This window comes from Nomia melanderi, chromosome 4 (genome assembly GCF_051020985.1).
Source record: "Nomia melanderi isolate GNS246 chromosome 4, iyNomMela1, whole genome shotgun sequence".
Classification (NCBI taxonomy): domain Eukaryota; kingdom Metazoa; phylum Arthropoda; class Insecta; order Hymenoptera; family Halictidae; genus Nomia; species Nomia melanderi.
Genome location: NC_135002.1, coordinates 4,524,216 through 4,763,269, shown reverse-complemented (window position 1 = coordinate 4,763,269; position 239,054 = coordinate 4,524,216). Strand labels below are relative to the sequence as shown.

Sequence of the window (239,054 nt, the reverse complement as noted above, 5' to 3'; positions counted from 1 at the left end):
CGCCTCGCCCGGCCCATTGTCACCGCCATCATTCGACATTTTTCCGCCGTTTCTCCTTCGCATTTCACGGCCCCCGTTCCGCTTTGAGCGCCGAACGTCCGCCGTCCGGGGGTTGTTTTATGATTTTCCGCCGAACGGATTTCGTCGCCATTTTGTCTGGGATTTTTACACCATTCTTTTTTTATCCGTGCGACTGATACGCCGGCCACTCGCTTCTTTGTTCCCCTTCGGCGATGAGTTTTATGGCAGCAGATTTTCAACCCTTCCAGTACGCGTAAACGGATTATTGTACACCGTTTCACTTGTAACTCTTTTGATTTCTCTTTTAGATATGTGTTTCATTATTGTGTTCTCAACGTTGTCTAATTTTGAATTTCTGTCGAAATTATTTTGTAATAAATCCCCTATCGAGCGAAATATCTCTTTGGCTTCGTGAAAAGTTCGCGAATGGCAGTGCGATTAATCGAATTGTTAACGCGTTGGATACTTTTCATAATAATATTCGCGATTGACTCGTTTATCGCGGGTATATTTACATGTTTAATTTTATAGGGGCTGCGGCACTTCGACTTTCGAATTCATTTTCCAGCAATTTCTTCGGAACGTTCGGCCAATCGATTCGTCCGGTGGGCGGAGTCGGAGGGCCGCGTGGAGGGAAGCGACGGCGATAATTTCTCGCACCGTCACAGGACAAATTTTCGGCGTTATCCGTGCATCTGGCCGGCATTTGCATAGAATGCACGTCGCGTGCCCTTAACAGTGGCACGTAGGAGGCGACTCCGTGACTCTTAAATATTCCGTCACCTGTCATCCACGTGCGCGCTCGTTTCGGAATCAACGAAACTGCACTTCCACGTTTTCCTCTTGTTCATTAAGATATGAATCGTTATCTTCGTGCCGCTACGCTCAGTGTCTTTCCCTTCGCCGCTATCAATCTACATATTTCCGAACACTCGATACGATCGATACGATTGAGACATCAAGGCTGAATTACATGTTTCAAGACTAAGTCACTTAGAATTTTATACAGCGAGTTTCCATCTTCTCCCGGTCTGTTACTTTATTAAAATTCTTTCTCGATGTATAATGATGAATTCACATAAGTGGGAGAACTTGGAACGAATGTTTTGTTCGCGTGTAGGGACGAAGAAACTCCGGAGCACTCTGAACGGTCCTATGAATGCAGAATTGGAGAGAATGATGTTTGTTACGTTAGCCGACTGTATTCTGCCTCGAAAGCCCTTGCCCGGACAAAAGGCAGATGAGGCAAGAGAGCATGGAGAATTGGTAACCCGCTCGCATCTCACGGCTCGTGCCGGCTGCTTCCGGTTTTCCAAAGCGGAGCTGCTGCGGCTGCCTTCTGGGACAGAGATCCGATCTGTTTTGTGAACTTTGTAATTCACTCAGCGAGAGTCGCGTCATCTTTACAGATTATCGGGGACCGAAGGCATGTGCCGAGGACTGCGCTCGTGTCCTATCGATAATGCGATCTCGGATATTCGAATGCACTTCGACGTACAATTGCATCGAATGGGTTGCATAATGAATGCGGACGTCTCTCGTTGAAGATCACGTACTAAATTTGAACAGGATTACTGTCAACATTTACCGTTCCAACAGCATGTCACTGAATTCCAGTAGTTCATAATCCTTTCTTAAATTCATTGACTCGTAATAATAATTACAATTTCTCTAATCCCTTTGTTCTTCATAGTATTTAATCTCTTCTCAAGTTGGTCAGGTTGTTTTCGCGGCCATTGTGCCCTGCGTTTAACCGAATTTACCCTGGAAAACACGCCCTCTAAATCAAGGGTTCGCTCGCAGAAAAAACCACCCTTCGAGATACGTCCCTTGGGGTGTTGTGACATATGCTCGGCCGCGGCTTATAACGATGGGATTTTCTGCGTGGAGAGCAGTCGCCTTTCGTCCCGATTGTTGCGTGGATGAGGGAGACACCGAATATCGTGCCAGAATTCTATTACGATTTGTTCAACCCCTTCGATGGACCTCGAAATATTGAATATCAAAGAGCAGTCTAATCGCCAATGAATTATATGTTCCACGAGAGGAACATTTCCCTCGTATCTATTTCGATGTTCGAACGTTATCGAGGGAGGAACGATTCTCACGTTAACCGCTAATTACGAAAATCGTCTCGTCCCCGTCGAAATGGGCAGAAGTATCGATTAAACGATTCCTTTAATCACGTAATTGCGATCGTCCCGTGGAATCGGACGATTGCGCCCCGGTTCACACGGTTTGTACCTGCGTCCGCTTTTCCCGGTTCTCTCACATTCATTAAATCGCGCCCCCTCCACCTTATCTCTTATCGATGGCAACACGACTCTCGCATCCTGTCGGAGAAGCCCGGGCAACTTTGTAACGAGCGACGAAATCGGGGGAGCGATCGACTGCAGTCGATTAATATCGCCACCCCCCGATCGCGTGTCGAATCATTTCCACGAGGTCTTCATCCCCCTGTTCTTCGCTCATCTTTCTTATCGCATTCATCGATTCAGTTCGAAATCTACAAACTTCGCGATCCACGAAAGGCAAAAGATCCATGGAAATTCCTCTTTACCTTCCCAAAACATCGCGAGATTTGTACAAAACGTAACAGTTCCAACGAAACAACGAACCACACAATTTCTTCTCTCCCATCGCGCACAGAATGAAACCGAATAGTCCCCAATTCGACGCACTAACATCCAATAAAACTCTCGCCCGACACCGCCGCAGGATTAAATCAAAACCATCCACGTTTTCCGAGTAGCCCCGAAAACCATTGAAAACCGGGGGCAACATCCTGGCACTCGAACGCCCCGAAAAAAAGCGATTCTCGTAAGAGCCTGTAAGATTTAACCGTTCCACGTCCTCCTCCAGCCCCGTCCCCCGTCGCAGGAACCCCCTAGGCTCATTGTATGCCAATTGAGGCTCGTTTAAGCGGGGGGGTGGCGGCTAAATTGATTTAAATTGGCCCCGGCCGTGGTCTCGGCCCGTGGAAAGAAGTGAAAACGAGAGGTGGCCGCAAGGAAAAGACGACGAGAGACGAGAAAAAAATATGTTTCCCCCGGTATCGCCGCGTGGAATCTTTCCACGATACGGGAGCATTTATACGATCCTTACCTGACTTCGTTTTCCTCCTCTTCCCGGCCCCGGCCGACGATTATACACATTTTTTCCGATGAATTTCGTGGTGCCCCATTAGGGCGCCCGTATGCTCTCAGCTGCGAATTCACGGCGCACAGGCGTGCACGAGTTGTCGCACCTATACGTCTATTTTATATATACATATAGATGTATATATATATATAACTTATCGTGTCCCGGGATCGACGACGTTTCGACTCTCGAATCCTTTTTTTTTCCTCCCTCTTCCTTTTTATGTGTACGTATACCTACGCGCCCCCTTTTATTCGTCCGGTCCCCGTCGCCAGTTTTTCGGGGACAAGTTTGACGTCGCCGCGTGATCGAACGGTTTCTCGTTCGTCGACTTATTAGACATACTGGCGGAAGAAGTGTCTGATTGTTGGGCAACCGACCGTGCCCGAGGAATTCGTATTCTTCGGGCGGATTCTTGGAAGCTAGGTTCCTCGGCGATCGCCACCTTCGGTGACTCAACTTCGGCATTAATTTGTCTCAATTTAGGGTGGGGGCCGAGGGGTGGGAATTTTCTGATTGTGTGGATCATCCTGGAGGGTTATTAAGGGTGGACCCGGTTGGCATTCGTTTTTCCGGCGTTTATTTATTCAATTAACGCGCCGCTCGCGTCGGACAGCCTCGGCGCAACAACTTTTCGTTCGCTCCACGAAGTGCTTTATTGCGCACCGTGAAGTTTAATTGAGTCGTGAGAGTCCGTGTTAAAGGCCACTTTAACGGGACAAGTTAATTCTGAACGCTTGCGTTTAAATGAGGATTCGTTTCAAAGATACGTTTACTACTCGGTTTCTACGTGGAAGTGTACTTTCTTTGAATTTATGATGCGGCGATTAATCTCGACGCCGGGGAAGTGAGAATCGTTTGTTTCGGGATGCTGGTAAAATTTTATTAAACCCTCCATTGATAACTGTAATTTATAGTTTTATTTATAATTCTAAAGGTACATTGCATAGGTTGGTTAACAAAGTATAGACAAATGTTTTTACGTTGACAATAGCTTTCTGAAAACTGTTAAACTGGAACAAAAGTGCTTCGTACATTAATTTCTCTTCATTAAACTGTCGTTGCTTCCGTCGCTTCGTCGCAACGCACGCGACCACTTTTTTCGACCGGTAGTCCGAAGGGGTTCCTAGCCGTTTAGCGTATGATCCGGTGGATCCTGCATAAATTAAAAGCCGCCGCTGCCGCTTAAAATGCAGGGCGTCCCGCTGGGAAGATCCTCGATGGTCTAGATTCGGCACGCGTGAGTGATATAAATTTTGCAATTTTTAAAAACTGACCCCGATGGCCTGCGGGACCTGAAACAGTTTAAATAAAATTGCACGTTGCAATGGCGGGGTGAATATCATTAACAGCTGAACACGAACTCGTTAGAACCATATTTCATTAATATCTCTCCTGATAATTGTTGAAAGAGAAAATATAACTACTTGATAAATTATATTCTATATTCCGATATATTGGCATTAAAGCGGAATGATATTCTAAATGATAATTACCATCGATAGAACGCTGAATTATTGATTCCAGTTTTGTTTGGCGAGAGCACCAGAATTTTTTAGCCTGTCGAATATGGGGGCGGTTTTCAATAGGATCTTGTGGTATGGGAATCCATGTCGCGTCCTAATGTTTCGACGCATCTTCTATTTGTACTTCATAAATCCCTGTAACTCAATACGCCGGGCAACGTAAAGGGGTTATCAACAAATGTGTTCAAACATATAGGGTGTCACCAGACGCGAAAGGGGCCAGGCTAAGTCCCACCAACCCCCTGTGTCAATAATCAACCCTGTAATCCTTTCAGCACGGGGGATCCTTCTGATGCGCTTATAACCGTTAAGAATCTATTCGAAAATGACTTCTTAATCCTCCCGAGATTATCCCTCGGAAAATTGGAAATTCCACATTTCAACCCCATAGAAGTATTTCTTCAACCATCGATGTCTTCCTGAAACAAAGACGCCAGAAATACAATTAAAATTTCTCGAAAGCATTATATTTCAAGGACTCCTTAACATTAACACGTTGAACGCCGCACGATTTCATAGAGCAAAATTCACAAAATGGAAAAATAGAATATTAAATCATTTGACTGAAATAGATTATTATCATTCCACATTGATCAAACTGAATATCACCACAATGGGTAGCATTCTTTATAATATAGAAATTTTTGCGAATAACCATCGTTTAATTGAGTGAATTATAGTAATTCAATTTGCTTGGGGGTCACCGGTCACCCCCATGGCATTCAACGTTTCAACAAATATTCCTCGAACATTCTCTCAAGTTCCTCGTCTCACTGTAGCCTCCCAAAAATCCTTATATCTTCATTTTCAAGCATCCCCGGAGCAATATTTACCATCCACACCCCGAAAGACAGGAAAAATCTCCTCGTTGACGATCCAGAACGCAACAATAGTCTCGACCGCACCCTCGCGTGATGGATCATCTAGTCCGCCGGCGAAATCCAGGCGCGCGCCTATGCGGCAACAATGGCGGGCGCGCGAATTCTGCGAAAAGGTCAAAATTCGCCTCTTGACACCGGTCAAGATCGATCCAGGAAGCTGCGCGTGTTCATCCGGTTCGTCCTCGATCGTCGAGAGCGGACGCTTTGTCGCCGGAGCGAAAATACAGGGCGCGGAGCGCGGAGAATCGGCCGGTCTCGTACATCATCGGAGGTTTGAAAACGCGCTCGATGATTTTCGCGAAGTCACGGGAAACAGGCTTCTCTCCGGGGAGTTTCCATTGAATCCCCGGCACGCGCCCGGCCGCGCAAACAGTTCGTTCCGCCTAGTGAATGGTCGATCACAGTCTATTAAAGTAAAATGATTATCCGCCGCGCCGACGGGCCGAGAATTCCACGCTGAAGAGGGCGGCGGTCGTTCGAGCCTGCCCGGTAATTCTATATGGGAGCCTGGCGATGGTTCCGGGACGGCATATGGGACGGTTAGACGTCCTAATAAGACTATAAAGGGATTGCATTGTGGCCAGAGACGCTGCTCCGATTTTCTGATCATCTGGAAATTCGTCCGATTGATTATGGACGATCGGGAACGATCAGGGAGACTTCTACTTGTTGAGCTTGTCTTTTGTTCTGTGGATGGTTCAGTGATTTTTTTCTTGCGTTGGAGTTAGTCGATTGTTATGGATAAATTGGTAGGAATATTTTATATAAATTATCCGTGTAATAGTGTATTTCTATTGTCTTTTGTTCAGTGGATTGTTCTGAATAGTTCAAAGAGATTTTAAGGGTTGTTGCACTGGTTGAAATTCTTTCCTTGCAGAATTACTCGAATTTTATAATTGGTTGGATTATTCTTGCGAGATGATGACGTACGATATTATTATTTAATGATAGTGATTCGTTTATTTCGTTTATTAGTGTATTTCTATTATGTCTTTTATTCATTGGGTTGTTCTGAATAGTTCAAAGAGATTTTAAGGGTTGTTGCACTGGTTGAAATTCTTTCTTTGCAGAATTACTCGAATTTTATAATTTGTTGGATTATTCTTGCGAGATGACGACGTACGATATTATTATTTAATGATAGCGATTCGTTTATTTCGTTTATTAGTGTATTTCTATTATGTCTTTTATTTATTGGATTGTTCTGAATAGTTCAAAGAGATTTTAAGGGTTGTTGCACTGGTTGAAATTCTTTCTTTGCAGAATTACTCGAATTTTATAATTTGTTGGATTATTCTTGCGAGGTGGTAGCGTACGATATTATTATTTAATGATAGCGATTTATTTCGATGCGAATAATTTTGCGCGATAATACAAAGCCCACGGTTGCACCCCAATGTAAGACGGTACCGGCGAAACCCTATCGTTCTTGAATTAAGCACGGAGCGAAAGGGGCTTGTCAAACGGCAATCATCCCCTATTATGTAACGTCATCCCCCTTCGCGACGCGGCGCGGTGGCTCGTGTGAACTCTGTGGAAAAGATAGGAAGATAGTGGAAATCTCGACGCCGGGAAATAATGAAAGGAACGGAGGTAAACTGATCGGTCATGTCATGGCTTATTGGCTCGTCACGTCGCCCACATCGAGGCATACAATTAAGGCATTCATTTCCGTGTGCGATCCGCTCTTCCGCGCCTCCCACGATTCCTCTCGGAAATCCAGCTTAACGCGGGAATACCGAGTCCATTTTCCAAATCACTTATTCCCGCATTCGTGAAATATAAAGCTAAACAATCGGCGGAAACCAACATTCAAAGATAATAGAAAACATTTTAATTTATTCAGGAAATTGTAATTTGAAGTGCACGAAGTTGCGACTCGAGTAAAGTTCTTCAGTTTTCTGTAGCTTCTATATTTTTGAAATTAATCAAAGATATCAGCGATTTTAGAGATTCACCGGTTTAGCGTCTACGTGTTATAATTTATCGTTTGTGTCGCAATGTGTTTCATTAATTTCGGTAATTTCTATTTTATTCTACACTTCTATTATATCCGACATTCTTTCTTTATATAGTAATGTTCAGTTAATTGTTTATTCTAATATTTCCGACAAGACTTCCACTTCCACGCGTCCCTATCCTAATTCATTTTTCGAAAAAAGGTGTTTCAACCCCTATTATAGAAAAATGTGCCTCCGTCACAAGATCGGCCCGTCACCGGGAAAAAAATGGCGGCACGTTTCCACGTTCTCCCCACAATGGCACGCTTTTCATTTGTCAAAACGTTCCAGCAAGTCCGCCGGGGTCCGTAGATGGCTGTGATAAGACTGTTGCGGAAAAACGTGGCCTCGCGGGGCGCATCAACCCCCGCTTGGCCTCTTATCACGGTATCGCCGTTTAACGATGCGGTGCGTGACGGTAGGAGGACCACCTGGCGTTCGAAACCACGTGTCGAACCTGGTGGTCACGTGTCCACTATGGCACATTCCCCCGGAAAACGGGGCTCGTGACTTTCGCATACTCGTGTCCGAAAATTTCCAACCTCCCCCCATCGGGAAATGTTGTCGTCGACCAGAAGCGTCTTCGAGAGATTGATCGTGTAGCGATTCAACGATTTAGAGTGGTCGAAGTTGATTTTCGTATTTATTTGCGATGAAGTTGAAGCTATTAACCCTTAGCACTTCAGGTTGTCTTGTAATTTATCAGAAACTGCAACTAATTTTTGTATTCCTGGGGAAAATTAGAAATGTTTTAACATTTCTTCGATCTTTTATTTTAGCACAAAATTTGAATGTGGAAAATCGAATAATTTTAGGGTAGTTTCTTTAAGTTCATTAAAATATTTAATATAACTGGTGCAATATTGGAGCCTACAGAGTTCAAAGGGTTAAACCAAAGTGACATAATTGAAATTAGCAACGAACAATGTCTCCCTATACAGAATTTTGAAAATTGTAACTTTAGTCAAAGTAACAAGACTTCTTCTAAACTATTTTTCTTTTAATCTTCGATGAATATGTTTAAAATTATTAGAAAATTGTAATATATCTGTAAGTTTCGGTTTGTACAGTTCTAAGTTAGATCTACCACGACTTTCAGTTTATGTAATCGGCGAGTGTGATTATAAGGTAATGATCGGAGTTAAGTAAAGATGTATCTACTCGCAGGGATGACTGCACGACAAGGTATTCGATTTTCCTTGGTATTCCATGGCGTAATTATGATCGCAGGGCCCGCTCACCGCAAAACGTCTAATATTCTACACGAATGCGTCTTGTAGCGTCCAAATAAACCAATATTTTTCCCATGGATATACATAAGCGATTCGTAGGACGAGGGGGCACTTCACTGACAGCATGGGGGTACGGGTACGCCTCGTACATGCCCCATGCTGAGCGCAGCAATACGCTACCAGTCCGAACGCGGCCCCATAAACATCCAGTGTTCGCGTTACTCGGACCTCGAGTGTGCTCCTGTGAATACGATTCTCGAGTGTCTCGCGAATCGAATCGTTACTGCTTTAACAGACTGTTAACAGTCGTCCGAGATTGCCCTGGAAGCGTGGTCCATTGAAATTGTAATCGACGGAACCAGCCCCGAGGGACACAGAAGCTTCCTTCGCGTTGATTGGCCGACGATTCGGCCGGCATCGTAAAGGACATTCCTTAAAGAAACATTTACTTCTCGAACACGTAAACTTGATGCGCCATTAAAGCTCCTACAATGCCGTGGGTAATTAAATGTGTAGCTTGTCGTTTATATCCACGACTCGTCGAGCATTTGAACAATTTTAGGATCATTTACTTGAGAAATATATTTATTCTAAATTCTATCTTATCAGATACTTTACTCATAGTCGACACATAATTTACTGTCGTTATTTCACTACGGTTGTAACATAAAATTTCACTTCGTTACACTTATATAAAAGTATAACGTCAAATCCCACATCTTCAACCCCATAGAAATATTTCTTCAACCATCAATGTCTCAAACAAAGACGTCAGAGACACAGTTAAAATTTCTCGAAAGATATTTCAAGGACAATATTAAGCTAAACAGAGCTTCGATCATCGATGGTATTTTCAACCCTTATTTCTAAACTCTGACAGTTCCTATTCCATTCAGTTTCATACTTTTATTAATTCCATAACTCGAAACATAATAAAACTCGAGGCAATCTATTTCAAAGACAGAATCAGTTTTCTACGTGTATTCATAAAATCGATTGTCTAGTCAGCGTTAATTACAGCAGCCAGTTCCAGCGGGGGCGTATTTAGCGGGATTCCCTCCGCAATGCCGGTAGGCGTTACGCCAAGAAATTCCCTAGGAAGAGCAGTCAGTGACAGTGCTTAACTGCCGGTGAATCTTCCCACACCAATCAAAGAGCACCCCTCGAACGTTTCCTCTTTCGGCGTTTCTCCTCTCACCCCCTCGTAATTCTCCCGGGAGTTATCTACCCCCGTTGTGTGCCGTTCCGACCCCGTCCGTGTGTGTGTACGCTTCTAAAAGCCCCTTAATTCCGTTCATTTGTACCACTGGCATCCGTATCGAAGGCCGTCGAATAGAACAGAGGGTTTTCGACTCGTCGTCCTTCTACCAGCCAATGTTTCCTCGTGTACGAACAAACCAATCGATCAATGGACCCTTCCTCCCACCACCTCGCACCCTATTGACAGAGTTGATTCGTGGCGTTTACGGGTACCAATGACTATCTTACTATCTCCCTTTTAATACACCGCAGCTTCGGATTCTACGCCTCGCGTTTGCAATTTGTAAATATAATTCTTTCTATACTGTTAATTGCTTCGAGAACAACTTCATGTTTTAGGTAAAGTTTCAACTCGATGTTCAATATTTGTCAATTTAACAAGTAGAACTCAATACTTATTTTAATATAAAAAATAAAAATTAGTTTTTGCTTGAAACGTCGAGTGTGTTTAATCAACTTCACAGTATAGGAAAGAGAATTCAGGAATCTGTGACTATTATCCAATGTAAAATTAATTTTTATTTTTTTTCAGTATTTGCCAATTTAACAAGTAGAACTCGCTGTTATAGTATTCTCTTATCCTACTGTTGAACATTAAACAAAAATTTCCTCGAAACTATTTAACGTCAAACATCGAATGGATCTCAAACCAGATTCTCAAGTTAAGAAACTATACGTGGAATCTTTTCTAGAATACACAAATAACAGAAGTATCTTCTCAGTCAACGATGCTGAAACTGAAGTCCATGAAAAATAAAGAAACTCTGGAAATCTCGTTTTTATATAAAGACACTTAGCTATGCAACTTCGCTAATTACCACAGCATTGAAGAAAATATAAAATTTAATTCGAATCGATTATCCATTCAAAATATATTACACAACAATACGATATCTCAGTTTTTCTATGTATAGTGATATAAGTTGATCTCACTGAAAATCGCCATCCGCACAATTTTCTGAAAACTAGCCAGTACGCAATACGTTAACCGTAAGACCGCGTTACCGTCGAACGTAGAAATATCAGTGACATTTAACCTCAGAGCTAAATTCGAAGCGAAGCCAGACGGGGGAACGGCTCAGAAAAAGAATTCCGATCCCCGTGTGTCGGCGCTTCTAACGAGAGTAATAAACGAATTAAAGGAGGGGTGTCCGCCGCGCCACTTTATGGACCTCAGTCCTCGGGAATCGGTATAGGGTGGCTCCTTTTAACTGGTTCAATTAGACGCCGTCCATCTCGTAGGTGGGGAGCTGAGGTGGACGCATCAAAGCCACGGAACGCGTTTACGAGCGCGGAGGCACGTCGCTTTGTCCTGGACGCCGCAAGATAAACATCTTGAAGCCGGATCTCTCCCCTTCCCTCCGTCTGCGTTTCTCGCTTCCACTCGCGGCCAGAAGCGACTTCGTGCAATTTCTGACTGCGGACGTGTCCGTGGCCCTGTGTATGCAACTCCGTGCACTAATGCCAGCTCTCTCCGGCCCGCTTTGTGGCTTTTGCACACGAGACAATGGGACTTTCGGGAACCGAGACGCGGCCTGACCGCATGTTTGTGACACCCGGTAGATAAACCGATGCACACCCCCGATTATTTCTACCCTCCAATGAATCCTTAATGCCTCGTGCCCCTGCCCGAGTTTCGGGTTATCGATGAACGCTTTGTTTTCCGGCGGTTCTTTGAGATTAAGGGTCGATCGTAGATATCCTTTTATTCTCTCCGAGGAAGACGATGAAAGTTCTGACTATATTTTCATTGACACTGGAACCACTAGGAATTTAACCCCTTGCACTCGAGAGGTGACTCTCAGTCGCCACTTTGATTTGCAAAATTATTAAGTCTTAATATTAAGCTTTATACGATGCATCGATATGTGGAATATTGAAATAAAATAACTATCCTCCTTAATTTATATATGTTTCCTCATTAATTAATTTCAAATTAAAAAAAATTAAATTATATATATATATTAAATTATATTTAATAAATTAAAAAGCTAGTGAAAGCTTTCGAGTGCAAAGGGTTAATACTATCGATACGTAATCTATAAAATTATTCTCGGTATCTTCGGCGATTCATTATAGTATTCGAAACTGTTCATTTTCAAAATCGTGTTGAATATTCAATGCGTTTATCAACAATTGCGGAACGAAAGAACCGGAACTGGTTACTTTGACTGATACAGTAGTTCCAGTGTTAATTCTCGAATAATTTCCAACTATTGTCTCTAAAATTCTAATCGTTTAGAAATCTGTATTATATTCGATACTCTTTGACGTTACTACGTCTCTCGCAATTACATTAGCTATGAATACCGAAAGATTCCATTGCAATGACACACGCCCCTGCGAATGACAACAGTCGTGCATGTCCGAAACGCATAAAATCCTCGGCGGAATTAATACGAGCGTCGGACCCGGGAACAATGCGTTTCGTCAAGGCATAAGAATGACGACTGCAGCTCGTCGGACGCGGAAGGATGCACTGCACCAGCGCAAAAAAAGAGTAGGGCGACAGCTTTGGAATTCCGAGCGCCATATGTCGGCGAATCTACCCCCCGTGAACCGCCGATGGTCCCCATCCACCGTGAAGAATTTATGTTCTCCCGTTTGCTAATTTCCCTAACCGCCATCGCGGCGGGCCGCGCCGTTTCCGTGCTCCTCCGCGTCGAAATCTTCGCCGAGTTATTATCGTCCCGTTCGAAGACCACTTCCTGTCGGCGTTCCCGGGGACGAAAGTGGCCGAAACAATGTTCGCTGAATGCTCCGTTGCAGCGACCCCTTTGTCTTGCCCTTTCTCTAACGACGGTGTCTCGAGTGCCACTCGAAAATTGCGAAGAATATAGTCTTACTCGGTTCTGTTTTCATCGATGGGGCCGTCCGGCGTGCTCCTTCGGGCAAGGAATCTTCTGTCCACCATGATTTTCGGGGGAAGAGAATGGACACAAACGGGGATCACAATTCTGGACACCTTTGTCTGGGAATGCATTTGTTTCGATGAGTGGGACCCACTTTGAAATCGAATTTTACAGAGAAGATCGAAGCAGAGAATCGAAGTGTACATGTAGCAACAGTTGGTCTAAAAAGGTGATTGTTTTATTTTTGTATCGATTGTATTGACCCTTAGCACTCTACATAGTTTCGTGATATGTCAGCAACTCCTACCAATTTTGATAGTAGTCCCACTGAAGATTAACAAGGTTATAACGTTTCTTAGACCTTTAATTCCCTCAGTACAAACTTTGTATATTTGGAAGATCTAATAATCTTAAGGTAGTTTTCTTAAGATTCATTAAAATATTTAATATTAGAACAATATTGGAGCCTACAAAGTGCAAAGAGTTAATATTTTTATAGTAATGTTATTCCAGTAGACGAATAGAAGCAGTTGTTGTTGACGTAAGAGAAACGTACAAATAGAATTCGTATAATTTTCCATTCTATGCAACGAATCGCGAAATAAAAGAAACACAAGGAAAATGTTGCAGCTGCAAGGAACTCTACACGAATCACCTTCCGCGCCCCCGAGTCCTCCGCATCGTTCTACAATAAGTCCAGACGAGAACACTCGGCCCCGTCCTCGGCTAACGAGAGTAAATCGAGTTAGCTCGAGTTTCGTGTACATATTCATTTAATTCGTGGCGGTAATGATCGAGCAGAAGGAGCCGCATTAAGAGGTGAATCATAGGTTAACGGGGAGCGGGAACCGCGTCGCTCTCTCCGTCCTCACTAATAATTGCAGGCCACGATCAGTGGGAGGCGGCGAGGGACCAGGAAGGGTAGATATCTCGTGCGATAGGTTCGGCCCGCGACGTAATTTGTGGAAGTAACGACTGTATAATTGCAGGCCTTTTTTACCTCGCGTGAAACGTTTTCACGCCATCGTCCGCGCTCGCCCTCCCGGGCCTCGCGTCATTTTCGGGAATTCAATTATGGCGCCGTTTCGTGGACGAGGATGGACAAAGTGGGCAGGATTGCTACCGGGAAGCGGCGGAGGTCTTTATTTTTAGTGTGAAATTCGGTGGTTCCTCTGGGAAGGGAAAAAGGGTGGGTTCTAGGGGTTGAAGTGGAAAATAAAGGAAGATTATTAATTACAAAATATCTTCTTTATTTAGTGCAGAGTACTTACTAAGATACAGGTGACTTAATTCGGGAAAATTTTGTTTTAGATTTTTTACAAATATTTTACAATTTCTTACTGCTAAGCTGTTCTTTGATACGAATTTCGTTAATATTAGTAAGAAACTATTTTGTAGATCTTATCGAAGAATTCTTCGATTAGTATATATTACGAATCGACGTGTAGTTCAATGGGTATATAAATAATCGATCAGAAAATATAGTTTATGTAATACTTTTAAAATGAAATAGAACCTATTCGATGCAACGATGATTCTGTCGCGAGCGATTTTTAATTTAGACATACGATGAGTGAATGTATATACCTAAATTGAGTCATATTAATCCAAAGATCGGCACGTATCCGCCGATTTCGGCGTCGTTTGATCAGATCCGACACCCGGGCGAAATTTGACGAACATATTGGCTCGACACGCGCCGCCCCCGCATCTGTCGCGAAACGCCGGACTAATTTATGCTGTTTTAAACGCTCGACACCCCATTCATCGATGCAAGAGAAAATAAAAATTCGGCATGTGCACGCGTGGTTTCGCCATCCGCGTCAAGGGTCGGACCACCATCGGCCCAGGCTGCGGAAACGCGGACGACACCAGTTGCGCGACGCTATAATCGCTGCAATTACATATGGAAATTCCTGATTCATCCGACTATTTTCGTGGGCGGCCTCGTTTTTCACGTCGCCGGTCACGGGCCAGTGCGGACGGTCTTCGATGTTCACCCCCGACAGATTTTCTCAATAGTCTTCAACATTTCTAGCAGAACATACTCAAGTTTTCTCCTCCAAATACCTTTTCTATTCACGATATTCATACGGTACAATTAGCTACAATAAACGTACGAAATCATGATTAATTACAAGTTGTACTAGCTAACATGTTTCCAATCATTCTACTTACCATCAGTTGCATTAATGTCACGATAAATCGACAGTAACGGAGACAAACAGTAATTCATCTTCAATATTCTGAATTTCTCCTTGAAACCATAGGAATTCAAATTTAAATTAAGAATGATACTCAGAAGTGAATGAGAATCTCCGAATTAAGAAAAAAACGAATTCGAAACTAGTCTCCTCTAAACGTGACCGACGTAACAGAGTAGTAAGTATATAGTTTCAACCCTTTGCGGACGGATGTCGACATTTCGGCAGGAAGAAATTCCCGTGTTTCGAAGACTAAGTCTCAAACAAATGATCAAATTACTCGAACAGCAAGAGATCAGTACGCAGCTTCCTTTTTCCCATTACTTAAGCAATCGATATATAATTCAGCTTCTTCTGGAGGTTATTTATATTTCAAGGAATCTTCGTGCGCGAAGGGTTCGAGCATCCAGGGAAGGCAGAACGGGCACAGAGTAAACAGGAACTCGCATCCGCCATTTTCAATGCACTCCGCGGCAATGGTCGGCGCAGTCCTGCAGCGGCCGGGTAAATGCGATCGGCACGGCGAGAACGAGGCGGACAGGCGGATTTTCGCGTAGCTTCATTATCGTCGCAGTTTTACGCGCGGCACGGAATACGTTGCATCAATAGAAAGATGATCTCGAGCGCGGCTTGAAAGGAGGCCTTCCCTCCCCCCTTCGAGAGGCCCTTTGTGCCAAGACATGTCTGTCGCGATGCTGCCGCGCCGGGGTTGGGGGTTTTGGGTTACCGTCGCCGTGTGTGGCGCCTCAGGTGTCTTCGATCCCTTTCATAGGCAAATACGCGGCTCGTAGCTTTCACGGCGCGCCTCGCCTCGGCCCTGTCCTCGAAAAATCGCCGTGGAAAGCACCCCAAGGATTCCGTTCCTCCTGCAACCCCTTCCGCAACTGCGTCGCCTCGCTCGCCCACTGGAATGCAACCGGATTTCATTCTCTACTCGTTCTAACAGTGAATACTTGCGAATAACGTGGCAATTACAAAACAATTGCAAATTCATTTGACAAATATCTATAGGAAGCTATATTTTAATAGAAAATTGCAAGGGATTTCGTAATAGTAAATGGCAAATCCATTACTCGTTCAAATATAATTTTCGTCACTTCCCATAAAGCAGCGAAGGCACGATAAAAAAAGACACGTGCGAAGCCGATGAAATAAATTCTCATAGATCCCATCTAGAGGTCGCAGTTCGCTACGCGAAATATATGAAACTCCAACGTTCTCCGGATCGGCCTCGGGAATGAATGATCCTGTGGGTTACGTTATCGCTCGCGTTATCGGCGAGCAGGAAAAAACACAGAGAAGTCGTGCGTACGTATGTAATTATGCACTACGTGTCCACGTTTTCCTCAACAATGGCGGCGATGATTTAGCGCCGAATCCTGGTGCTCCCGGAACCGCGAGCTCCGCTTATCCGTCCAATAACACCGCTCATTAGAGGGGAGGACGGCAATTGCAGGCGTGCGCACACGCGTTTCTACTTTGCGAGAGCAGGTGAAGCGGCTGATAGATAACGGCTGAAACAAATACGCGATGATTATAACATACGGGCTGATTATCTCCTCTCCGGACTTTCCACGCCGGCTTCTGCCGCTCGCGTTTCCTGTGGCTCTCGTCGCGAGCGATACACCGACGCCGGGCGTCGTCGTCGACAGATTCCAGGCTCGCGTCGCTCGGGGGACGCACGGTAAAAACGTGATTGCAATTCTAGCGTGGCGTTTAACCTATTAAGTCGAGGACAGCCTCAGCCGGCACCTATTGTGCCAAGGCAGATGGCTACGGGACTTTTTCCCTTTTGTTCGTTCTGTCGCGGTAGCGGTTGAAAGAAATCATAAGTCTCCTTTTTCTTGATCTCTATCTGCGGCGAATGAGAGGTCGAGTGAAGGATCGTTTGCGATTTGTTAATGTTCGTTTGTTGCGATTTTTTATTGAAATTTTATTCATTCCTAAAAGGAGCACTCGGAAGTCTGGATAAATATGTATTTTACAGAGGACTTTCAGTCTAGATTATTCTATAAAAGTTGGGAATTTAGAATGAAAGAATAGAATGACGTTTAGAATTCTGCTGGAGATGAAGTCTTTTAGAACATCTAAGTGTCAGAAACATTCTAATATAATTGCTACGATTAGAATTTAAGCCTAAGAATTCTTCGGATTTTTATTTATACTCCAAAGTTGGCGATCTATATTGTCCACGATTCTTCGGTAATTCGTCTATAATAGTCAGGAACGATTAGCTCGATGAGTAATGAGTTCACGGTTCGATTGGCTCCGTATGGTGTACGCGCACCTCGTCATCGAAGCATCATTTACAATCGTAAACGCGTCGAGTACCACCCCGCCCCGACGCTGCAACCCCTGTCTCGCTGGCTGACCGACGCGTCGGTGGCCGTCATCGCGCCCGCGTACCTGCACGCCTTCGCAATATGACTCGAATTACGATTCGTTCAGCTTCTGCGGAATCATTCTTGACGCGCCGACAGCTCAGGCGTTCGGTCCAGAGCCGGCCATCTGCGACGGAATTAACCTGATGTCATCGAAACGATTCGATATAGCCTCGTGCCCCTTTGCATTCGAGTCCGGTGGATCGATTGATCGAACCACTCCCCGGTTGAACCCACACCGAAAGTCACGAAGGCCGTATCATTTGATTCACGGGCACGAGCCACAAATTGAGGATGATGAACAAGTTTTTCGGAGCAATTTTCGAGATGTGCGCTCACTGGCTCGTGTGCTGTTAAATGTAGAATCAAACACTATGGAGTTTCAATTGAGAACAGTGCAATCTGTAAATGATTTGCACTATTTTTCTTAGTTATCAGGAGGGACGAACTATATATGTTAACCCTTGGCACTCCAGGTTGTTTTGTAATCTATCAGCAACTGCAACTAATTTTTATAGTATTCCTAGCGAAAATGAGAAATGCTGTAACATTTCTTCAATATTTTATTTTCTTTCTTAGTACAAAATTTGGATGTGTGGATAATCTAATAATTTTAGTTACAAAGTTCAAAGAGTTAATATTAACGATGACAATAAGGGGGTGGTTAAGTAATCTCGACTAATTCGCAGAAACTATTTCACACACGTTAACATCTAACTTTCTGAAGAAAGTCATCTGCATTCCTTTACCTCCTTCATATTTATAACAATTACGTCATCCACTGTTTTATATTAAATTTCTATTGGACTGAAACCTAACCAAAAGATATTGTTCTTAACTTAAATATGAAAGTATCAAAATACCTATTTCAAACTTTAACCCTTTGAAGTCGGCATTTCGGCGAGATGAAATGTTCATGTTCCTAAGACTAAATCGCAAACAGATGATTTAATTACTCAAATAATACGACATTAGCACGTAGTTTCCGTTTTTCCTATTATGTAAGCGGTTGATATATAAATTCAGCTCCATCTGCTAAAGGTTGTATATTCCAAAGTATCTTCGTCCGCAAAGGGTTAATATTAACTCGAGACCAGTACACTTAGTACACGCAAGTATTACGTTCACCCTTTCAAACAATGGTCACTGAATTTACGACGACAAGGTGGCAAAGAAAATCTATCTCCGTTGAGAAGGGAAATAAAATTTCCAAGCACGACGGATCGCAAGGTGGAAGCGCGCCGTCCCCGCGCGCGTTATCGAAGATCACCGTCTCGAGTTTCCAACCCTTTGGCCGGCGTTCTCCAGCTTCTGGTTAAATAACATTCCCTCGGACGAGATGGCAGCTGGCCAGTGTCGCGCGCCGGTCGTCGGGGAGCTGGAACTTTCATTTAAATGCAACTGAAACGAGCGTTTCAGTAAACACCGGTTCTGGCCGCGCCGCGAGGAGGAAACCCGAGGCGCTACCGTTTTATTGCTCGCCACTTGTTCACCGTTTTACATCTCGTCGTAAATCCTACCGGTTCAGCTGGACAACGGCTTCGCGGACAGTTTCCGAGGTGCAATGGAAGAAAAGGACGATCGGCCCCTCTGAATATCGGAATCCATAAACAGCGACGGGGGATAAGGGAAAAATCCTCGTGACGGATGGAAATTCGCTCGGGCAGAATTTACGGACGAAAGTTCGAGCGAGGCGGCGGGTTCAGGGCCGAGGGAGTCAGCGTTGCTGTTTTTCAGACCGTTGCCGCAAGTTGATCAACCGAGCCGAAGGAAAGCGGCCGCGGGAAAGGGGGGGAGGAGAGGACGCTGGAATCCGCGTTTTCATTTTCCTCGATCGTTTTCCTCGTAGAGATGCGGGGTCCATATTTATGGAAGCAACGGTGAGCGGAAGGATCAGGAATACGTTCAATTTTCGTTTAGCCGGATAATTGGCAATTATTTCACTCCTAAAATGAATAAATTATTACTTCCGTCGAAGACTAGAATTGTTCTCAACTCGTGAGATCTCTCATTTAGCAGCGATAGTAATTTTTTCGATACTTATCGAATAAACCTAGTTTCGGTGATAATAAATTGAATTTCTAAGAATTCTAGGAGATATTCGACCACCTAGGAATAAAATCTGTCGGCGTAGCGTCCTCATAGAAACCCCTCTACGGATAACTTCAACTCGACTAAATGTCACGGGCGAACTCTAATACTAGTCTCACTGTTCGTCTATTATTCCGAGAGAAGAAGAGAAAAAAACATGTTTTATTGTACAGCGGGCCATCTTCGATACCGGACGGGTGGCAGGGCCGTGTAAAGGGCGCCGGTTTTGCGGTTTTTTCATTTTGGCACGCGCACCACGCGCCCCCGGTAAGCGGATACCCCACAAAACGCTTTATTGTGCGAAACTGAATACCAGCGCTAAATACGCGCTAAAAGGGACGAGCCTGCATACTCCGTTTCGTCTGCACGCGATTCTACGAACGACCCTGCCGCCCTTCGCCGCCCCTCAGCTCTCCTCGATGATCTTTTAATAGTAAAAACACTGGTCGATCGGTCCTCCTCTTTCTCGATCTTATTCTCCTTCCTGGAAAGCGCATCGAATGGAATTCCAATTAAAACTTCATCGCGTGTTCTACCGACGAAACATCCGAAATATTCGTCGATTCCCAGGAAAATTGAATTATACGACGAATCGCCTTTTCGAGGTGAATAATTCTCGAAATAGATGTTACACTTCAGATTTTTCTTCGGGAAATTATTGTCGTTTAACAGCTCGGACGTTCAGCGGTTCTTCCGTTACGAAATACTGCGAATATTTCGTGGCATCGCCGACTATAGAACGTACCGTGTGTAAATCGGACGGCGAGCAAATGAACGCGATGAAGAAAGCGGCGATGATATTCGATGTCCCAAGTGGAAATAGTCTACCGAGGGAGAAATGTATCCGGCGAAGAATTCAGATAATCCCGTATCTAACGACAATGGCTGGCAGTGAACCGCGGGAATCGTTAAATAAAAGATCAACCGATATGGAAATAATGGAGTACGGTTTCCTTCCCGACGAGGCGGCGTCGCGGTTGACAGGGAATTTACCTTTATTGAAAAACGAATCAACGAATTCCCGGCGAGTCCGCACGCTCGCTCGCCTCTCACGCATGCCAAATCAAGGCAAACGTTCAGTTGATCGGGAACCGAAACCGACGAAAACAACGGGGGAGAGGAGAGAAATAAGGTCGAGCCGACGCGATGGCGCAACGGCGAGAGATCGATTATTCAAATTCGCAGCCGTGTTTTACAGAGGCGCGGCTAATTTGTCGCGTGTACGTGGACTCGCCGTTCCTATGGAAATTTTATACACGTCCAGAGTTTTCTATGGCAAAAAGAACGAGCCGCACTCGCCAGGAAACTGAAGTAATGAAGTTTCTTTAATGATCACCGCGTGGAGAAGTTATAATCTAGAGAAATAATAAACAACACGTGGAAGTAGTATACAATATAGAATGACGATATAGAATGAAATGAGGATCGGCAATTAGGCGAAGGAAAATTTGAGAACGAAAGTTCGAATGAAATTGATATCGAACACGTGTACGAGCAATGACTAATGACAATGATTATTTACGAAGAATGACAGAAATAAGTATCTATTAACCCACTATGGGCAGAATTTTTGTTCATGATTATGACAAAATCTGTGCAGTACAACATTAATAAATATCCATATATGAATACGAATTAAGAATGTATTCAATAGTTTGAATAATTTCATCAAACGAATATATTTTGTAACTTTCAAGTTACAGTGACGTTAAACTTTCATGCCTGAGCGTACAAAAGTTGAAGTTAACTGATCACTTTACTTTATTCACCACTGCCAGTGCAAAATGAAATAAACCAACAAGATGCCAATATACTAATATGTGATTTCAAAGTTTTTTTGTGATTTCCAACACTAGATTTATGGATGTTTATTCTACACTTTGTTCTATTGTTTCTAGAAAACTATGTGTTCGTTTAAATAGATCCCCGAAATTGTAGCTTCAAAGCTAGAATATTACAATGCGTGTTCGCATAATTACACGACTCAAAATCGACTGCTATTAAATAACGTTTCAAAAATTCAATATCCGTCAAATTGACGAATTCCGTAAGTCTAATGTTAATATCCAGTAATTCAAGCAAGAAGACTAAATTCCCGCGTCACTCATTAGTCCGTAAAACGAAGAAAAATGTAATTGTTTGCCTGTGGAACACCGTCTGCAGATAAATTTCAGTAGAAGGGGTTAACGAGCCTATTGCTAATGCCAATCCCCGTGCGCCGTTAACGTATTCCCGGCGCTGCCGCGTCTCCGCACGCGTTTCTATGTGTACACGCGCGGTTACACCGTTTGGCAGGTGCTGAACCGTAGAGCGAGTAAGTACTCGCTCGTAGCGCGGCACCATCTGCCGTGTCTAGGTAATGGAAACAGGCAAATTTCCTTGCATCGCTTTGTCGATTTCACTCGCGAACCGATTATGCGAACTTGTAAAACAATTTAATCTGTATCGCCGCGAGATAAGGGTAACGCAACCATTGCTCTCAGTACGATGGACTACCTAATATCTCAGTCTCCTTACATTACGGTGAAAATGTGGTGTGAGATAAAAGTTAATTTAACTAACAAATTGAGTACATAATGCCCCAAATTACGGCGATGCGCTAAGTGTAATGTCAAAAACATGAACCAACATGCTGTCGATTACAGTAATGAAGTTAGAATCCATTATAGGGGTAGAATTGCGGCATAAGTTACTCTTAAATACAATCGATAAATTCTGAAGCTTACGATCAATAGTTTCCAACGGAACCTTTTAATCGCCTCGACTATTAGAAGCTACCGAAGAATATTAATCAATACTCGCGATCTCCAAAGATCTAATCATCCGACCGAATCTTCAAAACCTAATTCATATTTTGCGATTCCCAAAAATTTCAAATTCTCCACGAAACCTATGAAACGCCTATCTCCCGCCGTTCTTTTCTACCACCCCCTTCGCAGATCTCGTAAATTTACGATCCCGATATTTTTATCGGCTCGCGACGGTGCCAGTGACGAGGTGGACAGGTGCTAGGCCCCGTGTGGCATAGTCTATTTGCGTTGCCTGCCGCGGCCGTTTGCGAGTCGACGGTGATGCGAGCGTTGTCTCTCTGTGCGTACGCGAATCGCTCGCTTGCTCGGACATGCGCGCGTGCATGCTGCCGTTTGTGTATTTGAAACACGTCGCCGGGGTAGCGATGCGGGCTCATTACTGGCACGAGCCAAAGCGTGCACGGGCGCTTGCGCGATCGCCCGCCAACCTATCGCCCGCCGTGACCGTCTACGGAATCGTTTCTAACTGTTCGGGGATACGTCGCGTCGCTGACGCCGTGGCCCCGATACCGGCGCCCTTGTTTCCCTGTCCGCGCCGATTTCGGCCCGGTTTCCTTGATCCTCCCACGACTCAACCTTCGATTCCATTGATCGTCGACTCCTGCTCCGCGGATTCTCGGAAGAATGTTCTATTAGGTTGTTCCACGAGTTTCGTGAGATGTGTACTTCTCGTTTCGATTTGTAATCATTGACGCGAGCACTTGTGACTGAACCTTTATGCTTGAATTTTTGTGGTAGAATTCGAGAGCATTGATCGTCGACTCCTGTTCCGCGGATTCTCGGAAGAATGTTCTATTAGGTCGTTCTACGAATTCGCTGTATTCGTTGTACTTCGCGCGTTTCGATTTGTAATCATTGACGCGAGCACTTGTGACTGAGCTTTATGAATTTTGGTGGTAGAGTTCGAGAGCGACGGGTCGTGAAGTAGGAATAGATAAAAGCGCTTTATTTTAGAAAAATGTTCCAACAAAAATGTAGATACAACATAGCGCCTTTATGACGAAGGCTAATTGATTACAAATTACTGCAATAAATAGTTAAAACATATGTATTAATATTACGTGGATGTTAGATAAAATTAATTCCTTGCGAATGTCAACAGTTTCATGTTTGTAATACTGAATATGATTTAACAACTCGAACAGCAAGGAACCAGTACGTAGTTCTCTTATTCTATGTTATTTAGAGATTCTATGAATTTGGTAGAATCTGCAGAGTTTTGTATACTTTAGAGAATCTTCGTTCGAGGGTTGATAAAATATATATGGTAGAGAAATAAATGGAACGTATGGGACGACTTGATATTAGGTTGTATCATGGGATTTAGGAAACTAAAATGAAAGGAGGTTATGGAACAGAATGTTGTGCATAATTCGATGACATGATGTGAAACGTCGAGTATTTGTTGTGTGAATGTTGGGTTTTCAACCCTTCGAGTGTGGACGAGTATGAATAGAAATTAGATTTTTTAGTTTTTCTGGATCGATTTGGAAGAGATGATGTTTATATAGGAACTTGACTGTTTAAGGGTTGTGATAGTTACTCGGTTACTAGAATAGTCACTTTGTTGCACTTTACCGAGCGAAACAAAGAATTTTCAGGTTTACATAAGTTTGCAAAGATAGACATCCAGCAAGGAACTGTTCGTCTGATAAAGAGTTGAAGATTTAGGTTCAAAGTAACGCGAATGTCTTACGATATTCCGGCGTAATCCTCGTTTTCATTGCGCTCCGCACACTGTAAAATACGCAGTAAGTGCATAAACGTATCAGTGTAATCATCAGCATTGTACTCCGCGACAGTTACGGGGACTGGCGAGACACGTCGTTCACACGAGCAGCACGCTTACTTATAAATGAAATATAAAGGCACTAAAACGTAAGGTTACAAAATTGACAAGGGTGATAAAATTCACTTAAGGCATAATCGTAAAAACGAGATAAATCATTTAGCCTACGGGAGGCAGACGGCTCGACTGTCTCGTGAAAGATCGGGTCGTTCCTCGCTCCCGAGACAAAACTTTCATTTCTATCCTAAAAAACTGATCCATACCTAAACTTAACCCTTTGCACTCGGAAGTTTCTCGCTAAAAAGATATCAACATTTCCCGATGGAGTAAAGACGATATTTTGTGAAACTCGAAGAGAAATCGCACGTACATTGAGGAACAAAGCTACTTTATCCCAATATTTCTCAAATTGATGCGTTGTACGAGGTATCAGATATCAGATTTCATAGTTTCACTGTGTCAAATCAAATGACTTCACCTTCTGAGTGCAAAAAGTTAAATTAGTGTTACGAATTAAAGACATGCATATTTATACTTCATCTATTTATTTCAAAAAGCAGCACGGCTTAAGAGATATATTATTAAATTCCAATTGGCAAATAGAGAAGCATACAGAATCAACGTCTCTAATCTCGAGTAAACGTCAAAATCTGCGTCTACGAGATCGCGAAAGTGGCATAAGTCGATAGATCGCTTAGATCGATGTTTAGTTATCCAGGGTTAATTCCGTATTCCCCCAGTAGTTTCGTATATTCTTCGGCAAAATGCAATTATTATCATTTAGGAGTCAGAAAAATAACGAGCAGCTGAAACACGTGAAAGGGACTTGCGAGAATAAACGAGCTTGTAAGAGGAAATTAAGATACAGTGGTTCGCTGCCGATGAGCAAACAATCCACTGTTAAGTGGAAGATACCGGTAATTGGACATTACGCAAATTGCGGGTATATATTTGTTTACCGGCACCGACGGACGATCGTGCACGTTCCGTGGAAGCCGGTCGTCACGAGAAACGAAACCGAGCTCGCACGGTTCCCCGGTCGAAAACGTGTTATACTGTCCTCGGAATGACCGGCGAGCATTTTATGACAAAACGTCCGATTCTTCGAGCAGGGCACAATGTACCCACAATCGCCCGGCGACCGGCAGTGCAATTTGTCGTGTCGCCGTCGCCCGAGGAGAATAAATTTCACTACCTTTTTATCCGACTGGATTTATTCGCCGCGACGATTTAGAGGCAGCTTCGTTTCTTTGCGCAGGCAACACGATTCGTGTCACCGGCACATTTTACTCGCGAGCAATATAAAATTGTTCGTTCAGTTTTTAATTACGCGATGGCTATACAATCGAATCGAGCAGATTATTTTCAATAAACGGACATGCCCCGGTCGGCTGTAAACGAGATAAACGCCGGGACTGGATTTTGAAATAACATTTCGTGTTGTGCCCGTTCGGCGCATGCGATTCGAGGGGAATTATACGCGCCGCTGCTTTATATGCTTTATACGTTGCTTACCGTTCGCTCGAACGATTCACTTTAAACGATGCCACTTATCTATTCGCTTATCCTCGGAGCATTAACTATTATTCAGCTCGGCGTGCGGCAGAGACTGATAGAGCTGTGTTGCACCGTGCAGATGGATGGAAAAAGATGAAATTCGCATGGAACTTATCTACTGAAATATTCTGCACGACGGAAAATCTGAAGTTCGGAAGATAAATTAGAAACACCTCGGGCGCAACGCGAAGACTTCAAAATAAACCTGTCTTATACTTCCATTTAGCTGGAAAAACCCTTCAAACGACAAATTCATCGACAATCTGATTACTCGTTTTTATACCGTAATAGTGTTGGAAAAGTGAAAATAATTGTAGAAGATGGCAAATGAATAGTCAAAGAGGTAAATAGGAAGACAAGAAATCAGACGGAAAATAGAAATACGGTAGAATATACAATATCATACAAGCTACACGAGAAAATAACATATAGAACAAAATAGAAAATAGATGTAACTAGGAATATACTTAAAAAATAAGTTAAACATCTCCTCAACTTCTATATTCCAATAGAAGAAGGATCTAATTAATTCCCAAGTAAAAATGGCGTTCGAGATCGAGGCAAGGACGAGTATCCTTTGTTCTGTTCTCCAGAAACGCGAATTAGATGTGGGTTAGGGATCCCAAGGTCGCTCGGGAACTCGTTCGTCCCGATCTTTTGCCTCCTTCTTGCTCGTTTACTTCTGTTTGCCCGGTAATCCCGTCCAGCGCGTTTCGTTCCCTCCCGTTCCCCGGTCGGTTCTCTCCCTCCGCGAGACGCGGCTCGTTCGGCGCGTCTGTCGGAAGGACGCGTGCGTGCGTCCCGACGCATGCGTTCGGCCGGTCGCGTGCCAGCAAAAATAGAATTGATTTCGCGGGGCCCCGAAGGACGACGACTTCGATGGCGGCACCTTATCCGGACGCTTTACCGCGGATGCCCGGTCGCGTCGGATCGACTTCCAGGACTACTTTTGCCGCGGGATCCTTCTCCGCTACCCCTCTCGTATTATCACCTCTTCGCGAAATGGTAATTTTCATAAGGAGGCCCTCGTGTCGATTGCCTGTCACTTCTGAGTTGTTTGGTTCCATTGCGGGATCCGTTGTTCCCTTTGGAGCGTGGACATCTTGGACGTACGCGAAAGTACCTATTAACCTCTTAACGGACCGGAAGTATTTCGAGCTTACTTACCGGCGATGATAACGTGATACCGATAACAAGCGGAAAGGAATTCACAGAAGTGACCTTGCAGGATACGTGTGGATTGTTGGAATAGTGATAGAAATAATAAAATGACTTCTCCCATATGCGCGATAGTGGACTTAGTAAAAGTGCCATGGCGCTTATATGGTACTGCTTCGTTAAGGGTTGAACTTAGAGAGATTATTAACCGCGAACCTGGAATCCGTTGAATGTTTTAAATATTCTGGACTAACTGAGTTTTAACGTGAGTTATTTATTAGTCCCGTTAATTAGCTTTTACCTAATTCTTAGGACTGCATAAGAAGTATGACTAACCTGCGACTTCATACCGAAACATTAAAAACTCTTCCGCGGTTAGAGGGTTGATGTTAATTATTTCTATAGAAAGTGTCATGAAGGTTGCTTCAGGATTGCACCCTAAGTAAAAAAGCAAATTTCCTTAATTTCCTTAACGGGCGTCACAAGATCCACTTGCTACAAATGTCTCTTCGACAGAGGACTTAATTTCACGCTTTAAAGTGGCTGCCCCGTAGCAAAATACTCCACCACCTGTGCAATCTTCCCAAACTCGATGGAACCTAGGGGGGTGGGTGTATTCCATAGAAGAGACGCGAGTATTATTATCCCAGGGACCTGCTACCGCGAGAAAGGAGACGATCGGGAACGTGTTGCTGCCTGTAGGGGATCCCGTCGGGGCTGGAGGAATTTCCAGAGACTCGCAAACCGTCCGAATGGGCGGACAAATTATCATCCGGAGTCACAACAGAGCGTGCCCTTTTCTTCTCGGTGCTTTCTCCGGCCTCGCCTTCGCTTTTCTTCCTCGCACCATGAGAAGGTTCCACCTTGCGCGTTTGATTTATCGCGATCTCAACGTGTCCGGGGCCCTCTCGACGTCTCCGCGGGACTCCCACGTGGACGTTGCGCGATCCCCTGTCCCCCTGGCCCCTTTTTTTCTGCACTGTCCTGCCCTCCCCGCCCGGCGGACACAGCGCTCGACCCTTGGACGAATTCTTTGGTGGTCGTGCGTACAAAACGGTCCATCTAAGATCGATTATACGGGATCTTCGCTGAAGAGGCGACCCCGGACGGCACTCCCCCGTCCCGATTCAAGACAGACAGCGCGTCGCGACGAAGGTATTCCCTGTAAATATAGCCATTCCCGTAGAGTAACTTCGATTGAATGGCCGCAGTCCCATTACGGGAATCCGTGGAATGCCTTTAAAGAATGATCGAAACGGGGGTGAGGGATGATCGACGAGGCGGACGCTTGACGAATCGAGAGACGCGGGCATGAGAAAGTCGAGATTTCACAGGTATGCCGGGACATTCAAATTGAGTAATTTGTGGCTTGAGGGTGGCTGAGGGTGAGGTTTCATAGGAGTTACGGTGGTAGGGGTGTCGAGTGTAATGATAAGGACGAACGACTGTGTCCGGGTGGTAGAGAAATAGGGTAAAATTAGAATCATTGAATTGGTAGTTTGATCGAGGGTCACGCAGGTTAGGGAGGATTATGACACCATAGATCCTCGAGTGTCCTACTCGAGTGACACGAACGATCGAGCAGATGTTGAAGATCTGGCAGCACGTCCACAGATCGAGTTGACGATTACGCATTATTTATTTTTTTAAGGGGTTGCGATCGGCCGCTGGCGAAGAAGTCGTTGCGCGGCCACCCCCTGCAGGCTTACCTGATCAGATAGCCGGCGTACCTCCCACCTTTCGCCTCCGGCTACGCGGAAGATCGTAGCAAATATACATCACAATGGGCCAGGGTGTGATCCACATTGTCGGGAGTCCGTTTGTGTTCATTCTTCGAACGGCAACGTGTAATCGATCAATCAATCCTTTGGTCACAGTTCGTCTCGGTATTCCTGCGACGAGGAACTCGAAGGTTTCAACCTTTAAGTTCTTGCGATTATTTAAAGCGTTATTCCTGTTAACGCGTTATCAACGCTTAACTTAATCGATCGACGGAATTTCAGCGCCATTGTTACGATATAGGTACACGAATGTCTCGATGCTTGTAAGCTAACAGCACATCCTCGCGTAGTCTTCGGGGATAATGCTAATGGATCTTAAAGGTGTGCGATATTCGATGAATCTAATTGACAGTTCTGTAACGATCTTTCCATCATCGAGCGAATGCCATCGAAAGCTATTATTTTACCATCGGACGACTTAACAGAAACGAGAATAGAGTCACCTGCTGTTTCGAAAATAAAATGCCGGTAATGTCGTGTACTTACCGCGACGCGTGTTCGCCAGATACGTACCGTCTCCGCCATGTTGCTTTCAATTACGACCCTGTCTATATCCTTATAACATCTATTAACCACGCGTTCGTTACATCCGAGCGCCGCGGCGTAGCGCACCTGAGGTAAGCACGATTATTTGCGGTTTTCAGCGCAATTATCGTCGCCAGGTGAATCTAGATACACGGGGAAAAAATCCTGCCGGTCTGTATGGGTGCGCGCGCGTGCACGCCCCTCGGAAAGTCACGTTTCGCATGGCCACAGACATACTCCCGCGGCTAGAAAAATGTCGCAGCTGCAAAATGCATTTGTGGCGAGAATATACGACGAACGGCCCTCCGATGATTAAGTTAACGTGCATTCTTCTCAGCCGGCCGTTCGACCGGCTCGGATCGATTTGCGTTGAAACGATCGATCGTTAATCACTCGTCAATGATTGAGATATCCTTATTGATCCACTGATGAGTTTACGTTATGATTTATTAAATCCGACGCCTTAATCGACCTCCCCATTCAATTTCATGGGTATTAAGCCTGTCGGTACATTATTAAAATTCATAATCCCGGTCCGTGGAACGAGTTACCCGAATTACTCCATCCGAAGGATTTGATTGCCTGCGAAACACCGAACAATCTCACATCGATCTCTCCTTGAAACGTCTCGCCACGCGTTCATCTCATCAGAGCTCGCGTGACGGTGGGATACAGGTATTCTTAGTGAACTAGAAGGTAACGCGACAGTCTCTCGCAGTTTCTTTTGTCCGTTTAACAATAGATTCGCAGGCACGTCGATCTGATGTTGAACTGTTCGCACATCGTTTAATAAGAGTCAGTCGATTTTAATGCAGCTGTGCGAACACGCACTGCGATACTCTAGTTTCGAAGCTACAATTTTCGCGATTTATACAGACGAACGCGTAGGTTCCTAGGAATAATAGAATAAACTGTAGAATAAACGTAAATCTATCGTTAACTTATCAATTCTTACATCACAATCGGTTTTCCAATTTTGTCATTCCTATCGTTTCCGTTTCCACGAAGAACAATTTATCCCTTAACTTGTTCACCTTTGTTTTAGTCGTTTCACTAGTTACAGGAACAGGTGTATTACGAAATACCGGTACACTTAGTGTCAACGCAATTCCAATATATTAACAGAGTACTAACCGCTACATCCACTCAAGATAGAACATAATAACTGTTGAATATTTATTTGCAAAAATAAACACAACACAGTTTGAAAACCAAGTGTATATTTATCAGTATGTATTACGATTTACAAAAACTGGAACTTCGATGGTTCGTTTGCGAACTGCCGAACGACGCGGAGAGGAAAAACGCTCAGCGCGTGCAAAAATGGCTGTCCTCAGGAAAAACAACTGACTCCTACGAGAGGACTGCACCAATGCTTCTAGCCATTAAAAATATATTTAACCCTTTGAACTCTAGGCTCCAATACTGCACCAGTTACAATATTAAATATTTCAATGAATCTTAAAGGAACTACCGTAAAAATATTAGATTCTCCACACATCCGAATTTTGTACCAAGTAAAATAAAAGATCGAAGAAATGTTGCATTTCTCATTTTCGTTAGTACTATAAAAATTAGTTGCAGTGCTAAGGGTTAACGCTCACTCTCAACAATTACAATGAAATCCATCACACTGTTGCCTTCCAATAGAAACCGATTCGTAAAACCCTCCCCTGAAAGTTCAAGAACCCCGAAAGGAGCGCAAGAATCAGACTCTCGATATTAGCAAGCTCCACGGGTCCCGGATCGCAAGGTGCAATGCACTTGCCTTATCTGATGCTCGGTGTCCGCGGCAGATTAATGTGGGATCAGTCTCGACGAAAAAGTTAAAGGTCCCCGGCCTATGATGGATCACTAATATGGCTGTCACGGGGGCGGACGAGTCGCATTGTGCCCGGCGCATCTTTCGAACGCACGGTGCGCGTCGGCCCGAGTCCGTCCCCCGGCCCCTTTCATTTTCCACGAAATAAAAAGTCAAAGGCGAAGTCGGCCGTCGCTCGCGGATTCCCAGGCGATTACATCTGTACGAAGAGTTGGCCGTGCCCGTGAACGTTCCCCCATTGTCCCGGAGTTTACCCTATATCGGCTCCCTTCTCCTTTTATCGTCGTTCGAGAAGTCAATGGGCCCCGCCGGAGGAATCCACGTTTCAATGAAGATCTCAAAGTTTTCGACCCGTCGAGGGTGTCGGGGGCGAAGCGCGCGAGGGGAACGCAGGTAGCCCTTTTTCTGGTAGGTGGGCCTGCACGACCGCACTCCCGAAACCGGCTACAAAACGTTTTATTTATACGCGGTTCCAGCGTGCCCACCTGGGCCCGCCCGGGCTCCTCTCCTCGTTCCGCCCTGCCCTCCCCTCCGTCGTTGTCTTCTTCCTTTCCCGCGTTCTGATCCCGTTTTCTCACACCTTGACCTTTTTTTTTCGCTACCTGGACCAGTTCTTCCTTCCATCTTCCTCGGTCTTGCCGGGGACCGCCGGCTTCCTTCCGCCGGGGATTCCTTGGGGTCGCAAGGTGCGATTTTCGCGACAAGTGTCACTGTTCGATTGGCCCAGTTTCTTCTTCGGGTGCTTCGCCGGCTTGGGGACCGTTGGAGTGATGGTAACGGAGGATTCGGGGGCTACGGGGTGGTAGAAGGAAATAGTTTCGGACTTCGGAGATTTCTCTATGTTCAACACATTGAACGCTGGCTAAATTTCAGCTACTAGAAACGTGAGTGTCGGCGATTATATTAATATGTTTCTAAACATCAATCGAACCGAAATTTGTAACTTGCGAAAGAGAATAAGGAATTCGATTTTGTCGTCTTAGTTTGGATTTGTGTTATACATATCTAAAATGTTACATTAATGTAGGACTAGCAATTAAACGGTAGACTAAAAATTCCGCATTATCACTCCGCATAATTCTCCTTTGTTTCGCTTTGATCTTTCATTAACCCTTTGCACTCGGAAGTATTTCGTTAGAAATACTTAACATTCTCTAACTAGACAAAGACCATGTTTTTTTTAAATCAATTCAAAGAGAAATCACAGGTAAATTGAGAAACAAAGCTTCTTTATCCCAATATTTCACGCACCAATGTATTATACATAGTTCAATATTAAATATCAAATTTTCTAATTTCACTGCGTCGAATCAAATGGTGAATGAGACCTCTCGAGTGCAAAGGGTTAAAATACTCTACGTGCATTCGTTTCGAGTACACGCTCCACCTTTTTATTTTATAGCGCGCGGAACGAGAGGTTCTCCAACTAAATTCCACAGTTAACCGGTTAAGCATCCTAATTAGTGATTCCTCGATTTTCGTGGGTTCTAGTGTGTTTGTTTTAGGATCTTCGCTTCTACTGAATTATTGAATCTTGAACGAACCAGGACTCGAATTTCGATTGCTTCGATTCTTGTAATTGGTGAAATTCGAGCATGTTTCCAGTATATTTGCAATTAACGAAACGAATATCGCAGATTCGTTGTGCGATTCTTAAAATAGTCTCGGGACGGACTGTCCCGACATTCGCTAATTACCACGTGATTACGAATGATCGACGTCTCGGCTTTTATTAATATAATTGTCTGTATACACAATAATCGTTCGCACAAGTTGGCACCGATAGTATTCACCATTAACGTCTCCGGCCACGTAATCACCACTTAACAAGCCTTCTTTTAAAAGTCCACTGTAAATCCTCGAGGACGGCAACTTCACGCCATAAAACACCGTCTACTCGCCGGAATAAGCTGAAATAAGCGTTGTCGTTAATTACGCCCAACGTCTTGACTCGTATTTATTACATATAATTTTATATATTACTCGAAAATTTGAAGGAGGCCATTCCATTTGTAAAAGTAACGTCCGAAAAATTCGTTAATTTATTTAAGTTCGCGTCCCACATACGCCCGCTTCGTCGAATTCAACGTATTGCGAGTCAATTAACGATAGAATTCCGATCATTTTCATCGAACATAATCTGTTATCGTCACACCTTTTACTAGAAAGTTCATTTTCAAGCTACACAGGAACGAAGCAAATTGCGCGAGACATCTGTCCCCGCCGGGCTTTCTCGAAAGTGATAATGTTTTCATTAATGATTCGATATCTCTGTAGTTTCTCGATCTGTACGGTACACGTATCTAAATTGTGGACCATAATTGCCCCATCGTTGTTGCGCCTCGCATTAACACGTACCGAGATTCGTAATCACTCACGTGCAAATAAATTTCTAATTAATTTTTTTGCTCGCCTTATCGTCCGGCGTCGTCCACTCTACTGGCCGCCTGTACTATATTTCGCATGGTAAAAATAGTCAAGGATGTTATAAAAACCGTGTTCCTCGGCGAAGGTTAACCGGCGCGCATTTAACGCTATCCTTTTGCTCTTGCACCGCCGCTTCTGTTCCTTTCGGCCTGTTCCGTGGAATTCTCGCCGCGTATTTATATTTTTCGATTGCTTTCGTTTCAGTGATATGCCGAAGGGAGCTTAAACACTGCAGGTGTTTGGACATTTGAATGCCGCGTTCCATCGAAGATCAGAGCTTCTTTCGATTCGTTTTTTTTTTGTCATGTGGTCCGAGGATTCCAGTAGCATTACAGTTGATCAACTTATAGTGTGAATAACTGTGGAGCTCTGAAATTATTTCTGTTGGCCCATTGAACTCCGACAATCAAGCGTTTGAAGGTATCAAAGTTTAGAAATCGACGTGGATCTTTCGATCTGAGGAAAACAGTGTTTCTATGATGTTATCGGATAACTTTGTTGCGTTCAGGGATAGTTATTCTCGAGGATGAGAGGTGAAAGCATCGAATCTTCGAAATGCACAGAAGTTGAAAGGTCAACGGGAACTGCCGAGTATCCTAAGCTCGATTCCGCTGAAAGAAGCTTGAGTGGCTTACGCATGCCTTGTCTCGTGTCTGGAATAATATACGATTATCTTACGATTCACAGTGCACGTGAGATAAACCCCTTCCAGCGCAACCAAGGACAACTATAAGTCCTTCAATTCGTTATTTATTAACTGGTCCTCAGCGGTTGGACCTTGTCGCTCTCTTAAAAGCATGCCCGTGTCCTGTCTCGTCAAAGATTTAATAAGGAACACAGTCAGCTTGGCCAGCTGTTTGAAACGTTATCCTGGAAAATCCTATTTATCTTTTTACCTCTGCAATCTTCGATTGTAATGTCAATCCCGCTTCGTTCTCGAATATTCTTCCATTCCATCAATCGTCCTACTGTTTACCGAAATCGTCAAACGCTCGTCAATCGAAAGCACGTTATAAATACATTACAAACATCGAATACAAAACAGCAAAAACCTACTCGAACGAAGAAGACATTTGCACAACGTACACGACGAAATCAATTCGATCAATTCTCGAAACTGTTAACCACTTGCGCTGGAAAGACGTCGAGACGTTTGTACCTCAAAATTCTCAATGATGTCGAAATTCTCAAAAATGTACCACCCCATACAGAACGATTACCAAACAAAATAAGCGTACATAAAATAGGTAAAAACGAAATTCACAGGAGACTGCCAAATTTCTGAATTCATTTCCAGTAGTTAAACCGAAACTCCAACTCCACCCTGCCAGAATTGCATAATACGACTCGCCCAACGAAATCCAATTGCATTCGCCCCATTCATCCCGTGAAAAGCCATCGAAGCTCAATCCCGGCGACCCAGGCATCGATCCCGGTGATCCATGGCTCGATCCCAGTGGTAGCTCGCGTCGCCTCGAGTGTCCCTCGATCTTAATTGCGATCGGGCACGCCGCGTAGTTCTGGAAAGAGGCCTTTACAGATCCGCCCCATCGAGGCCGGGTATCGATGGACCCTAAAAGGATTTTCATTGGGCGCGAAGGGGTTTTCCCGCGGCAGGTCGCGGCCGTGGGCCATTGTCGTCGTCGTTACGCGACGTTACACGATCGCATTATGGGCCGACAGCGGTGGCACGGGCACAATGCGCGTGTTGCGTCGATATCCGTGCGGCGGTGTCCTTCCCACCCCGGCCGCAGGATCGAGAGGCGCGTGCTCCTCGTCCAGGTGATGCCAGACTGGCTGTCTGCCGCTCGTCCATCCGTTTTCCTTCGGTCTGCCCTGCCCTGTCTCTTTCTTTCTCCTCCGTCCTGCCATCGGCGGTCTACCAGCACACCCACGGGAACATATGTTTACGAACAATGAGGCCCGTGCAACGGCACGCTCTCGAAAAACCAACAAACAGAAAGGATCGCGCCTCCGCGATTCGACGGACAGGCTGATTTATATTTGAGTCCTCGCGGCGGATGCGATTCGGTTACCTCCTGCGCGCGACTGGTCGGCTTTCGAAACCTGGGGGACGCGTTTGGGGATCTCCTCGCGGTGAATCAGGACGATGCGCGTGGACAGTGATTCTTTTTCAGGTTCGATTGAGACTGTGTGGTTGTGAACGCACTATCGGGAAGGGTATTAATACCTTTTATTTGTTTTTTTTTCATTGTCACCAATTTTTGGGCAGGAATGATGTTTCTGGTTGTTTCTCGTAAAGCCAGTGTTCAGTCCTAAATTTATTAATTTTTAAGAGAAACTAATAATTTTATGAGATGTGCTGTTTTGACACTGCAAGTTTCGTGCTTACAAAGTAAATAAAATTGCTGTATAAGAAACTGTATAATAAAATATTCCTAAACATTATTACGCTTTTCTCTTGCTACATGAACTCTTAAAACTTTCAAAAATTAACAATTATTGTTTGGTCCGTGTCATACATTAAACGAAGTAATAAAAAACTAAATTAAAAACTGAATTTCTTTTTAAATTTCATCTACATCTTCGAAATACTCTATGATACCATTTTACAAATTTCATTGAAATCCTTCTATTAGATGTGAAGATATTACATGATTTCTAAAAAGTGCACTTTTTTCATACTTCGCTAAGTTTCACCCGCTATACGTATGAGTCAAGCTCACGATGTTACCCGGCGATAGTGTGTCAACTTTGACTGTTAAGTTTTATATACGCTGTTTATATGATTCTGACGAAGATTTCAGTGGAATTTTATGTTAGTCGATAGTTGTAACTTTATTATATGTATATTGATTTCTCGATGTGTTTTCGATGGTTAGGTTGATTAACCCCTTGCCCTATTTCTTTCTTAACTCTGATACGGCTACTTTGTCATTAATAATTTCTTGGAAAGAGAAAAATTATATTCATATGTTATGCTTGTGTTTCCATTGAAATGTAATAATTGATTACAGAAGAATAATGTTTACTTCGAATGAATTGAGTAATATTTATGTTTGATAAATCATGTTAAAAATCTTCACGAGTCTAGCATGTTGTTACAAGGCAAGGGATTAACATGTGGATTAAGCTTGTGTTTCAATAAAATAGAAGAGCTTGGCTAGTCTATTCTTCGTTGTTCTTTCCTTACGACTTCCGCACATCCTTGACGGCCTCATCGTCCGCGAAATCTCCAAATAATCTCGCGGCTTCATTATCGTAATGTCGTGTAGGGCGATCAACGACAGGAAAGTCTCGCCGGCTTATCAGCGACCGTTCACCTCTTATCGAGGCGCCAATGATCCTCAGGGTCAGCCAATGGTTCTTCGTTCCTCGCCGTTAATCCTCACTTAAGCCACGATAAAGACCGCCCTTAAGGATCAAGGAGCCGTGGATTCCCCCCAGGCCGCGTAATTATTGCAACCCCGAATTGTCTACCGCTAACTACACCCTAATCTCTGCCCGTCCCTTTGATCTTATGGAATAAGGAGGTGTCGAGGCCTTGAACTGAAATTTACTTCCCCCGAAAATCTTCATCCCGCCGAGTTTATGTGTATAAACTAGCGTGTCAAACGAATTGAATGGTTTGTCGCACCTGTCCATTTTGTTATTCATATATTCACGACCATTGAATTTTGATCGAGCAGTTAATGAGGACTAGACTTTAATAGAAATTAATTCTTGATATTATGAATCCTCCTACCATGATGTTACCATTTATGTCGATGGTACATGTGGCAATATTCAATTGTTCCTTTTTCTTCGCTAGTTATAGCGTAATATTATTTTCCTACGTAATACAATTACTTAACCCTTTGCACTCGGAAGCTTTTCACTAGAAACATTCGACACTATCCTGGACGTAGACGACATTATTTGAAACGAACCAATGAGAAATCACAGGTAAATTGAGAAACAAAGCTTCTTTATCCCAATATTTCACGCGCCAATGTATTATACATAGTTCAATATTAAATATCAAATTTTCTAATTTTACTTCGTCAAATCAAATGGTGACTGGGAGTCACCTCTCGAGTGCAAAGGGTTAAAATACTCTACGTGCATTCGTCCTGCGTTCGACGAGTACACGCTCCATTGTTTTATTTTATTGTGCGCAGAACCAGAGGTTTCTCCAACTAAATTCCACAGTGAACTGGTTAAGCATCGTAATTAGTAATTCCTTGATTTTCGTAGGTTCTAGTGTGTTTTAAGATTTTCATTTCTACTAAATTATACTCCCAACAAAGTAGAAAGTTGAACTCCATATCCATTACATTCCAAATTACTTAAGAATTCTTCAATTGCATATAAACGCGATTAAACCGCAGAAACTCCTCTTATCCTCAAACAGAAAATTTCACTAAAATCTATCTTCGAGTTTCAGTCATTCTAAGGTCGCTAAAATTTCATCCACTCGCACGATCGTCAATTTCCCATAGAACTTCGACGAGTTCGAACCGGGAGCAATTAATCCGACGGGGCGTAAGAAATCATCGGACCCGCTCCTAAAGTGGGAGGGGAGGTGTAAAAATTACGATGGCAGGATAATCGCGCGCGAAGTGGCCCGCGAAGTCAAAGGTCGGCTCGACCGTGGCGAGGATCTACCGATCGATCGGAACCAGGCACCGGTGTAATCCGTTTGAGCGGAGAGCCAACGGAAGAGAAACAAAGGGGGAGAAAAAGATAGGGCCACGGGGGGGGGCGAGGAGGGGAAACGCGGGAAGAATCGCGCAACTCTCCGCAGAAAGCATCTGCTCGCCTCGGAATCGCGAAAAATTCGCGGAAAAAATTCCGGCAGCTGCAAACCGCCCCGTCACGCGACACGCGCTGAACAATTTTAAACGGCGTCACTCCGTTACTAAGAGAATATTGTGCTTAGTTCCAAGGCTAGTACCGGACGACATGATTTCGTCGGAATTTATACGGCGCAGTCGGCTTGTCGTTATAGACTACGCGGAACGGGATTGTAAATGCAAATTTCTGTGCCGTTAGTATCGTTATTCTAAGATGGAGACCTAAATACATTTAACGTTTCCTTTTCTCATTGTTAATCTATCTGTTATTGAATTTATCAATAATTTTTAGAATTTACGTTTGAGATCAGAGTGCCATCGAATCGGAAAGAGTTGCCGTCGATGACGTTCGATTCCAAGTGCGCGATCCGTGCGAGAAATAAATAATTCAAGGGGTGATTTTATAAGCGACGATATGTCGCGACGAATCAGGAAATTCGAATGCATTTCAACATAAACAAACGACCGGAATCGATACCTCTCCGCTGTTCGACGACGAAACTTCCGTTACAGCCGTGACACGTCACGAGGCGGACGAGGAATGATTTCGACGGGCCTCAACCCTACCGGCATATTTTTCGTCTCGACAGGAAGGCTATCAGGATAAGGAATGATCTACTAGCAGCTTACGGTTGACACACTCGAAACGTCAATCGATCTGCTATCGTACGCGCATGATAACTTTTGTCGGCTGCCTCGGGATAAACAGATTATAAACAACGCACGATCTTCAAGAATATTTGTATCTCGTCTCAGAGCTAGTGGAAACAGACTGGAAGTTGTTAGCTACCAAGAAAAATTCGTGTGGATTTTTAAATCAAAATTTCAACTCGTAGAATGATTTTGTAACGGAGTTCCATTCGATTTGATGGCAACGGAGTGAGAATAACTTGCTAATATCAATTTCATTCATTGAATCGGTGAAATACTGATGAAATCGGACATTCATTGCCAACAAGAAATTTGAGATTTTCTCGAAGAGAATTAAGTTGTCGGTGCGTGGAATCGTGGAAACTATGTTATTAGACCTTTTATTTAGAAGTCGAAAAAATACTCCCCTTTCGAACTTCTCGACTTGTTGACTCGCCCGATCGCGACTTTCCCAAATTCCTCGACGCGCACGCACATACACGGACGCGCCGGGAATAGATTATTCGATGAAATTGCCGAGTGCACTTATCCGGGGTGCTCGAACTCGGTTTTTCGGGGGATCGAGCGGGGTTATTGTAGCAACCGCTATGCTCGCACACTGCGAAGAGGGTGTTCCGAGAGTGTGCTTGACGAGAATCGTGGGCTTGGGAAAGTCTGTCACTTTAAACGACGAGCTTCGAGCGTTCAACAGTCATCGACTCCTTGAATTAATTTTTCGGCGGACTATTACGCCCCGCCGATGGGACTTTCTGTGGGACAAAAAATATTATTCAACAACAGATCCCCTTCGAACGTTTCTTCAAATTCCAGCTTCTCACATTTAAAGCTTCCCGATAAAAATAAGGAGAACAATAAAGATCTGTTAACAATAGTGTGATACAATAATCAGTCCTCTTAATTCTATAAATAGCGTAAGGTTCAGAATAAAATGATCCGTTAGGTCTTCAGTCTCCTCCAAATAAAAATGTCCAACCAATCAACCCTTTTTTTGGTCTCTTCAACAAGAAACGATCGAGCTAACGAACAATTACGCGTTAAAAACAAGAGAGCCCATTAGAGGGCTATTAATGCTGCTTTGAATGATACCTCAGCGGCGCATCCCTCAGCGGCCGCACCCCGTGATAACACCTGGAAGACGATAAACGCGGGGGAAATCTTCGGAAATGAAAAGAACGGAGCGAGACGAATATCTAATGAATGGGAATCACGTCGGCCGGTTTATAGCTCAAGTCGGCTATATCCACGAACCCGGGGTACCAGTTTCTAGAGCAGCTGGACCGGTGCGAGCGGACGGGCCGCGGCGCAGGGGCGAAGTTCGTGCATTTGCACCCGATAAGCCGCAAGGGTTACGCGAATAATTCACAGCAATTTGATTCATCTTTCGGGCATAATCACTTAACGACCACTCTGCGGCTCACTTTAAGTCGAAGATTCCTTAATAACAGTCCAGGCTTCTCTGGCTCGGTTAACTAAGACCTCCAGCTAGCGCGGAGGGGAGGGTGCCGGCCGCACCGAAGGGGAAAGGACCGAGCGCAGTCTCGTTGCACGTCAAATATTTTCTCAAGGATCTCCTCTCCGACGAAAGAACAGCCCGATGAAAAGGAAGCTGCGCAAGAACAGAAAAATCCGAGGAAACCGAGCGTGCGAGCCGGAGAAAAGATCGGTACACGCGACGCCGGCAACGATGAGCGGCCGCGGCGGGACGGAGGAAAATGAAATAAAATCGACGAGATTTATGCAAAAGGGGAAATATAATTGCTGGATATCCGGCGTGTTCGGGCTGCGATACGACTCCGCCGCGAGCGAGTTTCGGCGATCGGAGGTAAGAAAGTCATTGCGATCGGGAGAACTGTCGCCTTGATCGCGGATAATCGCGGCGGGTTTCGGGGCGCGTTCCTGTTTCCGCGGCGGCCGCTCGGCGAGGGAACCAGCCGACTGAACGACGGACAGACGGACGGGCGTGCCCGGTTTCTTAAGTGTAGGTCAGTTATACCAGACGAACTGGTCCTACGATCGGCCGCCAATTAAATGGAAACCGACAACCTGTTATTTCCCGACACGCTTCTGATGTTCGGAGAAGGTCGGCGTGTCGTGACGCGCCGCGGCTTTTTGCCGGCTCGATAGAGATTTCAACGATCCCCGCCGGTGTCTTTTGACGCTGCTAACCCGCCGGATTTCGCCCTGACTGCCACGCGCGCGAGCGTTCGTCGATCTCGATCGATCGGTATCTTTTTGCCACTGGAACGATCCGGCACCGGCAGGCGTACGGGGTGAGTTTACGAGGGACGATTGATTGCTCGCGTTGTTCTGGAATCGTTTTATCGTTCCTCTTTTTTCCCACCGCATTTTTGTCGGTTCGCCGATTCACGGATCGTCGAATAAAGACTACGGTCGGGGATTTTTATGGTTGTCGATTCTCAAGTTTAACGCCGGTGTGACGGATTTAATTCATTTCTGCAGGTTTGTCTGTCGGCTGTGCATCATGTTACTCAATTTATAAGAGGATAAAGGATTTTACGCTCTTACGGGACGTTTGAATATTCATCGGATAGTGCGTGAAGTTTGTTAATTGCGCGCGTAAAGTTTTTATTGTGTGCGTACACTCCTTCGAAGTGAAAGGGACGTGTAACCGGGGGGAATTAATTTTTATTTGGTTTCAGCTCCTTTGAGGTGGCGCGTAGAAATGCGAGTCTTTAAGCGATGATCGTATTCGCGGTATCCGCTCGTTGCTCGTATTAATTTGTTCGCTGGGAACTGTTCTCTCCTGTTTTCCCTTTCGCTCGATAATAAAGAACGATTTGTACCGGGTGATTATCGGACTTCTTGGAAGGAACACGTTTTCTGGAGCACGGGGGACCGATTCGGATCTCGCAATCGATACTCGTAGTTAACAGGATTCGAGAAAAAACTCGAAATAATACGGTACTTCTTCGAACAGACCGATCCGATCGCGAGAGATCGGCTGATTCGAACCGTCGTTGATCGGTTAATCTGCGTCACTTCACATGCGCGCGGTTACCACCGTTCTCCTAAGGTGAAACAGATAACATCGTATTTGTCCAAACAGTGGGGGTTGCCGTCGAAGGAGCATGGGGTTGGCTAACGTACCGGAGCAAAGAAATGCAGATGGGTGGTGCCGCGCCGGGAGAAAGGTGCTCTACGTTGCCCATTGTCGATCGACGTGTGCTCGCCGATGCGAGGAAATTGATCGTGAATTTGTAACAGAACCAACTTTTTTCTCCTACCTTCAGAAACTCCTGTCGTTACGGAGCTGCATTGTTCTCGATTTCAGCGCGCCGAGGGAGTTGTTCGCAAAACAGAGAATTTTCACTGATACCGTCGCTCCAAGGATTAAACCATTCATCAGACGACAGAATTACCAATAATTCAATAGAAGAATTAATAATAAATCAATTTTCAAACAGTAGAGTTTATGAGTTTAGCGAAGGGGTGAGAGGACCTCTCGCTACTTTCACTGAAATAGAAACTGAAAATCAGTTTCAAAACATATCAATAACAGCGAAATTATTATCAAAGAAAAGTTTCTCTTTCTAAATATCAGCACAAGAAATTAACCCTTTGCACTCGAGTGGTGACTCTCGATTCGATGCAGAAAAATTATAAAATTTGATATTTAATATTAAACCGTGTGTGTTACGAAAGCTTTGTTTCTCAATTCACTTGTGCTTTCTCTTTGAGTTAATTAAAAAAACTATCGTCTTCGTCTAATTAGGAGATGTTAAGTATTTCTAACGAAATACTGAGGGTTAAAATGCACAGGGGGTTGAAATCACCTCACACCGAGCAAGACCGCAGACTCACGGAACGTCGAACGGAAGCGCTCCAGCCAACGTTTCATTGTGCTCGAAACGAAAAAAAACCTCGAAGCCGAGATCTACGATCTGCCGGCGACGGTTCGAAAGCTACATTCTTCGTGTGCTCGGCCCACGGACGTGGACAAGATTGAAATATTCGGTGTCCTCCGCGCCGCGCGTCACGGACGATTGTCGCCGGTCCCCGGTGTGCACGTGTGCACGCGAAAACTTCCACCGGGATTTTGACAAATCGTCGCCGCCGAGTGAATCGAACAGGTACAACGGCATTCTCGATACTCGATCATGCGAGCCGGACGTTTGAATACGGAATAAAGCGAGGTATTCGATTCCCCTCGAGTAAATCGGCCTCGCCCGAAGGGATTTACCTCCGAAAACCGGCGCAGAATGCGCATGATTATCCTGAATATGGAAAATAGGCCGCGGGATCGAGTTACGATTCATCGGCCTTGCACCGGAAGCGCCCCGAATATCTGGCTACCCAAAGAAAATCCCTTGAAATCGCTCGAACGGGGAGAAAATAAAAAAAAAATTTGCTTTTCTCGGATTTTTCTCGAGCCGAAGGAAATCCAGCTCACGGAATTGTGATTGCCTTTGATTCTTCGGATCGTGCGAAGCAGATTTTATTTGTACGGCATCTCATGCGCGCGTGTGAACGGAGATTAGGCGGATCGAGCGAATTTCTCGTGATCTTCGCCGGCTACAACCGATATTTTTGAGGAGGACGCTATACGGGCCATTTGAGGATCTCGAGGGCGCATTCTCAGGGGTGTTTCTCGAACCTACTCGTCGCACAATGTAACACTATCCCCCTTCCACCGCGCCACTCTTTCATAGAAGAGCAATCATCGAGTGTCTTTAATGCGAAACCGAGCGGCGCACTCGCATTATTTCGTCGTGAACAAATCCCTTTGTACCCACGGCGAAGGAGCCAGGCCTTTCAAGGCGGCGTCGCGTTTCTGCTCGTTTGCGCGGATAAGCAGCCGGCTCGATCGGCGAATGATTCGGCTGCGCGCGGACCGCAATGTATGCAATCATCGGGACCAACCGGTGAAAAGTAATCGATCCTCTTGTCGGGATTTTCGCGGCTTTTCTTCGGTCGTTTGTTGAATTAGCTAGGACGTGACGTTTGTTCTCCTTTGTAGATTTGTTACTTGTCTTGTCTGTGGATGGCGAATATTAGGATATTGTTAGTTTGATTATTTATATTTATACGGTTCTTTCTTAGAATTGAGTTCTCTCGCGACAATCTTTGTAAATGTGGAATTGGTAAATGTAAGACGTAGGGAATAGACTAGTTTTAGTGATTGGTGTTACTTTGGAAAATTGATAATTATTTCAGTGTTGGGTATCTTACTGCAGATCAACTGATTACGCCTCCAGTGTTTACATAAATGATGATTTTAATATGTACGTACCGCCTCAAACAGGAACTTAATGTCCCATGACCATCCACGCTAACTCACGGAAGTAATGAATGCAATTTTTTGCGATATCACGCGAGCGGACCATAAATTTGCATTCACCGGCAAGAGGGGCAGGGGAATCACTGCGGAGGGGTGGTTCCGGTGACCCTAAAATGTTTTGGCACGCGCCGTAAATGTCCATCGCTGCTCGTTAGTATTCATTGTCCCTTCGAGTAGACAGCTCCGAAAACATCCACGAAATCTGCGACGTTCTCTGTCCGAGGAAATTTATCGTTGCATCTGCGCACCAGAAAACTGTCCGTGACGAAAATTCATCGACAACCTCGGAGAACAGTACAGTTAAATCATTCTTGCATGCGTCGAACGTGCAAATGTGTACAATACCAAAACCTGATCAAAGCATTATAAATTCCCACATTCCCTCAATGATCTCCCAAAAACTGAAACCGAAGTTTCGAAAATCTATACATCATTTCAAATCATAAAATCTTAACCCTTAGCACTCCGGATTGTTTTGTTCTATCAGCAACTGCAACTAATTTTTATAGTATTCCTAGCAAAAATGAGAAATGCAACATTTCTCAGTGCAAAATTTTGATGTGTGGAAAATCGAATAATTTTAGGGTAGTTTCTTTAAGATTCAAAATGTTTAATATTATAACTGGTGCGATATTGGAGTCAGAGTTCGAAGGGTTAAAGATGTATATCCATAACTGAACTACTTTCTATCGATACCTTCACCGAAGCTTCCACTGTTCTATCATCACACTCAAATATTCAATTTCGGAATAATAATCGTCGATCGAACTGCATCGATCGCATCTTCGTCCCGATGAAATCGATTTCTCGGGCAAGCTCCTGTTGCTCGGAGAATTTGTTTACCGCGTCCCGGCTGGCGAGAGGGCCGGCGAATTTCGTTACAATCGGACGTTTTGCAGGCGGGCCACTGTGTTTCGCGCGGTACAATGAGGTCCTGAAGTGTCTTTAGTGCACTCGGTAGCGCGGCGTTCAATGGCCGCCGCTCACAAATGCGCAGCGGGGTGTCCGGCTCTCTTGAGATTCGCTACTTGATACGTGCGCCGTACCCCGGACCGGGAAATCGTTGTCGATCGTCCACGGTGCAGCGCGACCCCGGCCGGATCAATACTTATGCCGCCGCGGAAGAACTTAATATGTTTATTGCTGTGAGAATGTTACGTTCGGATAGGTGATAGATTTTTATCTGGCGCTCGCGAGCGCAGAAAAGCGACCGGGGATCCTTCCTCCTCGACCTTTTGACTCCTCGACCCCCTTTCTATTCGTTTTTCTCCCGTGGTTAATGGCTACGCGGTTTTAGCGAATTTCACGGGCCTCCCGCCGCTTGCAATCTTGTTACATAACGACGCGCGAATATTCTTTTAACCGCGCAAACAAATATTAATTGGGAGTGTTTCAATGATTCGTTTGCGTCCTCGTTCGATTGGATTTACGCTTGAGTTTATGGGTAGGCGAAGATTGTTGGACTATGTTTCGGTAGAAGCAGAAGGTAGTTATCAACAATTTTATTGGCGTCGTTTAATAGGAGATTAGCTAATGCCGATTAATGGTCGCTGAGGTAGCTGCGAAGAGCGCGAGGATTATTATGAATTTTAATGTCCTCGTGATCATTATTGTATTATTTTCATCTTCCGAAATTGGAGATTTAATATTTAAATATGCGATTTATGATCTTTCGTTGGATAGAAACATCTTAGAGGATTATTTCATTCGCTTCTTACAGTAATCTTCTTTTAATCGAAAATAGATAGTTTAAGATAATTCCTGGAGTGTTAACATTCTTATTGTTGGAGGAAGAAACGATTTTAAGGGTTTGCGATTCTTAGATTAGATTTATTTATACAACGTTGGTAAGGAAGGTCGATGGTAAAAAGGACTAAGATAATCTCCCTTGTGCCATCTGTGAACGGTAAGCCCAATTACTACAATTAACCCAGTAATTCGGTAAAACTGAAAGGAAAATATGTTTCACCGGTGATTGTATAAAATTTATATAATTTATAAAGAAGACTAAATTCCTTTGCACATTAAAATTTCAGAAAAGATGTCAAAGTTTAGCAAGAATCCCTCTATTAGAAGTCTCGCCTTTATCGACGGTGAAACGAGAAGTTTAGAGAGGAGAATCGATTTGCCTATTGTAGATAACACAGAATTCAGGTGAACGTTTATAAAATATTATCACAGAGTTCAAATCCATAGGAACATTGAATGTCAACATAACTTTTCGCGTAAAATATATTTCATAATATTTAGAGAGGCGTTAGTAGCTCGTATAGAAAGTGTGACTAAAGAAGTAATCGAACAAATATGTTCCGGTCGGCTGCCGCAAGTTTCATATTCATGGTCGCAAAATTCAGTTGATAATCAAACTTTCGAAGAGAACGATGAATCACAAGCTGTGGAAGAATTCGAGCAAACCACTCAAGACACAGACCGAAACGAGAAAAGGACGGTGATCGATTTCGCCAGGAGCAGAAGCAAAGATAAGTTGGCGTTAATGATGACCGTAATGGCTGCTGCGCATCGTTTGTTGATCACAAATAGCACAATCACGAGACGATCACTGTATTACCATTTAAAAAACGAAAAAACATTGAACTTAGCGCCAGAACAGAAACACGTGGACCTGACGGTGAACCACGTGGCAAATCTGTTGAATTGCGCACCTTGGGAGCTCAGTAAGTTTTGTTTTACGTATTTTATTCTCTCTTATTCCTTCTTTTATTCTCTGATTTTATATTAAATTTCCAAACAAGACGAATATTGTGTTTTATCGAGTTTCTGATCTCGTGAAACTAAATATTTCCATAAGTCAGTGAGTTGATATTGTTTATTAGTAATTATACAGTAACGAACTTTATTTATTCACCTATTTCAATATTTATATTGTACACAAAAATAAGTTACACATATAAGCGTAATTAAAATCCAAAGGTTTCCTTGAAAATCTGATTCTCGGATTCCCAACTAAACTAATACAACGGAGAACTAAATCAATTCCGATTACCTGAAATTCCATTAACGATTCATGCGCATCTTACTTATTGTCTGCTGCATTCACTATCGGAAACTACGTTTCACTGTGCAGCAGTTTAATTCAACCGTTAATACAGGGATATTACCTTCGAACTGTAAATGCGCATCGCAACAGCCGAAGTGCTCTTCGTAATCCTTCGCATTAACAATTAATTACACAGATCTGCTGTCGACGTCAAAGGGTTTAGCAGCCGGCGATTTAACGCTCACGTTGATCGATAATCGAATTATCGACTGTACGGTGCCGGGAGGCGCTCTTATTCCGCACATAGCGTCGAACGTGATTTCCGCGCGCACCAAAGCCAAAATGGCGCTGATCGTCGAGAAGGACTCGGCATTTCAGAAATTGTTGGAAGAAGATTGCACTAAACTGTTGAACTGCATTCTAATCACGGGAAAAGGATATCCGGACGTAGCTACTAGGATGCTGGTGAAATTACTCGCCGACAAAATGGCGCTCCCGGTTTACGCGATCGTGGACGCGGATCCTTTCGGTGTGGACATCATGTGTGTCTATCGGTAAATCGAAAATTGATACTATTCTAATGGAGAAAGGAACAGTTTCAAGAAATTAGTAAACGTATTTATATCGTTGTTGATCTAATTTAGAATATTTAAATGTTCATATGCTGTAGTTATGGGAAGACGGACATCGACAGTTTTTAAAAGAAAATTTATTTATTTTAGTAAAGGAAAGTTTCATTGAGACGATATAAAATGTTAAAAAAATTTGTTTGGAATTAGATTCGGATCGGCGAATTTGTTTAAAGAGAAGGAGAGCCTAGCTTGTCCGAACGTGCGCTGGCTCGGGATTCGTCCGTCGGAGTTGGTCGCATTGGGTGTGAACACGGTTCCTCTGTCTGAATCCGATTTATCAAAGTTGATAGCCATCGAGGGTCGACCTTACATCAACGAGGCGTTCCTCGGAGAGCTGAGAATAATGCGGATGGGCAAGGCGGAGATAGAAAACGTGTCTTCGTTCTCGAGGAAATTTTTAAGCGCCACTTATTTGCCTTGCAAGATCATGGGTGGCGATTATATCTAACACGATTTACGAAGAAAATCTAGATCAATGAAAATTGACTGCTTTTTCAGAAAATTTCACGTCATTCGCTTCATTTCATGCTTCAGGTTAATCCTTTGTTCAATCAATCGTTTGAATAGCAATTTTATTTAAATATTTCTCAATTATTTCACTAAACTCTTTATTTTGATGGGCTCCATCTATAAGAAAACTTTGTTTCCTTATTAATTTCCTACTTAATCAATGGAACGAGAATAACGAGCAGTTGTTACCTTTTGAGGCCGCGAAGTCTTCATTTCCTGTTTGCAAGCCTTGGCTTCGCTGTTGTCGCAGTTGTCCTCGAGATTCACCAATTCTGGAATCTTACGATACGACCCTAAGCAAACGACACTGCTACTCGACGATCGACTCGAGAGAATCGTGGAATCTATCAAAACCGTCTCTGAAACAGCGTTTCGGGTGCTCTTCGATCTCGTTTCGTAAAAATGATCGTTTAACCTTAAAACAATGAACACTGAATCATTCACAAGAATACTATTTCCGTACACTACTTAAAAAATGTGTTACACATTATCATTACCGATGTTCCGAGAATGCTGGCACGGATTTCCTTTTATTAATCTGTCGGATGGGCAATACTCTGCGCCTTCGTCTTCTCTTACGAGGTTTACGCAGTGACATTATCTCCAGTTAACAGACTCAACGGTAAAAATATTCGCAATCAAAATGTTCGTTATTATTCTGTATACTTACGTTTGAAAGATAGAAATGAAAACGTCGTATCGTATAATACGTATCGTGTAATAATTTCAAAGATAGAACTGAAAACGTTGTACCCTATAACATCGCTAGCCTGAAGTTGTGCGTTTTCAGGTTCCAAGTGAGTCTACGAGGTGGCAAGGAAGTGACCATGGTTCAGGTAATGTAACAGTTTATTGAAAACACTTTTGTCCGCCCGTTGTCCGGGCCGAGCCTCGCTGATATTAAAAAACGCAGAGTCTTAGTAACATGATTATCTCGTGGGTGTTACGTGGAATACAATTTGAACGACATCCGCGAGATCGCCTGCCAATGAGATTACAAATAAATGGTCGCCCTTCCTTTAAATCTAATTCACAAACATTAAAAGAGTTTCACAAACTCGCCTCTTCGATTGCATGGAAAGTAAATACTACGATAAACCTGAAATTACTCGATCTACCATTCATCGATCAAATCTCTCTTATATAAAGAGACGAAGAAAAGTTTCAATAAGAGTCTATCAAACTTAACGATCCTCATATGACATAATTCACAATACGCATAGGTACACGTTGAAACCGAAAAAAAGACGGCGATAATGGTAATAACAACGATAATAACAAATTGGCGGTCACAGTGGCCGATTTCGTGGATGTGCGATCTCCAGGTCCGTGCGAATATCGTAAAAAAACCGAGTGGAAACAATCCGCGTGCTCTGGCCTCCCACGAGAAACTATCGAGTACGCCTCTCCCGAACGATAATAATTCGCCTGCGAGTCGCGTGTGCCCGCTGGATGATCCGAGCAAACATTATATATATAAAAAACAATTTGTCGGTGCGCGTCGGCCACAATCGAATTCAACGAGCCGCGCCGGGGCAAACGCTTTTTTCCCGGCTCAACGTTTCCGAGCACGTTAATATCCGGCCACTTCCGGATCCCGGTTCGATTGCCGAATATCTTGGATCGTTCGGACGTCGTCTCGAGTTGGGCATGAGGCGGTGCGATTGCTACGAGGATTCTGATAGATCGCGAGGAGCGAGCGCGCCGCTGAAACTAGGTCGGAACGTTCTGCGAGACAACGATACCTACGAATCTTCTCAATGTAATATCAATGCTCAGGTATCCGCTGTGTTCTTGTTCGAACGATTATTGTCTGACGAAGAGAAAGAACTGAATTGCGGGGAGTAGAGGTAATTGCAGATGTCAAGGGACAGAATATTCACGTGCGCCTATCGGGACGTAATACGGAGCCACGATGAATTATATGGTGGATTTCGTGAAATATTACAAATCAAGCGTGCAAGTTGAAATATTCGAAAGTACGGTAGACAGCAGAGTTCGTAAAGTCGAATGCAAGACGGTTCGATCGAAAGGAAATTGAAAAGTTTCGCAACAGCCTCCAGGTTAGCTTCAACAACGCGTCGCTCGAACGATTCCATAACCGACGCCTTATCTATTAAATACCTCGATACTCGTTGCGCACGCATCCGGTTAAAATCGCGCGGAACGCCGTGTCTGCGGACACGAAAAATTCTCCGAATAAATCCGACCGAGATAACCGATAATAATCGTCAATCTGAGTATCACAGATTATCCAAATAATTTCCGAATAGACGTATCGTTATTCATTAATATATTATTCGTTTTTTTTCCCCACCCCTCCCGTTTGACCGATTATACAAACGCTCGTATGCCACATAAGTATTCCTGTCTTTCTCTCTTTCCCTCTTTCTTCCCCATTTTTTTCGACTTTTCCGTTAGTTCATTGTTTCGTTTCACCTCTCCCCCATCTCGTTCGTCGCCGCCTCGAAATCGTTGAGCATCGACGGGCGATCACCGGTCGCCATTTGAGCGGGTCTCGTCGCCATTACAAGTGAACAGCGCGCGAATTTTTGAACGAGGTTTCGTTTCGCACGGGCCCGATGCTCTCGAAACACTCGAGTTTCCGCGTGAATTTATTTATTAATCTTGTGTGTCCTGCGTGTTGCGTCTCTTTCTCTTTGTCTTTCTTCTTTTATAATATAATATATATATATATATATTTTTCTGTTTTTCTTTTTTTGTTGTTGTATCTTATTAATTCTCTTTTAGCCTAGCGGCGATAATACGTTACCAAAAGCTTATGGATACCCTTATGCGCTGCTACCAAAGGTTTCATTTGTTTGCGATTAATTCTCGCGTAATTCGCATGCTTGCACTCTCTTCTGCTCTTGTTCTTGCCAGCCTCGTCGATCTTTGCCTGCTTGCCTGCCGTTCGTGAGACCCATACCTATGTCTACGTTAATTCGCCGCACTTTCTGCCGTTATTATAGTTAATAATTGATTGCGATTGCACATTCACTCTTCCATTCACTCGCACGCGATCTCTCTCGCTCTCATACGAACTCTTTCTTTCTCCCTTTCGTTCTCGCTTCCTGTCGCTCGTGTTTTCCCCATTCTCACGCGTTTCATTCTGCTAACGTTTCACCCATCGGTGGTTCCTTAATCTTTCTATTCCGCCAACGAGCCTTTCTAAGCGACGCGACAGTATCCTTTCGCGTGATCATCGAACGAAAAGTTAAGCTCCTTTTCAACGTTGCACATCGAGAAGTCCGTAAATCGGCCGGTGGGTGAACCGTTAACTTCTCCGGGAAATGGTGACGCTTTCCGACAATATTCGCGAGATGAACGTTTACAGTGGAACAACAACGTGTCTGTTCGGTCCGCGTGGCGCAGGGATTGCGTTTATGCTCGTAGGTAAGGCATTGTCTTATCAAAAATCAGTTCCAAGTCGTGAAAGCTTCAAACGCGTGACTCGAAGTAATGGAATCTCCATTGAAGTCGACCGTCTAAGAACATCGATCATCTAGGTTCCGACGAGTCCATCCAGATGTCTATCAACAGAAATGACAGTTCAATACATTGCAGTTTCCGGTGTTTTCGAAACGAAGATTATTCCTGATCCTGTGAAGTAGACTTTCTAGCGATCCCTTCGCCACGCGTCGCACTTTTGTACTCTCTACAGTCGACGTCAAGCACGTAATTTCAATCTATCGATCCGCCATGTCCGCGTGCAGATGATCCTCGATGAGAAACCATTCCGAACTACTTCGTCGCGTCCCTATTTTCGTCTATTCTATTCCCACCTGCTTCTCTTCTCTCGCCGAGGCACAGCGACGCAGCCCGACATGGACGAACCACCATCGATCACTCAACTAAGACTCATTAATATTATTAGGTAATTTCTTCATCTTCTCCGTTCTATTTATTATCGTTTGATTAGTTGCACTAGCCTTGATTGTCGGCATTTAAGGGCTGCTGGGCAGGCAGCGATTATGGCGACGTGCGACTCTCTTCGTTCGAGCGCGACTCTCCTACGATCAACCGTGAACATTGCCTCCTCTCGTTTCGGGTAACCATCCGTCGGACTGGCGAGAGAGTCATTTGGTATCATTGATACTTTCAGTCTCTCGTCGAATAGAATTTCACTTCGTTTCAAATTCATTTCATTGTCTAATCGTAAAGATCGAGGTGACGTCGAACAGTGATCGCGTTAAGCAAAAACAAACTAATCCACTTTTCACAGAAAATCATTAGATCGATAAAGGAATGAATAAGAAACTTTCCGAAATTACAAGGAACCATTCAAAATTATCGTAAGTAATAAATTTAGTATTCAGAAATTTAAAGAAAAAACTTCTAATTCAAACCTACTAATTTACCAATCCATCGGACGAAAGGTAGCTCCTAGTTTGACCTCGAAACAATGTCAGAAGGATCACTCTTCGACAAATTAGCCGAATTGGATCCACCAGCGAGACGGATCAAAGAATTCCGAATAGTCCGACAGACCCCGAACAGCAGTCCGCCAACAGGAACCGCATCCGAGCGAACGATCACGAAAGTCCCGAACGACCTAGCTCATCCTAACCGATCAGGAACCTAGTTCGGGGCCCCGAAAGCGGTCGACGTTGATCGGGCAAAAGGTGTGTATGTATATAATCATATACGATAAGGTCCGTTGCCCGCGACGAGGTGCTTGAACGAGTCTAAAGTATACGATGAATCCGGACGTTACCCCCGAAGCCTCGCTTCGACATTCCCCTGATCATCATCATCACTCGCGGGTAACTATTCCTCATCCTCCACGTATCCTCTGTATATAGTACACCTTAGCGATATAGTACAACAAACGATCAACGACGAAACGGGAACACATGCGAACCTCGTCGAGGGAACGCGTCCCTACACCAACAGACGTTCACCAATAGAGACGTGTATAGATATATACAAATATTCAAGGAATTCGAACGGTGTGTGGGTCGGATCGTGGGCTCCTTACGGGGAGAATCGTTTCTCTCACTCTCACTCTCTCTCACTCTCACACTCTGTTTCCCGTGCGCTCGGTTTCAACAGACGCGTATCACCCCGTGGTACATTAGACTAGGCGCCAAGCTGTACAACAGAAAACTTAGGACTAAGCGTTCGTATCTAACGGTGTGAAACGGTGTCGATGCCCCTGGACGTGTCATCGCATAGGCGTAGCCAGCTCTTCCCCCCTCCCGGGAAAATCAGTGAGGCACCTATTTCAGGGGGAACCTGATCGCCCGTCTCGCGAGCTTACGCGCTACAAGGGAAAAGAAAAAAGGGCCATCTATAGTTTGAATCGTAGAAACAGCGAGGAGAGAGGTCTGCAAGCTTCCCGGCCGAAGCCCGGCTTGTTCCGAGCGGACTGGAGAACCGACCGGTGAGCCTTGATATAAAAAATCGTCGGACGCGAGCTTGCAAGCTCGCGGTAAGCTCGATACGCGCTCGATCGTTCAACCATTTCCCCGCGTCCCCGATCCTTCGAGTGTCCCCCAGCCGGATAATGGAGTGTTTTGGTATACAAAATGTGGCGAGCTTGCAAGCCCGCGGTACGCCCGAGCCACCGGGACCCGGGCCTCCGCGAGATTCCGTGCGCTTCGAAGCGAGCCTCCCGTTGTTCCTCGAACCGACGAGTCTCTCGCGATGTTGCTCCAACTAGATACGCCTCTGGATGTTCAGGGGATGGTTTTCAGCTAGATCCTCGTCCGCGGGTGCTTGCCTCCGGAGAGCAAAGTGAACGTGTCCGTGTTGTTCGTAGCAAAGAGGAATTTATCCGCAGGCATATGCAGATGGCTGATATACAACGTTACTTTGTTTCAACGATATTAATTATACAAACGCTAGGTTTACGTCGTCCCTCCTCCCATCTACCCATCGATCACAACTGAACCCCTTCGATCTTCGCCCAGTTCGTTTACTTCTCTTTCCTTTCTCCCTCTCTCTCTCTTTTTCTTTGTTTTCTCTTAAATTTTCAAAAGGATCGAAGCGTCCTCCTCGGCGAACCGGCTCGCTCGTCCGTGTTCGCGCGCGAGTTCGTGTCCACCGTCCGGTTCGACGAACGATCCACGCGGACGACGACGCGGACGCTTCGGGGAACGATCCACCCGGACCAGACTAATCGGTGAGCCTTCTTGACGAGCATCCACGGACGTCCTGGATGTGTCGGAAGTAGGCGAGCTAGAGACAACGAGGGAGTATCCGGCTTGAGGCACTAGGACGCGTCCAGGGAGAGGCACTCGGCGAGGAAGTCCTCCATGGAACGATAAGCGTGCTCCAACACGCCTGATAAGGCGTGGTCTTCGTCCGCGTAACTCTGCGCAACAGATCAATTCCGGTTTCAATGATGGCTCCTCGTTTCGAACGTGCAAGTTTCAGTGGCTTCGAGGTGGGAGAATTTTCAGTGAAAATTAGTGGCTTAGACTTTCAATCTCGGATTCTACGCACCTGGTACCTGAAGATGATTCCCGCTTCGGACAGAGCCTTAGCGAAGGCGACGCCGTGCGTGTAAGGCGCGGTGAGGTCAGCTAGACCATGAAGAAGGTAGAGGCTGTGGCTCGGCACGAGCCTGGCTCGCTGAGTCAGGTCAGCCTCCACGTAACCCTTGTAATTTTCGGCTGGAGCGCCAAGGACTCGCTCCGTGAACGCGGAATCTAGAACGGAACGTTGGAGTCTCGATTACACAACGGAACTTAGAGTCTATACACATACACGGGGACTTTAGAAGTTAAAGTTTAACGAATCCAGAACATACGCAAATACTATAAGGAGTCGGAAGTCAAAGTAAACGCCATCTCGCAGAGTAACTTCGATCAACTCACTGTAATAGAGCCAGTCCGCGATAGGATTCACAGCGACGCCGCATTTGAACACGTTCTCCTGGTTCCCCAGCACCATGGCGGTCACGTATCCACCGTATCCCCATCCCCACACTCCAACCCTCGTCACGTCGAGGTACTTCAAGGTCTTCAGCAGGTGTCTCAACACGGTCAGCTGATCCTGAACCTCGACTCCGCCGATCCTCCTGAAGAGATCCCTCTTCCCTTGACCTCTGGCGCCTCTGACGTCCAGCCTGACGTACACCACGTCGTTGTGGCTGGACATGTAGGTGCCCCAGTCGATCTTGAAGCGATCCGTAACGGCCTCGCTACCTGGCCGACCGTTCACCTCGACCAAAACCGGGAAAGCTGCGTCCCTCAGCTCCTCGCGCCACGAAGGGGGCAGCAGGAGCTGCACCTGAGCCTTCCAGCCTTGAGGCAGCGGCACCTGAAGAGACAAATTGCGAAATTGTACGTTTGAATTGGACCGGTGAAGGATTAACCTCTTAGGCACGGCTGAATATTGCGCGAGGCTGTTTCTCTGTACGGCAGAGTTCTGTGCGGACAATGCTGTTTTCTACGCGAGTGGAATGAAGTTTATAATTTAATCATCGAAAACGCGCCACTATAGTGGCTCCTTCGCTACCAATATATCATAGATCATACCCAATTGTATTACTAATTATTAAAGTAAACTGTTGAAGTCAAATTATGTGTATATCTTTCAGAAAAATTATAATTTAATCATCGAAATTTTTCTGAAAGATACGATACACATAATTTAACTTTAACAATTTACTTTAATAATTAGTAATACAATTGGGTATGATCTATGATATATTGCTAGCGAAGGAGCCACTATAGTGGCGCGTTCAGAAAGATGACATCCGCGAAAGCCACTATAGTGGCGCGTCGTGCCCAAGAGATTAATCGAGAGGCTAGATACCTCGAAGCTTCTTCGAGTCGGCAACGCCAGCTGAGACAGCTTATCCCCTCGCTGGATCCTGGTGTCGTAGAGCAAACGGAGCATCTTGTGCGAGCTCATCAAGTGAATACCTGCCAGAGGAAGGCCCGGGCCTTCGCAGTGGAGAACATAGTAACCCTGAGTGTCGTCGCCGATCGCCGGACTGACGGATGCGCTGAAGTGCGTGCAGTTGGTGTAATAAAACCTATCACGAGGAGTACTTTAGTGATCGTGACGGTGATCTCGAGCGTCGATCGTTTACCTGCTGCTCCAGAGCACTTCGCCGAGGTCGCAGGTCACGCAGAGCGGTTCCAGGCGACGGGGATCGTCGGCAGTGGGGTCGCGGACCACGTACAGGTGTCTCTGGCCTGGCCTTCTTTCTCTGGTGCCTAAATAGTACACCAGGTGGGCTTTGGTGTCCCAGGCTAAGATCTCGCTTACCTAACAGTGGAAAGAAGGATCTTCGATAATGGAATTTTCGAATGGATCAGTTAGAGATGATTGGAAATATTATTTCTAGTATAAACGTGTTACAAGGGATAATTATTTAAATGGGTAACGATTCTGTTATCTGAATGAACAGTCTGTTATTCTCGTATCAGAAATTGCCGAGGAATTGATCGAGTAATTCGGACGAGTCGCTGACCTCGTAACGACCGTGCGAGAGCACTGCTATCCTCTGCTGGGTAAGGGTCACGTGTTTGATGTGAGTGAAATGTTCTTTGTCTCCTTCCTGAACGGAAGCTAATAATAAGAAACTGTCGCCGTCGGGGGCGAATAGAGGATGAGGTTGAGCATCCAGCCACTGTCCTTCCGGCGCTCTCTCCGAATGGGTTTCCTCGCATTCCCACGAAGGTGCGCGACAGGCAGACACCAGCGAAAGATTCTGAGACCTTGTCATCCAGACGACCGCGACTTGGGTGGAGTCGTCGCCCACCCAGCCGGCGGATATTAGGTAGTACTCCCTGCGAACAGCGAAGATCACATAGTAGATCGCGTTCAACTGGAATTTCGAGTATTCGATTCAGATTCGAAGTATTAGGTTCTACACTACTATCAATCTTTATTATCATTACTATTATGTTAATCTTATATATTCCTGACGAAACCTGCTTCTGATTCCATCAATTCTACTTAGAAATTAGTTGGCAGTTAACATCTTCAACACGTTGATTAGACACCTAACAATATCGTTCCTCACCTAACATTGTTAATACTTTCATTCAATTAGGCTAATTAGTAACAGCGTTATGTCAATATATCAATTTTCTACAGTTTCCGACCAGACCTCTTTCTGAATCCATTTCCTTCAATTCTACTTAGAAATTAGTTGGCAGCTAATATCTTCAACACGTTAATTCACCTAACAATATTCCTCACTCAACATTGTTAATATTTTCATTCGATTAGGCTAATTACTAACAGCGTTATATCAATATATCAATCTTACATAGTTTCCGACAAAACCTCTTTCTGAATCCATCAATTCTACTTAGAAATTAGTTAGCAGTTAACATCTTCAACACGTTCATTCACCTAACGATTCCTCACCCAACATTGTTAAAACTTCCATTCATCCAAGGTAACGTACTACCACTGAATCCTCACGAATCCAAAGCAACTCCACCTCGGTAAACAATTACAGCTGACTGAATCAGAACCGACATTCCATGCCAACAGTGACAGCAATGTTCGCAACTATCGAATCTCTCCCTTTGTGCCGAGCACCCGAGCGGTGCCGAGCATCGCTCCACCGTGAAGCACTTACTGTCCATCCAAGGCAGACGGTGGCTTCAGCCTAGTCCTCGAGCTGACGGTGGCGTTCGTAGTCCCGGTCCCGTTCGAGTTGGTCGTGTTGGCGAGCTCCAGCAGCCAGAGTTCGACCTCCGGGTTGTTCGATCCGGGGGTTGGGTATCTGACGGACTTGGAGGGCGGGAATGATCCTCTTCTGGTCGCGGTCAGCGGGCTGGAACTGGGCCCGTCTTGACCTGGCTGTGTGCCAAACCATGGGAACTCCAAGGCAGTGACCTTAGTGTCGTTGAACGCGGCGTAGAGGAGATGCGTGCCGTCAGGGCTCGGCCAGGCGGCCTCGGGCCGCGGCAACACCTCCTCCTGGTAGAGCCAATCGGGCACACCGTTGTAGATCACGCCGGGAACACCTGTGTCGGTCAGTCGTGCGTCCTCGGACGCGGACGGCGCCATTCTCACGTAAATGTCGTTCTCGGATATCATCAGGAGACCGGACGTGTTGCCCAGCCAGGCGGCGTGTTGCAGTCGCGACTGCTGGATCCTTCGCGACATGTGCAGCCGGAGCGGCGTGTGGTGGCTACGGGATATTAGAAATCGTCAGACTCGGGCTATATTTCTTCTTGATTAACGGACAGGTGATTAGGATGACGAATTTGCTTTCAGAACGCGGATGGAAGTTTGACGATGAAGTGATCGAGATGACATTACTCACTCGTTCGTGACGTCGTAGACTGTGTAGAAAGCGCTGAAGGTATTCCTGAACACCTGAAAAGCAATCATTGTTTCAATGATTGTCGTATGGAATTTAGAGATGGGCCCGAGACTATGAAAGCTTTTCTACATTTTCTTGCATTAAATTCGAGAAGTTCAACACTAGAACTACCGAGCATTTAATACGATTAACATGTAATCCGTATAAAAATTGTAATAGATTGTCAGTTTTTTAAACATTATAGTATTCAAATGAAACTATTTTCAAGATCACTTCAATTATTGAATGCGTTTAAGACACTAATAATTGCGAAACAGAAAGATCAAAACCAGTCATTTTGAGTAGTTCTAGTGTCAATATTATAATTCTCAGCTGCACACAGGATGATTCGAAAGGGGCGAAGGATCTGCATTGCAATCTGCAGAGCTTCGTCCGTAGAACGCTTCTCGCAACGCTGCACAGCTCGAAACTTTTTCGTCCCCTGTCGGAATCATCCGGCAACCGCAGCGTCCCTTCGTCTCGTTCGACGCAATTAGCGGTAAGTGGTCTAACGAGGGCCACCGAAAACGTACCCGCGGCTGCGCTACTCACCGGCTTGACATTGTGCTTGAACAACACGTAACGCAGGTCGGCGCTGCACTGGTATCCTTGAACGTTCAGCTGCCTCTGAAAATAAAGTCGCGAGAGATTTACGGTTCCGTGTATCTTCCGTTTACTCCGCGCCGGCGGCGCAAGAATTTTACGCCGGCGTTAACGCCCCCTATCGCTCGACGCTCATTCATCCCGTAAATTCGAACAATTTCGAAGTTCCGTCGCGTCGAAAACGTCCCGCTCCCATTTTTTCCGTGCGACTCACCCTCGGCTCGCGCGGGAAGCTGCTCCGCCGCGACCGACCGTGCTTTTAACACATCGTCAGTCGACGACGTAGTTCAACGTCATTCTGTATTTACGGACGGCTTTACGCGTATTTTATATTTCCCAGGGCTTTTTCATCCCGATTTATGATCACTGCGGCCGTCTGAAAATAAATGTACGTCTATCTCGTCGCATTGTTATTAAGCTTATTAAAGTTCGTTGTTATCGAATGAATTTTAAGTTCTACATTCCAGTTTATTAATAGAGATGTATATTTGTTTACTCCTTGGTATTTTAATTTCGATGTTTCTATATCTTCTACTCTCTTCAGTTTAATTTTTGACGTCTATGGTTGTTTCTATTCGAAACCAGCAATTGTATGTTAGAAGGCAGTCTGAATTGTTGTTATTAACCCTCTATGGGCCGAATTTTTGTTCATGATTATAACAAAATCTATACAGTACAAAATTAATAATCCACATATGAATACGAATTAACAATGTGTTCAATAGTTTCCATAATTCTATCAAACGAATACATTTTGTAACTTTCAAGTTACAATGACGTTAAACTTTCATTTTAAGTTAACTGATTACTTAATTTTATTCGTCACTTCGAGTGCAAAAGGAAATAAATCAACAAGATGCCAATATACTGATATGTAACTTTAAAGTTATATGGGCCTACAGAGGGTTAAAGTTCGTTGTTATCGAATCACTTTAATTTTAAGTTCCACCTTCCATTTTATTAATAGAGACGTATATTTGTTTACTCCTTGATATTTTAATTTCAGTGTTTCTATATCTTCCACTCTCTTCAGTTGAATTCGTAACGTCTACGGTTGTTTCCGTTTGAAATTGTACGTTCCCTTATATTCCAAGTTCAAAAATTATAGACACTTGTTTAACTGTCTCGCGTCAGAGGTACCAACTGCAGCACTAAATCATCCATCGCGAAACAACGGTGCATCCGCGGGACGATTCGCTGCGAATACTAACGAGTCATGTGGACAACATCAATCACGCCCTTTAATTATACCCGCCGAACGATCCTGGTCATTATGAATTACGTTATTATACTATTATGCACCGGCCAGGCGGACGTTGATTATCGCGCCGTGTTCGTAGTTCATTACGCATGCATTAAATTCCGGCGAATCTCCGTGCAACCGGTCCCGAACATAGCATCGGGATTATCTTATTCGACGGTACGTGTTCGTTCGATGCCTTTGAATTGTTTGGCTCAACGGATTAAAAGCGTTCACAAGCGGATATCTGTCGGACGACGCGCGACGCGACTCGTCGCGCTTTTACTTGGGACGCCGGTGCGGCGAATGTTATCGCTAGACGAACGTTTATGCTGGTTCGCATGTTCATCTGCGGGTAGAAAGTTACCCGGAATTTTGGCGCACGATCTAGAGCTTTCATTATGCTCGTGATTACCTTACGAACAGCGTCAACACTAAAACTACCGAGCAATTCAATCGACTTTTTAAAATTTCACTATAGAAACTCCGAGAGTGCATCTGTTCAGACTTTGATTTATAATTCAATTCGCGTAGTAAATGAATTTCTTTAATAATTCAGACATTTGTCACCTTTCTAATAATTACAAAAAGATGGGTCATTTGACCCGTCCGGTACTTTTCCGGAAACGGGATAGTAAGTTTCTCGGATTTAAATTTAACCTAGAGTAATTTGCTTTTTATCCGAAACCCGGAATATTTTATTAGATAACAGGTAATTACGAGGGATTCATATCTCCGCGGCTTGATACACGAGAAGGGGAATTCGAGTTACACTGTTTCTCCGCGTGGCGGATTTCTCAAGCTGAAAAATGCAACGAGAATTTCGCTGAACTTCATTAAAATTCCTGCTTCATTCCGTTCTGCACGCCGGCGCGTAGAATGAAACAAAATTCTAGTTTGTAAAAGACCCGGTGGTTTACTTCGCCGATTAAATAAACGTTCCGCGAAGCTGAACGCGCGGAACTGGGTTATTTTGATTGTTAATTACACCGCGGAGTGAGATTTCCAAGCGTTCCGATCAGTTTCTCGCGAACCGTTCGGTACGAGTTCCGGGGGAGTAGTTTCTGCTTCGCGAAAATGCAGATAAACGCATCGGCGACGCTCCCGTGCGCGATATTAACGCGACCGGTGGACATGCATGGAATCGACCAGGCAGCAGTCGATATTTGTTTCTGAAAGGACACCGGGACGAGCGCGGCGTGTCCTGTTGGACGACAGATCGGATCAATGCGGAGTGTCCGTTCATCTATACGGCTGACCCAGGAAGAAACGGAAACGCGGAGTTTTGGAGCCGGGCCACTTTGGGCGGGAACACTTCGATTTTCCTATTCGTCCCTCGTTTCACGAAACTATTACATTGCTCGTAAAATCGTTCTTCTCTTAGAATCTCGATTAATTAACACATCGAATGCCGTTTTATAGAGAAAATACACGAAATGGAAGAAATATATCAAATCATTTGATCGAGTCGCATTATTACTGCAGAATGTCACTGCATTAGGTAATATTATTTATAAAATAGAAATATCTTCTATATATACAATTATAAATATTATTTATAAAATAGTAATATATTCTAAAATAGAAATAATAATCGCTTTATTCAATGAACTGTAGTAACTCGATTTCCTTGAGGGTCACCGGTGACCCCCGTGGCATTGAACATATTAAATGACTATTCCCGGAAACTCTCAACATTAATTAACTATTCCTGAACAACATCATTAATGACATCCTTCCAATTTTCGATAAAATTCGATAAAATTCGATACAATTTCAACAACTATAACCTTCCACGTAAAACACACTCAAGATAATCCCTCCGCACGATGTACAAACGAAACACCCTCCATAAAATAGTTTCTCTAATTCCGCACCGAATCTCGTTGGATCTCGGTGTTGCTTCTAATTTAAAAACGTGAGCATTCAAGAATTGAAACAAGAACATTCCACTGAAAGCTCGAATACGAAGCACACCGTTCCGATTGCCGCGCGGAACGGCACTTAACATCGGATCCCTGGTAAAGATCGCATCGCTAACGAACGCGGAATCGAGGGTGGTTTCGATCAAAGCGCGACGGTCCCGTTTTAAAATTATTCCGTGCGTACGAAGCGCCGCGGAATTCGTCGGTCGAGGCCATCGCCAGCGGAATTCCCGTCGGTTTCTGTTTGCCCCGGTCTATCGTTTTTGGGAGCCGCCGCCGCCGCCGCCGCCGCTCGAGGGCACGAATCGTTCCATCGAGCAGAAAATGCAATATTCGAACGGGACGGGGGCAGGGGAGTGACCCCCTTTCCCTTGAATAAACCGGAGAATACCTCGAACTTTGCCTTATACACGGGCCACACTCTTTGTATTATGGCGCGCTGCGGGCTACGCGCTCGCCTCCTTGATGGATAAGGCTCGAAGGGACGCGGCGGCCGTTTGATACCGAGGTTAAGGCTGTTTATTGCCTCCGCTGCCCTTCGCCCCTGTCATTCCGCGTCCACGACTCCTCCAGGAGGACGATTTTTCATCTGCATCGCGTGAAATGGGCTTTGGGGATCGCCTGCTCGTAATTCGTACGATTGTCGGGGAAAACTTACTTTCGACTGTGGCGGGCTACGAGAGGGAAAGGTTTGGGAGTTTAATGAAATTGTTAATCAACTTAACCTGTTAACTGTGTGTTGAGTATACACGTCATTGTGAAGCTTGACGTGATGATTCTTTCATGAATTCTTTATTTTTTCACATGAACATGTAATTCTTCTTTGTTTCGCTGTGATCTTTCATTGAAATATACTCTGCGTGCATTTTTCGATTTTATCGCGCGCAGAACCAGAGGTTTTTCCAACTAAACTCAGTTAACTGGTTAAATTCGACTATTCGTGTAACGAGAATTGAAGGTTAGCAATGTGTTGCTAAGTAGTACCTGTCAAAATTGTCATTTTTCAAACGACAATCAGTTTGTGTAATTAAACTCCGTTTCTGTATTTATGTAACGTTGGAATCGAAACGCCAAATGTCCGTTATCGTTTAAAAAAAGTTCATAATATTCCTGTAATCTAAATAAAAAAGTAACCGTCATATATTTAGCTCTATACTTTACAACTTTCGTCTGAAGCATTTGCTTGCGTCACTCATACTTTCTAAGTTATTGAGTTTTGCCCAGAAATCGGCCGATTGACCGCACTGTGCGGCGCGGCGTCTAGAAACAATTTTGTTTTCTATAAATGGTTTCTCGTATTGCTGTGTTTGTTATGTTGTAGTTGTATTAATAGAACATAACATTAAAATACATACGCGTTTTCTTTTTAATGAGAAAATAAGATCTCATACTAGAAATGACTCGAAGTTGCTCGGAGTGCAAAGGGTTAAATATTGTAATATTTTTGGTGGATCAGTGAAATTGTAATAAGTATGGTACGCTTTATAAAAGGAAGTCTTGCAGGTCAAATATTCGATGACGACGACGATGTACATCTTTCTATTGTTTCTCTAATGAATTTTGTTAGGTTAATCGAAAGACATGGCAAACAGACGGTACTACGGTCTCCAGTTATTCGGATTAATATCCTTAATTGCGATCGTCTGAAGGCTTACGGTTATCTCCGCCATGAATTTTGTTGGAGGCATGTGCTTACTCTTTACGACACCTCAAGCTATTTATGCGTTCAATAGTAGGAGTACTAGATAGGTCGAAGTGATCTGCTATTTATGTTCTTGAACTTTCAACCCTTTTTGCTCTTACGGCGTAAACTCGACATTATAATTATTTACGTTCTATCAATGCGATTATTACGCAAGAAAATATTAAATTGCTAAATTGTACGCAGACACGAGTTCCTTGACAAATGACTGATAACTGATGATTCATTAACAATTTCACTCTCACACTAACAGTTGTAACATGCAGCAAGTAACCCATTCAGAGCTAACTAGAATATAAACAGTTCCTTTAATTATTGAACACAGTTCGCACATTTGGAGCAATCGACAATTTGGAAGAAATCAAAATTTTCCATTTTACTTGAAGTGGAAATTTCATTTGAAGATAAATTGATAATAGCAAAGTAGTTGTTTTGATCCGTGGATAACGAACAACATTGATTGTTAAATTTGTCTAGAAATCATCACGAGTCTCACTCGTCATTGTACAGTAAGGGGTTAACTCGTGAACTTGAACCCGAAGCGTTTGAAAATAAATATAAGAAAGTAAGTTATAATTAATTCACCGCGAATAGTTAAGGACATACATCACATTCATTTTTCTATTGCAACGCGCAAGTGAAATTAACCGAACATTTATCCCATTTAATCGCGGGATGTTCCCTCGAAATTTCGTTGAATTACGATTAATATCGAGCCGACGGTCGCCGGGCCGGCCAGTCCCCCGCGTTTCATTAATTCCGTCGTGCAGCCCGGTAATTCGTTAAAATGGGGTTTATGGTGTGGCCCGTTGCAGGGGCGTCTCAGAATTCCCGTTTTCGCGGCGTTGTTTTGCCGGGACATGTTGATGGCTCGCGTGGGAAATGTCGACGCCGCGCTACGACTGTTACCGGGATATTTTTACTCAATTTTTCACCCGAACCCTTGACGTACGATGACAAACAATGTACCGGGTGGCTCGCGGAAAATGTATTCCGTAATTTACGGTTAAACGGGGCGAGTTCGTTTCGAGGTGCACTCTCGCGCCGCGTTTTTACCCTCCTCGCAGCTGTTTCCCTTAATTTCCGGCGATACGAAAAATATCACCGCATCGGTTTATGTAGAGTTTTATGTAGATTCGCTTTTTGTTCAAGGCCGCTGCGTTGAACGAGCAATTAACCCAGACTTCACTGTATTGTATCTTTTCATTATCATCCATCGGAGAGAATTCATCGGAAGAAAGCGAATAAAAATGGTCTGTACAGTTCTTCGTGAAGATCCGCTCATGGACTGTCCATTTACAGAAATGTCGAAGCACGAAATTCCCGATTCAATTAGGCGTCGGTCGACGCGTATAATTTGACAGTATTCGCGGCGATATTCGCTGAAAAAGACACGATTGGAACGGAAAAGCCATTTAACTCTAATGAATCCGCGAATTAAAGTCCTTAGTCCGACGTACTGAGCACGCGACAAATTGTCCTCCCCCGGCAGAGCAGTGCTAATTATCACGATTTGTTAGGTTCATTAACGAGCCGTCCAATAGACTAATTGCGATATGGATCATAATGCGCAACGTAACGGTACCAGCCGCGGATTAATTGGCAGAGAAACACATTTCTGAATTGCGTAACGATCCGTTCGTGTGTTGCGTGACATGATGGATCATTCGACGGCCGCGATCGATTCTACTACGATCCTGATTGGCTGCGACTTGACTGATTGTCTCCAGAAATCTCTGTTGATTCGGTATCTCGGCGAACCTCGAGAAAGCATAATTAAATCGCACCCTTCGGTCGAAACTTTCGGAAATGAACTTCGACAGAAAAATACGTTCCATGTATGTATTTACAAATTTTGACCTTTGCACTCTATAGGCGTTTCACAATTTGCTACTCAAAATTACGAAGTATAATATTCAATATTAATTTCAAAAAACAGCTTCTTTACCCCTTTGCACTCGGAAACCTTTCACTGTAAATATTCGACGCTTTCCGACATGACTAATAATAAAACACGTGAATCAAGAGACAAAGCTATCTTATAGAAATATATCACACATTGATTATACGAAACTTCATATTGAATATTATAACACTTTGTAATTTTGTTATATCGTATCAAATGAGAGTCACCTCTCGAGTGCAAAGGGTTAATTCACGAACGATTTCTCAAGTCAGCTTCCAGAAATCTCGACTACATTTCATCGCAAAAATTCTGTTTGGTATTTTCGGTGGAAAACTCTTGCAAAGGGTTAACCCTTTCAAAGTTTTTCACTAGAAATATGCAACATTTTCTAATGGGATACAGACGATGTTCTTTAAAACTAATTAACGAGAAAACATACACGAATTAAGGATAGTTATTTTATTTCAATATTACTTAATATTATATGCAAGACTTTATAATTTTGCTTCAAATCAGAGTGACCTCCCGAGTGCAGAGGGTTAAATATACAAACTCTCAACAAAGTAGAAAGTTGAACATATCTATTACATTCCAAATTACTTAAGAATTCTTCAATTCCATATAAACGCGATTAAACTGCAGAAGCTCCTCTTATCTTCAAACAGAAAATTTCACTAAAATCTATCTTCGAGTTTCAGTCATTCCAAGGTTGCTCAAATTTCATCCACACGGTCGTCAATTTCCCATAGAACTTCAACGGGTCAATGACTGCGTAGACCATCGTTTACTATTTAAATCATCGTTCCCAGAGTCCATCCTGGAACACACTTCGTCGCAACGATGGAGCAGCTCGGACGGATATCGGAACGAAACAAACACTTTATTAGTTCCTCCGAAATCTTCCCGTTCCATTGGCAGCCGCGCAGCTGCGCACGCCGCGGAATTATACAGCGAGCCGAGTTCATGAAGATGCATGGAGATATTAAAATTCAACCAACACCGGGCGGCAGGTTATGCAAATCGGCGCTGAAACAATCGTCTCCGGCTCACCCCGGGCAACGCCGGGAATTGCCAAGACAGCCGTTCCCGGACGCACGGGACGCCGGGGAACGGAATCCTCGGCGCGCGCGATAAATATCGACGGGCGAATGCTCGATACGCGTCGAGCTTTTTAAAATACTTGTCCCCGTGTTTCCCGGCGCGAGCGACCGAAATTAATTTTCACGCTCTCCCGCCGGGCCGGCCGACGATTGCTCGTTACACGGCTTTTATCGGATCGCCCGGCGAATTTCCGGCGAGATACCGCCGCGCCGCTTCCCGAAAAATTTGCTCGCGATACACTCTCGCTCGATTGAACACGGCACTCGACTGCCGGCGTTCCGAAACAATTTCGAAAGGTTTTCGCTGGCTGCGAAGTGCTCGTCCCGTTGTCCGATGGAGTGCGAGTTTACCGGTCAGCCGACCTTTTTTCCCGATTCCCGTTCGATTTCGCTAATTTTCGCCGATTCTCCTATCCCCGCGATCTGAATTTTCGTGGTTACGCGAAACGCGAAACACGAACGGAGCAAAGACCGTATGGAAAATGTGTATTTTAGGCGTCTCGCGTTGCGAGCACGGCGATTTTAGAGGAACGACAGTTTTTATCGGATGCTCTGCTAGTTCGAAGTATCGCTTGATTTGATGCAGTGAAACTATAAAATTTGATATTTAACCCTTTGAACTCTGTAGGCTCCAATATTCCACCAGCTCTAATATTAAATATTTTAATGAATTTGAAGAAAACTACCTTAAGATTATTAGATCTTCCAAATATACAAAGTTTGTACTGAGAAGGGAAAGGTCTAAGAAATGTTATAATATTGTTAATTTTCAGTAGGACTACTATCAAAATTGGTAGGAGTTACTGACTTATAACAAAACTATGTGGAGTGCTGAGGGTTAATATTGAACTATGTATAATGCATCGGTGTGAAATATTGGGATAAACAAGTTTCTCACTTCACTTGTGATTTCTCTTTGAGTTCATTTAAAAATCAGCGTCTTCGTCTAGTTAGAAAATGTTAAATATACCTAGCAAAGTACTTCCGAGTGTAAAGGGTTAACATTAACTACCGGTCAGGTGAAAACGACTCATTTCTTCGTTTTGCAATTATTAAAAGGACTACAGATGTCTGAGAAATTATCAAAGAAACTGAATTAGCGATACGCCAAGTGAATTACAAATCAATTAAAGTCTCGGTGGATGCACTTGAAGTTTCTATAGAGGAATTTCGAAAAGTCAATTTAACTGCTCGGCAGTATTAAGGTTAAATCAGTGTTTGTAATTAGATAAAGTTTACTTCTGAACATTTAAAGGCTACTGAGAATGATTATTGGATCTCGGTGAAACAGTTGAAATAATATCGCAGCAATTAGAAACATCATGCAATATTTCCCTGTTATTAATAAATGTCGCAATAGTGTTGGAATAAATAGTCCCGATAAATACCGGGAGTCGTTCGAAATTGTTCGAATACAGTCGTCTACGGAGACAGTGTCTATCCAGCGGTTTCGCAGTTCGGTGAAATTAACTCGCAGATCGATTTCACTGTTTTCACGGGAAATTTGCGGTAACATGATACTTACGAGCGTGTGATTGGAGACAAGAAGGGACACGGAATTGTTATTGGTGTCCAGGAGAGTGAGGGAGCCGTCGTCAGCTTGGTAGACAAACTTGTCGTGGGAAACCCAGGTCGGTGTTAACCTGTGCGGTGTCAGATCATCACGAAGGCACTCGTCTAACGTGAGGCGCCTGCCGCTCCAGTACAGCAGCTCGTCGACGTACCTAAATTCACGTCCGGCGTACTCAGTTACACGTATAATTACACGTTAAATATTATTCATAGCCCGCAGAACTGCTCGCTATAACAATAATCCTACGTTCTTCGTGGAAAACTCACCGTTAACGCGTTCCCCGCCGAACTTTACGTGTTAACCAGTTAACTCTGTTTGACGAATATACACGTCATCGTAAAGCTCGACATGATAATTCTTTCATGAATTATTTATTTTTTCATGTAAACATGTAATTCTTTGTTTCGCTTTGATCTTTCATTAACCCTTTGCACTCGGAAGTATTTCTAACGACATACTTAATATTCTCTAACTACACAAAGACAATGGTTCTTTTAGATGAATTCAAAGAGAAATCACAGGTAAATTGAGAACAAAGCTTCTTTATCCAATTCACGCACCAATGCAATATACATACTTCAATATTAAACATCAAATTTCCTAATTTTACTGCGTCAAATCAAATGGTGACTTGTCAGCTCTCGAGTGCAAAGGGTTAAAATTCGTCCTGCGTTCGACGAGTACACGCTCCATTTTTCGATTTCATCGCGCGCAGAACGAGAGGTTTCTGCAACCAAATTCCACAGTTAACTGGTCAACGCGATCCCCGATCGATCCGTCAAAGCTCGAAACGGAATATTAAATCAAACATCGTTCCGTTCCCGGTGATCGAAACGTCGCGTAGAAATCGTTCGACAACACTTTGACCGGCCAACACCTTCGATCTTCGGCGTTCCCATTAGCGGGACCGATAAAATAATCCTTTTTACGAGAAACGAACAACCGGCGTTCGGATTTTAATGGTCCCATTCACACGACTAGCCTCGAATCAGCGATCCCGATACCCGGGTTCTCTCGTAAAATCCCCAGCCCGATCGGAATCCGATCCGTTTCGGGGTTATGCTCCCGTGGTCCTGGTCGCAGGACCGCGCCGCTAAAAGGATCCGTAGATTCCCAGGATAGAGGCGGGCGGATTAATTTCGCGAGAGCCGTCTACATCTGATAGGATACTTCTGGCTCCTTAATCGGCCGGTTCCTTTCCGCCGTTTCGCCTTTATCTCTTCGTCCTGCTCCCTCTTTATTTCTCGTCGAGCCATCGTCACGGTTCAAATTCGCCGAAAGATGGGCTCCCGGATACCAGCCGCCGCTGGGAAACGATCGGCGGGAAGCCCCGCGGGCGCACACTCACCCGAGAAGGTAAATGGCCGTGACGATCCCGGCGATAACGAAGCCGATGACCAGCAGCGAGAAGATTATGCTCCGCCAATTGTGGCCGCCCTCCGCGTACGTTAGATCCTGTGAATAGAGCAAAGATCCGGATAGGTTAATGATCGATCGGCCGGGGACGGCTCGCGATATTTACAATGCGTGAAGCTTGCGTTCGGCATGCAGGTCACGTCACGGAATCTTTCTGTCGCCGGGACCGATCGAGAGAAGGGGATCGTTCGGTTAACGCGGGCATGCTGGTAACTCGTATTCTGTGTCGGCTTTTGGTGGCTTCGATCGTGTTGGGAAAATATTGCGGACCGCAGGGTGGAATAAGATAAGAGAGTTTCTGGTGATTGTAATGTTGATGGTGTCAACCCATTCACTGCCGGTCACGAGTATACTCGTAAGAGATTGCCAGTTTGGTACAAGCTCGGTTGTATTTGAAATGTAGCGTAATAGAAATAATAAATTGAAAGTATAAATGGAATCACATTTTGTGCTAGCAGTGAATGGGTTACAAGATTTGTCATTGTTATAAAAGAATAAGGAATATTTATAGAATGACTAAAATTCTCATGGCAGTGAACGTGTTAACACTAGAACTACCCCAGTCGAAATGACTGGTTTCGATTTTTTTTAGCAATTATTGATATCTTCGAAGCATTTAATATTCGAAATGATTTTGAAAATAGCTTCATTTGAGTACTATGACGACTGTCTAAAGAAACTGAGAATAATCTATGGGAATTCTGATTTATAAGTGTGTAAGTGATACATAATACGTTTGTAAAATAAATAAATAGCTTCATTCGAGTAACCTATGTCCGAAGAAACTGAAAATAATCTATTGTTACAATTTTTATGAGAATTGCATGTTAATCGCATTAAATGCTCGGTAGTTCTAGTGTTAAGAGAAACGTGGATTTCTATGTTGTATCCGATGCGAGTAAAATTTGCTGTTTGTATTTTTATCATCAGTGTAGAGCTGTTTTTAGTGAACCCTGATTTACAGCATGAGTTGTAGGTATATACAGGTTATATTAGTTATTTTAATATTTCGAAAGTGTTGAGTATTCTATTGTAATTGATTAACCCCTGCTGGCGCCTAAAGGCATTTGAAAAATTTCGTACCGCTGACGCCCATAGCGACAATAATCGCAAATCTTAGATCGAAGTGAATTCTAATTCAACAATCACATCTTCCGTTAGTCATATAAATCTGATTATTTTGGTTTCATTCAGTTCGATTCACTGTTTCCACGGTTTCAATCCCCTCTCTCAGAAATACGCGTTGACGCAGCATTCTGCGAAAGGGTTAAAAGCGTACCGACTATCTCGGAACCGCTAACGTTCATTGTCCACTAAAATAGCTAACTATCGCAACCCGCCAACTGTTCAAAGCATTCCCAAGAATTTCCCCAGAAAACCACGTTTCCATCGACCCGCACGAACATCCCGAAATACCGAATCGCGGAGGACCGAATCAATAAACAAAACGTTTAATTCCTCGACAGAGACCTCCGCGTTTAAATAGGCGTCTTATTCTCGTTTTCGTCGGGAACGCTCCTGGGTCGAAGGGGTTCGATCGTCTGCGACCGTATCGAGAATATCGAAAGTGTTCGGGCCGGGGCCCGCGGACGCGCGTCACGCCGCTGCCATGCATATTGCATTCGGGTTATGTTCGCAACCTTGCGCACTCCCGTCCTGTTTGCAGAACTAAGCCGGATAACACGTTCCAGCCGTGTAATGCGTCCCGGCCGCGACTGGATTTTCGGGACCTGTTAGAATCGCCACGCGACCCGCAACCCCCGCGAACGCACACGCGTGTTTGCGCACCGGGACCGCCGCCGTGCCGGCACCGGAACGCTTACAATTAGAGCGGCCACTCTGTCTCCACCAACGTATCGATTCGACGCGTAAACGCGGTTAATCCGCGCCCTGTTTGTTCGTCCAGAATTGTCGTGAACGATCGTCGCTTAATCTAGAAGCAAACCTTCGGGATGGACGGCTTCGCGACTTCCAGGGGGTACGTTTTGTTTCGGTTTCTCTGTATATTGCGTTATCGATACCTTTATGGGGCTGTTTGCTGGTAATTATGATGAGAATAATGGAGGATAATGTGTTGCTTCGGTGTGACGCGATATTCAGTTTTCTCGTGGTTTCGAGGTTTTGAAGGTTTGAAGGTTTGAAGTTTTGAAGTTTTGAAGTTTTGACGTTTTGAAGGTTTGAAGGATTGAAGATTTGAAGACTTGAAGGTTTGAAGCTTTGAAGCTTTGAAGATTTGAAGATTAGAAGGTTTCAATTTTTAAAAGTTTGAAGATTTGAAAGATTGAAGATTTGAAGACTTGAAGGTTTGAAGGTTTGAAGTTTTGAAAATTTGAAGAGTTGAAGCTTTGAAGCTTTGAAGGTTTCAATTTTTAAAATTTTGAAGATTTAAAAGATTGATGATTTGAAGATTTGAAGTTTTTGAAGGTTTCAAAATTGAAGGTTTGAAAATTTGAAGATTTGAAAATTTGAAAATTTGAAAATTTGACGGTTTGAAGATTTGAAGATTTGAAGGTTTGAAGATGTGAAAGATTGAAGATTTGAAGGTTTGAAGATTTGAAAGATCGAAGATTTGAAGAGTTAAAGATTTGAAGGTTTGAAGGTTTGAAGGTTTGAAGGTTTGAAGATTTGAAGTTTTTGAAGGTTTCAATATTCCAAGTTTTAAGGTTTCAATATTCCAAGATTTGAAGATTTTAAGGTTTCAAGTTTTGAAAGCTTGAAGATTTGAAAGCTGGAAGTTTTGAAGTTTTGACGTTTTAAAAGCTTGAAAATGTGAAAATTTGAAAATTCGAAACTGTGTAATATCACCAGTGAATAGATAATACGACATTTTCGAATGCAATGCACTCTATTCGAAAACAACTCCAGTAAGAACTTACTGTAACAAAGTTAAACCATACGTCGCAAAACCTGTCTGAAACTAAACTCAAACCCCATCACCTTGACAATTCTAAAAACAATTAAATCTCGTTTAATATTTTCCTCCCTATAACCAGCGACTATATCGACGAGAATCAAGGCACGCAAATAATCGATAGATTGGCCATCGTCAGGACACGGTAATCGCTTTCGGACGACTTGCTTACCCTGATGAATAATCGCGGAACCTTGCTCGAGCCTTCGCCCATTCATCCCCGGCCTCTTTCTTCCGCGTCTCGCGTTCCCGCTGCTTTTTATTCCGTCCGTTCCGTTTCCATCCGCCTGCCGCTCCCCGCTTCGCTGAATCGTCTTCCCCCTTTAATGTCTCTTTCCGGTCCCGGGGGCTGATCGATTCGCCGCCTTTGAATTCCGAGCGTGCAACCGTGCACGTGCGCCCCGAGCAGAATATAATGTTTTCGATACGCGAAGACGGAGTACGCAGGATCGGGGCCGCATCAGGATGCAACGTGATCGCGCACGCTTGTTTACCGATCCACTCGGGTGCACTTTGCGGGATTATTCGTTGCAATTCGACCGGCGGATCGGGGGAACGGCGGAAACGTTATCGGCGATGCACGGCGCATACGTTAATCGCGGTGATCGGACCTTGGATGCTCGCGAGCTTCCGTGTTCGCTTTTCCAATCAGCCATTATGCGAAAACATTCATGTAGCAACGAATTAACAACGCAATCATTCATTTCGATATGTCAACTCCAATAATTTCAGGTTTATCTGAGACACTGAATAAAACTTCCCCTGAAACTCTACTTCCTTTTTGATATATTCAACTCCAATAATTTTAGATTTATCTGAGATACTGAATAAATCTTCCCATGAAACTCCACTTCCTTTCTGACAAATTTAGGAAGTTATGTAATATTCGGTTTTTACTCATTAGTGGAATTTTCTAAGATGAATGGATATTTTACTTTTAGAAGAATTTTGGTATACTAAATTATAAATTATAAATATGATCAGAATATAATCTTAATACGTTGACGTAAATGTCTACAGCCGGCCAATGCTTGTGAATGTAGGCAAATGACGGATTATAAATAAAAAGGTATAATAATGTTATTCTGAAAGTATGAAATCTCGATCGAACTCCTAAAGAATCAACTAATTAACAATAAAATTGCTTCTGTCGTCTACCACCGATTTCCGAGTGACCGTCAACGTGTTATATGAAAATATGATCTAGAAATATTCAACAGCTTTCGCTGAAAGATCTGGTTTCGCGATATTTCCCCGGCTCATATAACATTCGTAGCGTCTGAATCGTCGGGGGAATTGTTCAAGATGCGCCCGGCATCGAAGCCTATTTACAGATTCGCCGGTGCTCTCGCAACGGCGGTCATTCAAGAATTTAATAGGGGCTTGCGGTCCCAACGGCGCGGGGGATGCAAATAATACGTTCCGCGGGCGAGTTTTATTCGTCGACTTTGCGCGCATAATTGGAGAACGGGTTCTGTTTGCAGTTATGACGAGGGAGATTGAATGCGAGCAGGGGTTTCCTTCCTATGCTCCACTTTCCAGTGAAAGACTAATGCCACAGAGCTTCTGAAAATTCTATAATCCCGCCAGATTTCATTGGTACCCGAATACGTTCCTCGTGCGGGCGCGAGTTGTTATTTTAACACTGTCCTCGCGTCTCCCGAAACACTTCAACTCCGTCTATACGAAACCAAATTCCAACGATAATTTTCCATCAATCGATATACATGTATATGTATGAAACAAACGTACATACTCGTAGAATCTCGACAAACCGAGTAGCAATGCTTTGCAATCCGTGTCAATTCTTAATTAATTGAAAATTAGATCATTCGAATTCTCAAGTAATTCCACAAAATATACACTTCGCTTATGAATATACATGTAATCTTTAAAAAATTCCTTCTCGAGTCGTTCATTCGGGCGATATTTTAACATTATCCTCGCGTCTCTCAAAACATTTCAACTCCATCTCTATGGACTAAAATTCCAACGATAATTTCTTGGTGGTCTGTATGTATAGAAAACAAACATACGTACGGTAGAATCTCGACAAAGTAAGTGGCAGTGTTTTACAATACGGACCGTGTATATTCTTAATTAATTTGGAACTGGATAATTCGAATTTTCAAGCAATTCCACAAAATATATACTTATATAATATAATATTTAATTTTTATTATTTATATATATATATTATTATATTATTATATATATCTATATATGTGTGTAAATTCTTAATTAATTTGGAACTTGATAATTCGAATTTTCAAGTAATTCCACAAAATATATACTTATATAAAATAATATTTAATTTGTATTATTTGTATATATTATTATATTATTTATTATTATTATATTATTATTATATATATATACATATGTGACGTTTAAAAAGTTCCTTGCCGAGTCTTCGTTTACTCGAGCCACCGGCCAATTAAATCGGATAATCGAGGTCCCACTGTACACGGCCGCCCGTACACGTGTATTAATACTTTTTATCGCGCCGCAACCGCTGCAACGACTAAAGGAAGGCGGAGAACGCGATGGCGTACTCGAAACTTGCCGGGAAAAGCCGCGGCAGCCCCGCCGCGATATTTTCCTCGCGGAACTGCGCCGCCGAGGCGCACACGGAATATTATATTTCCTCTCGCGCGGCGTCCTCGGAATTCACCGTGCTCCGTATCGTGTTAATACTATCTTAGCTGCATTGTAACGTCGCTATTTTGCTATTCCGCGAAGTGCTCCGCCGACGGCGCCCCGTCTAACGGGAATTTTTGAGCGTGTTTCGACTCGTATCAGCTTTCGCGATAGTTCATTCGCGTACTACGTGCGCGACGCGGGGACGCCGTTCGCGGTAATACGAAGGGGGAAAGGTGATTCCATAACCGGGAGGAAAGAGTTTCGCTTGTGACGCAGCTTCTTATTCGAGAATATCGAGCCTGGATTACCCGTGATTCGAATAAACCGCTGTTTTTGCGTGTCTCAACGTTCGGGACCGTCGACGTGACTATAGAGAGTCGAGTGCGCGATTGTGGACACGTTTCGTTAGCTGTCGCGTTTTAGAGTATGCTCTCTACAGAGGTTAGAATAGAGTCTGTTATTAAGAAATATTAGAAAACAATAGGAACAATGCGAAGATTATATAGAAGATGCGAAAAGTGATTTTCTAGAAAATAGGAGACTGTCTGACCATCGCTCACTGCTTCTACTAACTATACACAAGTAAAATATTATTATCCTCTAAAAAATTGCGTTGCAGTTTTCAAATTTCACTCTATAACCGTTGACAGCGATATCCGCATAGTCGAAAGGAAATATGAAATATAAGTAATAGAAACGCTATAAACGGATAATCGAATGTTCAACAGTCTGGAAGCCTGATGTCTTCGGATTGAATAATTCACAAAGCCGCGTACGTTAATCTTCCAGCACGCCGGTCGGCTCAAACACAATATTGTTTTTTCCGTCGCTACCACACCCCGTACATTTTACATTTATGTTTTTATTGCCCATCGATTCTCGATACGCGGCGAAGTACACGGGCGCAGTCTTCCAAGGGATTTAGTATTTTCTAGAGCGAGCGGCTCGCGCCGTTTCTGGTTTATATTCCGGCTACAATACGGTCCGCCCTGCGGAGGCCGCGAATGGAAATTGGAGGCCGGGAACGGGAATATCTGGCCGCGTGGCGTCCGGGATTACCCTATTGTGCCGCGGACTCGCAAATGCAATGACGAAAAGAGAACACGGGGAAGCGAGACCGCGGCCCCGATGCGTTCCGATTGATGTATCGGGCCGGGAATTAATCGACCGTGGAGATAATGGCCGCCGGCCTGGCCCGCCATTCCGATAATGAAACACGGAATAATTTTCCTACAATTAGCGGCCGCCGCCGGTTTCTTCGATAATGAACACCGAAGCCCCACTTCGATTTTCAATCGAAACTTCTGACTTTCATATCACCGGAAATGTAATGAAAACCCGCTGCAGAATGCACTCGTCCGATTTCGGGGCGCAACGCTGCCGGAATCACCGGCGAATTCGAAACCGAACGGGAATTCCCCGGGAATTGTTCCGATTCCTCGCGTGCGTGACGGATGGTCCCGCGGGAAAAATTTCTCTCTAACAATCATAAGTAACTCGATCGCCGTTCCTGTAACGCGATAATCATATTGAAACACTCTCGCTTCGACGATTTCAGACGAATTGAAGTTTCGTTTCGAAATTAGATATCTACGAATAATGTAAAGCAAAATGTCGATCGATCCTCCGATTCCAGCACTTATATTCATTTATTTCTCTCGTTTTATATTCCTTTCCTTTCGTCGTCTACACCAACAGTTTCGACGAACAGAAATTCGTCGAATTTCTCAAAGTTTCTATTCACGCAACACCGAACACGCGAATATCGTTCAGAGGTCCACCTAAAACGACAACGGAACAGCCGGTTTCCCGCGATTCGCCGATTTTCGGCTGTTTTCCGCTCACTTACCGGAGTGTCTGCGCTGCACTCGCTCATCGCGGCACACACGGCGCGGCGCCCGTGAATAATGCGGCCGCACTAATGTCGCTGGCTGCGAAAAACGACGGGAGCGGACGCGTGCGACGCGGTGCCACTGTTATTTACACAATATAGTTCCGAGGCGGCACTCCTCGTTTGACGTAACTGCGGTATTTGCATGTTTACAACGGTGCCCGCGTTCCCGATGGAAATAACATATATCCCTGGCTGCCCGAGACCGACGTCGAACTTTCTGCACCGCGCGGCGGTGCCTCGAGCTTAAGCCGATACCCCGGCGCGGAATGCCTGGCCGCCGGCCGGGTTATCGCCGGCGAACGATTTTTACGACCCCGATCTAATTACCTGAGAATATCGAGCAGCTGAAACGCCGGGTCCGCAGGCGAGCGACTTTAATGGACAGGAATTGCCCCGATTTTTTGATATACAGTCGCTTTATTGCCACGCGAACAGATAATGATCGTTCTGCGGGAATAAAACTGTTAACGACATTACGAGCCCGGCGCCCTTGAAAATCGCACGGCACAGTTTTCTGGAAATTGGGTGGACGTGTTTCAGTAGGTTTCGTGGGAAATCATTGGAGCATCCTATAAATGTTGAACAGTGGAAGCACTTCGAGGAATATCGAACGAATTGCGGCTTCGTAGAAATTTAAGGACGTTGATGGATGAGCTTTTCTTTTCGAATGAAATCGATTGCAACGTATGAACTTTACAGCAATGATTAAAGCTTCTATAAATGTTCGTTCACGGTCCCGAATGGAGTTCCGAGGTATTGACAATATTTTCTTGCTTCTCGCTAGTTTTACGTTTTACAATATGTAGAACGTCGAGCGTGTTACGTAAGTTTAAAGAATTCTCCGGTTTCGCTCGGACAGAATTTCGCAGGTCGATGGATGGAAGAGCTTGTCAAACCGGATAGTCTTCGGCTGGTACGGACGGAGACAAGCACGGACAGCTCGAAGTGGGTGGCAACGAGGGCCGATAAGCGGGAGCCAAGCGGGAACAATGTTTCTTTCCCCGGGATTCCATTGATGGCCGGACGGGAAAGGGGGCAGAAAATTTTCGCGAGATAACGTAACGTTTATTGGCTCGCGCGAGCGCCGGCTATCGGGTCGCGGCACGAGCCAGGGAATCCGGCAAGCTTTATCGGATTCCGGGACGCTGCGGAATTATAGGCGCACGCGAGTTTCTTTCAGAGCTTCGAGAAACTTCGAAGGTCCGAAAAAAAATAATTATTCGCTTGAATATTTTCGGCTCGAATACACGTATAGTTTCTGTTGAATGAATTTTCGTAGCTGAAAAACGTTACTTAAAAGTCTTCAACACTAGAACTGTATCAGTCAAAATAACCGGTTCCGATTTGTGTTTCATAAAACACTTAATGGTGCTAACTTTTTCAACGATGGATTATTTTTTGAAACAAACGTGTAATTCTTCTTCGCTTTAGTTTTTCGTTAGGATATATTTTAAGTGCATTTGGCCTGCATTTAATGAGTATACACTTCATTATTTGATTTTATTGCGCGCACAATGAGAGATTTTTCAAATTAAATTCCACACTTAACTGGTTAATATCTTAAAAGCACTGGATATTCGATACGATCTTGAAAACGAACGGCTTCGCTTGAATGCATGTCTGAAGGAACCGAAAATAATCAATTGCTGCAATTTTTAGAGGGATTGCATATTAATCGCACCAAATGCTCGGTAGTTGTAGGTTATTCATATGTTTCGCGTACCGTCCGTTAGAATATTTAGTTCGAAATTTGTAAATAGACTCGCCGAGGTGAACTTTACGTCGGCTCTAGCCCGAGACGGCGTGGAGATCGAATAAAAATGGGATTCTTAAATTGCACCGCTGCGCTTCCGTCGAGTGTTAATATTTGCAGCGGTAGAGTAAACGTCCTACGACCGGTTGAAGAGTACTTGTTGTTATTGGCGTAAGAGGAACTCTGAAGAAGGCTCGTTGTAACCGACAGAGAGCAGAATGCGTTCGGGGAACACTTGAGAAAACAGCGATTGCTAGTCTCAGATTTAGCAATGTGGTGAACCGCGCGGTACACACTGTTGACTTCTGGTATTATAAATGTTGTTCCGCGTAACGTTTTGCGTCTCGCTGCGCTACTGACGCGATACCTTCTTGGGATCCGCCTAATATTACTCTTACATATATATACATCTACTATAATATTACACGACATCTATAATAAAATGTGTACCATAAATAATAAAATAATATCAATAACAAACTCGATGAATTTGTACGTCGTTACGTTTAAGAAAACTAGAAAATTATGGGACAAAATAGCATGCAACGGTTCGTCTGGCTCAGCCTGAATGCAACAATGTGCATTTGACGTTGCATTGGAGGTTAATAGGATTACGTAACATCTTGAGAGTGACGAGTGGTCGCGAACACAACGGATATTAATAAGATCGGCGCGAATTGTCCGCGTTCGCGGATTCGGGCTGTCTTGTTATTGCGAGTTGCTTGAACCTCCGAAATATCGGGTGGACGTGGGTGGAGTGAATGGGACGGGGTGCCCAGTTATTGCCAAGTGTTCCCACGACCGGGGGGATTGAGCAATAGTACGAGGCGAGAATCTTTGAAAGCTCGCGTTGGCAACGTTTCGCAACTTTGCAGGTATACGACGACCGGGCCGAGCACGGAGTACTCGTCTAACGAGACGGAGCGCAAAATTGAAAAATCTGAACCCTGTGACGCTCGGTTGAGCTGCATCGAGGGTGGTAGAAAGATTCTATCCTGTCTAATGAAACTTTAATCGGCGCAGTGCGGGAAAGGTTAGAAACATGGCGAATGTGAAATAAAATAGATTCCAATGGCCGACACGAGTTGCGGAGTTATCTTGCAAGTGGACTGTTACACGTATGAAGTAAACTGAAGCAGGAACACCGATAGATCTGTAGAATTATTTCCAGGATTCGGTTCAAAGTGTGCTGCATATCCGGTGAACCCCGCCTACTGCATATCGTTTGCACTTTTCATTCTTTAAGCTTGTCCTTATTCTCCATTTTGTAATTTTGTACCACTCTTTATTATTGCTCTTATTAAAACTAGTAATTATATTATCTTCAGTATAATCTTGCAACAAAGATACTAAATAATTAATAAGGAGACTGATAGCAATTGAAAGATGAAAATTCTGAAACTAGTTGGGTCCACAGGATATTCCACAAGCAACGAATAAAATAGAATTCCAAAATAATTCGAGACTCCTTGAACGTTCACGATCCACTTACAAGCGAAGAGTCACGTCACAAACGATCGCGATCGGTTGCCAGCGAGCCCGCGGCGGTGGGAACGCAAGGGTGTAATAATAAATAAATATGTCCGCTTATCTTCCGACAAATTGATTGGTGTATTGGCCATCTCCGTGCCTCGTCAACGACTGATTCCGAAAATAGCACGATCAACGAGCCGCTCCCCCGATGAGAAGCACTCGGCGCACGGAACACTTCATTCTCACACGCTTAGGACACTTGTTTCGGCGGCGATCAGCGTTATTTTCACGGGTCGCTCGCCGATCGAACGAGCATAATCCTTCGTCATCGAGGAACGAGGCTCGACTGAGAGGAATCTTTCTGCCAGACTTTCTGGCTCATTGCCCTCCACACCTCAGTGTTCTCTTTGTCCCTCGCCTGTGCCTCTCTTAACGTGTTATAAATTATATACCCGCGCGCCGGCTCGTGTATTGTAAATCGGTTACAGTGCCATCTCTCCTTCCTGCCGGCTGATCAATTGCGCAGGCCCGAGCGCATCAATTCAACGCCAATTAACGGACCGCGTGCCCGCAATTTCGCTCGCGATTCACCGCGGGTCTCATGAATAATACCCGGCCGGCGTTCCCCCGAAAAACCACGCGTGCCCCGCGAACGAAAACAACGCGAAAACGCGGCGAAGAATCCTCTCGCGCGACGCCTCCGAGGGAATTTCATTCAAACCGCGCGCGTCCGTGGGAATTTTGAGTTTCCGAGCGAACGGCGCTTCTTACGAGGGAAAGTTAGCGTTCGGTTTTCGTAGGATCATTCTATGCGAGACTTTTTGCTCAGCGATATAGCTGATTTAACGTATACGGAGAGACCGGAAGTCTCACATTCCACTTCCAAAAGAAGCTTCTCGAATTCCCGAACATTCGGCCGACTGACACATTGCGTCCATGTATTAGCGACTTTCCAGGGAGGATCTAATTTATCGAAACTACCCGACTTTCCCGACCGAGATCGCCACCGCTGATCCCAGAAGACGGCGTCATTCCCAGCGGGCTGAAAGGGATTTCCCCGTTCCTCGTCCGGGGAACGAGGTTCAAAGGGCCGTGCGCTGATTCGGCGGTGCATGGCGCGAGTCCTTCAGCGGAGGGAACGCTCGCTGCCTCTCGGGGTCGATAATCGAAGGGAGGAAGTTCCAGCGGTCGGGTCTTGTGTCGCAACGCGTGAAAATACCGTGCGCCAGCCTTTATCCGGTGGGATGGACTCATGGAATTTTCATTGGACATTCTACATCACCTCGGAGCTAACCTACGGCGATCCTCGGCCGGCTACATGAAATAATTCAAGCCCCGAAGCGCTTCCGAATCGATTCGCCGAAAAACACTTCGAGGAGCCGCTCTTCGAAAATTCTATCGGTCCGATAGAATCCGGATGATCTCGTAAAATACCGCAGAGCACCGCGGACCAGTCCTTTGGGTTACAGATATCGACCACGTAGATGGCGGCGCTGTTCCCGGCAGACATTTTTTAGCCGAGACCAGCGAGTGTCGTCCGTTTCCTGGTCGACCGGCTTCGACGGCAGCCGCCGGCCACGATGCACCTGGTTTCTGGGCGGCCGCTATCTGTTCCAATTACCCGCTCTTCGATTATCGTATTCTGGGCCGGAGTCCGCGCGGACTCCTCATCAGCGGCGTCCAGAGATAACACGCGCAACGGACAATGAAACGGTCGGGCGAGCCCGTTGTTGCTTCTGCGGCGATCCCCAGCCAGCGGAGGTTGCAGCGGACTTCCCTCGGCCGTCTCAAAGGGACCACCCGCACACACAATCGCCGCTTCCCGCCCCCTTTACACGGACTTCTCACCCTTCCTGGTTGCAACGAGGATGATCAAGTTATTCCGTGCTCGCGTGCGGACCGGTAGTTCCGAGCCACGTCGTCCACTTCGCGGAGAATCGCGGTCTTCTCGGAAGTTTTGCCGGCAAGTTCTGATGGGACGGATAACTAGTCTAGCGGATTCGGCTGGAACGGGGACAGGTTGCTTGATTGTTGATTTCGCTTGGTAATGACGCCTAATCGGACCGGCGCGATGGTTATCGAGATGCTCGTGGGACTTTGTTTGGGATGAATGTCGTCAAACATTGTCGGACGGGCCCCAACGTGAGGTATTTCGATAGAGTTGGAGCATTGTTATCTTAGGAGATGAACTAGACTTGGCGGAGCTCGATTCGATACAAACGTGGTCAGTCGTTATCGAATCTAATCAAACGTTTGCAATATACGTTACTTATAAACTGGAATCGACTTGATATTCCTTAAAGATTTCGATAGAGTTCGAACTGAAACACCACCACTCACCAAATCGGAATCTAACACATTGCGTACCGGTAACGAGGAATCTCGTTTTTATATGTGTGCTAACCCTTTGAACTCTGTAAGCTCCAATAATGCACTAAGTATAATATTAAATATTTTAATGGATCTCAAAGAAACTATCCTAAAATTATTCGATTTTCCACGCATCCAAATTTTGTACTAAGGAAAACAAAAGATCGAAGAAATGTTATAGCATTCCTCATTTAATGTCATTAAAGACACTTAGCTATGCAACTTCGCTAATTGCCACAGCATAGAAAACAATATGAAATTTAATTCGAATTGATTATCTATTTAAAATAGATTACATAACAATCTATCTGAGTTTCTCTATATATAACGATAAAAGTTGACTTCAGTGAAAATTGCCATCCGCACAATTGTCTTGAAACTTATCCGGTAATATGTTAAATCATGATTAAATTCCACAGCTGGATCAAACAATCAAACGACCCTCATTAATATAACGCCATTTCCTCTCAAACAGACAATCCCAGTATCTCCCCCATCAAGCAGGATATCAAACTCCATTCAACGATCGCCGCCAAATCCGTTCAACCGAACCGGAATCTCCGTTCTCACCTTCCCGCAGACCGAAGATCACGATCGGTGACCCGTTCGTCCAATCAATACACAACTCCCGTATTCATTTTTCCAGCGAAAACGTGTCGCCAGCCTCGCGAGCTCGAAACCCAGGAATTCTCATTATCCCGCAGCGGAAAGGGGCCGGGGCGCGCGGAGGCGAGCGATCGCAAAGGGCGAAACGCGGCCGGGCGTTTTCGCGAGATTGCATCGGTGGCGGTGTTAATGGATCGCCGGCGCGATAACAGCGGCCGCGGTCGTTAAAGGCGTCGTCGTCGTCGTCGTCGGCGGCCCACGGAAACGGCTGAAAAGCTTCCAGCTGTCAGCCGCGACCAATTAGGCGGCCGAGCCGCGCTGTTTTCCCGCCTCCGAGGCTGCCGGCGAAAGGATTTTCCTGTCGATCCTTCTGTCCGGCTCGGCGCGCGGCTAAATTGCGCGCTCCTGGGCCCGGAAGCCGATGCCTCCAGCCCGGCTGCGACTCCTTCGAGATATTAAATTGATGTCGCTCGACGGCGCATTCGGAGGCTCCCGTCCTCTCGCGCCTCCTCCCGAGTGATGGATGAGTTCGCTCGAATTTCTCGGTCGGTTTCGGGGACTCTGTTGACGGAGGAACCTCCGGCGAATCGTCTATTAAGCGTCCGGGAAGAATGATGATTAAGGGAATTGGAGTTTCGACTGTTTACGCGCGCTCGGAGAACGGACTCGATGGATAATTAAATCCTGTTCTTTATGTTCCCGCTAGTTAATGGAAGATTCTACGTGTTGATTCGGATGCGTTCGCTTAATCACTCTGAAACTCCCTCGTACATCTTTATAGAAATAAATCATATTCTCCAAACGACTCGAACATTCCGAACACCCAAATACATTCAGACAACAGCGAGTTATCTCGTTCTACATGTCAAACCCCGAAACACGAAACAACCTACAAAGTCCCACTTCCTTCCACGTTTTATCGCATTCGTATTCCCTACTTCCAACCAGTGCGCAAAGTGTAACAAAAAAGGCGCACGAATATCTTACGGCAAGCCGTTGTCCCGTTGCACGCCGGGGACGATCTCGCCCTGCAGCGGGCGTAATAGGCGAAACAACGTCGATCCTGTGGAACCGATGCGAATTATTCGGCCGGGGCCGGGCTCCTCCGGGTTATGACTACGGTTACGCTGCAGCCCCGGCGGATAGGCGGCCGCGACTCGCCGCGGCGGCGCTCTCATGAATAAATCTGCATGGGAACCCGCGGAATTTACGGGCGCCGGTGTCCCCGCAACGTTGTCGCCGGTATGTAAATATTATCCAAACACGCACAGTTGTATTCCGGCGACCCGCGCCGCAGTCCGGGTGTAAATTTAGACTTTCCCGCGCGCGTCGAAGGCCTCGGGTGCTATCGATCGGAGGAATCCACGCCGGCGGTGTTCCCATGCCTCGGCGGGCGGCGCGGCGGCGGCGTTCCATGGGATTCCCACACGTACGGGACGCGCACACGCTCGCACACGTACGACGCAACGGGGTATCTAGGAGAGTTCAGTTATAAATAATATCCGGCACGAGTTATACGCAGTCCGGGGCGTCTGTGACATTCTACGGTGACGCGGAAACTATTTCCAAACTTGCCGCGCACCGGCGACGCCGGGAATGCGTCTCCGATGCGATCCCGATGACGCGCGCTCCGCTCGCCGTTCGGGCTCGCCGGATACCGGCCGAACGAAACGCACGAACACCGTCGGCCGGGATTTTATCGGATTCCCGCACGGTTCAGGGGTGAATTTTCAGCGCGCGGCTCACTGCGCGATTCCATGAATGAACATCGCCGATGAAGGCCGCGGCTGCTGTATTATGATAGAGGATTCGATCTATTTTTAAGTAGCCTGCTTAAGCCGGGCTGCCGGAGGAATTCGATGATAGGCGATTGGAAATTGGGCTTGAAGGTTTCGTGGTATTTTTGTGGGGATCTTCAGCATCTCGTTGGAATGGTTCGTTTGAATAGTTATGAGAAAGATGTATTAGGTTTGTCGAGTTTGTTTGAATGTTTCTTTTTCTTGTGATCGATCGTTAATGACGATTCCAGCGGAACTGTTATGGTAATTGCGAGGAGTTAAACCTCCGAGGTGAAGGTCGTTTAATAAAGTCACCTGAAAAAGGGAAAAAAGATTCTACACGGCGCTCGTGGCGGATGAGCGTCGGACAGCGATTTTTAATTGAAAATTTTTCATTAATTTTCATCCGTCGATCGATTAATAAGCGCTGATGGGCAGTTTAGTCATCCGTGGTGCGAGTGGAAGGTACATACACGGAGGCACACCGAGCGGTTAAGTAGTATACGCCGGCACGAGTCGGCCGCGAGGTGTCGGTCAATGTATTTAATTCTGGAAGTCGAATTATTCATGCATTTCTGGGTCACGGCTCGGCAAGGTCAAAGTGCCGTCTACGCTTTACGCTCGCCGTGTTTCGGTGAACATTTATAAATTTCATTATCTACCCGCGAACGAAGCAACGCGTTCGGGAGAGGAACAGTCTCGCCGGGGATTTCAATTTTAATCGAACAGAGGGGGGGGGGGGGGGGGTTTCTGCAAAATGAAACTTCGTTGGGGAAGATGAATAAGTTCACGCGTTAAAATCGCGCGAACTCGTGGATCGTTGTTCGCCGTGGAATTGAAGAATATCGATTTGTACGATACAAAAGAATCGTTTCCAGGAGTTCGAGAATTTTAACAATAAATTTAGCAGTATTTTTATATACCTGTCTCTTTTTAGTTTCATATATTTATTAGCTCTCGATTACTCAAGATCCACCCTTTCATTATTTATACTATAGTAACACTATACTGTTACTCTCTATCGACACGGGTTCATTTGACCTATGAACCACACATTTTCTTTAATACTAGAACTAATGTATCAGAACGACTGCTTTTAGTTTTTTCCTTTCGCAATCATCGATATCTTCAAAGCAATATTCGACGATTGATGTGACATGATTTTAAAAATAGTTCCACCCGAGTATAATGAATGCCTGAAGAAACTGAAAATAATCTATTGTTACAATTTGTATAGTTCAAACATTTCTATACAGTGATCTCAGAAATGAAACTATGAGATGCATGGACAAAAGTCACTACAAGTGGCAGAATAAAGCTGTAAACCGTTTCTGTAATTTCCCTGGAGTTCGAAGTGGGTCAAAATGGCACGCTCGGTGAACCTGGTGTTAACCCTTTACGCTCGGGAGTCATCTCGGTCATCGCTAGATTTGACACAGCGAAATTATAGTCTTACATGCAACATTATGATTCGTGTGCATCGATACGTGAAACATTCGAATAACACAGCTTTGTTTCCTAATTTCTGTACATTTTCTCATTAGTTTGTGCCGAGGAATGTCGTTTGTATCCCACTGAAAAATGTCGAATATTTCTAGCGCAAAACTTTCGATCGGAAAGGGTTAATATCTGCCTGTAACCGATACTTATCCGCCGATTCCCCCCGTTATCCACTCCACAAACTTCTTATTGCGCCGAATTTCCATCGCGAGTGCAATCAACGGATAGAAAACTCGGCGGCAAGAATCCACGAAGAATCCGGGGCGAAACGAGGCGAAGGGTGGGCATTCGGTTTCCAGCGAATTATAGCTTCGAGAAAATCGGCTGAGAGTTATCTGCAGCTCGCACGGCTCGGCCGCCTTTAAACGCATCTGTTCCTCATCTCGAGATGGCGCGACCATGGTGCTCCGTGGCCTCGCGACAGGATTCGATATCCCGTGCGACTACGACTCTCGATTCATTCGATATCACGTCAATAGAGAATCATTTTTGAAACGATGGCAAACTTGAAATTCGAAAATTTTATTTTAGGAACGTGTTATTACGTTCCTATCTCTGTTTATTTGATTTTAATCATTTTATTTTATCAAATAATTTATCTAGCATTAACACTAGAACCAGACGAGTCGAAATGACCCATTCCTAATTTCTTCTTTTGCAATTATTAACCCTTTGCACTCAGAAGGTTGATTTGACGCAGTAAAATTATAAAATCTAATGTTTAATGTTGAACTTTCTGTAATGCCTCGAAATATTGTAAATATCTTTGTCCCTCAGTATACTTCTAATTTCCATTCGAGTTAGCTTCAAAGAATATCATCGTTGTCTCGTCAAAAAATGTTAAATATTTCTAGTAAGAAACTTCCGAGTGCAATGATTAAAAAGACGAATGTTTCTCTGAGAAATTACTGAAGAAATCGATTCAATACGCAAACTGAATTTTGAATCAATTCAAGTCCGGGTAGATGCACTCTTGGTGTTTCTATAGAGGAATTTCAAAAAGAATTCAACTCGGTAGTTTTAGTGTTAAACTATACGCTTGTAATAGAAACTAATATTCCCAGTTAGAAGGAATTATAGGGTATATATTTAACCAGTTGAAAAATCTCTACCTGTGCGCGCAATAAAATCAAATAATGAAGTGTATACTTGTTAAATGCAGGCCAAATGCATTTAAAATATATAACGAAAAACTAAAGCGAAACGAAGATGAATTACACGTTTGTCTCAAAAAATAATCCATCGTTGAAAAGCACCATTAAGAGTTTTATGACGTGTATACTCGTCAAACACAGTCAACTGGTTAAAATATTAGCAAACAGTATCGTCGTTCTCATCAGTTATTATTTATTACGAGCTCCCCATTCAAAACAGAATAACTCCTGAACTGTCCACAATTGACAGTTCAACGCGTACCGTTTAGAATCATTGTCCACCATCCCCATTGTGCTCCCCATCGCATTCTATTTCGATCTCATTCACGATCCGTTCGATCCCATCGCCGCCGCGAGGCTTCAAACTCCTCGCGCGTTTCTCCTTTGCATAATTAACTTTCTCGGGGTGTCGTAGCCCGATGACACAGCGTTCCAGTCGCGATATCGGCCATTCCGAGGCCCTTATTCAGTCGATTCTCGCGCGGCCAGGCGTCGAGTGCTGCGAAAACAAAGGGAACCGAGCTAAGGAGTCCCCGCATAATGAATACCCGGCTCCTCGACCACTCTGATTCGTGTACTCCAGTCCGCCGGCTCGTAATTAGCATCCCATTCTTTCCGTTCGGTTCCTTAACCCGCCCCGAACCCCGTTTTTTTCCCGGCGACGAGGCTTAAGTACCGTTAAACCGTCCCGCATTTGCAATGCTGATTAATCGATCGCCTCGAGGATCCCAAGGGTTGCAAAAATTTGAAGAATTGAAAGCTGGAAGATTGTCCAGTAAAGGGTAGATTTGACTGTCCTATTGCGCGTGGATGCTCCAAGATCCCTTGGATCTTTATGTTGGCCGTAAAGATTGCAGTTACGAAACAGTTTATTCCCTTTCTCCTCGAATTTCCTTGTTGCATTCGGAAAATTTACTGATTGTAGGCATTTAGATATAAAAAACCCTTTCGCGAGCCTATCCTAGCAGCGATAAAGCCCAGGGAGCCATTGCTTGTCGTTTTTAGTTAATCCGTGGATCGAGCCCAAGGTAGGCAATAGCTACGAATTTTATACCTGCGTGTAATTTAAAGTCGAGGCGATCCTTGGGGCTGTTGCTGCTGTGGTCGTTAGAAATTTCCGAGTCTCCGGCTAACGGAACCAACCGACGGACCGCTGGCGGGGAAGCAGGGTTTTCCCAATTTTTGGGAATCCTACCCACGCGTCCGTCACTCCCCCACTAGCGGAGAGATATATATTGTACACCGACCAACCGGCGTATTCATTGCACATTTAGAAATTGAAATATTAGATTGAGAAACCGTAGACTGTGTCGCTTCTTTCGCGCTCCACAAAATATCCTCCGAATCCCCAACGCGCAATTTCGGTTTTCCTTCCTACACTGGAATCGATTATCCTCGAAATATTTAAGAATCCCCCGAATCTATACCATTCGCCGACGAATCACGGAACATCAAAATTCAATCGGACGCAGTGAAAATAATCGAGCTAACGAAATCGGACAAACATAAAAATTCCATTGCTCCCGTGGAAATAATACCGTGCGAAATCATTCGATCGGACAGACATAAAAATTCAATTAGGCACTCGAGCTAAACTAATATATCGGGGGATAGAATTAAAACAGAGAACGGCTTCGGCGATCCTATTTATCGAAAACCATCGGATCGAGAAGGGTCGGATGAAAAATTCGGGTCACGGTTTTAAAAACTTTCATCGGCGCCGGGAATCAAGCGGTCATTATTTTCCCTCGGACCTGATACGCTGTTATTAACACTCCCTCCGGGAAATATTGCCGGAATATTCGGAAGCAGCGCTCGGTCCCCCTTGCCCGCTCCGTTATTAAGCAGCTCGCGACTTTACGGTAACCGCGCGATAATATTTTCGTCGGAAGATAATGGGGAGGAGACTCTTTACAGGATTCGAGCGGCCATAGGATCGTACAATTAGTAACGGTAATTAACAGCGGTGCGGTATCGCCTTCGTTGAGAATCCGGCGAAAGCGTGACTCGGTCTTTCGCGCTCGTTTCGGTTAACGCATTCACTGGCGCGAGAAACTTGAGCGTTTTATGTACCGTTCGCTCTTTCGCCACAAAGGTGAAAAGGAATTATTACCAATTACTTGAAACCGCTCTTAAGTGAAACTATTATCTGGTTATGTATGCTGTTGGACATTTTTATTCGGCGTCGGTTATTACGAATTATAAGATAAAGCACGAATTGTTGAGAGACTGCGTGAAAATGCTGTTTGAACTTCTTACATTATGCAACAAAGCGAACTTCGTCGAAATAGTTGTATTATTTAAATCGATAGACATTCTTGAAAATTCAACACCTGCGTCGGAAGTTGATCATCCTTGAAAACCAGGAAACTAGTAATAGTATATGTCATTTGGCAATTGACCGCTTATAGTAAAACCAAAGATACTACAGGTAATTAACATCGTTCATTCGCAACGATTACGACAAAACAAGTAAAAGCTCAAATATAAAGAAGTTAATTGCATGTTGGAAATTAGAGGTATACAACCAACGTCGATAAACTCTTAGTTTCTATGATAAACAATTTAATCCACCCCAGATCGAGAGGAAAACATCTCAATTCCTACAATGCCAAACGATACATCTGAGAGCGACTCTGACCAATATTTCTAAACAAAACATTTAACATAAGAACATCACTAGAATAAACTATTAGAAACCCAGTGATAGAACAAAGTCTAAGATTTTTGAAACTGATCGGAATATACAATGATATAAGTAAATAGGAACCTAGGATTACATTAGCTGTTAGGAAACCATTTAAAAATCTGTATCAAAATTAGCTATGTTACACATATAGGTTAACTCTAATGAACGACTTGTAAACTCTCTTAGTCGCTAATGACCCAAGTGTTGATGCGATTATAAATAAATATAAATAAAAAAATTCAATCCAGGTAAACGTGTTTCTAAATGGAGTCAGCAGATGCACATATATCGCGCATTCATCGAAAGATCATTACGTTTCGAAAGCTTGTTCCTCGTTTCCCTGAAAAATGGCCTACCGATACCAGATCAGTTACCGATGCCTTTGTCTCAATTGTTTCCAAGTAATCCGGAAGCTCCAGTCACCGGTGACCAGCTTGGAGCGCGTTAATCGTTCCGTTAATTCGGACATCGCCGCTTAAAGAATCCACTTCAGCGCTGAAACGACGTAACGGCCACTCGTTCGCTACTCGGAGAACGGCCCTAGACTGTGCCGGAGCCGCGCGAACAAAAGCCGCCTAATGAAACCTGGAAAAAGATGTGTGCACTTCGCTCCTCGCGCGACGCGCAACCTTCCGCGCGAAGTGTCTTCCGCCCGGAGAATGGGAAATTGGGTGAGTTAATTCCCGCGCGTAATTTTCGCGGCACTCGGGTCGCGCGGCCTGCAATTTCGCAATTTTTTCTGTTCCACCGTTCGCGAGTTTCAGGCGGAACGAGCTCGCGAGCACCGAAATCTTCAGTTCTCCCGGCGCTTTCGATTCCCGAATTACCGTGTTTTTCGAAGTATAAGATATCGAACTTCCAAACTTCGGAGTTCCTGTTGAGGAACAGTAATGAAATTTTATGCAGATTTTTATTTCTCCCAGTGTAAGACATCGAATTTCGGACTTCCGAGGTTCCGTTCGGGCGTAATGAAGTTTCAGGCGGATTCCGCTCGTGTAATTCCGACGTTCCGGACTGTAGAAACTGAAGCGAACTAATTTTTACTGATTAAGTTCGAAACGGGCCAACGAAACGGCGCTGACGCGTGTTTCTGACAGCGACGTGCGTGCTCGTGTCGGTCCATGTAAGTGTCTGTGATGTGACCGCAACACTGAAATTCCGTCGGTCGGTGTCATTAATCCATAACCGCTAGTCTCATTCCTACTCTAGCATGCGTTACAGTTGTGGGAATTGTTCCGCTCGTCACGCGGCACTCGTTTATGCACAGGGGACAGAGAAAATGGTGCGTGAGGTGCGTCAAGTGCATGATCGAAGGCCTCCGCGGGCGAAAATGAAACGAATCCGGGGGAAGTTGTTTCGCCCGATCCCGTCGCGACGTCCCGAAAGTTTCCGGAAGTATTTTAAGCGATTATCCGAGTTTCGAACTGCAGCAACACGGAGCACGCGAGAAAGAAATCTTATTGTAACCTGTTAACCCGTGATAACGAGTTACTTAGTTGCCGGAAAGCGGCCCCGCTGCGAACAAGGCGAGCAAACTCGTCACGAAACTTCAAGAATCACAGGTAGCTGGAATGGGATGAGGGACTCCGAATTTGCTGCGGGTAGGACGAGTTCCCTTGTTCCTGCGAGTTCGCAACCGCACACACGGGAAGCGGTTTTGATAAACGAGCTCAGTTAATGGGTTAAACTATCCAATCAATAGACTGCGGCCGCTTATGCCAATATAGGTTACCCGATATTCTTTCCGAGCGACGCGTAACCGAAATTCATTGTGTTTTCAGTGCCACCGATGTCCAATCGAACGGGAATATTAAGAAACTACGTCAATATTCCTCAGAATTCGAAACCACGTTCTCCACTTAGACGAAACACTTCGCAAATTAGAAACTCTCGACAAACGTAACGAATCGAGTGAACCGAATCCAATTGAAACGCTCTATCAAACAGATTACACCGCGTCGACCTCTATGAAATTTTACAAGCCCGAAGACACGGGAATTCCCGAGAACACCGCGTTATCCGCGGGCGATTCCTCTAAATCCAAAGGAAAACAATACAGTAGATCCCGCGGAACTTTCCATTTTCCAATCTCCCGAAAAGATCTTCGCACACTATGGAAGCCGAAAGTTCCGCAATCCACTTCCAAAAGTCGGGGGTATATCCCGTCGATCCAGCGACGGCAACTTCCCGGAAAAATTCCTTCCAACCGAACGGTCCGTTTCATTTTCGAGCGCGCGGCAACCCTCGCGCGGCGTCATCCGTTCGGTGCACGGGGTCTACGGTGATCCAATAACGAATATTCAGTCGGAGGTGAATTCTCGGCGGAAGGGCCGAGGGGGAAGAGTGGGGGCGTTTACAACAACAGTCTCATGCTTCGAAAACCTGCTGGGGAGAGCCATTCGCCGACGGCCGAACGAATAATCTCGACGTTCCGACGGGGGTTTTTCGAACGCAGGACGAGACGGTCCGACTGCTGGGAGCGATTTACCTCTTTTACCTGGGCTGACTTTGAACGGGGATCGGCGACCTGGACGGTCTCGTCGGGAGGCAGCCGCCAGGAGTTCCTCTCGATGTTGACGCTGGCGTTCATAGCGGCCTCCTCCTCCGCCTCCCGTGTCCTTCGTCGTTCCTAACAGCTTCGTCCTTGCGCCAGTACCTCCACGAGGTCCCCAGGGTAACCCCCGGGCCACTCCTGGGGCCGAGGTCCGACACCAGCAATCCACAGCTCCTCACCTGCAACAATGCGCCGCGTGCGCGAATGTTTAACTGTACCTCTTCCGTGCTGGGCAGGGTGAATAATTCATTTGCCGGGGTCAAACGTGTGTGCGGAGGAACTGGAATGGTGGAATTCTTGGGGGATGTTCCTTAACCTTTCGGGTCGAGTAATGTTTGATCGGTACTCCGCACAAGGCGACCGAACGGATGTTTTCTGGAGAAGGAGAGCTTTCTGATAGAAAGAGAGGCTTCAGATAACAGTTGCAACGTGTAGAGGTAAACGTATGGTGGTTATGTTTCTTTACATTATAGGGACATTATGAAGCTTGTTCAATGACAATGGATAGTTTCGATTTGGACATTATGTGAATAGAGGAACGGAATTTATTTGAAGAATATTGTTATTTTTGAAAGGAAAATCGTTTTTATAGCAGAATCATTTTGTATAGCAAGAACTGCTTAGCAACGGATCTATAACCTTCGATCTTCGTTATGGGAATAGTTAAATTTTTGAATTTTCTCCATAGGCGGCCGCACTGTGCGCCGTGTTTTGTGGGAAATATCGTTTGTAGGATTTTGTCCTTGAGCAGTGGCGATGGGAATAGTGTTGCTGGAAGTTGTCGAGGGATTTGCATATCGATGAATTTCATAAGGGAAATGTGTGCGTTATCTATGAAATCTACGCTGATTTTATTCTAATAGCTCTTAGGTATTTTGCTTTTGAATTGGATTACGTGGATTGATCTTCTATCTTTACGTGATTGATACTTTAACCCTTAGCACTCCAGTTTTTTAATCTATCAGCAACTGCAACGAATTTTTGTAGTATTCCTAGCGAAAATTAGAAATGCTATAACATTTCGATCATTTATTTTCCTTGATAGCACAAAATTTTGATGCGTGGAAAATCGAATAACTTTAGGGTAGTTTCTTTAAGATTCATTACAATATTTAATATTATCACTGGTGCAACATTAGAGCCTACAGAGTTCAAAGGGTTAGATGTTTGATGGTTCAGTAGCTTAGCAGTAGCTAGTTCTCACGGAATAGAGGAACATAGACTGATTCGTATTAATTAATACGAAGGTGTAACAGAGTAATTAATATCCGATTGTTATAACATTCCCTCGATCTTTCATTTTCCTTGTTAGCACAAAATTTGTATGAGTTGAAAATCGAATAACTTTAGGGTAGTTCCTTTAAGATTCATTACAATATTTAATATTATCACTGGTGCAACATTGGAGCCTACAGAGTTCAAAGGGTTAATCTTAGTTCGCCTTATAAATAACGATCGAAGTAATTCACGATTATTCGCAGTAGAAAGTTCATTCTATATATCCTCTAACTCCTCGTCCATCGACTCTCGTTTCCAAGCGTTCGAAGCTGAGGTAAATAGCGAACTGTCTTTCAAGGACACTTAAATAAACGAAACCGAAGCGGTTAGGCTCCCGCCAATTAACGAGTGATCGACGAAGAATCTGGAAGCCGTTTCCGAAGGGTTAAACGTTCGACGGTTAAGGAGCGGCGGAGACGAGCGAACGACAAAGAATAACAGACGCCGGTGAAAGCTCAATCTGACTTTCGCAGTCGCTAAGTTAAACACGGTAATGGGGGAGTCGAAGCCGGCGAAGGAACGTTATTGTTCTGATTCCAGGTGAGCTGCTCGAACGGTCCGTACCCGGACCGATTAATATTGATTCCTGATCGGCACTCCATCCGCGGCGTAAAAGGTTAAGATCCTAACGAAACGTCACGGCAATTTGCTCGCCACGCTTCATTTCTTTTTCTCATTCCGGTCTCGTTAACCCGGGCTAAGAATACTGTCATGCCCTCTTAACTTTCCATAATGAATACCTACCGGTTTGCTCTCTAATTACTCCACCGAGAATCGACTTTACTCGACGTTCAATATTTGACTTTTAATCCGAAGATGTAATTTCTTTCCAACCGACGGCTGGGTTAAGACTGACCCGGAGTTCTACTTTCAAACTTCATGAAGATTACCTTTTGTACGCTTCGTAGTAGATTGAATCGTTTGTTCGAGATTCATTTTGTGAATTTGGAATGTCTTAAGTACATTGTGTATGTAAATAGAATGATAGGGTTGGATTTATTGAGCTGAATGGGTCACAGTTGATACACTTAGTTGTATCACTGTTATACAGCTGACGAAGCTGATCTATCAGATGATTCAAGCAGTTAACCCTTTGCTTTCGGAAGTATTTCGTTAGCAATACTTAACATTCTCTAACTAGACAAAGACGATGGTTTTTTAAATGAATTCAAAGAGAAATCACAGGTGAATTGAGAAACAAAGCTTTTTTATCTCAATATTTCGCGCAGCGATGCATTATACATAGTTCAGTATTAAATACTAAATTTTCTAATTTTACCGCGTCAAATCGAATGGTGACTGGGAGTCACGTCTCGAGTGCAAAGGGTTAACTGTGGAATTTAGTTGGAAAAAACTCTCATTCTGCGCGCAATAAAATAAAAAAATGGAGCGCGTACTCATCGAGTATATTTTAATGAAAGATCGAAGCGAAGCAAAGAAGAATTACATGTTTACGTTAAAAATAAACAATTCATGAAAGAATTAGTATCATGTCGAGCTTCACGATGACATGAATACTCGTCAAACACAGTTAACCCTTTGAACTCGGGAGGTGACTCTCACCACCTGATTTGACACAGTAAAACTATAGAATCTGATATTTAATGTTGAACTTTGTATAATGCCTTGATACGTGAAATATTGAAATAAAACAGCTTTGTTCCTCAATATACCGACAATTTCTCTTCAACTTAATCTCAAAGAATATCGCCTTCACCTCGTCAAAAAATGTTAAATACTTCTAATAGAAAACTTCCGAGTGCAAAGGGTTAACTGGTTAAAATTCCCCAAAGTATTTTACCTGCGCGCACGTTTTGCCTGTATAAATTCAGCGGATCCAAGAAGGGAAAGAGAACGAACAAGGGAGGAGCACGGATGGAACGGCGAACGGGTTGCCTGCACGGTCGAATAATTCCACCGATGCACAAATGATCGGCTCAGCGCATCGTTTGAAAAATATTTGTCCCGCCGGTAATGCCGGGACGCGAACGCGAACGCTCGCCCCCCTCCCCCTCCCGCGGGAAAGATGAATAGATCGCGTGAATCATCCCCGTGAGACAGGAACAAAGGATAATTACGAATTCCACGGGGAATTAAACCTGAATAAGGGATTACAACCGCTCAGGTTGTCAGTCTTCTCCTATGAATAATTTAATTAAAGTCAAAATTTCCCGTCGGGAGGCCCCCGCGCGCGCCATTAGTTTATTTTCGATTTAAATTTCAAATCGCCGCCGCAGAGGCCTGCGCGGACATGCAAATCCAAAATGCATATGAAGCAGCGCATCGCCGGTCAGGGATCCAACGTAAGAGGGACGAATTACGGGGCAATTAACGTGCCGTATCGATTTACATTCAAATTCCTTCCACGTGTTACCTATCGCCGAACAGGATCCAATAACTATCGCGACCGGAAAAAGAACAAAAAAAAAAGGGATCCGCGCGACTCGTCGCAGTGCAATACGAAACTGTTGCGTCCCGTTGTCATTTCGAGTCTCCACGTGTTACCGCCTCTGTTATTGGATCTTTCGAGCAGCATTCGATAATTGCGACTGATAGTAAATTCAATGACAATGGCAATAATACTATAATAGAATCGACTGAAATAATAATAATAATAATAATAATAATAAGAAACGATATCAGTAACGACAATAAAAAGGTAGTAACAATAATTTAAGAGATATGATATGATTCAATGTAATGTGACTGATAGTAAATTCAATAACGATAGCAATAATAGTATAATAGAATCGATTGAAATAATAATAATAATAATAATAATAATGAACGATAACAGTAACAGAAATAAAAAGAAAGTAGTAACAGTAATTTGAAAGATACGAAATAATTCAATGCAATGTAATCTTAAGCTGTAACGTCTTTTTAAAAAATTTCTAGATCTCCTATTCCCGTGTACACCAATTTTCAATGCTCGCTGCTAAGTAATTCGAAGGTTACAGGACACGTCGAACGCCGTAGCTCGCGATATTCCCCGGCAAAAGGAGAACGAACCGCCCCGTGCAGCGGCAACAGCGACAGAAACACAGATCGCGATAACGAACTACCGATCCAGCCGACGGGAATTTATGGGACGTAAAAGGAATGCAAAGAGCGCGAAACACGGCCGAGCACAACGTCGCCTTTCCACGGCTGCTGGGTCCCTCTCTCTCTCTCTCTCTCTCTCTCTTTTCTGTTCCGCCGGTGAATTTAAATTCCCCGCGATTGCATTTATAAAACTGCGTCGCGGAAGAGCGATTTAACTGCCACTGCGAGCTATCGGACGGAAGTATCGCGCTCGCTGCCGCGAGTTTCCCGCCGCGCTGCCTTTTTTGTCCGCGCGAAATGAAACGTTCGCCGTGCGCGCCGCGGGCCGTTTCGTTCGCGGAATGTTTGCGTTTCATTGACTTTACAGTAACATTTCTATATTCCTTCGTGCCGACAATATCACCGGAAGCATCAGATAATACCAATTTACCGTGCACCGTTCCCCCGACATAATGCCAGCGCAATGTCGCTTCGCCGAACCAATACGACCGAGCGAAAGAAACGTACAAAAACGTCCGTTCCTTATCTCGCGGGTCAACTAAACAGGATATACCAACTTCTGCATTCATCGTCAACTAACGTACACATTACACTACCAACATTACCGAGGAAAACAACGAATACGTCAACTTTCGAGTAGGATATCCTCGAATTCCCGATGGCGAACGTATATTTCAATATACCTGTTCGACGGATAAAAATGGCAGAAGTGGAAAGAATCGCATGAAATTGGTCGGGAAGTGACACAAAACGCAACGTCGAATTTCCACGGACGGTCGGAGGGGGGAATACGGCGGGCAAAGCCGGCGGACGATGGCGGCGCTTCGAGTTCAAACAGTAATTCCGTCTCCAGCTGTATGAAACGCTGCCCTATTGAAATCCGGGCGCGAGATATCCCGGCGTTTTTACGGCGTCGCGTCACGTCGAGCCGAACGGGAAGCTGAAATGATGCATGCGGTCGTACGTGAACTGTATTTTCATGCAATTTTCCGCGGTCCGCGCGCGCAGAACGACGGGAAACGCCGGCCGGACCGCGCGGTTCCCGGGAATCGTTGCATAAAAGACGCCCGCCCTTCGTTTACTGCCGCGCGATAAACAATGAATACAAAACGTCCTGATTACGTGGAACGCCGCCGTCGTCTCGCGGACGTCGATTTTTATCGGCTAATTTTCGGAAATCGCGATCGATCGGGAGTTCCTTCGCAACGCTCGAGACTCCACCGCGAGGAACGGAGGACCGGTACGGAAGTTTTATCAGGGCCGCGAGACATTCGCGAAATCTGCGATCCGATAGCGACGGATAAAATACCGTTATGACGTTCACAGCGGTATTTATTCCGCCGGTTTTATGCTCCTTTGCGGGCGCGATCGCCCGAAAATTTAGCGTCGTTCGAATTTAATCAAGTTCGATCAACTTCTTCGGCGGGCTCTCGGATACGGACACTTTAATTGAGTCGGTGAATTTATACTCGAGGCTCTTATCCGCGTTTTATGGGGAACTCTTTGTTTGTGAATATTGAGAGACCGGCGATGAGGAAGTACGCGAGCGTCGAAGATAGAGCGAAATTGCGTTTGAAAATTGTTTAGACGGAGCGTCCGCAGTGCTCCCTTTTTCAGTTGATTTAGTGAGACTATCGACGCGATTATAGGGAATGAAGAATGCGATTCACTGTTTATTGCTTAGCGCATGGCTTCGTTTATTCGCAGTGTCGATATACATGTCGCTTCGTCTTTTATCAGTAAATTTTCCAAATGCAACAAGGAAATTCGAGGAGGAAGGGAATAAACTGTTGCGTAACTGCAATTTTTACGGCCAACATAAAGATCCAAGGGATCGCGGGAAGAGAATATTGAGGCGTGTCTGACTATTTCCCGTTTATTCTACTTCGAGCATCCATGCGCAATAGGACAGTCAAATCTACCCTCTACTGGACAATCTTCCAGCTTTCAATTCTTCAAATTTTGTATCTAATCTTGTATACATATTCCACGATGATAATGCATCTATAATATTAACCCTTTGCACTCCATAGGCGACTCTAAGTCACCAAATGATTTGACACAGCAAAACTGTAAACTTTGTATACTTCAAAGTTACAAAATATATACGTTTTAATAAAATTATTAAAACTATTGATATTTATTAATTTCATACTACATAAATTTTGTTACAATCAGCAGACAAAATTCGGCCCTTCGAGGGTTAAGTCAATGAACTATGGTAATTCGATTTGGTTACGTTGACCCTGATGGCGTTCAACATGCTAATATCATTACAGTTGTAACGCGAAAAGAAACTCGGCATTGGAGCTCGCTAAACGATAAATCTTAACGCGGCGTCGTCGCTAATGAATATCTTCCAATACGCTTAATCCAGTCCACCGTCCCGAATTCTCGACAATAAATTCCGCAGCGAGCTTCCGAGCCCGATCGCATAACTTAAAGTTACGCCCCCTAATTCCGGAACTCCGGTATTAATTCAATCGCGGGGATCAATCGGCGGAGTTTCCGCGAAACTCCGGCCATTCGATTGTCTCGAAAAATTTCCGCGGGGCTCTCTGACAAAACGACCACGGCAATCGATGACCGATCCAAGCCCGAACTTCCTCGAACTTCTAACAGCGTTATCCTCGATTTCACTGGCAGCCGGTCGAGGGGATCGCCCATTAAACCGTCCTCCGATCTTCCAGCTCGCCGAAACCGAGTCGCTCGATCATCCGTCGTTGCGACGGTATTGTTGTGTACGCGTTTTCTATTTCGAAATGTTATAGGGAAACGTCGCACGCCGACTTAACTTTGTGCGAACTGATTCGAAGTGGACTGTATAAATATTTACTTCAACAAAGCTATTTTATTTCAATACTTCTCAAATTGATGCATTACACGTGGTATAATATTAAATATCAAATTTTATAGTTTTACTGTGTTAAATCAAGTGGTGACTGAGAGTCACCTCTCGAGTGCAGAGGGTTAATTCTTTCATGAATTATCTATTTTTCCACATAAACTTTTGAGTGCTGATGAGCGCTATAGCGCTCTTGTGTTGTGCCAAAATTGCGGAGATTATAATTTTCTTACTATGCTTTTCAAGAAATAAATCAAAGTAAATTTATTTGAATAAATGTTATTTTTTGATGTTTTTTTGTAATAACAATACTTGTGATCTCATTAGATAAGTACTCTTATTAATTATTTTGCATACACACCCAATCACTTCAATTTTGGTAAATATCCACAAAAGTTGTTTAGCATTCAAACGGTTAAAATATACTCTACGCGCATTCGTCTGTCGACGAGTACACGCTCCATTTTTCGATCTTATCGCGCGCAGAGCCAGAGGTGTTTCCAACTAAATTCCACAGTTAACTGGTTAAATTAGTGAGACCAGACGAAAGTCATTGTCCCGAGGAATCATTTAATTACATCGCTGACCCTTCTCTTCCGTGGCAAGGATATAAGGCCGGTCAGAGATCGGCTCGAGACACTTCGCCAACCGTCTCACGACGACCCTCCTCACGACGGATTCAACTCAATTAAAGTTCTACCTTATTACCCTTTAATTCATGTAAAACTGTCGGTGTCGCTATTTGGAATCTTCAAGCTGCAAGCTTGGTACTCGTATAATAGATAACAGGATTCCCAGAGATCAGATCTTAAATTCATTCAACACCTAAATGCCCAATAACAAGGAACATTCCTACAATCACCATTATCCAACAACCTAAATTCACTGGCAACTTGACTACTCAACGGCAAAGGAACTTCAACATCCAAAGAAAACGTGTCCCCCCGTAAACTTCCCGTCCTCAAGCCACGAATTCGCACATCCGCGTCTCGAAGCGAAGCTGTGCAATTCTTGCAACAGATTCCGCGCCATTAACCCTTTCGCGACGGGTGCCGTATATACGGCAGTCACTTGGTGCATCACAGCGGCCGACGCCGCCTATATACGGCAGTCACTTGTTGGTGAATCATAATTATATTGTTTTATTTCAGTAGCGAACTCAAAATAAAGCTAGTACTGGTGTAAAGTACCCCGATTGTGACGAGCACTTTTGAGTATATGCTGAGTTTTTCGAAGGACCACCCAATGTTGGGACTAAACGACTGATTGACTGATAGCTGAGCTGATTCTCAACTGAGTCTGATTGAAGCTGAGCTGATTCTCAACTGATTCTGACTTGATTCTAAACTGATTCCGATTGAAGCTGAGCTGATTCTCAACTACTTCTGACTCTGAACTGAACTGGTACTGATTTTGACTGAACTGATTCTGAACTGATACCTATACTGACTGTCAAACTGATCCTTTTTCTGACTGTTCGAAGGGTTTTTATACTGATCCTGGGCCTACTCCCTCCCTCTCGATATACGAAGGTGGGCCTCAGAGGCGGTTTTTCTATCCCTTCCTACGCAAGGTACCTACCCCTGTCTCATCCCCTTCCAGTCCGCCTGTAGCGCGGGTTTCCTGGAGCGGGGGCGACGGAGTTGGTCGCTATGCCGAACGAATGTTTGGCAACGCTGGGGAAATTCCATTAGGTCAAAATCCTTGAGGACACTTTTTCTAAAATTCCAACAGACCCTCTGGAACACGACTTTACGATACCTGGACTGAAGTGAAAAAACTAGACAACGGTTGATTTCTACGCTAACCCTTATGTGCATATTGGCTGCAGGCCGGCTAAAGTACCGGACGGAAAGCTGATGGTCACGAACGTGTCTAAGAATAACTCCCGTGTCGTAAAATTGTCCCCTTGTCCTAACAGAAAGTGTCGCGAAAGGTGTCCCACGCATCGCGCGCATCCGGTAGCCATCGAACCGCCGGATTTCGATTTCGGTTTCGGAGACAGGACGCCTGATAACTGCGGACGATTAATCCGGTTTGCCCAGTCGCCGTCGACTGTGACTGATGAATGAAATCCGGGGTGGAACGACCTTATTTTGCGTCATCGCCCCCGTCCCCGTTCCGCCGCGCCGCCCGTTCCGCAGCCCCCACCCCCGCCTCCCGTCGACACCAGACCGAACCTTCGAGTCCCACACAGTCTGCAGCGCCGCTGACGTAACGCGTCCCCTTCTGACGTCACGGGCCGGGGGTAACGCGGTAACCCTTCCGCGAGGACAACGTCCTCCTTCCCCCACTGCGCGGCCGCGTCCCTCCGCCTCCCGGCCCGTTATTATTAATTGTTGCACGTCCCCCGAACCGCGCGAGGGCTTATGCAATTTATTCGGATTACCGAATCGCGCGGATCCGCGCCAGGATCAATCGAGACCGGGTCGCTCGGGTACCAATGGCCGCCCGTTTCCCGGTATTTTAATGCGAGAGGGTGTCCGACAGGTTTCGAGAGGCTCCGGGGGATAAATGGCAGCCCGGGCCGAAGCGTCGGACGGATGATCGTGGAAGAGAAATGAACCGCGGTGGATTCGTTTCGCCCCGGTGGGTTCGGTCCGTTGAATTGTAATGCGAGTAGTTTCATTGTGATACGTAATTAATGGTGTTCCTGAACGGCTCCGGCCTGTTCGCGGTGGTTTCCGGCGGGTATTCTTCGCGGTCGGTTCTTGACGCTGCGAGAGTTTGATAATTGCGACGATTGTGGATTCGGTTCGAAGGGGATGATTTTGTTGTGCTTTTAGGGCGGCGGGGGAGGGGGTTAGAGATATGTTTGGTGAGAAGCTTAGTTTGTCGTTTGATATTTTATTAGGAGAATGTTATGTGATATACTTTCTGGATCAGCGAGTAGACTTCTTGGTAATTGTAGGAGTTGTGAAATATTTTCAAAATAGTTTCTTTTCATACTACAATCGTTCAGGAATCTATTGATCAATTTTTATAGATGAAGCTATGGGAGTTGATTTTTATTGTCTAGAAATACCGGATTCTAGTGAAATTTGTTTGGAACGTTGTTTGGGTGAGTGGTGTTTAGTTTGTTTGATATTTTATTCGCAGATTGTTATGTGATATACTTTCTGGATCAACGAGTAGACTTCTTGGTAATTATAGGAGTTGTGAAATATTTTCAAAACAGTTTCTCTGCAAACTACAATCGTTCAGGAATCTATTAATCAATTTTTAGATGAAGCTATGGGAGTTGATGTTCATTGTCTACAAATAGCGGATTCTAGTGAGATTTTCTATGATAACGAACGAAGCCGATTAGATTTTATTCTATCTTCATGAGACTTTTAGGGAGGACCAGCGGGATCCGTTAAATCACGGCCTTAGCTCGAGGTTTTTCCGCCGCGCCGTTAAACGCCGCCAGCAAAAACATTTACACGGACCGCGGCAAAAACGAAAGCTTCTTACGGTAATCGAATTTTCGCACAGCGCCGCGGATAGATCCCCAAGATCCTTGGGCGAACTTTTTTGCGGTGGCCCCGTCTATTTTCCGCCGGCCGCCAACTATTCGGCGCCAATTTGGCTCGTTAAACTTTTCTTGCGGCGCATCTCGCGCGCTTCCTCCTCCCATTTCGCCGACCGCGGCCGGAGATCAGGAGTTTTTCACTCCGCGCGACCACTGCGGGAGAAAGGAAATGTTAAAAAGATGGGATTCCTTGGCGCGGACAGAGGAATTGCTGGTTGTCTCGTCGATTTGTCGATTCCAGTGGAACGAGTCGTGTCATGATCAGACAGAGGTCTGAAGCATTCAAGAAATACTTCTAGAACTACCCTCTTCCTAAAAACAAGCATTTCTAACAGAAAGTGACCATTCAGTCTCATAAACAAATTATGGCAGTAGAATAAACCTACCATAGTCAGACACCTCTGAATTTCAAAACATCACAGGATATTCTCCAGATTACTATTCCAAAAAAAGTACCTGGGAAAAAAATATAAAGAATCCTCCAGTAAAACTTAAGTAGAAATCAGATAACCAAAATCCAAAAATAAATTCCAAGAAACAATACAAATTCCTCCTTCATGAAACCTTTCTTTACACACTATCCTCCATATCAACCCCCAATCTCAGCGTTTAACCAGTTAGCCCCTTATCCTACAACGAGCGAGACTCGTGGTGAAGATTTTCAACATGATTCAACAAATATCTATATTACTTAGTTAATTCGAATTCGAAATAAATATTATTCCTCTTAATCAACTATTATACTTAAAAGGAAATATAGGCATATGCTTAGAATTTTTCTCCTTTACAATAAATTGTTCATGACAAAGTAGTCGTATCGATGAGAGTTGATAAAGAAATCATAGGTTGAGGGGTTAACTGTTTGACGAGTATACACGTCATAAAACTCTTAATAGTGCTAACTTTTTCAACGATGGATCATTTTCTGAGACAAACATGTAATTCTTCGTTTCGCTTTAGTTTCCCATTAGGATATATTTTAACACTAGATTTACGGACGTTTATTCTACACTCCATTCTATTATTCCTAAAAAACTACATGTTCGTTTATATAAATAACCAAAATTGTAGCTTCAAAACCAGAGTACTCCAATGCGTATTCGCCTAATCGTACGAATCAAAATCGACTTGAACTATTACCATATAATGTTTAAAAAATTCAATGTCCGTCAAATTGACGGGTTCAGTAAACATAGTGTTAAGTGCATTTGGCCTGCATTTAACGAGCATACACTTCATTATTATATTTTATTCTGCGCACAACGAGAGATTTTTCAAACTAAATTCCACACTGGTTAACACACACGGAACGACACGCAACAACGTTGCAACCGTGTCGCCGTAGACCAACAGTAATCGGCGGCGATCCGAGTTTTCGACGCTCATGATTTATGGCTGACGCAAAGAGTATCGCGTGCCTGCTTGCCAGGGCTCGCCGTATATACGCGCATCGCCGTAATTCCGTTTCTGGCACGTTCCGTCCGATACACTCGGATACCGTGACTTCCAACCCCCAGCTCGCGGCTGCACGCGCGAACTCGCAGCGAACCGTGCTGATAAACTTTGAACGCATTCGTTTTACACCGGCCCTCGTATCTCGATACCGTTTTCAGCTGATTCGGCGATTCGCTTGTCCGAAAGATGGGAAGTCATCAGTAACGATGGAAAATATTTTGACCCCTTACCTTGCACAACGTGGGAGACTCTTGGTGAACATTTTGAATAGAATTCAACGAATATGAATATTACTCAATTCTTTTAAATTCAAATGAAATATTCTTCCGTCGTTAACACTAGGTTTACGGATCGCGTCAAATTGACGCATATTGGATTATAGAAATATTATTTTGTAAATGATTACGCCGATTTTGATTGATGCGATCACACTGACATGTACTCCGATTACCTACTATCGAATCTCCAGTTTCCACGATCTAGATAAACGAGCATCAATTCTTTTGGGAATGATAGAATGAAGTGTACAATAAATGCCCGTAAATCTAGTGTTAATTTTGTGGGAATGGATATATTTGAATGTGTGTAGAATAGATGAATGTTCAAAGCATTGGAATATCTTATTCTAGACCATATTGATTTTCTCTATGTTGATTTTTATGTTAATAATGTTCGTTTCTTATGAATCTAGAATATTCCAAATATATGTGACATTGATGCATGGTAATGAAAGAATCTTCTAGAAAGTCAGACAAGAGCATCTGTATGTGTAAATAGTGTGTGCGTTGTTTGATTTGGTTATTGTTTTATTGAGAGTTGTCATGAAATAATTATACTGTTTCAAATAAAATTCTTTCTCCTACAATTATTATATTGTAGAGCAAACGTGGATATAGATGACTCAACAAATATCTATATTACATAGTTAATTCGAATTCAAAATAAATATTATTCTTCTTAATCAACTATTATACTTAAAAGGAAATATAGGCATGTGCTTAGAATTTTCCTCTTTTTCCAATAAATTATTACTGACGAAATTGTATCTACAGATGAAAAATAAGTCATAGAGCAAGGGGTTAACACGTTAAACGCCACTAAAATCTTAAGCGTTTTCCCATAGAGTTTGTCTTTTGTAGCAAAGAAAAGTAGGAATAATTATGAGTTGTTCGGCGTTGCAACGTTTGCGTTACACTATTATCAACTTAGTCGCCTTATTAAACATTTTTATTTCACATCGGTTGTCTTGTACGTTACGATTGTTTTTCAGTCACTCAGAAGCGTCAGTCACCATTTTGTATCTTAAAGCTTCACTTTTTGTAACGAAACGGACGGAACTTTCCGATTCGCCTAATATTTCTTCGTTTCCGCGCTCGATCCCCCCGGCTGAACGAATTCCCGCGGTTTTTACGAGTCGTGAAATAAGGGCGCTCGATGTTTGCGCTCGCCAGAGAATACAGGCGTTTTAATGCCGCGGCGAGCATTGTTTATTGCAGATCCGATCGCGTTCCCGGGGGCCGGATCGAGCGGGTGGATCGAGGAGCGGAACCGGGGTCGGGCGTTGCGGATATTAAGGCGCTCGCTCATGCGGCTCGCTCGAATATGCGCGGCCGCACGTCGCGAAACTTGACGTAACCGTTCCTCGTAAAATTCGGTAAATGGATTCGAATCGCGTAAACCGCTCGGCACTCGCGTCGAACTTCGCCGAATGTTTTTGGGAAATGTGTCAGCGACGGCAATAACGCGCGGGATGTTGTTTCCCTCGGAATATTAGTCTACGGAATGGCGCTCGTCGAGATTCGAGTCGTTGGCCTTTTCCGATTAGTGCTTTCGCGTGAAAGGCGTATTGTGCGATAATGGTTAGACAGAGAAGATTCTGGTTTTTTTCTGTGGCTCTGCGAGGAATAGAGGAATTAGAAGAGGAAGAGGAGTTGACACATTGCGTACCGGCTAATTTTCAGAAAATTGAATTGCGATGGCAATTTTCACTGAGGACAACTTATATCGCTATACATAGAGAAACTCAGATAGATTGTTGTGTAATGTATTTTAAATAGATAATCGATTCGAATTAAATTTTATATTTTTTTCAATACTCTGGTAATTAGCGAAGTTGTATGGCTAAGTGTCTTTAATGGCATTAAATGAGAAATGCTATAACATTTCTTCGATCTTTTGTTTTCCTTAGTACAAAATTTGGATGTGTGGAAAATCGAATAAGTTTAGAGCAGTTTCTTTAAGATTCATTAAAATATTTAATATTATACCTAGTGCAGTATTGGAGCTTACAGAGTTCAAAGGGTTAAGTCTCGAGTAATCTGTCGATACGTCAAATAAAACACCATTCTTCCCCTTATTTTCTGAATAGATATCATTAAATTACTTGAAAAAAATGTCATCTGTATCTCAAAAGTAAATTGAATATTCCTAGCGACAAATTCTCGGAGTGCAAAGTGTTAAGATCCAAAGTAATTCAGTATACCAATACCTGATGGACCACGTTTAATCATCAAACTACCAAACCATAGTTACTACCATCGGCATTATTTCAATTACACACAATTCACTACCCTAACCATGCCGAAGCCTCCCTAACCCCAAACATCCTAATTAAAACCGGCCATCCGATTGGCGATCTCGTCCCCGACACCTCCATCAAGCGGAGCCGTTCGAAACTCCGCTTCCGCCCGAAAAGTTACGAAAACTTTGCTCGCCGGGGACAGCGGATCCGGCAAATAGGAATTTCATTGGCCCGATTGCCGAGAGGTTCCGGCCAGGACCATAAATACCTGTCCACGGCCGACGCGGTCGAACCCTTTTCTCCAATCCGGAGGCATCTTCCGCCCCTAATCTATGCCCCGGTGAAAACAAGCTCATTTGTCTAAGGGAGGAAAGGTGGTGTCCCGTGAAAAACGATGACGAATGCGTCGGTGCGACGGCCAGCTTGCCGGATCCCCGCGAATCCGTTCGGCCACCCCTCTTCCATCCCCTTCTCGCCCCGCCCATTCACTTTTTCCACCTTTTCAACCATCCCCGTCCACTTCTCGCCGGCCCCGACCCCTCCGCGCCCTTTCCAGCGCGCGGAAACGTATCCCACTGCGCGGTCCGCGTCAGCAATCGCAGTTTTACGAATCAAATCGAATTGAATCGGCGCTATTGTCCCGCCGCGCGGCGCTCGGGACATTAACGGTTCGGCTTCCGGAACGACGACCGACTGCCCTGTAGAACGACGCTGCCGGTCGTTCGCGCTTGTCGATGACTGTCGCGAAATATTCGGCGCTTCGATGGATCGACGCACTATAACGCGCTTCGTTCGAACTGTTTTATTGAAACTGTGTTAGACTGCGTTAGAGGGAGGGAAACATTTGTGATTCGTTTGTGATTAACACTATTACTACCGCGAGTCAAATGACTGTTTTTAAAATTTCGATTAGAATTTCCTATAGGCTAATTGAATCGCCTTTATACTTCACGACTTTTCCTAAAATATGTGTATGAAACATTTTTCAATATTCACTCCTTTTTTTATTGTTCATTTTCTGAGGAAAATTTGTAGTCTGTCTCACCTACCGCGACCGGTCATTTGACCGGCAGAACGATTTATATCTTTTTGTAATAGTATTCTCTCAAAGACTCAATTCCGAAGGTATAAAGTCGTTACAAACGAAAGGTAACGCAGTTGTGGCATGGTTTTAGCCAAAAAGGGTGTTTCAGGGACTGCTTTACGGTACTTACAAGCGTTTACAGTTCTCGCTCGCCTATCGGCCTCGGTAAAATCCATAAAATCTAAATGTCGGAAGTCTTAGAAAAGATAAAAGGTGTATACAAAACTAAAACTACGGTGGTTTAAGGGCTCGAACGAAACGGTAAGGCTGTAAGTGGCCTTAACACCCTACACTACCGTGTGTACATAGATTGTTCCAGTAAGCGAAGGAATTCGTAATTTTGAGTCACGAATCAATTGCACGAGAAGCGTCAATATTTATTACACGGCGTGGGAACGGTGTTGAATAATTGAAAGGTTAAAGCTGACTGGATTACAGATCGCGCGTCATAATCTTGAATTAATCGTCGGCGATCAACAATTCAAATGCAGCCGATTACAGCGAGCCCTAATTAATAATTACAGATAGTACGCTGCGGTCGAATGTTAATGTAAAGTTTCATTTTCATCGTTTAATCTTATTGTGTTGTCAAATTACATGTTGTCCTGTATTGTATGTTACAACACTGCGTTGTGTTCGAAACGCATCCAAGTATCGATACTCGCGATGCGGGATGAAGAGGAACGGTTAGAAAAATATGCGGTTCGCACGGTCGATAAATTCCATAGAGAAAATTCTATTCTCCCGTGGAAAACTAGTTCGTCATTCAACGGACCGAGACGGCCGAGAGAATTTCGCTTCCGGGCGAATCGCCGTTTTACGCGGACCCCCGGCCGTGGCCGAGTGAATGTTTACGGCCGTGGATCGGCGGCGATGAAGTTAGCGGGTTTAATGACACGATGGTTCACTGACCGGCAAATGGAAAATGAAACCGGCGCCCGTAAAAATAACTATTGCGGTGGAAACGGCCCGCAGTTTTGGATCCCAGTCGTGTGTCATCAATCTCTCTGTTTATACTTCGCGAAATGATAACGCTGCTTTATGCCGGGCTCGGTATAATGCTCCTGTAACGTCCGAACCTCGTGGACGAATTGTTCCATTTCCTCGCGCATTTTAATTCGTCCGGAGATTACGAATCAATCGTAATCCCTATAAAAATTGCGACAATAGAATATCGGTTTCTTCAGACATTCATTATGTAAGCGAAACTGTGTGTTTTCAAGATCATTCCGAATATTCAATGCTTTTAAGGTATTAATGATTAGAAAACGAGGAATTCTGTAAAGAAGCTTCGAAGCAGTGCTTTTTCTTTGAGTTCTGAGTTTTTCGCCGCGAGTCAAGCCAATGAACAAGATTGCGAATGGTTAATTATTTAATCGTAATATTCAACATTACAATATTTAACCCGTTACACTGGGGAGACAACTCTCAGTCACCACTTGGTTTGATACGGTAACATTATAAAATTTGATGTTTGATGTTAAAATTTTTGCAATGCATCACTATGCGAAATATCATTGTGAAACACCTTTGTCCCTTAATTTATCGATTAAATCAGTTACATTAGTCAACGAGCGACTTTCTAGTTCTATGCATAGATAATGATCGAATTTACAATATTGAAAACCATATTCCATTGTGATCTTTAATTGTGTATGTATAGGAACTTTCAACCCTTTGCACTCGAAAGTTTTTCTGATTCTTCATATAGTGATACATCACGAACTTATAAATTGATCTCACTGAAAAGTCGGCCAGTTTTCTAAGAATTAACCGGTACGCGACGTGTTAACCTGAAATCATCTGAATTCCCGTACCGCGAGAAACGAGACGCCACCGTCCTCTCCGTCTCCCGGGTTCACCGCGAGACGAGAAAACGACAGAACTCCGGCGGATCGCGTTACTGCGAGGCAACACCCAGTCGCCGGCACCAGGCTCGGTGGCACTTGATTAATCAATAAAGCTTGTATTTTCATTACCGTCGTAAGACTGGATTTAATGGGGCCGCACTACGGTGTTGAGTTTAATTACAAATTACCCGGGGACTTTCAATTTTCCGCGGCTTATTCTGACTCGCTTTAGGAGCCAATAACCGGGCGACGGTAGATTATTGTTTAGCGATGTTAGGGCTCCGTAGAGCCACTGCAGAGCTGCCTTGTTAGCAGAACGTAGAGTACACTCCTCGGCAGAAGCATGTTACGCTGTATTATGTTCCAATTTTCCTAAACGCCGTCGAGTTATTCTCGTGTCGCTGATCAAGTTTTACCTCGGCGATACACTTTTCATCTCGTTCGTTAGCTTCACGTGTGGTACACGCCAATGTTTGTAAGAAAATATTTTTAATGGATATATGGTCAGTCAGCTGTATACGTTACAAAGCAGTGAAAACAAAGAAACAATGTCAAAATATATAAAAATGCCCAGAAACTTGAATATAACTTATTTTATTGAAAAACTCGATACAGTTCATAAGCAAAATATAACCTCAGTTCTCACGAAACGTGTTAACTGGTTAAATCGAGTAAATCCGTCGTCGAGTCATATTCGAAATAGCGCAAAGGGTTAAGCCGAGGCATATCGCCGGTAACGATAGAGTCGGTTTTTCCCCGTCCGGCCGCGATTTTTCCGGCGACAGGACCGCGCCGGAGTTTCCGGTAACGATCAGGGGAATGGCCCGTTATCGGTCGGACACGGGTACAAGCGTTACAAGTTGGACACGCGATTTTGGTGACACTTTATAGAGCCGGGAGGAAGTTCTATTATGGCCCCTAAAAGTTTTTGATGCCGCTAGTTCTTATGACGGGATATAAACTAGCGCCGTTTTACGATCGACCCCCGCTGGTCACCGATGGACTTTCCTCGTGACCCGGAATTTGTTCCGCGGCGGCAGTTTGTTGACTGGGAACTGCCCTTTGAAGACCGTGTCATTTAAAATGTTCACATTGTTCCGCTGCCCGGCACGCTTTCGCCGGCCGGGCTGGTTTGTAAATAGTTGCGTTATCGGGGAAATTGTAGTTTCAGGAGTGAGAGGATGGGCGCTGTTTGCAATGCCACATTTTTGGGATAATTGGGCTTGAAAATGTTTTTAGCGCTTGGAGCTTTTTAGAGAGTATTGGATAATACTTGTTTTCTCGATTGCAATGTTTAAGAGAATAATAACTGGTAGCTACTAAGAAATATTAACCCTTTATAGACGAAGATCCTTCGAAACATACAAAACCTTCAACACATGAAGCTAAATTATATATCAATTGCTTAATTAATAGAAAAGAATTAAAGTACGTGCTGATCTCTTGCTGTTCAACTAATTAGATCATTTGTCCATGACTTAGTCTTCCAAATCTGAACATTTCATCTCACCGAAATGCCGACATCCGTCCGCAAAGAGTTAACTAATAATAGTTACTAATAGCCAGTAATCATCTGTGAAATGATACATAAAATAAATTCGTTCGAAATCAGTGATTCATGTGTTTCAGTAGAAACATCTCGCATAAGTCAGACGCAACAGAATCTTTAATTCACATTCTAAGGAAAGATAGTTTCTAAAATTGCATGAATAATAATTATATTACAACTCAATCAACATACCCAAAGAATATCTTCTTGCTCAATCTTTTTTCTAACATATTCTCTATCTTACTATCTCAGCCTCCTATACACCTAAGTCTCTGAGAAGCTGCAGACTCGACGAGTAACTTACTACCTCCAATTTCACCTGATTCCACGCGGAACGTAACACTCGTGCGGCCGTTCTCCGCCTCTTTATTGGCGCAGGTCACGAAATTTATGATGGTGGTTTAATTAATCGGCACCGGCACGGATACGCTTCCACGAGGGCGGGGGCTAGGAAAGCAGCGGCCGCTTATTAAAATTCTTGCGATTGGTGGAAGGCCTTGGTAACGGGGAGAATAACGGATGACAGTGTTTGGGAATGGAAACGGAGAATGTCTGGAACCGTGCGCTGCGTCACACAGTGGCGTATTCGCTCGGTCTAGACGGCCAAAAGTCCATTTTCAAAATTCAACCGAAACCGAAAAATTGTTGGTGTTGGAAATAGCTGAATATGCGAGGAACAATGTCCTACAATTTTTTTTATCCCTTTAAGCACTCGAAAAATACTGACCTACCCCGAAGGATAGGCAGTTTTGTATTGAAAAGTTGTACGAATTTTTGTCCAGTGTGAATAAGCAAATATCGACATATTAACATAACTAATTCATCGATATTTTATACAGTTGTGCAACTTCACAAATGATTTTGTCATAGATCTGGATGCGTACCTGCCTTCTTTCAAGCACTGTTGTATTCAGTGAGGTTTTGAGATTGTTAAGTAACTATAAAATCCTCCGCATATGTCTGCCTTTTCGTTCTAGAGAGATTTGTTTGCCGTTTTTGCTAGGCACCGCCTCTCGCGGATAAACTCCGCCCCGTTTGGTTTAACTCCACCCCTCGCGGCTAAATCCCGCCCCTGCTCGGTCGGTCCCACCTTCTGCTCTATCTGATCTCGCTCCTTTCCTTTCTAACTCTGTCCCACTCGGTTTTACTCCGCCCCCTTGCAGCTAAATCCCGCCTACTGCTCGGTTTAACTCCGCCCCTCGTGGCTAAATCCCGCCCCTGCTCGGTCGGTCCCACCTCCTGCTCTATCTGACCTCGCTTCTTTCCTGCCTAACCCCGTCCCACTCGGTTTGACTCCGCCCTCTTGCAGCTAAATCCCGCCTACTGCTCGGTTGGACCCCGCCTCCTCACGGATAAACCCTGCCCCTCCATGTCGGGTCCGGTAGGACTTATGATTTTTTAATTTTGCTTACTATTTATGATGTATCATTATGTATTACACATTATATTATTGAATATTATTACATCACATTCCCATATCCTCCTGTAAAAAATTGATATAAGCCTGTCTTTAATTTCGGCCGCTTAGATCGGGCAAATACCCCACTGTGCGTCGACTAATAGGATTGATAAGGTTCGGAACGGCTGTTCCGCGGAACAACAGGTAGCTTTGCGAATTATTAAACCGATTATGGGATCCGGACTCGTAGCCTGTTCCGAATTCACGAGGAATTAATTCGATCGTGTCGAGAGAAACATTCCGCCTGAGGTTCCATTGAGTTCGACTACTGTGCCAGCGACAAAATATTTAGCGCGCATTTTGCCGGCGTTGAATGATCGCGACCCAGTAAAATATAATTACTTCCATTATCACTCGAGCTGCCTTTTATCACTGCTACATTCATTGAAGCTATTTTTCTTTTATCTCCATAATTATCCAAGTAAACTTCTATCACTTTTACAACTACCAAAGTTATTAAGTGATTTCCATTAATTTCGTGTGAAATATTATCGACAGGTCTCGCGTTGACGCGTGTCAATTGAATCTCCTACGGAGTACAGATTTTCGTAATATTATAGTCCGTTTTTAAAGATTTGATCGACTGCTCGATTTCTATGCAAATTTACTTATCGTCCAGATGGTTTTATATCGGAGCTCCGAATGAAATTGAGGACCGAAGCTTCAAAGGCATGCTTATGACTTTATCAATTTCGTCAGGCGTTCCTCGGCGAATCCGGAGAGGCAACTAGAACACACAACGGCAGCGCAAATACAATTGTTCGTTCTGTTTATTCCCGCCGGCGCGGACGATAGGAAGCAGCGGAAAAGAGCTGTAATCTGATATCCGCGAAGCAGCTGCCAGAAGTGGTTCATCTTTGTTCCTTAAAGCTCTAGAAATTCTTTTTACGCGTGGCAACGCCGGCTTTGTTGCATCGCGAAACGTCTTCGTGTACTCTAGGTATACGCGATTGGCATCTGAATGCTCCCTTTTATAACCCAGGGTCATTCATCCGCCCATCTCCCTTGCGAGAATGGGAACAACATAACCTGTGCGCGCTTAACCCTTTGTGACCTTTATCATGTTCAATCTTACGCTCCGATATCCCAGCGATCGAGCGCACAACTTTTTATCGTATATTTTAATTTTTTAAATAAAGCGTCGCTTGTAAATCTTCGATCATTTATTCGAACAACGATGTTCTTGATTCGAAATGCATTTCTTTTCATCGGAGAATTCGCGTCGCGAATAACGCAAATCGCGAGTTCAAGGAAACAAAAGCTTCGAGAGGAAACCCGACGTTCAAATGCCGACAGATTTTCTTTCCAATTAAACGAACGCTTGTTATTTCAAAATTCACCGGGATTACGCGCGCCCCGCCGACCGAAATAAGCTGTTTTCAGGCGACCGGAATTTTCGCCCGCTCCTTCGGGATCCTAGTCAGCCGCTCTTTTGCACGTTCCGCATTCCCGGCGAGCTACGTTATTTAGCTACCGGAATCTCTGCGTTTACCAATCGAGGGAAGTTTCAATGATTCCGCAGAGAAATTAGAGCAAATTTTGTAATTCATAAATCTTCCAATCGAATTCGGGAGAAAATCTTTTTTTTAACACTAGAACCACCGATCGTTTAATACGATTCATATGTAATCCCATTAAAAATTGTAACAATAGATTATTCTCGATTTCTTCAGACATTCTATACAGTATTCGAGTGAAACGATTCATTTTCAAAATCAGTTCGAACAATCAATGCTTCTCTCACCACTTGATTCGACGCGGTAAAACTATAAAATCTGATATTTAACCAGTTAACTGTGTTTGACGAGTATACACGTCATCGTGAAGCTTGACATGATACTAATTCTTTCATGAATTCTTTATTTCTTCACATACACATGTAATTCTTTGTTTCGCTTTGATCTTTCATTAAAATATACTCTACACATATCCGTCCTGCGTTCGATGAGTACACGCTCCATTTTTTTATTTTATTGCGCGCGAAACCAGAGGTTTTACCAACTAAATTTCATAGTTAACTGGTTAACGTTGAACTTTGTATAATGCCTTCATACGTGAAATATTCGAATAAAGTAGCTTTGTTCCTCAATGTACTCGTAATGTCCCTTCGAGTTAGTTTCAAAGAATATCGTCCTTGTCAAAGAATGTTAAACATTTCTAATGAGGAACTTCCGAGTGCAAAGGGTTAATAATTAGAAACTGGAACCAGTCATTCTGACTGGTACGGCAGTTCTAGTGTTAAAAATGCACGTCATCTGTAGAAATAATCAATGTCAATCTATTCCTGTGCGAAACAATATGGCGCGCGTTGCACTGTTCACCGACAAGCAACGTAGAATTCATTTGGAAATCACGCGAGCGAGTAGATTGAATTACCGGGAACCTCCGCGCGACAGTTTCATATTTTGCTTTTCGGGCAGAAACGAATTCTCCCGATCCCCAACAAACATTACTGCCCCCTTAATTGCCATTCAGTAACACAACATCAATCAGTGCCCTACCCGAGCGCAATTTTCTCCCGCTTCACTCGCTCATTACGCCCCTTTCAAAGTTCAAGCGATATCTCCTTTCGCCCCGCGCTCCCTCCGCCAAACGACAATCCTCCCTAGCGGAGAGAAACGTTGATTCTTCCGTTCAGCTGCTTGTCCAGCCCAAATGGTCTGCCACGAGAAAAATATGAGCATTCCTTCCCGTTCGGGTCGACGTAATTAACAGCGACTGGCTTATCAGATTTATATGTTTTTCACGAGCAAACTGTGGATGTTTGTACAGATCTGAATTTGTAACGATGTAATTAGAATAGTTATAAGTATTTCAGCGTAATGTTTCAATTGACTCTTTGCAGTGTAAGATAAGTATATCTCCGTTATTAGTAAAACGTAACTTTCAAATGTATATGTGTTTCTTTCAATGACAAGACACTCTTGGAATAGCTCATAGTAAAACTGACTCGGAGTTGCTGAAAAATTGCGGACTGCGAAGGGTTAATTATTTAATCGTAATATTCAAAATTACAATATTTAACCCGTTACACTCCGGAGACAACTCTTGAAATTTGTGCAATGCATCGCTATGTGAAATATCAAAGTGAAACCCCTTTGTCCCTTAATTTATCGATTAAATTAGTTACATTAGTCAACGAACGTCGCCTATATTTTATCAAAGAGCGTTGAATATTTCTAATAGAAAAAACTCGAGTGCGAAGGATTAAAGGTCACAATGATATATGATTTTTATTGGGTTATGTATAGATAATGTTCGAACTGACAATATTGAAGACCATATTCCGTTGTGATCTTTAATTGTGTTATGTATAGGAACTTTTAATACCTACGCATTCAAACGTAAATACTTTTGGCACTATGACACTTCGCTCTCGAGTATCTATACAATATAAAATATAATTTTTATTTATTTTTAATTGTGATCTTTAATTATGTTATGTATAGGAACTTTTAATACCTACGCATTCAAACATAAATACTTTTGACACTATGACACTTTGCACAAAAATATGATTTTTATTCATCTTTAATTGTGATCTTTAATTGCGTTACGTATAGGAACTTTTAATACCTAGGCATTCAAACGTAAATACTCTCGACACTACGACACTTTGCTCTCGAGTATCTATACGACTGGAGCAGTATCATTTCCCATCACTGCTAATCAACGAAAAGCCTTCGTTCCCCTAGCACCCTGAAAACCTGCCTCGAAGGGTCGAGCCGACCCCCATCTCCTTTCTCAACTCTATCCTGAAGTTGCTCTCTCCTTCGATTCGCATTTTCACGGCCTCCACCCTTATTTGCTTCGCTCTTCTTGGGTAATTCTCCCCGGCGAGTCTCGTCTCCTATTCCAGAACCACCCCCAAGATACTTGATCCAGATCCGGGGACTAATATACCAATTGAAGGAACGATTCAGCGCGACTTCTTATCGAACTGTTTATTCGAATTGAGTACAGGGATTGTTGCCAAATGAATTTTTATAGTTTCTCAATTCTAATACAATGATTAATATATCGTGATATAAAAAGCACATAAACGGCGTTCAGAAATTCCCAGATCGTTTTTGTTAACCGAGTCAAAAAATTTTAGTCAAAAGTCAATTCAGCAAAGGGTATATATCAAATACTGTACACTAAATTATTATTATAACAAAAACAAGCATTAGTTTCTGTTTCAAACACTCAGAGAACCTCTGAACACACTAAATAATTTATTTCTAAAAACATATGTATAAAGAATAGGTGTTAATTGTTTTACAGTATCCTCTCATGCAATATGTGCTTTATATATAATAATAAAAAACTTCTTAAATCTTTTATTGTATAAAAACAGTTCCAAAAATTATTTGGAAACATTTGCTGTATATTATACAAATCGTCCTCGTCGATTTTTCCTCGAATTAAAAACCGAATTATCGAGTGACGCAAAGTATACGCAGAAAATTAATAACAATCGTCAACGGAATGTTCGCGAAATGAAATTTCTCGGTATATCGAGCACATGGATTTCCAGACACGCGATTGTCAACAGAATTCACACGAAATGAAATTTCTTTGTGCGCGAAGCATATCGATTGCGAGGCGTGCAATTAAATCGAAACAGTGCGCGCTGCATTAAGAAATACTATCGGGAAACGGGCGGGCAAAATGGGGATCGTCGAGTATTCCGGAAACGTGGGGAATGGAGCGGTATCCGGTTCACACGCGCGTGCACGATTTTCAAATTATTCCGATCGGGTTCCAATTTCGCGCGACAGCAATTGATGAACGCATTCTTTTGATCCGCCGCCGCCGCCGCCCACGTCGGCGCGACGTCTGCGAGAGATTAATTTGTTATCCGGGAAACAGTTTGAATGGAGGCCGCCGGTACGGAGAGTTCGGCTGACTTGACGGATTCGGGATAGTTTCGGGGTGGTTTGTTGCGCGTCAGCCGATGTCGATCAGATCTCTTGACTGCATTGTTGCGAACTCCGCCGGCTCGAGGAGGAACGCGGGATCGGAGGAATGTCGTCGTGGAAGGGGATGATCGAAGATGATCATTTACTTCGACGGCCTGACGTTTCTAATTAGATTTTTGTTTTAACCCTTTGCACATTTAGTTTGACACAGTGAAATTATAAAGTTTCATGTTTAATACTAAACTTTGTAAAATTGCGAAGAGTGCGAAGGGTTAGTTATTTAATCGTAATATAAGATATTACAATATTTAACCTGTTACACTCTGGAGACAACTCTCAGTCGCCGCTTGGTTTGATACGGTAACATTATAAAGTTTGATGTTTAACGTTGAAATTTGTGCAATGCATCGTTATGTGAAATATCGAAGTAAATTACTTTTGTCCCTTAATTTACCGATTAAATTATTTACATTACTCAACGAACGTCGTCTATATTTTATCAAAGAGACTTGAATATTTCTAGCAAAAAAACTTTCGAGCGCAAAGGGTTAACATTAAAGCTATCGAGCAGTGAAACTGACATTCCAAGATTCGTCTATATAAACTCTGACAGTGCATTTATTGAAACTTTCACTGATTTACAATACAGTTTGCGCATTACGAAACTAATTTCCTGAATTTCCCATAGACGCTTAAACATTGAAATACATTAAAAATATAATAAAATTGAAAATACACTTTTCTACGAGAATAAATACGAACGGAAACGCTTTCACTTTGTTATTAAACCATGCGATTAAAGAGGTTTTCATTGAATTCTAAAGGATCTAGCTTAAATTCGAATGTACGTTATGGAATAATAAATCACAGTGGCAATAAACGTGTCCGATGTCGTTAGCTTGACGCGCCGAAGATTACCGAGTCACGTTATCGTTATCACGATCTCCGCAAAAGGAACTGCGATCGCAAGCCGTCGGGAAACAAGATAAATATACTTCGCGCTTTTTACTGCCCCGCTATAATCACCGCGAAGCGGGCACCAGGTGCATACCGGGAAAGTTCTACAGGCGCAACAGTCCATTGAACGTCATAGACCGAAAACTTGCAAGCTACAATAATTGCCTAATTAACCAGAGCGCTGCGAGATCGATGGCGTTTTCAGTTTATCGCGTTTGCATCGCACCTCGTGAAATTTCCGAAATATTCCGCTGGAACGACCGTTAAATATCCATGTCGCCAATAAGGAAGCGATAAAGATAATAATCTCCCATATTAAAAACCTAAACAACGCGCACCTGAAACATCCATTATCCTGTAGCATTAATTTCACTGCATTTAACCTAATCGGACCACGATGCGACTTTCAGTCGCATTTGAACTTTTCACTTAAATTTTCTGATTATTTCATATTGCATTTCCAATAGTTTCTTTGGGCTTTTAACCCTTTGCGGACGAATGTGGACATTTCGAGATGAAACGTTCAGATTTGGAAGACTCAGTCGCAGGCAAATGATTCAATTACTCGGACAGCAAGAGATTGGTATGTAGCTTCTGCTTTTGCTATTATTTAAGCAATTTATATATAATTTAGCTTCATCTGTTGAAGGTTTTATACGTTTCGGAGAATCTTAGTCCGCAAAGGGTTAAAATTTGGGCCCTTCAAACGAAAACAATAACATTCGTATTTGGAAGACTCGGGAACAAATGGTGTTATTAGTCGAATAGCAAAAGATCAGTAGTCAGATCAGTCCACAAAAGTTAATCATTCCTTTTATTCTCATAAGTGACTGAGAGTCGCATCATAGTATGATTAGGGTTAACGAGGAAAATTGAAATGTTTTAGAATAAGGATTCTCAGGTTTGGTGGACATTTTGTTGTAGGGATTGGTGTTAGTGAATCAAGATTCAGATATAGGATAAAGCATAATAAAGGAATTAGATGATCTTGTTTATTTAGGAACAGGATTCGGGGAACTAGAATTTCTTTAAGCTTTAGTTTGATTTCAATGGTTGGAGAGGAGTACGTGAAGTATTCAGTTAGGCAAGGCCAGATCGAAGCCACAAAAAAAATGGAAAATCCCGAAATTGTCAATCGGAAAGTATAATTTCTGTCTAACGGTCTCCTCGAACAATGATGCTTCTTAATATAGTTCGCATTTCGCCGGGAACCAGATATAACATTTTCAAATATGTTGTTACAACATAACAGCGTTCAACTTTGTAAATCTAAAAGAAACCACTCCTCGAGCAGGAATTCAGTTACAAGTTGTCCACAATTAAAATTCCATCGAGCAAGGAGCCATCGCCGGCGCGCGCGCAAGAAAGCACTTTGAATAAATAAATTACAGCAGCTGCCCTCGTCGAACGCAGCGGCACGAAGGGAATACCGAGCCGGCGAGCGAATGAATTTACGCGGAAAAAAGGGACAAGCTTCCCGGGGAAAAAAATCGGGGAACACTGCGAGCTTTCTCGTTCCTATTAATGGACGCCGGGTTTCGACGTTCCGGAAGGCGGCGCTGAAATATTCTCGAAACGATGGAACTTCGTTGCGAGCCGCGCCGCTCTCGGTTTACAGAGCCCGCCGCGCCCGGCCGAAATTAATGACCGACACGCTGGCAATTACGATCGTCACCGACGACAGGGAACTCGATCGTTTCCGATGGTATAATACGCCCGCGATTATCGATACTCGACGCTCGCGTCGACGTTTCACGGGTTTCCGCTTTGTGAAACGGTCGGTTAACGCTGTTGACGAAACTAGTCCATCGGAATGTAAAAATATTCGGTTGGAGTGTACTTGCATAGTTGTGATCGAACTCGAGTTTCGTTGGGTGCGTAAGTAGAGTGTGATCATATAGGTCAGGCATAGGTGTATTCATGGTTAACAGAGAATTAGTAGGTGATGAGAAACTGGGTTCTGTTGAGAATAGATGTTCGTGGTATGATTGCAAGTTGATTTATTAAGTAGAATGTGATATTATTGGTTGGACATTGAAATGAGAATTTAATTATTGACTTTTCTGTGTAGATTTCAACGTAGTACTTATTTTTTAGTAATATTGTAGAAGTAATAAGAAGTTAATGGTTCAGTTGAGTTTCAAGGGGAATATGATCGTATAGGTCAGGCATAGGTGTATTCATGGTTAATAGAGAATTAGCAGGTTATGGGAAACTGAGTTCTGTTGAGAATAGATGTAGGTGTTTGTTGTATGATTGCAACTTGATTTATTGTTAAGTAGAATATAATATTGGTTGGACATTGAAATGTGAATTTAATTATTGACCTTTCTGCGTAGATTTCAACGTAGTACTTATTTGTTGGTAATGTTGTAGATGTAATGAGTGAAGAAATGAGTGAAGTAATGAGTGAAGTAATGAGTGAAGTAATAAGTGAAGTAATGAGTGAAGTAATGTTTCAGTTGAGTTTTAAGGGGAATAAGATCGTATAGGTCAGCCATCTACTAAATCTTTTCGAAACATATTATTTCAATCACAAACACATTCTACGCCTGTCTCGTATTTTCACTATTCCAATAATCACTCTCACCACTGGCAAAGCGAGAACGCCACGTTTCGAATCGCATATCCAAAATCGTCGTCAAATATTGATACCGCTGCGCCTAATGCGTCAACCAAAACTGCAACTATAATACAAAATCCCCGGGGGGCTTCCGATTATGTAAAGCCAACGAGCGGAATAACGTTCGCGCTAATTGCAAAGATCCTATTACCTCAATCTATTTGCCGACACTGTCAAGTTCCAAAATTTCATTCACATTCGCGTCAGCGCGCAACCCGCTGCATCCGCTAACGAAATAAACGCGACGGAATCGAATTATCGAAGAATACCGGGTCGATGTGTGCGCGACGCAGAAGCACGGGGGGCGTTTCGCGGAATCTTTTCCGAAAGCTTTCGGAACGCGGCGTCGGCGACGCGACGAAGTTCGCCCGTGCGCCGCGTGTTAACATTATTCTCAATTCTCGCGAGTTTACATCTTTATTAGGCTGGCCGCGTCTTCATACTTCTCGGCTCGTCCGCCTTTATCGAGACATAAAGCTTCATTTCCGTCGGCCCGCTCCGCGTATCTCCTCGAACTTGTAATGCAGCTCGCAAAATTCGAATCTTTCCTTCCGTTACTTTTGAAAAAGTCTATTCATTTGGAACTTACATTCATTTTTGGCTTTCGGGTGAGAGCGGTGTCCAGTAGGAATTTTTTCTCAACGTTTAAAGGCACACTGATACTGATGTGTGTGAGGAGAGTCTCTTTAAATTAGGATTTTGTAATATTTCTCATAATCATTTGATTCAGACGTCACTAATAATTGCGATAATCAAAATCAATCGAGTCTATTATTCTCTTGCTTCATTATTACCATTAATTATTACCATTAACCCCTTGGCCTATGATTTCTTTTACAATTCTGATCGATACGGCCACTTTGTCATTAATGATTTATTTGAAAAATAAAAATTCTAAGCATATGTTACGCCTATATTACCTTTTATGTATAATAGTTGATTACAGAGGAATAATATTTACTTTGTGTTCCAATGAATTGAGTAATATATACATTTGTTGAATCATGTTGAAAATCTTCACCAAAGTCTCACTCGTTGTAGGTCAAGGGGTTAAGAATATTCAAAACCAATCAAGTCTATTATTCTATCATTTCATAATTACCATTAACTATCATTCTTCTATTTCCACCCTTAACCCCTTGTCCTATAAGATTTTCAACACGATTCAACAAATATATATATTGTTCAGTTCATTCGAGTTCAAAGTAAACTTCATTCCTCTGCAATCAATTGTTATATTTAAACGAAAATATATTCATGACATACGCTTAGAATTTTTCTCTTTTTCTAATAAATTATCAATGACAAAGTGGCTGTATCAGAGTTGAGAAAGAAATCATAGGCCAAGGGGTTAATAATATTACTTTACATCCTCACACGAGAATCATCCCCATAAACTCAAATCCCAGAAATTCGACACGCATCGGCGTTCGCAAACTCGCCGAGCAACGCATAAATAGCGCCATAAATCGATGAATTTCATAAATCGATCCCAGACGGCCATTCGTCATCGATGAATACCTCGCTTCGCAATACACTTTGACCCGCACTCTAATGGCAGCTATCAAAGAGCAAATCGAAGCGTAAGGAGTACAGGTCCGCGTGCAGCCGGCCAAGTAGAATTCCCCGGCCTTTTCAATCCCCCCCGAAAAATGCAACTCAAAGAAGATACTCGGCCAACGCACGCGGTATCTCATCAATTCCTCTGTACGTCTACCTCCGGTGAATGCGCAACCCACCGCGGGAGTCCCTGTATATTTACGATGTTTGCTTACTAACGGAAGCAGGATGGATGAATCCTAGACAGCTTAGCTTCGATTTTCGAGGCTGAAATGGCCCGCTGCCAAGAGGAGCCAACGGGATCCATACTGGCTGGCGTTCCGGCTACTCTCCGCTTTCTCTCTTTCTCCCCCCCTCGCCGTCTGTCTTTTCGGCTCTCCGACGTGGACGGACGAACGGAATAAAAAGCGCGCCGGGAAGTTGGCACGGGGACAGCGGGAAAGTTCGCTCGATTGTTGTTCTTCGCTCGTTAATTTCCCCTCGATCGCCCGCTCGCTTTATTAACATCGTTACCCTTGCGATCTGTCTTCTCGTCTCTTCGACTCGCCGTCCAATAGACGTCCGCCTTACGGTGTAACTTTGATGTTTTCAAAAAAATTCCCCCGGTAGATACAACAACATTACCCCTTATTGGAGAAGGTAGACATACGAACAAATTATCTTAATAAGTAAATTCTAAAATTGCTAGTTATATAAGCATGGCTATTTAAGTACATAGGTGTGTTAGAAATTAAAATAAATAGATTGCATATACAAATAAATAAATAAGTAAAGAAATTAATAAATAATACATACATAAATAAATAAACAAATAAATTAACGAGCAAATAGCTGACTTTATAGCTTCGGGATTGAGTCTTTGAGAGAATACTATTACAAAAAGATATAAATCGTTCTACCGGTCGAATGACCGGTCGTGGTAGGTAAGACTACAAATTTCTCTCAGGAAATAAACAATATAAGGTGTGAATATTGAAGAATGTTTTGTACACATATTTTATGAAAAGTCGTAAAGTATAAAGGCGATTCAATTACGTCTATATGAAACTCTAATCGAAATTTTAAAACAGTCATCTGACTGGCGGTAGGAATAGTGTTAAATGTTCATTCGAAACGCGCAGTCTCGACGTTCATCGACTCCGCACGCGTCCATCTTCACCTATACCATCCCCGCATATTCCACAGCTCGATCTACGAAAAACCCGAAGCTCATTCAATTGTCGAGCACGAAAGCGCGCGAGTCGAACGAAACGCTAGAAGCCCGAGCGACGTCTACTCCATCGAAATGAACCTAACTAACCGAAGTCGAAGTTCTGCCGAACGTTCCGGCAAATTGATCCTTCATCCCGCGTTATCCTCGTTCGCATTAATTAAGTGTCATTAAGACCGAACCCTCCAGCAGACGCGTTTACGCCGGTAACGCTCCCCTCCCCTCGTTCGCTCCCCTCGTCACGGCGAACGCAATTTCCTACCTGCGCCCCGAAGTTCGCCGACGCCTCGCCCGCCCCCGCACTTTTCCTATTAGATCGACACCCGGCCGACCCGCTGCGGAATAGCTCGGTAAACATCGGAGGGCCCCGCGGAGCCGCTGTTCACCGAACTTCGGCGAGGGCTTTCCATTTCGCGGCCGACGTTGTCTGTTGACGCGAGCGGATCGATAACGCTTCCGCCGCGGGAAAGCTCGTCGGGAAAACCGAGGCGACGCCGCGAACAACCCGGTCGCAGCCGGAAAACAACGGGTGTCGCGTTGTCACCTTCGTTACAGGAAACTTCTGCCCACGGCTCGTCGTCGTTCCTTATTCGCTCGAGTGTTCCTCTTTTACTTTGATTCAGCGAGCCGAGCTTCGTTTCAGATTCACCGTGGGGAGTATCATCGATCGCTGTAGCCATCGAACTGCGGATGTTCGAAGCGATACATTTTTAGGAGTGATTGCGAATATGTGTTCGCGGTATTTAGTTTGATATTTATAGCGATTCGTATCTAGTTCTCTTTATTTAGGCATTCTGGGCTGCTTTGTAGAATGGAGGATAGCTGTGTTTCAAGTAAATTTAGTTTCCAGATATTCTCATTTCTTTCTAATCTCTGGAATTCAAGTGTATTTTAGCAGAATTCAGTTTTTCGTTTAGTTATCAATTTTCTATAGTTTTCTAGAATTCAAGTATATTTCCAGTGAATTAAATTTTTCCTTGTTTAGTTGGCATTCTGGGTTACTTTATAGAATGGAGGATAGCTGTGTTTCAAGTAAATTTAGTTTCCCGATATTCTCATTTATTTCTAGCCTATAGAATTCTAGCATATAGAAGTGTATTTTAGCAGAATTCAGTTTTTCGTTTAGTTATCAGTTTCCTATAGTGTCTAGAATTCAATTGTATTTCAATTGAATTCATGTCTTATCAGTTTCCTCTACTTTCCAGAATTAAAGGTAGCTACGTCCGAGCCAAGCAGAATTAATACATTCGCTGCCAAGGACGAGTATACTCGTCCTTTCAATATGTTATAACATACAAGCTTTTGAGCCCTATTGCCTCCCCATTGCCAAAGACGAGTATACTCGTCTTCGATTCTATGCATGTAAATGATTATGTATAATAATATACGTGCTTTTACCAAGAAATAACAGAACTTTGGTAAACAATACCACTCAAAATATAAATGGGAATAGCTTCATATAATATAGTCTTGGCAGCGAATGAATACCAAAAACTCAAAATCATCAGCTGATCGTAGCAACGTCAGTCTATTTCCCAATAAATCATACTCAAATTAGATCATGCCAAAATAGACGAAGGGAACCGGTAATTGGACGTCGTCCGAAAAATGCTAAATTAGAAAACGTCGCGTGTTACTCCGAATTGTACCTTCTTCTCGACGCAGGAGGCTCGCGAGCTGGCACTCCGACTTCCTCGCGGCCCTCCAACTCCCAACGAGCGAAAGTTGCGCGCACGTGTGCCCCACTTTTCGCCGCGCCTCATTTTTGCGTGTCGCGCGCCCCTGCCCACCCCCAGCCGCGAGACAATTCGCTTCCGGTTCGAGGATTTCCCCGTTCCAAGCCGAAAGGGGAAGATAAAAGTCTTTTGAAATGTCTCTATCCTCGCACCCCGATCCTCGTCGGCGGTTTTTCATATCGGAGATAAAGCGGGGATAATTATTGTGCGGTTTAGAATAGTTCAGCCCGGGGTAGTTTTCGTTCCACCCCGCTTGCTTTTTCCTTTGTGCTCTTAGATTCACGTGGCTTTAATAGGGGCCAGCGCAGAGGGTTCAATTAATTTTAAATCGGCATTCGAGAGCTGGAGAAGTGACGTTCGAGGGGTTCTGTAGATTTTTGAAGAGATTTACGAAGGGACAATCGAACGGAGCGACGAAAACAGTTCTACCAGCTTTCTATTTATTCTACTGGAAAGATCCGGAATATTCGAGTAACAAATTCTTCTTAAATTTATTGAAAAATTTAAACGAAAACAATTCTACCAGGTTTCTATTTATTCTACTGAAAAGATTCGGAATATTCGAGTAACAAATTCTTCTTAAATTTATTGAAAAATTTAAAAAAGATAACCGTTCTACCAGCTTTCTATTTATTCCACTGAAAAGATTCGGAATATTCGAGTAACAAATTTCTCATAAATTTGTTGAAAAATTTAAAAAACAAAAGCAACTCGACTAGCTTTCTATTTATTCTACTGAAAATATCTGGAATATTCAAGTAACAAATTCTTCTTAAATTTATTGAAAAATTTAAAAAAGATAACCGTTCTACCAGCTTTCTATTTATTCTACTGAAAATGTCTGGAATATTCGAGTAACAAATTCCTCTTAAATTTATTGAAAAATTCAAAAAACGAAAACAGTTCCACCAGCTTTCTATTTATTCCATTGCAAAGATCCAGAATATTCGAGTAACGAACTCTTCCTAAATTCATTGATAGATTGGCGAAAGGAAGTAGATATACCTGTAGTTTACCAGTGATAAATAATTCAATTCGATTCAATTGCGTGCAAAATGATCTCGCGGACAAACGTTCGACGTTTCATATTTCTAGTCTCGTTTGAAATCCTCGCGTTACCGATAATACCGCGGATTGCAACATCGCCGGTATATTCTGGCCGCGTAAAACTAGAAGCTAATGATGCATCGATTTCTCAAGTTTCCCCCGTATTGCCTCGAGATGCTCGGTTCCCGAGCATCGCGCGGCGCAAGTATCTCGATAAGTCGAGCTCGCAGTTGCCTCTATCTTCCATTCGAACAGAAGCCGGAATATCGTAATGTCGGGGCCGATATTCGATACGGGAAAGTCTGCACGAGCATCCGTACGACTTCGTTCATCCCTTATGTGCCGCAAAAACGAGGAGATCGAGCCTCGAGATGGCGGATTACCGATTTCCGCGGCAACACGCCAGCATCCGCGATTATCCTGCCGCCTTTCATTCGACTCGGCCACCTTTTTGTCGTGTGTCATAGGGAAATAGCTTGAGACGCGATTAAATAGAATACACTGACACGGAGACTTCACTGACAATTGTGCAGCATCGTAGTTTTAACCAGTTAACTGTGGCGATCTCTTTGAAAAGCGCCCACCAGTGTGTGTCGCGATAATTAAGGGATGGCGGGTTTAGTCGTCAAACAGAGTAAGTGGCGCTGTTGAAATATTGTGTCAAAAAGACGACTTTATTTTAGAAAATGAACAATTTTATTAGTAATATTTACACAGTCGCTCGAAATGAACATATATTTATACATAATGAACGGAAAGAAAATCAAATATTTATAGAAGTGCCATTTGTAATTGCTGAAATTCTGTCGAAAATTCCCAGGCAATTTTACTATTAGAGAAATAGCTTACGGAAAATGTCTATAAACATTTTACTATTTATATCAATGTGCTGAAACGTTTACAATGTATAGGAAACGTTTTCATCTTTTGAAAAAGATGAAAATTCATTTTTCGTATCATTAACAGTAAAACGTTTGCGATGGTTACAAAGAGAGCAGATGTTGCTCTGAGAAATTATCAAAGAAATTAGTTTAGCAATGCGCGAATTGAATTGTAAATCTATGAAAGTCTGAATAGATGCATTCTCGGAGTTTCTATAGACGAATTTCAAAGTGTCTAACTGCTGGGTAGTGTTAGTGTTAAATATAGCGATAGCACGTTCTTCGTTTGAGAATAGTGAGGCTATTCGTGCGTGACAATTAATCCTTTATATCATTAAATATGACATTCAGTTAATTATAACTTGCCGCATTCCACGTTGCATTGTCTTATTGTCTATTGATTTTCGATTCCATTACGCGCCGTTACTCTGCCCGAGACGCGCTGTCGATGATATTGATCTCTGGAACCTTGGGATTGACTATCAGCTAGTGGATTTACATAATGCCGAAATCAATTTTCATGAACTATCAGTTTTATGACTCCATCTCTACTGTGCTGTTAAATGTATTAACACTAAAGCTACTAGCCGGATCAAATTCGCTCACTTCAGAATCCTCATGTTGCCAGTATTTCAATTATGAAGGCGCGTTTGCGAAAGATCGTTCATCAATTTGTGTCACTCTGCACTCGGAAGCATTTCGCTAGAAACATTCGACACTTTCCGATGAGACATCGACTATTTGAAACGAACTAATGAGAAAACATACGTAAATTAAGCGACAAAGCTGTTTCACAGAAATATTTCACATATTGATGCATTATAGAGTATATTTTAACCCTTTGCAATCCAGAAGTTTTTCACTGGAAATATTGAATACTTTCTAATGAGCTACAGATGATTTTTTGAAATTGACTTCACGAGAAATCGCACATACATTCACAAAGAAAACTATTTTCTTTCAATATTTCACATATTGATGCATTATACAAAATTTAATGTTAAACATCAAACTTTACAATTTTACTGTGTCAAATCAATTGGCGACTGAGAGGCTCAACTGGAGTGCAAAGAGTCAATGAAAGATCAAAGTGAAACAAAGAATTACATGTTTACGTGAAAAAATAAAGAATTCATGAAAGAAATCGTATCATGTCAAGCTTCATGACGTGTATACTCGTCAAACACAGTGAGCTGGTTAAAGGCACAGAAACTATTGAGACGTTAGTGTTGTAAGCGATTCTTACGACCATAAATCCAGTTTTAATTAATTTCGCAGTAGCCGCTGGAAGAAAATCCTACTATGAACGTTCGCAAATATAGTCGCAGCTAATTGCGCGATCCTCGCACGGCAAACACGGCGATAAACGGTCAGCCCCTTAATCGTGAGAAGTAGGACAATTAAGAAGAAAACCCGAGAATACCTTCGTTTATCTCTTATATGCCCGGATTTAATTAGCTGTCGCGCGACTACGCTGGCCGCGCATCGAATTTTAAATCGGATCGCGGGGACGCAGTGCTTGAAAACAGTAAACCGGCCGGTGTCACGTAGAGGCGTTACGCGAGAGCGTGAACGCCGGCCGTGATTACCGTCGCGTCAGCAATTTATACGAAACTCTAAAAATAGATCTTCGTTGTTCGAAAACAGATCGAACGATTTTCGGATTATCCCACGGACATCGGGATGAAACGAAGATCCATTTCGAAGTGAACGAACTCTTAATGTTTTAGTCGTGTCTGATCGGTGTCGGACGCTTCTACTTAGATTTACGGATATCTATTCTTCGTTTTACTATTTTTTTTATGAAACTCGTTCGTTTGTATAAATCGTGAAAATTGTAGTTTAAAAACCGAAGTATTGCGAAGTATTTGTATAATTTCGTGAATTAAAATTGACTTGAACAGTTATTAAATAATGTTTAAAAAATTTAGTTAAACCATACTTTTTATCAAATACAGTCTCAACTCGGAACGAAGATCGAATAACCAAGCTTATCAACAGCAATAGCCATAATTATAGTTAATTAACATTAGATATGTCAATCGGTAAAAAGGACCGTAACAGTTGCTCACGAAACTTTGACTTTTAGTTAAACTTTGAAGTTCTTTGGAAGATTGTAAAAATTCTCATTCGCGCATATTCAATAATTATTATCGATCTCGTTTATTTCTGAGATATGTGTACCTACATTATGCTCGGTTGATAGAAATATATATCATTCGTAGTATATCTAGTGTTAACCCTTAGCACTCCGGGTTGTTTCGTAATCTATCAGCAGCTGCAACTAATGTTTATAATGTTCCTAGCGAAAATGAGATAAATGTACAACTATCGAGTTTCCTTGGGTTTTTCAAGTTTCGAAGAGTTGAGAGGTGTTTGTGTTGTTAGTTTAATTGGTTTACGTCTCAGTTTGCGTGGTGAATCGATTTCTTGAATAATTTCTTAGAGGAATATTTGTCATGTCTTCAATCACTGGAAAGAGTTTAGTGTTAGGTTAGATTATGTTGGATTTTGTTATGCTACAACATTTCTTCGGTCTTTTATTCTAATTCTTAGTACAAAATTTGGATGTGTGGGAAATCAAATAATTGTCGGATAGTTTCTTTAAGATTCATTAAAATATTTAACATTATAACTGCTGCAATACTGGAGCCTACAGAGTTCAAAGGGTTAAATCAGGTTTCACACTCAACGTTCGCATTAACAGAATAATTCGCGTTTCACAATTAGAAAACGTAACGTCCCGATATCCACTGAAAAACGACGCGAAGCTAATCGAGGCAAGAATCGCGGAGCAGCTTATCGCGTCGGTTCGTTTCACGACCCATTTTCACCGACGATTTTCAGACACAGCGGCCACGGTTCCGACTCGGAGGCCAGTCGGCGTGGGAAGACGAATGGGCTAGGGTTCAAATGCACCGGGAAAACTTTCGAAAGCAGCCCGACCGTAACTCCGTTAATTTTTTTTCTCCCCGGCGGAGCCGCGCTTTCGTTGCACACCTTCTCCGGCGGATTTCAGCGACAGAAATCGGTGCCAAGTTGCGGAATGAGCGCCCGGGGCGATTGTCGGCGGGATAAAAGGGGTTTTTCAGTTTGGCAACCGATTCCATTGTCGTCGGACCGGTCGGGGGGCAGAAATAAATACTGTCGTAGACAAAGGCCCCTAAAAAGGGAGGGAGTCTACATCGTCGCGGTGAGTTCTACAGGAAATTCGGCCACTGCAACTTCGTGCTGGCAACAGGGCAGACATTCTGTCCGAAACACGGAAACGGAAGGTTCGACGGCGGATATCGCGGAATTCAATTTCGTTCTGACATTGGGAAGCCACATTTACTGAAACATTCATATACACTTCACTCCCATTGTATATACTCCTCTAAATAAGCAACAAGACACACCCTAACCAAACAAAACTTTCAATAACCCAACTAACACGTTAAAAATGTTCAATAAGGCTAAGTTAATAGTGTAACGCAAACGTTGCAACGCCAAATTCATAATAATTCCTACTTTTCTTAGCTACAAAAGACAAACTCTATAAGAAAACGCTTAAGGTTTTCATAGCGCTTAGCGTGTTAACCTCAAAACAAAGAGAAACTCCATATACAACCCTAAACACGAAAACCATCACAAACTACTTACATTCGGTTTCATCTCCAGAATCTACCAAATTAATTCCAAACCTCCATTCACCCCAAAAACGGTTCCATAATCTCACGAACCCCGAGAACAAAGATCTCAAATTCATGTTACGCATCCCAGAAAGACTAATCATCGAATAATTGGGACGGTAGTCCACAGTCGTGACGAAGTTCCGCTTCCCAATGGAGAGTTTCGGGTCAGCCGAAAATTCTCCGCGCAAGGGTCGCTCGCCTTTTTCCAGCCGCGTCGCATTCTCCGGCCGACACGGGGAGGACAAAAACAGAACGACGAGACTTTCCGCATGAAAGCGTGTGTTCCACTCGACATCCGTCGCCTCCTCCGCCCCCGCGCGCCGCGCGCCCCGCTCGTTTCGAGGCTCCCTCCTCGCCTGAACGCAGTCGATTCTTGCGCGTCGCTCGCGCGGCATAAGCGGCTCCTCTGAATGCCGCTTCTACGACCACTCGCGCGGACGATTCCTTTTTCTCCGCGTTCCTCGGGGCGTGTGCGCGCGCCCGGCGAACGTCGCGCGACGCATTCGACGGGGAACACCGGCAGACGTGTCGTCGTTCGAATTAACGCGACTTTCGCGGGGATTCCGCGCGCGTCGCATTGATTTACGAGGCAATTGCGGCCGGAATGCTCGCCGTTGTGTTTGAGAATGTTGCAGTAGCATGGGGGATGATGCTCGTTAAAGATTGTTCGTTGAGCTCGGCAATGGAGGATGCACGAAATGAATTGATGCTTCGCGTGATCGGGTGTTCTAAAAAGGAGATAGATGATTATTCTCTTTTGTATATGTACTTCATTTGATTTATACTGCGTTTGCATGTTTTGAAATTCTGTTTTAACTAAATGTATCAGATTTTTCATTAGATTATTAAAAGATATATAGGAAATATCTTAGTCGAAAGGATAATGTTACGAATTTTGGGGGCTAATGAATGATACTGAAAGTACTCTTCACACATTCCCTTCCGCTGATATCAAACAACAATCGATACCTCTAATCACCCCTTAATCACTCAGCCGAAGGACCAAAACCCACAACAAACCCCTCGATTAATAGATTAAATCACCCTCATCCACTTAAACCAGCGATGCTCGCGCAAAACATCCCGCTATCAGTCTCTTCAACCAATCAACCCCTTGCCGCCCCTTTTCAGTGGCCACGATTCCACGGATTAAACCAGATACTGGGCTATACAATTTCACCCTTCGTCGTCCGCTTCGATGGCCGGAATCATCTTTTCCGCCGGAGGAAAGCCGGAGAGGTGTCGGCTTTCGTTTTCTCGGAAGGAATCGCTGACTCCGTTCGGTTGACGGTTGACAGGCCACTGAAAGGCCGGAAGTCGACCTCCTTTTCATGCCGCTCGTTATTGATATCGTGGCCCAGGGCGTCATCGGCTGACGCGCCGCGGCTGAGCCGTTTAGTCAGCGTTTCGAGAGAATCGAGCAATTAATCACGTGCTCGACCGTGCTCGAATACGCGGCGCACGGCCGCTGCTATAGGGAGATCCCTTGGCCTCGCTTTCCGCGGGCCCTTTTGTCATCGATACCGACGCTTCATTACGATGCGTCAGCCCGGGGTCACGAGCTTTTCGATTAGCCGAACCTATTTGGCCCACTTGCCCCGACATTCCTGAAACTAGAGCGTTACTGCGATTTGTCGGTACGTGGGAATCTGAGTGGCTGGTGGCGTCTTGAGGATGGCATCTTGGATGTACTTTGAAGGTTTGGAGGTTTGGAGGTTTGGAGGTTTGGAGGTTTGGAGGTTTGAAGATTTGAAGATTTGAAGATTTGAAGATTTGAAGATTTGATGATTTGAAGGTTTAAAGATTTGAAAGTTTGAAGATTTGAGAATTTGAAGATTTGAAGGTTTGGAGATTTGAAGATTTGAAGATTTGAAGGTTTGAAAGTTTGAAGATTTGAAAATTTGAAGATTTGAAGGTTTGGAGATTTGAAGATTTGAAGATTTGAAGGTTTGAAAGTTTGAAGATTTGAAGATTTGAAGATTTGAAGATTTGAAGATTTGAAGGTTCGAAGTTTTGAAAGTTTGAAAGTTTGAAAGTTTAAAAGTTGGAAAATTTGAAGATTTGAAGTTCCGAAGGTTTCAAAGTTCCAAGATTCGATAATGTAAAAATTGTTCAATTTGTAAGCGATATATAAATCGAGAAGAACGCAGAGAAAAGAATTTCTCAATCCATCAACCCAATACCACAGAACATGAGGTTCATTTGCAATAATATGATCAGAATATAATGTTATGTCTGACCATTACGCGGTGCTACTACTAGATGTAAATGTTTACAACAGTACGGTATTATTTGCATCTCCTTTACCATGCGAGGACTAGTTTGTTTGAAGATATTTTTGAGTTCAGTAAATAACAGCGTGTGTGTTCGTCAATATTGACTGAAGTAGAATCTCCACGTTATGAGCAGACACAATGAGCAATCTAAACTGCACTGCATCGCACTCAATAAATGGATGTTATCCTATTGAAACAATTCCTCTGTAATTCCACTTTCACATTCAGAATAAAACCCTTATCTTTTGTTTATATTTATAACTCCTTCACTTAACTAAGCTTCAAAGCATCTCAATAATCCTACAAATTTTTTACTTCCACTCCACTAAATCACTTACACCAATATATTTCAATATTATTACTGATTAAAAAAACAACAGACATTTCTCTGCGAAACTACTCAAAAAATAAACTTACCAATACACAAACTCAATTATAAATCAATGAAATTCTCAATAGAAGCACCCTTAAAATTTCTACAGAAGAATTTCAAAAAGTCAATTTAACTAGTTTTAGCATTAATAACAAAACCTAATAAAACGACTTTAATATTAACATGACCATTTCCAAACAAATCTGTTTATAAAAAAGCAACAACGTATTTTGTTACTTAAAAATCGTTCCAACCGACACGGCGGAATTTCCTTCGAAAAAAAGAGAATGTTCACCGGCCCCAGCGTCGTTTGCAGTGCATCACGGAATAAATTCCGCGGCGACTAGACAGTGTGCCAGCGACCGGCGTTACACGCGAAAGTTCAGCGCGCCGCGGCTTGATACATCGATCTGTTTGTGTCGTTCGTTTCCCGTCAGTGATATGGCACTTCATTATACGAAACGACACGCTTGGTTGGCTTTTCCAATCACGACGGACGCGCAGCGGCCCGACAAGGAACTTGCCGGAGATTTACATGTTTCGCTATCGCGATGCGAGGAAAAGTCGAGCCTGACAAAGTCCGGATACCTGATCCGGTTTAATATCGCGGACAGGAAACTTTGTCGTCTTCCTCGCGAGGAGAAATAACCGGGGAGGACTTCACACCGCCCAACCCTTCTCCTACCGAAGAAAAACATGGAAAGTTCCTGCGCTGATAAAAACGCTATCGAAACTAAAATTACTGCGGAATAATCGCCTTCCTTCGGTTAATTGAATTTAAAAATACAACGATATCGACGCTTAATGAATTGGTTCGTTGTAAATTAATAGTGTTACGTCGTTTAATTAACTGGAGATTCTTCGTTCCAATCTGCAAGACATGCATTTACTAAGGCGAGAAAGTAATTATATTTTCCTAGCAATTATGACGAATAATTTAATAGTACGCGAACGTAAATTTCTCTAGAATATGATTTAAGACTAGAACTATCAGGCGAGTCAAAATGTTCCTGATATCTTCTTTGCGATTATTAACCAGATAACAGATGCTTCTGAGAGATTAATCAAGAAAGTGATTTAATACGAAAACTGAATTGTTAATCGACTGAACTCTCGATAGCTCTTGGAGTTTCTATAAAGGAATTTCTAAAAGTCAATTTAACTACTTGGTAGTTTTAGTGTTAATTAATTTTTTACGTCAAGTCTATTGTTGTCGAGTGTTTTCAAACGTTACTGCATTATTGCGAAATTTTTTCTCTAAGTACATAGTTGTAGTCCAGCAACATGGATATAAAGAGTAACGAACAATTTTTCTGTAAAAAATCATCGAGATTAACACTAGATTTACGGAACGCGTCAAACTGACGCAGATTAAAATTTTATAAACATTATTTGGTAAATGTTTCAATCGGTTTTCGTTGATGCAATTACATCTACAATTTCCAAAATCTAAATGAACGAATATCAACTTGCCCAGGAACAATAGGATAAATTGTACAATAAATTCCCGTAAACCTAGTGTTAAAACGATGCTGCGTGTTAGATTGAGAGGTTCATGTTAGCCAACAACGAAGAGTTCGAACTTTCAGAAGCAACCATGCCGGGTAATACTTGAAAAGGTAAAGAGGCTCATGCATTATTCTGTCTTATCACTCGGCGTTGCATTAATCATGCATGCGGATGCGTTCGGGGCGTTGTTTACCGTAACCGGTAACGATTAAGCGGATTTCAGCGATCAGATATTAATAAGCGCGATCGTATTCATCGTCACGAGTCTCCCCGGGATATTCCACATAAATCCGCCGATCAAACGGTTCCCGAGAATCCATGGCAACAACCAACGAAACATGAAAGTTTCCCATTTCGCTAACCTTATCGAATTCTCCTTCAATTTCCAACTGCAACGTCCTTTTTCTCTATCGCTTATATTTTTTAACCCCTTACGGACGGATGTCGGCATTTCGGTGAGATGAAATGTTCAGATTTGGAAGACTCGCGAACAAATGAAGTTGTTAATTAAGCAATTGATATATAATTTAGCTTCATATGTTGAAGGTTTTCTATGTCTCGAAGAATCCTCGTCCGCAAAGGGTTAATCGTTCCTTTTATTCTCATAAGTGACTGAGAGTCGCATCACACTATGATTAGGGTTAACGAGGAAAATTAAAATGTTTTAAAATAAGGTTTCTCAGGTTCTGGTGTACATTTTGTTGTTAGGATTGGTGTTAGTGAATCAAGATTCAGATATAAGATAAAAGGTAATAAAGCAATTAGATGATCTTGTTTATTTAGGAATAGGATTTGGGGAACTAGAATTTCTTTAAGACTGATACATAATTTAGCTTCATATGTTGAAGGTTTTCTATGTTCCGAAGAATCCTCGTCCGCAAAGGGTTAAAATCACTTATTCCTCAAATTATTCAGTTTCACCCAGAAAACGGCCGTTCGGCCGCACCGCGCGGCGCGCCGTTTTCCTTTCGCAATCCAGAACTTTCTCGGGAAAGTTCCATTGTTTACAGCGACGACGATCCGGGTCTCGCTGGAGGCTGCCGGCGACTTCCGGAAAAATCCACGGAACCGCCGCGGAAGTCAAATTCCGAATGGACCGTGGCTGTTTGAACGAACGTGCGCCGTTTTCGAAACGCGGCCGGCGAAGTTCCGTGTCCCTTCGTGCCGGATTCGCTGGAAATTTCATTACGACGCCGTCCCGACCGGCGAGAGCGCCGGTTTCGAGTTCCCCATTCCTCCCCGCTTTGTTTCCCTCGCCCCCCTGTCAGCAACGCCGCGAACGAAAGCCGGATAAGCCCGACAGCGGTGGTTAAAAAGGTGGACAAGAAACCCCGGCCGATGCCGCGAGACCCCAGGTTTTTCAATTTTCGTTCCGCGCCTCCCCTTGTCCTTCCCGATTAGAGACTTTTACTTGCAAATTGCAATCTCCGTTACTTCCCGCGGCCTTTGCCTCCGCCGCGCGAACGTTCCACGGAAGTTTCGCTTCTCCGTTTCTTCTCCAAATTACACGATGGCTGTTTTTAGCGGCGGCAAATAGAAATTGCCGACGTAAGGAGCTAGAGTCGAGGAAGCGAATCTGCTAAACGTGCCTTGGGGTGCAGTAGACGAGGTATGAAATCGAGGTGTAAGTAACGGGGTGTAAATATTTTGAAACCCGAGAGGCTGGGCTTGGGGAATTCGAGGCGCTGGGTACGACGATGTGAGGGAATGTATAAAAGAGTAGAATTATTGATAAGATTGTATGAAAGATTGAATATTATATAGATACAGTAACATAGAATTGTTACTGAATATAATATGTTTATTATTGGAGAAGGTACTAACGCCTAAATTACCAGGTGAGTCAAAATTACCGAGTTCTTCTTTTATAATTACTGAGAGGTTGGGTTAGTTAGCAGTTAGAATATTATCAGGCGTCTTAGTAGTGTCTCTTCTGTTTTCCGGTATTCTGTGTTTCGTCATTTCGTAGTTGCCATTGTATTACTAGTGAAACAGTAACTTATCTACGCATATAAAAATATTTGAAGAAGATTTGAAGGTTTGAAGATTTGAAGATTTGAAGATTTCAAGATTTCAAGATTTGCAGATTTGAAAGTTTGAAGTTTTGAAGATTTGAAGATTTGAATATTTGAATATTTGAATATTTGAATATTTGAATATTTGAATATTTGAAGATTTGAAAATTTGAAGATTTGAAGATTTGAAGATTTGAAGATTTGAAAGTTTGAAATTTTGAAGGTTTGAAGCTTTGAAGCTTTGAAGCTTTGAAGATTTGAAGATTTGAAGATTTGAAGATTTGAAGGTTTGAAAGTTTGAAATTTTGAAGCTTTGAAACTTTGAAGGTTTGAAGATTTGAAGATTTGAAGGTTTGAAAGTTAGAAAGTTTGAAGGTTTGAAGGTTTGAAGGTTTGAAGGTTTGAAGGTTTGAAGGTTTGTAGATTTGAAGATTTGAAGATTTGAAGATTTGAAGATTTGAAGATTTAAAGATTTGAAGATTTGAAGATTTGAAGATTTGAAAGTTTGAAAGTTTGAAAGTTTGAACGTTTGAAGATTTGAAGACTTATTCTCATTAGTGACTGAGTCTCACATCGTGGTATGATTCGTTAAAAACACGTGGTACGATTATGGTCAGTGTTCTTCGAGAGTTCAGACATTTCTCTCCAGCAATCGTTCCCTAGTTTCCCGACCCGTTCCACCGGCACGGACATAAATCGCGGCCGCCGGATTTAATATGCACCGTGAAACGATACGTAGCCCCAAAGAAAACCGGCCATAATAGTCTTTATCGGGCCGCCACCTGCTGGCAGCCGAAGATAGACCGCGACACGACCCGGCGTCGATTTGCATAAATACCCGAAGTTCCGCTCGTTCTTGGATCTCCACCGATCGGCTAGAACTCGCCAATTACATTGCGATTCCGACCCGGGTCGGCCAGTGGCGATCCATTAATCGAACTTCGAGGGAACAGGTGATTTGCGACTCGCCCTCCTACGCTGTCCGACGAAAAATGGGATCGAGAAGATCGTGAAAAATCCTCGAGGATTTACCGAACGCTCGGAATCGACTAATTGCTCGCTCGCCCGGTGGTCCGAACAAGAAACAGACCTTTAAAAGTATTTTTATGATATTCCCCAATGCGGTGGCAGCTAATTCGCAGCGAAAATGGGGTAGAAGTTCAGTTGGTTTCATTAGCTGCGCGCATTAGCATTTCAGATTAAAATTCCGACCGTGGCACGTCCTTTGCCTTTTCACTCATATTTAAACGACGGTTTGCGGAATCTGTTTCAATGAAATGTTTCTCGAGTTCTTTATAACCACTGTTATTACCCAGCGCGAAAGCAGCTTAACTAATTTTCTTGATTTTCCGTTAGTTTCTTGCGGTTGCCTCGCTTTTATACCCTTACCGGCGCTGCATCGATGTTTGTTCGTGTACACGCAGAAATATTTCGCAACAGAAACGTTCGCGAACGCGGACGATGCAAATTTTTTTTTTATAAATGGAATGGAGGGACGTATCGCGTTGAAAAGCGGTTATTGGACATGTGTAGCGATCCCGCGGCACGACAAACGCGGATCGCTCCCCGTGCACAGAGGGAGAGCCGTGGAAAAATCTGGTGAACGCGGATACATTCCGGCATTTTGTCCGTGTGCTCGTCCGCCGCTTAGCCGTGACATTCTTGGCAGCCGCGGAGCTATCAATATTTCCGTCGCGGCTGCCGCTGTCTATTCTGGAACCGTCCGCGCAGTGGAATCGTTCACGGTGTCGCTTGACCTCAGGTGGAAAAATCGAAAATTCGAGGACGAGCGTGACCGGGGACAACAGACGGCGGAACCTTAACGTGTTGACTGCCACGTCGTCAAATTGCTTGACGATAATTACAATTTGTCAGATGACTAGTGTCCAATGGAAATATTTCATAGAGTAAATTACTAGATAATAGTAACGTAAGAATTCCGATAGCAAATAATAAGTAACTGTTCCTCTTTATTTTTGCTAGAAAAAAATAAGCGAGAGAAAAACTGAAGGTTTCCGTGGCAACGTGTTAACACTACAATCAACTGATCAATGTTTATTCGGTTTAACACTAACATTGCTGAATAGTTTGATTGTCTTTTGAAATTTCTCTATGGATACTCGAAGACTTTAATCGATTCGTAATTTAGTTTGCGCATTGATATTTCAGTTTCTCTAATTATTTCTCGGAGAAGCAATAGTTGTCTTTTTAATCGCAACATGAAGGAATCAGGAATAGTTTTGGTTAGTCTGGTGGAATTAGTGTTAATTATAGCAGTTAGTCGTCGTTTGAGGACATAGTAGAATTATAAAGTTTGGTATTCAATATTAAAGTTCATATAATGTAATTTTACATGAAATGTTTGAATAGAGCAATTTTCATTCGTGTGTCATTTATATGTATGGTAGGTGTAGAAAGTAATGTTAATATTTCAATAGAAAGTTGTGGATATATGCGATGGACTTTCGAGTGCAAAGGGTTAATAAAAAATGTCACGTTAACCCTTTGCACTCGAATAGCAAAATTTAATATCATATTGAATATCAAACTTTATAATTCTACTATGTCCTCAAACGACGACTAATTGCTATAATTAGGACTAATTCTACCAGACGAATTAAAACGGTGTTCACTAGAAATATTTGAACATTTTCTGACGAGATAAATACAATATTTCGTGAAACTAACTCGAAGAGAAATTCTACGTACATTGAGGAACAAAGCTATTTTATTTCAATATTTTTTAAATTGATGATTTATATAAGGTATAATATTAAATATCAAATTGTATAGTTTTACTGTATGAAATCAGGTGGTGCGTGAGAGTCGCCTCTCGAGTGCAAAGGGTTAATAAACAATGCACGATAGAATAACAAGTTCAAAGTATCTGTATAAGTAATGTCTGATTATTGAGTCACTTGACCTCGAGTGTAGTCCGCACGGTCTAAAATCGCTGTTACTGCGAGGATTAAAGAAGGAATTAAAGAGAAGCTGTCCCTTCTCGTGAATTAATTAAAATATCGCGGCAATCAAGGTGTACGAGAGAAAAAAAGATGATGAAAAGTTGGAAGAAGGAGAAGGAGAGCTTCCGTTCTCGGGAAGGAAAGCAGGAAATTCTCGTAGAAAAATACAAGGATAACCTACAATCCAAAGCGGAGGAGCAGAAATTATAAGAGACACTACCGAGCACAACACAGAAGGAAATTAGAACATTACAGTTTCATTCGAGACAGCCGAGTGAAGAAGTTGAAATTGCGGAGCGACACTGCGGAGTTCGCCGTGCGCGTGAATGGCGGATGGAAAAGAAGACATTCAGGAATATTGGGTGAAGACGAAGTTGCACGATTAGCATTTACACATTAAAAAATTATAGGAAAAGTCTTATGCAAGGATTCTCTGGTTCTGTATCAAAGGAACGCAAATCGTAAGAGGAACATAGAGAAAATCCGTTGCTTTACATGACTGAGAAAATTCCGGATCAAAAAGCAGAAATTCACGGTATTCCTTGAACACGGCTGGAAAGCCGGGAATTACGAGAAAAAGGCTTGGTGACAGGAGGAAGGAATTAAAGAGAAATAGAAATTACATGGGAACGCTCGAGTTAAAGAGCGAGGAACGAGGAATATAAAGAGAACGAGGGGAAAGAGAATAAAACCAAGTGGTCAGAGAATATTCTGCGTTGGCACGTAGAACGGAAAATAAAACATGGAAAATGTTCGTGTTTACTCTTCATTAAAAAGCGTACATTGTTATCCGAAAGTTCAAGTCGACGTATCGTTGAAGATTAGCAAATTTGCGGATGGATTGATGAAAGTAGTCATCGAAATATTCGTCGTTCTTAACATCGATTGATATGTAATCTCGATAAAAATTGTAACGATAGATTATTCTCAGTTTCTTCTGGCATTCATTGTAGTATTCGAGTGAAACTATTTATTTCCAAGATCGTTTCGAATATTCAATGTTGTTAAGGTATCAATAATGTGGGAATTTATGTATTTGAGTGTGAGAATAGACATATTGATGAATGTGTGCAATAGATGAATGGCAATTCAAAGCATTGGAATATTCTACACTAAATTGATTGTCTCTATGATTTTTATGTTAATACTGTTCGTTTTTTATGAATCTAGAATATTCCAAATATACGTGAAGCTGATGCATGGTAATGAAAGAATGATCTAGAAAATGTGCGAGAGACAAGAGCATCTGAATGTATGAATAGTTTGCGCGTTTGATTTGTGGATTGTTTTATCGCGAGTCGTCATAAAATAATTATACTGTTTCAAATAAAATTCTCTGTCTCCTACAATAATTGCGAAATACGAGACTGAGACCGGTCATTTTGACTGGCACGGTAGTTCGAGCGTTAAACACCGTTAATATCCATTGGATCCTTTTAATGAAAATAAAAGTGTTGCGTCGAATGTCGTTCCCCGATTCGAAACGAGATTCCGTCGGCGCGCTATCGATCTAACTGATTCGAGAAGACAGCATTTTAATTCCCGAATCCCAGGGCGTTCCATTGATTATCGGGGATCGTTCGAGGAATATAAAATTCCTGTCGAAATTGAAGCGCGACCCCAACTGTCCCTCTCCCCCCTCCGATAATCGATTCGGTATCGCGAACGCGCTCGAATAAAATGATGCTGGAATCTGCATGAGTTCTCGGTATTTTAAAGCGTTCCAGCGTATATAAAAAGAGGGAGCACGAATGCCGTTCGGACGTTTGAACATTGTCGACGGACAAAACAACGCGTCCGCCAGCGAAAATAATCCATGAGATATTTAAACGCGATCCAGGAATTCGTTAAATTTAACTCGTCGCCCAGGAGTCTATGACGCAATTTTAAACGAACGCACTCTCTTCGATTTATTCGAAACTTAATAAATTCGCCCCGCTCCGTGTCATTCCCGATCGCTTTGATTTGTTTAACGCGCGTAAGCAGATTATCGATTTCCTGCGTCGACACGTTTGTCTCTGGTTTTTTTCATATTTACTAAATATCAATCGTTTTTTCGTGTCTCGATGTCTATATCAGTGTCAACTTCAGTTTAGAAATTGTTGATTAACCCTTTGCACTCGGAAGCTTTTCACTAGAAACACTCGACATTTTCCGATGAGACATAGACGACATTTGAAACGAACTAATGAGAAAATACGTACATCACAGAAATATTTTACATATTGATGCATTGTACAAGACTTAATGTTATATACAACACTTTGTAATTTTTTTATATCAAATCAAATGGTGACTGAGTCACCTCTCGAGTGCGAATGATTAACCTCTTGCGCTGGAAATCAATTCAGAGATTCGACACTTCGAACTAATGAGAAAACATACGTAAATTAAGGAACAAGAAATATTTCACATATTGATGCATTATAAAGAACTTAATATTATAGCTAACAGTTTGTAATTTTGTTACATTAAATCAAATGATGAGGGTCACCGCTCGAGTGCAAAGGGTTAAATGTAAAATACAAACTTTATTTTCTCTCATTTCGGATTCCTGATTTACTTCATGTACGCAGGCCGATTATTGATTCCCAGCGTCGACACCTTTGTCCCTAGTTCATTAATATTCATTAAGCATCAATCATTTCCTCGTATCTCGATGTCTATTATAGTGTCGATTTCAGATCGAGAATTGTTAACACTAAAACTAGCAAACTGATCAAAATGACCCATTCCTGGTTTCTTCCTTTCGCAATTATTAAAGAAATCGATTTAGCAATACGCAAATTGAATTATAACTCAATTAAACTCTCAATAGACTAATTTTTAGATTTTCCATAGAGAAATTTTAAAAACTCAAGTTTTAGTGCTAACCAAATTCAAAATTCATTTGATCTCACCTTAAATGCAACATACAAACTTTATTCCCTTCCATTTCGAGTTTCTCAAAGTTCATCACGCATTAATAACTATTACCTCGAGTTCCTAAGACTTCATTAAACGTTACCACCGTTCGCATCCAATTTCTCAAGTTCAATCGAACGTTAACGCGCGTATCTCAACTTCCCCAGCTTCCTTGACACTAGAACTACCGTATTTGATACGATCGAAATGTAATCGCTATGAATATTGTAACAGATTATTTTCGGTTTCTTCAGACATTCGTTACAGTACTCAAGTGAAACTATTTATTTATGAAATCATTCCGAAAATTAATGCTTTTATGGTATCAATAATTCCGAAACGAGGAAGCCGAAACCAATCAAAGTGACTGTTCTAGGGTTAAAAGATACAATACTGTACACGTTTTAAATAGTAATAACTTTATTGCAAAATAAACATTACTTCGGTGAATTTTTACTGTTACATTACGATATGAAGTTTATTTCTAGATTTTATGGTATGAATATTAATGTTTAATTAAAAATATTGCCGCCCAGTTTGGAAACCGCGGGAAAGAAAATTTATTTTAGACAGGCGTAGTAGCATAAAGATTGTACTGCCTTTTATTTCGTTCATCATTTCTTCTGTTATTCAGTAAATTTTGAAGTACGACTATTTGCAGAAAAAGCTGAAACCAGTCATTTCGACTGTTACGGTAGTTCTAGTGTTAACTCCCATTCAATCCCAGCGATTCGTTATTTCTCTAAAAATTTCACTGAACGTTACTAGCCTCTCCATGGAAATGCCTAGAATCCCATAGAACCTCAAACGCACTTTGTCCCCGGCACGCCGACACGTCCGCCGGCATGTAACGCGGTTGATCGCGCCGATAAAGCCGGCGACAGTGTCCCGAGCTTTTCGGCCGCGTCGAATAAATAGAGCGTCGCACCGACGCGACGCGACGCGACGCGACGCGTCGGATCGAAACGCATTGGAATTCCTCGCAGTCGGTCGATCACGGAGTTCCAGCCCCGGGAACTTCCGCCGCCGAGTTTCCGGGAGCTCCCCGTGCAGAATCGAGTCGCCGAATTCGGCCCCGTTCGTACGTTTTCTCGCGCTTAAAGTCGCCCTTCTCCCGCCGGCCCCTCTGCAAGCTGAATTTCCAGCGCGCGTGGGCGTCGGGGAACTTCGTCCGCAAGTTTTCGAGTGGTTCTCGATGATTAGCGTTAAACACGGGGAAAGTTCGAGCCGGAAAAGCATCGACCTCCCGCCAGGTAGATACTCGGTTTCGAGGAAGTTTTTCGGAGATAATCGAATTCGTTGCCTCCCTGCCACTCCCGAATCATTTTAGAAGTAATTGCTGCCCGGTTGGACGCTCTTCACGAGATCGGTTTCATTTGTATTCACTTCGTCGCGTGATAGTGAGATCGAACGGTGTCGGTTGATCACTGGGAAGACTTTAACACTAAGACTACCGAAAGCGTACATTGTCATCCGAAAGTTCAAGTCGACGTATCGTTGAAGATTGGCAAATTTACGGATGGATTGATGAATGTATTCATCGAAATATTCATTCTTAACATTGAAACTACCGAGAATTTTATACGATTAATATGCAATTCCTATAAAAATTGTAACAATAGATTATTTTCAGTTTCTTTAGACATTCATTATAGTACTCAAATGAAACTATTTTCAAGATCATTTCAAATATTCAATGCTTCGAAGATATCAATAGTTCTAGTGTTAATAATTCCAACGAGAAGCAATCAGGAATGGGCCGTTTTGGCCCGTCTGGTAGGTTTATTTAATGAAATTAATGGACAGAGGATACAAGTAAGTTGGCTACATGATTGTGACATAAACGAGGCTCACCGCTGCCAACGGGTCAACGAGAGAATCCCAGACACCGGGGAACGGAGCAGTCGACGTAACGCCGCGGCGTTACCGCCTCGTTTTCGCTCGGTGCTTTCGCTATTTCCAGAATGGCCGCGAAACGAACTGCACTTCCGTGGACATCGTAATCCACCGATGAAAAACACGGCCACCGTTGTTTTTCGAACACACTTTTCACCGTTCACTGTTCCCACGTAGTTTCGGGCTGATTGCGAAACAGGAAGCTGACACAGCAGGTGTACATAGAGGAAGGGAATATAATGGGTGCCAAGAACGACTTCAAAGACGGGATGAAAATAAATAATACGCTTATAGGCGTGCGTAATAGTTCGAACGAATGAATTAACCTCTTGCGCTGGAATTTAATTATGGATTTCATAAATTCTTTGGCAAGGAATTTTCTTTTTATGTTTCCAGCGGATGTGTAGACTAATTTGATTTATTAGTTTGTATAGAGTGATATATTTTAAAACGACTCTAATATACCTAGTGCAACTAGACTATCGATGTTTATAAGATATTTTAGAGATTTCATAAATTCTTGGGCGAAATTTTCTTTTTACCTGTTTCTGGTGGATGTGTAGACTAATTTGATTTATTTGTTTGTATAGAGTGATATATTTTAAAACGACTCTAGTATACCTAGTGCAAGACTATCGATGTTTATAAGACGCAATTAACAATTTTAGAAAAAAACATCTCGCGTAGTACGTGTTTCCAGCGTAAGAAGTTACAACTCATGAAGAATATAATAGGACTAGAATCTTCATTTAAGAGTGATCCTAACTGATCTTGGCTGATCTCAAACGATCCCCATTATACACAACGTAAAACTTCAGAAGGCTCGCGTAACCGAAAACTGCTCCCGCCAAAACCACGGCGTGTCCAACGTTCCCAAATCCGCGTCGAAAGCTGCAGGTGTTCCGTTTCCACCGAGTCACTCTATATATAGACATTCCCCCCGCGCGTGAGAAAGACGGAAAATTGAGTCGGTTAAAATTGGGATCGAATGAAAATAGCATGTGCACGACAAACACGGGACAAGCGGGGAAAAACGGTCGAAAAGTATCCAACGAAACATTCGACGCCGACATTCAAATATTTCATACCCCCGTCGTCGAGCAAATACAAACGGAACGAACGGCCGACGCGTCGAGTCGCCGGGTAATTCACAAAAATTGCACTGGCCCGGAAGAAACCGGCGCGACGCGGCCGAAATGAACGTCGAACGCTGGTAACCTCCCCGTTTCGCGGTTCGAGCGTTGCACATCGGCACGCGACGACGGGAAACGGAATCGATCGGTTCGCGACGCGGGCAGATCGCGCGAAAAATGACGAGGCCGCGGAATAAACGGGGAAACGGCGGGAAGACGAACGAAATCAACGTACCGGCAAGTCGAGGATCGCTTTGCCGTTGGAAAAATCGATTCCGGCGTGCGGCGAGGGGTCGCGGGGGTGGATTAGAGCCGGCGTTTTTCGACGGGACACAATTCCGCGATCGTAATTGCTGGTCTCGCTCGCCCCTGTTCCGTTCCCGAGGCGCGGCGAGCGGTTCCGTGCTCGTGACTGAATAAACACCGGTCCAGTGTCTCATTCCCGGTCTCTTCCTCCTTTACCCCCTCCCCGCGGACCGCCCCCTCTTTCTATTTCACCCGGCCCCCCTCGGATAAACCGCGGCCGCCGGTGCTTTCGTCTTTGTCGAGCCGGATGGAACCCGGACCAATCGCGGAGACTGTTATTGCCGGGTCTCCTCGGTAGTCTATTAATTGCTACTGTTGTTTTGTTTGCTTTTTTCACAGATGGACCGCCGGGCAGTCGTAAATATAGGGCGCGCTTCTGAAAAGCTCGCGCAAACGGGGATAAGACGTGACGCGGAGAACGTAGGCTGGGAATCGTGGATAAATTCTGTGAGAAACGTTTCGTTTGTGGGGGAAATTGTGCGAACTGGCGCTTGTGGTGTTCGGTTCTTCGGTATTAACGGGTTGCACGAATATGTAGAGATTGTGGGAAGTGTTACGGGAAGAATTGTTTTATGGTTTTGATTGAAGGTTTTCGTAAGGTGATCTGAAATGAACTTTTTGGTAATTAGTGTGATAGGAGAATCTTTGGTAATGTATTTGATTGTCGAGTAAAAGAATCATATATGAATAATCTTTTTTGGTAGATAGGAATTCCATCGAAGGATGGAAGCAATTTTAGAATGCTTTATAAAGATCATAACGATGTTATGATATAACGATATTATGATCGTAGATTTATTAAATAAATCACAGATGATTCTGAATAATTATAGTGATATTATTTTATGCTCTCATGAACAATATAATTCGATATTTCCGTGTTCTAGGCCTTTGAACTCTATAGGCTCCAATATTGCACCAGTTATAATATTGAATATTTTAATGTATCACAGAAACTACCCTAAAATTAGATTTTCCACACATCCAAACTTTGTACTGAGAAGTAAAATAAAAGATCTAAGGAATGTTATAGAATTTTTCATTTTCACTAGAGATACTATAAAAATTAGTTGCAGATAGATTACAATACCATCTGGTTGCACCAGTCATACTATTGAATATTATAATGTATCATAGAAACTACCCTAAAATTAGATTTTCCACACATCCAAACTTTGTACTGAGAAGAAAAATAAAAGATCGAAGGAATGTTATAGCATTTTTCATTTTCACTAGAGATACTATAAATTTAATTTCAGTTGCTAATAGATTACAATACCATCTGGAGTGCCAAGGGCTAGAATACTTTGTCCACTCTCGTATACCAGGCAAATAGTCGAGCACGCGTTACACCGGCCACCGACATGCGGTGTAACAAGATAAGTCGACTTTACGACCGTCCGATTCCTCGGTACATCGGTGTTCGACTTGAATTGAATTGTTTCCAAGGTTCCGTCTTAAAATATCGCGTAAACTTTGCTCTCTCGGACCTGGAGAGCTTCGGACAATAGAAAAAAAAGCGGTACGAAGGAAGGGAGAGGGACGGAGGGAGAAACCAAACCCGAAAAAAAAAGTGAACGCGGGGTTGGGAAGTTTGTAAAATGCGGGTCGCCGAATAGCCGGCACCGGCAACGGTAATAGAAGTCCGAGAAAGTTAGTTTATGGCGCAATTGTTGGCGAATGGGTAACCGTAAGTAATACTTCCTTTTTTTCCGACGGTAAATAAACCCCGGGGAGGAAGGAGGGAAGCAAGAAGGAAGAGACGAACGACTAGTTCGGCGAACTGCATCGCCGCCCGGTTGCATTATGGGCACGAGAAATTTTCGGTGTATGTTTCGCCATCGATAAAACGGCTCCAGCTTCGGCGACAGTAACTTTTGCCTGATAAAAGTAACAAACTGACCGAGTATTTAGAGCTTCGCCCTGGAAATATTGAAAATGCATTCCATTTTTCTTCGGTTTAATCGCGCCAAGGATTATTGTGAAATCGGAAAAGCAAGATTTGCAGAGTTTCAATTCCATTTCGTGATGGAAATAGCTGCGTCTAAGGAAAAACAGATAAAGCGAATGGATAAAATCAATTTCAGTGACAACCGTACATCGACTGATCGATGTTTATTCAGTTTAACGAAATTGACTTTTGGAAATTCCTTTATAGAAACTCTAAGAGCATCTATTTAGACTTTAACTGATTTTCAATTCACTTTGCGCATTGCATCAATTTCTTTAATAATTTCTCAGAGAAACATCGTATTCTTTTTAATAATTGCAATAAGGAGGAATCAGGAATGAGTTGGTTTGATCAGTGTTAATTATAGCAACAGTTATGGAAGAAACTCAGGATTCCTCGAACAAACTTTCAAGTATATTTTAAGACAAAAGTAGTATGAAAAACAAAATATATAAAGATACTAAATAAAATCAATTTCAATGGCGATAACACATAAACCGATCAATCTTTATTCATTTTAATTATAATAAGAGTTACTACGCAAGAAACGCAGGATTCCTCGAACTATCAATTATATTTTAACCGTTTGAGTGCTTGAGTGAAAATATCAATTATAATTTTCATACTATGTTTTGTAAGAAATAAATCAAAGTAAATTTATTCGAATAAATGTTATTTTTTGATATTTCTTTGTAATAACACAATATTTGTGATATTTTGCATACACACCAATCACTTCCGCATTTTTTGTTGTTTAGCATCCAAACGGTTAAGATAAAAATAGCTGTATGAAAAGAAACGTGCAACTAATAACAACAAACATACCGAATACAAATTGCAATATTTTTGGCAATTGTAGTATTTTCGAAACAAAAGTGATTCTTCGTCGAGGAAAAGAATTGCCCGTGAAACGGGACGCGGCAGATCCGATTGCGGAATTCCTCCGCGAATCCCGATGCCCCATATTCAGGCGACGATGATCCTTGGGTTCCTTGCCGTGTGAAAGATCGTGTCAGTGACGCGACGGAATCGGATCGTGGCATTCACGGCACGCGACACTGCCAAAATAGATACGCGTTTCTAGCACTGGCTGCGTTTTCGTTCGCCTCTCGCCTCTCTTCCAACGCGCGCTAACTAAACCTGGCAGTCGTAATACCATTTTATTGATCTTCGATTTATTCCTCGCTGCATGGTACAAATTCTGTGGGTACTCGGTTGTTTCAATTAAATTTTGCACATGAAACTTTGAACCGACATATATTCTCGTGAATAAGTTCAATTTAGACTATTTCGATTATTTCTATATTAGTACTATTCCATCGAATGGAACTTGAACTGTTTAAATAAGAAAGAATGATAAGAAATTATACGGAAATTTCGTTAAATCAAATATGGAACGATACTTTGATTGGATTAATTTCATTTCAAGTTGTATTTCGGTTTATCGGGGATTTCCGTGAATTTCATCGAACAATGTTCTAAGTGGTAGACTTTTACGAAGCACTCGGGGCGTCGATATAAAAGCAAAGAATCGAATGAACTTACTGCTAGACGTGTAAACAAATTCTCGAGAGGCAATTCATAAACCCTCGAACGTAAATACGCACGAAACGAATGCTGCAATAAAGATCCGGCTGTACTATTTTTACAGAGCTGTAAAATCTGGTATAGCGCTCACGGTTTGGTTCGAGCATAAGCAATTATTACGTTCCAGGGGATTCTGGTTCTTGTAACTGGGAATGAATTTTGTGCAATGTGTTCAGAATGTTTCTGCCTGATAAGATCCTGTAGGATTCTTTTTATAATTTGCAGTTTAGCAGAAAATAGTTCAGCTTGTAAAATCGATTTATAGATACGTAATATTGTAAGCTCTGTTTGTAGCAAATAAATAAGTATAAAATTAATATTGAAATGGTTGCACAGATTTCCTTGCAAAACTTTATCTGTAATAACTTTTAATCTTCCCGATAAGATCCTACAGGATTCTTTTTATTATTTGCAGTTTAGCAGAAAACAGTTCAGCTTGTAAAATCGATTTATAGATATGTGATACTGTAAGCTCTGTTTGTAGCAAATAAATAAGTATAAAATTAATATTGAAATGGTTACACAGATTTCCTTGCAAAACTGTAGCTGTAATAACTTTTAATAATCTGTCGGCATACATTTATGCGAGCTCACGTTTCTGCAGAGTGAATTTATAAACACCGGTACCAAACGGGGATCCTTTTACCGAATTAACAGTTTTATTGGATTGGAAAATGATGAAACAGTGGATTGAATAAAATTGTTACCGTGCAGTTCGCATTCGTATGGTTCGCTGATAACTTGACAAGGGAAAATGAAATGCTGCGAGGCCTCCATCGTAATGTATTTCCATACTTTCGATAAATTGTAAACAGTAAATATCTGTGGCACCTTCGATATCGGTGGAATCCTCTACGAAATAAAGAACGAAGATTTTAATCAATCCTTTCGTGCATCACCTATTACGCGAAACATTAAACTCTATAAATTTAATTATTTATAACACCTATGAATAACTCACAATATTCGCTAAAATCCATTAAATCTCCTCCCATTTCGTATTCCCTCGGAAATCATGAATATACTTATACACCGATGACATGAAACATCAAAACTACCAAACATAAAGATCCCACAAAATTAATTGTTTACAACACCTACGAATTAAATCATCCACGATCCCAACTAAACCCCAGAAAATCTTGCGCTTCATTTTCCCCTAAAAATCACGAATATTCTTAGTGCAACAAGAAGAATGACAGTCTTACACACTGTTGACATGAAACATCAAGACTACCAAACATAAAGATCCCTCAAAATTAATTGTTTACAACACTTACGAATTAAATCATCCATAACTTCGACTAAAATCCATCACATCTCCCATTTCGTATTCCCTCAGAAATCACGAATATTCTTAGGCCAACAAAAAGACTGACAGTCTTACACACTGTTGACATGAAACATGAAAACTGCCAAATATAAAGATCCCATAAAATTAATTGTTTACGACACCTACGAATTAAATCATCCACAACTCCGACTAAAATCCATCATATCTCCTCCCATTTCATATTCCCTCAGAAATCATGAATATTCTTAATCCAACAAAAAGACTGACAGTCTTACACACCGATGACATGAAACATGAAAACTACCAAACACAAAGATCCCTCAAAATTAATTATTTATGAATTAAATCATCCACGATCCCGACTAAACCCCAGAAAATCATCTCGCGCTTCATTTTCCCCCGAAGATCACGAATAAACTCTGTCAATAAATGGAGCGGCAGTGGGTGTCAGATAGTCAAGGTAAAAAGAAACGCGAAAAGGTAAACACACACCTGTTATGCAACGACGACGTTCACGAGACAGAATCCGCGGTGGCGTGGGGGAGAGGAAACGACGCAGGAACGAGGCTGGCCCTGACCTAGGAGCGAACCGGGCCAAGTCTGGTCTCCATGGGAACCAGAACCATCACCTGCCGGACGGTATCGCGGTGTGTCCCATCGCCGGGGAACAGGAGCATCGATCTTTGACCCGGCCCCGTCATTGAATGGTGCGTGTCGGCCATTCAGAGGCTTCCTGATTGAACGGCCGCGAAAATAGACCCGACTCTTCCGTTTATTCAGCGGCCGAACCTTTTCTCGTGGAACGGCGAATCGAAAACAAACCGTCGGCACGCTCGGTTCCGTCGATAACCTCGGGGAAATGACAAAATAACTGATTAATTCAATCTAGAATTTTTTACCGGACCACCGTTGGCTCAAACAGTTTTCTCGTTTCAAGGTATTAACCGGTAGACTGCGGATGTTTCTGGAATTTTTAGGTTTTAAACCTAATCGGACCACGATGTGACTTTGAGTCACATTTGAATATTTTACTGAAATTTTTTGATTATTTCATATTGCGACAGTTTTGTTGGGCTTCTAAAATTTGGGCCTTATAAACAGAAACAGTAACATTTTAATCGTACCTTTTATTCTGGTAAGTGACATAGTCACATTGTGGTATGATTCGTTATATGAACACGTGGTACGATTAGGGTTTTAACCTAATTACATTTTAATGTAATTTGACTTTTTGAAATTTCTTCATGGAAACTCTAAGAGAGCATCTATCGAGACTTTCGTTGATTTACAATTCAATTTGCGTATTGGTAAATCAATTTCCTTAGTCACTACTGTACATTTACATTGAACACTTCTCTGAATTTGTTTATAAATAACTAAGACGTTACGGTATAATTTTCCAGTAAGTAAACTCGAAATACCTCCGGATTAAACATTATCACGATTGAAATATTCTAATACGATTCCGTCCCCAATTTTCTAACCCACATTCGATCACCTTCGATATCACATCATCCATATCCTATCAATTCAATTCTCCCACTCATTTTAACTTCTCTATTTCCAATCATCTCAACTTCTGTTCCGCTATAACCGAACACCTAACGAATTCGAAACGAACCACTCCCAAAGGCAGTACTATCAATTTAGAGCCACCACTAACCAGATAACAGAACACCGAGTACCTTCCAACGCTTCGCAATCCGCCATATCACTCGAGCGAGCGCGACATTCGTCAAAGTCCTGAAAAGCTCGCGACAAAGCTCTTCATCCCACGATCGGACGGACGGTCCGTAACGGCGCGTTATTCCAAGATTTATCAGACGCTCCATCGCGGCACCTGGCCCGTAACGCGGAAAGTTTCACGCGTCGAGCGAAGAAGTGACCCCCGGAGCGTCGAGGCGCTCCCGGCCAATCGCGGATCGGACCGGAGCCTCGCGTCGGAAGTTTCGGCACCGATATACGCGGCCCGGGGTGAAACGAGGGTCCCTTTTACGACGCTCCTTCCGGAAGATCGAACCCTGATGAGCGTCTAAGACGCGTATTACGCCCACGGGAAGGTCCACTCGGAATTCCAGGGGACGGAGATCCACCCTGATAGGGTAACTCTGGCGTGGGGGACCCAGGGCCGATAAAGGGGGCCGAAAACGACGGATAGGGGACGTTCGTACGTCGGATACGAATCTCGGAACTAGACTGAAATTACCGTCGCCTTATCTGCGCTCCCGGTAAATACGAAATATCGGTCCGATATCATGCTACCGGGGATTTGCTTCGTGATTAAGCCTAGGACCCTTTCCCAGGGCGAGGACCTACTAGGGTGCTTTAACCCCAGTCGGACCACGATGCGACTCTGAGTCACATTTGAACTTTTTACTTAAATTCTCTGATTATTTCATATTGCAATAGTTTCGTTGGGCTTTTAACCCTTTCCGGACGAATGTGGACATTTCGAGATGAAACGTTCAGATTTGGAGGACTCAGTCGCGGGCGAATGATTTAATTACTCGGGCAGCAAGAGATTGGCATGTAGCTTCGGCTTTTGATATTATTTGAGCAATTTATATGTAATTTAGCTTCATCTGTTGAAGGTTTTATACGTTTCAGGGAATCTTCGTCCAAAAGGGTTAAAATTTGGGCCTTTCGAACGAAGACGATAACATTTTAACCCTTTGCGGACGGGTATCGACATTTCGATGAGATGAAACGTTCGTATTTGGAAGACTCGGGAACAAACGGTGTTATTAGTCGAATAGCAAAAGATCGGTAGTCAGATCAGTCCACAAAAGTTAATCATTCGTTTTATTCTCATAAGTGACTGAGAATCGCATCATAGTATGATTAGGGTTAACGAGGAGATTGAAATGTTTTAGAATAAGGATTCTCAGGTTTGGTGGACATTTTGTTATAGGGATTGGTGTTGGTGAATCAAGATTCAGATATAGGATAAAGGGTAATGAAGGAATTAGATGATCTTGTTTATTTAGGAATAGGATTTGGGAACTAGAATTTCTTTAAGGTTTAGTTTGATTTGAATGGTTGGAGAGGAATTGGAAAGATTTTGGAATCAGTTGTTTATGGAAGTTTGTGGTGAACTTTGAGTATTTGTGAGTTGATAATTAGCTATTGATAAGTGATTATATGATTAATGAATGAATGAGTGGATGTTTCTCGTAGGAAGAGCTCAGTTGTCTTTGCTTTCGGTTTTCTTAAGAGTTCTATGGGAAATACCTCGAACGAGCAGAGTGCGAAAGAGCATCGAGCATCAAGCTGAATTAACCGCGAGATGGCTCATCAGTATCCTGAAAGTAGTCTCCAATTACGGAACAGCAACGGGGTAAAGCGTCGCCATTCACGACGGCCGATTCATTACGCTAATGGCGACGCTGTTACGCACGCGCGGACGTTTTATGCAAGCAGTTTGCCACAACAGGCTTTACGGTGACTTTTCTCAATACACAATGAAGGATACCTCTTCGATAAACAAAAATCGTAGCAAAAGATTCCATAACAATTCCCTTTTCTTCGCTATTATATCCACTGAAGAGTTCGTTGTCCTTTATTCCGGAACCAGTGCAAGTTCATCATGAAAACAAACCCACTACAATACACAAGATTACAATGCACACTTCCCTTCATTCACAACAATTCCTTCAAGGAACTTGAGAACATTCATTCTAAATACCTTCAAATTATCAGTAACAACAATGACAAATCAACCATTTACAAACCAGAATTTTCCCACGGAAAACACTCAACATTTTCTAATCAGTTGCAGACATTTCCTAAAATTCGAGAAGCTGCACATACATAGAAGAACAAAACAAAAAATCTTCCTCGATATTTCACATATTAATTTATTACACAAAGTTTGCTATTTAACATCAACTTCCACAATTTCCCCGCGTCAAGTCGATTGGCGATACGCCTCTGTACTCCAGAGGATTGACACTTTGAGGTTCACGTCGACGTTAGTTCATTCAATTACAGCTTAATATGACTATTTATTCAAGAATATTTGAGAGTCATTGAAACGTTACCTTTAAACGGTACAATTGTGATACTACAAATAAATATAGAAAATGTTAAAACAGGTAGAGGTTGCAATAAAATAGAATATCGAGTCTAACTCGACATAGGACTGCTAAGGTTAAAATACTTCTCTAAAACTCTCTATCAGAAGCGCCAAAGACAAAACTCTCCGATACACTAATTCCTCCTCCCACTTCCTAATTACAAGACACATCAATAAGCCACCCTAAAAATCCAACTCCTCAGAGAACGATCTCGCCCTCAAAACCCTCCGCAATGAAGAAAATCGACCGAATCCCCAAAGTGACACCGCTTGTTGCAAAAGAAAGCCAAGCAACATTCCGGTGCAGCGAAAGAAACGGACAAATGGTCTCGCGGATTGTTGCCGGGCCAGTGAGTCAGTAGACAAGCTGAACTTTTTCAATCCGATCGGTCCCGGCGTAAGAAACCGGAACGGCCCGGGTATCTTCGTCGAAGGTGCGCGCGAAATTAATTTCGCTGCGGTTTCGCCCGGGGGCGGGGGCTTTGCGGAGGGTAATCCGAGCGACGAGGCTCCACGGTCTTAATCAGCAAGAAAGAGGGAAAGCGGAGCGCTAGAGGACCGAAAATCCCCGGCGTTGATTCCCGGACGGGGCGAGCCCGCCGGGACTCGGCGGCGGTAATCGAATCTGACTTGCAAAGGCGCGAGTATCGCGGGGCCGTCATTGTGCCGGGACCCTTCGGCCCTTCAATGACGATCCCCGGCTCGGCGATCGGACACACCCCCGGCTGCCTTATTTATCTTGGAGCTCGGTTACCTCCGCCTATTTGCCGGGTCCGAGCAAATATTTCCGGAACCCTAGAAAATCGTATAGGTAGCAGGGGTCATTCTTCGGTTCATCCCGTGGGCAAACAGCGGGGGATGGGCCGGGCTTGTTTGTGATCTTGATCCGTTCATTTGGAAAGCCTCTGTCGATTGAATGAGATTGTTCGCGGTGAGATTGTACTGCGGATCGTGGGGAGATGGGGACGTTATTGGTTGTCATCGATGTGTTTGGGTGATAATTGTTGGGAATGCTTGGGGATGATGGTACGTAGGTGGATGTTTGGAAAGTAGACGAACCGGTGAATTTTCGCGTGAACACTGTTGCGATTTATGTATCTCGGGAGATGAATATTTTCAGGATTGTAAAGTTTCCGTGTTATATGTGTAGTATTTGGAATTTTTAGCGTAGGTTACATATATTTATTCCTAGCTCTCGATTACTCGAGATCCACCCTTTCATTATTTATACTATAGTAACACTATAGTACTAACGCCATAATTACCAGGTGAGTCAAAATTTCACTTCTGAGTTCTTCTTTCATAATTACTAAGAGGTTGGGTTAGCAGTTAGAATATTATCGGGCGTCTTAGTAGTGTCTCTTCTGTTATCCGGTATTCTGTGTTTCGTAAGTGTCATTGTATTACTAGTGAAACAGTAACTTATCTACACATGTAAAAATAATACAAATCTTCCAATGATCGTAGAGGCTCCTTAACCCTAATCGAACCACGATGTGACTCTGAGTCACATTTGAACTTCTTAAATTTATTCCTAGCTCTAAATTACTCAAGATCCACCTTTTCATTGTCTATACTATAGTAATACTATATATGGAACATTAGATCACCATTGTTTTCGTTACCATTACCGTTCCGTTCGTGTCCAAGCGGTTTTAACGCGGCAGTATCAACAGCAAAGACCCCAGAAGCGATAAAAGCGGTATAATTCAGGATGCAAAGTGTTAAACGATATTTACACACGTCGATAAAATCTCGAGGTGAGCGTCCCCGTCGGGCAAATCGAATTGTTCTCGTTCTAACGAGGTCCGCGCCACTTTCGAGGCCCTAATGGCTTTAAAACGGCGGCCGCGGGGCGTAACGAGCGCGATTAGACAATTATCGCGCCGTATAATGCGCGCGATTCGATTTTTCATCGACGGTTTAAAGCGATCCGCGCCGCGACGGATATTCGTCGGCGCGCTTAAGCCTCGGAGCCGACACCGGACTTCCGGCGCGACGCATTAATATGCTAATTCACGGACCGTTAAGGCTGGGATACCCGCGGCCGAGGCGGGCACGTTCCAGTCCTAGTCGTTCAATTAATATTCGCGAATTTCGGCAAGGAGGCGGGGGCCACGGTGTTCGACGTTAATGGAAAATTTAATTAGCGGCCCGTTTGTTTCGCTGCTCGTTTAAATAATTCATGGACGGCTGAGTTTCGTCGAGGAGCCGCTCCACCGCGCCGCGAAGATACTAATGAATTAGTGGCACGACCGATCCGACTCCTTCTTTCCTCCCCCTTTTTACCTTCTCCTTCTCTTTCCCATTATTCCTTCACTTCGGTTCTTGCCACTTCTTATTTTCCACTTCTGAAGTGTCACGGTCCTCGAGCCTCGCGAAATGCACTCGAGATACTTATTTAACAGTATCGAGTCGCTTCCCTTCCTTTTTTGCATATTGAACAGGGAATTCGTTCAATTCGTTTGAATAAACGTCCTCCGAAGGATGTAACGCTATCCACGGACATCCGATACTCGTGTCAGGAATGTGACAATAAAAAGGATTAATCAAATAAAGGGAATAATCAAATACAATTACCAATTGCCAATAAATCCTCCTCTTGATTAATTCCTCGTTTAACGACTGCAATGTATCTCAATCATGCGTTAACCAGCTTTTATCATTCTCTTTGGTACCAATACTTTCTCGCGTAGGACACGGTATTACTCTTGCAAAAAAATCGAATCCTTTCAATCGCGGTTTCAACTTCGATTATTCATAAATGATTATCATCGTGCGCAACTCTGTCGGAAGAGAATCAAACGAAATGTCGTTGGCCGACTATCCACGCGGTCTCGGATTCACGGGAAACTTCATTAAACTTTGCAAAAGTTACGCCGAGTTCGCCGAACGGCCGCGTGGACGCGTCAAATCGTCGCGCGCGGCGCGGATTTCGCGCGATTCGGACGTCGCGGACGCGTCGGGGCGGGTCGACGTTCGCCGGAGCGGAACAAAGGAGGACACAGCCGGCCGCCGCGCGAGGGACGAAGTTTTACTGTGGCCCGCGGTATCTCGCGGTCGGCCATTAATTCGGCAACTAACGTCCGTCCCGTTTACGACTCGGCGGAGCATCCTGCTCGGGGGTCTAACGCCTCGCCGTAATTCATCGTTTGCATTTTACACCGGCGAAACGCCGATTCCGGGTTCGTCGTATCGTGACGGACGACGCTGTTAACCTTACAATGCTCCGTCTTATCCGTTGACAATATATTCGTGGTTTGTTTTAATGATCTCGCGGTGTTCTTGTAACTCCACCGAGATAACAGCGGCTTCGGTAATTTCCTGAATGTCAGATGCGAAGTCTGGTTGCACTGATTTCCATTGAATCGGTAATAAACTTGTAAATCGTGGTGAATAGTTCTCTCGATTGTTTGTCTCGAAACCTTCCAATTTCCCTTAACACTAGGTTCACGGGCATTTATTGTACTTCATTCTATTATTCCTAAAAGAATCGATGCTCGTTTATTTAGATTGCAGAAACTGGAGATTTGATCAAATCAAAATCGGCGTAAACATTTACAAAATAATATTTCTAAAATCCAATATGCGTCAATTTGACGCCTTCCGTAAACCTAGTGTTAACCGTTCGAGTGCCACAGATCTTTGCGAAATCTCGGTCTAGAACCAGCATTGCGCTTTCGATTCAGTTCAGAAACTGAGCGACACATTTCTATTTTTATCTTCTATCCATTCACCAATCAATCCTATGTTCCAATAACAAAGACAGGCAACGCTATCAGAAACCGACGTGAATCATCCATATTCCTCAACGAGTTAACTATGTTTGACGAGTATACACATCTTAAAAGTCTTAATGGCGCTAACTTCTTCAACGATAGATTATTTATTTCTTGAGACAATATAATTCTTCGTTTTGCTTTAGTTTTTCGTTAGGATACATCTTAAGTGCATTTGGCCTTAGTATACACTTCATTATTTGATTTTATTGCGTGCAATGAGAGATTTTTCAAGCTAAATTCCACACTTAACAGGTGAATTACCTATCAATCTGTAACGCATGAACTTACTATTCTCAGACGCACGGTTATACTACCATCGGAACACCAGAATCACAATACGAGCAATACACACGGATAATTATCCCGCGGATAATCCGCGGAGCAGCACAACGGGCCTAACATCGTCGACAGCAGCGGTCGTTCGTTCGGTTCGCACGGTTCCAGGTTAGAGAAAGGGTCGGCCGTGGGAGGGTCAAGAGGGCTGCAACGAAGGCAACGAGAAGTCGTTCCGAAATACGGCCAGTAATCCGCGCGGTCATTAAGCGGATAATATCGTCTGCAGCGCGATGCGCGCGAAATCCTCCTTCGTTTTCGCCCTTCGCCCCTCCGCCCCCTGTGTCCCGGTGTTCGCCGCTCTCTATCGTCCCCGTTCGTCCGATCGGTCGTTTTATTAAGCGAACGAGCGTCAGCGCCTGCTGAGTTCGCTGTTCGCTCGCCGGAACTCACCGGGAATTCGCAATTTTTCCGCACAGTTACCGGCCGGATCGTTCCGATGCGATCGACCGGGACTGCCAGTCGCGGATCAGCTTCCAATTTCCATAGGCGCGCGCTATCCGCCGTTTCCTTTTCCTCTTTGTTCATTCCAGAACGTAAACAAATCGAACGTTCATCGGATCTAACGCGGTTAAATTAACGGCACCGTGTACGCTTCAGCCGGCCGAACCGTGGAACTTGTTTGGGAACTGCGCTAGCAAAAAATAATGGTCCGTAGATTGATGATTTTTGTATGAAGAGGTTGATTGTGTGATATATATCGATGGATTTCAATTTTTGGTGCGTATAGCGCATTGCGCGGTAGAATTGGAAGCTTGAAATTTGAAAGTTCCTGTGAAATCATGAGTGGACAAATCATATCGAAACGAGTTTTAACCCTTTGCGGACGAATGTCGACATTTCGAAATGAAATGTTTCGAAGACTACGTCGCCAACGAATGATTTAATTATTCAAACAGCAAGAGAGAGCACGTACTTTCTGGTTTTTCTATTATTTAAGCGATTGGTATATGATTTTGCTTCTGCTGAAAGTTTTGTATATTTCAAAGAATCTTCGTCCGCAAAGGGTTAATATACTCAATACGGAAAGTCTATGGAATTGTTTTCAATTCGACGTTGTATAACATAGAAGACAGTGGAATTCTATTTTCATCTTACCTCTGCTTCGTCAGATTCGAAAATTTGAAATCTTCAAGAGCGAGCTAAGCCCGTCGGGTTTGTACAAAATTTCCTTGGGGTGTGATTCGGAAGATCCGGGGAAGTTCGTTTAAACGACGGTCACGTGGCGCCGGCGAAGTCAAACATTCAAAGTGGAATATCCCAGATGATCTATTGTATCCAGATCCAGTTCCCGGGGCGCGGTGAACTCGCGCGATGGAGCGGAACGCGTGTAAATCATTCGAAAATCACCGTATCCGGAATGCAAATCGCTATTCGCGGATGTAGGCTGTATAAAAGTGTATTCCAGCAAAAGTGCGGGTGCGCAGCGGCGCGCAGTGCGGCCGTCTGTGGACAAAACATCGAAATTCGGGTATTCACACAACGAAAATCGAAGGTTACCAATGTGCGGCTAAGTACACAACGTGCTACAAAATGATTTGCATTCCGAAAATACAAATTTTATACAGATAAATTTCGTTTCTCCATTTATATTACGTTGGAGTCGAAAAGAAAATTATCCATTGTCATTGAAAAACTTCATAGTATTTTCATAATGTAAACAAAAACATGCATACCACACGTTTAGCTCTACACCTCACAACTTTCTGAAGTACTTGTATCACTCATACTTCTTCAGTCATCAAGTTCCGTCCAAAAAGCAGGCGTTTAGCCGCACTGTGCGCCGAACGACGCGACGTTCGCGAAATTAGCGTTAATGGCGTCTGCCGCGCGGCGCCGTTAACAACAAGAAGAATTGGCCGACGGCGAGCATGGTAATGGCGGAAGATAAATCGGCCGAAGTTGCCGGTGAAAGGCGGACGGGGCGGGGAGGGGAATGCGAAATGAGAAAGCTTGCACCTGAATGCGGAATGTATGGAAATCAAGAGGCGCGACGATAAAAATTTGCGAGAGGGAGTTCCCCCGGTGTGAGTTTGCGTTATGAATCTCAACGGTCCGGTCGAAAAACCGGGCGCCCGCGATAGGGAGCCGCGGTTCCTTTTTAATTCCGACAACGGCCCTTCGAAAACCTGAAAACTTCCATCGTTTGCATATCCTTGACCTACTTAGCTGAGTCACAACTGGACAATCGTGGAAAGGGACCTTTCTTGACTCCGATGGCAATCGAGTGGCTCTCGGGGAGTATAAGATTTTCATTTAGAAATGAAACCGGGTGGTTTGTTTTCGAACGCGATCAAGGTTTTTAAGTGATGACGGTAACTAAAACAAGTTGGTAGTAATTGCTTCATGGAAACTCGAGTGACGTATATATTGTGGTAAATGTTGTGGATGTTGATTTCCTACAATTTTCGTGAGGTATTGTAGGTACTAATTAAAAATAATTTATATAAATTATTAGTCGCGAAGTAACCGAGACTCGGCAGTTTGCGTAAGTTCCTGATCGCTTCTTCGTAAAGGCAATATTTCCAAAGAAAATTTTGCTAGACTGAAGGGACGGTGGATAATAACGAACCGCCACGCGATATCCATAAATTACCATGGACACCGGACCGGCAAGCAAGCTTCGCCAATGGATTCCAAGTGGAATTCAGTTTATTCCTTGTTTTCGTAAGACTTGGCGAACCCGGGGTAGGGGAGAGAGAGAGGGAAGGAGGAGAGGCCACTCGGAATTCGAAACGAAGCGCGAAGAACCGCGAAAGAAAGAGCGGCTTTTAGTCCGAGCGGAGTGGAGGGAAGGTTCAGGTTCGGCCAGGAGAAGCCGGGCAATTGAATATTCCGCAGGCGATGGATGGGCGCCGGAACCGAGTCCGAGGTACCATTGGGCCGAGTTCTCGCCCACTATATTCGACCCATTTAATCTGCATATCGAGATTTCCGCGTCGATGCCTCTGATGACTACTCTTCACCTTGAGTAACACGACGATGAAGATTCCTCTATTAAAACGAATAACACTGAATGACAGATCAACCTATACAATGCATTCTGCAAAATACAACGTGTAGTATATTATTATTGCTTAAAGTTCGCATACTATCTTGATTGAATAAGAATAAATTTTAACGAAGTTAAGGAGGTACCCGAACAGAAGGAAAATTTCTTTATGAAGAAAATTTATAAGATTTACGCTGAAGACTGATGTTAGAGAGTTAGCTTCAACGAAGCCCATAAATTGCACAAACGTTCGCAGCAAGCTATAGAATTAATGGAATGCCGTTTGGAAAGCGGCGCGAGAATTCATTAACATTTTCGGTTCCGTTGTATTAAGGTTAGCAGAAGTTCCGGGCGCGAAGGAGGTCCCCGGAGTGATCCGTTGGAGCCCGGCGAGCGGAACTTTCTCAACTAGATCATAATCAGAGTTTAAGGCTCGGCCCCGGTTAGATTGGCCAAGATTAACAGCCGACAATATCTTTGGAAATCCGGGGCCGGTATCGTGGACAATCTTAATAATATCGCGCCGTAAACACTCGTGCTAAAGCCGGTCGTTTTCCTGTGCCGACACGGTATTGGCAATATAACTTGTCTAAACAGTCACGGGGAAAGTTATTGTCCCGTTGACGCTACAACGCACGGACGGCCGCGCGCGATAAGCGGAGGAGGCCTCGAAAACCAGTGCATAGAATCTTTACGAGTGGAGTTGAAACGATCAAATGATTTCTCTGACGGCAGTGAGTTTTACCGTCATCGTAAAAGCGGCTGAAACGCCTGAGAGCACACCCTGATGCGACACGATGAGCGACCGAGAAGAGAGAGAGAGAGAGAGAGAGAGAGAAAGGGGAGAGTTTTTCCCACGAAACACTCGGATCCATGAAAGCACGCAACACGGGAAAAGCGCATTCCACTCGTTTCCGTGATATTCAGGAGAGTTCTCTCTCTTCTCTCTCCTGCTACAGCCGTGCTGCTGCTCTCGAACTCTGAAATCACGAACACCTGTCACGTCGCGGAAAATGGTTCCCGTGGTTTCGGTCCCATGCCTATTGGAAAACTCGTCCCCGTTTTCCCTTGAATTTTGTAGTGATCGTTCCTCACGTATGTGTATATACACGTACCCGCCCCCTCCCTCCTCTCCCAGACACGCCTGTGTGTTCCACTATCTTTCCTTTCCTTGGCTGATTTTAAAGATTCAGAAAATTCCCGCGAATACAAACTACTTTTTTTCTCCTCTCGTGCTTCCCCCTGGCATGCATTCAACATTCTTTCCGGCATTCGGAATGAATTTTTCATTGCTTTTCCGTGATCTGAATTTTCTTTGTTGCATTTGGTAATGTGAGCGGCGATCTTCTTGATGTTGTTTGGATTTTGGAGTAATTGGAGAATCTGTGGATTTTGGAGGAATTGATAATATGTGTTTCTCTTCTATCTTCGGCGTGATTTTAAAGATTCAGAGAAAAGTCTGCAAACTATTTTTTTCTTCTATATATACAAGAGTTTTGTTTTTCTTCCCTGGAATGCATTGGACATTCTTTCCAATATTGGGATGAATTTTCCATTCCTTTTCCGTGATCTGAATTTGTTTTGTTACATCCAGTGTATTGTACACTGCTTTTGTTCTTGGAGTGGAATGTGTAGAATAATTTTGGAGAATGAAAAATTAATTTATCAGTGACGGGATTCGAACCCAGGTTGCTTTGGTGAAAAACTGTTGCTCTACTAGATGCTCTATCTAATCTTCACTAAACTCTCTATTATAAATGCTACATCTTGTATTGGAATTTCTAGTTTCCGATATTAATGCACGTTATCTTCGTTTCCCAATTCTTCTCTGTTATCTAATTACCATATTACCGTTGTACAACCATTTCAATAGATATAAAATTAATCTCACTAAAATATCGTCCGACAGGAAATAAACTTTTAATATGACCTCCTTCCTCGGCCATTTTGCATACCACGATCGCGAGATTTCCCAACGCAACTGGTACACCCGTTTTTCCGGCGACGGAAACAGTATCCCAGGCATTTCCTCAAATTCATTTCCCTCGCATCAAAATTTCAGGAGACTTACTCCTCTCCTGCGCTCTATACAGGATAGTCTACGTTCCCCGAGGGATCTCTGTCCTTCGTCTCTACGTGCCGAGCCGTCAGCTTCTTGTCAATTCGTCCCTGAGTTTCCTAGAGAGACGTCCTTGAGTTTCCTAGAGGTCGAGCTGGGAAACTGAGATAGGAAATCGGCTCTCACGTGTTACGAGCCACCCCGGCCATTACTAAGGACGCACACGCTATACAGGGCTTCCCTTGTTCTTCTCGATGAACGATAAACGTTCCATTGAAACTCCGTTCAACGCATTTACGTTCACTGATATCCCTTATAAACATTTACAAACTTCAGGCCATTAAATCAAAAGACAACTCAGAATTTCAAGGTTAAGAGAAGAAGTTTGCGACTGAAACTTTCAATAAATTTCTATCTAAAAATTAACATTCCCACACCTACACAAAATATCAATATTTATTACATTACTCTAGTGCTATTATATGTGGTATTAATGGAATTTAAATGTTTTATTTTAATAAAACATAGGATATTAAATATTTCAATGAATCTTAAAGAAACCACCGTAAAATTAATCGATTTTCCGCACATCCGAATGTTCTACGAAGAAGGAGAATAAAAGATCAAAGAAATGTTGTAGCATAACATGATCCAACATAATCCAACCTAACACTAAACTCTTTCCACAGTGATTAAAAACATAACAAACATTCCTCTAACAAATTATTCAAGAAATCGATTCAACACCACGCAAACTGATACATAAACCAATTAAACTCGCAACACACACATACACACCTTCACTCTTCGAAACTTGAAAAACCCAATGAAACACGATATTTATACATTTGTCTCTCATTTTCATTAGGAATATCATAAAAATTAGTTGCAGTTGCTGATAGATTACAAAACAACCTGGAGTGCTAAAGATTAAAACTACGATACTACAAAAATGAATTTCTTCGTTTCAAACGTATGTAGATTTAATGTTACTCCGAGAGAAGCATCATATCCGAACTTCATAGGAAATGTGAAAACCATTCTATCATGAATCTACTATAAAACTCGCTAACATTTCCTTAGAACTTGAATTCATCCGAAAGAAAATCTCCGAAAATACCGTCACATCGTCGCAAACGCTACGCGACAAATCCAATATCCCTGGCCACGAATAATTACTTATATATAAGTAGATTGAGAATGCACATAGTCAGACGACTGAGGAAACTAGTTCCAAAACACGAGCTACAATATACCAACACTACGAGTATCGAAACGGTACACAAGTTAAGAAACGTGTACCAGAAAATTGAACACGACCGAGTGAACGATAATATAAGTGGAACGAGTTCGAACTATCGTCGGACGAGTGGATCGGCGATGTAAACGGTCGGGCCAGCGGATTATCGGCGTGCACGCGATCGTTTAGAATGTATCCGTGAAAGAACATCGGAACGAACGGGGAAAGGTCGAGCATTATCGCAGCGCGGGATGAAAAGGCCGGGAGGCACTGAAATTGGCCCCGTGTCCTCTTCCGGTTTGAAGCGTGCCTCGTAATTACGAGCGACGCGTTTCCTTTGGCGCCGCCAGTTTCCTGGCCATTCATCCCCGTCTGCTTTTCAATTCTCGTCACGAGTCCACTCATTTTTCCCCGAGCCCTTGGCTCGGCTCAATTCGATCCCGTTTCCCTCGCCCCGTGCGGGTCACTCCGAACGGATCACGGCAGGAAGCTGTCGATTCGACCCGCGATACGCTGACCCAAGGGTTTCGTCGAATGGGACACGGAGGAACATTCGTGATCCACTGCTTCCAATTTACGCGACGATTGTAGATTCACTCTGCTATTTGTTTCCTCGACGTCCATCGACATCGTTGATCAGATGTGATTTTTATACGCGGTGACAGGCGTTGAAGCGGGAGCAAAGGGTTTATTCAAAGATGTGAAAGAAACTTTCTTTGTATGGCCCGCTCCACTCGCTGAATTAACGGCCAGTGGATATTGAAATGTTTAAGGCGGATGTCTTAAGAATTGCTACTTTATAACCAATACTTCAATGTTGGGCGTTCACAGCAGCGTCCTTACTTGGAGCTGATTAAATGAAACCGCTCGCTTCTTCCTGAGTGGATTGTATTTTTTGTGTGTACAATTATGTCTGAACACTAAGACGCGCTTGTATGATGTGTATCGTTTGAAAGTTGTGAGTTGTCTTTTTCGCTGGCGATCTGCGAGTCAGTTTTCTAAAACAAATGTGGGCTTCACTGATATTATCAACCCTTAACAGAGCAATATATATAAGCGATGCATGTGCGAAAATCATTTTGTTGTGTTTGTCACTGTTATTGCTGTAATATTTACAATTAACGCGTTGTGCACTGTGGTATGTTACTTCTGTGAACTTCTTCCCGCTTGTTCTCTATATTACGGCATTTTTCGGTGTATAAACTTGCAATACTTCCAATTAAGGGCTAATAACGTTATAAGAAGTCTAAAATAACTTTCGTTACAGAAACATAAGTCTCCTTAAATTATAACGAAATCCTTAAATTACAATGGAACATCTGTCGTTTCGATTACCAACAGGATCTTCGAGAATTTTCCTATACTCTAAATTCCTAAGATCACGAAGATACGTTCGTAGACGCTAATCGAAAGAATTAATATATCCCAATTAGTCCTCACGATCAACCATTTCCGCGAGTGATCCAAAAGTCACAGTCGAAATCCACGGATCACGTGTTACGAGGGACCCCCTAAAAATTCTAGGGAAAAAAAACCAGCGACGCTCTTTGCCAGACGCATCAGCTCGAACACGGACAATTCCCTGCGGGCGAAATTTATAGCGTCCCATGGCGTTTCGCATTTCCTGGGAGAAAGAATGTGTCCCCGCGATGGCATGTGTCGACAACGCGGCGCATAGCTCACTGCAATTGTGAATGGCGGTCGAAAAAGAGGATTCACCGTTTCCACGAGCTCGCGGCGAAGAATACCAGCGGGCCGCCGGACCCGGCATTATTCTCGGATATGGAACAGAAACGTTCCTCCGCGCGCCGCGTTTCGTCGATTTTCACGCGCGCCGCGTTTCGTCGATTTTCACGCGCGCCGCGGTGAATCCGGGGAAACGCGGCAGACGGGAAACAAAGTGCTCTGTGTCTTTTTTAAGGGTTACAAACAAGACGCAACGCCTTTAAAAGCACAGACATGTGCAAACGTTCGCGTATCTCGCCTGGATTTCCCGGAGATGCTCGTCAGTGTGTTCCATTGGTGGAAACACGGGAGAATATCACGCAGCTAGCGACAGGATATATTCCTGTTTCGCAACTGTGATTGCGAATATACACTTTCAAAGAGCCATCAATTATTCGTCTCGTCTGAACCCTTTCCGGCACGATTTAACCCCTTGCGGTACTATTTACATTCGCTACTAAGCTCGTGTGACGTTTTAATATCGACAATTTGGAAGGAATGCAACGAAATTTTCCATTCTACTTGAAGTGGAAATTTCATTTGGAGATACATTGATAACAGGACGATTGAAAGATCGTCCAAGAATCATCGTGTACATCATTCCGCCGCAATATCACAGAGCAGCGGCAACGGAGCGCGAAGCAAAGAGCCCGAGGACAGCACAGCTGTTTACGTTCCGACTGTCACGCGTATTGCGCGAGATTATCGCAACGCTGAAAGCATCGGCGATAATACGTGGCTCGATGGCTGGGAGCGTCTTTGCCATGAGAATCGATCGTTTGTTAACCAGGCGCGACCGGTCCCCTGTCCCGGCTCGGCGAATCGCACGGACAATATTACCCGACATATTTAGAGAACGGATGTGGCCGGAGTCCGAGGCCCGCGCGAGCATTCAGCGAACAACCCCCGATCGATCTGCCGACAGCCCTCATTTCCGGTCTGCCGTTCGCGTGAAATCCACAGCGGATTGGCTCCCGTGATCGTTCGAATTAGCCGGCGAACACCGAAAAGTATCGTCGGCTCGAAAACAGTCGGCCGGGAAATTGCGAGTGTTCGATGGGTGTCCACTCGATTCGAGGAGTCTAATGACACTGAGGATCTTCGATAGTAGAGAGTAATTCGTCAAATGTGGGATAAAAATGTAGTTGACTACTTAATGAATGAAAACAGTATACACAGGGTGAGTGATTTAAAACAGTTGAGCAGGAAATTACGAGTGTTCGATGGGTGTCCACTCGATTCGAGGAGTCTAATGACGCCGAGGCTCTTCGATGGCCGGGAGTAATTCATCAAATGTGGGATAAAAATGTAATTGAATGCTTAACGAATAAAAACTGTATATACAGAGCGAGTGACTTAAAACAGGATATCTGATGTCGCTTGTTTTTGGATGTAGAAAATGCCTCATGCACCCTCCGCACTAAACACACACACATACAGTTCCTTAAAATTAACTACAACAGTCCATTGTGTCTGAAACAATATTATAATCGAGGAGCGTATAGTTTTCCAATACACATCGAACGACGGAATTTTGTCTGGTATGTTTTATGGCAGACTCTATCGTACGTATTTTAAAGCAGAAAAATATTATTAAGAATGATGATGTGTGTTAGGTATTTTACGAGTAATTTCGCGGCTCGACAGGATTATATGGTGTTTGGATAACTATCAGCACCTTTCGGAAGAGATATAAAGCGTGTTGTGAGAAGATATAACCTACGCTTCACGCGCCATAAGTTTTACAGTTGCTCCGCAGCGGCGTTTAGGAATTTTGGATTAACGCTTTCGACAGTTGAACGGAGAATTTTTAATACGTCGTTCTAGTTAGGAGCGATAGTCGAGGATTATGAGCGGAGAGACAGAAAGCAATTAATCATCGCGCGGCGCTATATCTAAACGCATAAATCACGCGTAATACACGTATAATATTTATTATAGGCTTAACTGTGCCGACGAACTGCGTGTAGTTAATTGAAACTCGACATCAAACGCGTATCAAAACTGGCACCGCGATATTAATTTGCCAATAACCGTGGGTACCCGTGTGTGCTCTGGTGCGCCGAATAATGGGCGAACTGGGGCCTCTCGGCGTTTATGGCGTCAGTGAAATTGTACCATATAATATTCTTAGTTCATTCTTGCCTCGGGGAACATTCTAATCAACAGAAGAAGTCTTATAACTTCTCGACTATTCTCAATAAATTCCATAAGTAAAAAAACAAATGTAACACAGATTCAACAAATTTCTATATACTCACGATTAAAATCGAAAGGACTCATCATCGAGGATCGAACCTGTTAATCAACAGAAGTCTCATAATTTCTCGACTATTCTCAATAAATTCCATACAATAAAAAACCAAATGTAACACAGATTCAACAAATATCTATATACTCACGATTAAAATAAAAAAAAACCTTCATCGATCGATTGATTCATTAAGAAATCGTAATTCATTACACATACTGTGTCATATATCAACCTTACGCGAAGAGTCAGTAGCAACATACATACATTCATCTAAGATTATACATCGACGAGGTAATCCATCGATCATCCACACAAACAGCACACTCGCCGGGATTCTCGCAATAGAATAAATTAAAGGCGACAAACTGTAATCCTTCCTGTCCGCTGGATATCCGGCCAAAGCCACCGCAAGAATGAGAACAAAAAATCATCGCCCGCTGGAAATACCGGTCGCAAAAAACCGCTGAAAGGGATTTCGTCGGTGGCGCCCGACGCCGGCGAAAGGATCGCGGCGTCTCTGTTCCCAGCAGCCCGGCGAAGTCAACGGCGCGCTGGCACGCGCGTGTTAATGCAGAAATGCTGCCGCATTTCCAGCGGCGACCTCGCTCCGTCCCGGCGGCTAATGCGGCAACGAGCGCCGGCGAAGACGGGACGTGTCAACCTGGGGGAATTTAGTATACCGACTCCACTCGCCGCGTTTCCGTGTCTTCCGCGTTGCGTGCGCGCGGCCGCGTTACTTCCGGTGTGTTCACACGCCCCGCGAATCCCCGGGGCGTGCGCTTTTTCACGAACACTCGCATTCGATGGATATTTCAGCCTTCTCGGGCCCTTTGACTGTCGAACGCGTTCGCGTTTCACTTTGCAACGAAATTAACCCTTTAGTACAGTGGCGTTCAGTTCCAGGGTGGATCGTTTTTAGAACTTCCCTTGCGCAAAGGGTTTAAGAAATTTTGTTACTGTAGTATCTAGAATTTCTAGCGTAGCTTGAAGTATTTTCAGGAAGAGTGAATGTAAGAATGAGTGTGAGTGAAGGACAGGTTGTAAAACGGTCGAGGGAAAGTGGCCTGCGCAACGTCGCGGACCCAAGATTAGGGCCAGCTTTCCAGGGGTGCATCGGAGTGTTTGTGACGAGTGCGAGTGAGAAGAATGCTTGTGGGGGAGAGAATGATTTTTGGGAGAGAATGCCTGTAAGAGAGTGGCGAGAGAAGAGTCGTGTATTGGCCTCCGTGGCATTGAGTTGTACTTTTTACGTGTTTTATATTTTGACCATAGTTTTAGCTTTATTTTATTATCCCTTTGCACTCGGCAATTTTTCACTAGAAATATTTTAATATTTGCTGATGAGATAAAGACGATATTTTGTGAAATTCGTTCGAAGAGAAATCACACGTACATCGAGGAACAAAGCTATTTTATTTCAATACTTCTCAAATTGATGCATTACGCGTGGTATAATATTAAATATCAAATTTTATAGTTTCACTGTATGAAATCAAGTGGCGAGTGAGAGTCACCTCTCGAGTGCAAAGGGTTGCAATCAATTGTGTTAGTTGCGAAAAATATCGTTAATACTCAGTCAGAAAGTAATGAATATTTTTAATGAAAAATATTGTCGAGTGCAAAGGGTTAACCCTTTGCGGAAGAAGATCCTTTGAAATGTACAAAACCTTCGGCAGATGAAGCTAACCTATACTCGATAGGTGACTCTCACATTTCATTTCACACAGTAAAATATAAAATTCGATATTTAATATTATACTCGGTATAACGCATCAATTTGAGAAATATTAAAATAAAATAACTTTATTCCCGAAATGTACGATTTTCCTTCGAATTCCACAAAATATCGTTTTTATTCCATCGTCGAATATTAAAATATTTCTAGTGGAAAACTGCCGAATGCAAAGGGTTAACACACTGTTGACCGGTCACGAGTTAACTCGTGCTTACACTTGCATTAACCATTTCAACGTTTGGAACGCAAGCCAATGTAGAATATTTCAGAAATAAAATATTCACAGTTACGTCACAGATATGTCGAAAGTTTCATTTCAATTGATTATGTATAAATAGAGTATATCGAAGTTTATTTACATTTTCTCAGTTTAATTACAAAAATATATAATTCCAGAATAATAACGGATAACATGTGATAACTTCCGCGTAAAATTGCCGGTCAACAATGTGTTAAATTACACATCGATCGCTCAATTAACAGTAAAACAGGAAACTACCTGCTGATCTGTTGCTGTTTCACTAATTGAATCATTTGTCCGCGACTTAGTCCTCCAAATAGGAACATCTGATCTCGCCGGAATGTCGACATTCGTCCTGGGACGTATTATCTCGTTGCCAGTCGAACCGTTAAGGCCGGAAGATCGATTGGAAGTTACAATGCGACGCAAGTTGTAATGCAAGTTACTGCGAACGAGGCGATGAATCGTGATTGAAAGTCGCTCGCGCGCCGGGCACTTCGATCGTGCGGGATGTTGTGACTGATGGAAATCGCGCGAGTCGATATTGAATCCGAGAAACTATCCATCATGATGATCTATTGAATCGGGGGACGGGATTTTTAGGAACGATTCTGATCGATGTCTGTGGCTTCGATTGGGACATGACCGGTTAGAACGACGGAGGCGAGAGAATCAATTTGTTTCTGGTGAAAAGTGTTTTGTTTATGTTAGCAGTTGGATGGGATATTGACGAGTAAATTACTGAGTTAAACTCGAGTAATCATCGATGATATAATTTTGTTACGCTGTGGAAAGCGAATTAAAAATCTAGTGCGATTCTCTTAACACTAGACAGTGATGGCTCACTAGACGGTGTGCAGCATCAAATATGTGGCTCGTCAAATGGTTTAGTAATTTAGAAAACGCCATATAGTTGAGAATTAATTTACTTATTGATTTCAATATTTTTATCAATTTTGAGAATTACAGCGCTGGTGTGAACGTGTTAAAGTGTTATCTTTGGGTTAGTAGATAATGAGTTATATAATAATTTTCTTAAACATTGAAAATAGACTTAGAAAAAGGTTTATAGTCTTTCAATTGTATTGGATAATAAAATATGCAGAAGTAGAACATTTCGAAACGGAATATCACGCAATAAAATATTTCTTTCGCCTCGTCTGACTACATACCGACCGTCCCCACTTATTCTACAGGTTACACTGGAATCGCTCAGCTGACAACACTCGATACTATTCTACTCGTCGTGTTATCCGCTGGCTTGATCTCCTTGGCTGACTGCGCGCTGACGTAGTCCACTCGTCTGACCAAGAACTGTTGCATTCTCCTTGACTCTGTAGAGGCTCGGCCGCGCCGCTTTCTCAAGGATAACTCAATCGTTAACTCGATCGGAGATCTAAGTTCGCGGAAACTTTTCTCATAGCGGAGTTAAGCGACCCCGCATATATTAATAAGTTTTCATTCGATCGGAGCGAAAGTTCCATTGTATCCGTGTAGATTATATTCGCCCCTTCGAATCCCGCGTTATAAATTGCGGATCTCTTTCGCGATCGGCCGGACGGTGAATATTTAAATTTCGAAGATAATCGGAACGGAATATTATGTGGACACTCGGCGTCGATAAATAATAATCCGCGCGCGACGTTCGTACGATCGACCGTCAAGGATTAATCGAAATTCTCTATTAAACAAATTGAATCCACCCGTTCGAGTCTTTTATTGGAATCCCCTATTAAACAAATTGAAACGGAATAACAAATCTCGCGCGATACGCGGGGATAAATCGCTATAACGTTGTGTACGCGGTAAACTGTTCGATGTTCCACTTTCCGCAATTAAATATCAATCCAACTCGTGCTATCACGCACAGAACTCCCAAGGAGCTCGTCTATTTGCGTATGGCGCAATTTAACCGAAGTAATTCTACGTGAACGTCACTCGGATATACTATTCCTTATGTGTTAGGTATCGACGGCTTCATCTACCGGGGAACGTCATCGAAATCTCATGATCATTCAGTTTATTATTTTTCAATAATTACCAGAGTTCACAGTAATTGAAAGTATTCTAAATTCTTAATTTGTTGTTTGAATTATTAAGTTATACTTTTCATATTTTGAATTATTTCTTAGCTGCATTCTCAGTTCACTTTGACACTGTGGTAGTCTTTAATATTGAAATAGTGTAATGTGAAATATTATTGGAAAATTAGAAGCTCCGATGATTTCGTCGTGTCCCCGTCAAATGCAAAGCTCTCTTTAAAACAGAAACCCGACGAAACCGAACTGGGCGAATCTACGCGAAATCGCGAGCATCTATTCCTATTTCATTCGCTGGGAGAGCCGAGCTGGCTAATGGCGTCGCATTCTTCAAAGGATTCAATTTGTCGGTATTAGTCGCTGCATCTTTGACATTCCAATCAGTCCGCAGCGTAACACGACGTTTTAAGTTTCCTCCACGTCAGTCTTCTCAGTCAGTCATCGTTATTTCATAAATTCCAGTCGCGACTCCTATTTCCGTCGAACGCGGGCCCGATTTGTCAACATCTCCAAAATTATCTGTGTCAATATCCGCCCGTCCACTCAACGCTGATGTGAACTTTCCCCGAGTCGCGGTCTAATTGGAGTTGAATGTATTCATGTGTCGAAATTAATTCGGTTCCCTTTCATTCGATCAATTAGGGATTCCTTTAAAATTTCAAGGGGATATTTCATTTTTACCTCGAACGTGGAATAAAATCATCGAATGCGATGGGGAATATTTCGGGGATTGCAAGATGCAAAATGCATGTTTGAATTGAACGACAACTTTTATTTTTTAAAAGACACTTGACGAGAGCGTACGTAGATGCAGCTAATAATTAACCGGTTAACTGTGTGTGACGAGTATACACGTCGTCGTAAAGCTTGACATGATAGTAGTTTTTTCATGAATTCTTTATTTTCTCACATAAACATGTAATTCTTCTTTGTTTCGCTTTGACCTTTCATTAACCCTCTATAGGCTCGTGTGACTTTGAAGTCACACATCAATGTACCGGGTTAAATTGACGTATTTAATTTTTTATTGCAAAATGACAAACGACATTAAATAATTAACCAACTTAAACTTTGTAATTGTAACGTCATTGTAATTTTAAAGTCACAAAATATATTCGTTTCAATAAAATTGTTGAAACTATTGAATACATTGTTAATTTGTGTTCGTATGTTGATATTTATTAATTTCATACTGCATAAATTTTGTTATAATCACGAAACAAAATTTGGCCCATAGAGGATTAAAATATACTCTACGCGCATTCGTCCTGCGTTCGACGAGTACACGCTCCATTTTATTTTATTGCGCGCAGACCGAGAGGTTTGCCCAGCTAAATTTCACAGTTAGCTGGTTAATAATCCACGAACGTAGATTTGCATATAAATTCCAAAGAAAATTAGACGATCCATGGATCCGCAATCGGGTCGATCCTCGTTCGAGGATCTGCCTGAATAACTGCACGCGCAGAAAGTGGATTAAGTATCACTTTTCCGAGATTGGAACGGTTAAACGTGGACGTATTACCACGAAATGTAGTTACCAGCGTATTATTCAGCGTTTCAAAGAGGTCGCGAGTCCAGAACGCGATACGCGAATCGTCAAAGGGATATTTCGTAGCGTGAATATGGCGTTTTACAAGGTGAAGTGGCAGAAACATAAAGGCGAACGGGGAAATTAGTATCTGCCCGTGAGAGTAGCTGCGAAACAGCCAATTGGCTACTGCGAATGGCAAACAATGAACGTTATTACACGCAGCCTCCTGGGAAGATATTAAATAAAGGATTCGAATGGTTCTGGGGACTTTAACTAGCCAAGTGGTGAATTGAAATTTTAATAAGGAATGAGAATTGAACTTTTTATCCGAGGAAGTAAATTCTCCTTGATCGTGATGAAAAAAGTATAGGTGGGTGTAATATATTCAAGAAAATAGATTCTAAGATGCTATAGTCACAAGAGCAAGACGTAGGTACTTACATTTCGATCACAAATTATAAAATAAGTAGAAAAAGTCTGTCTATTGCCAGATACTGCAACCATGTGTTACTTTGTCGAATGGTGTACAAAAATATTAGGAGCTTACAGATTGCAACTTATCTACTAGATCATCTGAATGTTTCGAAGCAAATTTATTTGAGAAAGTAGAGAAGTATTTATATAGTGCTATAGTAAACTAATACTGTAGTATTAGTATCAGTTTAATGATAGTACTATAATACTAGTGCTATAGTAAACTAGTAGAATAATACTAGTGCCATAGTAAACTAGTAGAATAATACTAGTGCTATAGTAAACTAGTACTATAATGCTAGTGCTATAGTAAATTAGTACTATAATACTAGTGCTATAGTAAATTAGTACTATAATGCTAGTGCTATAGTAAACTAGTACTATAATACTAGTGCTATAGTAAAGTAGTACTATAGTACTAGTGCTATAATAAACTAGTACTAGTACTATAGTACTAGTTTAATGACAGTACTACAATACTAGCTTAAAGATAGTACTACAGTACTAGTTTATTATCTAACTATAGTAATACTTATAAATTAAAGGTACTCACATCTTATATCAAGCCACTCAGTATAAAGCCACCGAACCCTACAGAACAAAAGCACATACTCAAGAAACTACTACTAAACAAGTAGACCGAACCTACACGCGATCAGCCAAGTAGATCACACCTACTCACGATCGGACGAATGTACGCATCGCTCAACGTGTCCAAAGAAACACACGCCCCATTTCTATAATCCCGAAAGCTGAACCCAAGCGTATTTTCCAGCATGAACGATCAGCAACGAGTAGAACAGGTCCGCCTATGATCAGACACGACAGGCATCCGACTCCTCGACAAATGGAATCGCTCAGTCTCTGTTCGCCGGGAATACCGTCGCATCCAGCCGCTCTCTGGTCACCCGCAGCATCGACACTGTCACTGACAAATCGGTACACACTGCCGAGTCTAATCCTCGCGGCGTTGAACGCGTTAAAATATCCTTCTCAACCGACGAACGCGTTGAATGAAACTGCGCAATTACCTGTGACGTATCGATAAAAAGTTGTCTGACTGTCCAAAGGTCGCAGGAACACGAACCATTCGTTCGCGATAGGCAACTGGTAGTATCAAGGTCGAATCGAGCATTGTTATTTCTAGTTATTACAGTAACTAACAATTTCACATTGAAACTTTACTCTTGGATGAGCAAAGTGTTCCCAACGTTTCGCCATTGCAGCTGGCTTCGTCAGGAGATCACACTAATAATAATGTGTGTCAAGGTAGACTATCTTTATATAAGCATCTTGCTCATATTCTGCATCAAAGAGCACCACTAGTTTTTTAATGGTTCAGCTGTCCAATTAAAAAACCAGTGGCACTCTGATCCAGAACATGAGCAAGGTACCTATATAAAAATAGTCCTCCTTGTCACGCGCCATTATTAGTGTCTCCGACTCCCTGACGAAGCCATTTGCAATAGAAAACATTGTGAAAGCATCGAATCTAGAATATTTTCAATTATCTCACCTATAATCGCGAATAGTTCTAAGACCTACACATCCCATAAAATCCTTCATTCTATTATCCTTTATCATCATTTCATCGCTCCGTTATACCCAATCGTTTCTCCATAAAATTGGTCAACACACCTCGGTGCTGACACGCTGTCCCTATCAGCCGAGCTGAATAGAGCACAACGGAATGCCGCGAACGAAGGCGCAGCGACACAGTGACTTTTTAATTGGCGAGTGGCCGGCGAGCGGCTCATCAGCGCAGGGTACCTCCGCGGGCACCTGGGGAGCCGTTTCCGTGCCAAGACACCGAGGGGACAGTCGTTCATCACCGGATGAAGGAGGTTAATGGCTGTCGGATGCGAGACGATGCTGTAATCGTCTCTTCCTGTTAGCACAGGGGCCAGAGTATCGCCCGGGGCGTGTTTTCGCCGGCGAAGTTTCCAGCGGGAGCCTCGGACACCGTTTATATCGCGCTGCGGTCCACGCGTTAGCGTCCCCCGCCGAGTGTTGACTCGCGAAGGAGGGCCGAGAGCGTTCAACGGGCGGCGGAGGGGCGGGCAAACTTGGCATCCCCGTAGTTCGGCGGCGGGTCTTTAATCGGGCTCCGCCGTTAAAGTAAGCTTCCCTCTCTAATTAAACCAGAAGTCGTTCGGGTTATTTGATGCGCTCGCTCGAACCCGCGGATGCTGCAGGCCGGGCACTTATAATTACAGCCGAGCGGAATTTCGAGGGGACCCCGGTGAAATTTCGCGGGGAATTTTTGGCAGCGGACGACGGTGATGCAAGAGGTACGCGATCGTTGCGGAAGCATTGTCGAATCAACGCGCGGGGATCTGTGTTTTTAGGGTGACAATTGGCGATAGTAATAGTGGGAGCAACGATTTTTACCTACTTTAACCTTTTGAACTCTGTGGGCTCCGATATCGCACCAGTTGTATTATTGAATATTTTGATTAATCTTAAAGAAACCTCCCTAAAATTATTAGATTCTCCACATATCCGAATTTTGTACTAAGAAAAACACCTCGTTCCTCCTAATGAATATTTCCGAAATTTATTGCCTGGACAATGAAACTATTACTGAAAGTCTTTCTGAGAAACGTAAACATCGATGGGAAACTGAAAGAAACTACCTAAGTTATTAACCCTTTGAACTCTGTAGGCTTCAATACTGCACCAGTTATAATATTAAATATTTTAATGGATCTTAAAGAAACTACCCTAAAATTATTAGATTCTCCACACATCCAGATTCTGTACAGGAAAATAAAAGACCAAGGAAATGTTATAGCATTTTTTTCACTTCGTTAACCGATTCGCTGCCAATTACGAATATACTCGTAGCAAGGGAAGTATTCATTGGAATATCTTGGTTGTATTTGGAATTTATCTGAACGTAATATTATGTGTAATTTAGCTCCATATGTTGCAAGTTTGGTGTACTTTAACTCTTTGAACTCTGTAGGCTCCAATATTGCACCAGTTATAATATTAAATATTAGAATTATAGATTATAGATATTAGTGGGGTGTGTATTTTATATTTTCGGAGATATTCGACTGCTTTATAATCTCCACCCTGTATTCCACACTACACTAACTTCATAAAGTTTGCAAAGTTTACTCGAAAAAGTATCTAACATCCTTTCGTATAAGGCTGTCCTGCACGAGACCAGTCCTCAAACTTCCAATACAAAATTCTACTCCGACTAATTCAGGAATACTCTCAAATTTCTATAAACGTATCAAGACTTCCTGCATTAAAAAAAAATAAATCATTCCAAAGGAAGATCTCCCGTCCGAGCGGAACGGAGTCTCGCCTAGCTTCCGCGGAATTACTTCCAGAAACTCGCCGCCCCATCGTTTCCCGATGTCATTACGGAACTTTCGGAAGCGAAAAGAAAAGCTCGAACGTCCGCGACTGTCGTTGTTAGCGGGACCGTTCGTCCAGGAGCCGCCGCGGCGAACTTCCCGCTCCCTAATTAACCGTTTCACTTGACGCGACCCTTAACTCCAAAACGCCGCGAGCCTCGATTCCCGAGCGGGATCCTCGACGAAAAAAATTCGCCGGGCCCCATTCAGATCGCGGAGGACGGCTCGAGCTCAACCACTCCCTGTAATTAACTCTATCCACCTGACGAGGCAGCGGGCGGAACGGGGAGGGAAAAGGTAAAACCGAAAAAGCGCTCGCGAGCGAGCGATCGATAGCCGTGCGCGCGGAAAACGACGCCGCGCGCGGCTCGCTCGATCTCGGAGGCGGCGCGAAGGGACAGAGATATTCTAAGAACCGCGCGACACGGCCGCTGGCGCGCGGAATTAACGGCAACGCGGAGAGCCGAGGCTTTTCAACGGCTCGCCGCTGACGCCCTCGGCCTGCCTCGCGATTCTCCGAGGCCGCGGGGAAAATCTGAACGACTAAGGACTCCATTTTCACGCGGGTGACGCTCAGCGCTCGGACTGATACGGAGTTGTTCTTAATTTTGACGTCTACGGTTTGTTCTTGTATAAGGATTTATAAAGTCAATAATAATTTATTTTGACAGCACAAAGTTCATCGCCAACTGCGTCGTCGCTTTCGTTAAGGTGAAACAAGATTGCGAGTTTCGTGGTTGGAGTATAATGAGATCATTTCTCACCGTGACCGTACACCTCCGGATGACACTTTAGAAAATGAAAGTGAAAATGGGAAATCTGTAGAAGTCTTAGCGAGTGGCTAAGCCTTCGAAGATTCTTTGTTAATTTAAATTCCATAATGCACAGTGCGATCGAACGGCTATTTTCTGAACGAAACTTGATAATTTCCAAAATGAGTGACACGAACGAACGCTTCAGACGAAAGTTGTAAGGTATAGAGCTAAACGTCTGGTGATAAAATTAACCCTCTGCACTCGAGAAGTTTTTCACCGGAAATATTCGATATTCTCTAATGAGATACAGATGACGTTTCCTTGGATTGAATTAAGAAATCTCACATGCATTGAACTATTTTCTTTCAATATTTCGTACATTGCTGCATTGTACAAAGTTTAATATCAAATATCAAAGTTTACAGTTTCGCTGTGTCAAATCATTTGGTGACCTAGGGACGCCTCTGGAGTGCAAAGGATTAACCCTTTGTCGGAAATTCTTTGAAACGTATAAAACCTTCAATAGATGAAGCTAAATTCTATACCAATTGCTTATATAATAATAATAGAATAATATCAACTGCTCATATAATAATAATAATAACAATAGAAAAAAGGAAACTAAGTGCTGATCTCTCACTACTCGAGTAATTAAATCACCTGCGATTTAGTCTTCCAAACATCAAAATTTCGTCTCGCCAAAATGTCGACATTCGTCCGCAAAGGGTTAATAAGTATCAAATCAGTAATTCAGTAGAAAAATTCACGTTATAACAAGGAAGTAATTAAGATGTTAGTTGCCCAGATTACTCAGCAACGCATTGGCAACCTTTAATTCTCGTTAGGCGAATAGTCTGAATTCGAGGGTTCCGTTCACATGCGGCCGCGCCGCGCGACGCTCGTTTCCCAGGGAGGAAAAGAGTCATTCCTCCAGGTCCCGGACGAGTCCCGCAGGCAACCCAAGAAGCAATCTCGTAAGGGACCGCACGTGCGCTAATTCGGAGACTGAAGACGTCACTCGGTTTACCTAAGAACGTCCCCGGAGCCTCGTATTTGCATTGCGCGGGCACACAATCACGCCGTAGAATATATTGGCATGACACGAATAATTGAATCCGCCTCGCCGGAAGTTCCCGCGGCGGCATTCTGGATATTTAGCCCGAATGCTGGCTGCTGCCGGGGAGTTTTGAAGGAGCGAGTTAGCTGCCGAGAGCGCGCCGTTCCCTTTTATGCGCGCTGTTTACTTTGGACCTGAATTTTCTTGCGACGCCGCGCGCGAGAATTCGAGAAAAATTCTGCGCAAACAGGCAGCTGTTTGCGAGGAAATCTTCCGGGCAATGTGAAACGACACCTGCATAACTGTTTTCTATACTTCGGCGTGTTGCACTTCGCGAACGTCCGTTGTTTTCGTTTTCTGGGCGATGCTTCCGAATCGTTTTCCTCGAATTTCTTCGTCCTCTTGATCGCGGAGAATGTATTCCTTTCTGCCCTATTATTCTTCAAGTAACTGCATTTTGAAAATTATATATTTACGGATACGTATGAAACTAGCTAATTTGTTTAACGATCAAGTTTCATATAAAACTCGTAATGAAATAATAATTTCCATGATCATTCTATTAAAATACAGAAAGAGTTCTAAGGATTCCCGAAAAATTTATTAAAGCGGCTTTTGTTCTCGAGATTGTCTAACGCGTATTTCTAAGAATACTAGCTGCTTCGTCTTCAATTATATTGATCGACAATTTTTCAAAGGTGATCACCTTCAAACATATGTTTTCTAAGTTTCTCGCGTGTAATAATTCAAAACCTGATTTCACCAGGATTTCCCGGAACACGGTGTATGGTTGCCGTTCGGGGTCGTTGTTTGCGGCATCCGAGGTTCGCGTTCCTCACTGGAACGCGTATACTTGTCAGCGTTAATTGGTGTATTCATATGCGAGCGCGAGGAGTCATGGGGAACGGCTCTAACCGGCGAACACTGGTTCGATATTACGAACTAAACCGTGAGTATCGGTTTGGGTAATTCGGGACAGATAGCCGATCGTTCGATTCACGGGACACCGATATACCTGTCGGCGTGTGTGTGCCTGCGCGAGTATTGTACAGACGAATTCGGAAACTCGAGACAATGGGGAACGCTACTGATCCTGATAATGAACAAAGGAATTCGAATTTCCGCGGAGGGTGCCTAAATAAAGGTAGTCGTAAGTAGTATGTGTCCCGGTGCAGTCAGACGCGGATACTGCGACAGGAATAAACGTAACAGTGAAAGATAATGTGAGCGTTTGTTTTAACGCACATTAGATTAATGTATAGCGACAGTACAATGTAAGGGTGGAAATTATAAAGAGTTATAGTCGGGTATCTCCGAAAATGTTGACTATACGCTGTTGTGTACGCATTTTCTATTTCGAAATGTTATAGGGAAACCCGTACGTCGCACGCCGACTTAACTTTGTGCGAACTGATTGGAAGTGGCCTGTATAAATATTTACTTCAGTGAAAATAATTTGCTCTAACTTTGCTCAACATTTCAACATTTATCTTAGCGCAAGCTCCGCGTATTCTGACTTTCGTGTTTTCATCTTAGCACGAACGGTAATGAAAGTGAACTGACTTTCTTGCAGAAGAGCACAGTAATACGTGAATACCTTTGTTTCCATTTCGTTGATAATGACTTTGATGTTGTCCTGAGTAATGCTGACACTGACACGTGTTGTTTTACTGTGAATGTTCAAAGGCACGAACTAACGCTTTATAATTTCCATTATGTACAATGTATGTATAAATTACTGTGGAAGATATGGAATTGAAGAAAAAATTATCATTCACTAGGATTATTATTTAGTATCCAACAAATTCAGCTCATTGACAATGACCCATCTTTTAACGTTGTACGTTGAAGAATCGTTGGCATTATGAATACTTGAAGTCACCAATCTGTCGATCAGTCTAGCATGAATTATTACTGCAGGAAGTGGAATGAGTAGGTAACTGTTCAGGCGTGCAAGTGGAGGAATTAAGTGTCAAGCGAATGAATAATAGTACTACACGATTAAACACCGGAATAAATATTTACCGTGCTTCTCATACGAGAAAGATGTAATCGTCTCAGTAGTATAATTCCATGCTTGATCAGACATCAGAACACACATTTGGCTAGTCAGAAATGACAAGTGGAGAGATTCACTGTCAAGCGAATGAATAATAGTACTACAGGATTAAACATAGGAATAAATATTTACCTTGCTTCTAGTACGAGAAAGATGTATCGGTAGTATAATTCCATGATTAATCAGACATCAGAACACACTTGGCATGGATATTATTTTCATTAGCAGAACTTCACGATAGACAAGCGTAGTGTACTCAAGGTAATTCCACAAATATTTTCGAATGTTCTAACTAGACATCAGTAGAACACACATTTGGCTAACCAGAAATGACAAATGAAGGAATTCACTGTCAAGCGAATGAATAATAGTACTACAGGATTAAACATAGGAATAAATATTTACCTTGCTTCTAGTACGAGAAAGATGTATCAGTAGTATAATTCCATGATTAATCAGACATCAGAACACACATTTGGCATGGATATTATTTTCATTAGCAGAACTTCACGATAGACGAGCGTAGTGTACTCAAGGTAATTCCACAAATATTTTCGAATGTTCTAACAACTAGGAATCGCATGTGTGTTTAAAGGATGTCACGGCTGGAACGGAGATAGAAATTCCGGGAGAAATTCAAGGCGTTCCTGGGACTGGCACGGACGTAAGTAAATTACAGGCTCACAATTAGTGTTCGGGTGAATCGTAGGTGTACATGGGGAAGTAGGAGCCAGCGAGGACGGCTAGTCGTCTTCGCGATGTCGACACCCCGAGGCACGTGTTGCCCCCGAAATTAATGACTACGTGCCTTATCTTTAGCGATCCGCGTACCTTCGTCGACGGAGAACGGAGACAATGTTGAACTCGGCTCCGTGGAATTCTAATGGACCGGCGGGACGCGTCGAAAGAATTACTTAAGCAGCTGTTCCTACCGATTGACGCCTGCGACGTTCCTGAATGAACACTAGGACTACTGTACCAGTCGAAATGACTGGTTTTTGTCTCTTAGTTCCGCAATTGTTGATATTTCACATTAATCGTGTCGATACTTGACCAGTCAAATGACTGGCTGTAAAATAAAGATAAATAAGTTAGATGATAAATGTTTTGTAGTGCAAGCAGAAACAAAATGAAAAGCGAGAATTGAGAAATTGAGTAAAGTTACATATACAAGGAACCTAGAATTTCAAATTTGGTCATTCGACCGGTTCCCGGTACGGTTAGTGTTAAAATTACATATATGTAAATTGCACCAAGGATAGCAATGTTTTTAGCATATCAATGATAAGAATGCTTAATTACACGACGAATTTATCATTGGAAATATAGGAATATTTATTACAGGGAAGAATGATTGGAAATATTAATACAAGAAAAATATTAATATTATATAGAAAAATATTTGAAAAATAAATGAAAAGATTTATGAATAAGATGCTCGAATTACAATGCTCCGCGTATCGTTCACTTGGAAACTCCTCCAAAAGTATACGACAGATTATAAAGCGACAGGAAGTAGCCCAAAATGTTGTTGTAAATTACAAAGTTAGACAGGACATAGCAAAACAAAATGTTCATAATCGAGGATAATAACTGCGCAAGACTTTCGAGAGAAAGGGATCGAGTGAACCTCAAACTAACAGAGCTCGATGCGTCTTACAACGTAGATTCGGAAGTTGTTAAATCGCGATCGCCTTTATCTTGGGGAGGAACTAACGAGACAGCTACGAGGGAAATTAATTTCAAACCCTCAAGGTCCTTCCGCCGTTCTAAACCCTCATTCGACATGACCGACCGTCAACCCTCTAATTTCAGTTCAAGTTCCGAGCGCCGGGTTCAGCGACGCGTAACCTCGATAACATCTGACACGGGTCATTCTGATTGTCGAACAATTAAGAACGTTATTGTTCAGCAAATACAATCAAATCTGCAGAAGTAAATTTCAGAAAATTCATTTACTTTTAATTCAGAGTTTCGTAAATAAATAAAATTTGTGAGATATTAGAGAATTCATTTGCCATTTGGAATTTTGATTTTAGATATTTGAGATATACTTCCACGAATTCATACAGATTTCTGTCAAGAATTCTCGAGGTAGTTTCATCGAGTATTTGTCAGACACAGTAGAAAAGTCTGCGTTCAGTCGGCAAAACAACGAGAATTTTGGCAAGAGATTAAGCATCATGAATCGCGAATAACGGGGACTAAGACGAAAATGCAAGCGCAGCCAAGGAGAACATAGACGTGTAATGGGATTTGTGGTTCGGTTGGTCAGCCTGTGGCCACACACCGACCGACACACAGAGACAGAGGGGAACCAGTCTTAACCGCAACAACGTACGTTCCTTCATTTCACCTGACCATAGATGCGCGCAATTACTTTGAGACTCGTACTTCTCTGCCTATCCTATTATCTGCTTCTTTGGTGAGTTGACCCGATATCCCAACGGAAACCACGCTTCACGTTTATAATTAAAACAATACAAAAGGAAAATAAGACAATTACAAAAGTACTCAGAATTTCACAGTGGATTTAGTATATCTTAGGCTAATAAAATATTGGAAACAGTAACAATAAATTCATTCTTCTTTGATTACTGAAAACAATACTGTAATACAATTTTTGTGACAAAGTTATCTATTCAAACACAAAAACTAGTAAAAGGAGACTATCTATAGCCAGACAAGAACACAATAAAATATTAATTTCTACGTTAGTCACCATAATTAAAGCTTATAGCACTCTGTAGTTTTACATTGATTAAAATATAGATGTTATAAAATATATAAATTCATTCCTCTTTGATTGCTGAAAACAATACTGTAATACAATTTTTAGTGACTAAGTTCTCCATGGAAACACGAAACCTAGTAGAAGTAGACTATCTATAAGCAGACAAGAATTCAATAAAATATTCATTTCTACATTAGTAACCTTTACTGTAATACAACTTTTAGTGACTAAGTTCTCCATTCAAACACGAAACCTAGTAGAAGTAGACTATCTATAGCCAGACAAGAATTCAATAAAATATTAATTTCTACATTAGTAACCTTTACTGTAATACAATTTTTATTGACTAAGTTCTCCATTCAAACACGAAACCTAGTAGAAGTAGACTATCCATAGCCAGACAAGAATACAATAAAATATTAATTTCCACATTACTAACCATAATTAGCTTATAGCACTCTATACTTCTACATTGATTAAAATATAAATATCAAAGACAGATGAAAATTTTCGTAAATAAACATGGAATATAAATAAATAAATAATCCCACGCAACTCGAACCAGAGTTCGCCAGCTTGATTAATCGTTCGCACGGTAAACTCAAGCTTAAGTATTTCACGCGAGCGACGCCTGTAACGTGCACTCGTGTAACGGTATCAAGTATGCCTGACTAGGCGCCGGTCTATTCCACTAGAGGCCGAAGTCCCGCCACTTAAGGGAACTCGAAGAAAACTGACCAAGTGGTTCTCTCTCGTCGACCGTTGGTTAAGCTCCGAACAACGGCTTGACAGCGCTCGAGGCGTTATAGAATCAACATCGAATCGGTATAGACAATCGATCGGTCCGCAGATTGCCGGTGTTACTCCTGGGAAATCGTCTCCCGCGCCTCTGTCGCCCGCCGGTTACATGTAAACGGAGTTTCATAGAAACTTCGATCTTCCCCGTGACGGTTTCCGCGATGCGAAGCACTTTAAAAAGATCCCCGTAACCGTTCCTCGGCGCGGAACTTTTCGGAAAATTTTATTTCCTGCCTATCAGCGAGGAGATTTGCATTTTATCGAAGAGCCGGCCGAGATCGCTCGATCCTCCGGCGAAACGTAATTTCGCGAGTTAAGCTGCCTCTCCGATCGATATGGAGATCGTAATTAATATCCATGGCGAGTGGCCGGGCGAAGTTAACGTTTCTAATTTATTGTTTTATCGCGGTGGAGTAAATAATTGGGGGAATCGGAGTATCCGAATAACGAAGACTCGATTTCTGTTCGAAACTTATTTACCGTCGATTATCGTTGGAATTATCGAACGCGTGAACGCGGCCCGCTTTCATCTCTTTTCGAAGCTGCCACGGCGCTGAACAACGATCCATTACAGACTCCAATCACTACGAAATTCGATTGTCAGCGGGACAGACGGACGCCGCGTTGTTTTCACTGATTTCTGTTAATAAATGCGCGGCACGGTTTAATGATGTTCGATTATCCACTCAAACGTGCTCATTGTCGCAGACCTTTGGACAATGAGGGGCCGCGGTGAACTGTTTGCGAACGTTCCTCCGCGCTGCGCGGTCGCCGCGCGTTTTAAATAACAATGTGCAGTTTCGCTGAGCGACGACAAATAAAATGCTTACAGTTCTAATGGAACCTCTTTACCGTGAAATAAATCAGCCTGAAGAAATAAATGAATTTCACGTTTTAGTTCTTGTTTGCCCGACACAGTGTTTTCGGAACACGCGTTGAAAGTTTGCTTGTTACTTGGAATAAATAATAGTGAATATAAATCCGTTTTCAATTTAATCGATTTCAATCCTTTCAGTTCGTTTGTCTATGAAAGATACAAATTAATTGTGAGGTCAATAAGGTTGATATAATTATTTTGTAATGTTCATCGTTAGAATCATTATTGTGAGTGTCGTTTATTGACAAACACCTGTTTATCAACAAACCATACTGTTTATCTCTCAGTTTACAAGAGACTGAATCCGTTGGTATAATTATTTTGTAATATTCATCGTTAGAATAATTATTGCAAATGTCGTTTATTGACAAACACCTGTTTATCAACAAACCATACTGTTTATCTCTCAGTTTGTAAGAGACTGAATCCGTTGATATAATTATTTTGTAATATTCATCGTTAGAATCATTATTGCAAATATCGTTTATTGACAAACACCTGCTGTTTCTCTCAGTTTACAAGAAAAACTGAATCCGTTGATATTTTCTAATGTTAATCGTTCAAATCATTGTTGCGAGTGTCGTTTATTGACAAACACCTGCTGTTTATCTCTCAGTTTACAAGGGAAACTGAATCCGTCGAATCGGAACGAGCCGAAACCGAACGACCTCCCGGAACGACCGCAATTGCTTCCGAGCAACTAAATCCATTGGGAATTTCCTCCGAAGATGCCGAGGATGAAAAAAGAAAGTATTGTTTTCCTGACCACGGCGTCAGGGGAACCGGTGTCGGCCTTTTCGTTCTTTGTTTCCCCAGTTTCGAGCTCGATCGGTTTTCCCTCGCCGAGACGACCCCGCGCTTTGTTGCCGAAGTCCTCGGCGCTTAAGGTATCGCGAACAACTGTCGATCTCGCGAACAATTAGCGAAAGTTTACAACGTCGGACGTCTTCGAACGGTCCGCGAATCACGGTTACGAAAATTCTTCCAGCGGATAGTCGATTAACGAAAGAATTTCTTTTGAAGCGGAAACTTATATTTAAGAATCCGGAGAAGTATGGAGGTAAACTTATTGACTAATTAATTGGAATTACAATTTTTACTGATTATGGGTGATAAAATTATTAAATGTCAAATTACTAAGGTTATTAGCATATTAAGCGCCATGAGACTCTTGAGCATTTTATACATGATTTGTTCCTTCATAGAAAAGATAAATTAATTATTAACATATTCCTGTTATTAAATATTTTTATTTGACAGCAGTCATCTCGCACATCGTAATTTCTTTCCAACAATTTAACGCGGTATTTAACGTGTTAATGTTGGTAAGGTTAGTAAGGTTACTAGATTACTAATTAAATTAGAACCAATTGGTAGTAAATCGATAATAACTCCACCATCGACTAATAAAGCAACGCGAGAGTTTTCTGTCAGTGTCGACCACGAATCAATGAAACATGTGTACGCCGAACGCCGTGTGACGCGCGTTTTTCCTCTTGTGCCGGAAAACACGACGATCAAGAGAGAAAAATGACGACCGTGCTTGTTGCTGCTCGGGAAACGAGACTCGAGCATTGCCGGCAACCATCCACAATATGATCGTCGAATCTATTGAGCAGAAGGAGGTGCTGGGGTCTCGTGTTCTTAGTACTCCACTATACGTGTTGGTGAGCTTAGAAATTGTAGGTATATAGAAGATGGGTTCTAATAGTTCTGTATAAACCAGTGGAACAAGTATTAATTTTGGTCGAACAAGTAGAAGAGATTATAGTATCAAATTGAACAAATGGAATAAATGAAGTAGTCCGGCGATTAGACAGACAGGCGGAATACATCTAGCTCTGGTTACATGAACAAAAGATGCCAGCAGATGCCATAATGTAAGTAGAATATGTGCTACCTTTGATCAGACATTGAGAAGAGGTGAAACGAGTAGAATAAGTGCTGCTTTTGATCAGACATTGAATAGATGTGAAACGAGTAGAATAGATGGTACTTTTGAGCAGACATTGAATAGAGGTGAAACGAGTAGAATAAGTGCTGCTTTTGATCAGACATTGAGAAGATGTGAAACGAGTAGAATAAGTGGTACTTTTGATCAGACATTGAAATGGGGTAAAACGAGTAGAAAAGGTGCTACCATTGATCAGACATTGAATAGATGTGAAACGAGTAGAATAAGTGCTACCTTTGATCAGACACTGAAAAAAGGTGAAACGAGTAGAAGTGGTGCTACCTTTAATCAGACATTGAAAAGAAGTAAAATGCGTAGAACAGGTGCTACCCTTGATCAGATATTGAAAAGAAGTAAAATGAGTAGAATAGGTGCTACCTTCGATCAGACATTGAAAAGAAGTAAAATGAGTAGAATAGGTGCTACATTTGATCAGACATTGAAAAGAAGTAAAATGAGTAGAACAGGTGCTACCCTTGATCAGATATTGAAAAGAAGTAAAATGAGTAGACCAGGTGCTACCATAGATCAAACAATGAACAACGTCCCACCTGTACTCAAACCAACGCACCAAACGCCAACTCCAAATACACAATAAATATCACACAAACACACTGACACAAGCAAACCAAACCCCATCCCAATTAAACAAGCGTAACACATAAACTACCCGCCCAATCGTCAGAAACCCGAGTCCCACCGCCTAATCCCCGAAGTACACTCCGAAAACCGCATTATCGCCTCATCAATCCCCCATTCTAATCACGGGGCACGGCCGATTTCAATCGGCGGGAAACGAGACAAAACAAAATCATCCGCGCAGCAGAACATTTCCCACGGCGAACGGCAATAACACGCGATCCGGCGGGCCGCCGATGAAACTAAATCGTCGGACGAGCCGCGCGGCTCGGCGCCGGTTTGATAATCGAATTCCAATTTAATCTTTCGCCGAGCGGACGAGCGGCCACGCGTCCCCCAATAAAGTCGGCCTCGCCTTCCCTTTGACCGGCCGACGATTTCCATCGGTGCCGGGACGATATATCCCGACGAACACCTGAACCGAGCCGCGCGCCGGTTATTAAAATTGGCCCGCGATGCGTGCGCCCCGGCTTTAGATCGACACGGCATTAACCCTCTCCTTTATCGAGCCTGAAATTGGACAGGACGCGCACGCACGCACGCTATAGGAAGCGAAACCTGGCTCCGCCGCGCCGGTTTGTTTTATTTCGCCGCGCAAACGAACCTCGTTACGCCGCCGGGAAGCGAGGACGTCCCTCGGTATAATTGACAGGGGTTGTTTTCGAACGGAAACCGACTCGACCGTCGGCCCGCTTTTGATCATTCTTTCGCTAATCCTTCCGGACAACGACGCGCTCAACTTTTCGACGCGAGGATAGCGCTGGTAACGAACGATCGCTGCGAACGCTGTGCCACTGCGCTCGTTAAAGCGGACGGTCAATGAAACACTGCGGCTTTCGATGATCCATCATCGGGTTTCTATCTGATTGCAGCGAAACCTGTGTACGGTTTTGTAGCTTATTTGTTACGGGTAGTATTCCCGTTTCCGTGGACCTTTGTGTGTTGCAGTTGGTAATGGAGCTGATTCGATTTATACGTTATCTGTTAGGACAAGGGGACAATTTTACGACACGGGAATTATTCTTAGAGACGTTCGTGACCATCAGCTTTCCGTCCGGTACTTTAGCAGGCCGGCAGCCAATATGCGGCACATAAGGGTTAGCGTAGAAATCAACCATTGTCTAGTTTTTTCACTTCAGTCCAGGTATCGTAAAGTCGTGTTCCAGAGGGTCTGTTGGAATTTTAGAAAAAGTGTCCTCAAGGATTTTGACCTAATGGAATTTCCCCAGCGTTGCCAAACATTCGTTCAGCATAGCGACCAACTCCGTCACCCTCGCTCCAGGAAACCCGCGCTACAGGCGGACTGGAAGGGGATGAGACAGGGGTAGGTACCTTGCGTAGGAAGGGATAGAAAAACCGCCCCTGAGGCCCACCTTCGTATATCGAGAGGGAGGGAGTAGGCCCAGGATCAGTATAAAACCCTTCAAACGGTCAGAAAAAGATCAGTTTGACAGTCAGTATAGGTACCAGTTCAGAATCAGTTCAGTCAAAATCAGTAGCAGTTCAGTTCAGAGTCAGAAGTAGTTGAGAATCAGCTCAGCTTCAATCAGAATCAGTTTAGAATTAGCTCAGCTTCAATCAGACTCAGTTGAGAATCAGCTTAGCTATCAGTCAACAATCGTTCAGTCCCAACATTGGGTGGTCCTTCGAATACTTCAGCATATACTCAAAGGTGCTCGTGAGAATCGGAGCACTTTACATTGTCGATATATTCATATGTTTGCTAGGAGAGGCTCCAAGTTTTGTTCGTTGCAAGCGGAATAACAGGAAATATTTCGAATAATTGTAAATGAATAGTAATCCCGGTTTCGACTTTCGTACTGTTACTGTTCTTTGCCGTGCACTGGACTTCTGAAGCATTCTTAGTTGAATACAGAGGAATAGAGGGTATTTCACTGAAATAATAAAGATTCCGGAATTGTTTTGAATGTTCTACTTTCGAGGCTCACCGAGAGGAATGCCTGTACAATTATATTATATCAAGAATATCCCTCCGAGAGGTAATATTTCAGAGATCCTTCCGACAGCTAATCAGATAGAAATTACGAGGTAAATATATTACGGCTATTTTCGTAACGAACGGCCGCCGTTTAATTATTCCTCGTCCGGCAGCCCGGCAGGCGGTACTCGCAGACTGTCGGGGATTTTGTCATCGCGGACTCGAGCGGACGCGCGCGGTCGGAGAGCGAGGGCCACGAAAATTCGCGCGGAGCGCATAACCCTATATCTTTCCGCGCAATTTGTAGCTCGTTCCGCGCAGTACAATGAAATACTGCGATACGTCCAGCCGTTTGTCGAAGGATTAAATTGTATCCCGGCTTACAAACGGCCACCAGTTGCCCGACCCAGCTGCTTTTCGATGGAAATTTTCATTCCGGCCTGTCCGCGCGCGCGACGCGTTAATTAAAATAAATCGGACTAGAACCGACAAGATGCTGCTGGAAATAACGCGCGAAAATCGCGCCGGGGATTCCGCCGCGTTCCCCTTGTATTTAGTCGTTAAACGGAATTTAATAGAGTTTATCGAAGCTCTAATTATATTCTCGTTAATGGGACTACAGCGTTAAGGGGATGGCGCGAAAAATTCAGATGAAGATCGTGTTATATTCTCCTCGTGCACGTTCGATCGGAATTAAAGAAAATTCCGGGATTTCATTTAATGGATCGCGTGCCGGCCAATTTTCAAGGAAACTGAATTGTGATGGCAATTTTCAGTGAGGTCAACTTATATCGCTATACATAGAGAAACTCGGATATTGTTATGTAATATATTTTAAATAGATAACCAATTCGAATCAAATTTTATATTTTTTTCTATGCTGTGGTAATTAGCGAAGTTATAGCTAAGTGTCTTTAATGACATTAAGTGAGAAATGCTATAACATTTCTTCGATCTTTTATTTTCCTTCTTAGTACAAAATTTGGATGTGTGGAAAATCGAATAATTTTAGGGTAGTTTCTTTAAGATTCATTAAAATATTTAATATTGTAACTGGTGCAATTTTGGAGCTTACAGAGTTCAAAGGGTTAACACATTGCGTACCGTTTAGTTTTCAGAAAACTGAATTGCGATGGCAGTGAGGTCAACTTATATCGCTATACATAGAGAAACTCGGATATCGTACTGTTATGTAATATATTTTAAATAGACAATCAAATCGAATCAAATTTTATATTTTCTTCAATGCGAATTTATTTCTTCAAAGTGAATTTATTTGAATAGATGTTATTTTCTGATATTTCTTTGTAATAACACAATATTTGTGATGTAATTAGATAACTACTTTCATTAATTTCTTTGCATACACACCCGATCACTTGCGCAATTTTGCTAAATATCCACAAAAGTTGTTTAGCATCCAAACGGTTGAGCACCACAGACCACGAGCGACACGACCGAAGCGTCACGTCAGAAGCACCGTTCGCTCGGGCCGAGCTCGTCGCAATGGAATAACCGCGCGTTAATTAGACATCACTGTATCATTAATTCATTACGCCGTATGTAACAGCGTTGAAAGGCTTCCCTGGCACAAACAGAATTCGTTCGTCCGTAACGAAGGGTCGCGATGTTTATGGGAGAATTTTCGGCGTTGCGTGTGTCCGACACGTTCGCGCGGGAATTGCGTCGGATATTTAAATAACGAGGCCACTTTAGAGGCGGGACGAACAAGCGCTATTAAATATTTTCCGGGATTTAATCCTCCAACGGAGGGAACACAGGAAACGGGCAACGAAGGGAAACAATTATTTATTCCCCCAGACGGACGCGACCTCGCACGCAATTCCGTTGTTTCTTCGAGACTTTAAATTAATCCCATCCCCTCTTAAAGGATCGCCGAGAAATGTCAGTCTTAATTTTTTCGCGGACTCTTCTACTTGTACTTCCGTGTCTCTCGTTTGCAACAATTCTGCCGAAGGATTCATTTCTCGTTTAAATATTTATCGACCGACGCATTCACTTCTGTCTTAAAACATTTGTCAAGGGGTTGATTTCCCCGCAGACCGAGGAGTTCCCGAATAATTTCGGAAATATTTTTCGATTGTTTTCGGGCGGCGCTGAACGCGAGTAACGCGCGGGTTACGTAGGTCGGGGGCTTTGCTAAAGTCAGCGGTAACAGGCGTTCACGGCTCGGTCTGTTAATTACCGGCGGCGCGATGCCGTTTAATTAGCGATGATTTACTGCAAATTGACACTGCGACGTCGTACATTCGCTGCCGACAATGCCGACCCGGCGATTTTTGCCAGTTAATAATCCCGCGGTTGCCGCGCTCGATTTGCTAACGCGACTCCGACGATTTTCCGGCTGGCGGTTGGAAAAAATACCTCGTTCCAGCGTGCTTCAGCCTCGCGCTTTCGTTTGAGGATGACGCGAAGCTGCCAACGTGCGATCGCTGGCGGCCGAACGATAGAGAAGCGACGTCTGAGTCGTACGGTGAACAAATGTTCACTGTTTCTTGAAACTTAACCCTTTGCACTCGAAAGTTTCTCACTAGAAACATTCAATATTCTTCGATGAGATACAGACGATGTTCTTTGAAACTAATTAACGAGGAAACATATAAATTAAGAAGGAAAGTTATTTTATTGCAATATTCCATATATTGATGCATCATACAAGACTTTATAATTTTACAAATCAAATCAAGTGGCGAGAGAGTCACCTCTCGAGTGCAAAGGGTTAAAAGGAAATATAGATAACGTATACTTAGAATTTTCCTCTTTTTCCAATAAATTATTAACGACAAAGTAGCCGTATCGATGAGAGTTGAGAAATACATATGTTACTTAGTAAATTCGAATTCAAAGTCAGTATTATTCCTCTGTAATCAACTGTTATACTTAAAAGGAAATATAGACATAACATACGCTTAGAATTTTCCTCTTTTTCCAATAAGTTATCAACGACAAAGTAGCCGTATCGATCGGAGTTGAGAAAGAAATCATTGGCCAAGGGGTTAACTCCAGAAGTCGCGAAGTAGCTGGCCAGGAAAATTCCGTTTGATGTAGAAATTAAAGGTGGAATGAGAAATGTCTTTGCGCGGGGGGACGAGGTAGAAAGAATTTCTTGACATTCGAGCGGAACGAGAATAATATATAGTCGGACAAAGAGAGCGAAGAAGATTAATAATCAGCCGAGTGAAACAGGGACTGCATGGGGACGGACTGCCGACTACGTAGAAATCCAGATTAATCGCGGGACTTCGGAAAAATTCGTGAGTTCCCGACGGTGGCTGAGGCAAACAGTAGAATTAAACCTGATAGTCAGGCGAGCGTGGTGGAAGGAACTTCTATGACAATGTTCCGGTGAAATTTGATTAATGTACAATTAGAAAAAGGGTGCGTCATAAATCAGACAAGTGGAATAGGGATCTTATACTGGTGGACGCTTGTACGTTAAGGAATTTGAATTTATAGCACTGTAATAAATTGTGATTGGCTGAGTCGAATTTGGAGGTAATATCTGGATGAGTAGAATAAGGATAGTCTGTAGTCAGACGATCGTAGCAGTATTTCCAGAGGTTCTAGTGAAATTTGATTAATATGCAATTAGAAAAAGGAATTTGGGTGCGTCATAAATCAACACTGTAACAAATTGTGATTGGCAAAGAGTCGAATTTGGAGGTAATATCTGGATGAGTAGAATAAGGATAGTCTGTAGTCAGACGATCGTAGTATTTCCAGAGGTTCTAGTGAAATATGAATAATATTCAGTTAGAAAAGGGGATTCGAATGAATTATTAACGAGCCAAGTGAAACAGTGATTGCACACTGTCAGACTGTGAACTATATAGATACCTAGATTAACAATAATAATGGAGAAAAATTGAAATTTATAATATACAAATAAGAAATGAGAGAAAACTGTCTAGTCAGCTGAACATTGCAAGAGTTTCCAAACGTTCAACTGAAATGCGAATGATTCAATAGTCTAGCAAAGGGGATAAACAAGAGGAACAGTAACTCAACTGAAACGGAGATTGTGTGTAGCGAGACAAGTAGAACGGCGAGCGCATATAGTCAGCCAGGGAGATCATGAACCATGTCTATCCGGACGAGTAGAATAGGAGTACGGTCTTGTCAGACAATGAGAGTAAGCATCGTACGGATCCAGTCAATTAAACCGGGGATCAACTAAATTAAACCGTACACCGTTTAAGCCAAGTAGAACAGTGGCTGTACCTGGTCGAAAGCATAAAACGAAGATAGTACGCACTTCTAGCCGGGCATTACCGCGGAATAGTTAATGAGAAACGACGCGACACTTCGAGTGGCCCGACGTAATTCATAAGTGTCCGGCGAAACGTTTACCGGCTTTGTTATCTACCTATCTGTAGCTTTCAATGGCCTTTAACCTCTTACCCCGTAAGATTTTCGAAACTATGCTCGTTGAGATTACTTTACCTTTAATAATTCACTAAGGAAGAAAAGAATTTTATATTTCTTTTATATCTAGCCCTACAATATTTTCAAAACTATGCTCGATGAAATTACTTTAATGATTTAATCAAAGAAGAAAAGCAGTTTATATTTCTTTTATCTCTAGCTTTATTCTATATTTCGAAAGCCCGACGAAATTACTTTGTCTTTAATAATTTAATCAAAGAAGAAAGGAGTTTTATATTTCTTTTATATCTAGCTTTACAATAAAATTAATATTTAATTAAAAATTGATGTTTAAGAGGATTCTGATATTTATACAAACTTGCTCTCGAGAACTCTAAGTTGGACCCAAATTCATATTTGTTAAACTGTATTCGATTTTGTCTATTTTTTTTATAGATTTTCTATTTAATTCGAACTCGAGAGGATCGAATGGCACTTGCATTTGTCAAACTTTATTTGACATTTTCGCCAGGGGCCCGACACGATACTCCAAGCCGAGGGGTTAATTCCTCCCCACTGCCACTCAATTTTCTCGCGTATAAAGCACTCGTTCGGAGAATAACGTTCGCAGCGAGCCGAGTGTCTCAGCGATATGCGCGCCATCGAGCAAATTGCGACGAATTAACGAGAAAGATGCTCCCGAAACGGAATGGAATACCTTCGACAAAGTGGTTTTCTCGCGTCACTCGAAAGCAACTTCGTCAAACTATTCGCGCTGCTTCTTAACTGACTAATCATCAGACCCGTGTCTCAAGGCACAGCAAATAACCTCCGCCATACCCAGCTCACGGTAAAACTTCGAGAACTATCAAAATTTCGAAACAAATCAGCTGTTCCTTAACACTTAATCGACTGAAGCAAGCTAATTCACCGAAACAATTCGAAAAGTTCCTAAAACGCGATATTCTAACCAAAATTCCTAGGAGTTACCGTAAAACCGTACTAAAAAGGAATTCCTGCCTGTCGAATTTATTAACAGGATCGTTCCGCTCGGATAATCAAACGAAATGCGCGAGATAATTAAATCGAAGCTCAATTGAGTCGCCGAAGAGGAGCTCCTCGAAGAGAAGGGGCGAGGATCGATCATCGAAATAACGAAATTCGGCTGGCGAACGTAAGCCTGGCCGCGTAACGGGACCTCTTATCATCCTTTCGAAGTGTGCTTCACGCACGGGGCCAGAGTGGAAACGATAGAAGGGGAGCAGAGAAGCGAGAGAGGGGGAGAGAGGAATTTCGGATATACGATGCGAGGGCGGTGGGTGGGAGCGCAGAGGAAAAGTTCGAGTTGGACCAGTAGTAGGATCGATAGTTCTGTCATAAGCCGGCACGAGCAACAAAACCGCACGCGTCAGCCTTAGCCGGTTGCGGTTCATGATAACGATTCAATTTTTCCGCGACGGGAATCTCCTCCCACCTATTACATTATTCGAGGGAGACGTTCCCTAGGCTTTCCAGCCGCGTTTTCTTCCCACGGCGGGGGAGCGTTTCGAGAAACCTCGCTGTTCTCCTTGGAATACTGGGTGTGGTCCTTATGCTTCGCGCGAGTAACGTCGGAGAATTAATTGATGTTTCGGTATCTGCTCGGGAATGTCGTTTTATAGAATTCGTGGGTGTAACGTTGGTTGATGCAGGTGATCGTGGAAGATGTTTGTGAGATAATTTTCTGTTGCAGAGGGATAGATGGTACGATTGGAAGTGGAATGTTGAGACTTAGGTTTAGATTTCTAATTCTGTGATGATATTTCGTTTTTGCTTAGTTTGAGATTGGTTCATTATTAATTAATACTATTCGTTAGTATTCAATTTTTATTCTATAGTAATCTGTTCATTTCTCTTCTTTCTCTGGCAACTACTGTTCACATCATCTCAAAGTATTTGAATCTTCGTTCCCAGAACATCTGACGCACATCACCCTCCTCAAACTTCACCTATTAATTTCTACCTATCAAAATCATCAATCACTCACAGAATCAACTTTCAAGGAACCAACCATCAGACAAAAACAGCTGTAGCAGAAAACGATTAGAAGTGGGAATATTGAGACTTTCGAACATTGAGACTTAGGTTTAGATTACTAATTCTTCGATGATATTTCGTTTTTGCTTAGTTTGAGACTAGTTTATTATTAGTTAGTAGTATTCGTTAGCATTCAATTTTTATGCTCAAAATATTTAAATCATTCCCAGAACATCCGACGCACATCTGACGCACATCACCCCTCAAACTTCTATTATTTTCTACCTATCAAAATCATCAATCACTCACAAAACCAACTTCCAAGGAACCAACCATAATACAAAAACAGCTGTATAAAACAAAAACAACAGTACCACTCTCGACAAATTCAAGCTCCCCCTCTCCATCGAATAAACCACCCCAAAGAAACTCAAACGCAAACCCCTACGCAGAACGAGGCACATAAAGCTACACAATGCGCCAGGTTACGGTACTAAAAATTCCAAAGAGGTCCGCGTGGGAGACGGATGGACCGGAAGAGGGTGAATTCGTCCCGCCGGTTATCATTCCGTCGCAACGTATCGCTCTGCCGGGCGTGCTTGAAGATCGGACGTGTGATACGGGCCGAGCGAGTATCGCGGACTCTGCCGGGGTTCTGCTCGAGACGCAATACGGCGTAACATTAATTACATCCAGTTAACGGTCACGCGGCGTGTCGCGTCGAGAATCGACGCGGGATATATTATCGACGGGCGCGATTAAAATTAACACGCACGCGCGATAGCAACGGCGCACAGTGCGGCCGCCTCTGGGCAAAACCCCGAATTCTACTGTTCGTGTAACGAAAATTAGAGGGTTCCAATATGTCGCTGTACAGAATGATTGTCATTTATGATTGTCATTTCGCTCCACGTGTTTTTATAACAACTTGTAACTGAATTCTTGCTCGAGGAGTGTTTTTTTAGATTTACAAAGTTGAACGCCGTTCGCGGGTGACGAATAAAATTTCCTATTCGAATGATCATGATAATGTTGGAGGTTTCAACAGATGTAGCTTCACTAGAGTACTATAATGAATCTCTGAAGAAACTGAAAATAATCTGCCATTTTTATAGAAATTGCATATTAATCGTACTAAATGCTCGATAGTTCTAGTGTTAAGCTATCGAGTTTTGTCCAGAAAACGAGCATTTGAACAAATCCCCAAATTCTACTGTTCGTACAATGAAAATTGAAGGTTACCAATATGTCATTAAGTAATCCTTGCTACACAAAATGATCATCATTTGAAAAACAACAATGTTCCGCGAATGAATTCCATTTCTCTATTCACATAACGTCAGTAATCGAAACGCAAAGTCTCCATTGTCACTGAAGGAACTTCACAATATCCCTGTAACGTAAACAAAAACAAAACCACCGTGTGCTTAGCTCTATACCTTACAACTTTCGCCCGAAGCATTTGTTTGTATCACTCATACCTTTCAGGTTATCGAGTTTTGCCCAGAAAACGGCCATTTAACCGCACCGCGCGCCGGCCGCCCGGTAACAATGCGAACGCTCGATAAAATTCGAGGGCCGATCCGAGCTTTACATTAATTCCGGTGAACAATAAAACCGGCGCACGGCCGCCCCGTCGACTTTTAATCCCGATCATTCTAACGAACGAACGGCGACCGTGTACCCGCTGTTTATCGTCCGAAGTTTATTATTATATTACCGGTGTCGCGGTAAACCGCGGCTTTTCCGAATCGCCGCTGAATTATTGAATACTTCGATGCCGGTTAATCATCGGCCGGTAGTTAACCGTTGTTCGCCGGCCTTATGAAATTACGCGCACTCGTTCGTCCGGGTACACGTCGATCGAGTTCCCGTCGAACCGCTGGAGCGCAGCGTATCGCGCGCCGCTCGCGAAATAAATGTGCCGTACGCTGGAAATTTATCGGTGCGTTCCGTTGCGCAGGAAACTGTTGAAAGTAAATCTTTCGACTCGAATTCAATTGATTCTGCGCGCTGCACGAAAGTGCCCGGTGTCTTCGTGTAACTTCGTTACGGCTGTTCGCTCGCATCGAGCGCCGCGCGCGCGACACGCGCGATCCCGCGTATCGCGCGACGGAAATTTCATCAATTTTACATGCGCTTTCATTCGAGCCGTCACTCGACGCTCGTGGTATTCGGAAAATCAACGGTGTTTCCCGCGTGGAGACTGGAAATATTCCGTAAAGATGGCGGAACGCGTTTCCTAGAACACCGCGACGCATAATTCTCCTGGCAAACGGTTGGTCGCGAATATTCCGACGCGATCGCGGCCGACGTAATAGTACGTCCCCTTAGAATTTATCGCCGGCACTGGAATTTGTATACATTGTTGTTTGGATTTGCGACAGGTGAATCACGCGTTCAAATAAAAGATCCAGTTTGTTTATTCCAGCTGTACTCCACGTGTGTTCAACGTTGTTTCTAACAAAAATCACGCTAGGACGTAACAGTCGCGATATGTTATCAGTAGAATTCTACTATTTTCGTTTCGAATTTGTCAGCCAAGTTAAATACGATATTCCTGCAAAATTTATATTTCCACTTACAACGAACGTATCCGCGATCCACGAATCCTTCGAAAAACTCCGCTGCGAAAGTGCAGGAAACATCCGCTCGAACTCCAAGCCCGCGCAACGCTATCGCCGGAAGCGTGTCAAGCACAAAAGAAGCGTTCGCGTGCGAGTTGATTGGAGACGCGAAGATTCTGTCCCCTAATTCCAGGTTAGCCGTGCTCGCGATCCGAACGCACGCAGAGAAATCTCGGACCGTGTCTGCTCCTCCATTCAGGACTCTCCCTGCAAATTGTCACGGGAGCGAAAAGGGGAAAAAAAGGACAATCAAGGGAATAGGGTCCGCGAATAATAGCGGAGCGAGCGGAGGGGGGAAAGAGGGGGCAGACAATGGATGAAGGCAGCCACGCGACACCGAACCGACACGGACGATTTGCGAAACGGCCGAATGAAACAGGCGTTCCGTTTCATTCCGCGCCCCCGTCGGGGAAATGAACTTCCCGCTCATGAAAATCGCCCCTTTTTTCCCGGCCTCTCGGCCGGCCGCGCGACAGAGCGGACAACTGGGACGAGGCGTTCAACTTCTGGGACAATGCGGCCGATAATAAGATAACAACGCGCGTCCCCGGAAGATCCGGCGAAACTGCCCGACCGAAAGAAGGCCGGCCGGCTACCGTGGAATTCCGCGCGCGATAACGAACTTCACGGGGGTATTGTGTATCGGACGTGTCCCCGGGAATCTCATTATTTCAGCGGTCCGACCAGTAACGGACCAAACATCGCGAATCGATGACTCGGGGAAGTTCTCGCGTGCTCGCCACGGTTCCGTTCGCGCTCCCTTCGCCTTTTTTCATTTCTAGCGGAGGGAATTCGCGACGGGATTAAATGGGACACGGAGTTTTTAGGATTCTGATGGGAAAACTTTCGTCATTTCCAGATCATCTGTAAGCGGCGATCGGGGAAGTTGAGCTTCGCGCGGGAAACGTGAAATTTATTAAAGATACTGATGGATTTCGAAAGTTTCTTCGGACTCGGGTGTAGTCTTGGATTCGGTGGTTATTGATGTTAGCAGGATGTACGGGGAGTACTATCGAAAGGGACGGTGGGATCTTGAATACAGAGAAAACAAGGTTGTTAGATATCTTCACAATTTTGCTGTCGAATCAATTGGCGATCGAGAGGCGCCTCCGCAGTGCAGAGGGTTAAACGCTGCGATAGTAATAATAGTGTAGTAAACATCGATCAAACCGAAACTTTTAACTTAGGAAAATGAATAAGTAATTCGATTTTATAATTTTATAACCTCTCGAGTGCAAAGGGTTAAATACATATTTATTCCTAGCTCTCGATTACTCGAGATGCACCCTTTCATTATCTATACTATAGTAACACTATAGTACTAACGCCATAATTACCAGGTGAGTCAAAATTACTCATTCCTGAGTTCTTTCATAATTACTGAGAGGTTGGGTGAGTTAGCAGTTAGAATATTATCAGGCGTCTTAGTAGTGTCTCTTCTGTTTTCCGGTATTCTGTGTTTCTTAATTGTCATTGTATTACTAGTGAAACGGTAACTTATCTACACATGTAAAAATAATACAAATCTTTCAATGATCGTAGAGACTCCTTAACACTAATCGAACCACGATGTGATTCTAAGTCACATTTGAACTTCTTACTTAAATTCATTCCTACCTCTCGATCACTCAAGATCCACCCTTTCATCATTTATACTATAATAACACTAGAATACTTACTCTGAATATACAGAGTGGTTCCACGAGTAGAATCGTACCATTTTTGTTTCGAACTTATCAGCCAAGCCAAATTCCGTCCGACGCGTGCAATGAAAATGTAAGTTATTGCTAAAGACGATTAAAATTCCCCGAAGTTTTCACGGTAGGATGAAGCCGTCCGCGCGAACGAATCTCTAATCCTGGCCGGGGTTATAAGTAGCTCCGTTTCAGACGCAGAATGTCGCGTGGAAATTTCGACGCGTCGCCGCGGCGGTCGATGGCGGGAAACGGAAAAAGGAAAAGCGAGATGCGCGTCCAGTAATTAAACTGTCCCACGGAAACTCATTTCCCCGCGGGAATTCCTCTCTAAACGGGCGGGCTCGGAAAAAAATTCAACGGAATCGCAAGTCCAGAAATTTCATTAGCCGTCCACCGGGCCGAACGCCGGTCACGCAATTTACGAGGAAGTTTTGACTTCGAATGAGCCGCCGCCGCCGCCGCCGCTAATTTCGTTTCAATTCCCCGCCGCTTTGTAGCCTGCAGTTTTTCAGCCCGCGCATGCCCCTCGAATTAGAATCATCTGGAGCACAAATGTCCTGCGGATTGTTGGATCTACGCATTAACATTATTTTCAGCGGTCGGAGACTCTCACTGAGTGCTCACTCTATTGTCCCGTGATTTTCGACGGTCGCTTTTCGCTGAAATTATATATCGTCACCGTAAATTATTAATTTATCAGCGCGTGAAACGTGAAACATCGAAGATTCTTTGAAATGTACCAAACCTTCAACAGACGAAGCTAAATTGTACATCAATCGTATAATTGATAGAACAAAAGGAAACTGCTGATCTCTTGCTATTCGAGTTATTAAATCATTTTGCGACTTAGTCTTCGAAATATGAAAATTTCGTCTCACGCGCTACGATTCAACATAACAACGCCGATGAATTAAATTCGACCGTAAAACACGCCTCCGATAACGATCGACGCACGGGATTCACGCAACGGAAGTGTCGCGAAACTTTCGTCTGTCCCGTCGTCGCCTCGAATTATCGGCATGCATAATTTCGTTTCCAAATGAAGCAAACTTCCGCGCAAATTAGGACACCGCGGGGAGAATCGGCTGCCGCGCAGCCCCTAAAATCGTCCGGCGGATAATTCGTACTTAAAGTCGAAACCGTGTTCCGCCCCTAGGATCCACGGTGGAACACATCGCAGCGTGCAAACGTGTTTCGAGGCGAAACAGAATACGGCATAATTATCTCGCGTGAAACGGAAATGATGAATTTACAGCGTTCGCGGTATTCCATGCTGCCTTATTTTTTTTTGTCGTTTTCATTGTCTGGAAGGGTTGCCGATCACGATGGAGCCCGTTCCTCGAGATTCCATTATTTCCGGAACGGGCGAGTGGATAGAAAATTATTACACTGCTCACGTAATCGATATACTTGCACGGCTAATCGAATGAAGCCTTCGTTTGGCTCAAACGAAGCGATGAGTGGAATCAAGGGGCAACCTCGTTATCTGTCGGCTTCGATCGTTCCACGCGCGGCTGATGCGTTTACCAAGATGAATTCGTAAACATTGGATCGTTTGAAAGAAACGACTGAAATCATGATCGGTGGGAAACTGAGAAGGAACTTAGAATGTTCTGTTTGTATTGTTGACCTGATATGTAACCGTGGTTTCCGTTTGTAGCTGTTTAATGGAATCTTTTGACCCCTGATTTCTTTCTCTTATTGGGAAAAAAGAAAAATTCTAAGCGTATGTTGTACCTATATTTCCTTTTAAGTATAATAGTTGATTACAGAGGAATAATATTTACTTTGAATTCGAATGAACTGAGTATAATATATCTATATTTGTTGAATCATGTTGAAAATCTTCTTCACGAGTCTCACTCGTTGTTGCAGGGCAAGCGGTTAATAATCGACGTTTAATAACGTTGGATAATCGATGTTCGATAATACTGATTCTCCTAGGTTGTACATTTACAAAAAACGGTGAATATCTTTTGTAACGAATGGTTGTACAGAAATATCACGTGCACGCGCGTCCGTGTCCCATGTACCGTGATTTGCGAGTTATTTTCCAATTCGGTTTGCGTCGTGTCTGTGTTTTATCTTTTAAAAACGTCGTTCAGCCGTGATTGATCGCCCGGCGAACGTGGACGAGGCGTTTTTTGGTTCGCAATTTCTAAAACTGAAACGCGTTAACCGAGAATGTTTCTTAATGCAAAGAATGTTAAGCACTGTGTCAGTGGCCGCCGGTGACGAACGTTTTCGAATTATTTGAAAACACTCGTGATACGCCAGATAATCGATGTCGAATGAAAAGTGTTTGATAACGTAACGAAGCTGATAATAAGATAACGCGAGGACAGTAACGTCAAATGATTAACACTGAAACTACCGATTAATTAAATTGACTTTCCGAAATTCCTCTATAGAAACTTGAGTGCATATATCGAGACTTTAATTCATTTATAATTCAGTTTGCATACTGCTAAATCAATTTCTTTAATAACATCACAGAGAAGCATCTGTTATCTTTTCAGTAATTGCAAAAAGTAGAAACCAGGAATCATTTTGACCCGTCTGGTAGGTTCAGTGTTGATAACGAAGCTGATAACAGTATAATTCAAGGATAGTAACATCAAATGATTAACACTGAAACTACCGAGCAGTCAAATTGACTTTTCGAAATTCCATAGAAACTTCAAGAGTGGATATTAATTGATTTATAATTTAGTTTGCGTACTGCTAAATCAATTTCTTTAATAACATCTCAGAGAAGCATCTGTTGTCTTTTCAGTAATTGCAAAAAGTAGAAACCAGGAATCATTTTGACCCGTCTGGTAGGTTCAGTGTTGACAACGAAGCTGATAACAGTATAATACGAGGATAGAATAAATAGCAAAAGAATAACTCCACGGAAAAACGATGAAGATTTCCATGGTGCATAACGCGTTAATAATATTCTCGTTTCACGAGTTAAAAAAATCCATGCACGAGCAGTTGAGCGATAAAAATGACTACGAGGGTGTCGGTACGAGCTATTTGGGCAGATTGTTCGATTCGCCGCTAATACAAAAGCGATTCCGATGATTATCGACAATTTTTGCGGGACGCGGGTGGTCGTTAGCCTCGTACAGGTTGTTCGGCGAGCGTTTTCGGTCGGCCCGCTATTATCAGAGGGTGCGAAGGGTGGGTTTTAACAATTTTGCGGGACAGGGGTTGCGCGCGTGCCGCGGTAATCGAAAATTGAAGCCGCGAGATTAACACTATGAGCGTCGGTTACTTTTAGGAGCGACTTTCACCGGAAACCGGTTAGTTCCATCGAGAATTTGCAACTGCGACTTTGATTGTGTGCAGAGGTACAATATAATAACCATTGATTTATAAAAAATGATCAGTATTCAATTAACGTTTCTATGAAATATTAAATCTCTTACCGATTGCGAACCGATAGTTCAGATGTCACGTGAATTTTCGAAATAGAAAAGATTACGCTAACGAAAGGGAAGTTCAACGAAACTTAATAGTAACGTGTCATCGAAAATGCATACATATAAACATGTATTTTAATTAATGAAACGTAATTCTGAATTAAGCAACCGATTTTTCGAGCGAGATGAAATTTTCATATTTCGAAGACTAAGTCGTGGACGAATGATTCGATTACTTGAACAGCAAGATATCAGTACGTAGTTTCCTTTTTTTATATTAATTAAGCAATTTAACTTCATCTGCTGAAGGTTTGGCGCATTTTAAAGAATCTTCGTCCGCAAAGTGTTAACACGTTCGCGAATGCATAGAATTTCACGGTCTATAGACGAATACCGCAAGTCAGCTTGTCAAATATACGAGACAGTAAAAAGTATATAATAAAATTATATTGTCAATTTTCAGCTGTAAATTTTCAAATATAGAACTACGTTATCAGCATTCTATAAAATGGAGAATAACGTGGAACGTTACTAAGATTCTAAAAACATTGAAAATGCTACGTCACCGGTAGCAAATGTGTTATGAAAACCGACAACGCTTCTTCATTACATTTTTAACACCTAATTACATTGGTTACATTGTACTTAGAATGTACGTAGCTACGAGGAATATTACCGAAGCAATTGTCAGCGAATGACTAACCAGTTACATTTGAAGATTAAACAGAACTTCCGGCAATAACGAATACAGGTTTGGTGATTCTTGTCCGTGAAACATTGCTCGGAATTAATTCTAACTCGATTCTTAGCGCAGAACAAACAGAAACTCGCAGAAAGCGTCGGAGTGAAGTGCTCCCGGTTGTAAGTGCCTACGAATCCCCCGTTCGCCGCTTTACGATGCGTTCAATGCGGAACAGAGGCCGGAGTAATCCGAGCGGACTAGACAACGGATCGTAAAATGGAGGCGCGTCAACAGGGGATGACGCGATGACGTCCGATAACCGCGTTATCGCCGTACGCACGCTCCTAATTAAATTAGTCGCGAACGGAAGGAGCCGCCGGCCGGATCTGTTCATCTTCGGAACGCACGAACGTGATTATCGGTTGATTGGAAACCGTTATCCGCGCAAGGTGCTCCAAAATGGCCGATGAAAGCCTCGCGCGAACCGCTATAATCGGAACCACTACTTTCCTAACGAAACTAACGTCGACTAGTAACGATCGATATAACCGTTCCATGAAATGCGAAGAATACTTAACAATCTTCACGAAACAATATTTGCGAACATTAACCCTTTACCGACGATTATTGACATTCCGAGATGAAATGTTCATGCTTCGAAGTTGCAAATAAATGAGCAAGGCAGCACATAGTTTCAGTCTTTTTTTCTGTTGTTTATAAAATTGATATATTTAGCCTCATCTGCTGAAGGTTTTGTATATTTCAAAGGGTCTTCGTCCGCGAAAGTCAAGTTTTAACACGTCACACTCGAATTTTGAAGCAATTAGTTTCTAACTCAACGATCTCGGAAAGAGAATTTACTCGATAGTATACTATTATAATCTCTTCACGCAGTATTCGGAGTTCAACCGAGGAATTAAATTCTCCCATCGATTGCTCAAGGCAAACCGAAAGGAATTCCGCGCAAGAAATATCTCACCTCCTTAGTATTGTGCGGGGAACGGTCCTCAATGTGTTTTACGAGCGGAACGCTGTTTCAACGGAGAAAACGATCCTTAAAAATTCAACAAAGATAATTTCCGCGGGAATCAAACTGCAATTGGATATCAGGCAAACGAACGAACGCTCGCAACGGCTTGGCAGAAGTCCCTCCGAGATCCCCGACGTTTCGCGGTATAAATTTCCCATTGGCGACGGAATTCTTCAAATTCCGCGGCGCTCCGGGGCCGAATTGGAAATTTCCCTACCTCCATAAATCCGGAATCTCCTATTTCCATGGGCGTGCTTATCCGCGGCGAATTTCGCTTCCTCTGTTCGTTTTTTCCCGCGAGCCGCGCGGATAACGACGCACGTTCGTCGGGGCTCTCTCCGTTTTGAGACGACGGACGTGATAATGGTCGGGAATTTTGATTGACGTTGATTTTAATAAACGTCAGTTTTCTTGGAATTGTTAACCTTTTTATCGTACAACATCGTATCGGTATTGTGAGGGTCTCAGGTGGAAGTTAAAAGGAGTAAATCTCAGATCTTCTGAGTTCAGATGAAATATCATTCGTCTCTTATGAATTCTTACGCCTAAAGTAAATCTGGATAACTAAAATCTTAATTACTATCTTATTATAAAGTAAATCTTTTTACTAAATTAATCATGGTAAATTAGTATATACAAACGTAACGTTTCAATCGATCCTAAAGTACATATTGTCATTGAAGAAACTTCAAAATATCACTGTAATGTAAACAAAAACAAAATCACCATATGCTTAGCTCTATAGCTTACAACTTTCATCCGAAGCATTTGTTTTATCACTCTTAACACTAGGACTACCGTACCAGTCAAAACTGGTTTCGATTTTTTTGTTTAGCAATTATTGATATCTTCGAAGCATTGAATATTCGAAATGATTTTGAAAACAAATAGTTTCACTAGAGTACTATAATGAATCTCTGAAGAAACTGAAAATAATCTATTGTTGCCATTTTTATATAAATTGCATATTAATCGTATTAAATGCTCGGTAGTTCTAGTGTTAAGCTATCGAGTTTTGTCCAGAAAACGAGCATTTGGACAAATCCCCGAATTCGACTATTCGTATAATGAAAATTTAAGGTTACCAATATGTCGTTAATTAGTCCCTGCTATAAAGAATGACCATCATTCGAAAAATAACAATGTTCTACAAATAAATTCCGTTTCTCTATTCATTTAACGTCGGAATCGAAACGCAAAGTATCCATTGACACTGAAGAAACTTCATAATATCCCTATAACGTAAATAAAAATAAAACCACCGTATGCTTAGCTCTATACCTCACAACTTTCGTCCGAAGCATTTGTTCGTATCGCTCGTACTTGTTAAGTTATCGAGTTTCGTTCAGAGAACGGCTGTTTGGCCGCACTGCGCGGCCGGTTGTCATCGTCCGCCGGAAATCGGCTAGACGTAAGCCCGCGGTTTACGGGCGTCGCGGCTGCCAAAATTTGCGTATCAACGGGAAACGCAGCGCGGCGAGCGTCGCCGTCGCGGGTTCGGGAGCGTGACTTATTGTCGTGCGCGATCCGCGAACACGCTCGCCAAGAATGCGCACCATCCCTCTGAGACGGCGTCCTCCGAAGAATTCCGGCTCGGTCGCCCGCTCGCCCGCTCCGTCGAAGAGACCGCCCGGCTGCTCCGGAATTTATTAGACCGTGGCTTCTTAACGCTTCCCACGATTTTACGACGCGAATATTTTCAAACTTGCCGTTGTACCGCGGACGGACCGAAGCTCGATAAGAATGGCGATCTCCCGTTAGTTTGTTCGGAACGATCGTTCCCGCTTTTATTAAATGTTAAACACCTGCGTCAAGATTGTTCGATTCTATTACCGAGTTTGAGTGATTGGCGAAGTTTTAGGATCGAATTTAATAAACCGGAATGTTTCTCGTTGCCGACACATGGGATTCGAGGGAAATTATCGTTTCACGCTCGTGAATATTGTATTCTACGAGTCTAGTGCGAGCGATCTACGGAACTGTCTTCTTTTATTTAATAATTTCCTCTTAACCAGTTAACCCTTTGCGGGCGGAGATTCTATAAAATATACGATACCTTCAGCAGATGACGCTGGATTACTTATGAATTGCTTAATTAATGTAAAAAAGGAAACTACGTACTGATATCTTGCTGTTCAAGTAATCAAATCATTCGTCCACGACTTAGTTTTTTGAATACGAAACTTTCATCTCGCCGAAATGTAGACATTCGTCCGCAAAGGGTAACTGTGTTTGATGAATACACGTCATCGTAAAGCTTGACATGATACTAATTCTTTCATGAATTCTTTATGTTTTCACATAAACATGTAATTCTTCTTTGTTTCGCTTTGACCTTTCATTAACCCTCTATAGGCTCGTGTGACTTTGAAGTCATACATCAATGTACCGAGTTAAATTGACGTATTCAATTTTTTATTGCAAAATGACAAACGACATTAAATAATTAACCAACTTAAAGTTTTATACACACAGGCGTTTACGCTCAACGTCATTGTAATTTCAAAGTTACAAAATATATTCGTTTCAATAAATTTGTTGAAACTATTGAATACATTGTTAACTTGTGTTCGTATGTTGATATTTATTAATTTCATACTGCACAAATTTTGTTATAATCATGAAACAAAATTCGGCCCATAGAGGGTTAAAATATACTCTACGCGCATTCGTCCTGCGTTCGACGAGTACACGCTCCATTTTATTTTATTGCGCGCAGAACGTTTTTCCAACTAAATTCCACAGTTAACTGGTTCATATGCTAGATTTCCTATATTTCTTGAAACACACGAGTTCTTTCAATTCCCCACACACGCGTATTATACATGAATACATATTCATCATCAGTACATCATTCGTCGCGGTATTACCGAATGAACGATTGATTCGCAGAGGTTCACTTTAATTAACGACGTCGCGAATCGTTCAGAAGCATCTGTAACGGGAGTTTTCATTAAAAATGCTTCCCCTTTTCTCCATTGAAAAGAATAATACCGGCGTGCACGTGGATTAGTTACATTCAGGCATTGTTTCCAGATTCCTCGCCGCGTCGCGTCGGCTTATCGTTCGCATTTTAAGCGAAAATCCGCGGGTGTCTCTAAGTAACAACAAACCGGCGGATTTCGTCGTCGGGCGGGGTGAGTTAATTCGCAACGCGGCTGGATCAAAGCGCGCGACGCGGATCCCGTTCCACGCCGACGTAAAAACTCATTTAAAGGAGCTCGAAGCCCGGGATAACGTTGCCGTTCGCTGAGCAGCGTCCCTTGGGTGCGCGTTCGCTTAACGGAGAACCCGATGCAACGTAAAAACAAACAAAACCGGCCGCTTTGTACGCGACCCGCGTCCCTCTCTATTTTTCGCGCAGTTGCGGAAGGGCAGTTTCAGCGTTTCCGTTCCGTTCCGTTTCGAGCGCGGAACCCCGGCTTTTACGTGCAAATTATCGTCCTGTCAGCATTTACTACGGCCCCGGATAGACCGGGAAGAATAAATTGACGGGGCACGGGTCGGGGAAAATCGATCAAACGGAATCCACCACCCTGTGTAATTAAAAACCGGCGCTGGTCCCTCCGAATATAATGAGATTCGTACTTCCATGTAATCATCACGATTGGAAGTTGACGTTTTGAAACTCTGCGATACGCGAGTTATATTGGCTGTTCTTTATTCTAGACAGACAAAATATTTCTGAGATCCGCGTGCTCTTTGTCTTAAATGCTACAAGAGTTCACTCCTTTCAAGCCACTGTTCACTTCTACGGTAAAACTATATAAAGTTACTCAGAACTACACTTAGAAGCTTCACAAGCGCAATTAAATTTCACGAATATCTGCAACACCTTCCAAACTGCTGTTTTACCAAACGAACCATCGAAAGAAATCACTGGAAAAAACAGATCAGACTCGAATCTCAAGATTCAAATCTATAAAATCTTTCCTGAAGAACAACCATAGAATCGTGCAAAAAATGTTGCTATACCTGTCAAATTCAAATTCAAACCTCAAGATTTAACCCTTTGCACTCGAGAGGTGACTCGGTCACCATACAATTTGATGTACCAAAATCACAAAGCTTTACATACAATATTACAATCCATGAATATTTGAAATATTGAAATAATAATTTGCTTCTTAAAGGACGTCGTCTATAACTCAATGGAAACTGTTGAATATTTCCAACGAAGAACTTCCGAGCAAAGGGTTAAATCTACAAAACCTCCCCCAAAACACAACCCCGCAGCCCTGCGAACACTCATGCAACCGCGGGTTGCATCCGAAATTAGCCGATCCTGAAATTCGAGGTTCGCCGATACGTCCGATGGAATTTCAGCCAGATGAAAGTATCGAAGACACTTCGCAAGCGGGTAACAATATCAGAGCGGAGTACTCCCCCGCCTCCGGCGGCGTGCGGCAGGAATGTAATACCGCGTCTCGGTTTGCGCACTTCCGTTTCCCGGCGCTCGATCGCGACAACGCTGAAAGAGCGTGTCTGACTTCTATAAATACGGCTCTGTTTGCGCCGGTGCGGCGCAAACGGATGGCACCGGGGCCTTTAAAAATAAATGCGGCGGTTTCGGCGTCCGTGCGCCGCTGCGTACGCGAACGCGAACGGGCGCGAGCGAGTAACCAGCGATTTTCGGAGCATTGTTCCGCGAGCGGTTCCTCGAGGCCACCCCCGCCGGGCCGCGCTCTTCGGCTTCAAATCGGCCGCGAAATCGATGCGCGACTTCCGGCTCGCCTGGTTTCGTTCCCGAAACTGCTGGCGACGTAACCGCCGCGCCGCTCCGACGGCGAATCGCGAGCTCAACGCCGCGGGAGCCGACTGATGCGGTCTCGCGCACCCGCCGAGCGTGCGATCCCCAAACAGCGCGTAATTGAAGAGTTGCGTACCGATCAACAACAGGGAGGAGCGTTGCGTGTGCCTCCGATCGATCGGAAAATTGGCTGGAAGGATATTTTGATTTCCAGCGAGGGGAACGCCGCGATTCCAGGGTTTCGCTCGATTGAACTCCAGCGGAGGGATATCTTGATTTCTAACGAGAACGCTCCGATCGATCGGGCCATCGGGATATTTCGATTTCTCGGGGGAATTCGAACGAACTCGTTTCTCTGTGATTAATATATTGACGTTAACCCTTCGCGGACGATTTTCGACATTTCGGCGAGATGGAATGTTCATATTTGGAGGACTAAGTCGTGGACGAGTGAGTTAATTACTCGAATATCCGGAGATCTGCGCGTGTTTCCTTTGTTTCTACTGATTAAGCGACTGATCATTTAGTTTCGTCCGTTGAAGGTTTTGTACGTTCCTAAGAACCTTCGTCCGCAAAGTGTTAACACGATGAATTCACTGAACTATTAAGCAAAGTTTCAACGCAGCCTACTTTATCTTTAGTTCGCTTGATAGTTCGGTGAACGGTTTAGTGGAAGGTCATTCGATTTTCGCGTATTTCCGCGTGAGAGTGTAAGAGCAGAGCGAAGCGGTGGAATAAAAGAAGCGCAGAGATTGAGGTCTTCGCAAGACACATCGAGCTGTAAAGTAATGACGATACTACCGTGAGGCAGGAAGCGAGAATTCGACTGGAAATGGGATCCCAGTATTCAGAGAATGTGAGCACTGTGTCGTGACAATTATTCGACGATGTTGAACGCGCGGACGTTCGCTAGAAACTGACCTCGGAGTTAATTTCAGCTGCGGAGTGCTTCGGAATTATTTGTCACCCTGACATCCTTGGCTATTATAGTCAGCCAACTAGGGGTCATCGGCAGTCGAGTCGGGGATTTCATTTTCTTGAATCGCCGCGTTTGCGGTGTTTCGCTACAGCCGAGGGGAATCCTCTCTTCGCCGTTCGCCACCAAAGAATTTCGAAACCATTCTGTTCCGCACGAACGAAGCCACCAGAACAACTGGCAGCGATTCGTTAAATCAGATCACTCGGCCAAATACAGAACCGTTCCCGAAGAAACGACTCGATGAACAACTGAAACCTCTCGGGGCGTGTTCGCTAATCAAATGACATTTCAGAAACGTCCACCGAAATTTCACGCGTCCCCGGTTCAGGCGTTCTCGCCTGAAACTCGGCTCAACGTCTGATCCAGCCGACGCTCCGTAAATCCGTGCCTCGAATTTCGCTTCGGACGTGAATCATTCGGAAGCCAGAAAGACCGGAGTTACTCCGTTACGATTTACTGGTTCGGCACAGTTCGGCGGAGATCCGCAAGTTTGATACGTCCGAGTCGCTCGGGGGACGGCGCGCGGCAGCCGGGGACGCGGAAAGGAGCCCCGTTCGATCGTCCCCCAAAACAAATATCCAGCCGAAAACGGAGCGCACCGAGTTTCTGTTTACGCGTCACGTACGGAACGTCGTCGAAGCTTCCGTTTCTGGAACAGGTGCCCGTCGCCGCTGGCCGACGTCGCCGGAAGCCTCTCCGTGCGTCGCGGATGTCAACAGAGGCTGTCGGGGTCGAACTTTGACCCTACGCCGGCATTGTCCGCCGCCGGAACACGCCTCCAATAATTTAACGAACAATTTCGCCGGCGTCCCGAGCAGCGGGCCCGGAGACACCCCGAGCCGAGCGTCGGAGCAGCGTCCATCGGTACCCGGGCGAAACAGAATTTCAACGCGCACAGCGTTCCCCGATGAATCATTAACGACGCGAGTCGGGAGGCTTCCAGCCGGCGCGAGTCCCCGGCCCTCGGAAATCCATCCTCCCAGGAACTATAACCGAGGACGCGCGGAGTAGCGCGCTTTGAGCCTCGCTAACGTTAACCGGATCACGAAGCCAGGATCTACACTGTCGGAACTCTCAACCCTCCCTCCCTCTGTCCTCCTCCAGACACCGAGAGGCACGTTCCAGAAGAGCCGAGTCCGAACAGCGACACCCGCAGGCACGGGAAGCCCAGGATCCTCGAGCACGTATCGTTCAAAGACGACTTGACGTCTGCCGTACAAGGACGAGAAAGGTCTCTCGCTGTTTTCTTTGTAGCTTCGATCGACTGCACCTAACCTCGCCGAATGGCGAATTATCATCTTGAAACGAGGACTGTTACTAAGATCCACGCTCATCGAGCGATCTCTCGACATCGTCGTCTCCTACAGGCTCTCTCTGGAAACCCGTCGAGCTTCCGGGAGACAGCGGAACAGATAAGAGATAACGAGGATGTGTGTCCTTACCTCAGACGAGGCGATCCGTACGCAGCACACCGGAAGAACGGGGATGCCGGACGATCCTGGCTACCTCGAGGGAAGCTCGCCCGGGCGGCATGGCTCCCACCTCTTCGCCCTGTGATCCTCCCTGCTGCTGCCCGGCAGGGTGTCCTTTCCCGTTTCCTCGTCCTGTCCGCTTGCCCGACCAGCCGCCGAGGTTCCGCTCACCACTGCGTTTAAAGGCCACCGGGTTCCCCTGTCACCGTTCTCGAGAATCCCTCGCACCGTCCCCAGGAAAACGTCGGAGCCACGAAACCGTAGATAGCTCCAGTCACCAGCGGCGGGAGGTCCTTTCGCGACAGGACCTCCTCTCCCTCACCGTGTGTCACGTCGCGTCACGGTTCTTCTCATCCTAGCTACCTTGTCACTTTCTATCGTTCTCTCTCTCTGTCCCTCTGTCTGTTTCTCCCTCTCTCCCTCTCTCTCCCTGTCTCTCTCCCTCCCTCTGCTGCTGCACTCCGACGATGATCCTTGAGGAAGTCGAAAGGGTCGCGCGTTAGAGAGAGTGCACAGGCGGAGAGAAGAGAAGCTGGCCCAGTCGATGAGGCAGGGGAGAGTAACGACACGGTCGAAAGTAAAGAGGGACGATCTCTCTGGAGGATCGTCGACGACTGTCGAGCCAGGATCAGAGGAAAGAGAACACGGAAACCTAGGCACAGGACACGATGGCCCGGCCACTGCGCCGGCACTGAGGCTACGCCGCAGCCTCGGGTCTCCTGCTACTCCCTCCTGCCTCCGCTTCTCGCTCGCCCCGTCTCTCTCGCTCTCTGCTCGATGTCTCTCTTTCTCTCCCTTCGCGAACCCCCATCCGCCTCTCGCACTCCGACGCGATCCATTCGCATTCTGTTTCCCTTTCTCTCCTCGCGACTGGATCCTCTCTCTGTTCCGCGCTCCTCTCGCGGCTGTTCCCGTCTCTGTTTCTTGTACCCACCCTTGCTCCTGGTGTTTCCCTCTCTTCCTCCCTCTTTTCGGATTTCCACGCAGCGTCTCTTCTCGCTACACCACCCGCCCCCTCTGGCTCTGCTTTCTCTCTTTCTCCAGTTTCGTTAAAATAGTTTCTGTTCCGTTCGCTGCTCGCTCTCCCCCTCGCCCCCCTTCGGGTGCCGCGGCCACTGCATCCCCCCTTTTGCTTTCTCGATCTTTCTTGATCAGGATAGGTGTCCGTGTTTTCGAACACGCGTTTTCTTCCCTCCCCCACCTCCAGCCGGGCTATTCCATGGCCGTTTTCCACGTTCTCCTCGGGCTCCTATCACTCTTGCCGTGTATGTGGTTCTCTCGCCTCGACTGCGAGCATTTGTTTTCATTTTCTTTGCCTTCGGAGATTCTTCATTCCCCGCTTGCATTGCACCCGCTCTGCTCCTGCGGTATTCGGGGAAAACATCGTTTTGATACAGGCACCGCGCTTCTTGTTTCGTTACTAGGAGAGGCCCTTTTTTTTGGTCCTTTCTTTATCGGCTGCTGTTCCTTTTGCTTGGTGTTCTTCGTACGCGGATTTCCATGGCGTTTCGTAATGTTCTTAGAAACCTGAACTGTCTTTCTCTGTTTTTTTAATAACATCCTGTGTGCTACTTTTGTTCCGCCCTTCGAGCGTGTGCTTTTTCTTGCTTGAATTTCTTCAGTCTTTTTCCACGTGTCCCTTTCTCTCTGTCTTTTTCCCAAGATGTTAACAACACCTTTCGTCGTCTCGACCCACGTACCGCGTGCTCTTACCGGAGAAAGAAATGTGCTTCTCTTTTTCTGGGGGAATATTGTCTTGGCTTCTATGTCGTTTCTCCTCTCTTATGACTTTCCTGTCCTCCCCCTTCTTTTTTGAAACTATTCCTTCAACTTTGTTGACACCTTCGGAGACACACTAATGATGCTGAACCACCGTCATCATCAGTTTCTCTCTCTACGCCTCGCCTTCCGACACGCCCCACATGGATACACTTTGTGTCAGTTAAGGGAAACTTTAACCCCCTAACTTGATGAGGGTGTCTTTAACGATGTCATTAACCTGATGTCAAATGATGATGAGGTGGATCAATATTAAAGCTGGTACAAACGTGACGGCGTATTTTATTACTGTATAAACCTGAGCTTTAAATCCCAGACCAACCATTTAGAACTTGCGAAGCTTTGATATTTATATAAAACACCATTAAGTTAGCTACCATTTTCTCTGATTTTCTGAAATTGTAGTCCGACATCCATAGTTTCAAAGTCCTTTCAGAAGAGGAATAGGGTTTTTTAGTTTCCAAAGGGATTTCTTCTCATTGGACTCTTCCCATTAACACACTTTCAATCGAACATCTAAAGGGATTTCATTAACTTACTGCTTTCTTGATTACAATATTTTGCTAGATCCAATTTTTCTTCAGCTTTTCATAATCTGAACAGATGTACACATACATCGTAGAAACAGAACTCACGCAATATCTTCTTTGTCTGAAAAGAGATCTCGAAGAAAAATCAGCACCAGAAGCTTCCTCCTTCCTCCTGCCATACAATATCCCCCCGAATCCCATGCGGCTTAAGTAAAGTAGACGACGGAAAGATTCACAGAAATGAAAATTCTTTTTATAAGCGGTCACCCATTCTTAAATCTGGACCGCGCAACACGCAAAAATCCGCTTAACGTCGACGATCGCGGAAAGAACTCCGCGACACTTCGCGCCGTCCTAATTACGGTACTCCACAACCTTCTTATTAAATTATATATTACGCGATTCATACTCTTTGCGGCCTCCGTTCCTGTCGTTTTGAATACTAGCGGGACTCCTTTAAGACGTCGCTAATGATACTTTCGCCTTACTTCTGCCTCCGGGCCGTCGTCCCTCCTCAATCTCATTTCCGGCCGTACTTTTCCGCAGTCAATACTTGTCTCCTCTTCCCGGCTCGAACTTATTGTTTACAATGACCCTCGTTATTTCCGTCTTCAATTTTCTATCCATCATGCCGATACTCATCTCGCTCACCTCTTTCCCTGACCCTTCTACTCTCCACAGTCAGCCCAGAACATTTGTTATCCATCATTCCTCAAACTATTCCTCTCATCCATCACCTCGCTACCTGCATTCATCAATTTTTCTCTTATTTCACTGAACGTACGTCCTCGTCATATGTTTCAACAGCATCCTATACGTCTTCCGTGCAAATTGGGATCTGTCGTCCAATTTCAGACGCCCGACATACCACCCCTATCAGCTTACCAACTGCTTCTATCACTTTTCCGACGTACACGCGTCTTTCGTCGGTTTATTAATTCATTGTCTCTCCATTCTCCTCCCTCTGTTTCATTTCCCCGTATAATTTGTCCACATTGCGTTCCACCTCTTTCTTTACGCTTCGCGTCATCGCGTCCCTTTCCAGCCCGTAACATTTCAAAACGAAACTCGGTCGCGAAATCATATTTGCAATTTTTCGCCGTGTCCGCGCGCCGCTGTAATTCCACCCTGCAAACAGCCCCGGTGTCGAAATAAACTGGAGGCGCAGCCCCTATTGCGTGTTTCGGCGACACCAAAATATTCCATATAAAACCGCGACGATTGAATTTTTCGATTCCGCTTGTTCCGAGCGTCGTTTCGTACCCCGTCGATTCGACGGGGAAAAAATGGCGGCCAAAGGAAATTCGCTCTTTTTTCCCTCATCGAACGAACGGAAGGAGTAATAAAGGAAACTGCGTTACCTCGAATTCGATATTTCTGGCACGCGACCCGCCGGAATGCCTGATGAATACACAAAAACGCCTCGCCGGCCGCCGCCCGCCGTCCACTGACACGGCTAACTCACTGACATTCTTTTTTCTCCGTTGGTTTTAGTTCTATTTACCATCGACAGGTTTTGCTCCCATCGAAATTTCGTTCGCTATGAAATTTCATTCCGCCTGGCCCCGACGTGGAACAGGTTGCGCGTGAAGCGTATAAAAAGCACGCACATACGCGCGCGCGAACTTTTCATGGACTTGCCGGATTAACGCGGGAAACAGCAAACGTTTCGGAACGCAAATGAGGATGCTCCCAGCGCGGCGCATCCGCGTCGATATTCTTTATCGATTGACACGATCACGAGTTTAGCGAACGGCTGAAAAAATACAGGGCCCGCGCGATGCGACATTTCATGCGACGAAAGAGGGAATACAACGTTTTTCCACGTGTAATTTATACGAAATATCTCCCGTTTTTACGCGCGTTAAACTGCGCTCCGAAGATCATCAAAGGGACGGATAAAATTGACACTGGGAAACAGTAAAAAATTCATAGTGGAACGGAAGGATTCTCATTCTATGAAATCAGAAGATTTCGAAGTTGACACAATTTCCGACGTAAACGCTAGAATCTCTTCTTCTTAATTCGATACTTGAATTACCAAAACTGTCTATATAGACAATCCTAGCTTCATTGCTTCATAATTACTGACATCATATGTCTACTCTGTAATCACTTGAAACTGAATATCCTTCACTTAAGAGACTTAAAAACGCGTTCCTCCGAGTTGCATAAACTATCATTTCCAGTATCCAGTTCCAGAAGCTTAAGAATTTATGAAATAACATTCTTATCTCGAACAAAATATAAAATTCTGTATGACGAGGCGTATTCTCGGCAGAACGGACACAATTGAAAAAAGAAACAGAGAGGAGCAACAAGATTAATACGCTTATCCAACGGTGAATAAGATCGATACGGACGAAAGTCGAAACCACGCGGAATTAAAAAGAGAAGGGAAAAGGGGGAGAAGATGGAAAAAACGAAGTCTCTAGGCACCGACCTTCGCGTCGAGCGTGAAATCACGATTTGCCGGGCGGCCGCATTTTTATGCTAATAATATTCCGGCCGCGGACTGCACGCCGCCGATGCAATAAAGATTTCGCCGGGCCGAGCCGCGAAAATTCCTGACAATCGCATTACAGATGATAATAAAGATAGACGATAGTCGAAAATAGGGATCCCGGTGGTTCCCGGAAGGGCGAAGGGAGGGACGGAGGACGGGATAGACAGAGCGGCGGTGTTCGAATCGATGTACCGCGGTCACGTAAATCGAACTTTAACCCCCGCCGTGATACGATTTATGGAGATTCGGAGTCGTCTCTGCTTATCGATTTCCATGAATTTTTAGCTGGAGATATTTCACGGCGGCTGCGGCTGCCGTTCCGCTCCGGCGGTTTTCAAGAAAAATTATTTTCTTTCTTCCGAATCGGATCGAAAATTATGGGGATATCTCGAGTACTGTCAATAATGCAGACGTTTCTGGTATTCATGAAACGCGAACACCGAATCTCGGGGAAGATTGTGTCGTTACTTTAATACATACTTTCATTCTGGAACTAATCATTCTGGATATATAAACTTCATTAATCGATAACGACGGTGTATATGCAGATTGGAAATTTTGCAATTTCTAGCAAATTGTTTCCAATGTTTCAGATTAAAAGGTATCTATTATAATACATCTCAAAGCTTAACGCGTCGAACGATTTCATAGTCAAAATGCACAAAACCGCAGAAAATATATTAATTCGATCGAATTGCGTTAGGATTATTGCACTGAGAAATTATTAACACTAGATTTACGGGCATTTATTGTACACTTTATTCTATTGTTCCTAAAAGAATTGATGCTCGTTTATTTAGATCATGGAAACTGGAGATTTGATAGTAGGTATATATAATTGGGGTACATTTACAAAATAATATTTCTAAAATCCAATATGCGTCAATTTGCGTTCCGTAAACCTAGTGTTAAAGGAATTTATTTAGCGATACTCGAACTGAATTATAAATCAATTAAAGCCTCGGTAGATGCATTAAAGATTCTATACAGGAATTTGAAAAAGTCAATTTCAGTGTTAAGTAACAGTGTTTCTAATATACACAAATGTTTCGATATCACCGTTTAATTCAATCGACTACGGTAATTCTATTAAGTCGAGGGTCACAGGTGACCCGCACGGCATTCAACGTGTTGACTGCATAATATATCCACTCACAACAATCAACAGTGGCCCATTAACTGCACAAAGAAGCATTTCCCGAGATCCGCCGGGCAGATTGCAGGCGCCATAACGGTGTAGGACATTCCAACCCCCAGGCCGGAGGCCGGAAACCTGCCAAATGATTAATCTAACACCTGCCGGCCTTGACCCCCCGGATACGGAAAGGTTGCCAGAGTCAAGGATGCACGTGCATGCGACCGTTGGTGTCGGCTGGTTGGAAATCGATGCCGTTGAACAAGGTTAGACCGCGACTTTCCATTTTGCGTGACCAACAAGGGGTGAAAACGGTCTGGCGTGGCTCGACTTAACGAGCCCTGCGACCGGACGTGTATGCCGTGATTCGATTGGCGCGGGGGCGAACGTGTCCTCGCCGTTTCGCGCGGCGTGATTGAAGTCGTGCCACGAAGATTTACGATCCGGCTTTGTACGAAAACGCTCCGCCGGATCGGCGGGAGCCGTTACGGCGCGGTTAAAAGGTCTTTCGGTTCAGTCAGAAATTACACGGTGCGGCGACGGGCTCGATATACGAATCCGAGCCGATTTTGGAACCCGTTCTCCGTGTCGTGCACCGCGAATGTTACCCGTAAGTGGATCAGCGGCGTTTTATGCGTTCGCAGTTGGCGCGAGTTTCGTGGAACACGAGCAAACACGACGTGGACACTTGTAATCGACGGAAATAATTTTCTTATATTCGATAAATTTCGATTATCATTTTTATGTTCTACCATGGGAGAGATTAGTTCACCGATCGAGGGATTAGAACGTAACCCCGTGGTATCGCGAAGATATTAAATCATAAATTAAGAGCTATTCCGGAAGAGGCGAAACCGAACGTATATCACTCGTATGGAAGGGAATTCGCTTCTAAAGTGAAACCAAGGGATGAAGAGATTCGAGGCACCTGCGACTCGGTTCGCGGAGAGTTTCCGGACAACATTACGAGACTACAAATTCCTGATTTTTAATTAAAACTCACGCGAATAGTGCATCATACAGAGCGATAAATAAAGCGGCATGGAATGGCCGAGCGCCAGGAAACGTACACAGAAGCAACGGTTCCGGTGCCCGGTTAATGCTTCTTCGCAGTTCCCGCACCCCGTTGCCAGCTGGGTCGCCAGAATATTCAATTACCTTTAATCTCTGTCCGCGGCAATGGCATTCCGTTTCGATCGCGGACTCGAAACCAACCATTGGATTTTCGACGTGCCTTTCTCACAGCTTGCCGCGAGCCGGCGCAGCACAGCGATGACGGTTTGCCCACCGACGCGCAATGGCGTGTTCGCCCGATCAGGCCGGTTAAAAGTCCATTTTAAAAATTTTACGTAAACCGAACAATTGTTGGTGTTTGAGATAGCTGAATATGTGAGGAACAATATCCTAGACATCTTTTTATCCTAGGAGCACTCGAAAAGTGTTGAGTTATCCCGGAAGTCAGGCAGTTTTCGACTGCGTGGTTTACTCTTAAAATTAGTTTCTTGTAAATTTATGACACTTTCAACTTTGGCAATTTTTCAACAGAAATAGGCAGGCAGAGAGTTTGCAGAAAATTAATATTATTTATATATTATTGTATACTAGATCACGAAATATATGATGTATAAAAAAATATATATATAATTTATATTAATAAATTTATCGTTATATGCCATATAATTGCAGACTATTGTATGTCGTTATATTATATTCTCATAGTTCCTTGTAAAAAGTCGATATAAACCTGTTTTTAATTTCGGCCGCTCAGATCGGGAAAATACCGCACTGTGCGACGAAAATCGAACGGTGTGACGAACGAGGCGTCGGGTTTCCGTGATGACGGTCTGAGGCGTCCACGGGATTTAGTTTCAACAGGGAACCGCCGCGATGGCCACTCGAAACGCGTTGCGCGGCCACAGCAAGCGGACGCGCCATTTTCCCGGGAATTTTATCCTCCATCATTGCGAATTCACTGCTGAAATCCTTGATTCCCCGATTTCATCCCTTTCCGCCCCTATTCGTTTTTAATTCCCCGACGATCTTTAATTACTGAGAGGAGATTTAATAGAATACGTGAAGATACGACTGGACAGTGGTTCTCAACTGGAGGTCTGACTGAAATTACGGTCGCTCTCGGCTGCGTTAAATACGACAATTAATGTCTTAATGGATTCATTCTTTAACTTGGGATATGGAATTGAACGAGGTGAAGAGTTTGAATTGAAATTAGAGCGTCTAAATGTTCATTGGTTCATGTCAATTGAATCTTTCGAGGCTGATTATGAAATGAATTATGCGCGGTTACTAAAAACAGGGATTACATGAAAATGTATGTTCCTTGTAGGGGTGATTATATTAAAATAAGGTTAATTTATAGATTATTATGAAGTGTCTATAAATTTACCGAATGTCGCGTCTACAGTGTCAGAATGCAGGAGCTGTACTTTATGCTGCAGCTTCGAACTTCATGTTGAAGTTAAGTATTCGCCGACATAAGCTCATTACAAGTTACAGCGGAGTTTATCGTCGATCTGTATTGCAATGAAATAATTGAAAATCCGAAGTTCGGAATTTGCCGAGGAATGAAAATTATGTCGTTACTTCGACGAGTCGAAGGATCACTAAACCGAAGAGGACGAAGAATTTGCAAGAGAAAGGTGTGAATTATTCTACAAGGTAACGAAGGTACGATATTTGAATACATCACCGGAAGATGGAAGGGAAGATCGAACACTTTTACGAAGTCTGCTATTTTATAAAAGAAAAACGAGGAACCACTTTCCGGGGAAAGAATCGATGCACTTAGAGTTACCTTAAAAGGCAGAAAAAGGAGAGGAATTTCGAAACAAGGGAAACGATCCGATGATCGTTACTCTTCTTTTGGTAACAGGTACCGTTTCTTTCCATCAGATCGTACATTTCTCTCATTTTTCATAGTTAGAAGTGTAAGCAGCGGAGTGTTTAGCGACAAAACACTTACTCCACTGTCTCTCCATCAGCGAAGTTGTTGATGATGAACAGAGGATGCAGCAGAATGGATAAAAAGATGTCCTCCGCAAAGTTGTCCGCGAGGGATGAAGAAAATGTTCCCCTGGAAAGAAACCGTAAAATAAATTCGGAAATTTCTCTCTGGAGTAAGGTATATGAAGTACTTTTAAAGAAAGATCATCCCTTCCCTTCGCTAATGCACCCTGTATTTCCAGATTTCGTCCGACAGAATAAAACCGTATTCATTTTCTCGACAACAAAACAGCGAATATTGCGATAACAAGCAAAAAATTACAAAGTATTCGTTTAAATTCTGAAAAATTAAACGCTCCATGATACTCTGCTCTTACAATTCTTGCGATTCATAACCTACAAAGCAAGATAAAGACAATAAAGATCGTCCAACAAAATATCTTATTCTGTTCCACATTGTTTTACCTTCATAATATAAAACTTTAACACTACACGCGTCACTTCGAAGGATAACCGATTAAAATCTTGAATTTTCGCAACCACACGCAGTTACTTAACAATCATCGAAACTTTTCAGTGTCCCAAATTATAATTTCAAGAAGCGAAAGTTCAATGCGAACCGAGATTCACCGTTGAATAATTGGAACGCTGGAATACCATATAGGGTGGGCATCCGAAATTGAATTACAACCATTATTCCGCCATTTTATAGTCCACCGGCAGCGACTCCGCGAGTTCAGCAGTCGCGAAAGCGGGAATGCATGGGACCATGGACGGTGATAGAAAAAGGAGGTCCCGGCTGGAAATTAACGAGGACAATGGGAACGTAGGGGGGGGAGGGCGGTGGTCGTGTCGCGGAATCACCCCATCAACCCGCCAGTAAAATGTATATTTTACGGTCGGCCGGCTGTACCGATGCCGGCGCGGGCACCGATTTTTCAATTAATCTATCGGCCGTTGTCGCGCTGCCTTCCCGTTGTCCGTTAAACGGCCCCGTTAATTCCCGGGGAAAAACTTTCGCGCGTATCTCACCGACGCAAGCTTTCTCTCGGAGCCGTTCGTAGAATTCCGTCGCCCCGAAAACGCTTTATAGCGTCCCCGAATCAATTCCGTGTTGCCCGCTCTCCGGATTCATCCTTTCCCGATCCCGAAACGATAAAACTGATTTATCAACCGGGAATCGTCCGCCCACGGTCCTCCATATTGTCAAAATGAAGGGTAGTTATTTGAAAAGTTGAACGGTGACTTTATAGTCCCTTTTATCTTGCCGGCGGTCTCGTGGAAGTTTCTAGAGAGACGATACTGTCTTTTCTTTAACATTCTGAGTGGAGGGTTCGTTACACGCTGACGATATTATTCTTTGAGTCAAGAAATCAATGACTTTTTTCTTGATGTTTATGTTGTATAGACTTTATGGAAAAATGTGGTTATTCAAATATTTTTATTGATTGAACTGAATGTGTTAGTATTTAAGATGATTTATCTCGATGATTCATGTTGGTAAGACGATTAATAATACGACGATATGATCTTGACTGATGAGCTTTGACTGCCAAGTACACTCAACAAAACACCCATGCGGTCGAAACAGTTTTAAAATTACTTTATTATTTTCACCACTGTTATTGTTGTAATAACAATCAACACGTTAAGTATTGTGCTAGGTCACTTTTAAGAATCTTTCCGTCATCTATGCTACGCTACTTTTTGAAGGTAAGTGAACTTGGAGTACTTCCGGTCAAAGGTTAAAGCAGAAACTAAAAAGTCAATATTTTTCGTAACGATTACTTTGCTATCTTCCCAATGTCCGATCGAATACAACTTAATTCGTTCGATACGTCACCACAAAAATGAATGTTTAACCCTTTGCACTCCGTAGGCGCTTCTCAGTCGCCAATTGATTTGACACAGCAAAATTATAGAGTTTGACATTTAATATTAAACTTTGTAGAATGCATCGATATGTGAAATATTAAAATAAAACAGCCTCTTTCCTTAATTTATGTGCGATTTCTCGTTAAGTCAGTTTGAAATGTCGTTGGTATTTCATTAAAAAACGTTGAGTATTTCTAATGAAAAACTTCCGGAGTGCAAAGGGTTAAATTTCCGTTAAGAACGATATGGCACGGCAGTCGAACTGTTAAAGGTAGTCAAAGTATGAATGATAATATCTTCTTCCTCGCCCTCCGAGAAGAGATAGTTATTTGAAAACTCGGAGGATCATCTTTGTAAGATATCGGAAACGTTTTGATTCTATACGCCGTATGTTACGCCGATCACTGTCGTCGATTCCGTGGCGTTCCCGGCAGCAGAAAAAAACCGCTTCCCTTCCAGCCGCGGCAAGTTCGCCCTTCGATTCCTTTTCTTCGCCGATCGGTCCGTCCGAGCGGATTTGCATGGCGATATATAGTGCGCGCGACCTCTCGAGATAAAATGCTTCCATTTTACCGAGAATTGTAGCGTATTCTTGGAAAAACTCTCGTCCTGTGGCCGGATCGATCTCGGCCAGACAAATTCGTCCGGGAAACGGCGGAGGTCAACGGCGAGAAACCGTTCGCTGAAACTTTCCCTCGGCACTCTCCGTCTTCGAACTTCGATCCCGGCCGGAGAAGGTTAAAAATTGAGAAATATCTCACCGGGAACGAATAACACTCCTTTTTTTTCTCTCAACCGACCGCGAACCGAAAGTCTGAGATTGAATTAAATGGAAAATTCTCGGACACCGGGACACTGCCAAAAGAGAACTTCCACCTGACAAATATTCCAAAGAACAATCTTTAAAATCAGCGGTTTCTTTGAAAGCCGGATAAATCCGTTTCTCGATACATTGAGATATTTACCGGTTCGCGATCAACTTGCATAGAATATTTTGCGATCACATTTCACAGTGTGATTGTAAATATAAAAAGAGAATATCTACATCTCACTGAAACTATCCTCAACCCATTTTTCTCCAGAAATCAACTTATACAACTTCAAAACGAAGACATTCGGATGTTACCTAATAGAAAGTAACGAAAGAATCAAGGATCAACCAATAAATCAACAACGAACTCTCGCAAATTCGAGCATACTGCGGGTCATCGTGAATTCAAAATAACCGAAGGAATCGCGTCGTCGCTAGGATAGAAGGAAAACTGAAATTAACCGCTCCTCCTCGAAGGAAAATCGACCGAAAGTCGGAGCCGGGCTCACGGATTGATTCGATAGTTGCTATCAATGAGCCAACGGCGCCTGACGTCGAAATATCAGTTACCCCCCGGGGGATTATACTACCAAATCTCCGAATATCCATTTTATTCCCGTTCCCGCGGAATAAAAAATTCGTGGAAACCCTCGGCCGGGGCTCTTCGAGCCCGCGCCCGGCGCGAAAAGGACCGAGGAAAGGTATTCAAATGAGGTCCATTAAAAAGCCGGCGGGTTAAACGAACCCAACTTAGCAAACTGAATTATTCCTCGACCTAATCCACCCATAGGAGCTACCACTTCACCACCCTCCGCCGGGGCGGGGGAGCGGCGGAGAGGGTGACGTTTATTCAAACGCAGGATAGAAACGCCGCTCCAGTGCAAACACCGACGCTCGTTCGTCACGGGGATCCTCGACGACGACGCGGCCGGCGATTTCAAACTGTCGGGAAGTCGATCGGTCGACCGATAAATCATAAGAGCTCTTCGCGGCGTCGTTGAACGGCCACGGTCCACGGAAGAGGGTCGTTTCCGGGCGAAATATCGATGAACGCGACCGATCGGCGACGCCTACGGTCGCGCCGAAGATTGTTGTGTTCAAGGCCACTCGCGGCCGCCATATTTAATTCTCTTTTCACTTCGTTAACCCGTTCGCTGCCGATTATGAATTTACTCGTTCAGGATTGGAATATCTTGGTTGTGTTTGGAATTTATCTGAATGTAATATTATGTGTGATTTAGCTACATACGTTGCAAGTTTGGTGTACTTTAACCCTTTGAACTCTGTAGGCTCCAATATTGCAGTTATAATATTAAATATTTTAATGAATCTTAAAGAAACTACCCTAAAATTATTAGATTTTCCACAGATTCAAATTTTCCACTGAGAAGGAAAACGAAAGATCGAAGAAACGTTATAGAATTTCTCATTTTCGCTAAGAATACTATAAAAATCAGTTGCAGTTGCTGATTACAAAACAACCTGGAGTAAGGGTTAATGTGTCTGCAAGGGGTTAATAAACGTTACTCGATTCTTTCGAGTTCAAATGAAATATTCTGCGTTTATCAATTATACTGTAGAGGAAAAGTGGGCAGAATGGGCCTAGAGTTTTTCTCTTTTTCCAATATTTTTATAACAAAGTAGGTCCATCGATCATGCTTGGGAATCAATCATAGAACAGGTGAATAGCATCTCTTAACCCTTTGCACTCGAAAGTTTTTCAATAGAAATATTCAATACTTTTTAACAAGATATAGGTGATATCGTTTGAAACTAATTTAACGATAATTCACAGATAAATTAAGCAACAAAATTGTTTTATTTCAGTATTTCACGTAACAATGCGAAGTTTAATTTGAAATATGAAATATTCAACTTTAGTTTTGTTGTATCGAATCAAGTGGCGACTGAGAGTCACCTTTCGAGTGCAAAGGGTTAACTTTATGTTGCGACAGTTTCGAGTATTCATACGCGATGATTAGAATATAATCATTCGTATTAAGAAATTCACGGTTGATTCAACTTTGTATATTTCGTTATTCCGTTCTTATCGAGAAATTTCTGTAATGGAAACGAAGATGAAAAGGTAACATTCGTTCCGAATCGAACACGGGGGAATGTTCTCGAGAAGAAGGGAGCGATAAAGAAGACAATGTTGCTGTAACAGTAAGAAAAATATGCCGTCAATTATTTGATAAATAGTGGAGGCACGTTCGTGTTCAGGGTAGCTAAGGGTTGCTAATATCAGGAAGAATCATTGGGAAAGAGAACGGGAGAACTCGTCGAAGGGAGAAGAAGCATGCGTTTTCGGCGGCCGCACGGAAGTCCCGGAACCGTGGTTTATAGTTCAAGGCTGGCTATCTCTATTTTCAGGATGGCGGAGACGACGTAATTGATGGCTCCGTATCACGCCAACCGTGATAATGTGCGTCACGTGAACAAGTTGCATTCTCCTTGGCACCTAGCTTCCTTCTGCTCCCTGCCTGGAAGACGGATTTCCGGTTTGTCACGCGACCAACAGACTCACCGCTTATCAACCGAGCATCGTGTCACACTCTGCGGCCGGTTAATTTCGATATCGATCCCCCGTGATCTCGAATTCAGCCGTGGAACAAACGAACTTGCCGCACTGTTCCATTATCGGAGAAGGTATGTACAGTACGCTTCATTTGAAAACATTTTTCCGGTTGGAGAACTTACTGAATAACAGATCTGAATTGTCCTTTTACACTAGCAACGTTTTTATTCCGATTTTTCGAGGAACTTCAATAGAGATTAACACTAAAACTAGCAGACAGGTCAAAATGAGGTATTCCTGATTTCTTTCTGCAATGATTAGACGTTTCTCTGAGAAATTATTCAAGAAATCGATTTAACAATACGCAAACTGAATTTTGAATCAATTCAAGTCTGAATAAGTACATTCTTGAAGTTTCTATGCAGGAATTTTTAAAAAGCGGTTTAACACTAGAACTACCAGTCAAAATGACTGGTTTCGATTTGTTTCGCAGTGGTTAATACCTTAGAAGCATTGAATATTTGAAATGATTCTGGAAATAGTTTCACTCGAGTACTACGATAAACATCCAAAGAAACTGAAAATAATCTATTGTCACAATTTTTGAGATTACATATCAATCGTATTAAACGCTCGGTAGATCTAGTTTTAACTTTAGGGTGGTTTTAGCGTTAATAGAGATCCATACATGATAACGCCGTTAATTTCCAAGATAACAGCCGAAGAATCCTTTTACGACCGATGTTATCTCGATTCTCCGATTTGATGGGAAAGCGGGGAACATTTTAGGGATCGGTCGGCGTTAAACGTTCAGAAACTAATAATCGACCGGTGTCTGTTCGCCGAGTGATGAAAGAGTTCCGGAACTAGAGCCGCGAAGGAGCAAGAAAGTTTCGCGGCTCCGAAAGTTCCACGGAATCAGGAGACCGCGTGGGTGGAGCCACTCAGGAGATTAAAAAAATCAACTCGGGCAGGCCGTTTAACGAAGATGGAAATTATCACTGTACACAACGCGATTCGATGGCAGCCTGAAATTCACCTGAACTCAACACCCTAACATCCAATAATCGGATAAAACTACGACAATCTTCCTAAATTATTAACACGTTGAACGCACGATTTCACGAAGCAAGGAACACAAAATGCAGAAAATACAATCATTCGACTGAATTAGATCATTACCATCGCATGTTCATCAAACTGAATGTTACTATGGATAATCATCGTTTTATCGAGTGAATTATACTAATTCGATTTGCTTGGGGGTCACTGCTCACAAAAAACATTCGCGCCTATTCTCTAAAGCAAATTCACTCACGAAACAACGTTCCGTCGCATGAATCGTTATTTCCGTCCAAACCGAAGGACAAAATTCGAATTCGGCCGCGCTCAAAAATAACTTCAGCGCGGGGTTCGTCCGCCGGAAGCAAAGAGCCGATGGAAAAAATTAGTTCCTTCGTTCCGACGTGGAAACAACGAGTTCCGCTCCCGTCCCGTTGCCTCTCAATCGTTATATTTCGCGTTTGACGAGGATCCGCCGGGAAAGGAGCTTCCATTCCGGCCGATTCGCGTTTGTGCCCACGCGCCGACTGCTTTCGCGATTAATTCAACGACCGGCGAACGAATTGAACGAATTGAACGGCGGCCAGCCGAGCCGCGAGGGAAAGAGAAACACGATCGACCGTAAAAGGGCCGGCGCTCTGACTTTTTCTTTCGCGTTCCGATCCGAGAATAAACGGATACCCGGGAATTATGGCTGTTTCACGGTAATTATTTCCGGTTGGAACGGTCGCCGCCCCTGTTATTGCCAACGCAGCGACAGACCAGCGGCCGCCGCGGCGCGGCGTTAATTTATCTTCCCGATAATTAACGTTACTCGCGATTCGTCGGGTCCGCTTCCCGCGCTCGCTGCTCCCTTTCCGCTCCGTCAACCCTCGCCGCTTCGGGGATCGCGCTTCGTTTCGTCTCTTCGCTCTCGTTCGATCTCGTTCGCCTGCCAACGTTGCGGATCTTATTTTCGATTAACCCGTTGCGGTCGAAAGTTTTTCGGATGTATCGTTCAACGTTTTAAGGAATTTTTGTATGAAGTAATTGTAAGTGGAACACGAAGTTGCGAACTCAACAGAGTACATATATAATGAATTCGGTTATTTATTATTCAATGGGTTCTTTGGATCTTTCAATTGCAAGTAGAAATAATTTTAATTACAATTGGAAGGAATTAAACTCTTATTTACTTCAAATGTTTGTGAAATAAGTCACATTTAGCTGCTAATCAATGATGTGCGAAATGGATATTAGAGCTTTGCTATCGAAAGTTTTCACTAGATGTATTCAACATTTTCCGATGAGACATAGACATTCTTTGAAACTTAATGAGAAAACATACATAAGTTAATGAGAAAGCTATTTCGTTTCAGTATTTTACATATTGATGCATTATATAACATTTAACCTTTTGAACTCTGTAAACTCCAATTGCACCAGTTTTAATATTAAATATTTTAATGAATCTTAAAGAAACTGTCCCAAAAATTATTCGATTTTCCACACATCAAAATTTTGTACTAAGGAAAATAAAAGATCGAAGAAATGTTACAGCATTTCTAATTTTCGCTAGGAATACTATAAAAATTAGTTGCTGATAGATGACAAAACCTGGAATGCTAAGGATTTATTATACATGAAATTTTACAATCTTGTTATATCGAATATGTGGTGAGTGAGAGTCGCCTCTCGAGTGTAGTGTGGAATATTTGATACGATTTGAGCATTTTGTTTGATGAATTGCCGGTGAAAAGGGTGATTCACGGAGAATTTCCATTTTCCGACGTTCAAGCAGCGTTTTAATTCTAAATGTTTAACGGACACATGTTGGCGCATTTTTCCTAACGGCACGACGCTTGTCGATGAAACATTCACGCGGTCTGAGCATCCAAACAGTCTCATATCGACGAATATCAGCAGACTGCGATGAATATTTGATAACAGCTGAAAGCTTCTCAAGACATCCTTGGAACTTCAACGACGTTCCTTGTCGTCTCTCTATTTCGAGTTCGATAGCATCTCCACGCTTGTTATTGGAGAATGTCTCTGAATCGGTGTACCTAATTAAAATCCCTTGCGGCAGCATAGTTCACCAATGACGTACAAACCTATACTCAAACTTGAATCATACATTTCTGTCTTACAAATAAAAATTCTATAAAACTATACAACGACATTCAAAATTTCCCAGCCAGATCTTTGGAACTTTCCTTGAGCAATAAAAGCTTTAAGAACATTTTGTTTTTATGACAAAAAGAATCAACACCGTCTATTCCTTACACATCTTAGACATAAATAATTCAGGATGTTCAAAGGTTCTCTGCCAGGTTGTTTAAAAAAGGAAATAATGCTTGTTCCCTATTATAACAATTACCTAATGGATAATATTTAATATATTACACTTAATATTTCGTGGCCATACCCTTTCATTAATACTAAAACTACCAGACAGGTCAAAATAACCCATTCCTGATTTCCTCTTCAATTATTAAAAAGATAACGGATGATTCTCTGAGATATTATTAAAGAAATTAATTTAACCTATGCAAATTGAATTCTAAATGAACTAATCCTTCAATTAATGTACTCTTAGAATTTCTACAGAGCATTTTCAAAAAGTCAATTTAATTACTCCGAAATTTTAGTGTCAACCATTTGCCTGGAAATGAATTCAAAAATTTGGCCTGCGATGAATTTTGTTTTTACCTATTTTACACTGATATGTAGACTAACTTTGTTAATCATTCCGTATAAAGTGATACATTTTGAAGTAATCTAATACAACAAGATCATCAATGCGTAAGACATCATTGAGAATTTCGGGACAGAATCGTCTCGACGTATCACGTCTCTCCAGCCTGGTTAATGACAGCACATCCATATGACATGAATTCAATTAACTAAAAACGGTCCGAAACTTCCTCGCCACAGTGCCTAAGCAATTTCACTCATTCCACTGTATTACACTCAAGCCTACGTCAACCTCCCATAATCCCCCAGAATCTCCATCCTCCGGCGGCGTCCAGTTCCAAAGAAATACCCCGATATCCCTAAGTAATGGCTGAAAGATGAGCTTGTCTAACAAGGGCGGCGCAGTAAAACCGAGGGAAAACGGCCAGTCGATAAAAAGGGAGCATAAATTGCAGCGGACGTTAGTTAAAGGACCGTAGAACGAAGGGACGGCCGGACGGGACAGGAGCAAATGAAAAGGCACGAGGCTGCGGAGGACTGGAAGGACTAGACAAAAGGGGCCGAGTCTATTTCCCGCGTCGGGAGTCTTCCGTAGGATCCGGGTAGCAACGCCGGGTCTCGGGGTGCATCCTATTGTCAACCCCGTCGGCCGGGGGCTGCAACAATGGCCAGCCTCCCTCCCCGTTCCTCCGCCGCCGGTGCCTTTCATCGCGCGTAAACGCTATCGGTGACAGGGACACCGCTGATCCGGCGATGTTCCGCGAAGACCGACGGCCTCGGAGAAGCGGACACCGTCTCCGACTTCCTCCGCGTCGCGTCTACCAAAGCCGGGGATGACAAATCGATGGTTGTTTCGTTGATCGCGGTGATTTGCATGCGACCGCGCCGCCCGACGGCTGGAAAAGCGGAGTGCGCGGCGAACGGCTCCTCCGCCTTCGAGGCCGCGGGTGCCGGGTCCAAGGGAGAGGGCCGCGGAAGTTGTTTGGACGCTCCGAATACGGTAAATTCGGAGTTGTTTCGGAATTTCACTTGCAAATCGGCCTGCCTCGGTAAACTGACTGTAAATAGAGGCTGATTGGAATTTTCAGGAGTTTCATATTTTAGGAATCATCGCAGAAGTTCCGTGGTTGCAGGGATCGTTTTAGTTCTCGAGCCTTTTAACGCGTTGAATGCCATTGGGGTCACCGGTGACCACCAACCAAATCGAATTATAGTTCATTTCGATTAACCCCTTGTCCTACGAGTGAGACTCGTGGTGAAGATTTTCAACGTGATTCGACAGATACATGTATTCAGTTCGTTTGAATTCTAAGTAAATATTATTCCTCTGTAATCAACTATTGAAAGGGAATATAGGCGTAACATATGATTAGAATTTTTCTCTTTTTCCAGTGAATTATTAATGACAGTAATTCGGCGCTCGTAACTCGTGCGTTGAGGGGAGTAGAACCAGTTCGACGATCGTCGCAGCGGTCGAGGGTGAATTCGCATAATTCCCGGTCGTTTATGTCCATCGAGCAACCGTTTCTCCGTAGTTGACCTCGGCGTTCATGTTCGGGCGATCCATCGCGACGGTGATCCGTTCCAAGAAACGGTCGGATTAACGTGCACGGGCGCTGGGGATCGGTCATTCGTCTTGGACGCACGACAAACAATTTTTGAGCCGGCCTCGATCCGCTTCCAAAACGATCCCCCAATCGTAATTCAAAGGGGACACAGGGCCTCGCGTGCCAACTCGTCCTTCCCGATGCTATCCCGTTTATTCGAGCGACGTTTAAGCCGTCAGGATATGCATAGACGATAGTCGGCCGAGGCCTTAGCCCAGTTCACAGGGAAATGGACATCCTTGCGTGGGCGGACCGTGCTTCGCGATAAAGACGTACCGGTATCGCCGGGATCTTTCGTTCGCGTCACGAATAGGGAGCGTGGAACACTTTCTGCAACGCGTTTTATCGTTAGATCGCGGACTTTTTTATTGGGTCGATATCTTCTGGGGAAGGTCTTGGTTGGGCCTTCAGAGTTTATCGAATTGTATAAACTGGCAATGGTAACGATTAGAAGTTTGAGATTTGAGACTTGAGATTTGAAATTTGAAACGTGAAATTGGAAATTTGAGACTTGAGATTTGAAATGTGAAATTAGAAATTTGGAACCTGAGATTTTAAATATGAAATTTGAGATTTAAGATTTGAGGTTTGATAATGATTAGCAATGATAAAGATTAGAAATTTGAGATTTGAGACCTGAGATTTGAAATTTGAAACATGAAATTAGGAATTTGACACTTGAGATTTAAGATTTGAGGTTTGATAATGATTAGCAATGATAAAGATTAGAAATTTGAAATTTGAGATCTGAGATTTGAAATTTAAAACGTGAAACTAGAAATTTGAGACTTGAGATTTGAAATATGAAATTTGAGATTTCAGATTTCAAGTTTCAGATTTCAGATTGAAGATTTGAGGTTTGATAATGATTAGCAATGATGAGACTTGAAATTTGAAATATGAAATTTGAGATTTCAGATTTCAGATTTAAGATTTGAGGTTTGATAATGATGAGCAATGATAAAGATTAGAAATTTGAGGTTCGAGACCTGAGATTTGAAATTTGAAACGTGAAATTAGAAATTTGAGACTTGAGATTTGAAATATGAAATTTGAGATTTCAGATTTTAGATTTAAGATTTGAGGTTTGAAGTTTGAGATTTGAAACATGAAATTAGAAATTCAAGATTTGAGATTCAAAATATGAAATTCGAAACTTACCACGATAAATTTAAACAGTACACTTTACACCACACCGTTCATCTACAAAAATAAACACCGAACACAAATCCACCATCCCCGCTCCATCCTCCACGAACACATCTCCAATCCCAAAGATCTCAATCCGCGATCCGCTGAGATCACAATGGGCGCCCGCGAGAGCTCAAAAAACGAAGAAAGAATCTACGAAAAGCCTCTCAGCGGAGCGTGTATCGAGAACCTCTCTACTTACCGCAAGCCGCAAACGACCGATATTCATTTGCACCGGTCCGAGCCCCTTTGCCGTGGCTCGTCAAGCCCCACCACGCCGGCTCGAAAACGAGGGAAAAAGAAAGAAGGGAACAGCCGCGTGATATTTCGGGGGGAGCTTTTCGGGGTGCAACACGCGTTGCTCATTCGACGAATATTCCTTCCCCCTGTCCGGCGAATCGGGATTCCGGGTCACCGGAACCGCCGCTGGTGGGGAGGATGGTCGTTCACCTGCCGCCGCCCGCCCCGTCGGTCCGCGGGCTTCCGGTGTCCGCGACGCGGAGGAACGATACGTAGAAACTGATTAAATTTCACAAAAGTCCCGTTGACCGGAACGACCGATCGGCTCCCGGGCATCACGCGTGCAAGCCTAGCCGTGTGGAAGGATAACAAACTTCGTTTCCGTCCTTCTGAATCGGTTTCACGGTCGATGGGAGAAGGACGACGGTCCTGGCAGCGCGAGCATAATTCAACGGGCAGCGGGAAAAATTAAATAGCGAGTGAACTCGGATAGGCTCGATTGGCCGATGATCTGTGGATGATCCAGCGAATTTAACCTTTTGGCTACTGCACTCTGTCGTGGCTTTCATAGGTGATTCTTTTATTCTTTTTATAGTGATTGGAGTAAACTCAATTTTAGCTCTCAGAATGTTATGGTATTATATAAATTACTACGTTACTATGTAAATGACTGTATTACTGGTTTATAGATTACTGAATTACTGGTACGTAAATCAAAATTTATAATTTTTCATTAATAAATGACGCTAGGTTTCCGACGAAGCTAAAATTGATACGTCTTGTTCGTCGTTGGATTTATTTCACATCGAGTTGTTTATTCGTCGTTAAGAGTGCATTAACGTATACGTGACAAAGTACGGTATTCAGCGAACGAAGCCGTTTCATTATCGAATTAACCGAGATCGGCGCGGAATCGACCGCGGTTTCTCCGCTGAAAGTTCATTAAAACGGTATGATACCGTGGGAGGAGCAAATTAAAAAGAGAGAAACCTCCGCGAGTGCAAAGGTGAGGCAATTAACTGTGGAAAAATGAAATACTGCGGCGGTAGAGGAGCGGTGATTTAAAGGATGCGGTGAGAAACGGCCCGGCGGTCTCGGGGAGCGGGGAACGAACGAAAAACCGGGCTGGTGTCTTAATTAAAAACAAGAATGGAAAGAATAATAGGAAAGATCGGCGGCGAAGGGAGCGAAACGGCCGAGGCACCGACGGTAAACACCGGAATACGCCGAAGGGAGCGAGGAAACAGCGAGTCCGACTGCGCGAAGGGTCGCGGGGATAAACAAGAAGCTGGGAAAGGTTGGCAGGGTGAAAAGTATTTTAGGTCGGTCAGTCGAGAAGCGCATCGTCCCTGAAATTCGTACGAGGAACAACAAATCCCGCCGAGATGCTCGTGCGAGACGACGATTAATTCATGGGCCGGCTTCGGGGCGCAATCGATTCGATAACAGCGGCGCGGTCGTTCTGCCCGCCATTTTTACTTCTCTGTCGCCCCCTCTTCCCCAAGATGAGACGACGATCCCTCTTGTCCCGAGAATATTTTCCTCCGCGACTTCCCCGGCTCGCTCGGCCGTGTGATTATTCCGCGAATCGCCGGCGAGCGATCATAAACTCGATACCCCGCGGTGC

At 43.3% G+C, this 239,054-nt stretch overlaps 3 protein-coding genes across 11 annotated transcripts; 1 reads left to right on the top strand and 2 right to left on the bottom strand.

Moving 5' to 3' along the window:
• Positions 1 to 46,245: 46,245 nt before the first annotated feature.
• Positions 46,246 to 48,282, top strand: mei-W68 (meiotic W68). The gene is made up of 4 exons (XM_031994293.2): positions 46,246 to 46,358; positions 46,455 to 46,879; positions 47,399 to 47,756; positions 47,982 to 48,282. The coding sequence occupies exons 1-4, from the start codon at positions 46,246 to 46,248 to the stop codon at positions 48,280 to 48,282; spliced, it is 1,197 nt and encodes a 398-aa protein (XP_031850153.2).
• LOC143174435 (uncharacterized) lies at positions 47,903 to 48,962 on the bottom strand. Its single transcript, XM_076366792.1, has 3 exons — positions 48,842 to 48,962; positions 48,534 to 48,759; positions 47,903 to 48,461 (listed from the first exon to the last, which is right to left on the bottom strand). Exons 1-3 carry the CDS (start codon positions 48,940 to 48,942, stop codon positions 48,426 to 48,428), a joined length of 363 nt encoding a protein of 120 aa, XP_076222907.1. The 5' UTR covers positions 48,943 to 48,962; the 3' UTR covers positions 47,903 to 48,425.
• Positions 48,963 to 51,767: 2,805 nt separating this feature from the next.
• Positions 51,768 to 217,216, bottom strand: LOC116435083 (A-type potassium channel modulatory protein DPP6). Of its 9 annotated transcripts, XM_031994258.2 has the most exons (15): positions 147,916 to 148,087; positions 147,090 to 147,168; positions 146,506 to 146,750; positions 93,354 to 93,598; positions 70,027 to 70,133; positions 68,631 to 68,829; positions 59,182 to 59,256; positions 58,591 to 58,643; positions 57,898 to 58,455; positions 56,776 to 57,094; positions 56,392 to 56,570; positions 56,112 to 56,334; positions 55,169 to 55,613; positions 54,795 to 55,000; positions 51,768 to 54,663 (listed from the first exon to the last, which is right to left on the bottom strand). In XM_031994258.2, the coding sequence occupies exons 4-15, from the start codon at positions 93,453 to 93,455 to the stop codon at positions 54,562 to 54,564; spliced, it is 2,568 nt and encodes an 855-aa protein (XP_031850118.1). In that variant the 5' UTR covers positions 93,456 to 93,598; positions 146,506 to 146,750; positions 147,090 to 147,168; positions 147,916 to 148,087; the 3' UTR covers positions 51,768 to 54,561. The 9 variants fall into 9 exon arrangements, with proteins under 9 accessions (XP_031850118.1, XP_031850113.1, XP_031850122.1 ...); XM_031994253.2 differs by lacking the exon at positions 147,090 to 147,168; XM_031994262.2 differs by lacking the exon at positions 147,090 to 147,168 and having other exon boundaries at positions 93,363 to 93,598.
• Positions 217,217 to 239,054: the final 21,838 nt, after the last annotated feature.

What these genes read in the sequence shown, in the direction of transcription:
- mei-W68 (XM_031994293.2), top strand. Translation starts at nt 46,246, where the DNA reads ATGTCAAAGTTTAGCAAGAATCCCTCTATTAGAAGTCTCGCCTTTATC. An exon ending in GTAGATAACACAGAATTCAG is followed by an intron (nt 46,359 to 46,454) that starts GTGAACGTTTAT and finishes CATAATATTTAG; the next exon opens with AGAGGCGTTAGTAGCTCGTA. An exon ending in GACATCATGTGTGTCTATCG is followed by an intron (nt 47,757 to 47,981) that starts GTAAATCGAAAA and finishes GTTTGGAATTAG; the next exon opens with ATTCGGATCGGCGAATTTGT.
- LOC143174435 (XM_076366792.1), bottom strand. Translation starts at nt 48,942, where the DNA reads ATGTCACTGCGTAAACCTCGTAAGAGAAGACGAAGGCGCAGAGTATTG. An exon ending in CCAGCATTCTCGGAACATCG is followed by an intron (nt 48,760 to 48,841) that starts GTAATGATAATG and finishes CATTGTTTTAAG; the next exon opens with GTTAAACGATCATTTTTACG. An exon ending in AGACTTCGCGGCCTCAAAAG is followed by an intron (nt 48,462 to 48,533) that starts GTAACAACTGCT and finishes GTTTTCTTATAG; the next exon opens with ATGGAGCCCATCAAAATAAA.
- LOC116435083 (XM_031994261.2), bottom strand. Translation starts at nt 93,455, where the DNA reads ATGAACGCCAGCGTCAACATCGAGAGGAACTCCTGGCGGCTGCCTCCC. An exon ending in TCTCGCACGGTCGTTACGAG is followed by an intron (nt 56,571 to 56,775) that starts GTCAGCGACTCG and finishes TTCCACTGTTAG; the next exon opens with GTAAGCGAGATCTTAGCCTG. An exon ending in GAAGTGCTCTGGAGCAGCAG is followed by an intron (nt 56,335 to 56,391) that starts GTAAACGATCGA and finishes TCCTCGTGATAG; the next exon opens with GTTTTATTACACCAACTGCA.